Genomic DNA, 279,156 nt, shown 5'->3' on the forward strand with positions numbered 1-279,156 from the left:
TTTCTAGGCAAATAGGATTTTAAAAGATTAAAATAGCAGCCATGGTGGGAGACACGAGATTTGATTAGGGCGTCACGAGACCAATAGTTTACTACCGGATCCAGTACTGTCGAAGGGGCTACTTTCACTGTCTTCATCGTGTTTCAGACCCGATCTGATTTAAGATTCGGGTCTGGATTTTAACCGAGTCATTAGATTATCCGGATTAATTTTTTGTTAAAAATTAAAACAACGTTATTTTAGTAAAAAAAACAAAAATCAACGGGTTGCAACTAGGTTTTTAACTGGGTCACGCCGGGTTTTTTTTTCCCAAATATTTTTTTTTCAACCTGGTTTTATTTTAACCCCGGATTATTCAAATTTTAAATTGATCCGTCAGGGTAACCAAATTTTAAAACTATATTGTTAATCGTTGCCCTTTGGTTCCTCCTTGCCACAAGCCTCCAAAGTGACCAAACTTCCCAAGCAATCATCAATTCTGCAAACTATGTGTAAATTTCACACGTCAAACGTAAAACAATCCCCAATAAGAAGTAATATAAATAAATTAATTAATCTAAGAGCATCAATCACGATACCCATAAATTGTTAGATAAACTTATTTTAAAAACTCAGCTATATATAGATTAGGTCAAAATACACGCTTCATCCATTCCATTTTTATTTATTCATCGTTTTTGAAAATCCTAACTTCGTTCAACTTTTTTATAATTTATTTTAGTAATTAAAATTTCAAAGATTGAGTTTTAGGAGGATTAAAGTTTTTATTTTTATAACCATTGTAAAATTCTTATCCAGTATAAATAAAATAAAATAAAATATTAGTAAGAAATATGTCAAATTTACATTTGAAAAGTTACAAAGTGCCATAAAATGGGGACAAAAGGGTGATAGACGAATGGATTTTGTACATCATCATAAAGAATCTACTCGCCTTTAAGTAAATGTCATGCTATTATTCATTGATTATTTGAATGATGTACTGGATTAAATTTATTTAATAATTTTATAGACCACATTGTTCTAGCATATCAATTTGATAAGATTTTTGATGAGTTTAATGGGATTTATTAGCATTATCCATGTTGTAGATTTGACAACACTACTGTCAAAATTTCGGCTAGTTCATGGGTCTAATATGCAACACTACTGAGACCCTACCACATAGATATTCACATTCATTTGAAAGGTATGCAAATCTTTGATTACATGATGGAGAATTACCCTCTTCGTAATATTATTCAAATCTTATTCTAAGAAAAGAAATATCGAATATATAGCTATTTTTTTAAACCAATTTCATAGAAATATATTCCTTCTCATATAGGTTTCTGTACGTAGATCTTCTACGTACACTGGATTTCAGGTATATATATATATATATAAATTTCTTGCAATAAATTGAAACGAATGCTTAAAAATGATTTGTTACTTGCTTCACGTATCATCCAAAGAGATCTATGGTGAGACATTGCCGATTACGTGATCACTAATAAAAAAACACGTCCCAAGTCACAACAATCTATATACTGCATCCCCAATCAAAAGACAAAGCCAACTCATAATTAACTAATTAAGGTATGTTTTCATTCGACGTACGTCTTGTGAGAGCTAGAAGATAGCACACTACATAAAGCAACACCGACCTTGATTTTGATCAAGACCAACCACAAGTGTTATATATTATGGCATCAAACTAGATTGATATCCCAATTTGTACAAATGAAATACAATTTTTCCTGCAATAGATCTGATTGTGGGCACCTTATTTTCAAAGTAAAGAATGTTTTTGATCCAACTCAAAAAAGAAAAAAAAAATCAAAACAGAAGCTGTCGTTAAAATGAGATGCAATTCGATCCACACAAGAAAAATCGCCGGGGCGCATAGTCCATAAGACTGAACCGTGAAGAATAGGAATAGATATCTCGGCGTTGCTAAGTTCCTCGATTGGAAATTGAACTTTCTTCCACCCTTAACCCCTCATGTATTTCCATCGAGAAATTTAAGGTGTAATTCTTCCTCTTTTAGTTCTTTAGGTTTTCAATTTATCATGGTAGAAATGAGAAATATATATAAAAAATAAAAACATTTACTTAAAGAGACAAAAATAAATATATAAAATAAATTTATTTTTAACATATTCTTTTCTTAACTATCTCCTCTTTTCTATCTCAACAAATAAACAAACGCTATCTTATATTTAGACTTTAATTTAATCAAATAAATGATATTATTTAGTAGGGTTACGTCAATTTCCATATCTTTCCATCATACTTGGGCACCGATATTATTCTTTTATTGACTAGTACGATGATCTTGATTGTTCCCTTTGACTGGCCCCACTTACTAGAATAATCTCTTTTCTGTTAGAGAATAATATAAATCATATCCTGGGACCTCACCTAAAAGTTTAAGCTTTTAGGTTGAGATGGTTCTTTGACATGATATCAGAGCCTTGATGATCAAGTTGTCTCGAGTTCGAATCTCACCATCCCCATTTATTTGATAAAAAAATTAAGCACAAGGTAATGTGGGCCTGTGCAAGTTTCAAGCCCAAAGAGCTTTCACTTGAGGGGGTGTGTTAGAGAATAATATAAATCATATCCTGAGACCTCACCTAATAGCTTAAGTTTTTGGGTTGAGATGGTTCTTTGACACTTTCGTGTAGAACCATTCGCACTAGGTCTCGGGGCACCTGCGAAAGCAAACAAGGAGCGCCTGTTATGGCTCTGCATTCTGTTTTGCCACTGGAATACCTCATTGTCACTTGAAGGATGGAAATATGTGGGATATGGTATTTGCAAATTCATTGCTCCGTGAGGTTGTTTCAGTTGACAACGCTGTCAGGTTCATAGATTCAGGCAAGGTCATAAGCTTTGCTACCCCAATCAGAGTCACAATCAGTACTTTTTCTTCGAAAATCCCAAGCAATCCTACCCGAAACAAAGAAAAGGTCTCTTGATCCCCTCATGCTTATCCATTCAGGCTGCTGCTCAAGCCACTTGACAAGATCAGAACCTAAAGAGTTATGTTGTAACCCCAAATTAAGGTAGCGTCCGACACCCAAGCCAGCATAGAACGGCACATAAATGGCATTGGCGAATGATGAGTTATTAGTCAAACACTTGTACTTCTTCATCCTCTCATGAAATATGACTTCTAAAAAGGAACTGGTTGGTTGTAAATTAATTATTGCAAGACTTCGTCTCATCACTGGTGCTTAATCTGTATATCTGTCTAGCAGACAAAGCAATTATTGCTAGATTTTCATTGGGGCTCTTCGTCCTGTCTAAAGTACCCAGGTTATAATTCTGATCCAGTGGCTAAATTATGATTTTTTTTTTAATTAGGAATGGGGATATAGGTCTTGTCTAAACTCTAAAGTGTGCCCGCTATGTTGAATGGGGCCTTTTGTCAATTTGAGCTTAAATGTGCTCCTTTCGTTGGTATACAGTAGGCCTAACTCCATACCAAACCTTAACCTCTTTCAAGATTTGTCAACCTAAAGTCTCTAGCGCATAAAAAAAGCATGCTACAATTCTATTGAACATTTTTTTTTTCTTCAACTGGATGCTAATGAGATTTGGATCACACGAGGAGAGAATACGAATCCTCCAATTTCCCAAATCTTCCACTGCGACTCTCAAGCTCTTGAGTACGATATTTTTAATTGGGACTCAGGTCATAACATCTTAACATAGGGCTTTGGCGAAGAAGGAACTGAGATGTAATGTGATTACGAAGTTCCAAATCAAGGGGGGGCATGTGTAAGAGAGAACAAAAGTGGAAGAGAAAATTTAAGGACATGTAAGATAAAAATGCTGTACACGATTATGGCTTACCGTTCAAGGAGGGAGCAATAAAGGGGGGCATGGAAACTTAGTGGGTTTGTGATGAACTGACCTCAATAAAGTTAAAGCATTCACAAGTCCTTCATAAGCAGATTAAAGGGAGAACAGGGTGTTCTATTGGGTAATATTTACATCTTTCATGCTTTTGGTAAGGAGTGAGGGCCTAACCTTTTAACTTGTATTGATAGATTTTTCTTTCTTCGCTTCCAACATAAGAAAAGAGACGGGCAATAAACATGCGCAGCTGCCATCACTAAAGTAAAAGGGAAGGAAGAAAAGATATCAATGATGACAATCTCATCTGATCTTACTATGATTTGTTTTTAATGATGTATTAATATGAGAGCTAGAGCCACATTACCAAAATTGCAAAAGAGTTCAGTACAAAATAAATAAAAAAACAAATATAAATATCATCTAATTGGACCACATTAGAGTACAATCTAAGTCTATACAAATCTATGCTTGGGATTTTAAATCTTGCCAAGCAATATAGAATAAGTTGAAAATTAATTGATTAGTTAGAGAGTTTATCCTGAAATATAAAATTATTCCGGACTATGAAATCTCCCTTCGAACAACTATGATTCTTCTTTGTAACTTTTATTATGTCTATTCTTACAACTTGCATATTGGATCGTTTTAACTCCTGCCGGATCACTTTTATCTTGATAATGACCTCCCCTTGTAAGCACCAGAACTTGATCGTGGCTTTGGAAAACAGGCTTACCAATGGAATCATGGAAAGTGAAATAACATCCTACCTATCAAAACGTCCTGCTAGAATAGACCCCATGTTATAGAAGGGTCAGGTAAAACAAAAATTGGAATAGAGAACGACGTCGTACACAACATTTAGATCTTACTGTATAGCACTATGAACGTCCAAACACTGAATATATATATAATTGAGAGAGACATTGGGATCGAATTGGGTTACTGAAAATATCAAGATCCACCTCAATAATTGTTGAAGTGGCATAAAGTTTGGGGCATGCTTTACTAGGTATTGCTCATGGTGATCTGGATTGTGCCCCTTTAAGATAGAACAACACAGAAGAACTGCAAGATTTGTGCCTGAAAGTAAAGTCGCACTGTTAGCAACTTGGTCCGAAAAGTAAAGATAGAACAACACAGAAGAACTGCAAGATTTGTGGATATTCTTGATGGGTTAGTTCGGAGGGAAGGCACTAAGGTTACTTTGGCAAGTCTCCATGCTGGGGTAGGAAACCTTTTAAAAGTGTTCTTTCTGTTGGTCGTGATATCAGGGTTGCTAAACTTGAAAGATCCCAGCCAGTTGCTTAGCTACCTTGCGCATATGAATTAAGCTAATTTTGATATTAGAATTTAGAAGGAGAATGGTGATTTTTCTTAATGCAGAAATTAGAAGCACCGAGAGTTTAATTAAGCTGATTGACCAAGTTATTGATATTACAGAATTTATTAAGTAATGAAAGCTATGGTGAAGCAGAGAGTCCTTTCAAAGGTATGTGGTTAGAATCCAAACTTGGTTCAAACTCAAGTGCTCAACAAGTGTCGGAAAGGTTAAAGAATTCAAAATTGTACTTCTTACTCCTGAAAAGCACAAAGACTAGACCAAGGAAAACTTTAATACGTCAACTTTGGTTGGCCCTTGGCATCCCATTTAATTAGTCTTTCCATCAAGTATGGAGATTGACAGAGCTTTTGCCTCCACTGAGGAAATTTCCTTTTCTACTGCTTATTTTGCTCATGTGTAATTCGAGTAAGAGGAAACCTAAAACTGATCCCCAAACTATCTATTTTTCAATTGATCTCCAAACTAGAAATTTCCTCGTTTGAATCCCCTGTTTTTCATAATTCCTCAATTGAGTCCATCATATATCTTAATTTTCAACATGCATGGATGAGTCCATAACTTTTTTAAAATATATTTTCCATCTAAAATGCATATTTAGAGAACTTTTTGTTTGGGAACTATATTGAGAGTCAATAGATAATTGGAAGACTAATTAATTTGATTTTTTTCTTCAATAGAAAAAAATGAAGAAAACTCTATATAGATATTGGTTAGGCGGAAGCCTTTTATGTCCGAACTACTGCGCACAGTCTCCTTCTTGCTCAAATCTCGATTTTCAGGAAACAACTCCAATTTCCCATCACAAGAAAAGGGTTTGCCAGTTAACAGCAGCCCCACTCATGACCCATGACAATAGCTCTGAGGTAGACCACCATCTTATACGTGGCTAGAATCTTGTGGTACCAAACGAATATTCCCATTTCCATGAATACCTAGCTCACTCATTCACGAAGTTACATCCCAACTTCTGGAAGCATTTTTCAGCATGAAAAATCAACAGGCAGTTGAATATTTAACAGCCCCACAAAAATCCTTTGGTGATTATACTTTTGTTCTTTCTCTATCATTATCATCAGTGCTACTTATTCTTATCTCATCTTTCTTTTATCTCCTCCTCTTTTTTTGTCTGTATGTCCCTCACATAATAATATATAGCAGCCTCTATCTTTTCTTCATTGTTGCTGCTGGTTCTAGAGTTGAATTCAATGTACATCATCTGCATTCAATTGGTGATGGTTCAAAATTAACTACAAATTTCGTGGTTTAAATTAAAGGAGAAAGAAAAGACAGACAGCCCGTGAAATGCGCCAAATACCATGCATAATTCTACGTACGTCAGATTTATTACACTTTACTTTTCCTAGTTTTCCTCAAAGTTATTTTGATTCCAAGAATGCTGCGGTTGGGGAGCAGGAGATGGAGCTCATGAAATTGTAACCATGATGGTCGGTTTGGTAGGGCCAGCCGGTCAGATCACCAGACACCAGTGACAATTTATTTCAGCTTTTGCAAAAGGGGGCTTGAAAAACAAGTGTTATCAGCTTTTACTTTTCCCAATTCTTTTGAACTTACGATTTCTTTTGACCTTTTACTTCCTTTATTTGAGTTGAAGCACCTTCTGTAATATGGGAGATTAGATTAATCCCCTCCAGTGAACCAATTTTACTCCAAATCCAACGCTAAAACTGAATTGATATTGTTTAAAAAAAATTCATCAAAATTATAAAAATTAAAAAGCTAGGCCAAGCATTTGTGTTTGTGGAGAGTGCAAGTCTTGATCACGAGTACTCTTCTGTCCCTTCCTATCGTCAATTTTAATATCTTGCACACCCACACACTCTTGAATCTTGATGCTTTAAGTTTAGCCTTAGCGTGCATGGCAAAAGCCCCCATCAGTTTCCACCTTTATCCTCGTACGGCTTTCAAATTTTCAAAAAATCACATCATATATCTTCAAAAGCAGACAGCGTTTCCTCCCCAAGAACTTGCTTGTACATGGAAGAACAGTGTTAAAGTGACCATCACAAAATCAGAGTAAGATATGGGAACTGCTGCCATGTTTTGTCTTTGTTTGGTGTACGCACGTAGTGCCCACCCTAGCTATGACTAGCTAGGGTTTCCTCGGCACCTATATTGATTCCTCGCGAAATTTGCCTTCACTTTGAAGACTAGCTAGGAGCATCAAAAATAATTTTGCTATAGAAATTTATTTATTTTCTTGTTTGTGTAATTAATATTCATGTTTGTACATAATAGATTTTAGTGAGAAAAGCTCCTAGTTGGTGGGGATGGCAATTATGAAACGTATTTAAACATGCTAGCTATCTATACCTCCTCCATACCCACCTCATATTAATTGCGTTCATCAGGTTGGGAGTAAAAAAAATTTACTCATCAGGTTTGCGATGGGTTCGAAGAGTCTTTATCAATAAATAAAAAATACATTTTTTTATGTATATACAAGCTATCCTTTGGCCACGTCATTGCTTAAACTTAATTAATCCTGCCTATTCACGCAATCTCTAAACTTTAAAGAGAACAATTAATTTGGAACATTCTCTCCTTGAACTAATCAGAGAATTTCGGTTTAGATGAACCCATTTCATATAATTTTCTCCTACTCATAAATATAATTACATAAACTTTATATATGTGTGTAAATATTCAATTTAAATTAAGACTTGATATATGTCAACATTTTTTATTTAATATTTTTTATTGGTAAAATATGATTTTAACCCAACATCTTAAAGCAAGAAGATGGTATTTTAATCTGTCTTCTCCGATTGGAAATATCCAATTTAAATTGTTCTCTCCCAAAATGGATACACCAACCAACAAGCCCCCGACCGACCAAAGCCATATTCTATGATGCTACTTAAAAAAAAAAAAAAAAAAATTGCCCAACGTTTCAATTAAAATTTCTTACAGAATATATAAATACAAGGAAAAAGTAACGTATAGGTTTTTGTGTCAAATTACTTTAAAACCCTAATTTTGGTGTGAAGGAACCTCCATCGCTATTTTAAATTTGAAATACAATTTCAAAAAAAGAAAAAAGATAACAACGTTTTCAAATTCTATCTGTTTGGTTATTTTATTCAAGATCATGATTTGATTTCAGTTTGTAGTATCTCTCCCGTGCTTATATATATTAAAAAAAAAGAAAAAGAGAGAGTTAGATTTAAATTTAAACTAATATTGTCAAGAATAATCACATTCCAAGCATTTAAACAGTTTCAGTGGAAGACAAAAAGGAAATAATTCAACGATGACTCAAGATTCATGCATTTTCCATTGTAATGGCAATCTATCAATCAAATCTTGAAAGCTTTAAAAAAGTTAATCCAAAATTGGCTGCTCTATCTCTCAAATCATGCGTGATTGTCTACTGTAAAATTATATATTTGTATGTACGGTAGCAGAAAAGGCTTCCGAAGCTGACGAAGAATCCCACAAACTTGAACGTACGTAACGTACCCACTATACATATATATGCATTTTTTTTGGCAGTGATCCAAGAAGCTTATCTCTTTCTGCCAAATCTATCGATTATTTGCATTCACATTGTGTTGTATAATACTATAAACTATTTACTTGGTTTTACTTAAAGAGTTTTTTTTAGTTAAAAGGATTTTTTAATATAATATTATAGCTCTAATGACTAAATTGACTAAATGGTTAGAAATTTAAACTGCCCTCATTCTAATAAAAATATATATTTTAACTAGCTTGAGGGAAAAACTCCAATATAATTTATAAAAAACTCACCATTTGAAATTACATAAATATCCATTCCCTTACTAAGTAAAGACTAATAACTGATTAGATCCAAGTTTACTCTTTAAACGTCACTAATTAAAGTGTTATAAATCTTAGAACCATTGAAGGTTTACATGATTGTTAACTTTAGAATATCGAAGAATTATTCGAGATGCATGTAAGCTGGCCTAAATAACCACAATTAACAAAAAAAGAAAAAAAAGAAGAGAGACTAGCAACATGAAAACTTTGTAATAAATAAATCACGTTCAAACACATAATAAATGACCAAAAAGTGAGATGAGATTGCAACAGATGCCGTTGTTATTCGTTCGAAAATCCCCACGGTATATAAGATTTCTTGACAAAATTTTAAAGAACCATGTTATAGGTTGCATTTGGATAATATATACGGTAAAAGATGGAACAAATATATAAAAGACAGAAATATATTAAATTTAAAAAATATAAATATAAATATAAAATAAATTTATTTTTTTAATATTTTTGAATAAATTTCTGTGCAGGAAGAAATACTCTATTCCTCTTGTATTCTGAAACAATAATTAAAAGCTACCGCAGTTAGCATTTAAATTGGTACGAGCCCTGTTCATTTAAATGGGTACTGGAGTGGCCAGTGAGTATAACAGTCAAGAGTCGGTGGCTCGGTGCTGAGGGTGGTCACACTCACATGGCACCTATAACTTCTACATACCATTTGAATAAATATAGCGTGTTAAATATGACATAAAGCTAACAGCATGGTCGTACAATAATCAGCTTACTAAGTATAACTCTAAATTATGTGGGTTTTTTTTACTGTACTTGGTTCCATTTTTTATTTTATCATATATTATCGTGGATGAACTGTGTAAAAGTTTTTGTTCTTTTAATTTGGCACTCAAATCCTGCGATTTAGTCCTGATTAATTGAAGACTAATTAATTTTAATCTATAATAAAAAAAACATCAAATATGGATTGCGTATTATAAATTTTATAAAAGATACACTTTGATTATTGAATTTTAAAAATCATGTAAATTATCTAATTTCGGTATATATCTCAATAATTTTTTAGTTGAATTTTAATAAAAAACTTATTTTTATTATTTTTTTAATTCCTGATTGAGCACGCACGAACCGATCAATAGATGAATGATTGCGTTTATTTACTGTGGCATGGCACGCCCCAAATCTCATCAGTCATCAGCGTCTCAGATGAGTTTTCATTTAAGTGGTCGACAAAGATGGCCCCTCTCAAAAAGACGTTTGGTGGATGGTTGAAGCTTGAAAGGTACCCAGCTGGTGAATCTGGCATTTAGCAAAACCAGTGCCAAGCAGGTGAAAAAAAGTGCTGGTGATGCCGATTTAAAGGTATTAAAATGAAAGGCGGTTTTATACATGCATTGATTTGGAAGCCTTGAAACCACAAAATCCAGTCACAGTAAATAAACCTCGCCGGCCGGCAAATTGACCTCTAGTATCCAACCGGTCCTACTCCTGAACTGGACCATTTAAAAAAAAAAAATCAATTCAAAGTTCACCGGGCGTTCAAAACATGATTTGTTTTAAAAATAAAAAAAACCTAAAACAGGGTCATTAGGATTAACATGTTCAATTTATGACCCAATAACATGTAGGACTGAAGCCTGTCTTACAATTCACATGACTAAAGCGATATACATTTCTAGGGTGTTCTATTGCAAGTGTTTATGCCATCTAGAATCTGCGTAAAAGACCCTAATAGCCGAATCGCAGTGGGAATACAGAGGCTAACTTCTCCGAAAAAACAGGCCTGAAAAATCGAACCTTTGAGGCCTTGATCCAGAGGAGAGGAAGAAAAGGTCCGACTCCTACCCGCCGGACTAACAACAGAAGCCCAATAACAGGTTCAAGAATTGGGCCTTAAATCATCCAGCTGGCCTGAAACAAGGGTCATGGAACCCCCTGCTCATCGCCTTCAATTCGAGCACACCTTTTGCCCTTTTTTGAGGTTTCTTTCATTGATAAAAATGGGACTCAAAAGGAGACCTCCACTAGGAGAGCACCGATAAAAGAGATAAAAATTCAAGCCAATAACTGAGAAAAAAAAGTGGTACAAAAAGTAAATATGCAGACAGGAGGAAAAAGATGTTAAGAGGTGCTGTCACGCACCAACTTATTACTCGTATATGTTTGCTTATTACATGGATAAAAAGCGAGCTAGAATTAGTTGTTCACTGCCCGGCACTAGCAGTGAGATTTCTCACTCGTGAAACCAGGTCACAATTACCTTCAGTTACTAAATTTACAAATGAAGTTTTCCCAGAATCGTACAAAGACACACCTATATACAAGCTGAAAGGGCCACCTACCTTTCAGAGCTCAAGCTCATAAGCACGTTCTTAAAACAAAAATTAGTCATATCATGCCAGGGCAGCGGGGCTGGCTTGTGCGTGCTTCTTCAAGATTATTAAAACAAGGGAAACAGAACATAAACAAAAGAGCTAGTACAACAAACCAAAAACTCGGTTTAAGCAAAATAACCCTCTTAGGCCTGCAGAATTAACAGACAAGATTAGGAGCGCACCTCGCCATTGACTGCCGCGGCTTCAGGATGGTAATGAAGCATCTCCTTCCACATCATCTCTCGTATCATCTCTTCCCCTAATTCCTCATCTATGTCAAGATCAATTGGGACCTGTGCTGGAGGGTTGCTGCTGGGATCATATAGCAGAGACATGTAAGGGTGTTCCAGTGCTCCGGTAACAGTAATCCTTTTTGATGGGTCAAAAACAAGCATTTTTTGTAGCAGATCAATTGCCAAAGGATGTGCATTAGGATAAAGGCGGGAAAGGGGAGTCCCAGGAGAATAAGGAAGTGACTTGATATATTTCTTTGCCTTCGGGTTATCAATAAATTCAAGATCCTCCTCCCTCTGACTTCCAAGGATGCTGATGATAAGTTTAAGCTGATTGAGACATTCTGTGCCAGGAAAGATAGGCTTCCGACCAAGAAGCTCTGCAAAGATGCATCCTACAGACCAGACATCAATTGATGTCCCATAGTTATCACAGCAGAGAAGGAGCTCTGGAGCTCGATACCATCGAGTGACAACATACTCAGTCATGAATTGGTTCTTGCCATTGCTAGTACGTGCCAGCCCAAAATCACAGATCTTTAGCTCACAGTTCGCATTAATGAGAAGGTTCCCAGGCTTTAAGTCACGATGCAGAATATTTGCTGAGTGAAGATATTTCAGACCACGAAGCAACTGCATAGAGAAGTGAGAATCATAAAGACTAAAAGACCCTAGAAAACAAACCATTTGAATGCCCACAAAATATGTCACCGTGAAATGAAAATCAAAAGCCTAAAGAATAGGGAGGTATTTAAACAGTAAAAAACTAACAATTCAAAAGCGTGGTGATTCAAGCCAGAAGTAGAAAAAAACTTTTGAAGGCGAAACACAAAGTGAAATGCTAATGTTTAAACATTCCACATTTTTGCAGCATGAAATCAAATTCCTTGGACTCTACTGCCAGACATTACTGCAGGAACAGGACTCTAACTACACAAGCGGTCACCTCTTAAAGTTATCAAGACAAAATAATGATTTCTCCAAATATAACAAAATAATAATACCATGAGAAACATGAAACGATATTGTAGGACCTCCTATGGTCCTGAACGTTTGAACCTAGGCCCTAAAAGTGCAAGCCTCCTGAAAATAACGATCAATTGTACAAGATTAAAGTATGCGGCAAAGAAAATTCAAAGATTGATATCTTAAAAATTAAAACTGGCACTATGGATAGCATTCAAATCTTCATTTAAGTGAAATATCACAAGGGCAATAAGGAAACACAGCACATAGAGCATCTACTCAAGAAATGTTAAGAAATACCCAGTACACTCTATACTGAGTTGCGACAGGTGAACATACATCTAACCACTGAGTTAATTGTTACTTCCATAAGCTAAACCATAACCTAAGCAGGATAATTATGATGTTGACAGATAGATATTAAACCAAGAACAACATGCATTGAAGCATACTAATACCCTTTCCCAGTTGTAAAATACAAAGCTTAAATCTGACCAGAGATAATTTCCACAGGCCAAAGCCAAGGCATAATGAAGAGAGAGGCCATAAAAGAAAATTCTTAAAACTCCACATTTGCTGCAGCTATTAAATAATCGCATGCAAATTTTACCCAAATCCAGGTAACTCAAGCTTTTTAGAAAAAAAATTCATCAAGTGATTTGTAATACCACAAACCTATAATAATAGACTGTAAAGCATTTATTAACCCCTTTTTTTTTTCAACCTCTAACCTAAACTACAAGAAAAACGTGTTCCACTACTAGACGGTACTTGTATACCTGAAATAGGAAGTACTGGCAGTGCTCATTAGTAAGTGCTTGAGAAGACTTGATAATTTGATGCAGATCTGTATCCATGAGTTCATAAACCAAATAAACATCCTTAAAGCTTCTCCTTTGTATGGGCATCATCACATCTTTCAAACCAATCACATTCTCATGTAGAAGATGCCGAAGAAGCTTCAATTCCCTTAAAGTTCTCAGCGCATCAACACGGTTCTCAAAAGCGTTGTGTATCTTTTTAATCGCAACTTTCTCAGTGGTTTCTCTATTCACAGAAGAGCACACAATACCATAAGCCCCTCGACCTATAGGCTTGATCGGCACATACTTTGTATCGATCTCAAACAAAGTTTGCCACATTGAATAGTAATGCTTCCCCTGATTCCTAACCCCATTTGGTGGCTCAACTGGTGTTGCCATTCCCTGCAATACATTCATTCAATTCAACCAGAGTCGCTCAAAAAACACTAAAAACATTCTCAACTACAGGGATTCCTTCAAAGGCCAAAAATGGGCCATTATATCTTAACCCAACTTGTGAGTATTGAGGCTGTCTTCATCAAAAAAATAAGGGCACATAGCATAACCGCAATATCAGGTAAAGATCAATTACAAAGATAAGCATTCAATGCACCAAAAAAAATCAACTTCTTATCATTTCGGTCCAAAAGCACCAGCAAAGAAAGATGGGTTTCTAACTCTCTATCTAGAAACGCCAAAGCAATTGAGCAATTAAATTTTTACTTTGCCGATAACACTATCAGAAAAATCATGAGAAAAAAGTCTAAACTTGAATAATTCAAAAGTTACAAAAAGGGAACATTTAAAAAAGGACTTACCTTTATTGGTCTTATGCGATCTTCCTTGTCCAAAAAAGAAGAAAAAAATTTCCTTCACAATTCGCTAAGCCACATCAGAGCTCACATTAAAAAAAATCTCAAAGCTCAAATTCTCCCTCAAAAGCAACTCAATCACTGCAGAAACAAAGCAATTTTCTTTCCAAATTGACCCTCAAACATCACTAAGAAGTTCTCCCGTTTTGAACAGTTCCAGCTCCTTCACTAATCACTTTCGCGCCATAATTTGCACGGATACGGATCCTTGGTGGGTTTAATGAAGCTGTGAGAGTTGGATCTCTGGTAGGTGTGTGTGATTTTGTCAACGATGGTTGAGATTTTCTGCAGCGCATCAAGATTCGTTGTCTGGTAGAGATCAGAATCAGACAGACTTAGTAAAGAGAAAGTAAAAGACTAATAATTGTTCGTTGGAGAATTTAAAATGAGAAAAATGTTAAGGTACTTAGGATGTCTTTTATTATTATTATTATTATTATTATTTTGTTCTAATGTCATTATTATATTTATTGCATCACTCTCTCGCTCGCTCTTTCCGGCTGGCTTTCTTTCCTTGGAACGACTGGTACGGGTTTTTTCTTTATCTATTTATGGCGGTCATTTGATAGCTTGGAGAGAGCCGAGAATACGACGTCGTCGTTGAATCCTTCGGAATATTTTTATTTTTGTTTTATTTTATGTTATTTTTGTGTAAGCAGAAAAATCATTACCCTTATCCAAAAAACGAGAAAAAAATATCTAGTGCCAGGAGGTGACTTCCATGGGGGAAGTCCACAATACGGGACAAAGATACTATGAAAGTCAAATTTAATTGCCGACATCAACCCTCACTTTTATTTGTTTCAACGGAAAATATATTATTGCGTAGCCTTTACATTTTCAAGAAAAATGGAGAATTAGATGTATGATTGCCTTTAATAATTATAGAAGTACCCCACTCGATCTAGTAGATTAATTTAGTAATTATTTTAACTTGGAGTTTGATTGAGTTTTATTTTAAATTAATTTTTTATCAAATCGCTATCATTTTGAATTTGTATAAAAAAAATAAAAGGTTTTTTATTTTAAAAATAAAACAACGTAATTTAATTAATAAAAATCAAATTAATTGATCTAATCCGCATGTTAAACTTAATTAACTCGTGAAACAAATTTCAATGCAATAATGTAACTTCAAAAAATCAAGTTACTCCCCTCTGAATTTCATGCTATACTATCATTTCCCAGTAAATGTATGAATTTTCTGTCTAGTTTTTCTTTTCAGGTGTGCCTTTCAAATGATTTTGTCTGTTTGAGAGGCAAATACACTACAAGTTTTCTTCGTTATTTAATGAACTCCTGGCCAGAGAAACGTTGTGCGGCACTAGAAGAAAATAAAGATCTGCGCATGACCAGATCAGTCCTAGGGCACCACTCGGGAGTTCTTTACTGGGTAGGTGATGTATAATATATTATCCATTATTGAGACATTCGCTATTTGATGTCCTATTCTGCTATGCATCTCAACAAGCACTATTTTTTTTTTATCACATCATGTTAACGAAGTGGCATCAATTCAATTTGGAAAAACTTGGGTGGATGGAGACATTATTTCAAAAATTAACCGGTTAAGATGGTTTATTCAAGACCTAACTAATCAGAACCTGGATCGATTCAACAAAAGAAAATCTAGTCCAGTCAAATACCCGAGTTAATACATTGATCCGGTTAATTCAAGCATGACGGGTCAAAATCATGTTATCATCCTATTATTTTTTTTAAAAAAATATTTTTAATTAAAAAATGTTTTAGGTATAATTACACCATCCTGTTATAGGCAAGGATGTGGCAGCAAGCTGAAGATGGCTGCACCAAAAGGAGTTCTTAGCTTGTGCCACGAAGTATTAAAAATGTTGCACAGAAAAGTGTCAAGCTTGTCTAAAACCAAGAAGCGGAGGAGCCTGACCGGAGAAATACAGAGCCGCCGTTGGTGTGTTAAAAAAGACTAGAAAGAGTAGCTTGCGGTGCGCTTGAGCAGTTGAGTTCAACGCCTTAACCTGGTCCTCTCTCTCTCCCTCGCTCCTGTCACTAGCATAAAAACGGTGATTTTGTGGGCTTCTCTTAAGAGACCGCTAGTTAAAGGAAAAACACCTGAGAAAAATAAGCTGGGCTGGATTCTACAAATCAACCTAATTTCTAAAGAGACCAATGCGTTTTATTTGGGCTTCAGCTTTACATGTGATCTTTTTTACAGAGGTAATTCTGTCTCAGTTGGCCCAAACCACAGAATCCCGTGCGACTATGGCTTGATAAGAGAAGAGGCTCATGTGGTCTCGCTTTTTTTTATAAAGACATCTTGTGGTTTTATTTTGGATAATTAGTTTTTATAATTTGTTTTGCTAGCCAGTAAAAGCCCCTTTATTCATGGTTAACTTAATTTTATTTTTATTTTTAAAGGCAAGGAGCGACATATGTCATATTTTTATTAGTCTCAGTTAAAAAGAATTAATAATAATTAGAAAAAATAAAAAAAAATGTTATTTTTTTTATACATTTACTGCTGGATTTATTTTTTGAATGTTTTTATAAAAATATGTACTTTTCTATTATATTTTAAGAAGTCAAGAAACAAATAAAAAAAAGTGAGCTTTTATTATAAAAATAAAAAATGAAAGGGATGGACATCCCTTACTTTAGTGATTTTCACAAGTTATATTGACAGCTGGTGTTCTCGAGCTTGCTACAAAAATCCATCCTTTTTTACCCAATAAGAAAAAAGAAAAAAAACTATCTCCATCCATGTCCAACCTTTTGCATTGGTGAACTTTGTTGAGGTAGGCTACACCATGTTTCCAATCTCAACATGTTTTATTTTTTTGATTAATGTATAAACTAATTTGAAAATATTTTCTATCATCAAATAATAAAAAAGACATTTTATTTTGGAAGAATGAAACTTTAATATGTTAGTGAGTGAAACAATGCAAGATGAGTTAAATTCCAGAGAATGAGTTGATTGGTTTAGGGACAATATATCATCGTAGCTAAAGAGTCTCGAAGTACTTGCCCTTTTAATTACATGTTGGAAGTTTCTTAATTTCGAAGGTTTCGATTCCAGCCTAGAATGATCGATGGCTTATGCTAGCTTGTAGTGGATTGTCGGTGCCACATAATTACTAGTTGAACTTGCCATGCCATGCAAGGAGCAATTACAGACAAGTACTAGAATAGTAGGAAGGGAGATTTTGATTGGAAACCTCTCTATTTCTATGTATTGTCTGAGGTATATATACATGCTCTCATTAGGGCATATATGCCTGTATAATTAAGGTGGGTTTGACAAGAACTTTGATTCCACTTTTTTCATCTCGAGTCACTAAAAATGTGCATGGGTAAAAGTTGGGCGGCTTAATGTAATATATGTTATGCTTGGGATAGGAAAAAACAAATTGCTCCTAACAAAGTATATTCTAAAAGGCTAACTTAAGAGAATTTTACCTGATACCATGGAAATATTCAGCGTTTTTTAAACTTGGAGATGGTCAGGAAAAGTTTTTAATGTCAAGTCTTGGATTTTCTATGATGTGTAATATTTATGCAATTAATACCAGCTCTAGGAACTTGATGCTTGTTCCCTCCCTTATCTGTCAAAGCCTTTTTTCCCCTTTCTGCATGATAAGATTTTTCAGTGCTTTATTTTGACTACTTGTGTGTGTTTTTATATATATATATATATATGTCGACAGCAGGAATCATGCTTAATCATTTCAATCAACTAAAGTTTAGTTGAAACTGAAAATCAACTAAAGCTAATTTAGGTCCCTGTAGTAGCATAAAGCATTAATGTGCTCTTTTAATTAATTATCCCTACACATGTAGTTTAGAAAGCAGAAGTCCAAATCAATGCCCCGCCGGGGCGGCAAAAGTTTAATGAAAAAAATTACCAATGTGAGCAGGCTTATTGCTTGATAAGGTTAATCTCAAATAAGAGAAAAGAGGGAAGTGTGCTTAATAAGAAGGTACGTGAATATTTTGGGAACATTTTGGCAACACATCATCTCTGCCTTTGTTGAGATGACTAAAGCTCACAGCTGCTCTGGAATCTTAGGCTGCCAAGCGCCTAGATTTTTAGAGATATGGAACGATCGAAGAACATTGCCCCAGAAATGAAAGCAATATGTGCAGCAGCACTTGCCCATAAACAAATTCCAAGTCCAAAAGCTTCTTCTTCTTCTTCTTCTTTTTTTCATTTCTTTTATATATACAATAATTAAACTTAGCTCGGGAAGGCTGACTCGGAACTTAGCCGGCCAACTCTTGCCCATTTCAGGTTTTTAAAAAAAAAAAAACTTAAATTCAACTGAGCTGATGAAAACCCAATTTAACTTTATAAAAAAAAATTAAAACAACTTTATTTTAATTTTCATGGTTAATCCACTCAATCTATGACTTGAACATTAGGCCAGATTAAGAACTGGATCAGGTTTAATAAATTTGAGGCAAGAATTGAGAAAAATCTGAGGATAAGACATGGTATCCAATACATTGCTACCTTGGCAGATTTTAGTCCCATGACCTCCAAGCAGGAAATACTGCCCAGAATGTCCTGCTACCAAGCGGAAGCCAAGCCCTAAGCTTGTCTGGATGTTTCCGATTTTCTTGCAGCAATCTGCAGACAAATTTTTCCTCCATCACTGCACTGCTACTCATCAACTCGATGTTTAGACATGTTTCTTAAAAGAGACCATATTTGTACGTAGCAAATCCCAGTGGACAAATTAGGGAAATCCTGGGCTGGGATTGAGTCACTTGCTATGTATGTACACACACATATACAGAAATAATTGATCATCACTGGAACCAGGCTATAAATAAAAGCAAATGTCATGATTTGGATGGCATGCAGTTTTGATTAACAAGAGTGATTGTGCTAATCAGGTAATTAAATTTTATAGAGTAATATTGTATATATCCAGGGGTGGCCTACGGCAAGCTTTGGGGTAGCTTGGCACCCCCAAAGTTTTAAACAAATTTCATTTTAGTATTTAAATTTTTTATTTTTTCACAATAGTTATGCATTTAGTCCCTTCAAAAATAAAATATTTACACTCCAACTTTATAGTTTTTATAATGGCACTTTCAGTTAATATTTTCTAGTTTCAACCCTCATTATATCCAAATAACAAGAAATGTATTTTTTTTAATGAAAAATGGACATCCATGTCCACACACCATATCATAAAATAAGATCTATCATTGTAAGAAGATTTATATCTACCAATATTTCTCTCTCTGTTTTTTTTTTAATGTAATTGTGTTTGTGATAATCGATGATTTTATACATACATATATTATTCTGCCATAAGTAAATAAAGATCTGCTCCAAACAGATTACATAGATAGTCTAGCAAATATATTTATGGACGAGTGAGATAGGTCTAGTTCCAAGAGAAAGTTTGGTCACGTCATACCAGAATAACGACTCAAAAATATCATAACTTTTGATCCGATCGTTGGATCGTGCTCAAATATTTATAGGAGTTTCCAGATGCCCTTTTTCTTAGAAAAAAACTTGATCGTTGAATCTTTAGATTTTAAAAATCTCATCTTAGGCCCTCGATTTCGGCAGTTTTTGTGATTTTTCTTGTTATTTTTGGATTTCACGCTTCTTTCCTTGATAATTTCATATTTTTATTTTGTTTCCTAATTGAGGTAGGGTTTCTAGTCCATTTAAGACTTTGTAAATCTCTTAAAGAGGGGAACTGAAAGATTGCTATTCTAGAGAAAATAAAACCTACGAACTTGAGGTCCACATCTTCAGTCCCTTATGCTCATTAAAATTTTTATGTTTTTTCTTTGTTTATCGTTGTTTTTAGTTTTCACTGCATCACTTTTCTTATGATTTTTATTGTCCTCTCATGAAAAATGTTGCTTTCACTAAAAGGTGTCTCACAAAATAGAAAAATTAGCTATGCATTCACTCAATAACATAGTTTTAGTCGTGGTCTAAGAGTTATGTTGCAGGTTGGTCATGACAATTTAGGTTATTTTGTTTTAACCAAAATATCTATATTTAACTAAATCAACTCTCATTTTAATTTAAAAATAAACTTATCTTGACACAAGCTTTGAGTTGATAAATTATCAAGCCAACTCATTTAGTATATATATAAACCATCGTTAATTTTTTGAAGTATAAAAAATAGTATTTCATTAATACAAGAAAACACAAATACAACATTATTAGCACATTATAGTTATAGAAAGTATAACAAGCGTGAGAGATCTAGCTATTTGAAAAAGATCTCGACAATATTAACGGTGAAAATTGAAATTTTGAATAGGAATTGATTCAAAAAGCATTAAAAATAGTCTGAACAATAGTGGAAGAGAATGAAGATCGATGTTAGCGACTCTTTTTATTTTTGCAAAGAGATTTTTATATAAAAATTTCCATTATATATATCAAGCTTAAAATCTCTTGAGCAAATATTATCATTAAATTCAAAATCTCTTAATTTCATTCTTAATCATAATAAAACAATATCATTATCTTCAATTATCATATTTTATTTTCTTCTTCTTCTTTTTTTTGCCTGTTATTCTCACTCCCCAATCTTTATATCATTTTTTTTATTTTTTTGATAAAACAGGTAAAAATTAGGTATGGCAATAAAAATATAAAAATCATCAAAATATACTGAAAATACATTAAAATAATTTATTTTATATATAAAATATTTTGAAATCACCCTTTAAATTATATTATCAAACGCACACCATATATCGATTACATATATTCATTTTAAATGAAAAAAAATACTATATATAGCATCGGTGGCCCTTGAATCTTTAAAAATATTCCATGATCTTATATATTTCTAGGTGATGCCCGACAAAACATATGCTCCCTCTCCATATTGGAATTTTGATGTTCTACCACTTAGTGTGTGTGTGTGTGTGTGTGTGTGTGTGTGTGTGTATAGTGTGTGTGTGTGGGTGTATTTATAAATATAGTGTGTGTGTTTTATGATGTTAAAATGTCAAGTGTACGGACAAGGTCTTACAAAAGGTAGATAAATGCACGCACTCTTCTTAGCCTCACTCTTATAAAGGAATCGGATCGTACCTTCACCATATCTAACCGTAGATCTCTGTGTCTCTTGTCTACAAAAGCTCTACCTCTCTCCCACTCTCTTAATTGTCTATCAATCAACTCGTACTCTCTCTCTCTCTCTCTCTCTCTCTCTCTCTAACTTATCTATCATCATCATCATCATTATCATCGTCAACAAGCACCTGAAGAGTACGAAAAGAACACTAACATGTTAAAATTACCGGAACTTCCAGACTGTTTCTATCAGAACCAACCAACCTTAATCTTTCCAAGCAGCCCAACACCAAAGCATTCTCTGTACCTTTCCAATCTTGATGATCAAAAGTTTTTAAGGTTCTCTATTAAATATCTCTACCTTTTCAAAAAATCTATAAGCCTTGATATCTTGAAATATTCACTCTCCAAAGTTCTTGTGCATTACTACCCTCTAGCTGGGAGGTTGAGAGCCAGCACAGAAGTTGATCAAAAGCTTGAGGTTGATTGCAATGGAGAAGGTGCTGTCTTTGCTGAAGCTTTCATGGATATAACTGCTGAAGAGTTTCTTGATCTTTCCATGAAACCAAACAAGTCCTGGAGAAAACTTCTATACAGAGTGGAAGCTCAGAGTTTCTTGGATATTCCTCCTCTTGTAGTTCAGGTTAGCTTCTTCTTCTTCTTCTTTCATATTTCCTGCAGAGACTTTTCTTGAAATGTTCTCCTGTTTGCTTTTATTTTCCAGGAGTCACTTACTTCTTCAGGGTTCTTGAATAATTTTTCTCTCTCAAAATCATTATATTTCCTAGACCCTGAATTAATTATTCATGGTTAATTAATATACTATGCAACAAATTAATCAACTTACTGGAAATGAGCAATCAGAGTGTTTATTGACTGACTTGTTGCTTAATTAATAATTTTCATAATTAATTAGCACCTACCAATGGCTAATGTGCTTTCGTTCCTTCATTAATTTATTCAATCCTCGAAAATTTTGCCAGATCGCCTATTTGCTTTAGTGCTCCCAGATCCTCTGACGTTACCAATTATAGATAAACACATGTTGTTCCAAGTTGTCCAGTATGATCTTTCTCTTTCAATCATACATGATGGTGCCAAGGCAACAAAATATATATATATATGGCTAACGACACCGTTTTACTCTGTTTGCCTCGCTTCATACTCAGGATAATGTTGTAGTAGATGTCCCTACTCCCTACCCTTCTATCATCACATATTGCTAAACTCTCCTTTGTTCCTTTCACTTGTCTTGGTTGGTGAGTAATGAGTTTTGAGAGCCTCTCCTTTTCTCTACCGAATTGTCCCTAGTTTCCGAATTTATCTTTACTTTATTATTCAATTTCTTGGCTACCATTCTCTTATAATTTTCCGAATTTATTTCTCGTATTGGTTTCCAGAAAATTGAATAATTGGACGTTCCGCATTCAATGGCCTTCGCATGTACGAAACTCACTACACACCATAATGTACGATATTCATTTAAACTTTAATTATAGTTTATATTTATATTTATCTTATTATATATTTTAAGAAAATTATAGTTTATATTTTTTATAATTATAAAATAAATTAAATTATAGAATGATTTAGGATATTAAATGCATAGTAAATTTTTTATTTGGTCTTTTGAAAGGAGCCTTTTTCTTAAAAATCACACTTGAAGAATTTACCTTCACATTTTTTTCTTTTCAGGTGACGACTCTCAGGTGTGGAGGGATGATCGTGTGCACGTCGATCAATCACTGTGTATGTGATGGCATAGGCACATCACAGTTTTTACATGCATGGGCCCAGATCACCACAAAACGGAATCTTGATCTGCCAATCTTACCGTTGCACAGCCGCCACGTGTTAAAACCCCGAAACCCCCCAGAAATAACCTTCACTCACCCAGAATATGTCCGAATTGCCCCTGGAGAAAATGGCCACTTGGACATGGACATTAACCATTTTCTACGATCTCAGCCACTAGTGCCATCATCCTTAACCTTCACTGCCTCCCATATCCTCCACCTCAAGAAGCAGTGCGTGCCATCGCTGAAGTGTACCACCTTTGAAGTATTGGCATCTCACACATGGCGTTCTTGGGTTAGGGCACTGGACTTGTCACCTTCACTCAACGTCAAGCTTCTTTTCTCCGTAAATGTCAGGAAAAAGTTAATCCCAGAAATACCACAAGGGTATTATGGGAACGGATTCGTGTTAGGATGTGCACAGTCTTGTGCCCAGGATTTGGTCACTAGCAACATGTACCACGGGGTCAAATTGGTTCAACAAGCTAAGTCAAGTTTAACTGATGATTATGTGAGGTCGATGATTGATTTGTTGGAGGACAAATCAGTAAAAACGGACCTTCCGATGAGTTTGGTTATATCCCAATGGTCTAAGTTAGGGTTAGAGGATTTGGATTTTGGAGAAGGTAAACCATTACATATGGGTCCCCTGACAAGTGATATTTACTGCTTGTTTTTACCAGTTGCTGGTGATTTTGATGCTGTGAGGGTGCTACTATCGGTGCCAGAGAGTGTGCACGAGAAATTTGAGTATTACATGAAGGAATGTTTGGGTAATGCAGCAAACGGGGATGCGAAAGGGTCTCATGTGGAAGAAAATGGATTCTGTTGAAGAAGCTTGTGCTATTTTTATTTATTTTTTTCTCCTTTTTCTCTTGTTTTCGACTCTTTAATTAATAAAAACCATGTGTGATGATGGGATCAACTAATTAATATAATTTGAGCATGTATGTGCCTAACCAGGGTGCATGCCTGTTTCAATATAATAAACATAATTTTAAATTATTTTTTATTAATTGGGCTTTCTTTAATGATAAAGAAATTACTAAAACTAGTGTTTGATTTTAGCAAAATAAATTATTAGATATGCAATTGATTAATTAAACTATGTATGGTATCAAATAATAGTAATAATAATGCTAAACATCAAGAAAATATGAGGAAAAAAAACTTTATAATTAAATAAATATGAATAGTTGAATCATGATCTCAAATCGAGATATATCTATAGATTTCATTAGTCCAACGATCCATGTACATTTTTAGTTCATAAACTACTGAACGAATCGGAAAATTAATATATGATTAACTAACGCATTAAATCCTAACATTATGATGCAATAATTTCTCCTGACATTTTGTCTTTAACCATAATTGTTCAATTTAAAAGAATATGCTTTTCATTTCTTGTATGAATCCAACCAGTGGCAGAGGTAAGGTAACATTGATTTTGCTTACAAAGTCAGTTGCCTGATTAACATCACTTTGTCATCTTTTTGACTTGCGTTACTAGATTTCGTTTTTAAGACGGGAGTTCTTGGCAGATTAGGATCCATCAAAAGTCCTCTCGGTAGCCTTTTATAGCGTGGCGCATTCGGACCTACTGGCCTAAAAGCTCTCCGGCGGCCCCCCCCCGGCCTTTCGAGCAAGGTCGTTTTCTGATATATACGAGTAGCATTACTGATCATATAGCCTTACCAGTTTCTAGCTAGCCCTAAGAAATTCATCGGCTGAAAATAATCTAAACCGATCAGTAGCCAAATCATTTCGTTCTTTCAGCTATGAGACGGTGATTACAAAGAAACTTCTCAATCTAAAAAAATAAATTGTTAGGTAAAGTTTTAATTGTATTAATTTCTATCAGGTGAAAAGTTAAGTGCTCCATTCATTTCAAATTATAATTAGAAAATCAATAATACTATTTGGATGCTGTGAAAAAAAGATGACCTAACCCTATTCTTTCTATGGTTTAATTAGTGATTGGCTATTGTTACTTTATTGTCTTTCATAGAAAAAAATAGGAACACCGATTTCTTCTGGTTCGACCGGGTCTTAGAGGTACTATTAATTATATATCTAAGTTGGTGTATTCTCCAAAAAAAAAAACTCTTACCCTATGTATCTCTGCTTGATGTAATGGCACCATAGCATATCTTTGAGAGATGCTATTTAAGTTTATAGGATCGATATGCGGTATATCTGCTGGAATAAGCATACAAACTCATCTAAAAGTTGATTTTGAATCTCTTTCCTTCAGTTTTCCTTTATTCTAAAACATAAAATATATAATCGTCGCTATGTATATGAACTTAAAAAAGGGCGATGCGGCATCTTCTGACGTGTTGAGAATTGTCTTTGTATTTCAAAAAAGGTTATGCCGTCCAATTTCGAGCAATACCCTTGTAATGCTCCTAAAACAAATCATTAGACAGCGTCAATCATGAGTTGCTAGGTGTTTGATCAATGGAACGGGCATTTGTGAATGACAAGCTGGATTTGGTGATGAAAACCATTACAAAGAGTATATATGATTGTTATGTCACTGAGATCTTCTTGTTTTTTTTAATATAGATGTTTTTTTTTATTTTTGTCTATATTTAATTCCATTTTGGGCTATTATTGTTTTGAAGATTCAATAATATCCAACCAAATGCAAGTGCTTGTTTTGTAATTATGTTCTTCCTCTGCCTTTCTTCTATCCAACTACCAAGGAAACGATGTGGCTATCACCTTCATGCGAGGAAGCAGCCATTCATCTAATCATGTTTGTAGGCATGATTGCGTTGTGATCATAATCTCTCTTTTCGGGAATCGAGGAGTTCCAGCTCTCCCACTATGGACAGATCATTTTTTATTTTGTCTTTAATACTTGACGGATGCAAACATCTGATATGGTAGGGAGAGTCCCAAATAACTTTAAAAAAAAAAAAACAAAGAGATGAGATAAAATCATTGCACTTGTTCGATACCACTCTCATTGTCGATCTAATAAAATAAAAGATATCCTCGAGATCTTGTTTTTCTAACATTGTCTGCTGCAGGTCATGGAAATTGTATTGAGTGTTAGGTCAAACAAAGTTACCATCACATTCAACAAGTGTGCATTAATTGTGCACTTGTCCGACTTTCCTTGAATTCAAAAAGAAAAGAAAAAACTTCTAGAAATGTATATAAAAACATTTTATACACTAGAGTACTGAATTAAATCATATTTAACTAGGTAAAGTAATAGGTATAGTCACAGCTAATAGCAAGCTATACATACAAATCGTCAAAACACAAATAAGACTAATTAATTTTAGGGCTAATTGTCATCTACAGATTAATTCAGGCATGCCCTAAGATCTATATAAAAGGTCTTTATTGATGTTTATCCCACAAAACGAAAAAATAAATTTCTAAATAAATATTTGTATTATGTTGCATGGTGTTTTTTTTTAAATAATTTTTATTTAAAAATATATTAAAATAATTTTTTTATATATATTTTTTCTTACATAAAAAATTATGTAAAAGCACGAAAAAGTATTAAACTTTTTTTTTATACCAAATACATTTTTAAAATGCAAAACGCAATCTAAATAGCTAAGAAAAGCGTGATCAATACTGCATGATGCAGCAGGTATCTACAAATTTTGGCATTATGTATTTATTTATTTTTTAATCCTTTTCCATCTTAGAGTCGACCGTGGGAAGCATTTTATCAATAATTAATAAGGCAACTAGGCCACTACTAGGCTACTTTATAGATCCACATGAGAGGTACGTAGTGCTACATTTTAAAGGTTTTGATTCCAAATTCTACTATATAAATCTATTGTTAATTGTCTCACATTAATTTATTTATATGATGTGAGCATGTTTTAATATGTTCTTATCCAGCATTAAGTAGTTGATAGGAGTACAAGACCCACATCCCTCGTGATTCGGTTGACTTTCGGTGGGATCTTGATTGACTTTCTACCAAGTCCATTAGGCATTTCAGTTAATTAATAAAATTATTGTCCAGAAATAATGATGATATTAAGTAGAAGTCAAGAACATGGTAAGAATTTGGCTGTGTGTGTCAGTGTGTGCGTGTGTGGTTAAAAGATTTAATTAATCCCTGCTATGTTTTATTTATTTATGCTAACTTGCCTTTCTACCTTTACTTTTATTTATATTAGCTATCCAACTCGCTATGCGCCGCGAGTTGTAATTTTTTTTTAAAAAAAATTAGTAATGTAATTTCTTTGATTTGTTTTTTTATATAAAAAAATTTAAATGATAAATAGAAAAGCCTATATAAGCATTTAATTAAATAAATTAATAATTATTTATGTAAATAAACAAAAAAAATCATTAATAACAACCAAAAGATAAATTACAAAAATTGAAAGATAAATATAAATCAAGATATTCAATCATATAAAATGAGATACTTACCTGATTATCTTTACTGAAGTTGTTTATTTAAATCAATAAAAGATAAACTCATACCTAAAAAAACATGTGACCTAAAAGATTAAAAAAAAAAGAAAACTTATTGAATAAACCCACATAAAAAAAATTACACAAGAACAAACAAATTAGAAATTTGTGACCTAGATTATGAGACCGGGATAAACTAATAGAAAATAAACTGAAGATAATCACAAAACTAATATTTTAAAAAAAAAGATAATATAGAATGATAAGATCATACGAAGTTGAATCCCCAGCAAATCAAATGTCGAAAGATGAAATCAGTTAATAAAATCAATCACACAAAATCATCTTAAAAAAATGAGGGCGAAAATAAAAAAAAATAACTAGAGAACAAACAAAACTTTTCAATTTGATGGTTAAATTGAATTGAAAAATACCTTTAACAAAAGGAAAAAATAAATGAGGGTCAAATTGAAAAAAAAATAAAACAACAATAACTTTGATTAAAGGATGAAATTAAAAACAAAAAGGCCAAGAAAAAAAATTAAAAATCAAAAGAATAAGGACCAAAATAAAAAAAAACATATGAAAATTGTAATTTAAGGAATATTTTTTTAAAATAAAAAAAATCTATAAAAAGAATAGGAACAAAATAAGAAATTATAAGAATAAGGATTGAAATTGAAAAAAAAAAAAAACAATCATGCATTTTATCTGGTAAAAGAGACAAAAAAAAAGAAGAAAAAAATAATATAATCATTGGCGATAATTCAACCACCATACACCTTTACGCACCACACCATGTAAAAAAGAACACGATGACATATCCAAATAGATAACAGAAGGTTAGGTCTGGCCACCAGGTGAGGTCGAGCGCGTCATCTAAATAACGAGGATGCCACCTACTCACCAACAAATTTTTTATATTAGAAAATAAAAAAGTCAACGTGAAAATATCTTAAGACATTTATTAACCCACTTAAAACTTAAAAATAAATATTTTTATTCATTGAATATAAGGCTTTTTTAAGTCATTTATTGTCTTAAGATATTTATTGTCTTTCCATGTATTCTGATTTTATCATTGAAGGGTCTTTAAGTCCCTAGATTAGAATTATATTTACAGGTACTAAAGCTTTTACTGTAAGACTAAAATTCCTTTAAACTAAAAAGATGAAAATCAAGTATTTGAACATATTGATTAACTCTTACAGTATGGTATTTATATATTTTGAATTTTGAAACATCATCAAGTTTTACATAAAACATAGAAAAATTGATCCGATAAAAATCAAACTTAACCTATAACCTAATTAAAATCTATTTATTCTTTTAAAGTAATATTAATTTTTTTTTTAATTTGATAAACCTATCCAATCCATGATGTAGATTTTACACCGATCAACCTCCAATCGGTACACCTAATTAAATTTCTAGTCAAGAAACAAAACTTCGGGGGGGAATTTATAAGCAGAAATAACGTTCTGTTTTTATTACTAGAGAGGGATAACTTTTCCTTTTGATCTCATTATCTGTGAAGCAGAAATAACCTCACAATATTTGTTATTGCTCGGATATTAAAAAATTATATTATTACTCCTAACATATTTAACAAGAAGTAAAATGAGCTGATTGGCAGCATAATTAACAATGCTGGATCCAATTTTAAATTGAGCTGAATGGGCCGAAATTAGCAGTCTACACACTTCTCTTGAGCTTTCATTTAGTGAAAGGACTTTGCCCACGTAGATGACCAATTAGGTCCAGTAAATTTAAGTTCAGGCCCATATAGCTAAAGATCACGTGAAGCATGAGGAATCTCAAGTCTCCTTTCTTCACTACAAAGCAACAACCGCCGTAGCATGCGTTGCGGAGCGCGTGCAAAGAACGCGTCACGCGTTTGAGATGACGTAAGCACGTCCAACATCAGAGTCAACGTCAACTTCACTGAAATAGAAGGGAAAAAAATAAAAAAGCAAGAAAAATAGAAGAGCTTCAAACGGTAACCTAAAAGCCAGGGTTACTGAAAAGCGACTGTTGCATCCCCTGATCCTTCCATCTTCTCCAGGTATGCACGACTCTTTCTCAATTTCTAGGATTTGTTCTTTCGATTAATTGATCCCTCTTTTCTTTTCAATTGATTTTGGAGTTTAATTAAATATAGAATTATGCGAATTTGAATTTAATTTTATTAATTGCGTAGAATCTTTGTAAAGAAACGAGGCCTCTTCTCTTACAGGAAAAACTAGAAGAAAACTTTGAGTAATAAAGAAAATTTTATCAATTGTAATTAGTCATAAGAGCTAGCAATTTTTATTCTTTTTAGTTATTATTGGAAATCTTGAAATTTCCCATACAGGAAAATTTTGAAACTTTCTGCACCAATAAGTTTTTTAATTTATGCAATTCTTGCTATGAAATTGTTGGTCTTTGGATAATATTTCTTAAAAAATTCCTTTGAAGATTTATCTTTTTTTGTTCAATTTTGTAAATGTTTGTCTGTTTAACTGGGCAGGAAATTGGATCGAGGGGTGATTTTTAAGTAAGGAAAGTGCGTTTAGCAGTCATATCTTGGGCAGTATATTTAGAGCTCTCTTCCATTGAGAAGAGAAGTTGAGGATGGCTAGGATTGCAACTAGCATGCACTTGCCGAAGGAGCCTCAGTATCATACACGCAAGTGGTACTTCAGTAGACAAGAAATTGAAGATTTTTCCCCTTCTAGAAGGGATGGTATTGACGTTGAGAAGGAGTCTCAATTACGGAAATTGTACTGTTCATTTATTAAAGAGCTCGGCGTGAAGCTTAAAGTGTAAGCTCTAGATTTATTCGTGTTGATCCATGCATTTGAGATGTAGTGGTCTAGTACCTTGAATGTGGCTATATGATGCGTGCTTTGGCTGTGTGCTTCCGATAGTGTTACTAACTTTACATCCCTATATGTCCGATTCCATATTTATTCCAATGGAAGTTGCTTCGTGTTACTTGCTTCTTTCTAGCTTGTATACTTCATTGAAGTTGCCTATTATGTTAGTTGATGAAGTTTGTGGAGGCTGTTCTATTGGGTGAAGATTCAGATGAAGTTGGATTCCTATTTTCACCCAGTTGCTTGTCCTCACCAGAAGGAAGAATTTTATGCCTTTTTACATTGTCATTTCCAGTTCTGCTGCTGTTCTCTGCATGGCTTAGCAGCATTTATTTAATCCATCTTCCACTCATGGTTGATGGGATGGTACTTGATTATATTCATAGTCTCTTCTTGTTTTCACCTTGTCTTGACTTGATTAATCCTTTAGGTGCTGTTGTTGCCATGTGAAGTGGTTTGTTTCACTCTGGTTGCACCATCTCTTGCTATCATATTGTTTGTGGAGTCATCCTTTTGAAACTGTGCTCCTCTATCTCCATGCTCCTTGTGCTCCATGGGAAAGTAAAAACACACTTCAGATGATTGGTGCACAAAACCATCTCCAACAACTCTTAAGTTGTGTAACTTGATGAACCCTCTGAAAGGCCTAAGAGTATTATTTCATAGTTGTATGGCTGTGGTTCTTGACATGTCATCATTGCCCTTTTATGCAAAACAATTTATTTTCATGACACTCTTGGCATTTCATATTCACCGGTGATGGTGACCCTTGATGTCTGCCCTTCAGGCCCCAGGTGACAATAGCATGTGCATTGATATTGTGCCACCGGTTTTACATGCGTCAATCTCATGCAAAGAATGATTGGAAGGTACTACTTCCATCCTTGGGTTGTATCTGGCTCTCCTATTCTCAACAATTCTTGTGTGGGTTGGCTAATTTGTAATTTTTCTTTGTCGGACAAATACTTATAGCCTGCAAAGCGTATATCTAAGCATCTATCTTGTTACACACCCACAGAGCTTACATTTGCATGTGAAACTGAATGTATTGCATCAATGCTTGACATCTATAATGTTGAAAGCAGGAATACGTGTCCATGCTGTTACACTATCTCTTAAAAGGAATTGTTGATATTATTTTTGAATGTAATACCGTTTTCCAGATATATTATACTCTGTTTTTTTTTGTATTTGAAATGCACACTTGCTTTAACCAAGGAACAAATATCTTTTCTGACTTTTTCAAGCTCCATACTATTTCAGGTCTACTTTTTATCCTTTTCCTCCCCTGTGCTTGAAGCGAATCATCATTTCTAAAATTGGCCCACATGCTTATGTTTCACATGCACAGAAACATATACCTTTTTTTTGGGAAACAACAAGCAGATGGCTGGTTTTGATTTGCCTTTAATTCCTTGGAAGTTTTAAAAATTGCAGACAATGGCATCTGCAAGCATGTTTCTTGCTTGCAAACTGGAGGAAACTCCGCGCTTGCTGAGGGATGTTGTTGTTGTGGCTTATGAGCTGATGCACAAAAGGGATCCTTCTGCCTCACATAGAATCAGGCAGATAGTAAGTGGATTCCTGTAATTCTTTCAGTTTCCATTGTTCCAAGCTGTTGCACTTACTTATCCAGCAAATCATTTGCTTGTAGGGATTTTGCAGTAGTCAGAAGGAATTGCTTGTAACTGGAGAGAGGCTTTTATTGGCAACAATTGGTTTTGATCTTGATGTCCAACTTCCTTACAAGCCACTTGTAAATGCTTTGAAGAAATTGAACATATACCCAGATCTTGCAAAAGTAGCTTGGAATTTTGTGAATGATTGGTAAGCCCTCTATTTGCTCGTTGTATTTGGTCCAGTGTAGATTTGATTATAGATTCTTGCCAATTATCTCTTTGAATGATCATGTATTTCTGTGATGGGATTTGCAGGCTTTGCACAACTTTATGCTTGCAGTACAAGCCCCATTACATTGCAGCTGGTTCCATGTATCTCGCTGCCAAATTTCAAAAGGTGAAACTTCCTACAGAGAAGGGAAATGTCTGGTGGCTGGAGTTTGACATTTCACCTAAACAATTAGAAGGTATGTTGGTATATATTGCTTTAAGTCAAAATTATGAACATCGGGATCCTTGATCTTGACTACCTGCTGATATCAATTAGCATTTCTGTTATATTGATTATTTACGCAGATGCAGTTTTTGTAGTTCAAACATAATTTTTTTTTAAGAGATGCACCCATATTATTAGTAGAACAACTTTTTTCTGTTCATTCATTTGTCCTCGTTTAACTTTCTGTTAACCTATTTTCACAAATGCTTTCCAGAGGTCATCCAACAGATGGCCAGGTTGTTAGAGCAAGATCCAAAAAGGACTCTTCCGGCAACGCATGGGAGGGTTCCACAATCTAAAGCTTCTGCCAAGAAGATGGTTACCAGTAGTGCGCAATCAGCTGTTACAAGTGTATCAATGTCTAATTCACTTGCTAGCGATGGGGCTGTGATGGAAGCTTCATCCTCATCTGACAGAAACACCAGCCTGAATGAAGTTTTACCATGTCAAACAATTGATAGTGGTGCAAGCAGTGTTGTTGAGGATGGTGATGGTAAGAATCAGCCAAGAACAGGGGACTATGAGTTGAGCTCCAGCAGCAATATTGCCCCATCTTATAATTCCCATCATAACATTGATGTCCACCAGATTAGAGAGACATTAAAGAGACGGAGATGCCAGATAGCTGCAAAAAGTAGAGCTTCATTGTCCAATGAAACCATGGATGCTGAGTTAGATACGGAAACCTGGATAGAAAGGGAGCTAGAAGAAGGGATAGAGTTGCAAACTGCTCCTTCAGAGAAGAAACGAAGGAAGGTGTGATTCGGAGGATAAGAGCTAAATAGTTACATATAGTTGAACGAGTTTCAGTATTCAGAAAAGCAAATCTTTCTTGGTCTCCTGCAATTGTCAGGCAAGTTTTAGAATAACCTCGTAAACATTATCCTTGTCATTTATTGATTCCTGAGAATATCAGCTAAAATAGACACATTTAGTTATAACATTTTTTGCATCGAATATTTTCATTAGAGCGAGAGTATTGAATTTGTGAAGTTGTAGATCATATATTACAAGAGATTTTGTAATTGTTAGCAGCAGCGGCATCCATGCTAGGAAATAATTCAGCATGTTGTTTTTCTGCACTTCTTTAAGGGAAAATTAAGAAGTTCTTCGTTACTTAATTGTTCTCATTCGTTGTAAAGCTACGAGAGAAATTTTCCATGATCCCATTCCCTTTCCTGGTGATGTGAATTTGTAAGCATGGCTGGGATGTACCCCTGTCGTTCCTAGTTTTCAGCCCATTCGACGAGTAGCTTAGATGAAGCTTGGGTAGTCTTCCGGCCCATTTAAGCAAGGATCCATAGGCACTCCGGTCCAGGTCCTCGGTCCCATCAAAAGCAACTTGGTCAGAAACGAGCTGGGTCATTTATTGGGCCTCTCTAAAATTTTACTGGGCCGATACTGAGACCCTCTTCTTCTTCTTCTTCTTAGAATATTCTTAGAACAAGGTTATGGATTTTTTAGGTATTCCAATAGTCTATAGTGTAAACTTAGCATTTTCCTTTTGCATTTTTTATAACATAACAATGAACAAAAACATGGTGTAAACATTTGAGAAACTATGCTGGGGGTTGAACGAAGGCTAAAAAAAAAAACATTAACTTGATTAATTTTTAAGTTAAATATAATTTTAAAATGCATTCGTTACCGCAATTTCAAGCACCCATACAAAAAAAGGCATTAAATCGAGTATTTATTTATGAATTGACATTTTTGGTTTGAATTTATAAAATATTAATTACAGATACCTGATTTCTATTTTTTCATGTCCATTAAAGGCTTTAAAATAAGACTGAAGTCAATGGAGAGCTTATTTAAGGGGTCATTTGGGACTATTTTCTCTTCCTTCTTCATGTTTTTGTTTTCATTTTTAATAAAATAAAGAACAATTATTTAAGTAATTTTTAGTTTTGCTTTTTTAATAATAATAAAAAAAAAACTGATAGGGAAACCGCAGAGTATATTAGAGAATAACAAGTATATATTTTGTGTGGTGTATTTTCATTTATATTTAGGCAAACGATGCATGTGATGGTCAAAAGAGGAAATTAGAATGATCCAATGGCCAGTCCTCCTGAATTATTAGTCGATAGTTCTTTTCTTTCTGCCTCTGAAAACTATAGTAAAATTGAAAAGAAGGACGATTATTTTTTAGTCTCTTTTCCTTTCCACCTTCACTTTCCAGACCCTTTTGCACACTGGCAATCCTTTTTCTCCGTACCAGACAAAGTGCTGAGACATTTCACTTTCCATCATCTATTATTTTTTACCATCCAATTAGCACAGGGAGAAGCAAATCAAGATCACAAACAGATCACGTGAAAGGTCCAGCATCATTGGACTACATCTGTAGACAAAGACAAGAAAGCCTATCTGTGCTTTATGTTGGACGACGACCTGGATAAGAGTTGTGCACGAGATATGCCAACCCAGGCCAGTAGATTATAGCCAGAAAGATAGAGGAATTATATGTAGAGAATAAGGAAATATTTACAAGGGCTCAGTGGACATGGAAAGCAAAGAGAAGCATGGCCCTCCTTCTGTTGGATTTTCACGCCTTAAGCTTGACAAAGCATATATTCTCGGGTTCCCATGACTTGTCTTCTTCTCAACACCTTTAAATCCTGCTCGCTTTAGACCACCTCCTTGAATTTGACAAGCATTTGACTCGATCGATCGAAATGGAAGAATGAGAAACTGCACGTATTTTATATCATAGGTTAATGGCAAACTTTGATTGCTTTAAGATCGATTACTTGGCTTCTTTTTCCAGACCCTCTACAAAAAACAAATTGCTTTAGTGACGTCGAACCAGTCAGAATATTTCCAGCTTGCTTTATCGATATTGTTTGAAGGAGAATTTATTGGATTCCTAATCTCCTGAAGATGGTTGATGATGGATACTTGTTATAACTATAATATCTATCATGATAATGCGTGTTTGGTAGGAACTCAGCTTTTTGACTACTAAAGATTAAACTGAAAGTTGGAAGTTGCGTCCTGATCATATATATATATATAAACCGATTGGCATGGAAGATTCACTGTGTTTCTTGATATAGATAGTGGTATAATTATTATTTTGTCAATATACTATTATTGATTTCTTCTGTTATCCTACTGGGTAGGGTATTATTGGTAAGTGCTACAAGATTTCGAATATTTTAACTCATGGTTACAGATCCAATCGAGAACATTTTCTTTTCCAAGTGAAATCTTCAACTATACGAAAGAGTGAAAACATGTTTTTGTTGTTGTGGAATAAGAAACCTTCGTGTCTTAATGCATGTATTTAATTTATAGTTATTATGAGATTTATAGGGAACAATTCAATTTTTTTTTTTTACCTTCTAGGAGCATATTGTAAAGACTATATTACTCTTAAAAGCAAAAAAAAATTATAAGGTTAATCAAAGACAATTTGATCTTTTTACATTTTAATTAAAAGCACAATCCATATTACCCTTGAAAACAAAAATTTTCAAACTTGCACCCATGGATGTTTTTATAATTTCAAACTGGTGTTTTAGTAATTAACAAGTTGGCCGAGACGATTTGGTCCTTTGATAAATATAAATGTTATTTTAAAAACAAAAATGGTTGGAGAGTGCAATGGATGCATCAATGAGTGGGAAATGTCCGTGCTTTTCGGGCGATGTGTGAGTCGTCTTCCTATGTCCAAACAATGTTGTTGGAAGTGTCTTGCCATGATCTTTCTGGTGGTATGACGCATGTATACAGTGGTGTAGTGGTTGGGCTCCCATGAACTTTATTCTTTTCTCTCTCTTCTCTTCTCTTTGTCAAAATATCAATATGTTCTTTCATTTGTTTTTTTAATCCAATTTGGTTTTTATTTTTTAGATTGATATTTATTTTTTAAATATTTTTTTATTGTTTTTTTTCAATTTTGTCACATCATTTGGTTTCAATTAAGTTTTTTTTAATCAAATTTGGTTCTTATTTTTTTAATTGCTGCTTATTTTTTATTTTTTATATCAAATTTGATCTTTATTTTGATTGTTATTTTTTTTCACTTTTCTTTCTAGGGTTATCTCAATCATGTGCACATAGTCGCGGGGTTACTGGATGAATCCAGGTTGACTAAAAAAAAAAACTTTCATTACTTTTTTTTTCATTAATTTATTTTTAGTTTCGTCTTTCAACATTGGATTTTATTCAGTTTTTTTATATGATAGGGTTACCCTAATATAACAATCAGGTCATAGATCTTACATACTAACCTGGATGGGGTGGGTCAAGGTTTTTTTTTTTTACTTTTTTTATGTTTTTTTTTTGTTAATTTATTTATTGTCGTTTTAATTTTTTATCCATATCATTTAAATTAGCTGAATTTTAAACTCAGTTGAGTTAATAAACTTAGTATATTTTTTTTATTTTCTTAGAAATGGTTGCATCGCTCTAACATCTTTTTTTACATTAAAAGAAATCTTGGTCGACCTACGGCGCATGGTCCAATCTAAAAGAATTCGTTTGATGATTAAAATAAGTCTTTTTAGCTACCATCCATGTTTCATATCTGATCATATGAATAATAAGAAGTAAAACTTTCAACAATTCCTTAATTTCGGCTGGATATACACACGCCTTGCCTTTCACCAAACAAGAAAGGTGGTCAAATAATTAGTTTCGGTACGTAGGCCAAAAATAACAAGGAAAGATCACTTTCCGTAATTAAAACCAATATGTTTATAGGGTAATAGATCATCACAAGTCCAAGATCTACAGTGGAGCGGGAGGAGGTCGCAGATACATCGTCCGGCCGGGAAAAGAAAAATTCTTTTATCACTTGTGATTTGGTTGCTGAAAACATCATCAAAATTAGTCTTTTCAGGGTTGTTATACACTGAAAGGTAGTGCAGAAGTTTACACTTGAACAATAATTAGAACATTTGCAAAGCAAGTTTTCTCGAAGGGTTGAGGATCCTCCAATATCTAATTCAGGTTAGCTAAGAGATGGAATTCCTATGAGTTGGTGTATGTGCATGTTTAGTTGCAGAGAATATTCAGATTTGGTAACTTGCGCCCATAAATTAACTTAGGATATGATTATTAACTGCTAAATCATTTATTATCATAGCTTTATTTAGCATGAAATATAGAAAGCATTAGCTTTACAAAATGTACGTACGTCTAATTAAGCTCAAGGTTAATTAATTCATATATACTATATATAACTATTTAGAAAAGACTGCAACTTTACAATAAAAATAAAATAGCTTTATTGAAAGTGCCACCAATGGGTGTTTTACCTAAGGTTGACTGGCTATGACCGAAGAAAAGGGTTTTTTTTTTTTTTTTTTTTTCAATTTATGATTTTGATGGACCCCTAAAGACATCGATGACAGCAAAATGCTTTTGGAGGGTTATCGAACTGCTTTTAACAAAAGTTCATGTAAAGAATCTTTATAAAAAGAAATTATATATATATATATGATAAATGATTTAATTATAGCGCATAGTTGAAAGATTCACCATGTTTTAATCCAAGAATAAAAAATTCAGCATGGATGGCTATGTAGCTAGCTAGCTAGGGGCGCCCCCCCCCCCCCCCCCCCCCCCCCCCCCAAATCCCTCTTATTTTCTTCGTAGCCTCCGACAACTTTATACTACTGTTTAAACTCTTATATATTTCCCACAGTGAGTATCTTATATATTTGCAAATAATTAGAAGTGCTTAAAGGGAAGGGAAGGGAAGGGAAGGGAAGGGAGAGATATAAGGTTGTAAATCTTCAAACGGTAGCCGTACGTATACCCTTTTTATTCAATCACTCGCTCTAACTTTCGATATGATTGCTACTACTTTTGAATAAAATGATAAACACATTCGGCAGAAATTCCCAAGTTTTGAGCCCATGTAGGAACCAATCCTGGCCATTTTTTTCACTCCAACAGTTCTTTAAGTAGTTCTCTAATTAATTAATTAATTATTATCTGATTTGTACACCAATATTATTACCTTATTTTTTATTATTTTTTAATAATCTATACTAGCATTAAAAACTACAGAAACAAATATGTACAAACAGAAAAGAACACAGAAAAAAGAAAGATAACAACAAGAGAAAAAATAATATAATAAAACAGAAAGTTTCAGGACTTATTAGATCAACTTTTTGTTTCTCTTAGCAAGTCTAATCTTGTGGAAGTGAAGTTTCTTTCAAGTGACTTCAACTATAAAGCTAGACGATAAAGAATTAAATCAAATACTAAAAAATTTAAAAATTTCTAGCCAAACAAATACCCCACAAGACATCGGAGGCCAAAGTGAAAATAGTTTTACATTTGGAGTATACTTTTTAAAACCCGGTCAGGCTCGGCGGGTCGACCCGGGACCTGGTGTTGGAATCGGGTTGAAGAGAAAACAGAGGAAGGAAAAACCCGGTGTGACCCGGCGAGCCGGTTGACACGGCAAGACCCGGTCAAAAACCCGGTTGCAACCCGTTGACTTGTTTTTTTACTAAAATAACGTCGTTTTGATTTTTTTAAAATGAAAAAAATTGATCCGGTCAAAACTCGGAATCCGGGTCTTGGATCGAGCCGGGTCTAAAAATTATGGTTTGGAGTTTTCATAATGTTGTTTCAAGCTAGCTTCATTTAGCTTTGTAAGAAGAAGGTTAAGTTGTTCAAGTTAATAGATATTTTTCAAATTCCACAACCAACAATCTTGATTTAGAACTGAAAAAGCTTAATTAGTAGAGAGAACATACAATTGAGGAAATAGATATCTAAGAATGTCAATTTCTAATCACCAATCGGTCAAAAAACAAATTAATATCCGTAGTGTCTTTCAAACATGTTGCCCTGTTTCACGAGGGAATAGATACAAGGCAATTTCTAACATATTGCCTTGTATATACCTTTTCACTAGCTAGGCTATTGCAATTGCTTTGCTCAAGATAATTTTGTCCTTTTCTACCCATCTCTCATGATTTCTATATATATATATATATATATATATATATATATATATATATATATATATAAAACTAGTGCTTTTTAATTTAAAATATATTAAAATAATATTTTTTTAAATATATTAATATATTAAAATTATAAAAAAAAAACATCTTAAAAACATCAATTTAATATCTTTACAAGTAAAATATAATTTGAAAAACACTTTAAAAAAATATAAGCTATCACAATGTAAAAAAACACTTGGAATATTACGTACCTTACCTTAATAACATTAATGCTACGAACCAAACCAAATGCATTACTATATTAATCTGTAACAGCATCCAAGTAAGATCAAGAAGAAAAATAAATGAATCCCTCTAGATCAGTAATGGTGAACAGAAATTATTGCAGGGAATAGCTTACCCTGCGATGATCATCGATCTCTTGTAGTTTATATATACAATCACAAACTACCTATGGCATTCTAACCAACCCGTCCTAATCAAATAATTAAGCAATTAAGGTGGTGAAAACATTAGAAATATTAATCTTTAAAAACCTGATGGCTCTGTTGAAAGCCTTAATTTTTTACTGGGTGTAGTGCATATGTTGGGGGAATACCATGCATAAATATTTATCTTCCGATCGAACTCAAACTGCTTTCTAACCTTTTGCCGTCCAAATACTAATTTAATGAATGATGTGCTCCATCTGTCCTTTCATCCATCTATAATTTCATTTTATGTTCTTGACCTTTCTAATTGATGTTTGAAGCCTCCATTGCTTTCATCATGCCTTGGAATTATTGTTAAAGGGCAGGCAGTACACTTAATTACGCCTTCCGATTTCCTTGAACGAATCTTTCAAGATTCATGAAAGTGAGAGTGATAATTAAAGATTTATGTAAATTGAAATGCAGAAAGAAACAGCTCTTTTGTGAATTGAATCTTGGAATGTAGCGAGACTAGGAAGTTTGCAAAAGGTGACCAGCAAGAATAATTAAGGAAGTAAAGCTTTCGTTAATTAATAAAGAATAATTGCCTTGAATAAGAAGAGGGAAAAAGTAACTAAAAACAAATAAACAAGCAAGAAAACAAAAGGTGGGCGGGCATGCTAGCAGCTACAGGGGGGTAAAGTTAAGCTTGCCCATGCTCTTATCTCACATTCTCCCATCAACTTTTCGACTGATGTGAACCCTTGTGGGGCTGAACAAAACATTATTATAGGTCTTCTTAGAGGGATTGACAGCTTAATCATACTTAATTCTTTGATGGATTGACAGCTTAACATACTTAATTCTTTGATGCATTGACAGCTTAATCATACTTAATCTATGAATATTAATTGAGCTCTCTTAGTTTCTCCTCCATGAGTAGACAAAAGCATTATAGAGATTAAGAGATTTTTTTCATTTCTTAAGTTTTGTAGTGGTCAGAATTTAAGATTTCTTTTTTCTTATTAATTTCTCATGGGACGCTCCTGCAGCACTTCATTTTACACTTAGTCATGGCTTTACAATTCGATATGATTGAGTTTGAAAGTCTATCAGCAAAAAAAAAATATATATATCTTATTTATTAAAAAAAATAGTTTCATTTGTGAGAATAGGGTGTGAGTATATAGTTTGATTGAAATTTTTTAAAACTAATTTTTTATATATAAGCATTCTACTGGTTGTGCCTTACAACTCAATATTGTTAAGTTGGAAGGCTTTTTTTTTGTGAAATCAAGAATATATACAGAATAAAGAGAGAAAACCTGATCAGTGTGGGCAGAGCTTTAGCTACATAGATTGTAGCTTAGACATCAGCCTAATTACAATGAAAAAAAACAAGGAAACATAAAACCCTACTAATGAAGCAAACAATACAAAAACCACACGACATCAAAACTTAAGCAGAGCAAGCCGAAATATATTCGTGATTCCTATACAGATCAGCACCAGTATACCAAAATGAAGAGTTCAGATTTCTGATCCAGCCTGCAGCAAAGCAAAACAAATGCCATAGGATATCTTTTCAAATTGGCTACTTTTCCTCAAATATCAAGATGTTCCTAGCATTCCATATAGTCCAAACAATGCTAAACATAAAGCCCCCCAAACAGATCTTTCAAACTTACAATGTTTTTCCTGTAGAAGACCTAGCCATTGACATTAAAGGTTGTCAAGGCCATATGGCATTACCTAGCTCAAACCTTGTCAAGCTACAATTTTATTCCATAGTTTCTAGACCATTGGGCAATGCATGAGGATGTGGGAGATAATTTCTGAATGATGCTCACAAAAAGAGCAACGGTCATCCTGAGGGCTTGGGATGTGCCTTTTCATCGAGAAGGCTCTTGTGCAAAGACCTTCATTTAAAGCCAGCCATAAAGTCATTTTTTTTGTTGGAGGGCAAATGGATTTCCAATTTTCGCAAAATTTGAGAATTTTATTAGGAAGGTCTTGGAATTTTAATTATCCTTGAAAGAATAAATAGCATGGAGATTTTAGTAAGTGTTTATTTATATGTTATAACATGCTTTTTAAAATATTTATTAAATTGATTTTTTCTTGAAAATATATTAAATTTTTTTTTATGGTTATGATTTATTAATATCAAAAATAAAAAAAAAATATCATTTTAATATATTTTTAATTAAAAATATCTTTAAAAAATATTAAAAAACAAAACAAAAGAAGAGAAGAATAAGCAAAGCACCCGTACACATTTATAGTATGGATAATTAAGCAAACGTATGTATATCTGTCAAAACACTAGATCATATACAGTAAGCAGCAAACTAATAATTAAGAGCCAAATAAAATTCGAAAATAGAATGAAAAATTAAGATGTAGAGACAGGTGTGCATCACAATGTTTGTATAATGAAAGACTACAAGACTAGGGTTAGCTTCTTTTTGTTTGCCACTAGGGGGGTATGATTGAAATTAGATGAGACTCGATCATTCTTCCAAAGCATCATGATGAGCTTTTGGAGTTTAAAAATTAAAAAAAAAAAGAAGATAAAGATAAAGATAAAACATTATCTATCCTTCATTTCCTTTTCTTTTGCTGATAAGGAAACTATATATATCCTTAGGTTCAATTGATGAAATTACATGATAATTAATGTATATTTTGTATTTTGGGAATGAATGATTGATGACTTTTTTAAAAAAATAATATTGTTAAAAAAAAATAATTAATTCAAGTGAGCCCATCTTATATATAACCCAAGTTTTTTTCTAGATTAATTGCTAAATAATTCAATAACTATGTCTAAATTTCAAGATATTTCATTAAAAATTCTCACATCATGATCATGATATGGATATTAAAATATGATTGCAAGTTTCCTGATAAATCCAAATGACCAAACCATGTACTAGCTAGTCAAGACCATGAACGTCCAATCAAAATTCAGTGACTTAGTACTGATAGCTTTGTGCAATGCATGCATCTGGAGACATGTCACCTTCTTCAAGTAATATTTAGCTAGACAATGGAGAAAGCAGAAGCATTCATGAAAGAAAGGGTACTTCAAGGACATGTTATAAATTTATTTAATGATATTGACCGAGAAGCATTTTCAAAGTCTAATAAAAAAATATGAATTAACCTGCAACTATATATTTGCGAGAAGAAAAGGAGACAGAACTCGAAGACCTTAGAATGATCTTTAGAAATTCCTGATATGTTTTTTTTTAATAATAATCGTGTGTATTAATAAAAAAGAAATCATTTAAAAGATAACCCTTGAAGAGTTAAAAGATTTTTTACATGAAAAAAAATGAATGCAGTACAAAAAGATAAAAGAAAACAAAGAAAAACTTAAGAAGAAAGAACAATGAAATTAATGATTTGTATATTACAATGCAAATTACAATGCATTAACTTTACAGTAAAGCTAATTAGCTATTGTGGCTTTAAATTCATTGACCGTTATAGCATTTTGGTGTTTGAGTGTATTTTAAAAATATATTTTCTTGAAAAAATATTAAATTAATTTTTTAGTGTTTTCTATGATTTTAATATGTTTATGTTAAAAATAAATAAATAAATCTTAAAAAAATTATTTTAATATATTTTCTAGCTATAAAACTTTTAAAAAATATTATGCATCACATTACTAAACACACGCAAGCAATTACATGTGATAAGAAAATATGAGGTGCAAATTATAATGGTTGCACATGCACACACAAATTTCATTTCATTAGTAATTAAAAAAAAAACATGTTTTCCTAATGCCAAATTAAGGTTGTTGCACAAATTATATCTTTTATCCAACGAAGGTTTTTATGGGTTGGCGTCTCCGATGCAAGAAAAATTCATAAAGTATCTTGGAAAGTGGTTGTGAGAGAAAAGGCAAGAAGAGGTCTAGGTGTGGGCTCTTTACAAGGGAAAAATAAGGCTATGTTATTTAAATGGCTATGGAGTCTAGGAGACTCCAATTCTGGAGGGTGGCAGGACATCATCAAACACAAGTATAAGCCTTCTGATGTCAATGGTCTTCCAATTTTCAGTGTTATACTATCACAGCCATGGAAAGGCATATACTCCATTATTAACTCTGGTTTGGCAACTTCAACTATCTTGAAGAATGAGTGTAATTGTTTCAAGGTGGTTAATGGGGAAACCATTAAATTTTAAACAGATAAATGGCTGCAAATTAGAACTTTGCAAGCTTGTTTCCCACGGCTTTGTGATATATCAACATCGATCCAAAACAATGACACTGGTGGAAATAGCCAAATAGGGGACTTTATGGGAGATTCTTGGCACTGGAAGTTTAGTGGAATCGGAGATTAAGGTCTTCAGATCAGACACAACTTCAGCAATTTGCTTTCCTAATAGATAAGGTCAAATTGAGTACACACAAAGAGGATTTGAAGCAATTGACAGCAGAAAGCAATGAACAATATCTTGTCAAGTCTTGCATTAAACTTATTGATAAAGCAGAGTATTCAGGTACATAATTCACTTTCACTACACTATTATGGAAAGGATTTTCTCCTCTTATGATTGAAATGTCCCGTGGCTTTTGCTCCAAGATACAATCTGTACAAGGGATTTTCTAGTACGTAGTTGATTGCTTAATCTAAGTCAAGCAGCTTGTCCTCTTTATGATAATGGCATAAAAAATGTGAATCATCTTTTTCTTCATTGCTATGAACCTTGGTATCTTCGGCAACGATTCATGAATTGGTTGGGCATTAGTTGGTGCATGCTGAAATCTTTTGCAATGAAGTATTCTAGTTAAAGGTCGATTCAAGTGAAGAGCATTTACAATGTACGTTATCCTATGGTATTTTATGGAATATTTGGAGTGCAAGAAACAAACTGATTTTTTAGGATATCATGTCGATTTGGACTATAATGTTTGAGCTTATTCTTCATCGTTTGTCTCTTCGCTTGAAAGTTATGGATGCAAATTTATCTGGGAATGATCTATTTAGCAGTTTAGAAGGTATTTTAAAGTGGATAAATAAGTGATGATACAGAATCTTTCAACTTCAATTCTTTTCTATATATATTTATATATATATATATATATATATATAAACAGTTCCTTTAGCGAGTGTGGTTTGGTCTAATAGACAAAGTTCATGAAATAATTTTTTCCATTGCGTAAGGAATTATGGTTTGTAGCTTGATCTATATATCCATTTAACTAATTAATTTCTTTGATTAATTAAGCAAGTGATTAAACTGAATTTGATGTATTAGTAAATAAGATCGTCAATGTTAACGTTCAAGTCTTTTTCAACATAGTATTATCTTTTTGCTAACCACTAGTTTTTTGAAGAAAAAAATTAGATGAAACTCGAATTTAATTAGTATATAACAATTTTTTTTAGAAGTTTTCTTTAGTCTCTGAATTACCCTAATATATATTTGAATTAATGCATGGGTGAAGTTGTAAATTAACCAATTACCTAAAAGAGAGAGAGAGAGATTTTAATTACCCCTTCCAAATAGACTTTCAAGCTAAAATCCTCACATCGAGAAAACAGATTGTCCCTTAATTTGTAGGTGCACAAAACCTTTGATCGCTAAGGCATGTTGGGTGCTTGCTTAATGAAATGTATATATAAGGACACCCTTGGACATGTGGCTCTGTGTGTATGTGTGTTTTTGTGTGTGCGTGTGAAAGAGAGGGGCATGGTTGTTATCATTTCTCTCCTCGGCCCTTTGTTGAAAGCCTTGGGATCGAAGGCAGGATCTTTAATCATAACGTAGGGGAAGTGTAATCATCTCCCTGTAATTTCAGAGTGCACAAAGAGAGAGAAGAAGGGAGGGAGGGAGGGAGGGAAGAAGGGAGAATATTGAGAAGCTGCGGGAAAAGAATTTTTTTTTTATTAAAGTCGGAGAGAGGTATGGATCGAGATGGGTTATCCAAGCTCTCCCACCTTTTTTTTAAGGCTACTTTAGATGGAAACTTGAAAGAGTAAAGACCAAACTGAGAAAAGTGGCTCTCCAAAAGAAAGAAGATGTGTGGGTGTCACCTGAACTGTTTCTTTGAATAGAGTGAGAGATTCCTAGAGCAAGCAAGCCATAGATAGTTAAATCTTAATTACTCATCTTGGGATTCTCAAGCCTTTTAAATAATAAACTCTCATTATTATGGAGTCTGCAAATCTCCATCACCAACATGATCAGCTCCAAGACCAGTTTGTTGGGTCTTCTTCTTTAACTACTACTACCCCATCTAGCTGTGCAGAAGCTGGAAGCACCCATGCTTGGACCCAAACCATCACTTTGTGAGTTCTTTCCAGCTCTCTCCCTCTTTTCTCTCCCTAAACTATAAGCAGCTTTCCACAACGAAATGTTTTAGTGTATTTCACAGCGCCAGCGTATATAAATTAACTTTAGATTTGGAATCTCCTTTTTTTATTTCACCTTTCTTTCTTTTCTTTACTGATGATTTGATGTACATCAATCAAAATGCCTAGGAATTCAAACCTGTAACATGTTAGGTCTTTGTTAACCATCAAATGATTTTTATTTGGAGTTCAAGACCAAATACCCCAGATAGCTAGCTATATAATAAAAACTAGATAGTTTGTGTTCTCTTTTTCATTTTTAGAGAGTATTATTATAGTTTCATGTGCTTCTAATTTTCTTGTTTGAATTGGTGATTTTTAGGGCTTTTATATATATATTTATTTTCTTTTAACTGATCTTTATGCAGGAATTCAGGCAACTTAAGTCCAAACTACAATGGAGTTATCTTCAACCCAAGACAGAAATACGAGAGTCCAGTCACTTCTGTCAACAGCACCATGATTCAGGACCTAGGCTTTCAGCACTGGAATAACAATGCTGGCAACTTCAACAGCCTTTCAGCTTATCATGAACTGCAACTTTCAAAAATCAAAGAAGAGCTCTCATCGGATTCTTTTCCCAAATTTACTGAGATGTTATATAGCCCTTCAAGTACTATTGAAGATCCACATCCATCTTCCTCAAGTTACTTCAAAGATGAACAAGAGGGTCTCAGTCTTGGTGAAAAGCTCCTTCTCAAGACTATTTCACCCGGCTTTCCAAGAAATGGCCATGATCAGTTTTCACCCCGAGAGATTTCCTCTTGTCATCACAACGGTTCCAGCTTTGGAAGTGCTATACCCAGCAGAGAGAGCTTTAGTCAGATATATCCTAGTATAAATATTTCAAACTTGAATCAGCCATCTTCGCCGTTGATATCAGGCTCCTTTGACATGAACTTGCAGGGCTTGGATCTCTTAACGTCTACTAGATTTAGTGGAAGTTTTGCCCAACCTTCTGATGATCCTCTTGCTATGTTTAATAAAGACAGTCTTTCTTTTGGTCTCGATCGTATGCAGCAAGCCAGTCAGAGGCCATCATGTAGCCCTAATAAGGTTAGGTTTAATTCTTCTTCCCTCTTCTTTATCCTTTTCTTCATTTTTGGAGCAGCAGCGAGCTGTTGCTTAATTTTACCATGGCATGACAGATAGTTGTTGTTTTTGCAATTATTTAGTATTATATGGGCATTATGTATATCTGCAGATATACATGTCCTTAATTCAGATATACATGTCCTTAATTTGGCATTATGTATATCTGCAGATATACATGTCCTTAATTTGGCATTAAATGGATCAGCAAATTCAAATTTATCATACAAAATAACCACGTAGTGATTAATTGAGCTTGTACAAGTGCAGCAACTCTAGCTAGCTAGCTAGTGTATTATGCTGAAGAAACCCTGACTGTGTATCATCTAGAATACTAAATCTTATAAGATATATATGATTAAAATTTTTAATATATTTCAATTATATATGTTTTTTTCCCTAAGTTAATAGTAAAATTTAAAAGTTAAAACCCTTTTATTGTAAAAATTTTCTTTAGCAACTCATGGCACCAAAAGAAAAGAAAAGCTAGCTAGCAGCTAGCCTTCTCTTTTTGCTACATGATGGGTACTTTCAGCTTTAAGCATTGTATGAATCTCTTTATCAGGAGAATCGCTCTTTATTATCTTCTTTTCTTAAAATGACTTTTGAGCGATCATTGAACTGATTTTTATCAGTACTCTACTCTCTGTATTTCAAAGATATCCTCCAACAATGAAATGACAGAGGCTAAAAGGCCCAACAGAAGCTTGATGGAGCCAAAGGCAACACAAGCTGCTGCACCCAAGAAATCGCGGTTGGAGTCACGCGTTTCCTGCCCTCCTCTTAAGGTGCGAAACCTCTAGTATTTGAATAGCGTTTTGTAGAATACATACATGCGTTATGGCTCCTTTTATTTTGTTTTTTCTTGTGCGATCTGGCTCAGATTTGTGACATTTGGCATTTAATTAACAGGCTAGAAAAGAGAAATTAGGAGATAGAATTGCAGCTTTGCAGCAGTTAGTTGCACCCTTTGGAAAGGTAATCTAAATTTTTTGCCTCAATTCGTTGCCCCTCAAGTATCGTATATATCATCATCATTGGATGATTAATATTAATGGTTGTAATCTATTTTTAAGTCTAAATTAATTAAGAGTTCGTTTAGCAAAATTAGAAGCTTAGAAAAACAGAGCCTAAATTGATTAGAAACTTGACACATTTTAACTTAATTAATTTGAAACCAAACTCTGTGATTAAAATTAAGAAGAAAAAAAACTTTATACACTCGAGTGAAAAAAAGGGAAATGAGTGGCAAACATAAACAGGAGCAGCTCATCCGAGGTAAGAAAAAAAAAAAGAAGTTATTTGTGTTGTCTTGCGAATGAGGAATTGATTTGTGATTTTGCATGTGGATGGGTTCGGGCGAATATTGCAGACAGACACGGCATCCGTACTAATGGAGGCTATTGGATACATCAAATTCCTTCAAAACCAGGTCGAGGTATTTTCCACTTACCCAACATTCTTCTCAGATTTTGTCATGTTCTAAATACTAATTTATCCTTCTCTGACACGAACACGCATATGTTGTCTTAAAATATGCACTAGGATATTGCTAGCGTTGCTGTTACCTATAGATCCCTTGGTCAAAACTAGGGCAAAGACTAAAGAACCCTCGTTCTTCTGGAAGAAAATTTTTATGTATACATGCTTAGGCAAAAATGGTAGCTAGGGTTTCCGTCAGGATTTCATTTCTCTTCTGTTCCTTTGTCTTTGGCATCTTTCTAATTATGATACGAACAAGAGATCAATGCCTAGTGATCGAATTACTCGGTATGATAGGATAGATGCCTTTTGTTTTATTATTTAAGATTAATTACCTTGGAGATTAGTAGAATCTTTTCTTTGGATGCATAACATTTGATACAATGGATGACGATGACCTTCCACTTTCTTTGATGAAGGCTGATTAATTTGAGCAGAGAAAGGTAGCTGTGATTTAATATCTTTCTTCTTTTTTTTGTCTTTGCAGACATTGAGTATTCCATATATGAAGTCATCCGGCAACAAGACGAGCAGAAGCATCCAAGCGGCGGTATGAAAGTGGCTTTCTAACATCTCGCAATACAGAACATATCGAATGCACTTTATGTCGTTTTTAAAGTCCGGTTGGAAGGTTAAACAGAGGCATCGAGATGCTGTTTCGTTGACTTTCCTAGCTAGAACAATAGATATGGTGGAAGTCCAAGTAGAACCCATCTGTTGCTTGATTTTGAAGTCAGCATTACTTCACTGTACCCTTGATAAGAGCATGACTGAATTAATTAAATGCCCAGTTTTTCTACCAAAAGTCGCATTCTAGCTAGGGCTTAATTCTTGTTTAAGATGAACTGTCATAAATCATGGACAGGGGCATGCTGATTTTCCTGATTAACGAATTATCGCGCGATCCTATCCGTCAAAAAAAGAAAAGATAAAACTTTTTTCTGGCCATTATTACTAGCTAGTAGAATGATTATTAGATGATCATATTTGTTAGGCATATTGTGTTGGTTAATGATATAGAGTTAATTTATAACATTTTTTGTATGTTGCAATTGTTTCAGGCTTCGAATTTGGGGGATGAAGAACCAAAGAGAGACCTGAGAAGCCGAGGGCTCTGCCTGGTGCCACTATCTTGCATGTCTTACGTAACTAGTGATGGTGGGGGCGGCGGAAGCATCTGGCCACCACCTAATTTTGGTGGAGGGACATAGCCATGTGGATCGACTTTAAGCAATTATATATGTTAACAGTACTTGATCAAAGATTAATTCTGATCGTTTTTTTCTGTACGTTCAGTGGAGCAAATTTGGTCATCCTGCAAAAAATAAGTATTCTGGGGTGGACCAAATTTGATCCATTAACAATTTAGGTAACAAATTCATATGTAATATCTATCGAACTCTTGTTTTATATGAAAGATTCATGCACTTTAATTGCTTCATGTTATTCAACCATGAACATCCCATTATTGGCATGAGATGTTCTTGGCTCAAAATAACTCTGAATTTGTGCTATTTGCAATCTGTTCATAATTTTTTCTCTAGCGGCTTATTCACTCTGCTTTTATTTCATAGAGAATTTCTTTTTTATTAACGTGGTATCCAGGTCAACTTGCATAATTTTGAGGTAGTTCGATCACTAGACATAAAATTTTTTTATTAAATGGTTCATAAATTATATTTGCAATCAATTAATTTCATGAATTCTAAAATTAATAATTATGTAAATTTTTAATAATTCTAAAGTTTGTGAGATTCCTAAGGATATTTCAAGGTGACAAGAGATTGAGAAACGGCCGGAGGAGCCCACGAATTAGTCAGTCCGATCAATTATTGAGGAGAAAAGCTGGGCTGGTTTGAAATTGTGGGTACTACGGCAAATCAAGGCATTTTAAAGGAGGATGCGCCACTCCTTTTGTACCGACTAAATTCATGCCAGAAATGTATAAACATTGTGGAGCTTGGCTGAGTTTTTTAATTTCTACAAATGTTAGTTTTTAGAAGATATCTGTCTCTAGCCGATGTGATACTCTCAGTGTTAAAAATATCTTAAAAATTGTGTTTGACTTCATGCAAGGAATCCATGGTATTGCCTAATTTACAAGCAACGGACTTTGCCGAAACTTGACACGATTGATAGCACCACCCCCAGATTAATCGATAGAAATCTACCACACGAGGAAATTAAATGAAAATTACAGCTGGCTAACATTTTCTTTTAATTTCCTTCTATTACGAGCTGGCTAATTAAGCTTGATGGCATCGGTTAGATCTTCTTTTCATTATTAAATTTAATGATAAATTCTATAAATAGTTGTTAAAGATTTAGGAGATTAAACTAGAAAATTCGAGATTTAGAACCCAACTCAAACCAAATTTTTTAAATGAATCAAAGATAATAAACTAGTAAAATTCAATTCAAACCCATTTCAATCAATATCAAAAAGAAAATTCAAATAAAGAGAAAAAACAAAATGAAATTATCCACTCTATAAGAATATATATTGGAATTGTAAAGAAATCATCTCAACCAAATAGATTAAACTATTAGATGAGATCTTAATATATGATTTATATTATTTTCTAACACATCCTCTTAAATAAAAACTCTCTGAGCTTGAAACTTGCACAAGTCTATATTATCTTGTGCTTAATTTTTATCAAATAAATAGGAATGATGAGATTCGAACTCGTGACTACTTGATTATCAAGACTTTAATACCATATCAAAAAACTATCTTAACTTAATAATTTAAATATTAAATAAAATTTTAAAATATAATTTATATTATTTTTTAATATAATCATTTTAGTATAAAAGAAAACGGGTTGGAATTAGATGGAATGCACGGCGTGCAGAGAAGCAGCAAGTAGGGGTGTGCAAAAAAACCGGAAAACCGAATAAACCGAGAAAACCGAAAAAAAATTAACCGAAAAAACCGAACCGAGAAAAAAAACCGATTAAACTGATTAGAATAGTTAGAAAAAATCCCGGTTCGGTTCGGTTTTCGGTTTTATAATGCAGGAACCGGTTGAACCGGACCGAACCGAACCGGTTCAAAAAAAATTCCCTAACCAGTGTTTTGTGTTGACGGTATAAATAGAAAACGATGAACTCTCGCCTCTCTCCACTCGCTAGCCCTAATTCCCTAACAGAGAAACACTCTCCCTCGCCCTTGCCGTCCCCCCTCTCCCTCGCCGCTAACCCTAACCAGAGCACCCGCCCCCGTACCAGAGCACCCACACCCTCTCGCCTCTCCGCCTCTCCGCCTCTCCCTCTCCAGTCTCTTTAGACTTAGAAAATAGAAACACGGTTACACAGATCCAAAACAGTTTGTGTTTCCATCGTTTGAAACCAGTCAAGCCTCTCATAAACAGATCGACGTTCCTCTTCATCTACGCAAGATCACATGGTACTCCACAGTCTCCACTACTCCGAAACCGAATCAGTTCTATAGCAGTGAGTTTTAATTTTGTTTTTTCTGTTTTAATTAATTAATTAATTAACTAATGGCTGCTCGTATTTTGCCTAGATTTATCTGTTTATCATCTATTTAATTTATTGTATTTGTTTTTTTTTTTCAATGCAGAGGTCAAATAATAAAGATACAGTTGCTGTGTTGATTCTGTTGAAGTGAAGGCATTCTGCTTGCTGCTTCATGTATGTCAGAATTTATTCGTATGTTTTTTAATTTTTAGATTATTCGAGTTAATTTGGATACTGTTAGAAAAAAAAATTGTTGATACTGTTAGAAAAAAAATTGTTGAAATTACTGATTATAAAATTGCTTTACTAATTTGTTAGCAATTTCTATTTAATTATTGATAGTGTATAATCATCCGTATTTAGTACTGGTTTTTTTTTATGTTCAATGTTTATGCTTGCCTGCTTGGAGCTGTGTCTCCTCATGGCTATTATTACTGTGATTCTGTTCTGTGAACGAATTTAGTTTCATCACAAGAAAAATGATGTTTAAGTCTTTAAGATAACCTGTCAAATTTTTCAAGGCTTCATAAAACATAACCTGCAAATAATGAAAACAAAAATAACTCAAATAAGCTCTACAGAAGCTGTCAATTAGTTTTGAGATTTTCTTTTTATGTTTATCTGTGTTGGTTTTATGCCCTGGTTCTGGTTTGTAGTGTGATAATATCACTTACCTTGCCACTGCTTCTGAAATGAATGGATGATAATGATATATGCCTGAGAGAGACAATGTGTTTTTCTTTGCTGAATTCTTGTTTTATTAAGGTCATTAGTAGCAATGAAAAAATAATGGAATCTAGATTAATATCGGAATGAGGGTTAATTTAATATACAAACTCTTGCATGTTAATTTAATATACAAAACGCAGATAATTGGCACTGGTCTGAAAACTGAATTTTTTTTTATTTTATGAAAAGAGAATAATGTTTATATATATATTGTATTGTATTATTGTCTATTGAAATTACAAAATACAATCTCAGCACTCAGCAGCAGAATTTTTTTTACAACATATCAACCAAAATAAAAGAACTTAACTTGTGAAAATAATCTTTAAAATTACAGCTGAACTTATGCATGTCATATTATTGTTAATCTATTATAAATTATTGGTTTTTAACATGTTTTCATTATGTAATAACAGATGGAAACTACTCAAATTCAAAGTGCTTCATCCACGGGCACTACACCAACATCAACTACTTCTCCAACTTCAAAACCTAATGCAGAATCAACCAATGCAGGATCCACCACAGATACAAAAGGTAAACAACCTCAAGTCCTTACATCTAGGAAAAGAAATGCTGATGATAAAAAGAAGTCACAAATTTGGGATCACTTTACAAAACTTGATGTTGATCCTAAAACCCCTAGAGCTGAATGTAATTATTGTGGAAAACATTATGCATGTCATACTATTGTTAATGGCACAAGTAATATGTGGAGTCATTTAAAAGTGTGCAAGAAGTTCCCTTTTGTGATTGATAAGAAACAAAAGGTTTTGGTATTAGAACCTAAGATAGAGAAGGTGAATTGGGAGAACAAAATGTGGGAAGTCTTAAGGCAATAGGTTATAATTATGATGAATGTAGACAAGCACTAGCAAAGATGGTTATAATTGATGAGTTGCCTTTTAATTTTGTGGAGGGTCGGGGATTTAAATTTTTTGCTAGGACTATGCAACCTAGATTTGACATTCCTTCTCGTTTTACAATTATGAGAGATTGTTTGAAACTTTATGTTGAAGAGAAGGATAGATTGAGGACAGCTCTTAAGGGTCAACGATTGTGCTTGACAACAGATACATGGACATCAATCCAAAATATTAACTATATGTGTTTAACAGCTCATTGGATTGATAATGACTGGAATTTGCATAAAAGAATTCTTAATTTTTGTCAAGTTTCCAATCATATGGGTGAGACAATTGGCCAAGTTATTGAGAATTGTTTGTTGGAGTGGGGGATTGATAAACTGTTGACTATTACATTAGACAATGCAAGCTCTAATAATGTGACCATTTCATATTTAAAGAATGTGATGAAAGATTGGCCAACTAATATATTGTCAAATGAGCACTTGCATGTTAGATGTTGTGCACACATTGTAAACCTCATTGTGTGTGATGGCTTGAAAGAGATTAATGATTCAGTTGTTAAGATTCGAAATGTCATTAGGTTTGTGAGATCTTCACCGTCAAGGCATCTTGCATTTAAGAAGTGTGCTGAAAAGTTGCATATAGAGTGTAAGAAATCATTGTGTTTAGATGTTGCAACTCGATGGAATTCAACTTATCTTATGCTAGAAGCTGCTGAAAAGTTTGAAAAGGTGTTTGTGAGGTTAGGTGAAAAAGAACTTAGGTATATGAGTTACTTTTTGGAGGTTGATTCAAAGGGGAATAGAAAAAACATAGGGCCACCTGGTTTGGAGGATTGGGAAAATGCAAGAACTTTGGTTAAGTTCTTAAAGATCTTTTATATGGTTACATTGAGATTTTCTGGCTCATTGCATGTCACATCAAATTCTTTCTTCAATGAATTGATTTACATGCATACAAACTTGTTGCAATTGTGTAAAAATAAAGATAGTATTTTAAGTGGAATGGCAATGAAGATGATGTTAAAGTTTGAGAAGTATTGGGGTTGTGAAGTAAATCAGAATTTTTTATTATATGTGGCTAATGTCTTAGATCCACGTTTTAAGTTGAAATATGTGAAATTTTGTTTTGGTGATTTGTATGATTATGACAAAGCACAATTGCTAACAAATAAGGTGAAAGATACTTTGATGAGCTTGTATGAGTTTTATTTGAAAATTGATGAAGTGGTGGATAATAATAGGCATAAACAGGATGTTAATGCTATTGATGATGTGGAGGTAGATGTTAACACTTTGGCTCGATTCAAAAGACATTTGCTGGAGGTGGATAGTGTGGAAAATAAAAATGAGGTTGAGAGGTATTTGATTGAAGGTTGTGAGGATCCTAATGATGATAAGTTAGATATTTTGGGTTGGTGGAAAAGTAATGCTTTGAAATATAAGATACTTTCAAAGGTTGCACAACATGTTCTAGCTATTCCTATATCCACAGTGGCTTCTGAATCAGCATTTAGCACAGGTGGTCGTGTACTTGATCAATTTCGAAGTTCTCTCTCTCCAGCAACTGTTCAAGCACTCATTTGTTGTCAAAATTGGTTGCATCATGGATCAATTCCAACTGATATTAGAAGCTTGATAAATGATCTTGAAACCTACGAAAACCTTGAGTCGGGTAATTTTTTTTAGAAATTTGCACCTTTTATTTTGTTATTTATTAATTAAATTGTTTGCAATCATCTAGCATGTCTAATTTTTTATTTTGTAGAATTTGGTGGAAAGTTACATTTAGTAACGGATGATAATTAGTTCAAAAGTTACTTTGATGGTAAAATACTACTATTTATTTTTACATATTCTAATTTATTTTATCATGTTATAATTTTAGATCTTGATTTTCAGGTTTTGATGTCAATGGTATTACGGAATCAAAGTGCAATGTTCTTGTCATCTTGTTGTGCTTTTTGATTGAGATGATGTGCACAATGAAGATTTATATTTTTTGCATGAAGTATTTTATTTTTTATGGCAATGTTATTTGTTGTTTTTTTAAGCCCATTTTGAAGGCAATGCTTTGTAATTTTAATTTTAATTTGGTGTGTGTGTTATTTAAATTTTGATGCATGAGGAGTCCAAACTCCAAAATATAAATATTAGAAAGATGTTCAACATATTAAACATAATATTAGCACTAATAATTTAATATAAATGAATATTTAGTGAAAAAATATTAAATATATTATAGAATTTTGTAACAAAATTAGAAGATATTTACATTAATTACAAGCCCATCAGAAAACCCATCAGAAAGCCCAATAAAAAGCCCAAAAAAGCCCAAAAGGCCCAAAAAAACAATAATACAGGTTTTCCGGTTTTTCTGATAAAAAAACCGAACCGAACCGAACCGAAACCGGTCGGTTTGAACCGGTTCCGGTTCGGGTCCGGTTTGAATTTTTAAGTTTTTCAAAATTTGATCTTGGTTAGTTTTTTGGGTAAAAACCGAACCGAACCGAATTTGCTCACCCCTAGCAGCAAGTCTATGTTATGTGGGCCAGGTTTGATGAAGAACTCCATGGATAACCCAGCTAACCTCCTACCATTCGGAATGGCTGGGCCTTGCTCAACTTACCCTTCTCGCTTGGAAGAAGATGGGTTGGATTTTGACATGCAGCGCTGCCTTGCAAAATTATTATATATGCGATTGCCTTTAACTGATAGTCTGATACGGTCCGATGAAATGCAAATGGGGGTTCAAAAAAAAAAAAAATGCAGAACAAAATCATTGAAAACAACACTCTAAAAAAAATATAGATATTTGAATAGGATCTTGAGACTGTTCATTTTCAATATTAGCATTGTTTTTTATTATCAAATAAAAAAAAAGTTTTATAAAACAATTATTTAAATTTTTGACCAACAGATCATTAAAGTTTTTTAGCTTCCCGATTAATTAAATTATATGTCCATTATCATTTTATTTAAATATTTATTTTATATTGTTATGTTTTAAAATACATATTTTTTATTTAAAAATAGTTTATAGTTAATACCTTCTTCAATTTGAAAACAAAGTAAAGAAAAGCAGTCGTAACTTAAAAATAAAACTGTTTTTATTTTGAAACAAGAGAGGATATTCCTAACTTTTAATTAAAAATACAATTTATTTTGTGTGTGTGTGTGTGAACTATAAACTATATTAATATAAAGGCTTTGACATTTCAATGCAGCAACAAATATTGAAATGCTTTGGAATTTTACAATTTAAGTTTTTATTATTATTTCATTATTAAATATTGGTTTAAATGAGTATTTGACTTCAAAATTTATTACGATTTATTTTTTATAGAGTTGTCTCGGTTTTATTATTCAAGTTTGTTAGGTTAACCTTGATTGATCCAGGTGATTTTTTTTTAATTGATTTTTTTCTCAACTTCTTCATTCAACATTGAATTGGCTGATAATTTAGCGTAATATTTCTTTTATTTATTTTATATGAGGCTATCATGGTTTCATGATTCAGGTCATGAATTTTATTGGTTATCCAGATTAACTTGGGTTTTTTCGGTTACTTTTTAATTGAATATTTGTTTTTTAATTTTATTTTTTAATATAAAATTAATTAAAAATTTAATTTTTTTTATTTTTTTTATGTAGCTATCTCATAAACAGAGTATCAACAAATGAGTGCATTGCAAAGGTGAATTGATTTAAAAATACGCGATATTTTTAAGGAAAATTGATATCTGACGAGGCAGAGTGCCTTATCCACATCGACCCGTAAAATCATTACAGACGTGGCAGTATCTGGGCATATTGGGCCGCCTGCAATGTGATTCCGCTAATTAGCAAATAATGTCGTCACCTCGCAGGAACACGGTTCCAGTTGCAGGCCCTTTTGTTTTATCCATTTGGCTAAATATCAGAAATACCCCTGTACTCACTTCTATATTACAGTGCTATAATCTGGCGGGGTAAGTGGATTACCTGTTGATTCTGTAAGATTGGTGAAGGATGTAGTGCACCAAAATAAAATTATATTTTCACAGGCAGGATATCAAGTGAGAATGGCCTAACTTTGACAAATTTGTCGCATGGGACATTGTTTTTCTTCATATCCTATGATCATGGCCTGGTTAGGTGAGAGCATTTGGTGCGTTTACGGCGTTATATTTGTCTATGAACAGAGGATTAGCGAATAATTTGTGGTAAAGTGAAGAGTTAACATTTTGCTTCCTAATTAATGCATTGTCATTTCTATAAAGCTTTTGACTTTTATATTGTTGCCCATCAAATACATCTTTATTAAACTTGATTTAAATAAGTTTGGTTGATTCGTCAACTCTCTCCATCTCAAAATAAAAACATTCCAAGTCTTTTTTTTAAATTGAAATGAAATTGTTTTGGATAAAAAAAAAATTAAAAAGCAAAACAACCTTGCTCTGGATAATTTTTTTAAAAAAATCCTTGAATTCAATTTAATCAGATCTCATTAAAGTTTTACTAAGTATAAGTTAATTTAAAAATTAAATCAAGTTTTACAATAAAATAAAATATTTTAATGCGAAAACTAGTATAAACACAAAATTTGTTGTTGCATCTTTTTTCACATGTAATAAAACGATGAATCAAACCAAATGTTTGATTGATAAATGGAAGCTCCTCCCCGTCCCCGAGACCTGTTTATTTTTACGTTTCAAAAGTGTTTATAAAAAATTAAATTTTATTTTATTTTTTTACTTTAAAATAATATATTTTTTAATATTTTTAAATTATTTTAATATACTAATATCAAAAATAATTTTAAAAAATAACTACAATTATATTTCCAAAAACAACATTCCCAACCAACTATATAGAGCTGCAAAGCTCCTATTAACATTCTGCCGCAAAGTTTGACATTAGGTAAATAATGCTTTTCCATATTTGTAATTAAATCGAGTAAACAATGCATGTACTGTGAGGCCAAGCCATAATTAATGAACACAGCATGCTAAAGAGGACATGCATGCATGCAGTCCTTGAAGGTATCTGCTCGGTTTTATATAGATTCAAGTGAAGACTATAAGAAAAATCTTACAAGTCTCGGCATGAATTCTGTGTTAAAAGACGAACTATTATTACTATAAAACAATTTAACCAGTATTGCTATAAAAACAAAATATTTTTTTAACCTTTTTTAATATCAAAACTAGAAAACCTTTCCGTTATATAAAAAAATCCCTTAATTACCAGTAAAAAAAAAATTCAAAACTTAAATATAAAAAAAATCATTAAAAAAACTCAAAATAAAATTCAACGATGAAGATAACATTATTCATCCAAGAAAAGAAGAAGAAATTAATTATGGTCATTTTTTAAACATCTGGATGTTGACTTTAATTGTATTACATGACATGGCTATACGTATGCCATTACACAGACTAACAAGGCTAGAACCGTCATTTGAAAAAACATCATCGATAAGAAAAGCCCAGCTCACATTCTCTCTACAGTTATATACTATCAATCGGTGCTGTAGCATCTCTTATCTCTTCCAATCTCTTACTGCTAAACCAAAAAAATAGAATCTCTTATCTGCTCTCACACCCTATCTCTATTTCCCTTATTATCCGATCCTCCTTGTCGGTTCTCCCATCTGTATGTGCTCTCAATTCCTTACTCTACAAGCTTTCTTCAACAACTAACCCACTCCACTCTCCTTGATCCTTTATTTTTTATTTTTTAACTTGATTTGATCGTTTCTCTTTAACCCTTTCTCGATTGATGAGAAAACTGTAAATACAAGATCGAGAAACTGAAGGTCTTACTGGTTACGTTTTACCAGCTGTGATCGGTGATTTTCAGGTGTGGTGGATTTTTTTTATCTTCGTTTCCTTTGATTCTTTTTGAGTAAACACGGATCGTTTGATTTGTAGAAAAGATGATCGTAATTTTTATTTTTTGTCTGAAAGCAAGTAGGAAACTTGAGTTTTTGTGTTTTGTTTCTATTTCTGGAAAAGACACGGTTTACAGTATATTATTCTTTTGATCATAAATTACAAAATAAATAAATCTTCAATTTCACCTCAATTTCGTTGTTAATTACGGTTTTAACCTCTGTTATTTATTCTTGTTTCAGTTAATTTTTTTTTTTTAAAGAGGAGAGATGGTGTCGCTGCAAGGACCGGTAATATGCCCTACTGTGCGTGCAAAACAAGCAGGAAAACACGCTTTCCCGATGACTGGTCCCTTGGTGAAGGCTAGGTTGGTTAGAAGTGAATTGTGGGGATTTAAGGGTTACAAAACTAAGGTGGGTCTTACTTCTCGGCAACTGAAAGCGCGAAGATGCAATACAGTGCAGTGTAGTTTGAGCTCATCGTCAGATGGTAATGGGAGTACAGCCGAGAATTTCAATGAAAATGATGAAGATTATGTCAACTCCAGTGTCGTTGAAGCTGGTAGGGTTTGCCTTTAAATTACATTAGAGTATCCTGTCTTAGTGATTGTAGACTGCCAGCATTAATCATTGAAGATTTTTTTGTGCAATGTGGTTTGTGATGTATTTAAATTGTTGATTTGAATTGGGTTTTTCATGTAGTTGAGGTGAAGAGTGGATCGGATGGTTTTGTTATCAAAATGAGGGATGGAAGGCACTTAAGATGTGTCCACAACAACCCTCAAGGTGGGCATCTGCCGGATTATGCTCCCCATCCTGCGATTGTATTGAAGATGGAAGATGGGACTGGTCTTCTTCTTCCAATAATTGTTTGTATGTTCGCTGTTATACTCAGTAGTTTCTAATACATTCTTTGCAATACTTAGAGACCAGTGCTTACTTTGTCATTTTGGAGTGATGATCTGCATTTGATTGCTTTCAGTGGAGATGCCAAGTGTGTTGCTCATGGCAGCAGTGCGCAATGTCCAAATTGTATGTATTTAGTTTCCTTATTAATGTGATAGGATTTTTATTTCGGAATAATGGAGTTGTCAAATCTGGACTCTGGCAACTGCTTGGATTTGTTTCATATATAGCTATGCTGAGGAATTTTGGCTGTCGGTTTCCAGGCAAGACCAACTATGTATCAAGTGGTGAAGGACATGGTTGAAAAGATGGGTTTTGAAGTAAGTTGGTGTTTCTTCTTCTCTTCCCTTTTCTTTTCATAAACAAAGAAAATAAAAAAATAGAGAGAGAGGCCAGGCTCAAGCACGTGGAAGTGCATAAACAAGCCTAATGCCATATAGCCTACACCATAGAAAATCTACGAAGGAGATGCGAAGTATACTTTCCTTATTTTCTACCATTGTAAGTGAAATACTACTAATTTACACCGATGTTTTGATTATGATACTCTTTTGCAGGTCAAACTTGTTAGAGTTACGAAGAGAGTGCATGAAGCATACTTTGCCCAGTTGTACCTCACTAAGGTATACCCTTATTTTTTTCATTTGAATTAGTCCATGGTGCATTTGACTTGCTTGTATAACTACAAGTAGAAATAGTTCACACTCTTTGATGTTGTCACAGATTGGTAATGAAACTGAATGTGTCAGCTTTGATCTTCGTCCATCAGATGCCATCAATATTGCTGTTAGATGCAAGGTACTCTGTGTATTTCATTCATTTTGTTGGCTGCACCAATATACTCAATGCCAAAGCTTGCTTGACTGAGTGAAGGTGCTAGTTTTCTTGAAATTTCCTGTCGAGAAAAGCCCTAAAAATGTTGATATAAATGGGCTTTCTCATCTGGTGTAAGTGAATGTGAAATGCCTACTGCAATGCATACATCTTTATTCTGGAATGCCGAGTCAAATGGATTTTCATGTCTTATATCTGGTGCTTGTTAGGCTAACTCCCTAATGTAATATGTAATGCCTAAATCTGTATCCTGGCCAAGTACATCAAATCATGATGCCGTCTTGACTTTGACACCCGCATGCTAGTTGGTACTTTTGATCATTAAAAATGTACCTTGTTTCTCTGTTTCTCCCGCATCATTTTTATCTTTCTTTGTGGTGGAAAGAGAGAGCAACTTTCTGATAATTGTTTATCTATTAGGAATTAAAAGAAAGTATGATTCAAGATCGTCAGTAGAGTGACTTAAGCAGTAAAACTGAAATAAACAATGTTTTGATATTGAACCTCTTACAAAATTATTAGTGGCTTGCTGATCAGTAGAAGTGCATCTTTCCTTAATCTGTGTAGGTGCCTATTCAAGTTAATAAGTACCTGGCGTACAGTGATGGAATGAGAGTCATTGAATCTGGAAAGCCAATTCAGTCTCCTGCTTCAGATGGCATATTATTCACTGAACTTGATAGGTAAGTGTGGAAATCTTTAGATATTTTCTTTCCTTCATTTGTTTATCCTTCAGCATTGAAAATAAAAGTTGCTGGATTTCTCTGGCAAGAAGATTGTTACCCAATAGCATCAGTTCAAATACTATTTAGCCAATATTTTGTAATTCATGTTCAGGGATGAAGGCCTTCCCTAGATTCAAGAACATGTCTGCTGTCTGTGATTCCAAAGTTAACTATTAATAATTTGAAAAATAAGGATTCGAATTTATCTTAATTATGCCTCAGTTTTGGGAAAGAGGAGTTAATCGGAATTGATATGGTTCAGGCCCACTGGACAACCTTGTCTTGATACCAAGGAGTTTAATCTTGTGCGCAACATGTTTACAGCTGCGTTTGAGGAACGTTATGGAGATGCTGGTATGTTTCACTCTTTTTTGCCTGCATGTTTTATGTGCTTTCTTTTTCAGCAGCTTCCTTTGCCTATTTAGCCAATACCCACCATCAATTTGAAAGAAACCAGATTGGTTTTTGCTGATAATCACTGCTCTGACCAGTCTATATAAACTTCTTGTGATTAAACACAAAGTCAATGTAATAAGCTACTTTAAATTTTAAAACTCCCTGCTGTTTATCATTTTGGGTGGTCTGGTTCAAAATTTTCCAAAGTAGTCCTCAGTCTATTACAACTGCATTGTAGCGCCTTTACTTTTTGTCATGCTAATTAGTTATTTTCAATGCTGTAATAACTTCACATCTTTATATTTTTCATGATCTGCTACAGCTCAATGGAGAGACAAACTTGGTCAATTTCGGGCAAAGAGGAACTTGAAGAAATATACATGACAGGTGCAAATCCAATCAGTGATTCAATGCAAAGAAATTTGTTGATTTGATTCAATCAACAAAGGTTTACTAACGCATTATTTGTTCTTGGCTGTTTCAGTTCTCACTGCTTAGAACTTGTATATATAAACCATTGTTGGAAGGTGATGAGGATGGTGGGATTATGTGATTATGTGGCGGCATTCCACTCTATCATTATGTATGTAGCAAGTATGTGAATATATGTATAGATAAACTTCGCTAATGAAATGTTGGAAGCAATTGACGATAGTTGATTTCCGCATATTATTCTTGAATGGAAGGCAATTCCCTCTAGCTATCTAATCACGCAAGGGATTGGCTTTGCATCAAAGCTTTTTGCTGCTTTATGCTCTATAGCTTTACAAAGGTATGTCTGGAAGAGTATCAGAATCACATCACCCAGTAAATGATTGAAATCCAGTAAATAATAGTGAAGATGACTTGCTCTCTTTGTTTGTTTTAATATTCGTCGGCTCTAGATGTCTACGTCAGATATCAGTCTGTCAGATTCTGCATGGTAAGTGAGGGCATTTCCAGCTTGACCCACTTGGTCTTCTCCCCCCTTTTGTTTTAGATAGATCCGCGTGGTCCCTTATTTCAAGGGCGTTCCTTGAATTGCTGTGTTGCCGTGGACCTGTATATTTTCTTCTTATGCTTAGCCTGAGTTGACACTGCCTCCCCTTTAGCACCAAAACTAGAGAAGGAGAAAAGCAAAGAACCAGTCCACGAAGAATGGCCCTAGTTGTATCTCTTTCCCCTTCTTAACTATGGAGTTCTTTGTATCTCTTTCCCCTTCTTAAATTGGAATGGCGTTCTTAATTATCTTCGGACCGTGGCCATGCTCGAAAAACGCAGCATGATATGATGTGAGATTTTTAACTGTGAACCCTGCAAGGTGCTGCTTTTATGGTTTTGTTCTGTTCACTTCCGCCCAAACGAGAAGTTCAATCTTCTCAAGGGAACTCTCGGAGTAAACCGGATGGCAGATGTCATCATCATGTGCTCGTAAGGATTCTAGACATGTATCGCCACTTCAACTCTGTCCAGTTGCTACAAATCAAACTCGGTGAATGTTGACGATCTCAGCTCTTGAAGGGCATGTATCGTCCCTCAAAACTGGTTACCGGTAAGAAAGCCAACCGAGCAAACAAGTTCTAAATCTGGGACTACTTGAATAAGTGGGAGAGACGTTTGCTATTAGTTAAAATTCTCGTGGTGCCCACAATATTTGGAATTACGAAAAGTGTAGATTACAAAAACAGCAATGGACCGGTTGTCTCTCTTCTTTCCAAGCAAGCCTAGTTTCGTATCGATTAAAGAGAGAGAGAAAAAAAGAGTCTGGATTGATGGCTTCGAGGCTGAAATTCGAGTTTCCTTAATCTCATCCAAATACGGTCAGTGTATATATTATCAATGAGGACTTGAGAACATCACAGGCGATTATAGAAAATGACAAGAAGGATTTGGCACAATTGGGCAACACTTTTTGGTCTGGAAAACTGCTGGACCAAGTTGGATCAGAACTAAACTTGAAACAATGGATAGTCTTGGGCGGATGAACAAGAAATCGGCTGGTCCTGTGAACACGTCACCTTTTGTTTTACTAATATTATGAATTTATTCTGATTAATAAAAAAGAAACAAAAACAAAATATGATGGATGCAACCTTGAACCAACGATCCAGTTTAAATTGATGGGTCGGTAATCCAATGGTTGACCACCGATTGGATGAGCCACCGAACAACAGGTCAAATTGACAGGTCGGTGACCCGGGGGCATCACCCGATCACCTCAATCCAAATTGATTTCAGTTTCTAGACGGGAAAAAAAAAGAAACGAAAACAAGAAGGCAGTTAAAACGAAACAACCACGCGGTGTCGGCTGTAAAACTCCCGCCAAAGCAAAAATCCCAGTTGGCTCCACCAGCTATCGCCGTTGGCTCTAGCCTCCAGGACCCACCAGCACACTCAACAGCCATGCAATAAAGATCAGCCGCATCTATACGCACCGTCTCTTCGCCTCTCCACCTTCCACTCTTCTTCAGTTAAAAAACAACTTTTTATTCGCTCATTTACAGATAATTACTACTGCTCCTCTTCTTTTCTTCAGTTTATCAATTTCCATTTCGTAACGCTCCTTCTCCTTCCGTCACCACTACCTTTTCCTCTACCAGCAGAAGCAGTCCATGGCAGTTTAAAAAGATTCTTCTGAACTCCGTCAAAAAAAAATCCAAATAAGCAATACAACAGTTACCACAGTCCTTAATTATTATTATTATTTTGTAATATTGATCTCTAATTCTTCACATGTCGAGTCCGTCGGATAGCTTAGGGAGGCCTTGTAAGTTCTCTCGTTCTTTAATTATTGAATTTGATTTTTGTCATAAATTCTGTACCAATTTTTTTTTTAATTTTCTTTGGCGGAACAATCTTTGTTTAGAAATCACAGTTTACTAGATTATCAAAATTGTGAAAATTAAGCAATTTTGGAAAGAAAATAGTGGTTTAAATTGTAATGACTTGTTCTAAAACCATGGAATTAAATTTTTTAATAACCTTTTTTTTTAATTATTTGATGCTTTTAGGTCTTGAGGGGTTCTCTAGTAATGAAGAGAAAAGAGAGAGGAAATCGGATTTTGAGAACTCAGAGGAAGAAAGGAAGACTAGAATTGGGAGTTTGAAAAGGAAAGCAATGAAGGCGTCTAGTAAACTCAGGCGTTCTCTCACGAAAAGCAAGAAAAAAGGTACTGGTGGCTGCGGTGGTGGCGAAGGGGTTTCTGCTGCAATTGAGGATGTTCGAGATGTTGAGGAGCTTCGGGTTGTAGATTCATTTAAACAGTTACTTATGGCGGACGATTTGCTTCCTGCTAGACATGATGATTATCATATGTTATTGAGGTTCCTTTTCTTCTTTGCTTGCTTGTAGTGCTGATTACGGTCTTGATAAAATATTTTCTTTGCTTTCGTCATTTTTATTTTAATTCATCAAATGTTCTCTTATTGATTGCTTGTTAGCCCGTGTCCTTTGTTTTATTGATTATTTAAATAATCGTTTGCTTCAGTAAATTCGGAATGGGTTTTGTCAGGTTTTTAGGTGTTACATCCTCTTTCAAATATTATTCAGAGGCTGATTATGTAATTTGCCAATTGCTTTGTCAATAAATAAATCAAGATTGGCCTGTAAAAAACTGGGAAAATGATTGGCTGCTTGAAGTCTTCAATGCTATGATGCAAGACGAATGGGAAAATGATTGACTATGTGGTGTTCCTGATTTCTTTTTGAAGCTCCCCTTTGACTTCACCTGGTTAGATTGTCATCCAATTATTTAGCTCCTTTTTTGTTTGTCCTTTTATGAATTTCAATTTCAATTGCAGAAGTGATGAGAGGGTCGCCAATTAACAGTGATAGCTGCATTGTTCATTTTGGTTTTCAAATCAATCAAATATAGGCTGTGGTATGAGCATTTACAGTGGTTGTTTCATGTTCAGATTTCGTCTTTCTAAGTAAACTTTTATGAGGTTCAATGATCGTGTACACATTGGAAGTGAGAGCTGTTATTAATGTTTCTATTTTCACATATTTCTTGATGCTCAAAATGAGGAATAGTTGGTTCAGCTTAGCAGAACTTTTGTGCAGCGTCAATACTAAAGAATCTCGTTTTTGCAGGTTCTTAAAAGCAAGGAAGTTTGATGTTGAGAAAGCCAAACAGATGTGGGCCAACATGCTACAGTGGAGGAAAGACTTCGGTACTGACACAATTTTGGAGGTAACGCTAACACAATCCTTCTCCATTTCTGTATCCTTACATCTTCATTTTATGGTGGCTATTCTTAGAGAAATTTTTAGGTAGACTAAGTCTACCACCTCACTCATAGACTGATCCGATAAACACAAGACACTAGGATAAAATACAGCGGTCTCCGCTTGTTGATGTATGCATTCCACATGATTTTGTCTATCTATCTTCGCCTAGTCTATGAGTGATGCGGTAGACTTAGTCTATGAAGTAAATAATTTCTCCTATTCTTAAGTTTAGTGGCATTGTTCAGGATTTCGAGTTCAGTGAGTTGAAAGAAGTTCTAAAGTACTACCCTCAGGGTTATCATGGTGTAGATAAGGATGGGAGACCCGTTTACATCGAAAGACTTGGAAAAGTTGATTCCAGCAAACTTATGGAAGTGACCACTTTAGAAAGATATTTGAGATATCACGTGCAGGAGTTTGAAAAGACATTCACGATTAAGTTTCCAGCTTGCTCCATTGCCGCAAAGAGACACATAGATTCAAGTACAACTATTTTGGATGTGCAAGGACTTGTATGTTTTATTTATTAATATCGGGTTTTTTTTATACCTCTTCGAGGTTGTTACATTCTGCTTTCTTTTTTAACAAATTTTTCTCCAGGGTTTAAAAAACTTCAACAAGTCCGCACGAGAACTCATCATTCAGCTCCAGAAGATTGATGGTGACAACTATCCTGAGGTATGTGATTTTGCTCTCAATTTTCATAGAAGTTTTTCTTTAACACTGATTCTTATGCCTAAAAATCAAGTTGGGAAGCTATTTTGTTACAAGAGCTAAAACAGAAAATTGCACAGACACTTTGCAGAATGTTTGTCATTAATGCTGGTCCTGGTTTTAAGCTGCTCTGGAAAACAGTGAAATCTTTTCTCGATCCCAACACAGCTTCCAAGATTTATGTGAGTAGTGCTTTCCTTAGTTTTGTTGAATTGCCTAACATTTACAGTTGACAGATGTATACTAGCTGATTTTGGAATTTTAACTCAGGTTCTTGGTAACAAGTACCAGAGCAAGTTGCTTGAAATAATAGGCTCTAGGTAACAAAATTCTACGATTATTTCCTTGCTAGTTATCTTCCCTTTCAATTATACAAACTGTCTAAAACTTTTAAAAATAACTTGGAATTTGTTCAGTGAGTTGCCCGAGTTTTTAGGTGGTAGCTGTACTTGTACTGATCAGGGAGGCTGTATGAGATCTGACAAGGGGCCGTGGAAAGATCCGAACATTTTAAAGGTGTGGTGATTACTTTAAATTCTATGTGGTGCCTTTGTATGTTGAAACACCATTATTCAGACTTCTGTTTTTGGTAAAGCGCTTTTCTAATATGTTCATGTTATATGATTAATTGTCCGTCCAGATGGTTCTCACTGGTGAAGCACAATATTCCAGACAAATAGTAACTATTTCAAATAGTGAGGGCAGGGTAATTGCTTATGACAAGCCATTCAATCCAATGGTAAACTCTCTCGGGAAAGCTTTTGTCTTGTACGATACTCAACTGCATGTTCTCTAACTTGGTTTTTTTTTTTTGGCTGAGCCAGATAAAAACAAGTGATACTTCCACTGCAGAGTCAGGATCTGAAGTGGAAGATGTTGGCTCTCCGAAGCCAACTGGGAGCTATTTACTGCCAAGCCTGGTTCCTGTCTCTGAAGAAGTAAGTTTTTCTGAAAGTTTAGATGTACGAGTCTATGTGAAGTTTAGTTGAAGTTGTTTTACTTTAGAAGATTGATACATTAAAAGTATCCTCCAACAGAATGCATTCCTTGAATGAAATGCAAGTGTGTCTGTGGGTTTTGAGTGTATATATAATGCTAATATTTTAAATTATACAGGCTAGGGTGGCTGGTAAGACGAGTGCTGCCATTTTCCCTGATAACAATGGAAATATACCTATAATTGACAAGACAGTGGATGCTGAATTTCAAGATTCATCTACTTCCACAGGTTAGCAAGATTCAACGCTATCATATGGATAAATTCTGACTGGTAACTGTTAGTGACTAGGGTCGATGTATGCAGAACTTGTGTAGATGGATTTTGTTGTAATAGATAGAGATAGGGTATCCTAGGATTGTGGCTGCCTTCTGGTTCTGCTGCCTCCTTGGTGTGGCAGCCCTGAGAAGGGAACTTTGAAATGAAGTTAAATGTAATATTCCTTTTATTGTAGTTTCACCCTTAGAGTTCCATTTTCCTTGTTTTTCCTTTGGGGAAATTAAAAAAACACCAATCATAGTAGGTGGGATGTTATGATACTTGGATATAAAAACATTACACTTTCAGGGCCTTTATATGGAGATCCAGACGTCTCCCTATTGTTTTGGGAGAACATTAATTAAGAGACAAGTCATGGATCTTTTTCGCCTGGCTCATGCTCTAATTATCTTTTCTGATAAGGGGTATCACCATGACTAGTTGGATTTCACGAGGACTTCACTGGTTTAGGTTGGAGTAAATGTTACTTGATATGATATTATATCAGATGCTGAACAAAATTAATGAAATTGGTTGCAGGCACACCTTCTCTGTTAAGTGTAGAGAAGATTTCAGAAGGAATCTCTGCTCGTACCTGGGCTGTGCTTGTGGCCGTCTTCATAACCCTTCTTGCTTTCTTCCGTTCAATGGCATTTTGGAAGGCCAAGAAACACTCTGCATCTGATTCTGCCAGTGACATTACTGACCTGACCTTTGAATCGGCGCCAAAGGAGGAATTCCGACCCCCTTCTCCCACTCCAGGGTTTACTGAGGCAGACCTTCTTTCATCTGTCATGAAAAGGCTGGGTGAACTTGAGCAGAAGGTTGACACATTACAGACAATACCTTTCCAGATGCCTTGTGAAAAAGAGGAGCTACTTAATGCTGCTGTTTATCGTGTGGATGCATTAGAAGCAGAGCTAATTGCAACGAAAAAGGTAACTGTCTCTCTTGTTTAGATATTTTTCTGGTAGAAATAAGTCTTCACCAACTGAATATGAAGCTATTAGATACATGAATCTCACTGGGTGTAGTTGATGGGATGGAGTGGGGTTGTATCTGAGTGTTGGGCAAGCCAAACAGGTTTGATGCCAATACCTCATTTTTCTGATGGCTCTTCGCCACCATGTTTTCTGCATTTAACAAATAACTATAATTTTTAGGAATACTTGTTTAATCAGAAATTGATAATGTGAACCTTTGGATGGAAAGAAAATTTGTACTTGTGGTCCATGTGGCATATTTCTAACCATCATGCTTCTCACTCAAAGGCTTTGCACGAAGCTTTGATCAGGCTAGAAGAAGTTCTTGCATATGTAGATGGTTGTGAAAAGGCAAGTTTTCAGGTAAGAGTATAATCTTTCATCTGCATTTTAAAAGCACAGATCGAAAGCACCACTTTTTTTCATTCACTGACATCAAGGATTTGGCTGCCTGATGCAGAAAAAGAAGTTTTGCTGGTGAAGAGGTTTCTGCACAGGAGGAATTTATGTTGATACCTTCGTTAATTTCCATAATTAATCTTCCACAGATATACAAGGTAATATTCCAATTTGCGCTGGATGAGAATTTGGCATCCATAAAAAAGAGGGTGGGGCTGTTGCTCCTGTTGTGGTTTGCCTTCGTGAGATAAGTTGATTCTTTTCAGGAAGGTCCTTATGCGTGGACTGTGGAGAGATGCAATTTTTGGATGTACGTTGAGTAAATCAGAGGAGAGGCCAATTGTAGCTTAATTGGCGTGTTGCTGTTAAGAGAAGATACCAGAATGAGAAGCGCTTTCCTGGCATTTTGTCTATTCTACATGAAATTGAAATGCAAGCCTGTAGTGTTTATTACTGAGAATTTGCACCAGTAGGCACAGACCATTATTTGGGCAAGTAGCGTTGTGCCTTGTTTATTATAAAAAAAAAATTACGCCTGAAGTCTTTTCACATGTAGATAGGGAAGTGTAAGGGATGTGAACATTGACCAAGAGGAAGAGAGGGAGAAGGTAGGATCCCTGATAAACAATTTGCCCGGATGCTAGGCTGCGAAAAGACGGCAATGTAATAACAGAAACGATTTCACCTGATCATTCACATTTGCCGTTCACGTTTTCAGTTTAACTGATAATTTATCCATGCAGCAGCAAGCACATGTCGAAACCCATGTGCAACTGCACAGCAGATTTTGGAGAAAGCATGCTGCAATCAAGCAGACAATCACAATCAAAATGAGGAACTTACACGACCAGTTTCAGATGTTAAACCAATGCTTATCAGCTTTCAATTATTCCTGCTAGTTTCAGATGTTTCCTTGTCATGGAGGAACTTGATTAGTCCTTGAAGTGCAACTTCTGGATCCTCGCTTTTCATTAGCTCTCCAGCAACTTCTGCAGGTGTAGCCTGTACTTTCTCTATCAGCTCCTTAATTTCTCCGAATAAGGGATGCTCTTGAAGACGCAAATAATTAAGTGCCAGTGTCTTGAAACCATTGAAAGTGCAATAGGACATGTGCAAGTGGACATCCATACGCCCTGGTCTTAGTAATGCTGGATCAAGCTGGTCCTTGTGATTTGTTGTGAACACTAATATTCTTTCATCTCCAGAACTTGACCACAAGCCATCAATAAAATTCAGAAGGCCAGACAGAGTTACCTGTGACAAAAACATGACTTTGTTAGTAGCATTAAACAAACTTACACGACCAGTCTCAGTTCGCAACTCGAGAGATACCCCACTCCTTGTATATATCATATTCGAACTCGGACATCCAAGTGAAAAATGGCATTGAAATTACCTCATCATCTTCCACGGACTCGAAAGACCGATCAATATCCTCTATCACTAACATTGACCGATTGCCTGTGCCAATCAACAACCTCCTCAAATCTGAATTGCATTGAACCTCTTTTAAGTCCAAATCATAAACATCAAATCTGAGATAATTAGCCATGGCTGCAACTAAGCTTGACTTCCCTGTTCCAGGTGGTCCATGAAACAAGTACCCGCGTTTCCAAGCCTTGCCTACCCTCCTATAAAACTCCCTACTTTCTACAAACCTATCTAGATCCTCAATCAATTCCCTTTTCATCTCTGGGTCCATTGCTATTGTATCAAACGTAGCAGGATGATCAAACTTGATAGAACCCCAATAATCAGGACCATTATAGTCAATAGTATGCAGTTTCACTGTCTTTTTTTCTTCCTTTATTGCTTTAGCTTTTTGCAAAATATAAGGAAAATATGAACTCAAAACCATGTCCCTGTGCTTTTTATGACAAGCTAGCTCGAAATATCGTACCTCAGACCTTGAAAAGGCACTGTCTTGGCGTTTCTTGTTAGAAGAAACTAGCCCATCAACACGAGACGCCGCAACCCACTTAAACTTGACTCCCTTAAACACATCAAAAAGTTCCTGATTTTTATCAACACTAACTTCTAGTTCATCCTCCTTTTCTTGCTGATGTACCTTGATTTTACGCGTCGAAGGCAATAACTTTGAGCCTAAATACACGTTAGCAGCCTTGAACATTCGGTTCGCAACGAGTCCGTCAGATTCTTCAATGACAATAGTGAGCTGGGATGATAAACGGGATGATATTTTTTGAAGGCTCGAAGACAAATATTCCTTGACAGAATCGGGAAAGAGTTCGTTTATGATAGAGCGAAAGAGAATGGCAGAGGCAGTGAGAGAAGCTGCCACCGACAAGATAGTTTCATAGTGAGGAGGTGGTGGCCGTGGCAAGCTCTCCTTCGAGAACCACATAGTTTCTACTTGTTAGTTGAGTAAGATTGTCAAAGCTTGAAGACAATAAAAACTTGTTATTGCTGCAGATTTTTGCTGTCTTGGTGGGAGAAAAAAACCCCTGTTAAGAGACAAATAGGAAGAGCTCTCTCCAGAACTTTCTAACAGAGCCATGCTTGTTGAGAAAGAAATTTTTTGAGTATTGTGAAGGGGGAAATAGGACAACCTCTCTCCAGAACTCTCTCATAGCTTCGGTTTTTAATTCTCAAAAAATTTGACCTCTCTAGACTTTACCTCAGCAGGCATGTTCCTCACATTTATTTACCTCGGTGCAAATCCCAAAGAGATGAAAATATGTGAATATTGGCTTCACATGATAATTCATATAAAAAAATAAAAAAATAAACATAGTACACGAGATCATAAGTGGACTGTACATTGTGGGCTAGTATTTCTTGTTGAGAATATAGTGATAGGTCTAGTATTAAGGGTCATGTGATATGGCCTATATTGATAATTGGGCCAAACATGGCCCGTATAGTGTTAAGAAATTAGATTCTTGAGCCCGTTGGCTTCACTAGATCATTAACAACAAAAAAAAAACAGAGATTCGATTCGGTGTGAAAAAAATTTAATGGTAAAAATTGAGTGAAGAAGAGAAAATTAGGTGCATCATCAATTATTTATAGATAGTTGTGTAAACGTGAAGAAATCCAAAGTGTGACCACTTCCAAGTCTTTTTCCTCATAAATAAGCTTTTAATGTTTATAAAGAAAAGACACGTATATAGTTCTAAAACTCGGCCCGGCTCAGCAGGTCGATCCGGGACTCGGCCGACCCGGGGCTGAAATCAGGCCGGGTTGAAGAAAAAACAGAGAAAGAAAAAACTCGATGTGACCCGGCTAACCCGGCAAGTTGACTCGGCAACTCGATCAAAAATTCAGTTGCAACCCGTTGATTTTTGTGTTTTTTTACTAAAATAACATCATTTTCATTTAAAAAAATAATTAACCCGAGCGACTCGGTGACCCTGTCAAAACTCAAAACCCGAATCTTAAACCGGACAGGGTCTAAAAACTATGAACACATCACTCAATTATCTAATATCCTTGTTAATACATCTATTTTCAAATACCAAGTGAATCCCATGTCGGGGAAACAAACACACCTTTTAAGTTTTGTCAGCCCAACAACACACATTGGAGGTCTTTAATTTTATTTTTTAGAGTACAATGTGTTTTTTAAAAATATTTTTAATTACAAATTATATTAATTTTTTTATTTTTTTATTTTTTATATAAGTGCATAAAAACAATTGAGAAATATAATATTTTTACTGTATAACTTTATATACTAGAATAACAAAAATAGATCGTATGATTAAACATATTATTTTCTACCGTGATATTACATCTCATAGAATTTTTTTTATTATAGTTTGCTCATTTAAGCTAAAATGTAAAATTAGAATTCTTTTCATTTTATTTCATTAATTTTTTATATTCATTCAAAGTAAAAAAAAAAATAGTGGGAACTAGAATGAAACAAGAATGTTTACTTCTATAATCTGATCGCTTTGTGTTTTTTACTTCACAATAATTCAGGATTTAATATCATAAGAAACGATAAATTTCTCGTCTTGAAATTTAATAGGATGGATTCCATCTCGATGGTATCGAATAACTACGGTAAATACTTGAATAACAAGGAAGATTACACAAGGTCCCTCTTCTTTTTAATGTCATGAGGTCCTAACTTCTACGGCAAGGCGAGGGTAGCTACTAAAGTAAATGTATCATAAATCATTGTCAGAATCTTACACATTCCTGACGAGGCTGAGAGATTATAGCACATGTTGAAATAATATTTTTTATTTTTTAAAATTTATTTTTAAAATTAGCGCATCAAAACAATTTAAAATATAAAAAAATTAATTTTTAACAAAAAAAATTAATTTTATTTAAAACACGGGTACAACCGCGTTTCCAAACGCTCACTAAAAGGATCATCCTATTTGTTTTTGTATTTTAAAAAAATTTAAATTTTTTTATTTTTTTATTTTAAATTAATATGTTTTTGGTGTTTTTAGATCATTTTTATGCATTAATATTAAAAATAATTTTTAAAAAATAAAAAAAAAAATTTTAATATATTTTCCAAGTGAAAAGTATTTTAAAAATCAATAAACAATATACTTTCAAACAGATTAATCTAGAGGGCTTGATCTAGAGCTTCATTGGTCTCACAATAAAATTCAGTGGGAATGTAATATTGAATATCCTCATTGACCTGCCTGTTGTAAACATTTTACGATACAAATTCTGTGAACTGAGATCATCCAAACTACCACGTACTGACTGCTTATGGACTTTGGAGGATCAAAAGGATCGGAATCGGTCTCTCTATCTCCATGTTTCAGGGAGAACACAAGGATACAACCTCCATTCATAAAAATTTAAGCAGATAGTTCTGTCATAATTAGGTACATGGCAGATTGGTGTTTCCGGTGAACCACATGCATAGATTTTGTAGAGCAAATAAAGCAGTGGTTCAGCCACGGTATCAGGTTGATGAACAGCAATAAATGGTTCATAGGACATGAAATAAAACACATTAAGCCCTCTAAACGCTCCATACAACAATATTTTTCTTATTTACATAATGGTGCAATAACTGTAAAAATCATCATTAACCACATACCACACATCGCATCTCTGACATGTCTTTGGAGTATAAGGAATAACCATGCCCTTCGTGTCTTTCATAACGTCTTTCTTATATGGGTCATCTTTCTTCTCTTCCTTGGGAGGCCCTATGCTCGTAATTGCTGCAGATTTTCTAAATTTTCTCACCTTGCAAATGATCTTCACTGGATCAGCTTCACCTATTACAGTCACCGTATTCTTTGACGGATCGAGGACAATAGAAGTTATCCCTTCTATTGTTGCAATTAACTTCATCACCTTCTTCCTGCATTTTGAACAGAGCAGTTCCACTGACACGACAGTTTTCTGCACAGAAAAATAAACTCAGTTTCCTCCGTACTTTCTCTTACTCATAACAGAGAAAATTTAAGCCGCAGCAGATATGGTGAAAAAGTAGTGCAGAGTGTCAGTGTGAGCAGAGAATGACTCGGGACAATGCTTAGTAAATACAAGAGTACCAGATAAAACTTTACATGAACTTAAAAGCACATATAATAGTGTTTTAAGAGTTCAGGAAGCACAACCTTTGACATGGCTTGGCAGAGTAAGATAAATTATGCAATGGATACAGAGGCTATGGAGGAATTCAGAGTTGGTATAAATAGATTGTTTGATGTACTTATTTTACCTCGATCATGTAACAATGATTGGAAGGTTGAATATTACATTTACTTCCATGGCGCTGGAAGAAGTTTGGCTGAGGCCTTTATGAAGTAAATGTAAGTAGGTGATAAGTAAATGCCTGTCAGAAGGTACTTGATTGGTTCAACTGTTACCTCCTACACGCATTTATTGAAGAATTTACAAACCCTTGGACACTTTTCATCTACAACATGCCTTTGCGTTCAGTCCTGACACAGCACGCATGAAAAATTGAATCTCAGATCGGCAATGCAGTTGATTTTTCCATTTCCTGTACCACCGCAATAGATCTTCAGGCAATATACTGCCAGCCATATAAAAGGAAAAACATTCCAATGACAAACACAGATTCAACATATGCAGGTGCGAGTCTTCCAAAATTCCGAGAAACGGTTTTGCTGGCCGATATGAACATTCTACAAACACTAATGGCACTCCACCTCTCTCCCCAAAAGTGGAGTGTGAGTGAGACTTTTAAGTGTAGTGCTAATAGTCCCACATGCTAATAGTCCAAGCTTGGGGACTTTACAGAAAATCCAAAGTTACGGTTTTTTACAGGCAAGCCAAACTAGCTTTTAAGCTAGGATGATGATAATAGTAACCTGATATTACATGTTCTCAGTTCAGTAAATTTCTCAGTTCAGCTTTATTGAGAGCCGGGTCAGATGAATGGGCACTGCTTGTCCCCACTTCTGCCACACATTTGTCCTTTTTTGTTGCCCTCAAACTTCAAGATGCCGTGATGGCTCCTGATCCATGCACACAGATGCCTTCTACAACTTGGCAGCTCATTCTTGAGCACATGGAACAGCCACAGGCTGCAGGCAACACGCATGATTGTTCTGCTTGGCCAAACAAAATACGACGCTCAAGTCTTCCTTGCCGGCTGCAGGCAACACGCATGCTGATTTCCAATGCCATTCTTCTGTGAAAGTTGATATTTACCAAACCAGTTAGATTAAGCTTCCAAATCACACATTTACCAATTGCATCATATCCAAATATTGACATGGAACTGAAATGAGAATATACACGCATAGCAAAGAGAAGAGATTATGAAAAAATTGATATAAACAGTTCTGAGAAAGTAAACTTAAACCTCAACTCTCAATTCTGAAAAGCAAAGGGTGATGCTTCCTGCTATTTCAGATGCCATATGCCTCAGTAAATTTAAATCTAGCTGTATAATTTTATAGCCCATGTGGGCTTGGGGATGGAATGGCGGTACAGTAGTTGATGTATCACTTTCTCTGTTGAGCCCACGAACGTGCTTTGTCCCTTTCAACCCTCCCCCCTCATTAAACTCCTCTTAATTAACAACAGAGGATAAAATATTGACTAAATTTCTATATCGGTCGTATGTAAACCGGGGGACATGCACTGTCAAGAAGTTGTATGCAGGCACTGTATATATATTGGTAGCTTGAATCGTATACATACATTCATTTGCAGACTTGAATATTCAAAAAATTTCAATGCACTTCAAACATTTAACGAGGTGAAATTCAACACTCCAACTACATGATACGAATGAAGAGAGACACATAACCAGTCCATGGTTCCTCGGAACACATTGGAATTAAGAGACAAATGTCTTTATTGATTATTCAATGGGCATTGTATAATAGTCCAAGAGTATAAAGTTTGTTTTGGCAGAGGTTATCAGCACAACACATCGAATAATGGGTCAAAAACAAGCTACCCATACATTAATCGATCACTGTGCTAGCAGTCAAAGCCAAAACGCAAAAGTTTGATTAATTTTGTCTCCAACTCCACTTCATTTTATGGGGTCAGACAAGAGGTATGAAAAGGCATAGAATTTCCGAATGCAGCAGCAGCAGCAACGCCTCAATCCCAAACTAATTGGGGTAGGCTATAGTTTACACTTCACATTCTTTAAGGAAATTCAATCTCCTGAAAAGGGAAGAGTTCGTAAACCAAAATATTAACAGTTTCCATCTGCACTTTTACAAGTTACAAGCATTACATCAACAATCAATGCAAAAGATTGCCTAATCAAAACTTACGATCTTTTATAGTCTTGTTGAAACTCAATTTATAGTTTCAATCGCATCCATGGTCCTAGCATTGCCATCTTTATGCTCCATTTCCAACATCTGAGTGAAGCAGTTCAATATCTTCTTGTCCAATTCATAGTAGTCTACCATCTTCTTTAAAGGTTTTAAATCCAAGTCAATGAAATTCACCTAGGCAAATGAAACTTGTATAAGATATAAAACATAGGGGAGGAAAGATGCCTTGCTGGATGAACTTAAACAGTGAACTTTAACATGTTTTACAAGTTAAGATGTAAAGCGATCAATATGGAAGCAAAATGCAGCCATGAATGTGAAAATATTAAACATACCACAAAAATTATAAACGTTCTTGAGTTACAGCACCTTTTAGAGTGGGAATTGCCAAACATGGCACGTGCTCATTTTGTTTCCAATTTCATAATATTGAGACAGAATAGTGATATTGTAGGCCTCCAAGTAATTTGATATTTACCATGCACATCAAAATATACATGAAATATGTTGAAGTGTACCTTGTAATTAAAACTTTGGTTGGTTGACTGTAGGTATACATGAGGAGATCCAAACGCTCCATCTTTCATTGGTCTAAAACTAATCATCAAACTACAGTCCTTTGCAGTAGCAGCTATCAAATAATCCTTTGCAATTTTCAAACTCTCATCCATATGAATGGAATGCAAGGAGGAACATCTATGTGGTGGTCTTGCTTCATCCAACTGTTGGCATATCGCACAAGGCTGACAAACAATGTTGTAATATGCATGAATGGCCCCTTCAATGTCAAAATTATCAAGCCTTTGAACTTCAAGAAGCCCGTCCAATACTCTAGAGCAGTAAACTGCCTCAGCAACAAGCTGTATAAAACTCGTTGTGCGCAAGCCATTTTCAGCCAGGATGATGCCCTCGAGTGCGTCTTCAAAAGCTTTTCCAGCCACAGCATTAGTTCTCTTTATGCCACCGCCCAAGCCCCCGAATATAAGAGAACCATTCAAGAATACACGGAAATTGTTCTGAGGAGTGGTGTACAGATCCTTGATGGCTTTATGTATTCTTTCCTTGGAACCAGAAAACAGATCCAGAGGATCATACTCGCTTAATTCTGATATCTAAAAAGCCAAGTTATTCTAGTGAGAATGATTTACTGAACAAATAACAATAATTGAAAAAAGAAGCATTGGTGCAAAACTTGGCTCAAGAAAAGCAATATGATAAATGGAAGAAAAATTACCTCCTGTTCACGCAACTTCAAGACTTGGTGCATTTGAAAACGAGTAGCACTCCTCTTAACAGAATTTCTTTCAGCTATGAATTCTGATGAAGGGATAAATCCACATTTGGGCTACTTGATGGAAAGAAATAAAAGTTATAAATCCTAGAACGAAAAAATATCACTCACAGAGCAGACGAAAATAAACCAATACCAGCAAGAGAAAAAAACACAGAAAACACAAAGTACCTTTATCTCAACTGATATGCAAGGTTCATCTTTAAGAACACCTGACATTTTAAGAAATTAAAGTAAACATTCATGATTACAGGAACCACATAAAACAGCTCAATCCACTTTCTAATCATAGATGACAGAAACTTTGGTCCTTGCTGCTACAATTCAAATTGATTTTTCTTCTGATTTCAGGGGATTTTCGGTCACACCAAATCTCCCCGCCACTAACTGTATTCTATCTAAATGCAACAAATAAAACATATCATAGCTAGAAAGTCACATTGTATATAAAAAAAACACTTCGAAATGACAGTGATTACCTCCAGGGAATAGAGAATGATCAGACATGATAATCACAAAATCACGTTCCAAATCAACCACTGAAACATCAATTCGCCAAGCCGGACGTTGTTTAATTACATTCTTTTCAACACACTCAAGAAAATCCCTCGTTACTGGCACACGCATCTATCATGATTCCAGAAAAAAAAAAAAAACCAATATTGAAAATCTAAATTACATCATCCATCCATCCATCCATTCATATTCAGTGTGGAAATAAATATCACAAAATCATACCCCAGCATCGACATGTTTGGAACCTAACAAAGGACTCATAACTAGCTGAGTATAAATCTGCTCTGCAATTTCTTTCGTAGGAGAGGTAACTAACTCTTCCACGTCTCTCCATAACAACCGCTCTTCCTCTGTTAATACTGATTGGTTAGAGTCACACTTCGGTGACGACCCGTTCCTTGCTTTTTTTGTTATCCTCATTACTTTCCCAATCTAACATGCATTAAATCATAATTAACCAAAAAAATTAAAATTAGGCACAGATTTTGCAATACAAGTAAAGTGATTAGAACTTTTAACCAGCATTATTTCGCTAATTATACGAAACTTACAAAAGAGGGCGATGATCCAGTGTAGGCGAGAACTATATTAGCAGCACCTTCACCTCTGTAGGACCAATCTGACGCGTCCTTTTGCTCTATTTTGACTTCCATTACTGAATTTGATGTGCTCACTGTGATAAACCTCATTCTACCATCAGATTACCGAGAGAGAGAAAAGAGAAAGAAAAAAAAGGAGAAAAGAGCAAAAGATATTTACCAAAAATTGAGAAGAAAATATCTGTTGTTGCTGCGGACTGTGGATGGTTTCTAAGCCCTAATAGGCTGGTATGCACAGTAAGATAAATTCTGAAGAATCGCGGAGAATGATCCAAATTGAAAGAGGAGGAGAGAAGATTCTTTGCTTTGACTGTCTCAGCCTCGAGAAAGAATAAGAGAGACAGATAGGAGGATATGGTAGTGGGGAATGAGGGGAGTGGAGAAGGAAAAAAGGGATGCCTTATGGCTTTGAGGTGAAATGCGAGGCGGCCTTTTGTCAATTCAATTTTTAGCAGCTAGTTTACTGGTTGAGAGTCGTCGAGAGAGTATCAGATGAGACAAGGCAGTGTTTATTTTTGTGGATGGTTTAGAAAAAATTATATTTGTTTTTAAATTATTTTGGTATATTGATATAAAAATTAAATTTTAAAATATAAAAATTTTATTATTTTAATATTTTTTAAATAAAAAATATTTTCAAAAATAATTATTATTATAATATCAATCATTCCTCCTCGAGAGAGTATCACCCTATGTTTATTTTTATGATTGATAAAAAAGAAAATTATGTTTGTTTTTAAATTATTTATATATGATAATATAAAAAATAATTTTAATGTAATATTTCACATTGACAGGTGAAGAATTGGTAGCTGGCCTTATTAGTAGTGTTGATTGCTAACTTGTTAGATGCGTTTTGGGGTCATGTGTGGTCACCGAGAACAAATCCGTGAGGGTGATAAGGCCTAAAGCTGACAATATCTGGCAGGTTGAGTCAGACTGTTACATTTGGTATCAGAGCCGGCCTCACTGGTTGTCTGGTTGTGCCGACGGGGTTGTCAAGCTCCTTAAGGGGGGTAGATTGTAATATCTCACATTGACGGATGAAGAGTTGGTAGCAGACCTTATTAGTAGTGCTAATTGCTAACTTGTTAGAGCGCGTTTTGGGGCCATGCGTGGTTACCAAGAACAAATCTGTGATGACGGTAAGGCCCAAAACGGACAATATCTGACAGGTTGGAGCAGGCTGTTACATTTGGTATCAGAGCCGACCTCACTGGCTGTCCGATTGTGCCAACGGAGTTGTCAGACTCTTAAGGGTGGTGGATTGTAATATCCAACATTGACGGATGAGGAGTTAGTAGTAGGCCTTATCAATAGTGTTGGTTGCTAACTTGTTATATTTTGGGCCTATGTGTGGTCACCAAGAACAAATATGTGAGGACAGTAAGGCCCAAAGCGCACAATATCTGACAGGTTGGACCAGACTGTTACATTTAAAATATAAAAAAATATTATTTTAATATATCTTAAAATAAAAAAATATTTTAAAAAACAATTATTATTACATTATAGCGAGTGAATGGATGGTAATTTTATTTTATTTTATTTTTTTGTTAGAATGGGTGGTAATTGAATCTATAAAAAAAATATGATAATTATAAAGAAGGAAAAATTTGTCCCTTAAATTCCCAACTGAATCCTCATATCTATCAAGTAGTATTCACGAATTAAGTCTGCCGTTAAAATTTCTCTTTATTTTTTTTAATCGAAGGGCATATACATTCAATTCCTACTTCCAAATCTGCCCCCCTCTAAACAACATTCCTCCAATGCTTCTGAACAAATGAGGTATTAAAGAGAAAATTTAAGGAGAGGGTTAGTTGGGTAATGGGTCTCGTGTCAAAGTATACAGGGGAGAATCAATTGGAATTCTTTTTTGAATAGGGACTCAATTGAAAATTAGGTGATCATTGGGGGTGAATATGTCCTTTGCTTCTTCTTCTTTTTTTTTATCAAACCCCTTTTACCCTAATTAATAATTCAGTTTAAATGAGGAAAAGTGTTGCTGTGGTACTTGGGGAGAAAAAAAGTAACCACGTAGGAGCTGATTGGGGTTAAAGTACCGAGATTCAGGATCCAGAGGCATGTGCTTGCGAAAGTTCGCAAGGTTTTTTAATGGACAGACAATCGATTCGGTATCAAAATTCGAAACCCAAAGAAGAATTTTACACGAGCCCGTGTCGACTGAGGTGAGGGTTACCACATTTGGAAATTGTGATGCACGTTCAACCACGTCTTTTTTAAATATTGAAAGAAAGATATATTAAATTAACTTGGACTAACATATTATATCTACAACTTATATTATAAAACCATGATAACTATATATAAAAAAATTAAAATAAATTATGAAAGCTAATCAATCTAGAAATAAAATACAAAATTGAAAAAAAATATTAAAATAAAAAAAATATCTTAGCCAACCCGAGTCACGAGCTTATGATAACCTCGTGGAAAGCAAATCGAAAAAAATTACAAAGCCTGATTTTCAATCAACTTGGTGTTGAATGGTAGAAAAAAAAATAACTTAAAAAATAATTAAAGTCAACCCGAGCTACCTCGTCGTGACCTAAGCCATGAGACTGGGAAGACTTCATATAAATCAAATTTAAAAAAAAAATACAAAGCTCCATTTTTAGAATTCTAATATTGAAAGTTAAAATCGATAAAAAGATCAATGAGACCGGGATGACTCAATGTAAAACAAATTGAAAAAAAATATATCCCCGCCAAGTTTTTAATCTACTCAATGTTAAATAATAAAAGAAAAGGAAAGGAAAAAAAACTATTCATGTCAACCTAGAATAAAAATAAAAATAAAAACTAAATCTATAAGGTCGGTATATAGCCCAATAAAAAATAATAATCATGGAGCATAATTTTCAAACACAACCTAATATTAACTTATGAAATTAAAAAAATATATATATTAAAAAAACTAGGTTGTTGAAGTTTGAAGGGCTGAATTAAAAAAAAAATTAATAAAAAAAAACACAAAACAAAACATTATTACAGTTAATAGTATTATATGGGTGTTGCTATCAATTAATATTTTTCACATGGGAAATAAATTGTTAAAAAATAACGGTAAAAGTTTATTATCAATTATAATTCACAAATTTAGTGTAATTGCGCCAAACTAATTAAGATTAGAAAGCAGTGGATTTTTTTTTTGTACATGTGATGCTCTAAGGCAGGTCAATTTTTTTTTCTAAATAAACTCGAGTTAACTTAACTAGCATAAAAAAATATACTCAAACAATAATAACCTCAATAAATTCAAGTTAACTTAACTAACATATGACTCATGATAACTCTAAGAGATAGAAAAAGGAGGGGGGGGAATAGAAAGCTCAAGGCTCAAGATCCGACAAAGTTATTTTTAAATGATTGTTTAAAAAATAAACATGAAAGAAATAAAACATCGGTCAACTCGAGTTCACTCCACTAACCCGCTATTAACGACATGAGATTGGGATAAGATTTTTTAAAAAGAATGACCTGGAAAAAAGGATCTAAATAAATAAATAAAAGCATTGAAAAAAAAAACCCAAGTCACATTAGATTAATCTAATGAACATGCAACATGTGATAACTTCATAGAAAAAAAATATATAAAATAAAAAATCTCAAGACCCAGTAGCCTAACGCCAAATAATTAAATTAAATAAGTAAAAAAATATAAAAAAAAATTCAAAGGCAACTCGTGTTAACTTAACTAATATGTGATCCGAGATAACCATAGAGGAAGGAAAGATAAAAGAAAAAAAAGAAAGCCCGAGGCTTATTAACCCATCAAATGATGAAGTGAAAAAAAGAGAATTAAAATTAAATCGATTTAGTTTTCGCAACTAGCAACTCTAGTTGCGAGAAAAAAATTACTATATAAAAGACAAAAAATAAATCTTGAACAAAATCCTTAACCATATAAAAAAACATTAATCAAAATAACAATGACCAAATATGGTATAAAAACTAATGAGGGATTTAATAAAAAAAAAATTAAATAAAAAAACAATCACAAGAATGAGAACCGAAATTGAATAAAAAACAAATGAAATAAAATGTTGAGGGACAAAATTAAAATAAAAAAATGGTAAAAAACAATTAAAATAACGAAGACCAAAACTAGATAAAAAAACAAATAAAATAAAATGTTGAGGGATTAATTGAAAGAAGGAAAAAACAAATCAAGAGAAAGATAAAAAAAAAGAGAGCAATTAATAAAATGAGGACTCAATCTCAAAAAAAGAAGAAGAAATGAGATGCTAAACGAGAAAATTAAAAGAAATAAAACAGTTCAAGAAAAAAGGATAAAAAAAATAATCGAGAAAATAAGTATTGTATTTGATATAAAAAAATAAAATAAAATGAAAATAGATGAAATTAAAAAAAACAATATAAAAAAGAATTAAAAACAAAGAAAAACCAATAAAAAAAAGAGAATCATAATTAAAAGACAGGATAAATGGGAGGACAAACCTGTTTTTTTGGTTAACCTGACATGAGTTTCAAGGAATGGATATGGAAAATAGAAAGAGGGAAAAAAAATATAATTACCACCAAACCATTGTGATTTGAATAACTCGCGCTACCCTACAAGCTTCACCTTGATTGGATGTTTGCGGATGACACGACGACTAAGAAATCTTGGTCACTGTATGACACCACACGTGCTGCCCAAGAGATGCAAGCGATGTAATACACCAGTAATTTTTTATTTTTATTTATGAAGAATACTATTTTACCCCTAATCCATATAGAATATAACTAAAAAACATATTAAAAATACTAAAATACCTTTCAACTTATAAACTACTAAATTGTCCCTAATTATTTCGCAAGTGATCTTTGAATCCCATGAAAAATACCATTATAACCCCCACAATCAAGGCAAAAACTTTCTGTGGAGAAGGACAAAATGATAACTATACCGTGCAAGCCCACAGTAGATAAATATTACAAAACTGTTGAATTCAACGTATAAAAAATTAGAATTCAAGTGCTAAATTATAATACTAAAAAGTTTAAAATCAAGGAAAAAAGTGTAAATAATAGTTTAAATTTTTTCTCGAATATGGAGGATCTGTACATTCATAACACACGTCTGACATGTTCATCATAAATGTTTAAATCACACTTTTAAACGGATACCGGGCCGAACCCTTGATCTAGATATTCAAATATATAACTATTGTAATCGCTCCGGTAATGGCCTTTTAGATTATTTTAATATATTATATTAAAACTAAAAAATATTTTTTTAAATAAAATATATTTTAAAAATTAACTACTATAATCGCTCCCGTATAAAACATAAGTTTATGAAAAAAATAAGAATGAACAAAAAAATTAAAAAACTGAGAAAATTAAAAAAAATAATTAAAAAAACCAAACCGTAAAAAAAAAATTTAAACTAATTAAAATTTTTAAAATACTAACTGGTTCGGTTTCGGTTTTATAAACCTGAAACCGAAAAAACCGAACCGAACCCAAATAAAAAAATCCGGAAAAAACAGAGGCAAACTGGGAAGAAACCGAGCCAAACCGATTTGAACCGGTTTTTATCCTAAAAAACCGAATCAAAATTAAACCTATTGATTTAAACTGATTTTGGTTTTTTAAAAAAATTTTAATTTAATTATTTTTTTTTATAAAAACCAAACCAAATAAAAAATATCACCCCTGATACCAATTAACCGTGTTCTTGGCTTTTTCGTATTTTAGGAGTGACTTTTGCAGGGGGGGAAAAATAAATCAGGAGTTAGCGACCTGCCTTTACTTCTCGGAAAAAGAAAACGAGTGCAGTGTCTTGTTTCAGTGGGAGCCCGTGCTAGCTCGGAAAAATGGGACCGCGAGATTTGAATAATTCATTGGCCACAGATCAAATGGCTATCAATCCTGTGGATAATCATGATTACATGACGTAATATGGGACCCACACAACTTTAACTAGCTGGCACTGACTAAATGCAAATATCTATTTTGCCGGTGTACTCAAGACAGTGTGTCTGGTTTGATAATGAGCTATTGACCATTGATTACAGCACCGATAATAACTTTATTTAGATAGATATGATTTAAAAATATATTTGATTTGAGAAAATATAAAATTATTTTTTTATAGTTTTTTCATATTTTAATATATATTGATATTAGAAATAAAAATATTATTAAAAACAATTTACATCACAGTACAATATATTTTTAAGTCTCGGATGCGAGACATGGACAGAGGAAAAGAACCCTGAGCCTGCTTCGAAGCCGCTGGGGTGCCTTCGTAAATTGGGTCACATAGAGAATTGTGCCTGTTGAACCTTCATGGCCAACTTGAAAACTTCGCTATGTTTCCAGGATTTTTTTTCTTTATTTTTTATTTTTCTCTCTCTCTCCTCTCTCTTTATTAGAAATTGTGTTGGTTTATTTTTATAATATGAGAGAGTCATAGATATCATATTTGATTTTCTTAAGTGTGATACTTTTCTAAAAATGTCACGTAATGTGTTATTATTATTATATTATTTTTTAAATGCTAAAACCAAAAAAACTTCCTTTTTGGTGCCCAAAAAAAGGCTACTACCCGATAAGGGATGTCTGGACAAGATAGATGAATCATCATTAGAGCTTGGGGTAGGCCTTGCCTCTTGTCCCATGCCAGGACATGGTGGCTGGTAGGATCAGTCCTGGACCCACTAATGGCGTGCTCAATTCAGATCCAAATATAGGGGCGAAAAATCTGGCCGTCTACTTGCAATTCAACTGGTGGCCACACCCCTTTACTTTCTTGTTTAATTTTGTATTTAAAGAATTTTTTTTTAATTTTAAATTAATATTTTTTTAATATTTTCATATATTTTAATATACAGATATCAAAAATAATTTTTATAAAATAAAAAAAAATCATTTTAATATATTTTTAAACTAAAAATATAAAAACACAACTACACCTCCAAACAATTCCTTCGTAGAAAAACCACACCACGCCCTATCTGTTCATCATGACAATACCATCTGTTCTGTGGAGAGTCTGGACTGGAGACTTGTTAACCTGACAGAAAACCGAAAACGACCCCTGTGTATGTTAATGTCTGGTACTATCCTCTATGAGCTCTCCCTCCCTCCCTCACTCTCTCTCTCTCTCTCTCTCAAAAGCTTTTATTTAAAATGGCATTTTTTTTGTAACCCGAGAGTAATTAAGATAACTCGAGGGGACGGTTAAAAAAAGAACTTCATGGGAGACCAAATCCTAATAAATTCACACTACAAATGTCTCACGACTTCGATCTGTGGTTTCGATTTTTGTAGCCCACATTCAACGGAAGGTAGCAAATGGCAGTGGGAACTAAATGGCTCAGAATAAACTACGAAAGAAAGCCGTGGTGGGGACTGGGGATTATAGCTAATGGGAGACGACGTCAATCAGAAATCTTTCAATCTCCAAATGATGGCCTGTAGGCCAAAATGCCAGCACCTATTTTCTCAACCGCACACACGGCCCGGACTATCCACTTTCAAATATTCTTGCCCGAGCCCGGAGGCCATAATATGGCCATGCTACGATAATTTCATGTCCTACTTCCAAACTTGAACAAAATGCTTCCTCTCTCATCTTATATGCTTTCTTGCCTTTGTTTCTACACGGTGCTTCTTCTTGGCAGCTTGTTTCTTTTGTATCTTGGATTCTTTAAGATGCTAGGGTATCGTAACCGGATTGCAGAGGCTGATATCCCACCGGGTAGTTGTGGATTGCCGTTGATCGGAGAGACCATACAGTTCATGGCAGCCATGAATAATGGCAGAGGTTTTTACGACTTCGTCCGAGCTCGCCGTCTAAGGTAATAATTCAGACTTGGTGTTGGAATGTCCATTGTTCAGTACTAGATTAGGAATACGATGAGCATGTTGCCTTTTAATCATATGAGAGAATCTAAAATCCTTTAAGCATCAAGAAGTTTGATGATGTAATGGAGAACTGAAAATAAAATAAAATGCAAGAGGGATATTAATTTCATTTTGATGACAACAGGTATGGGAATTGCTTCAAGACCAACATCCTTGGACTGGCACAAGTTTTTGTTTCAAGCACAGAATCGGCTAAGATAATCTTAAATAATGAATCGGGAAAATTCACGAAGAGATACATAAAATCAATCGCAGAGCTTGTGGGAGATCAAAGCCTGCTATGCGCTTCTCATGGACACCACAAACTCATCCGTAGCTGTTTGACACATTTATTCTCAACAAGTTCCATTTCTGTTTTTATCAAACAGTTCGATGAACTGGTTGTGAAAAGTCTTGGCACCTGGCAAGTTGGGGACACAATAGTTGTTCTTGACCAGGCAACCGAGGTTTGTTAGCTTCATACAAGGCAGCGTGGTTTAACATGCTTCTTAAAGTATAATTTACTTAAAAAAAAATTAAATTAATAGTTTTTTAGATTTTTTTTAAATTAAAAAAATATTTTTTAATATATTTTAAAATTAAAAAATATTATTTTAAAAAAACCACTTTACCAAACATACACACCATGTTTTTGACATAAAAAGGTTAACTTTTGAACCGAGCTCATGCTGTCCGAATATTAGCCCAATTCAGTAACTAGGCCCAAATGTGCCTGCATTTGTAGGCCGCTCAAGCGCCCATCCACGTCAACTGGAGCCATGACACCATAAAACTGGAGGCTAGAGTTGACCCACTTGATATTTCCACAGGCTTTAGTAAAACTTTCTTCGCTCGAATAACGAATCCTTTAAACGATAACATCACTTTGTCACTCGAGCCTTGTGCGAGGCTAGTTGCATAGGCCCAATTTGGAAGGCATGATCAGCTAAAAAACCTTGATTTTGATCTTGGTATCGTATTTGGTGCAGATAACCTTCAAAGCCATGTGCAGGATGTTGATGAGCTTAGAGGATGAGCCGAAACTACAAATGCTGCAAGAGGACATAACTCATGTCTGTGAAGCAATGCTCGCATTCCCTGTAAGGTTTCCTTGGACTAGATTTTACAAAGGCCTTAAGGTAATCTACTAACGAAGCCCATCAAATCATAAATGGGCTTCTCATGTTGTGGGTTTGAACTTTATTACATTCCTTTTGCAGCCCAAATTTGGGTGTCACTCTCTGATGCCACGAAAATTATGAAATCATGATACTAAAAAAAATGATGATGATTCAGGCCAGGAAAAGGATTATGAGCACACTGGATTTGATCATGACTGAAAGAAGAAGATGCTCACAAGGCAATCAAAAAGATTTTATGCAATGCCTATTGGTAGAAGATGAAAAGCCAGGTTCTGATGAGGCCTATACGATGACAGACACAGAGATAAAAGACAACATTTTGACCATGATTATTGCAGGTTAGAAGACAGCTATTATACCCAGATTTGCTGCTGTACCTTTGCCTTTGAACGTCAAACTGTTTATAATAGTTTGTCTATGTAGGTCAGGATACAACTGCAAGTGCAATCACATGGATGGTCAAGTATCTAGGAGAAAATCAAGATGTTCTAGACACCCTTAGAGTATGTAGAAAAAGTAGTATTCTTTTTCACATTCATGCATCAATGGACATATTTTGGCCATCGTCAAGTAATTTTATGCAACTAGTTAAATGACAATCTGCTTTTTGTTTGGAGCAGGCAGAGCAACTTCACCTTGCAGAAAAAATTTCACCAGGGCCATTTCTCACACTGGAAGATCTTGCTGAGATGCCATACGCTTCTAAGGTGAATACAAATGAGATCTTCCTCATTAATTTGATAGAAATTTCTGGGATTAATCGTTAGAGATAAAAAGAATTCCCTTTCTTGAGAGACTCGTGGTCTGATTAGGAGAATTCTGATATAAAATATAAATGATCACAAACAGGTAGTCAAAGAATCATTAAGGATGGCATCTATAGTACCTTGGTTTCCAAGATTAGCACTTCAAGATTGTGAGATTGAAGGTTTGTCTCCTAACACCAATAACTTAATCTACGTACTTTCCACCACAACATTGTCTTTGATCGTACTATTTGAAATTTAATAGTCCTTTTGTGGTTTTGCTTCCATAGGATTTAAGATAAAGAAAGGGTGGAACATTAATGTTGATGTTAAATCAATACACCTTGACCCTAATCTTTACAATGGCCCCAATAAGTTCAATCCTACAAGGTTTAATGTAAGTCCACCTATTGTCAAATCTGATTTCATTTCTTCTCTTTCATTTTCCCATCTTGCTGTAAATAACTAATGATCGACAAGCCATTTTTGCTTTTCATGTACAGGATGACTCAAAGCCATACAGCTTCTTAGCATTTGGGATGGGAGCAAGAACCTGCCTGGGAATGAACATGGCTAAAGCCATGATGCTTGTCTTCCTTCATCGTCTGATCACAACATACAAGTGAGTTCTCTTTATAATCTATCTATTTTTCACTCCACATTTTTCAAATGCAACTCACATGCACACACACACACACACACACACGCACACACACGCACAACTGATAATTATACATTAGGTAGGATGCTAAACATGATTTTTTTTTCCAGGTGGAAGGTGATAGACTCAGATTCAAGTATTGAGAAATGGGCATTGTTCTCCAGATTAAAAAGTGGCTGTCCGGTTCAAGTAACTCGTATTGATAATAGAAAGGATGATACCTCTGCGTATGGCTCGCATTAAACAAACAATGAGAAAAACATGGTTTGTATAAGCTGCCTAAAAGGGAACAAAATGAAGGCTTCGTGTTCATAGTTTATTGGGTGATCATTACTGGTTGAAGTAAGAATCAGGCAGCATTATTTCCTAATTCTTGATAAAGTTCTAGTCTAAAAGCTTTGCTTTCATGGCATGTATAAATGGCAAGCAAAGGGGAATTATAATCAGTCAGAAATTTGGAATTTGTATAAGCCTTCCTTTGCGTCGCTCCTTTCTGATACACTCATGATACCTGTTGATGAACAAGCAGCACACAGGAATGTCAAATAACATTTGCAATTCAATCATGAGATAGACGCTGTGTGTATATATGTATTTATGTCTATCGATATGATTGATTAAATTCATGGCTGGATCAATTTCTGAGAACTAAAGCGTGCCACGTTAATTCCAGGTAGCAAAGGGCATGCCCTGATAATATAATCAAATCAATCATCGCCTGCCACAGCATCCGTGTAATTGAATGAAATGATGAGTGCTTGTATCTGCTTGAAAGAGTCAAGTCAGTTCTACCATATGCAATAGGGTACACCACCTAATCTTAGGGACAAGCCCTCCAATTTTGACCCCTTGTAGAAATAACTAAATAGGATGACATTATAAAATTCCTTAAAGTATTGTCTGAAATTAAATTAAAATTATACTACTTCAATCTACAATAACTCGATCTCCTCACATGTTATAGAAAAAAACTGAGATTTTTTAGTTTTTATTTTGTAATGAGAAAAGAGTCCACGTACCCCATTTTATTTTACTCCATGAAATATCTCTGAAGTGCTTCTGACTAAACGATATGCTGTCATGGAAACAATAAGATATATCACTGAAGAAACCATCAAATGTTTTGAATGGAAGCCATGCCCATCTGCAATTATTATTATTATAGGGAGAGCAAGTGCTGCTTTGATTCTAACAAACCAATCTCATCACCAACAAGTTCCTGTCCAAATGATGATCATATGATGCCAGTGTTTCCCCAACCACACCATGACTACAAACTGGACGAAGTATGTGAATCATGTATACGTATATTCCAATTAATTGGCGGGTGGACCGTCAATTCATGATTTTATAATAAGTTGGCTCTATGCATAATATGAAGTGGACAGATAATTCATTTTCTTTTTTCCAGAGTCCAATCTCGACTTGCCACTAACACTACAATGTGTCATTGTTATTTGTTAGACATTCAAACACGATTGCATCTCCTTTTAGCATCGCAATGGCCCCTTTTTTATCAACTCCACTCGTCTGCCTAATGCCTCCATTACTTTGTTGTTAAGTAATGCTCCTACTTCGTGATTTTATATATATATATATATATATATGTTGATTAAAAGACATACCTACAACTGGAAGAACACAAAGGCTAAGCTCTTTTTCTTACGCATACACTCGTGGATACACTGCTTTCTTAATTTGAACTCGTGGCATTATCGCAAAATGTTGTAATATAATTAATGGACAAATAATCAACTAAAGTTATCTAGAAGATCATTGAGAAACGAGAACAGAGAAGTCAGGTCTGAGCGTGCAAATCTAAGGGTGTTTATTTGATAGCAAGCAATCATTCTTTTGTAGCTTTTCCTATTTATTTATTTCAGAAGAATAGGGGGTTGTAGCCCTACTTTCTGCCCTGGATTATTATGTTTTATGCATTCTTTTCCTAAAGTAATACCATTTCTTTTTTATTTTTAATCTATTACGATGTTAAATACTAATTAATTGCTTATGGGGGCTACGTTCGTTTCAATAATTAATTAATAGCTGCCTAAATTTCCAAAAATAAATAAATATGTTTCTTCAATTCAGTCAACGACACCGATCAGTTGTTCACTTTTTTCCCAGCATCCAATACGACGACGGAACAATAATTATTTAAGCATAACAAATACAAATATGCTAAAGACAATTGAAAAACACAAGGCTCGGTGCATGGTTGGGTATCTTAAAAACAATTATGGGGACAAATTGTTGCTATTAATTTTGTTTTATTTAATATCCGTTGCAATTTGAGGTGTCAGCATGGATTAAATTTCTCATCCTCAACACTTATTGTACAGTTGATGATGTTGACTTAACCACACCATATGTCTTTCCATGTGCTTAAGGTCTGCTTTAATTGTTACTACCTTTATATAATCCAGTCCTACTGTCTAATCCGCTATTTCTTGGTAGTGACTGCCGAGACTAATGTTTTTTTTTATAAAAAAATTATATTAAAATAATATATATTTTTTATTTTTAATATTAACATATTAAAACGATACAAAAATATAAAAAAATCAATTTAAAATTAAAAAAATTAAATTTTTTTAAAAAGGATTGAGATGTAAAACAATCACTTTGCGGATCATCAACAAACCTGCTAAATAAAGACGGTCCAATTTCTAACTCTTAAAAAGAAAATTACAGCTAGCTAGTAGTATATACAAGGAAAGAAAATGACAAACCTAAGAGACAAGGTTATGTTCCTCGGCAAGACTATTTTAGTCTACTAATACATAGTCTTAGTCTTTGTCGACATTAGTTTACTTTGAGTTTTTAGGTTTTTCTATTAATGTTTCGGTTATTATTTGAGTACTATTCTAAATCTACTAGTATAAGCTCCATCTGAGAGATGGGAACTTCTCATGTCCACACTAGGACTCACCATCCACTACAGCATCGGACAAACCTCGATCAGAGTACAATAAAAGAAAATAAGTAATATTACATCCGTATATGTTGACAATGTCTTCTGCTGTTTCAATCATAAAAAATGGTGCTGTCTTTAGGAAAAGTAGTCCTCCAGAAAATCTTTTCCAACATCACAAGATGGAAGTACGCAGAGAAGACAAATTAGGAATTGGGTATGGTTGATTTCATGGCATCAACAATTTTTATTTTGAGCATCAAGAATTAGCTTTCATAATAGGAAAAAAATGGAGATTTTTAGTGTAATGGGTAGATGAACTTATTTTGGTTCGAAAAAGAAAAACAAAAAAGACAGTGTCAGGAACTCATCGGATGCAGTTCTTGCTCGAAAGAGAAGACACAAAAAGAAAAGCAAAACTATTGTATTTCGCATATGCTAAACTCTTTGAAACTGAAAAAAACCCAAATAAGCACAAGCATGCTAATTAACTCTCTGTTTTTTTTATTTAAAAAAACAATTATGTGATATTTTTAAGGTAGCTGAGAATAAGTGTAAGCGCGTAACTTTCCCATTTGATCAATAGATCATCTATATCAAAATTAAGAGATCATCAAAAAATTTACTTTTAACAATTTAATCAAAGATTTGAATCTGATAAATTATAGAATAAGTATAGTTTAAGACCATCAAATCAAGCACTAATCCATATATTAATTATCAATTACCACCGACTGGGCAGGTTTTGATACTATTGTACGGAGGAAAAGGTCCTCCGAAGTTCGAAGTCAAAAACAAAATTAGTGGCATGATTATTGTAACAGTACAATATTGGTGCTTGTGCCTCGACCAACATATACAACAAAAAGAAGAAGAAGAAATGATGGGGCATGTAAAAAAGAGACCTCTTCTATCCTTTTTGTTGCAGAATTTCCACCACAAGTGGATAAGAGCAAGCTGCTTCATTATAAATAATCTACATATTATAATACAAGAAAATAAAATATCCTCAATCCCACGTTATATAATTTTTTTTTGAACAGCAACATGAACAAAATTAATAATGCATCAATCTCCCTTTACCTTTGTGGCTATATGTTAATTAGCTAGGAAACATAAAAGTAGATTAAAGGATAAAATGGAGGAAGAGGTTGGTATAAAATAGGAATGATGACAATGACATTTCCCAAGGGAGGGAGGAGATGGTGATAACTTTGCCTTCGTTATGAAGAATCTGTGTATCCTCCATTGATGATCGTTTCCCAAACCCACATTAATCCATTGAAATATTCAAGTTCCTGCAGGTCTCTATAATTGCAGACTGAATTCTTATCTGCCCTTTAATTGGAGAAAAAAGTGACTTTGTACTTGTGAAGATCCCACCTTTTTCAGGATAAAAAATGCCGCTGCTTTTAGGGTTAGGGCAATTATGCACTAATAAAAGCCAAATTCTGCGGCTGCCAAAAGGACTATCATCAATCGCACTACTCCTATCTAATAATTTTTGTCATTATACCTTATTGATTGGGGCAAAAGAAATAATGAATCTTGATTCTTGCCTAGTAGTATTTTCCCACGTTTACAGCAAGGTGATATATATCGTGAAAGGGAATTTGGACTAATTAACCTCTGATCCAGGACCAGTTTTCCAAATGAAATTGATAGCTTGATCTCCACTTTTTCAAGTACGTGCCTACAGAGGAGAACATGAAATAAACGAAGACAAAATCTGTGCAAGTGAAAAGGCTGAAGAGATGGCAACATAGAGCCATCAACATGCCAAGAGAGAAGTCTGGACTCTGGAGTCCATCCCATCAGCTTGAAATTTTCAGAAATTAGCACAAATAACAGAAAATTAAAATCATAATTTTCATAAAACAGAAATCATGCATGACATGCTTGTCCAAACTCACGATTTGAAAAGAAGAAGAAGAAGAGGTAATATAATAAAATCGAGATGGATTTTACAGTGCCTAGCTAATTATTCAGACTCCTTTTTACAAATATTGCTAAATATTAATTAATCACCTATAATTAATAGCCAAATACTCTTCCTTCTCCTCACTTAACATCGCAATACTCTCCTCTCTCAAAATCTTCTTCTTATCAGCAATAAACGTCTCAATGGCATGCCTAAATTCGTCATTATCCATCTCCGGCATCGACTTTTTCGCGGCGGCCGGAGTGTTATAATTAAGGCGAGTACTGGTCTTGATCACAGACGACGTTTCCCAGCTTCCAGTCTCTGTCTCCGATCTTCCAAACTCTCGTGAACATTCCCTATTCTCTTTTCCACTCCGCGCTGATCGCGTCCTCCTGCAACGCTTCTGCTCTTTCAATAGCGTAAGATCACGAACTGGCTTCTCCTCCACTTCAACTTTGGCAGCATCAACAGTTTTCTCCCAGCAGACTATTTGTTTGTCTTCGTAAAAGGTATCTGTCTCACGGACTGGAAGATCCTTCTCCTCTACCTGAACTGGTTTCTCTAGCAACGACGAAACAACCAACTGTTTGTCCTCGTGGGTTGTTGTTTTCCAACGAGGAGAGGAGTTGGTGGAGAAGGAAACGTATTCGTCGTAGATATCGGTTTGGAATGGGGTGTCGTTTTGGTCATTGTTGTGGGCTGTTGTGGATGAAAGATAGACAATTAGAATTATGAACATGTTTGCGAGCACAAAAACATAGATTTTCCGGTTAGAATAGGAGAGATAATGAGAGGCGATTTGTGTTATGACAGGGAAGCAAGAGAAGGAGCACCAAAGCAAGACTAAAGCTCCCACTGCTTCCAAAAAGTAGTAAGAGTATCTCTTTCTGTTGTACCTTCTCATAGCATCGGCTTTCTCAGCCTTCATCACTTTGTCAAATTCAAAGGACGACATTGCTGGTTTGTGGGGTTTTGATTTGAAAGAAAAGGCAACTGGAGGATGGACGAGAGGCGTATATAGAGAGGATGAAGAGAACTTCGGAGGGATCGGGTTGCTCGTGGAAGAGGATTTTTACAGAGAAGGAAAGTGAGGGGAACTAGGGATCATACAGAGAGGGATGACAGTGATATATATTGAATGAAGGTAGCCATTAGCTGCTTCTTTACTGGTATTATATATCTTGCCTTATCTGGTTTGGTTTTTCTCAAGGAGGGTTCCTTGGAGGGAGAAAAAGGGAAGTGGCAAATACAACACAGATTCCTTGGTGGGGAAGTACTAAGTAGGGTTTTTTTTATAGAGATATTGAGCCTGAGAATGATCCATTTTATGCATACATAGATACATTCATGTTTTTTAGATTCCTCTGGTTAGCCACGTGGACGGTTAAAATTTCCGGCTCAATGTATACTCGAAAAAAAAACCCGACTCGATGGAGAAAAAAATAAAAAGCTTTTTCTCCTTGTAAGTAAGTAAGGACGAGGATGGAGCGCGTGACTCTCCTCCGTGAAAAACACTCAATCTCATTATATATATATATATATATATATATATATATATTATTTTTCTGTTTTTCATCTTGTCTACTTGATGTAGTCATACCAGCGAAAATAAAAAAATCACGAATAGTCATGAATAAATTAAACAGAGTTAAATCAAGAAAATACTTGATCAGACTAGTATAATGGTTTTAAAAAATAATTTTTAATTTAATTATTGTATCACATTTAAATTCATGCCTGGTAATATAAGAGACCTGCTTTGCAAGTCCATTTGTCACATAGATTTTCTTAAATTAGGCTCTTAAGATTTTATTTTATTATTTTTCTCGATTATTTTGGATTTTATGATTTTTTTGGCTACCTTTCCCTTTTGTTTTAGGGTTTTTATTTTTTTTTCCTACATTGTTAATGTTATTTTTGGGATTGTAAACCTTCCAGAGATACAAATTTTATTATATTAATATTTTAGAAATAAAATAAGCTTTTATAATTATTTGTGTTTTAACCCTGATGAGACAAATTCTCTACCTTCCTGTGCTTATTGCTATTCTTGATGCGTATCTGCCTGCATCACTATTTTATAAACTAAAAGGTCTGTGATCTTATACAGTAAATGACGTTTTAATATCTTCTAATCTTTTACGATATTTTAATTACATCAAATTATTATGATGTAATAAAAAAATTTAGATAATTTTTATTATAATAGATTAATTAATTAATTAATTTATTTTTCTAAAATTTTTTTCATGTACCTGTATTTTACTTTGGCTATTAACTTTATAGCCTTTTCAATATACTCTCAGTTATATAAAAAATAAAAATATAATTTTGAATTTAAAACGTAATCCATCCAATTTAACAAGGTCAACTACCTAATCTAAACCCAATCTTAAATTAGCTAATCAATAAATAAGTCCTCCAGTTTTTATTAAGTAAAATACTAACTGTGTGAGGGTTTTTTATTATTATAATTTATTTATAGTGAAATTATCCTTTTACTTTTAAATTTTTATTTAAGTTAATTTTGTTATAAATAGTTGAATTATACAAGTACCTTTACATGCAAATTTATTAGTCTTGGCTTCAAGGGTTTGATTGTCATTTTCTAACGGTTTTTTTTTTATTAATATCTAGTCCTATGAGCATTTTTATTTATTTATATAATTTTATGAACATTTAAATTACTCAATTACCTATATTATTTAAATTTTTTAGCTTTAGCTTCAAAGTCTTGGTTGTAATTTCATAATGATTTTTTTGTTATTATTGTTTAGTCATAGTGGATTTTTTATTTTGTGAACATAAAGATGCATTTGGGTTTGTTTTTTTTTTTTTAATTTTATCCCTAAACATTCTATTTTATTTAAATTTTTTCTTAACATTTAATTTCAGTTGGTTTTTATATTGAATTGAGTTATAATTCTTATAATTGCTATTTTTTTTATTTGCATTATTTTTTTTATTGACTTTTTTTTCTTAATTTTATCCTTTATATTTGTTTGATTAAAAATATTGCTTCTTTGTTTTTTTAGGATTGTTTTTAATAGGGTTACCTTGATTTTATAATTCAAATTATAAATTTGAAAGATTAATCCAAATTAATTTTAATTTTTTTAAATATATTTTTTTCATGGTAATCTCAATTTCATTAGCAGTAATAAATTCGTGGGAAAGGTAGGACCAGTTCTCGTTCTCGTTTTCACTTTTTTCCGTTTTTCATTTTTTACATATGACAAATCAATTGCAATCTTGCCATTTTCCCTTTTTCGTTTTTCACTGCAGAACACAAATAATTGCAAATTGAAATATTTTACCTTACATTCACGCGTCGACACGCACGAGTTGATAGTTGCGATGTATTTGTTATTACTATTTTTTGTCAGGTATTTTGTTGCTTATAATTTACCATGTTTCTTGTTTTTAAATATATTAAAAATAAAAAAAATTAATTTTAAATAAAAAAATTTAAATTTTAATAGAACGCGATTTGAACCGTGTTTCCAAACAAGGTCTCAGTTAAGTAAATTGATAAATTTTTCTTTTTAAACATAATTTTTGTTTAGAAATGTATAAATATAATATTATTTTTTATTTTTAAAAAATTATTTTTGATATAAAAACATTAAAACAATAAAAAAAACAAAAATTCTAGAATTTTTGAAATTGAGGCTGAACCACGATGCCAAAACATGATATTAATCGGTCATGTGTTACGCTGCGGTATGGTTAATTTATCCATATAGCCATTAAAAAAAATCATTATTTGATGGGATATGATCCATGGTCCAATGAATTCCGGGAATCCATGTAAATTCATGCCATGATATTGTTCGAAACTCCTTCTATGTCATAATAATGATCAGCCATGAAAGAAAAGGCAATAGGGTTCATGATCAAAGTGAATCTTTTAGCACTGGGTTTACATGGGAAATTCATGAGCTCTTGAAAAAGGACAGACAGTGGATAGATATAGCTCTCATGGGACTTTGTGGTTTGGTCGTGGAAGATGATGAAACCCATGAAATACTGATTGGTTTGGTTATTCCAGATAATACCCAGTGAGCCAAAAAGGCCTTCAATGGCCAGCGATCCACGCCGCGTGAAAGTCACTGGCTGCCACCCTTTTTAGGGTTCAGGAAGTGACCAGGACCAGTAGTTGTGCAGGTCGAGATGAGTCATGGGAGGGGAATATCATGTGATTTCAATGGCAGTCGGAAAAAAATAAAGTTTGAGACGTTATTTTATAAGATTTTTATTTTATATTAGACAGAAGTAATTTTGACTTCTTTGAATATATATATATATATATATATATATATATATATATATATATATATATTAATTGATATCTGATTTTATATTAGAAAAACAAGATATTCTTTTAATGTTTATATAGTGACACTATAGTTTTTAAAACTCTTAGAATTAATTTTCTAAAAGCTATATATTTCATAAAAGATTTTTAATATTTGTAATAATTATTTTTTGAAAAATTATTGTAACAGTATTACATACTTTGATTCTCCTATTTATTTTCTTCTTAATTTGTTGTGAGTTATAGGTGTGTGTGTGTGTATACACCTGCACGTATCAATATCAATTATCTCCTTTATTTCAATTTGATAATGTGGGATTTGTAAATCATGAAGAATTTAATATTCTTTTCGTTTTTGTTTTTTTTTTAGAGTTAGATCCAAGTACTTCCGGCCCCTTTTGTATTGGAATTAACTGCTTCCTATTTTTTTAAAATATTTTTTTTAAAAAAACATATTAAAATAATTTTTTTAATATTTTTTTATGGATGTATACTGTTTTTTAAAAATAATTTTTGTTTAAAAATACATTAAAATAATTATTTTCAATAATTTTTTATTTTTAATATTAATAAATCAATAATAAAAAAAAGCATCAACTTAATGATTTTACAAGATAAATATGCTACTAAAATTACCACCTTGTTGATTAGATTTCAGTTCTAGGAGAAGATTTTTTCCCCCATGAATCTTCTATTTGTGACATAATTAAATATCATGTTCTCTTTGATAATGAATTTACGTGTTCATGAGAATTTAATGAAAAAGATGCTAATAAATTTGAAAGGAAAACTACAGTGATTTTCCTTTATTGTTTCAATTAAGATATTTTAGAGTTTTTTTCTGCGGTTATTTTTTAAAATACTTTTCATTTAAAAATATATTATTTTTAAAAAATCATTTTTGATATTAATGCATTAAAATGATTTAAAAATACTAAAAAAATTAAATTAAAAAAAAATAAATATTTTTTAAATTGCTTTTAATCTTCAACAGAACCATCACAGTTTGGCTGTGGAAAGGGAGGAAGGGAACTTCTTTCGGCAGGCACTTTACAGGTGCAAGTCCATGGGATATTGAAAAAAAGGTTTAGACATGATTGGGGGTCCCAGAAAAATATGAAGGTAATAATTCATCTCTGGGGGTTTATTGGAGAACCTATCATTCAATTGTACTATAAGCCTTTTTTTCAAGCCAGCATTTCTAGAGATGCTAGTCATTATAATGCTCCTTGCACGTAATGTTTTGTATTTTTTTTTAATTTTGTTTTTTATTTAGAAATATATTAAAATAATATTTTTTATTTTTCAAAATTCATTTTTTATATTAACACATTAAAATAATCTAAAAATATAAAAAAATTAATTTAAAAACAAAATCAAAGTTTTACCAAACAACTATGGCCGGTCATTAAGTTGCAATAGTTATTATCTTCGTTATCAAAACATGCCCACTGACCAACCTAAAAAATCGAACACGTCACTCTCTAGTTGGGTTTCGTGATTGTGCATAGGCTCCCATGCCTTGGGCTGCAAATTTTTTTATTTGTTTATTTATTTAATTTAAATGTAACTTGTTTTTATATTTAAAATTGTGTTTTGATGCATTTTAAAAATATGCTTAGTTTAAAAAAATTTAATAAAAAATTTTATTTTAAATAGTTTTGATATGCTGAGTCCAAATTTTTTTAAAAATCTAAAACCAAAAGTCATTTTGATATATTTTAAAGTAAAGAAATATTTTATACAAAAATACCAAACATATATTTAATGCTTTGTGAACCGTCTTTATATTATGAGATTAAATTTCTTTCTAATTAGGTTTTACATAAATTATCATAAAAAAAAATCTATTTTCAACAACTTTATCTAAGATATGAATCCAAAGAGACAAATTCAATGACAAACTGGGGATAAGCTTCAAATTAAGACTGACATGGGCATGTAACAAATACCCAGAACCATCAATATTTACCAAGTGCTAACTCAACCAACTTGTCTGAGATTAACTAATTCATTATAATTCTGAAGGGTGTAACTCAACTGGTCAGTCCCTAGATTTACTCCTTAGAGATCACTAGTTCGAGTCTCACAAACCTCAAGGCTACTAGAGGCTTACATGATCTTTAATTTTAGGACCCGTGAGATTAGTTGAGGTGCGTGCAAGCTGGCCCGGACAACCACATTAATAAATAAATAAAAACTAATTCATTGTTTCTAAAAAAGTGCATGCATATAATTAAGAACATCAGGTCATAGTCATGCTCGCCTTTTGTTTTGTAATAAACTTTTGACTAGGCAGCCAACGGTTCATGAATGCAAGTGTTTAATAAATTAGAGAATTACCAAGAAAGAGCATCGAGGTCTCCTCCACCTCCCCGTTTTGACTAAGTATTTGCTTGTTATTACGGCTTAAACATGGTTTCCAATCAGGCACTAACACGATTTCGTGGAAGATTGTACTGTTAGATATTTTTTCACAATCTTATATTGAAATAATTAAACCGTCTCTATCATTTTTGCTGGATGTGAAGAATCAGGTCAAATTTGAGTATTATTTATTACGAGTATGAAATATACGCATTGATTTTTAAGTTAAAGTATGCCCACTAATAAGTACGAAATTTCAAGGCATCATGCAGTTGTTTGGATGAAATCTTATCCCGAGTGTTCTAACTCTGACTCGTGACAACTTTATGAGCTTGCCCTCCTCATGAAGAAAAACATAAAGAAAGGAGAAATGAAAGGGTAATTACTCTTGATTTAGACTGGATAAGACTAACATGTTACGATGGTTGATAAGAACATGACTTTTTCTTCAATCCTCCCATGACTACTAATTATTAAGATTATGTTTGTTTACGATCGAGATATATACACACTGCCTAATATATAGATGGAAAATTCAGAGAGAATTAACTACAACTTGCTTTCTTTTCTACAACTTGTAATGAATAAACTATTGCTTGAAAATGGCTATAAAGTCATGATACGATGTGTTCATCAAATCGTTTGTAAATGTTTTATTTATTTGTTTCTTTTTTTAGAGAATTAATAAAGTGGGAATCAAAGTCTAAAGGAAAGAAGCCGACCAGTTATAGTGCAGTCAACTTTTATTCCCTGAAAGTGCAGTGTCAAAAACATCTACGACTTGTCGGATTAACAGGTTTTGTCTTTCCAAAAGTGAAGTTTGGGCTGTCAGATTATCGACAGCGAGCTACGTGTCACAATCCGAATGCTAGGATTTTTAGGTTGCCACAAGACAAATCACAACACTTTGCCCATAGGTGCACTTGGCGGGATAATCTTGAGAAGATGGAACGAGAATCGTTCTCTGTTTCAAGACTCACTTGTCAATGACTACTATGGCTTGGGTTTGGGTTTGTAAAAAAGAGCATGGACTTGGCAGACATGATTCTAAGCAAGAGAACATGGCTCTTTCTGTTGGGTACAGCTATCGGAGGATACACTGATGTGGCATAGCTTGGTCTCTTCGGAGCACATGGAGGATGCAGGAATTGGCCCAAGATAGTGAGAAAGGAACACTCTCATGGGTTTAATAAAGCCCCTTCGATTTTAATCGGTCGAGGTTCCATAAGAGAGGGAAGGCCTAAAACAAGTTCGGAATTAATTGAATAAGAAATGAGCCCATGAACCAAAAAGAAAGGGATATTTCACTGCCACCTCGCTATTCAGGCTACATTTTCCTCTATCCAAGCAAATGGGCACCCACCGCTTAATACTTGCCTAATGCACTCGCTTGAAAGGTCTGCTCGGCGGAAAATTATTTCCGGTGGCCCGATAAGCATACTAACAAGTGAAAATACCCTTTCAAATTGGATGACTTCAGAATCTATTGATGCAATCCGTGCACACACATGTCTGTATGTATTGCCAACAATGAGACCAGTGGCGGAAGCAAGGGGGGCAAGCAGGGGCCCGGGCCCCCCTGTAATATATTTTTTTTTCCTGTATTGGATAATTGGGTAATTAAATAGGAGGAAATGTTATATTTTTTATTTTAAAAAGGTGGCCCTCCTAAATTAAATGTGATTTTATTTTTGATTTTCTTTGAATTTACTCTTGACCTACATGGAAAAGAAAAAAAATATAAAGGCATTATTTTGTGAAATAAAAAACAGAGCCACCAATTTACCCTAATATAAATCCTGCAACCGATCAAAAACATAAATCGCGAGCAAAATTTTTCTACAAAAAAATTGAAACAGAGCTACTAATTAATTTATCTTTCATCAAACAAAACAAGGTTACTTAAATTTAAAATATATTTTTGTTTTGTTTTGAGATGTTTGTTAATAATTTGATGAGGTTTTTTTAATAATTCTATCATTTTTGCTCTCTTTTTTTCTTAGATCTGCTAGTTTTTTCAATTGTTTTTTGAATTCTTGTTATATTGATTTTTTTTTTCTAATTAATTAGATATATTTTATTGGTTTGTTTTGATTATGCTTGGATTTTTTTTATGTTTTGTTTTTAGCAGAACCGTCAAAATTATCAATTTTTTCTTACGATATATGTTTTGATTTTAGGTTGAACCATGAACAAAATAAAAATAATTAATTATTTTTTTGAAAAAAAAAATATTTATAACTCACAGCCTACTGAACGAGCTTTTTCAGCGATGAAGACTGTTAAAACAAGACTTCGCAATCGGATGGATGATGATTTTCTTGCAAATTATTTGATTGTCTGTATAGAAAAAGAAATTGCTGAAAGATTCACAATTGATATGATAATCGATGAATTCTATTATATGAAAGAACGACGAGCACAATTAAAATAAATATGTAAGAATCATTCTTTATTATTTTTTGCTTTATTTCAAAGCTTATCAAACATAAATAATGTTTTGTTTTAGCTAATGTTTCTTATATACTTTGTATGTTTATATTTGATAGGTATAAAGACCAACAACATTAAAGTGATGAATATATTATGAAGATGAAATTAATTTCATTGCTTTGACTCAATTTGGTATTGCTCCAAACATTTTACCTTATACAAAGGTTATTATATATTTATAGTAAGTTATTTGAATAAAACTAAATTATGTAGGTTTTGTTTTACAACTCATGTATAATAAATTAAAACAAATATTATATCTTATTATATTAATTTTGGCCCCTCTTCACAAATAATTCTAGCTCCGCCCCTGAATGAGACAAGCCATATCCCGTTATGGACAGGACACATTGCAATCGTAACACACCTACACATTCTCATCACCAAACCTGTGTCATGTCTGAAAGTTCTAGCTTTAAATGGAGCTATTTGTAAATGTGGTTTTTATTTTTTATTCGGAAATGTATTATAATAATATTTTTTTATTTTTTAAAAATTATTTTTAATATTAATATATCAAAATGATTTAAAAACACCAAAAAAATATTAATTTAAAGCAAAGAAAAAAATAAAACATTTTAAATTTTTCTAAAAATATTTTTGAAAAGCAAAATCAATCAAGGCCGAAACGTTATCCCCAACCATGTACACGGCACGGCTAGAATCCAACAATTGAACGGGGAAAACAAAAATCTTTACTGATAAACCAAGCAGTCGAGGACCATCACCGCCGAAAATGAAATCTTTATCACTAAAACTATGTTGTTGTTGTCGACACTACCACCCCTTAACTATCTATGTGGTGGCCCAGTGGTAAGAGTTTGGGACCAAGAGGTTTGCTACCTCTGTGATCTCAGGTTCGAGCCCTGTGGTTGCTCATATGATGGCCACTGGAGGCTTACATGGTCATTAACTTCAGGGCCCGTGGGATTAGTCGAGGTGCGTGCAAGCTGGCCCGGACACCCACGTTAAACTAAAAAAAAAAATGAGGGTCCCACTGAAATTTCAGCTCATTAATTCACAATTTGTGTTTTGAGGTCATTTGCCTTGCCAGACCACCGTGGAAGCACATCAAGTTGCAAGCTTACTCTCCACCAAGCCCCATACAATTGCATTTTGACTTCCTGTCATAAATGTTTCTACATTATCCTGGTCTTCGCTAGCCTTCTCAAAGACAAGAACTTATTAGGATCCCCAGTTATGTGCCAAAAAAGACATGACGAAAACTTTGAATTCCAAATGTGCAGCAAAACTGGCTTCAAGTTTACGTGTCTGTCATCTCTCAAAAGAATGTCAAATTTATCTTGTTTGTTCTCAAATCTTCAAGAGAGGTTTACTCTTACTCCTCTGATACTAGGGGACAATAAAAAAAATGCTGATCCATCCCGCTATAAATACAACCACTTCCAACAGCAAAAAAATACACCCATTTCCCAGTTTCAAAGACTAGACAGAAAATATGGCTAACCTACTAAATCATGTACCTTCTTTGGTCCTGCTCTCCCTCTTCCTCTTTCTCGTCTTATCCACTGGTATGATGCATGATCACAGTTCTTTCTATTCTGTCTTCAATTATCTTTTACATTGTCACATGTATATGATATATCAACTTGTTACTCCTTTTGTGGCTTCCCTATGAGTGTTAGTTTTGAGAATTCATGAATGTATGGTAACTTAATTCTAGGTTGCGGAGATGCTGATGACAGAAGCCAAACTTTGCCAGAGGCGAAGCAAATTCTGTTAACTGTGCTCGTGAATGCAAGACGTTGCAAAGGGCAGTTCATGGAGCTTGCCACGCACAGTTCCCAGGATTTGCATGTTTCTGCTACTTCAACTGTCAATCAAGTCTTAAACTCTATGCCAGAATGATGATCATCAAGTTTCATCGTCCAACTCCAAATGAATGATACTATTATTACCCTGTGTGCTTGCTATCTATCAAATAAGCCATCTATGGCTATTATGAGTTGCATCTATGTCCTTCGAGTCAATGTTTAATTGTGTCAGTGCAATAAGTTGCCATTAAAAGTATCCTTTTCTTCTATACATGTCTGCATCTATGATAGCCTCTGTGCAAAAAGAAAAAAAAAAGCCTTAAGTACCACCACACTTAACCCCGTTCTAATACATCAAAAACTTCAATCTACAACTCCCATTCCCTTGAAAGCTGAAAGAAATCGTAGGCTAATTTAAAAATTAACACCCACAGCTTAACATTTGAAAGGAATTCCACAACATGCTCCATGTATGAACATCCTCCGAGACTTGATTCTTAAACAGGTTTCCATCAGAACAACGGATTATGCAACAATGCAGAAGTCATTTTTTCCTTGACCTCACATAAACCTAAAATGTCAGCACTCTAAAAATTAACCCTTATGATATAGTTAGCCGAGTACATTCCAGTTCAATTATTTCTATTCTGCTATAAATCCAGCAACTAACAAAAAATAAACACAAGGCAATGCAGCATCATATAAGCCCACAAAAGATTCACTTTTTAACAACAAAAAATAGGCATTTCATCAAACAGGTGTGCATCATTTTACAATTACCAGACAAACAAAACCAAACCAGAGCCCCCGGATCACCTCAAACAATTATCCATACCTTGTGGTTTCTACTTCTTCTTGCCCCCTTTACCAGCAGAAGATTTTTTCCTGCTAGGCAAAATAACCTCACCTTTAAGTACAGGAATTTCCATAATCTGCGAAAGCCCTTCGTATTTCTTACGGAACTTCTCCACCTGGTCAGCATCTACGAGAACACCGGACCGATTTCCGAGGTAAAACGGATGGTTGCCTGACCACACATCCACCACGTACTCTTGCTTGGTCCCACCTGTTGTCAACACTAGCTCTCCATTGCAATACACCTTGGCGTCTTGATAGAACTCTGGGTGTATTTCTTTCTTCCTGCACGTCACTTGCAGCCCGTAATTCCCTGCCGCACTCACTTTCACCTGCAATTAATAAAAAATAATAATAAGTAAGCAAGATTTTTAAAAATACATATTGTTTTACGAGTGGGTTTAGGGTAATCTTACCTTTTTGATGGGTGGGAGAGGAAGGGAGATTGGTTTGGTTTGGAGGAAAGTGTTAGTCAGACTAAGTGCCATTTCTTGTGTCTGTGAGGTAGAGAGGAGAAGGGGTGGTGGTGATGAAGTATTTGTTGAGGATGAGGTTATTTGCGGTCATGGGCTTTTTGGTGCTGGCTGTGTCTAGCTCGATTTTTTTTACTTTTCAATTCTGGGTCAGCATTTATGATTCTCTTGGGCCAGTCCTGTAATGCCCGAAATACTTGGGATAGGTGCTTGAGTCATCGTGTCACGTTGCATATCATTTAAATTAATTATTTTATTTAAAAAATTATCAGATTTAACTGACCAATCAGGTAAAAACACTTAATCAAATTAATCAAATTTTGTCGGATTTACAACGAGAAGTATAGCTTAGACATGTTTTAAGTTTCATCTCTGTCGTAGACTCGGCCAACATCGAAAGAATCGGCGGACAGAATTCTTGATAAAATGGAAGAAAAATGAGGAGGTTTCATGGGAGAAAGACACTGACTTGTGGCAATTTGAGGATCAAATACAAGACTACCTCACATCTATTCCGACGAGGACGTCGGACTCTTCTAGTGGGGGTGGTTTGTTAGAGGTCTAGGCGCGGGGCGCGCCAACGAAGGCACATTGCCTAGAATTCGGCAGCGATGGACTGCGGCAGAAACGAATTCGGCAGGCAGTGTGCATGGTCTGTGCAAGTCTTTGAGCTGGCGACTTGGCATGGACGTGGGGCTTAGACAATGGACCTTCTAAGTCAGCAGCTGATGCAGCAGAAATTGGCAATTGGGGGCTGCCAAGTAGACAGCCAGGAAATGGGGGAAGTGGCAGCTTCATGGGAAGCAAAACGTGGGAGCATAAAATGGGGTGTTCTCCATGCCACTAAGTCCTGGAAACATGGGATCATGGATGAGAGGTAGTGCTCCACTATATCCTGAAAACATGGGATCATGGGTTCGAGAAAGTGCTCCACTAGGTCCCGAAAATAGGGGTTAATGGGGGGGAGCTTGCTGCTCATATTTGTCTATAAATAGGCTGCCAAGCCTCTGTTGTGGAGCTTGCGATTTGTGCATAGCACACACCATATTTGTGTATTCCTTTGTTGATGAGATAAATAAAGGTTGAGAGGGATTCTTGTAAAACTCTTGTGTGCTTGTGTTGCTTGTGTTTACTTGTTGTCTACGACGAGGCGAGTGTGAGAACCTCCTTGGGTGAGCGAAACACATAGTCGTAGGAAAACACGAGTGAAAGGGTGAGGCAAGGCTGAGTCTAGTTGGGACTAGACTGCCGCATTGGGTTAAGTTTCGTTGCGAAAAATTAACCCCGTGACAATTATTATCAATTCGAGTTCTGCAAACTTCATGAATACTAGAGGCTTATAAAATTATTAATTTTAAGACTTATAGAATTAGTCGAGATGCTCGCAAACTGGTTCAGATACTTATATTAATAAAAAAAATTAATTATAGGATTAATATTTTTTAAAATTCAATCTCGTACCTTAAATTACAAATTTATTGGATCAATCTGTTGAGGGTGTTTAATAACTGTAATTCTAACTCATTTATGTCCACATCAGCAATGTTTAGAATCACAGAGAAATTTGTACCGAAAAATAATCATAGAGAAGCTCAGCAATGGGTGTTTCCGTGTTTGGCTCGAGTTAACCGAATGAAATTGTCAAGCTTATAGTTAAAATCATAAAATTAAAATAATCTCATTAAAATAAATTGGAAAGGATTAAAAAGTTTAATTCTTAATATTATAATTCTTAATAAATATAATATTAGAGAATGTAATTGAAATTAATATATATATATATAAATAAATAAATAAATTATTCAAGTAAATAGTATTTTGCAATGAGAATAGAGTAAAATCCCTCTTTTATTTTAGTATTTTTTTATTGTTAATTTTAACATACCACCATCAACAATGTTTTTTTATAATGTAACAGCTTATGTTTTTTAACAAGGAAGAATTTTTTTTTTTATTGGTTAAATAATTTTTGTTTTTTACATTGGATTTTACCCATGATTTTATTTTAAATACTACTTAGATAATATTTATAATTTTATCTCACGTGTGTGTATATATTTAAAAAAACCACAGCTACAGTTTTTTTATTAGTTTTTTTAACTGTAATTATAAAATTTATTACAATATCAAATATATTTAATTCACATACAGAAACTAATCACAGTGGCTGTAGATGCAAATTGCAACCTGACATTTATTGCAAACTGATTTTTAGCCTCCTTCCATTGAACCACAAATATTGTCCAAGTATAGCACGCGCAAGGAGAAAAACGGTGATGACCTGTCTATCAGCAAATTGACACGCCATCGGTCAAAGGGGCAGGCCGTGCATTTGAATAGTTGTCGCCTTGCCACGTGAACGGTCAGAAGTGCAGCAAACATCGCAGTCGTGAGACAGAGGCTGCTAAAGTGCCTCAACACATGTAACCATGGCACATGCTTACATGTTGAAGTGGCACCTTGCTCCGTCATATGAACTTACAAAACGACATGTGGAACTGTGTACAAAGTAAAATTCAAGAACGTTACGGCATGCTTATGTAGAATGTTGTCTCGTTAAATTCAATTAAAATAATGCTTGTGTTAAAGATTATTTTTTCATGTGTTTTTTGAGAAATATATTATAATAAGATATTAATATGAAGCTGAATATATATTTTCTGAAATATATTAAATTGAAACAAATTTTAAAATATTTTTTAAATATAAAAACAAATATGTTCCAAAAATAAACAAACATCTTTCGTATTAGATCAACGCCGGAGACATGTATAGGTTAGGGTGGATTTTAGCCCAAATCAAGATTTTATCAATTTTTTTATTAGTTTTATGTAAAGAAAATTTATAATTCTCAATTGAGGTATCAAAAAATTCTAAAAAATTACGTGAAGCCTTCTAATATGATATTTTAGTTTGGGTTAAAATTTCAGAAGTTTTGAAGAAATTCAGAAATTTAATAAAAAAATCATAATTTGACCAGTTTTACGTTATTGGGTGTAATTTTCAATCCGACCATCAGATTGAGCTGAAATTTTACAAGAAAACTTAAAATATATTGAATAAAATCTGGTTAAAATTTTAGGATGAATAGAGTTTGATAGTGCTAACAAAAAAAAAATCAATTCAGATTTGAAAAACTTACAAAGTAAGAGAATAACCTTGTAAATTTACAAAGTTCAACTTATAAAATATTAAAATAAAGAAGAATAAAGTGAAGGAAGGAGGAATTGAGAGAGGAAAAAAATTTAATTACTTTGTTTTTCAGTTGACATGAGATTGTTATTTTATTTCGATTGAAGGATTGTTACAATATCAATTCAGATTCGATTATAGATGAATTATATTCCACAAATATCGAAGGATGTGACTTTAATAGTAAGTTTATTTTTACTTTCACTTTGATTTTATATACTTTCAAACTTATTTTTTAATATTATGGGTAGTGTATTTGAATTAAAACTTTAATGTTAACTTTAAAAATTCATGTGCATGAGTTAATAATTTATCTTAAAAAATATTTATATATTTATTTAATAGCTCAGGACAAGAAAAATTCTTGGTTCCGTCCTTGTATTAGATCCACCCGTACTTTTTTAAATTCTTGATTTTTTAAAAATAAATCCTTAAATTAATATTTTTTATTTTCATTTTAATATGGTAATGTTAAAAAATATTATTTTAATATATTTAAATATTTTAAAAACTAATATTTATCATACTTTCAAAAAGCTTGAATTCATGTATCCACTGTACTGAGGTCAATATTTTTTTATATTTTCGAAGCTGAAGAATTTGGAGGGGTGAATCTTTCAGAGTACATAAGAGGATGTTTGGTTAAAATACAATTGGAATCATATCTATCTTAAAATCAATTTTTTGGGCGTGGACTGATTTACCCTAAAATTTTCGTTGACCAAATAGATAATAACTTCAATAACCGTCCAGCACAGCAAAATTATATTTATTAAATCTCACTGGGTCTGTCAGATTTACCTGTAAAAATTAGGATTTGAAGCTAATTTTTAATTTAATCAGATAAAGTTTTGAGGGATCCGATTCATTTGATTCTTTTATAATTTATAAATCCGATCTTATCAATATTTTATAAAAAACCAAAATATAGCTTCTATGTTAAGGCGGTGCCACGTTAACAAACGCAATCCCGGAACACCTTCAACGCCAACGCAAGGCGGGAATTGAAAGTGACAGACACGTGGGGTCATCTATTGCTTAGTACTTTCCAGAGTAAATACCAGCCTGTCATTTATGTCCACTTGTCACCCTGAAACAAGACTTGGGACTCGAAGTATTCACATGGTCAGCGCTAACGGGGTCCTCCAAAAAAAGAACCTGACAGTGTGTATGTGATTGAATACCAATTGTTAATTATGTTTTAGAATTAAAGTCCATTTTATCGTACATATTTGAAATTATCATTGCTTTCCCAACGAGAATATTAGATTGCTTCTGCGTTTAGCTGAAGTTGTTTTTTAAAATATTTTTTATTAAAAAATATATTAAAATAATATTTTTTTTTATATCAGTCCATCAAAATAATTTAAAAACATAAAAAAATATTAATTTAAAATAAAGAAAAAAATAAAAAAAAATTAAAAATATTTTTGAAACACAAAAACAAACAGGACATAAATAAGGGTTCGTTTTTCAGTGGATATAACCGTGCATTTATTTATTTTTAGTTTTAAATTATTTTTTTATATTTTAAAATAATTTAAATGTGTTAATTTCAAAGATTAATTTTAAAAATATTATTTTAATATATTTATAAACAAAAAATACATTTAAAAGCAACCTCTAAGGATCTCTAAAAAATGCTCCAAGTATTTGTTGAAGAGTGTATTTTAATTTGTGCTTGAGTAAGTTTTAAAAATATATTTATCTTTAAAAATTATTACATTAATATATTTTAGTATTTTTTTTCATGATTTTGATGTGCTAATATCATAAATAAATAAAAATTTAAAAATAATTATCATAATAAACTTCTAAAAAAAAGCTTTTTTAAAAACCATAATAAACTACAATACCAAACACGCGTTAAGTGTGTGTGTCTAGAAATGCGATATATAATATTTTAAAAAAATATTTTTTAAATAAAAATATATTAAAAAAATATTATTTTAGAATTTTTTATTCTGATTTTTAATCTATAAAATCATTTACAAAAATATTAATTTATATTTTTTCATATGAAAAATAATTTAAAAGTGATGAATTTTCTTTGGTTTACTTTTCACGTATCTAAATTAAATACTTTTTTGATCCTATGACTACTCATTGCATTTACAAAAATCTAACTTCATGCATGTTTGATTTGAATCTAAAATAATGATACACGGAGTGAATTAAATTATAAGTATGTACTTGAACCAATACTCGACGATATGATCAAAATTAGATACAAAAGAGATGTATATTTCAAAGATTATGCACTCTTCTTTGAGAAAACAAGAAAAAAGATTGCACATGTTCTACTCTTTCGTTGTGGGAAAATTAATTACTTTGCGTGAAAATGTATTTGAATTTTGAACACATGAATTGTAAAAAAATAAGAAGGTACTTTTAATCATAGTTTTGAAATCCGGTCCGGCCCAGCGGGTCGATCCAGAGCTGGAACCGGGCCAGGTTGAAGAAAAAACAGGAGAAGAAAAAACCCGGCGTGACCCGGTTAAAAACCCGGTTGCGACCCGTTGACTTTTGTTTTTTTAATCAAAACGACGTCGTTTTGATTAAAAAAAAAAAGTAATCCGGGTGACCCAATCAAAATCCAGGACTTAGGCTTTGAACCGGGCCAACCACCAAGCCAGATCTGAAAACTATACATTTAATAACACAGAACAACTATAAAAAAACCATCTTACAATTTAGATGCATGGTAAAAGTGAAATCTCGTTAGCATATGACCTGTGAAGTGTGAAAAATATGCTTGAGGTAGATGTTGTTTTTTAAGTATTTTTTATTTGAAAATGTATTAAAATAATTTTATTTTAATTTTTAACATTACATATAAAAAAACAATCTAAAAATATTTTTAAAATAATTTAAAAATAAAAAAATAAAAAAAGCAATCCAGCCACACAAACAAATAATATAAAAATTGTTCATGGACGATTAAGAGCGTGTTTGACAGTGTGGTTGCGGGTGCTTTTCAAATAACTTTTCGTGCCAAAATGCATGTCAATGATGTTTTTTCATTTTTTAAAAATTATTTTTGACATCAGCACATTAAAACGATCCAAAACATACAAACCATATTAAATTTTAGCAAAAAAAAAAAATTCAAATTTTTTAGAAACGCGAATTAAACTGCGTTCCCAAACGCTTCCTAAGAATCTGTTTAATGTTTCGACTCAGTTTAGAAAAATGTGGCATGAAAGAAATTTCCGAGCTAAACAAGTGTTAAAGAACTTAATTTAACTAGTTTGAAACTTAATTTACATCCATATTCTCTATTTTTCTAAACCTCTTCTCAAAAAGAAAACAAAAGGATTATTTTTTATAACGAGTGTTAATCAGCTAAATAAATATGTAGTTTTAATAATAAGTTAGAAAAGTCAATTAGAGTTAATATACATCGACCTAATTTTTTTTTAAAAATAAACTAGAATTAACATATATTGACTACATTTTATTTTTTAAAAGTAAAAAATCTTGATCAGGCCAAGCTCAAGTTAATGAATTACCAAGTTCACCTAATTTTTTAACCGAATTATCTAAATGTTTTTTTTTTTTAAAAAAAAAACTCAAACCCGTCGACCGTTCCAAATTTTTAAACAATGAACAATACATCCTCACTCCTGATCACCCATTGCGTCAAAACTCGACTAGGGGAAACTAAAAGGTTATGACTGCAGCATTAGTATACAAGGAAGCCAGAGGATAGCTAGTATCTAGATCAGCGATCAGCGATCAGCGATCAGAAGCATTCGGTTTGTGCAATAAAAATGGAGAATCTGATCGATGATTTTGTGTTCACATTTTTCACAGCATTCCTATTACTTGTGTTCAATATTAATGGCCAGCTTGAACCTAAGCCTCAACACCCCTTGCGTGCCTCCCAACTTGCACTAGTGAGCTATGCGTGTCCCAGTCCGCACCTAACATTATCAGCTGCCTGCCTTGGCTCCTCCGGTGTCTTCTCCGGTGATGCATGAAAAATATAGCTCGTTTTTGCCCATTAATCTGGTGAAGTGTGGACATTTTGTTTGCATATACACGAGCATGATTTTTTTTTAATCTTTCGAGTCCATTTACTCCATTTACTATAAATAATCATATTCTGAAATGTCTAACTATAGATGTCAAATTACTTGTTCGGAGCAATGAGCTTGTAGCTCCATTTCCACTCGTATTCCCAACCCTAAAGGATCTCTTCAATTTGAATCTCTACTCCACGAAAAAAAAAAACACTTAATTTCATAAAATCACTCACTTTTTTTTTAAATGATGTTAAATACTTCTAAAAAATTATATTAAGAAAGTTATACACGATTTGCTTTTGTGTTTTAAAAGTGCTTTTAAAATTTTAATTTTAATTTTTTTTTTATTTTAAATTAATATTTTTTTATCTTTAAATTATTTTAATATTAAAAGTAAATTTTTAAAAATAAAAAATATTATTTTACTATATTACTAAATAAAAAATATTTTAAAAAACAATTAAAATTCTGCACATCATTTAAGAAGGGTAGACTTTAACGGACTATTGTTGTTTTGTGGTCCATCACAAGCAAATGATGAACACGATAAGCAAAATCAAACAAATTGATAAATATTTCTTTTTTTTCCCCTCAAAAAGATGTTGTATAGTGACTAGAAATAGCAAGGATCAAGGGAGCTAACACACTTGCACTACAAGCCCATAGAACTGTGGCAACCGCAGACTGAGGAGTCAAGAGTGGCAATACATAGAGATCACTAGTGAATCTCTCCTCCAAATCTTTCTGTAGAATATTCAAAACCCACCATTACTTCCTTTGTTTCTCGTGACTTCACAATCTGAACTAATCACCACTCTTGCATTCAATCTCCTATCCTGCCTGCAACTGTCAGACACTCAAAGTTCACATATTTTCAGTTCTTTTTCTCCTAAATTATTGCCAGCCAGTGAAAAATTTTGATCTTTTTAGTCTCCTTTTGTTTTCTGGACCATTTGGATTCTGATATTCAAAGCTTTAGATTTAACAGGGTGGCTTTTGTCTCTCATCATTTTTGCATCTGCTCTGGTTTCTGACTATTTAGGGACCTTCAAGAAAACATTTTTACATTTTGGAATTGCCATGATACTAATCTCTTAGGATTCCAAATTTCTTGGATCTTACATTTAAAGAAAGGGAAAAATAGTTGGGGTTGTAGTTCCTTGGTTTGATTCAAAGATGGATTCTTTCTGTGGTGCCTTGATGGCAAGTGCTGGCGCCAATGCGGTAAATTTTAACAAAGGAGGTATTGGAAATGATGGGACTATCTTTTGGGGTGAGAATCTTAAGAAGAACCTGAAGAGCTGGGATTCGAGAGCCCAGTTGCGGAAAAATTTGAGAAGTGGTGTTAAGAAGATCAAGCCTGGAGTTGCTTACTCTCTTCTTACATCAGATGTTAACGAAGAAACTGTGGTAATTACATACACTGTTCAACATCTGATGTCTATATTTTAATGTTTGATTCTGCTAGGTTGCAATACTTAAGTATTTTTTATTTTGATTTTAGATTTTTGAGGCACCGGTGTTTGAGACTCCACAAGCAGACCCAAGTAATGTAGCTTCGATCATATTAGGCGGAGGAGCTGGGACACGCCTCTTTCCTCTTACTAGCAGAAGGGCCAAGCCCGCGGTAAGATTTGATTAGCTCATGGTTTCTAGAAATAATTTTTGAGTTTTTGTGAAAAAGCTGAAATCATAGTGGGGGCTTCGAATTTTTTGTTGTTGTATTTTATTAAGAATAACTGTAGATTTATGTTTGTGTTTCTTAAATACAGGTTCCAATTGGAGGCTGTTACAGGTTGATTGATATTCCTATGAGTAATTGCATCAATAGTGGGATAAAGAAGATTTTCATCCTAACCCAGTTTAATTCCTTCTCACTCAATCGGCATCTAGCTCGTACTTATAACTTTGGCAATGGTGTTAGTTTTGGAGATGGATTTGTGGAGGTAAGATGGTTCTGGTGAAGGAGTGTTTAGAATCTTCTAAATTGTATACAATACACCAAAACAGTATCATAGGAGGAGCTTATGCTATGGTCTATTGAGGCATGGCAATATCATGAAAGAATGCATTTCTGTTAAATTGCTCATTACTTTATCAATCATGCGACTACAGAGTTGTCTTTGTTGTCAAATTGAGTGTTATTTTCAACTACTGGTGTGAAAGTTTTTAAGAGAGACATCTTTGCCCGAGGAACAGGTTTTGGCAGCTACTCAAACACCAGGGGAAGCAGGAAAGAAGTGGTTTCAAGGAACTGCAGATGCTGTGAGGCAATTTATATGGATGTTTGAGGTGAGAGCTCAGAATTTTGCTTTCTATCGAAGATTTGAACTTACCAGTGTAAATTTGACTAAATGGGTTTCACTTGTTTATTCAGGATGCAAGGACCAAGAACGTGGAGCATGTATTAATCTTGTCTGGTGATCATCTTTATCGAATGAACTACATGGAGTTTGTTCAGGTACTTTTTTATGCGTTCACTTGTGGGATATTGCATCAAATACAGTTTTCTATTGTGTCTGATTCCTACAATTCGACTTAACTTCTGCCTTTTGATGTCTAATGCATTTGCAGAAGCATATCGACACTAACGCAGATATTACAGTTTCCTGTGTACCCATGGATGACAGGTATCTCTAGAGTACTTTTACGTTATATTGCATGGTCTTGTGGCAGTGTCTGGTAACTATAGAATTCTAATTGATGTCATTCAATTTGCCATCATTCATAACATTACTTGTTGATAAATATTGTTGTGCATTTGGAAATTCATTGAAATTAGTTATCTTGCAGTCGTGCATCAGATTATGGACTGATGAAGATTGATAGCACTGGGCGTATCATTCAATTTGCTGAGAAACCTAAGGGCACTGATCTGAAAGCAATGGTAGTTAGTCTGTACTTATCTCATTTTTTTTTGAGCTCCAATTCTTAGTTATAGACTTAATCAAGATCCTTTCTGGTCTTCTCTAAGTTGATATGCCCTTAGTTTTTATATCTAGCTAGTGAATTTTCTTTGCACTGCAGCAAGTTGATACCACTCTTCTTGGACTCTCCAAGCAAGAAGCCATGCAATTTCCCTATATTGCTTCAATGGGCGTTTATGTGTTTAGAACTGATGTCTTGCTGAAGCTTCTGAGGTGTAGCTATCCCTCATGCAACGACTTTGGTTCTGAAATCATTCCATCTGCTGTGAAGGAGCATAATGTCCAGGTGAGATTGCTACTCAATCATAGATTCATCCACTTGCCCTTCCTTCTCTTCCAATTTTTCATTTCTAGTTAATTTGCATCAGTTAACTTTATTCCAGTAATTGAATTTCTGCATTTCTGAGCTCTTTTAATTTTCAGGCTTATTTATTCAACGACTACTGGGAGGACATTGGAACAATAAAGTCCCTTTTTGATGCCAATTTGGCCCTCACGGAGCAGGTCGGCATTATTGTCATACCATTTGTTTCTGTAGTAACCTGGTAGCACTGCAATGAGGGGGCTTTCCTTTTTTCAAAAAGGTCATGGTTCTGCAAATTGATCAGTTGGTTTTCTTCAATGCAGCCACCAAAGTTTGAATTTTACGATCCGAAGACACCTTTCTTCACCTCTCCTAGATTCTTACCGCCTACTAAAGTTGATAAATGCAGGGTATGATTTCAATTGCAAATGAGGTTACAATTTCTAATGTGCTTGTTGCATCTCATGTAACATTTTTTTGTTGCAGATTGTCGATGCAATAATCTCACATGGCTGCTTTTTACGAGAATGTAGCGTGCAACATTCTATTGTAGGAGTCCGCTCACGTTTAGAGAGTGGTGTTGAGCTTACAGTAAGCTAGCTTTCTTACCCTTTTCTTTCCTCGTTTCCAGGCTTCTCTTCCCTTCTTGTTTAAAGCTGGTACTGGATTAAGAAGGCTTTCTTTGGTATTAAATTAATTGACTTACAGAGGCAGGGTTCTGGATTTAGGGGCATCACATTCTAACCCTATTGGATTTGATTAGTTCAGCCAAAAATAGGCTCCTAGATGGCAGTAGATGAAATTAAGCATGCCAGTATGCTAGGAAATTGGCTCCACCATGGCCAGTTATGTTGGAATGCACATTATTGGAGGATGTCCACTGACAACAATATACTTTAGGGGCCTATACCAGTTCCAGATAGTGCTTTTGTTTATATTTGGTTTACATTTAGTGTTTGGTGACACGTCATGATATCAGACTGCATTAAAAAAAAATACCATTAAAATCTGTAATGATGATCTTAAGCAATGTTATTGTAATATTAAGGAAGTCGTGGAAAAGATAGATCATTCTGCAAAAACCAGAGTGCATTCTATAAGGCATTGCGTTTGCAGTGTCTTCAAGGTTTTCCGAAACTCCCCACTCTAATTGCATATTTCTGCCATCTGAATGAGGGTCAAGATGTACTGGTCAGATGCATGTGTAAGGTAGGTACTCAATTCATTTTTTTATTGAAATCCCATAAATGCACATGATTTTGTGTGCATGAATTTTAACATAAATAGTGATCGTTAGTTGATGCCAAGATGGCATCATGTAGAAGCTTGGCCAATTTGTCCTTTCAATTCCAGAGCGACAACTGATTATGGTAATATCCTAACTAGAGGGTGCTTATATCTCCAGGATACTATGATGATGGGTGCTGACTACTATCAAACTGAATCTGAAATTGCCTCTGTGCTAGCGGAAGGAAAGGTTCCAATTGGCGTGGGTCAGAATACCAAAATCAGGTAAGATTTTGGCTGCGACCCCTCTTTCCCATGCACAGGTACACATGCAGAAACTTTCAGTGTACAAGATGAGACCTGCATGTTGTTTCTGCAGTTTATAATGCTTTATCGATTCTTTCATGTAACATCATCCAATCATAATTGCTTATACCTATTAAAATATTCATATTTGGATTCTTTGGCCTGATGGCAGAACATATGCATTTTTTCCCCAGGAATTGTATTATTGATAAGAATGCCAAGATAGGAAAAGATGTGATCATCACAAATGCTGATGTAAGTATAACTTTCTGTTCTCCCTAAACTTCATGTCAACTTGGAGTGTTTTCAATACCACCTAGAAGTGTCCTGTGTTTGATCGGCATATATCTGCTCTGGCTCATCAGGGTGTTCAAGAAGCAGACAGGCCAAGTGAAGGATTTTACATTAGATCAGGGATCACAGCCGTCCTGAAGAATGCAACAATTAAAGATGGAACCATTATCTAGAAAAAGCTGAATCCTAGTGATGAAGCTGAGGGAGCAATCAATCCGCATCTTTGTATTTGGTTGCTGTGATCACAAAGAACTGCTTTGTACGTAAATTATTTACTCCTTCCATATGTGACAGAACAGCATAGAAGAGGTAGTATTTTAACTTGAATAAATCGAAGGCGCCTGAAGTCCATTTAGAAATACGGACAGGTTCATTGCTTAAAAGCTCAAACCACAGGATTGATAATACAACTTTTTATTCTGACTTTAAAACTTCAGCCCTGTTTGGCTAGATCAAAATTAATCTTTGAACTAGAATAAAATTGCCATAGTCAAGGAGGGGATGATTTGGATTCTAAGCGTTGGTCGTTTGTTTTATGGAAAGCAACTTTCTAAATTTTTCTATATTTATTTTTTATTAGAAAAATTATCAACAGAAAATATTTTTCAGTAAAAAAAAAAAATTATTTGATTTTCATAAAAATATTTCTCTTTTATTTTATTTTATACGGAAAACATTTTTTTAAAGTTGTGGAAAATTCAAAAATGTCTTATTATTTAATAATTATATTAAATTTGTTCTTCAAGTTTTCGATTGTCATATATTTTATTTTGAATTTTTTTTTCAATTGCATCCCTTAAAATTTGATATCTTTAGTTTTTATTTTTTTTATTGTTATTTGTTTTTCTCTTATTAATTTCTTAATTGAAAATTTTTAAAAATCATATTTGGTTTCTATTTTTTTTGTTCCTATTTATTTTTATTTGAAATAATTTAAGAAATTATATATATTTTAATTTCATTATTTTTTAATTTTTTTATCTGTCAAATCTGGTTTTTATTATTTTAATTGTTATTTATTTTATTTGAAATAATTTATGAAACTATTTTTTTGCAATTTCATCCTTTAGCTTTTTTATCGTTTCGTCTATATTTTTTTAATAAAATTTTTTAAAAATTAAAATATTAAGAAGTTATTTACCAACTTATTTTTCATAACATAATTAAACTAAAATTTTTTTTCTAATTTATTTTTTCATAGCATTATCAAATATTAGAATTTAAATGCTTCTCTTTTCCTTTCACTAAAAGAAATACTATTGGATGAGCTGATACATCCCTAATAGAGATTTCGATACTTAAAACTTCAGCGATGACGCTAATTTTTCAAGTTAAAAGAGTTTGCTAGTCTAACATGATCAAAACTAGAGTCTCCTGGCTCTCATTTTTCCATGTTAATTGCCGTTGTTCCCAGCTCTCCACTGAAGCGTTCTCATATCTTTTGCTCTCTCCCACTTCTCAATGTTCCTCAGCCTAGCGTACATCTTTCGAATCCGATTGAACTTTGGAGACTGATCAACTATGATACTAGCTGTTGAAGGGTTCTGGCTGAAGACTACTTCATGCCAGTCTCGGAATGAGTCCATTCCTTCAGTAAGTAGTTGCCAGAACATGCCGCCTGCTGCAGCACCTCCATTGCTAGCTGATAAATAAATAGCTGAGTAGACACAAGACAGTATTGAATATATAGTAGCTGGTCCCTTTGGTTATCATTCGATGTTCTCAATGATTTTCCGAACTCTGTGAACAGAACTTGCTTCTGAAGGATGCTCTGTGCATCTTGGATATGATCGTTAAGCCAATTGTTCAAAAAGGATTCTTGGCTTGCTTCACCTGAACAAGTTAGCCTGTTCATAGAGAAAAATAGCCGTATTTGGTGAGGAACGTCTGTGTTGCCAGGAAAAAATGCTATATGCTCAGACTTTTACACCGCGTGACATTACAGAACAAAAGGCAGGGATAGTTTTAGGCGGAAAGTTTATGCTTAATACCATTGATCAGGGTAGGAATGAGCAGCAGCAAAGTCAATGCCAGGGATCTGATTGTTGGCAATGAAATCTGTCCCTACGTGAAAGTTTTTTAATATTTTTTTTTAAAAAAACACTTTAAAATCAATCTTTACGACATTCCAACCCCTTACAAACCTGCTTCTAATAAGTGGTTTCCATCAATAGATATCAAGTAAGAAGCCATCTCTGTGATCCGAGCTTGCCATGCAAAGCCACGTTAAGTAAAATCAAACAGTGGTGTTTTATTTAATAATTTGTAATCAAATCAATTTTCTTACTCACGAGTTGATAGCTCTTAGTGGGGACGTATTTGCGTGCTGCTTTTCTTAAAGTGACCTTGTTTTTGTCCGGCCACGTTAACGAGATTAATGCTACCAAAATTCTCACCTAATCCTATACCAACAGTAATACTGGGCCTGTTAGTTAAATTAAATTTATTGCGTTAACCTCGAGGGTTGGTGGCAGGAAATCTAACAGATAAGATCTGATCTGGTGAGTTCTTATGAGCATACAAACTCTATTTGGAGGTGTTTAGCTCTGCAATTTAATCTTGTTTTTTTTAAAAAATATTTTTTATATATTTTTAAATAAAATATATTCTGAAAAATAATTTCTATAACCCCTTCAGTGATTTTAGTAAATTTGGAAAACAACATTAAAGATGCGTTTGTTTCCTGAAAAATGGTTTCCGAGAAATCATTTTTTAAACTTTCATGCGCTTGATTTCCAGGAAAGTGTTTTTCTTTTATTTTGGGCGGAAAACACTTTCCAGAAATTATAAAAAATTTAAAAATATCATATTATTTGTTGATTATGTCAAATTTGGTCCTCAAACTTTTGATTGCTATATATTTTGTTTGAATTTTTTTTTCAAATTCATCCCTTAAAATTTGATTTAATTTGATTTTTATATTAACTTTGGTCTTTATTTTTATGATTATTATTTACTTTTCTCTTATCATTTTTTAAATTGAAATTTTTTATCTGTTAGATTTAATATCTATTATTTTGATTATTATTTATTTTATTTTAGATAATTTATGAAATTAGATTTTTTTCAATTACATTCTCATTCAACTTTTTAATTTGTAAAATTTATTCCTTATTATTTTAATAAACTTGAAAAAAAAACATTAATAAGCTATTTTCCAGCTCATTTTTCATAACATAACCAAACACTGAAAAGTTTTTTCCAACTTACTTTTAATAACACTACCAAACATTAAAAAATAATTTATTTTTTTAGAATTCACTTTTCAAAAAAAATCATTTTAAAAATAAAAATTACTTTTCTGAAAACTCTCCGGATTCAAAAGATAATAAAGTTGAGAGATATTGAAGGCTGAAAATATTGTATTCATGAAGAGAATCAGACATGTACAATAAAAAAGATAAGATAGGGAGAAGTCTAGCTAACCTGAAAGGTCCTTCCTGATGGATCTGAGACACATCTGGGTTCATTCATGAGCTCCCAAACCATTATTGTTGGCTCATCTTTGTAAGGGACTCCGGTGATACTGTTACGTCTTGTGAGAATAGCCTATACAATATATACAGCAAAGATAGAAGGAAAGGACATTGAGAGAGAGAGAGAGAGACTACACTAGTTGGATCATTTGTTTCTCAAGCTGTAAGCCATGAAAGGATGAATAATGACAACAATGGCAAGGAGACAGAAGGAGAGTCACCCTCACCTTGATATGACTCCTGTAGTATCCTTGACTGGCTGCCTAGTTCACAGACTATTTTTCTCCCTCTAAAGTCAACATAGTTGTTCACCCAACTCAAAACTAGCTTAATACCATGCCTCCTAGCTTCCTTCCTAGTAGCTATTTAACCTTTTAACAAAGGATAAACCATATCATTAACAAAGGATGGAGAATTTGAAAAGGCTAAAAAGAATGTTACCAGGCAAGATATATCATGACTGCCTGGAAAGTTTGTTAATTGTAGTGGCCAAGTGAGACATGTAAAGCTCTATCTTGACCATCATTGAAAGCCCGAGTTCTTGCGAGGCCATGTTCTTTAGCTTCTTGGAAAACAGATGTCTGTCACTTTGTCTCTCTGTGAAGGGTCAGTTGCAAAGTACATTAGCCACTAGGCATTGAAGCCATTTGCGTAAAATGGCCTACCATTCAACAAAAATTGCACTCCTTTGGTAGTTATGAACCCTTCATCTGTCTCCACTTGGAGAAAAATCCCCTGTTTTTGAATGAGAAGAATCGCAGAAAAAGTAAGGCCCCAGTGCTTCATGTTCTTTCCTCTCCCTTTCCTGCCTTTTTCTCAATGCATCAAAGAATTATGTCCCTGTAATGTCAACAAGTCTGCATTTCTTTTATTTAGTGTACGTTTCTCCGGCCCTATCAATTAAGGTGGGTGAGAAAAAAAAAAAAAAAAAAAGATTTCACTTTTCTGTAACAGGATTCAAAAATAAGCATGTGGGTGACCATGCTTAAGTGTATAAAAATTAATTTCAAAACTATCTGTCTTTCTGTCTTTGTGTCTTTTATTCTTAGTATCTTCGTCTTTTTTTATCTCACAAACCAAATGCAATATAAAGGTTGATAAAACTATAACACACAAGATAAAGTTTTTTTTAAAAAAAAACATTTACCTACGGCCTAAAGTTAATAAATGACTGGTTAGAAACGTAACTGAAGCTTTGGCAGTATATTTGAAGGCAGAGGTTACATTTTCAGATCCTCCGGTTATGATTAGAGAAAATTTTATCATTATTCGAAGGTTCTCATTGGAGTTTAGGATGAAATACTGTGAAAAACTGCAAAATTATGATTTAAATATGTTAATTTTCGATTTTGGTATTATAAAATTTCTCCTCCTTCTCGAATGTAATTAACAAGCTTCGGAAAAGTCTATAAATTATTTCAGAAATGGCATTTCGGAATTCGAAATTCGATGCCTGGGAATTCAAAGTGCGTGTTGGTTGTCAAAATCCAGTAGATTGCCTTAATAATCTTTAAATCTTTTTTCTTTTTTTATATCTCATCCAAGTATTCAATAGGGCTTCACATGAGGATGCTAGGATCCACAAGATTGATGGCCTAGTTTAGAAATCGTTGACAGGCGCGCGCGCGCGCGCGCACAAGGATTACCACTGTACCAATTTGCCAGTTTTTATACGTCTAGGTAGTTGAACGGCTCCAAAATCAAGCGCAAGTCACGGGGACGTTTAGGACAAGCCCTTCGGAGGCTTCATTGGTCGGAGGTGAGATAACCTGGTGAAGCACTGGCCTGAGGAAACTCAGAGGAGAAACCAGGGGCATTGAAAATCTAGGAGTGGCATGTTTAGTTGATTTGACCCTGGAGACACTGTGTTTTGAGTGTGAGTATTCTACGGCTGGTGATGTTGTACGAGGAAGGTCCACCAAGGATCCAAAGGCACAATGAGACCCTAGCAAAAGCGAGTTATCTCCTGCTAAACGTTTATTGTTGTACGTAGTTCATCAAGTGGCATGTTGAGGTGTTTAGTTCTCTAGTCCTATCGAAAGAGAGTTATCTCATGGTTACCGAAGTTATGCGTTTTAAATAGCGTTTTATAAAAATTATTATTTTTATTTTATTTTTAAATTATTTTAATATGATGATCTCGAAAATAATTTTTTAAAAAATAAAAAATATTATTTTAATATATTTACAAATAAAAATCATTTTAAAAAATAATGACTACCATTACTACATTTACAATTACGCTATATCTATGATTTCAACATCTCCGCCAACAGTCGGTGCTGAACATGGTTGATGAATTTCAGGAACTCCGCGTTGAAATATAACAGTAGACATCAATATCAATAAAACCAACAGTTTTGAGAGTACTCTACTTTTTCCTCTTAAGTGGCATAGTTGGGCTCTAATGCACGGCTTAGAAGTGAGAACAAGGAACGGTTTGAGCTCACATCAGCCAAGAATGTCACAGATTTCTTACACGAAACTCCATGTCCCCCACCATGTGAAAGAAGGCTCCATATCAACAATTTCTTGCCATGAACATGCAGCTACCTACCATGTGAACCATAATTTAAAATCTCCATTTTGATGTAACTTTCATTCCCTTTCAATTCCTTACTAGACATATAACTTGTGATATGCCGCAAGCCTATTTTTTTTTTTAACATATAACATGGATATTTAGATAATTGTAGTATTTGTAAAGAAAAAAAAAACATAATACTCGAGACATTAACTTGACTGGATTCAATAAGACCTGGTAATGTAATAGTTTGATTTAAACTATAAACAACGATAACATACAAACTACATATGAAATATTTGGTAATAATTAACTAAAACAAAAAAGCTACTAATATTATATCCAAAAGAAAAGAAAAGAAAAGATTGCTAGAGATTCACCATTATTCTACTGTGGACAATGCTTACCATCAGAAGACTTTGCTGAGATGGTTCGAACCCCACAACAAAAGAGTGCATAGCGACATTAAAAGAAGTTGCATGAGTTGCTAAAGCAATGTCACGAGAAAGAAAAAAAAAAGTGATCATCCGTTTATATTCAACCAATCAATTATATTTAACTCAAGAATAAAATTTATTTATAAAAATAAACTTAATTAAAAACAATAAAATAAAAGACCTAGAAAACCCAATCAAATAAAAAAAAAACAAAGGATAATATAAAGGACACAAGAAGTTGAAAAGAAAAATAGAGTTCAATCTCTAATTAAATAAATGTCAAAGGACAAAACTGAAAAAACATTAAATTTAAAAAATATTAAATAAAACAAATAAATCATGAGCGAACCTGAGTTAATTTTTAAAATTTACAACCCATAAAATCTTAAACACGAGTTTAACGAAGAAGCTAAAATTCAAACAAATTAAAAGTTAAAGGATGAAATCGAGTAAAAAATAATTTAAAAATTTTGCAAAGAAAAAAAAACTAAAACAATAAAGATGAAATCAAATACAAAAAAAAATAAAAAGGTAAAATAAAAAAAAATCTCATACATATAGCATCACACTTACATGACTTCTATTTCATTGATATGAAATAAAATTAACTTTTTTTGTTTCGTTTTTAGCACTGTAAACAAATAAAATAAAATAACATAATAAAAAAAAATATTTAAAAATATAAGTACAATTTCATAATCAACAATTAACTAATACTCTAAAATGTTTCCCCACATATTTTTTTTTTGTTTTCTTTCTATTCCCTGCATGTTTGTTCGTTTTTTTTTCCATTCCCCATGTTTTTTCTTTTTTTCTTTTTTAATTTTTTCTAAAATTATCTTCTTCTTCTTTTTTTTTTGTGTTTTTTTTAAATTATCTTTGTTGATTTTATTTTTTTACTATTGAACTGTTTGAGAATTTAGCTTTATAGTTTTTTTTTTGAAACATTGTCGATTACTACAGTGTTTTCCTACATGGTTTTTGTTTTGCTACAGTGTTTTTCTGCATATTTTTTTTATTGAATTATCTTTGTCGAATTTATTTTTTTAATATTGAGATGGTTAAGAATTTAGTTTTATAGTTTTTTTCTTTAAAACATTGTGGATTGCTACAGTGTTTCCCCACATGGTTTTTATGTTTTTTTTATGATTTTTTCTAAAATTATCTTTGTCGATTTTATTTTTTTAATATTGAGTTGGTTGAGAATTACAATTACAGTTTTTCTCACAAAATATTGTGGATTGCTGTAGTGTTTCCCTACATGAGTCTTTTTTCTTCTTTTTTTCTTTTGTTTTTTTTTTATGATTTTTGTTTTTTATATGATTTTTTTCAAAATTGTCTTTGTTGCTTCTATTTTTTTCATATTAAGCTGGTTGAGAATTTAGCTTTGTATTTTTTTTAAACAATGTGGATTGCTACAGTCATTCCCCACATGGTTTTTTTTGTTATGATTTTTTTTAAAATTGTCTTTGTTAATTTTATTTTTTTAATATTGAGCTGATTGAGAATTACAACTGTATATTTTCTCAAAAAACACTATAAATTGCTATGGCTTTTTTATATATATTTTTTAAATTATCTTTGTAGTAACATTATAAATTGCAATAATCTTTATTCGTATAATTTTTTTTATATTTTTTTTTTATAAGTTTAAAACAATACACAAGCATATCACAATCTCGCAGTGGTACAAGGACTTGACATCTAGTTATTATCTGCAACACGTAAGTTACAGACTACGAATTTTATTTTACGGTTGTCATCTCCGAAAGTGCAGGTTCGCAAATACATGGGAGTTAGGTGGAATAACGAGATTCTAGATTTGTGTATTTGGGGATGTCATGAAGCAGACCCAAGCTTGCCTTGAAGTCGATCTCTTTGTTACGTTCACAGTATATTCTCTCGATTCTTGTCCCTGTGATGAAGCTTGCATAACTGATGGGCCGTACTTTATGCTTTTCTGGAGAAGGCTCCCGGTCACGATTGAGCCTCGGGTGGATGTAGACCCGAAACTGTTATGGTCCCCAAGCTCTTTGAGTGCAAGCAACCTGAATTAAGCTCCAAGAAGGGCACGCTCCTTGCTCCGAGTCAAGGTTGTCGGCTCAGTTCAATGTTGTCTGGAATAGCAGGAATATCCAACTTAGCTATTCTACTTTCATTTTGTCTGTTTTTGTAAATAATATTATATATATATATTTTTTTTAATCTCATCATTCAATACTTATTTATTATAAATTAAACTTCATAATTTATTATGAATTATTTTTTCTGTTGTTATCTCCATCTCAAGACTCATGTCACATGTTTAATGAGTTAATACAGTTGACTCGAGTTTTTTTGTCTATTTTTATTATTGATTTTTTTTTGTTCATCACTTAACATCTTCAACATTTAGTTGATTATAAATTAGGTTCTCAATTATTTAGTTTGTTTTCTATAAAGTTATCTTAGTCTCATAATCCGAGTAGACTTGGGAACATTTTATTGTGTTCCTTTTTCAAATTGATTTTTTTCTCTAATCTCATCGTTTAATAATGAATTTATTGGGAATTGAGTTTTATAATCTATTTTGATTTGCTTTATAATGGGTTGTCATGGTCTTATGACCCGAGTCGTGAATTTAAAAAGTTAACCAGGGTGACCTAGTTCAATCTAGTATATTGTCATCTTAATATTTTTTTAAAAAGGATACCATCTTAAATTGTTTTGTAGTCAAACTATGTTTTTACCAGTCATCCAAGTTGATCAGATCAACTCCCACATGTTTTTTTTTCTATTAAAAAATTGTTAGTTGTGCCTAAATGTTTTTTTCTCATTAAAAAAAAATGATCTGACTCGAAAGAAGCGCGAGACAACAATCTAGTGTTTACTAAATAGAAATGTATAAATTTTAAAATTATCTTTAGATATTTGATATTGCGTTTGAAATTTAAATTGCATAGTTTTAAGTTAATTTATCTTTGAATTTAAATCAAAATTATGCATCTGAATTAATATTTTGAATTTATATATATATAAAATACAACCCAAAATGATACAACAAAATGCTGATAGATAAGAAAATTTAAGAATTTTAGAAGAAATCAATGTAATGATTATGTGTTTGTTTTCCACCTGCTTTTGTGTTTGCGATGCAAAAAACACAGCAAGGTGTTTGGTAACTGTTAAAATTGTGTTTTATACTGCGGAACCCACTAAAAATTAAGTTTGAAACGCAGTTTTCATGAAGCAGTTTTTACATGTTTTTTAACTGAGTTTTGTTTAAAACACTGTTTGTTTTTGCGTTTCAAAAGCACTTTTGAAAAAATTTAAATTTTATTTTTATTTTTTTCTTTGCTTCAAATTAATATTTTTTGGTGTTTTTAGATCATTTTGATGCGATGATATCAAAAATAATTTTTTTTTAAAAAATATATTATTTTAATGCATTTTCAAGTAAAAAGTATTTTGAAAAGCAATCGCAATCACATAACTACCAAACATTTTAGTACATGTTTTTTACTGTACATAAACTTTAACCATAATTTTTAACAAACATGTATTTAAATTCAACTAACCTCAACTAACCATATTTTTTATAAATTATAACTATAAAAACTATTCTGCCGTGCTGTCAAAAAAAAAAAAATTGACCTCGTTTTGACATTAACAAGGAAGAAAATTACATGGAAATTGCATTAAAAAACTGAGGTAGTTTGAATTGGTATCCTTGGTGTGGGTCCCCATATGGCCTTGATAGCTTGATTTGCCCCAAAGCAACCCCACCTTCGCTTTGGGCCCGACAGTGCCTTGATGGCGAACACTAAACAGCGGGCCCCTCCCCGGACAAGACCTGCACACACCCATGATCAAACATGGTTTATCGACCACCAATCAAACGAGGACACGAACACTTAATAATTGAAAACACACTCCTTGATCACGTACAAGACTGGAGATTGGTCTGATGAAGCCTGGGTAATCATTTTTATTTTAGTTTGATTTTTATTAAAAAATAATTAAATTGATTTTTTTTTAAAAAAACCGGTTTAAATTAATCGGTTTCGGTTCAATTAGGTTTTTTTAGAATAAAAAAAGTTCAAACTAGTTTGGCTGAATTTTTTCCGGTTTGGCTCGGTTTTTTCTAATTTTTTAGTTTGGATTCAGTTCCGTTTTTTTAGTTTTAAACTTATAAAATCAAAACCAAACTGAACTGGTTGATTTTTTTAAAATTCTAATCGGTTTAATTAATTTTTTTTAATAGTTTAATTTTATTGATTATTTTTTATTTTATTTTTTCAGTTTAATTAATTTTTTGATTTTTCAATTTTTTAGTCACGCTTATTTATGAGATGAAGGACAAGAACTCTCATCAGTTAAAAACAAATTCCTTGGAAGACCCCTTAAGCAACCTCTAGCAAAATAGACTTATTAGTCTTTTATATTTCTAGGGAATTCTTCAAATCTAATAATTGAAATTTCTGAACAAGTCATTTGAGAAATAACAGTTTTCGATAACTGTTACACCACTTGTTGAAAAAAAAAACCGTGGTCATTCCACTTCATTATGCCCTGTTTATTTTTAGGTTAGAAAATGTTTATGTAAAAATATAACTTTTTATTTTAAATAATTTTTTATATATTTTTAGATTATTTTAATATGTTAATATTAAAAATAAAAAAATTATTTTTATATATTTCTATATAAAAAATATTTTGAAAAACAATCACCATAACAATATCAAACTAATATCTATATATATATATAAATTGCTTTAAATCAATTTTTATCAAATACACTATTAATTTAACTTGTTTTCACCATATAAAAAATGCATTTAAAACTAAAAATTAAAATCAAAATTTGCTGTCATAAGACTCGAGAGGTTATCCGACCTTGTAAGAAGGCGTACAGGTACAACTCACGTGTGCAACGAGGAGCTGATCAATGGACACCGAATTAAATGCGTTGATCGGACGAATGACGTGGCCCCACCAAACTCCTGTTCTTTTGACTGAGAGCTCACCAAAAACATTCTGGAAGTTGACAAACGGTCACACTAGCTACTAGTCCACCACAATAATATACTCATCATCTCTTATTATTATAATGGATGTCTGATAATAATTGTTTTTATTTAAAAATATATAAAAATAATTTTTTTATTTTTAAAAATTTATTTTTAATATTAATATATTAAAATCATATTAAAATATTAAAAAAAATTCAAAGTAAAGCAAAAATTAAAAAAATTTAATTTTTTTTTCAAAAACACTATTAAAACACAAAAACAAATAGGTCTACTTCAAGTTCAAGGTAGTTGGGTTGATGGTTTTGTGGTGGTGTTTGATAATGTTATAAATTTTTTAAAATAGTTTTTACTTGAAAATATATTAAAATAATATTTTATTATTTTTTTAAAAAATTATTTTTAACATCGTCATGTTAAAACCATAAAAAAAACATAAAAAAAATTAATTTAAAAAAAAATCAATTTTTTTCAAAAACACAGCAACACCACAAAAAAAATACACTACCTTTACATTATTTGAAATAAATTTTATTTTTACACTAATCATGATCATGGTCACTATATTCTATTTTAAGATGAAAACAATGTTTGTTTTTGCATTTTAAAAGCATTTTTGAAATAAAAAATTTTCTTTGCTTCAAATTAATATTTTTTTTTTATGTTTTCAAATCATTTTGATATGCTGATGTTAAAAATAATTTTTAAAAAATAAAAAAATATTATTTTAATATATTTCCAAGTAAAAAACATTTTAAAAAGTAACCGAAATAATATTTTCAGGTAATGGGTATTTGTCTTTCTCTTTTTTTTTTCTTTGTATACTATTTACTGTCACTTCCACCTCATTAATCGAGTTTTTTAATGATATCTCTATAATTCTTAAAAATTTTAATTTAGCACTAATTATTGCTATATAGAAAATGATAACGGATGATTCCACTTTTAAATTATTATTTTTTTAGTATTTTAGTTTCCTTGTTTTTTCGATGAAATATCACCATATGGATAGAATCTCAGGAAGGATGGAATGAGAGAAAATTATTTAAAAAAAAATGATGAAAAAGAGCTTTCTTAACTACTTTAATTTTTATTATTATTTTAATTTTCAAAATAACATTTTTTAAGTTTTTATCTTTTCTCTCTTTTTTTCCCTCAGCTTTTTCCACATAGAAATCTAATTCTACCGCTAGCTATATTGATGGTGGAAACGTTTCAAATTAAAATCTACAATTTAAACTCTATCAGTGCATCAAAAGTCCATTATTTATTATAAAATCTGTAAATATTTAATATATTTTATTTTTTTGGCTTGGAATATTTTCAAAACAACACTACTTCTCATAACTTGTTTTAAAAGCTATTTTACATAAAAATTCAAAAACATTTAATTTTTCATTGTTGGGTTATACGTTACTAAACTCTACTTGGTATGTATTAAAAATACGTGTGAAAGAGGAAACAACAAGAATTAATTAATAGAGCTTTTAATAGCATGTCCGGATCAAATAAATATTTTTTTGTGATTATATATATATATATATATATATATATATATATATATATATATATTAACTTGATGCATTTTAAATTCAAACACCATTTTACAACATGTACACAGCATGAACAGACACTCTTAAATAATTCGATGTTTTTTTTTGATACATTCTTACAATTCCCTCGCTGAACTAGGAAAACTTAGAACAGCTCATAATTGGCCGTTTTAACAATAGAATATAGATGGCAAAGGCACAAATCATGTAGGCAGGAAATTGTGTAGCTGCATCCACCTTATACACGAGGGAAGACTGTCAGCTCAGCTAATCATCTGCTTGATGGCTAACTAAAATTGATGCGTGGTAGGCCGTACCAGAAAAGTTAACTAAAATTGGTGGCCCAAGAACTGGACGTATCTATTTATGAGACAAGCAAGCAACGCCGAGAAGCCTTACCAAGCTTTTCTAGATTAGAAACACCAGACATTGCTTTCAATTTCCTACCTGACCCGAGTTCTCTCCACCATCTGTCTGAAAATTAAAGATGGGAACAGAAGCTGAAACAGTGTGTGTGACAGGTGCATCAGGCTTCATCGGATCATGGCTAATTATGCGACTACTAGAGAAAGGTTATGCTGTCCGAGCCACCGTCCGAGACCCTGGTCAGCCTCTTTCGACCATCATATACATCAGTTTCATTGAAGCTTCGGTTTATGATTTCTCTTGTTATTTTCTCCCTGACAGATAACATGAAGAAGGTGACGCATTTGCTGGAATTGCCAAAGGCATCAACCCACTTGACTTTATGGAAAGCTGATCTTTCTGTAGAGGGGAGTTATGATGAAGCAATTCAAGGGTGCACAGGAGTGTTCCATGTTGCCACTCCCATGGATTTTGAGTCCAAGGACCCCGAGGTATACATGATTTCTAACTGTACCAGCTTTGAAAATGCCAACAGTTTTTCTGCCAAAGGCGATTACCCAGCTTACGAGAGACTGGAATTAATTTCCTCTACTATATCATTCGCCGGAAAAATGTCTATAGCCGGCAGCTTAAGCATGTTTTGGACTATTGTATTTTGCTTCATTAAGCTAATTTCGTGGTAGCAAAATATAATGGTAAAAAACGGTAATTGCTAGTAAACAATTTTGGAATTACAGTGAAATCATTAATGTTTTGGCAGAACGAGGTGATCAAGCCAACAATCAACGGAGTACTGGACATCATGAGAGCATGTGCCAATTCAAAAACAGTTAGAAAGATAGTATTCACGTCATCTGCAGGAACTGTGGATGTTGAAGAAAAGAGAAAACCAGTGTACGATGAAAGCTGCTGGAGTGATTTGGACTTTGTTCAGAGTATAAAAATGACTGGATGGGTTAGTACTATATTAAGCACCTAATTAATTCCCCCTTCCTTTCCTTTGCTGTATAAAATCAAAACATGAAATTTCTAATTGATATAAATCTTTAAACGTACCGTGGGGACCAGATGTATTTCGTGTCCAAGACTTTAGCAGAGCAAGCTGCATGGAAGTTTGCTAAAGAGAATAACCTGGATTTTATCAGCATCATACCAACTCTTGTTGTTGGCCCATTTATCATGCAATCAATGCCACCAAGTCTCCTGACAGCACTTTCATTGATCACTGGTACTGCATCTCCTACCCTTTTTTGTGCTGATTATTAAATTAGTGTTTTTGAATATGACATGGGGAACCATACTTTTCTTGCGACAACAGGAAATGAAGCTCATTATGGGATTTTAAAGCAGGGACATTATGTGCACTTGGATGACCTCTGCATGTCTCACATCTTTTTGTATGAGAATCCAAAAGCAGAGGGCCGCTACATCTGCAACTCGGATGATGCTAACATTCACGATCTTGCTAAATTACTCCGAGAAAAATACCCAGAATACAATGTCCCTGCTAAGTAACTTTCTCACCTAAAACAATCATAAATTATCCTTTCCCTTGATAGTTATTATCCTTTTCTTTCTCTGGGCCTAATTAATTAAATCTTGTTGGATCAGGTTCAAAGATATTGATGAGAATTTGGCGTGTGTTGCTTTCTCATCCAAAAAGCTGACGGACTTGGGTTTTGAGTTCAAATACAGCTTGGAGGACATGTTCGCAGGTGCTGTGGAAACATGCAGAGAAAAGGGACTAATTCCCCTTTCTCATAGGAAACAAGTCGTCGAGGAATGCAAAGAAAATGAAGTGGTCCCTGCGTCCTGATTGTTCCACGGTCCCGTTATTCCATAACTAGACGAATGCCAATCGCACAAGCTATACACTACAAATAATTGTTGTCTTTGACCTTGGATTTGCCGCCGACGGCTTTTGCACCATGATAGTGGTGTAAGATTATTGCCCACTTAATGGCCTGTTTTATGTGCTTTGTTTCTCAAATTATGTTCATCGCTGGCTTTGATCAATTTACTATATTGTACCTTTTAATTGAATTATGATTAAAAATAAAAGACAAATAAAAACCTTTTTGTCGTTTGCATTTCTGTGTTTTTTTTTAATTAAGGAATAGTCAGGATAATTATTTTCGGTTCAATTTTGTTTTAGATAGAAAATAACAATTAAATTAAATTTATTTTTTCAAGATTCAAAATCAAACCAAAACCAAAACCAATTTAAACTAACCAATTTTAATTTGGTTCAGTTAGTTTTTTTGGATCAAACCGGGCAAAACCTTATGAACAATCTTCCATCCAAAAAGGTACAAGCGTCATGAATCTCTATAAAACTCAGACTATCCCATCTTTGATCAAGTACAACACAGAATAAACCTCAAAGAAGCCTGCTCTATTAGATGATAACCATGAAAAACAAACAAACAAACCATTTCAATTTTTTTTGTCCTTAAAACCAAAAATTGGCTGAAAGGTACTTGAAGTCTTGAAGTAATAGTCAAAGTGTCATTGGTCCTAGAACAATAAATTCCATGGCACTAGTCTCTAAACAAATCGTTTCACTCAACTTTTCCTCCTAAAAGTATTATAAAACGATAAGAAAAATGAGAACGAAAGATGAAAGGGACTTAATTTTTTTGTTTGATGAAAAAAATCAAATAAATGTTTAGCTTGATAGCTAACACCCACTACACCACTCGAAGGCCTGACCGTAAGTATTAGGCAAGAAAAGAATTTAAAATCATTTGGGAAATATATCAAAAGTTTGAGTGGTCTTAAAGAGAACTGGTGATCGGGAGAGATTGAGACAACAGTGAGGGAGGGGGAGGCGGCTGTGATTTGGGGAGAGAGAAAACAAGAGAGCAGTGAGAGAGGGTGCTACAATTTAGATAGCATGTAGTATTTGGTTGTTTTTCAAAAAACAATTTATTTAAAAATATATAAAAATAATATTTTTTTTTAAAATTCAATTTTGACATTAATATAATATCAAAACAATTCAAAAATATCAAAAAACAATTAATTTCAAGCAAATAAAATTTAAAATTTTATAAAACACGATTTCCACTAAAAAAATAAACATGTCCTAGGAATATAAAAGGGTTGTGAGTATAGGTTTAATTTTAGGTTTTTCGTAGCCTTTTATAATAGGATTTAATATTGCTGGTAGGTCTAATTCATTTAGATTTAGACTTTTGAAATCAATCACAACCAAACTAAAAAAGATTTTGGTTTTCTACTCAGTTAATTCAATTTTTTTATGGCATGTGTTTTTGCTCATAAGGTATGCTGGTAGTTTTTTTTTATGTTTATTGTAATTTAAATTCATTCTGATAGTTCAATATTTATGTTTAATTCCTTTCATGCATGTGGGGTTGCGCAAACTGAGTTGCTCGGAATATGATTAAGGTTTGTGGCTTGGAAACGAGTGAGTGGTTAGGGATTTTGAGGTGTTTTTAAGCTAGCATGACGTATTTGCAGATGCAGTTGCTTACTTATTCTTTTGCAGGACATCCCTGACCTGGCAAAATATGCAATAGTACCTGTTATTAATAGCCTGACTGATGACGACCATCTTTGCCAAATGATGGCTGATGCTCTCATGAAAATTGAACATGGTGGCCGGTTGGAAGGAACCATGGTTAGTTCATCATGCTTTCTATGTATGCTTTGTTGTCTTTGCACTACATGAGTTGCATACGATTCTAAGCTAAATCTGTCTACTGCCTACAAATTCAGGTTGTTTATGTTGGGGTCGGGAATAACGTTGTATACTCTTGGTTGCTGTGATACCTTTCCACTTTGTGCTTGCCCGAAAAGTTTTGAGCCTGATGCGGAAACTGTATAGAAGGCACAACATTTTGGGATCGGAAAATTTGAGATTACTAAAGACCCACAGGAATCAGTTAGAGGAGCTGATGTTGTGTACTCTGATGCGTGGCTGCATTAGAGGTAATTATTTTTTGTTTAATTCGGTTTTTACCTATAAAAAAAATAACTAAATTGATTTTTTTTATTAAAAAAAACAACTGAAACCGAACCGAAACCAGTTCAAACTGACTGGTTTCGGTTCGGTTAGGTTATTTTTCAAAAAAAAACTGGCAAAAACCTGTATTGTGTTTGTGCTTAATGTCATGTGATATTTCATTACAAGATTGCATAATCTTCTGTAGAATGGTGTAGAATGCTTAATGTCTTGTCACTCTCATTAACAACAGAAATGGAATTTTAAAAGCAAATAGTATTTGGCACCAAGAGTGAAAGAAGAAGAAGAAGCAGCAGCAGCAGCTTGTAAATATTAGAGCATCTGATTGAATTGTTTTTAGAGAAAAGGATGAACGTTAAGAGATTGGTTCATAATCAACAAAGGCTTATCTACGAGGAGCCCAACACTTCTCCAAGCCTTGTTGGAGATCTACCAATCTGCAAGATGAAGATTGAAAACTTGTTAGACGACTAGATCTGTGAAGTTTTGTACAGTGATGGGAAAATTATTTTTATCAAGCTGAGAGTGTGAGAGATTGAGATATGAGAGTTCTGAGATTTGTGAGGGCTGGGGGGCGGCTTGTGAGGGCTGCGGGGTAAGGAGTAAAGAGATGCTAGGTTAAAAATTATAAAGTGTTTTTATAATATTTTTTTTAACCGAACCGGTTCGGTTCGGTTCTATTTTTTCAGTTTCAGGTTTATTAAACTAAAACCGAACCGAACTGAATTTTTTTAAAAAAATTCTAATCGGTTTAATCAATTTTTTTTTCGGTTCGGTTTTTTCAATTAATTTTTTTTTTTAATTTTCTCAGTTTAATCAGTTTTTTAATTTTTTTACACACTCCTAAGCATAGGCAAAAGGAAGAGGCTGCATATTGTCATCAAGTACTAGAAGGATTTCAGGCATATATGCTGCTTTTTTCCAAAACTATTGATGACAAAGGTTTTAAGCTTCTCATGCAGGAAATAAGTAAAACCCAATTTACTGTTAGTTTCAGGCTTATTCATTGTACGTTCATTAAATTATCTTTGTTATGTAAATTATCTTTATTATGTTTTGATATTGTTATATATTATTTTAGTGAAAATAAATATAATATAAACTATATAAAGATATATGAGTGATCAAGAGAGGATTCATTACTGTAAATAAATTAAAAAAAATATTCCACATGTTCTCCAATAATATTAATTAATTGGGGTAGATAAAGCAGTATGAGATTTAAAAAATATTCCACCGTAAGTGATCAAGGAGCGTGCAAGATGATGCAATCAAGCTGCACATGCTTGGCTTGCGATCTCAGATCAGCCATACCCAAATCCCAAAGCATCCTAGTTCGTAACTTCATTTAATCTGATGGGACGTAGAATCTTGTGGGTGGAATCCGTGCATTTGGTTTTCTGTGGAAACTTGAACAACAAAGGTAGCTGCAATTTAGTGACCATTGTCCGTTTGAAGATTTATAGTTTCTGCATATTATATCTATGCTTGACATTCCCCCACCCCGCATTTTTTGGTCTGGATCAAACCAGGGGCACATTGAAGTATGAACTAGCAGCAAGGACCCCTTTTGACAGCTTTGAAATTGCATATAAATGGGCATATGAGTGCACTACAAGAAATGGCCTAAGTATTAAAGACCAAGGATACAAATGTGGGTGTGTATTGCCTACACTAAAGGATTGAGGATGCAAACTTGGACATGAATTTTCTCTCCAGAGAATGCAACCTTAGGGATGAGACTTGACATTGTCTACCGTTCTTCTGCACTGAATTTGTTCCAAGCATCCTGGGAGAAACAAATAAAGAAAAGAGCATCACTTGAACAATTCAAGGACAGAGAAAAGGATGAAAAACATAACAGCTGCATGGCATTATGGCTTAGTTTCCATCCTGAATGCAATATGTTGTTAAGTGCCATTTTTAAAGTTAAAGACCAAGACGTCTGCAATTATCCATGCTTTAGTCCAACTAGGCCATGACAAGCTACAGATAAATTTCCTATGAGAAGAGGAAACAGTAGCACACCTTTAGAAGATCAAAAACCTTCTCACAGGTGTATTTCAGCTGTATGCTTGCACCTCGTTGTTGCAACTTGTCAGGGTGAACAAATAGCGTGGCCTTGCGATAAGCTTTTTTCACAGCAGTACTTGACACAAGTTCAGTCAAAGGAATTGGCTGCCAGCCACTATCAGGGCCAAGGATCTGCAAGCAAGGGAAAATACTGTTAGAAAAAGAAGCTTCAAGGGGATAGCGCATGAGATAATCCCATTTGAGCACAACTGGATATTTATTTTAAACATAACAAATAATCAATTTATAATGTATTAAAATCTAGAAAAGTGATCTAATAAGCTAGCTAGTAAATGTAAGGTCAATAAATTGTGAAGAAAATCATAAATCCGTAATGCATCATGGAGTGAATTTATAGAACTTATGGACGGGTATAAGCGGGAAGGTTTCTACACACATATGGCAGTGTTGAAAGCAGAGCACGCAAGTTCCTCTCCTTCCCACTTGACCATCTCTTGACATCAGCTTCCAAAGTTTCTGCCAGTCTCTGCCATCGATATTCAGTAGAAGACAGTGAGAAAAGTATTAAAAAACTAAATGAAATTAGAAATGTTTTCTTATCTTATCTGAGCAGCTAATTACATTTCTTTCTGCCTGCTCTTTCTGAGCAAGAAGTTCGCGCATATTCTTCTCTGCGAGAGCTTTTGCCTGGAAGAGACCAAAAAAAGAAGCATACTAGTCAGAAGTCGAAGAATTAAAATTCCTATATCTGAATCAGGTGCAAGGAGCATACCGCACGCTCTGCTGTTCTTTGATGCCTTTCCAATGTGGCTTTATTCCTTGGATCGGATTCACCATTACCTCCATTAAATCTTTCTGTTGAGTGGGGAAATAAAAAAGTGAATGTATTGCTTAGGAGCAGCATAGAAGCCCATGTGAGTTCAATATCCTTATGAAATGATAGAGCTTTCTATATATCATATTAACGTACTTACCACCATGATTTGAAGAGCCTGGATACCTTGAACTGCTAGAAGGACCTGGGTCATTGCATTGTTTATCCTGCTAGAAATTCCGCAACAGTTAATTTTCCATGCCAAATGCTTTTACGAATAGCATAAAAAAGCAATGAAAATACAAGTAAAGACACTAACTCTGGAATTCATCCCATTATCTTTTGAAATACTTGAAAATCTCTCAGCTGCAGACTTTTCAGCCTGATTTCTTGCTTTAAAAGCAACCTTCTCAGACAAAGCTTTTTCAAGGGCACGCTGCCTGGCCTCTGTGGTTGCTCTCTCTACTGCAGCACGTTCAGCTTTTAGTTTGGCTTCAAATGAGGCCTTCTCAGCTGCCAACTTATTATTGGCCTCTAGAAGAGCCTTCCCTAGCCTTTCTCTGACCTCAGCCTTTAACCTTTGATGAGCTTCTGCAGCTGCTCTCTTGACAGCAGCCCTTTCTCGGGCTTCTGCAAAAGCCCTTTCACGAGCTTCTTGTATTGCCCTTTCGACAGCTATTCTCTCCTTTTCTCTTTCTATTTCCCTCACTTTTACTTCTTCCTTTTTACTGAAGTGTTTCTTCTCCACCTCCAATTTCCTTTGCAAATTATCTTCAGCTTCCTTCTCTTCTATTGCTGGATTCTTGCAATGATTCTCCTCTTTCTTGCTGGTGCTTTGGTTCGGTTCCTCTTCCAAGGATATCTCTGTGGTCTTCCCTTGCCCTTCGAATATAGGTTGCTGACTTGCTTCAGTATCTACACCATTACCTACCCATCTATCTTCCTCAGAAGATTCAAAAGAATTCTTGTCTTTTTCATGATTTGTTGCAACTTCAGACTCCTTGACATCATTATTATTTTCTCCCAATTCGTGAGCAGCTTCTTCAACACAACACTCTGGATCATGAAGTGATTCTGTCTCGTCACTGGACCATCTTTCATTGTGAGATGATATCGAACTTTTCTCACTTTCTTCATTATCCGTGCCAACTTCAGGTTCACAGATATCAACATTACCATTATCATCCATTTCATTATTTACTTCTTCAAAGCATTTTTCCTGATTGGACATGTTCTTGTATTCTGTCACATGATGCTCATTTTGCTTGTCATCAAAGTTAATGTCATTTTCACCTAAATATATCCCATTTTCTCCATTAAGAAGAGCCTCAGTCACATCTGCAGTTTGCTTCTTAATCCTATCGAGTCCAATGAGACCTTGAGTGAGGCCTGCAATTTCACAATTCTGTTGCTCCAGGTTGTTCGCATCTTCAACTGCCTCTGACTCCTTCTCAGTCCCTTGTAATAGAGGGGAAGATTCAGTTACCCTCATTACCCTTCCATTCTCCTTGACAGTAAGTACCTCTGCCTTTAAATCCCCAACAGCAAAGTTTATTTTACATCCCAAGGCATTGTCACTCCCACCCAGGTTCTCATTTTCATACTGCTCATTTGCATCCTCGGCCATTTCAAGATTGTCCCCCTCGTATCTTAAGGCCTGTTCAGTCACTTCCATGGTCTTCTCATCTTGTTCCCCCAGGCAACTCTTGGATCTTATCCTCTCAGTTTCTATCCCTTCGCGTGCCTTCTCTTCTCTATTCTCAGTTTCATTTATCTGATCACTCTTTTTGAGTATTTCCTCATCATCCATGAGTTCTTCTGGCTTCTCACTCTCTTCTATCTTACCCTCTTCGCCTAATATTTCTCTTCTGTGCAAGTCATTTAGTTTCTCATTTTCTTCTAGGTTCCAACCTCCTTGTTTCATTTCACATTCTACCCGGTCCCATTCTTTTCGCTGTCCCTCCATGTTTTCTTTCTTCTCATATATCTGATCGAGGCCTCCGTCGCTCTCCTCTCCAATAGGAACTTCATCTGATCTATTCTCCATTTCCCTATGATCTAGTGCCTCCCTTTGTTTCTTCTCGGTTTCCACCCAGTCCTGAGGATCTTTTAGTCCCTTCATATCTTCATTTTCCTCCAACTCCTGGACTGGAAGTTCTGCGTTTTCTTCAGTTCCATTCATCTGATCACTTTTTTTTAGTATCTCCTCATCATCCACAAGTTTATCCAGCTTCTCATTCTTTTCTGTCTCACCATCTTCGCCTGATATTTCTCCCCTGTGCAAATCATTTAGTTTCTCCGCATATTCTTCCAGGTTCCAACCTCCTTGTTTCATTTCACATTCTACCCTGTCCCGTTCTTCTAGCTGTCCCTCCACATTTTCTTCTTTCTCATATATCTGATTGAGGCCTCTGTCATTCTCCTCCCTAATAGGAACTTCATCTGATCTATTCTCTGTTTCCTTTTGATCTAATGCCTCCCTTCGTTGCTTCTCGGTTTCCACCCAATCCTTTAGTTCCTTCATATCTTCATTTTCCGCCAACTCATGGACCGGAAGTTTTGTGCTTTCTTCAGGTTCATTCATCTGATCACTTTTTTTGAGTATCTCCTCATCATCCACTAGTTTTTCTGGCTTCTCACTCTCTTCTGTCTCACCATCATCGCCTGATATTTCTCCCCTGTGCAAATCATTTAGTTTCTCCGCATATTCTTCCAGGTTCCAACCTCCTTGTTTCATTTCACATTCTACCCTGTCCCGTTCTTCTTGCTGTCCCTCCACATTTTGTTTTTTCTCATATATCTGATCAAGGTCTCTGTCATTCTCCTCCCTGATAGAAACTTCATCTGATCTATTATCCGTTTCCTTTTGATCCAATGCCTCCCTTTGTTTCTTCTCGGTTTCCACCCAGTCCTGAGCATCTTTTAGTTCCTTCATATCTTCATTTTCATCCAACTCCTGGACTGGAAGTTTTACGTTTTCTTCAGGTTGGTGAAGATTTTCCAGCACAGTTTCACAGTCATTCCATTCATCAGAGACTGTAGGTGTTTGATAAGTTTCTTCATGGTTATTAGAAATTCTCGTTTTGTTTTCATTTTCTTCCGGATGGCAAACTTGTGATGGCTTAACAAAGTTTGCATATAAATTCCACCGAAATGCTCCTACCACTGAATTTAGTTCTCTCTCGACCTTGTCCTCATTAAAAACTTCCTCAGTGCACTCCTCTGGCTTTTTTATTTTTTCTTCTGCAGTCATCTTCTCGCTCCATTTATTTTCATGATTATATGATGCCATTTTCTCTGCATTGTCTGACTGCTCAAATTCTGATGGCATTTCCCTGAGCTCCTCATAGTCCGCAGCTTCAAAAAACTCTTCTGTTGATTCCCAGTCTTCTGCTTCCAGCCTATTATCTGTTCTAGTTGATTTGGATTCCTTGCTGTGTGTTTCTCCAGCAGCATTATTAGCAAAAGAAGATTTCTTCTCATCTCCAAAATCTGGAGTTAGTTGGCTTGCTTTTGACACATTACCCTCTGATACGCCAGTGAATTCTTGCTTTGCAGTATCCTCTTTTTCACGCATTTCCCGATCCACCAGCTCATTGGATCTTTTTAATCTTTCTTCAGTTTTAACCTCGCTCTTCTGAGCTTTCCAGCTTTTATTAAAGCCTGTCTTTGCACGATTTTGAAACCCTTCGTTCTTTCTTTCCATCAATTCTTTTGCAATTTTAATCTTCATTTGAGCCTCCTCTATTGCCTTTCTAAGTGCAGCTGCTGAGGCAGCAGCATCTGAATTTGCATCCATTTCCTCATCAGAAGAAGCTAGTAAATCTGCACCTCTAGAAGCATCATTTCTAGAAACTCCAAACTTGGAATTCTTTGATATATCGGTGCCACCAATATTATAGCTGGAATTAGTTGGTGAGCTTGAAGGTGGACGTCTGCCTAGGCCAATTTCAAATGCATCAAAAGGCATATCATTCGAAATGGATCTATTTCGACTTGATTTCTTCTGAAACTCAGCAGGACTTCTAAAACTATTTGTGTCAGCAATTCTGGGTTGTGGACCTGACACAGCTTTCCTGCGAGCTGTGTCTTCCTTCACACTCTTACCAACATTAGCATTGAGATGAGAATCATTTAGGACTGATCGTGCTGGCTTGCCACCTTCAGTCATCTTTGAGGGAGTGATTTCATCAACTAGAAAAGTATAGCCAGGAACTGCATGAAGTTGAGCAACACGTGTCATTCCATTTGTCCCATTTTTGTTCCCTGGGTTGCTTTTATTATAAGACACGTTAAGCAGTTTTACACCATCAATCGACTGGAATGGCGCTTCAGGTGATGAATCTTTTTGCTCTTTTGAGACATTAGAATGTTTTGACCCGGCATTCCGCGACCTTGCTTCAGCTAGAGACCTACACAATTTTGGGCCCAAAACAAACAAATAATCATTTTCCACCTTTACAAATTGAATATCCCATCAACAAATCCATTCAATTGTCAAGCAAACAAAACACTAAACGGAATTCACTCATAATTTTGGGGAATTTTTTCGCAGTACACCATCTATTTCTTTGTTTGGCTCAAGGGTTATCATTTTAGAAGAAAAATGTTTGAATTCGGTAAAGAAAAAGTTTCCTCCCCTCCTTGAAAAGCAAAAGAACACCCCCTGTTACAGCCTCTTTCCAAGTTTAAATTAAGCAAGCACATTATGACATTACTTCTTTTCAAATTCCATGCTTGTTCTGCTAAAACTAAGAACATATAACCATGCACAGCTTCAAGTCTAAACCACTAAATCCTTAAATTAAGCCTCGTTTTCATACTTATAGATCCAAAATTTCACTTATATAACTTCAAAAATTCCAACTTTCGAAATAAAAAAAGGAAAATGATAGAGAACAGGGTTTAAGTCCACACATACCGAGTTCCATTGATAGAACTCTTGACTTTCTTTCGTTTAGCAAAGAGTTCTTCGTGAAGCAAACCAAAATCATCATCTCCAAAACCACCGAAAATAGTGGCGTAATCAGCCCTTTGTGCACCAAAAGAAGAGACCTTACTGTTCTCATTCAGCTCGGGAACATCAAGAATCGGAATCGATGAAGCAGTAGCAGCAGTCCCACCAAATATCTCTCTATAATCCAACACTCGAGCCCCGAGCTTCACTGCACCACCACCACCACTAAAAACGCCGTCGTACACATGCTTTCCGCCATGTCCACGGTCATAACTAAACTTCTTTGAAAACGGAGCAGCAGCAGAGACAGAGGAGACTTGCTGGTGCTCCATTCACAAAGACAGAGAGGGTATTAGTTTAGGTTTTACGCGTTTTGCTTTTGTTTAGGTTTGGTTTTAACTTTTGTTTTTGGTTTTGGTCTTCTCCGAGAGAAACGGTTTGGTCTTTCTCTGTAGATAGTTTTTGCAGAGTCAGACACGAGAGAGAAGACGTTAAAGAAGAAAAAATATTGTCGTTAATTAAGGTGTTTGATTTGTTAATTGTTACTGTTATTTTATTTATAAATATATTAAAATATTTTTTTAAAAAAGAATTATTTTTAATATATCAAAATAATTTTAAAATTATTAAACAAATTAATTTAAAATAATAGAAAAATTAAATTTTCATAAAAAGCAACGGGCACAGTCATTGGGCGGACGAGATAGGGTGGAAGACGAGAAATTCAGGTAAATATTGTTTTGAATTCGCGAATTCAGGTAATTTCTAATTTTTTTTGATTTTTTTTTTGTAAAATTTATTATTCTTTTCAATTTCACTGTTTATTAAAAAATTTATTTTTATTTTCAAGTCAATTTGGTTCTTGTTTTTTTATTTTATTTTTATTATCTTACTAAATTGATTTTTCTTTTCAATTTCACCTTTTAATCAGATATAAAATTTATTTTGTATTTTATCTTTATTTTTTAAATGCTATTTTTAAGTTTTTTTATACAGTTAAATTATTTTTTTCAATTTCATCCTTTAATAATTGATTGATTAAAAATTGGACTTCATGGTTTTTCCATGTGGAGTGTTTCGAGTTTAACAACCTAAGTTACAAGTCTGAAAAGTTAGTATGATTTTTTTTATAAAAAAAAACTTTATAGTTCTCTTTATTTTTTTATCTAGTTATTTCAACTCATGATCTGAGTCACGAGTTTGGTCGGATATCCTGAGTTGACTCGACTCTGATTACCAGGGTTATAGGTTTATATATCATGCTAACTCGAGTTGATCATGCCTGCTTTTTATTTTTATTTTTTACCCCATTTTGTTCCTTTGTATTTAATAGGTTGTGAACTGAGATATATCATTTGCCTTATTTTGAAAAAATATTTTTTCTCGTATTATTCTAATTACTTTTCCGTTTGTGTTTGATTCAACTACTATTATTTCCTTTTTATTTTTTTGTTTACTTGAAATAAAATCAGTTTATTTGATCTAGTCGAGTCTATGATACAAGTCGCACGTTTTTGCAACACCTGAACATTATTTCTTGCACAAAAAAATAATTTGATCTTGTGGCGAAGCGCGAGCAGTTAGGCTGGTGGATTCTAATTCCAAGGGGTTTTTTATAAGTTAATTTCTTTCTTAATTTTTTTAATTTTGAATTATTTTTTTAAAAAATATATCAAATCAATATAAAAATACACTTTTAAAATAGTCCATGAATAAAACTTAATCTTGGAACAAAATAATAACTTTCATGTAGCAAATTTAAATCCCAACTTTTTTCTTGGATTTCCATTTATTTATATTTTGAATTTCCTTTGGTAGTCGAAGGTAAGTTATTTATTTATTTATATGGGACAATAAAGTTTATAAAAAAAAAAAATTTCACAAGCTAATACAAGGTATAAATCAACAATCTTGAGGGGTAGAAAACAACAAGTGATTAGAATAAGGAAAAAAAGTTTTTTTTTCTTTCTTATGGTTGATATAGATGTTTTTCAGTATAAAGAGTGATTTCTAAAACAAACTAATTTATATAATTTGAGACAAAGCCGACAAGAGACATATGCCTAGACCCTTAATAAGCCATGAAGAACAGCATAGAAGGAGTAGGGAAACTCGCTTGGTTTAGCCCCTCAGAAGCGTTGTTGACACAACATTAATTTCCACAAATATCCATCTCTGAATTGGATCTGAGGTGTTTATAAAGTTTAACAAGGCAACGCTAGCTCCAAGGTAGAGGGCTCGTTTTATCATTTTTAAACTCTTTCCCAGAATAGCTAGACAGTACTCCCCAAAACCAGCTGCTCATCCCAGATACATGGAAGGCTCGTTTTTTATCCTCTGTAAACTTTTCCATATTGGCTAGACACACCCAGAAACCAGCTGCTCATCCTAGATACATTTATCCTCGGATCAAAACTAGTCTAAGACATGATCATGTCTGTACATTAAACGAAGGCACTCCTCTTGATCATGTGTTCCTTGAAAACAATCGCGTTATCGTCGTCATCAACAGTACACAGTTCACAAAAATCTGAATTCAAGCAGCTTTGCAGTGGTCCATGCATTGTCATTAATGGCTTCTGTCTTTGAATAGTCTAAAATCGTAGATAACAAACACACACCGACCACTCTATCTCTTACATACATATATTTGTGGGTTCAATGCTATGTGTCTTGAACCAAAAGGCACGGATTTGAAATATTAACCATATTTCTGTGCGGCAATTTTTTTTGTTCTTTAACAAATAAGATAAGTGAAGTACTATGATATTGTAAAATAATATTATTTTCACGGGGAAATATTAATATGTTTTTCAATGTACAGAAGGGATGGGCGATGAGTTTGATTTTTGGATCATTTTCAAGCCTAATACCTAGTACAAACAATCAATTCCAATCATCAAATTCCAGTTAGAGATGCTTGGTTTTTCAATGTGATCGACCAATGAGTTCACTGCCGTACCTTCTCGGTTGGGGACAGCCTAGGGTTTGGTATTCAAGTTTGTTGGCAATTTTGATTATTCAAACAAGTCGAGTTAAACATTGCGGTGTGTTTGAGAATTTTTCCATCAAATATATATTAAAATAATATTATTTTTTTATATAAATATATAAAAAATATTGAAAAAATATATTTTTTTTTTAAAAAAAAAACAAAAAATAATTCAAAGAATACTTTAAAAAATAGATTGAATCACATTACTATTACTAGGCAAAGTCTTAAATAGTTTAGTAACTGAATAATTAATTTTAAGGAATTGATTTTGTGGTCAATGGAGCTTGCTACGTCATCTGGTTTTTTAAATTCAAGTATTAAAGTTGGTATTTTAAAATTTTATTTATTTGAATGCATATATAAGGATGGTGATTATATGGATTTGAGATGAGTTTTATCTTCTTCTTTCCTTCTCGACTTTGTTTGAAAACACGATTTAACATGATTGAAATCGTGTTTTTTTAAATTTAAAAAAAAATTATTAATTTTTGTTTATATTTTTATATTGTTTTGATATGCTGATCTCAAAAATAATTTTTTTTTTAAAAAAAAATTATTTTGATACATTTCTATGTGAAAAGTATTTTGAACCGCAATCACTACCACAATCTCAAACAGACCCGCTCATGTAATATTACATCGAGGGTGGAGGGAATAATTCTTTTTCCTAGTAGATTTGATACAAAATATAAATAATTAACATACAAAACAAAAAATAAATATTAAGTCTTGTATAACCGTAATGCATGATTAAATATAAATAGTTAGAGGAAAAATCTAAAAAGAAAAATCATTGTAAAGGATAAATTATTCAAGAAACATGCTTGTAAAAAAAATTAAAAATTAAAAATATGCTTATACATAATTGGTGTTAGATTTCCTATGAACCCCGTTTATTTCTGAAGAATTTATTGGATTGGATTTATGGAACAAGTAACTTTGTTATTTTTAAATATACCATATCAACGTAGATCTATGCTATTAAAATTTTCTAAAACATATTTAATTTTAATTGATGTGTAAACTAGTTCGAGAACAAATGAATGAAAAAAATAATTAAAATCTAATAAATAAATGCCATTATATAAATATTCCTTCCACACATTATTGACAATTGTTATTCATATTCTTGCTTTATTTATAACAATTGCAGATTCCGTTAGCAATTATACTACACGTCTCAACGTTCAATCAATTCGAAAACCAGGGCCCTTCACATGGGACAGCAGTTGGATCGGAGGTGACTCGGGACCAAGATCGTGTTGGAGATACTGGGAAGAATTATATTTTAATTTTAACGTGTTATTTTTTTATAAAATATATCAAAATAATATATATTTTTATTTTTTAAAATTTATTTTTAACAATAATATATATAAAATAATTCAAAACAGAAAAAATCAATTATAAAATAATTCAAAAACTTATAAAACTACAGCACCCTCCAAGATTACTCGGCACCCCGACCAGACAAGTGTGTTAGGCGACTTTTCGTAGCGGCAGGCCATATGCTCGGTGTTCCTAATGATTTGAAATCAAATAACAAGCTAGTTCATGAACTATTGGGTGTCTAAAATTGCAGACACATGAACTTATAATGATCAACAGCTCGGGCATAGCTGGCTCCAAGTGGGTCTGGAAATAAATCCAAGTATCGAACAATCATTAGGTGAAAGCTAACGAATAATTTTACTGTCGTTTTCACCAACATTTTGCATATCTCAACGCTTCCCTTTTCTTTCAAGTTATGCTAAAAGACATGATCAAGAGCTTTGATCACTTAACTCGAAGAGCATCTCCGATTATGAATAGCTCTGCCCTACCTTCTCATTTTTCAACACTTAATTACTCCAAGATATTTATTTTAATGAAATCGTTAAGAAGTGGCATTGCCAAAGAACATGAACTAATTACAATACACATGATGATTATGACCCACCAAATTATTATGGCTTTACTTCTTTCTTTCTTTCTTTATGAAAATCAACGTTTTATAACGACGCCCGAAAGTATTGACTAAAATTCTTTGTTTTTTTATAGGCTAAAAAAATAAAAAATTACTTCTAGATTTTGAGTTAAACTAAATTTAACTTTTTTTTTTTAATTTCTAGTACCTCAAATCTTTTTTTTAAAAGACCGTTATTTATGTTAATTTTAATTATAGATGATAATTTTAAAATATAATATGTATTTTCAAAACTAAAATTATTAAACTTGGCTAAAGATTCAGGACATGATTAAGATAAATTGACTATAGTCAATCAATTTTGTTTTTTTTTTAAATCAAAACAATATTATTTTAAGTATCTTTCTAGAAAAAAAATTAGATTTTAACCGGTTCAATTAGATTACAGAATAACCCACTTGGTCAAACAACTCTAGATTGATTTTTCTTTAAAACCTAGCCTATATAGGGGATTAGATTAGTTGAATTCTAGGTTAAGTTATCTAATGAGACCGGGTTTAATAACTATGATGAAAAAAAAAAAAAACTAAATGATAGACTAAGATAGGAAGGAATAGCCTATTTTTATAATATTATTCCAATAAAAAAATAAAAACTAAATTGAATTTAACTCAAAACTCAAAATAATCTTAGATAATTTAGATTTTTTACATGTGTTTTTCCATGTTTTTAGACAAGATGAACCTGAATTTTTTTTATTATTAATATAGGTGTTCGGACTAACTTATATATACTTTAATTAATTTTATAAGTTTAAAAATTAATGATTATATAAATCTTAAATATCCTTAAAATCAAACTGGTTTTTCCTTTGCCTTCTATCCCCGCACCTGCATGCATGGCTGTCCTTTTCTCTTTATATAAGCCCAAGCAAATGCCTTGTTTGAGTTGTTTCCAACGCCCAAAGGTAACGATGCTACTGCAACTTTTTCCCTCACAACCAGGGGCGGAATTAGGAGGTCTGACAGGCACTGTAAAGAATTGTTTTTTCCAACGCTCTTTGTTTAATAAATTATATTCTTAACTCTTTAAAAAATAAAATTTGATATTAATTGTTTTCTTCTAATTTGCCCCTCCCACAACCACAACAACAACAAGAAGGGAAAGTATGTCGAGTCACTTGTGACTACCAACTAGTCAACACTTTCACATGCTGTCACCATGCTAGCTTGAGCAGAAATTCAACTGACTTGTGAATCTAATAAAGTAGATTCAGTTTAAGGAGGACAGCTTTTAGGGTAAATCTTGTTCATCTTTTTTTTTTTTTGTTTTCCTTTTCTTTTTTCTGTGTTTATAGCTTATAAATAAATTAAAATAATATTTTTTTTATTTTTTTAAATTTATTTTTAATGTCAGTACATCAAAATTATAAAAAAAAAATTAAAAAAATAATTCTAAGAATTAATTTTTAAATATTAACTAACTTCTAGGACCGAACTCTCAAACAGAGATTTATATACTTCACTCGGTGCTGCTTTCAAGACTCGAGCGACCACCAACTCATTCCTTTTCAACGTTTGGTTTCTGGTAGAGTTCTCAAAAAGCTCACCACCTTTAATGTGTGTGCATTGGAGTTTTTTCTGAGGGAATCTAAGCAAAATGCTGTAAAACTTAAAAGCTCTGGGATGGTTGAGTTTTTTTTAATCTTGACTAGTCCATACTCCAGGCCTGCCGGATCCCAGCTTATCCGGGTTTTAAAACAATGCCCGGCAGTCCTCCATGGGCCATGGTGGTACCACGTAGAGCAATTCATCTATTACTGGACTATCTAATAAACTATTTTTAAAGGCCCAGGCAATTCATCTTGGATTGAAAGAATAAGCTGGTTGCGGATCTGTCCAGCCCTATAGGCCCGTTTTCCAATGAGCCCAGTGGTTCTTATACTCACACTGGACTCATACTGGGCCTCCAATTCCAGATACCCAACTTTTCGTTTCAGGGTCAAAACCTCGAGCTCATCAGAACGCGGCAAGAACCCTGCCTCGATTCATCGACTCAGCTCACCCTCAACTCATTGCTTCCTGACTTGTCCAAAAAGAAAAAAGAAGCCCTCCTATATACTCCCACACCAAGAAAACTAGACATCATCACATCAAATCGAAGATAAGAGAGTGAAAGCTTGAAAAAATGTTCAGGAATCAATACGACACAGACGTTACCACATGGAGTCCTGCGGGTCGATTGTTCCAGGTAGAGTACGCGATGGAGGCAGTGAAGCAAGGATCAGCGGCGATTGGACTCCGATCTAAGACTCACGTGGTTCTTGCATGCGTTAACAAAGCCAACTCCGAACTCTCCTCTCACCAGAAGAAGATTTTTAAGGTCGATGACCATATCGGTGTCGCCATCGCTGGACTCACCGCTGACGGCCGTGTTTTGTCTCGGTACATGCGAACTGAATGCATTAATTACAGTTTCAATTACGAGTCTCCTCTTCCTGTTGGTCGCCTCGTCGTTCAGCTTGCGGATAAGGCTCAGGTTTGTTTGCTTATTTTTAGAAGGCCTAACTTTCTTTTTGGGTTTTGCTTGATTTTTCAGATCGCGGGGTTTAGGGTTTTGGTTATGTGTTATTTGAGTGAATAATTGTTGATTTTAGAACCTAATTTTGGGGGGAAAGTTGGGTTTTTGTTTTGTGAATTATAAATGCAAGCTACTTTTACCAGTACAATAGCGAGCTGAATGTACCTTTGTGTTGGTAAAGGAGTAATTTGGTCAGCAATTAGTGTTAAGTACGAAAATTAGGTCTCTTTAATCTCTCTATTTTAGTCTGTTTTATCTTTCCCTTGAAGGATTTGTATTGGGTTCTTTGTTGAGTGTTTATGATCAAGTGCTTTTTAAGGATTAAAATCCCCCAATGCTGATGGTGGATGTAAGTATAATCTACCAGCACTGAACCTTTGCAACCCCTTTCTACTCAAGGGTGACATAACTGAGCTTTGATGTCGTGGATTTTCCCTTAACATGTCTGAGTTATAGGTTCAACTTAAATTGACATCTTCTCCACCATTCTTCACATGTCAGTCAATACACAACACAGATTTATGCCTTTGATTTTCGAAACATTCTTTTTGAAACATTGAAATCTTGGAATTCAGATTGAGTTTCAACTTGTGAAACTATCCACCCTTTTTTTCCGATTAACCAAGGAGATTTTATTTGCTCACCGAGCTTAATGAGCTTGGAGAAGTCAATACTTGTGAAACCATCCTTGTAGAAGGTTATCTTCAAAAAAGTGATGGTAATATTAAAATAATATGCATATTTTACTTATTCTTAATAATGGTACAGTTTTCATTAAAAATAATAATGACTGTACCATAATAGGTGATGTTTTAGTTGATCTGACATTGTGGTGGAGTTAATTATAATTCTAGTTCTATATCTGCCACACGAGGTCAACAGATAAATCTCAATTATATAAAGGATTGATGATTGCTTGATTATTCACTTAATTGTAACTGGGAAATCTTTTGGCTGTCTTTGCATTGTTGATTTAATTTTTATCTCCAGAATGCAACATGGTCAAAGCAAGAGTATTGTAGCTTCACTGGGTAGCTTGTTTTCTCGTTACTGTGTTTGAATCATAAAGTATGTACCATATTTCCATGCTATTCTGCTAGTGCTCTACTCATCTGTAGCTGTAATACATATTTGAATGGCAGGTCTGTACCCAACGTTCATGGAAACGACCTTACGGTGTTGGTCTGCTAGTAGGTGGCACAGATGAATCTGGAGCTCACCTCTATTACAATTGCCCCAGTGGGAACTACTTTGAATACCAGGCCTTTGCAATAGGATCCCGCTCACAAGCTGCAAAGACATACTTGGAACGCAGATTTGAGAATTTTATGGACTCTTCAAGGGATGATCTGATCAAGGACGCTCTCATTGCAGTTAGGGAAACCTTGCAAGGAGAAACATTAAAGAGTTCCATCTGCACGGTTGCTGTGGTAGGAGTTGACGAGGCATTCCATATACTGGATCAGGAAACCGTCCAACAGTTGATTAATGCATTTGAGATTGTGGGAGAGACGGAGGCTGGTGCTGCTGAGGAGGAGGGCACCGCTGCTGAGGAGGGTGCTGCTGCTCATCAGGATGCGGCTCCAATGGACATATGATGATGCAAGAAACAAGCGGCTTCTCTTTCCTAGTCTTGGATGTTTTCTAGCTTGTGTATTCTGAATTTATTCAAAAATGAAAGGCGATCTGGAAGACATCTTTTTGTTGGATTCTCGTTTCCCATGCAATTTAACTTTGCATCACTTGCGCAACATATGTTATGCTGGCCTTGGCGTGCTTATCATTTATGAATTATGATCTCATACTCGGTCTCCCTCTCCCTCTCCCTCTCCGTGTTTAACGTTGAATAGAACGGGCCATCGATGGAGTCTCTTGAAGTTGATGCAGGAGGGCTCGGGGCTAATCCACGAGTGATTTTGGGAAGATGGGATTGTTATGGGCCTTTCTGTGGCCCATTTTATGTTGAAAAGTTTTGGGCTTAGTTCCTCTTGTGACCTAAAAACAGTCCCCAACCTCTCATCTCACTTCACAACATTAGGTCAAATCGATATTTACTTGATCAAATAAAAATATCGATCCCTCAGCCTTCAAGGCTTTCTTGTCTTTTACAATTAAGTGCCCTTCAAAGTTCAAGGACTCGATAATAGAGAGAGGCTGTGCGCTGTGCAGCATTTGCTGAGCAGTGCTGCAGACTGTAGCCGAGCTTGCACATCTGCACAGGCAAGCAATGGTTTGTCGATGACTCTAAACACACTCGTGATAGATTTATTTCGAGAAGCTAAGTTATAAACAAATAAAATAAAGTAAGCGGGAGGGGGGGGGGGGGGGCAATCAAGAGCTTTTTAACCAAAGAGACTAACAAAATATTTAGTTGAAGACACAGAAACTAAATAATAATTTACTCCAGGAAATACATGTACAAGCATTCGCCCAGTGCCAGGTCCTCGTAATTGTTAAATATACCACCAATAAAGAGAAAAGGAAAGCTTATGAGTCAAGTTTATCTGAACGAACATTTTATTGAACTTAGAAACATGCTTAATGCTGTGTTATCCACGGAGAAATGGTTCGTCTTGGAATCATAAAATTAGCCCTAACGGAAACTAAAGCTGCCTCCGTCCTTTTAGAGGGTGGGAAATTACAGTACTTGACGAGGGAGGAAAGAGAAGAAAAAAAAGAAAAAAAAGAATCAATCCTATGATAGGTGTGACATCAATTGCGAATATCAGGAAGAGGGAGGTCCTTGATCTGCATCTGCTTATACATCCACTGCCAATTCTCTGGGGTAACCTCACCCCCAAGCGAGCGGATGACAGACCCACCACTACAGGCACCGACTTGGCAGCATTCCTCCAATGACAGGCCTTTGATCAATCCATATAAAAACCCACCTGCAAAGAGGTCTCCTGCTCCAGTGGCATCAGTTGCCTTTGCTTCCCCGATGGCTGGAACTCGAACAATCTGACATGTTGAGAAATTTTAATAAAATGCCAGGAGTAAGAAGAGACTTCACAGCGGCAGTGCAAATAAAAAGGGCAGAGGTGGAAGCTGAGAACAGCATCCATAACATTTATAGCTAATTGCTCCTTCTATTGCACAAAAATGGACATGTATTTGACGGTGTGTAGAAGCGGCAATGTTCCACTAATATTTTTAAGGTCCATAAAGGCAGAACCCAACAATTTAAGAGAAGGCATCGGATCACAGCTGCAATTTTTTTAGCAATTGGGAAAACTTCTTCATAGAGCTAAGCTTTTGGTGAGAAGAAAACGCCTATGTCAACAACTAGAAACTGACCTCTTTTCCATGCCTTGCAATGCAACCATCAGCAGCTAAAGTCACAACAGCCCAGTTGCAATGTTTGGCCAAGAATTCTGCAGCAGCCTCAGGGTCAGTAGTCTGTTCGCCCCTGCAGCCATTTTAAGAAAATCAGTAACCACTGCCAGGAAACATTAGGGCAATTCCAGTATGCAAAAGTGAAACTCTAAAATTAAGTAACCTCGGCATACCAAGTGAAGAACATAACCAAACAACGGTTACCTCAACAACTCCATTGCTTCATCCTCGTTAGCAAAGCAGAGGTCTATGTCCCCTGACTCCAGTAACTGTAGAAGAGGTGATCTAAAGTTTCGAACCATCTAGCAAGAAGCAAGCAATTTAATAGAGGCCACACCATAAAGTATTTGGTTGAATTAGTATCAAAACAGACTGATGTCAAATGGAAATGGCATACTTTACGCTCACAAATAAAATACATGATAATACTCAAACGCATTTGTTGCAAGGAAAAAAAACATATTGTTTATGAACACTTCATTCTCCCAAAAGGATGGCCAATTATAATTTGGATGCTAAAATTATTTTGAAACCAAAATTGACCATTCCCTTAATTGGATCTAAAATTGGTAAAAAAATATACCTCGAAACTCGCCAAATCCAAAGAGACAAAAAGACCCTCTTGCTTTGCATTCCGGATAGCTGCTTGAATAACTTCCAAATTGAATATTGCATATCTCAGAACCAACCACTATAATAAAGATATATTAGAAACATCCCAGGTAAAGTAAGTGACAATATACTTCAAAAGCAACCATATGAAATAACAAAGCAGTATGAATCCTTCCTGGATATGAGAAAGCAAATTTATGCAAAAAAAATGCCTTCAAATAAACAACTGTTTGAATATTTTATATTGAAGTTCGTTTTTAGTCCAACTTGACCACCTTGGGAAAAATAAAAATGATAAGGAAAAACAAAAACGAGAAGAAAACAAAGGTGATGGTTCGAATCGATCAACGAACTAAATAATAGTGAAAGATGCCTAACCTTGGAGCCTTTAAAATCCTCCTTGGTCAATTCATCAGCCTGAAAAGGAACAAAATACAAAATGGTTGGAAAAAGCCTCATCTAGATAAGAAAGCTAGGTCAACCCTCCAAATCGATAACAACCCAAAACTTAAATAAACTAGACACGCAAAAGATCCAAAGGATAATGCACCTGAACTTTGACAGCACTAGAGAGACAGGGTCGCATAGTACGATTACCTAATTCATCAACCATGCAAACACACTGCCACAAGATAGTTTACAGACAAGATTTAGCTTTCAGGAATTGAATCACCCCAGCAAAAGCACTAAAAAAGAAAAAAATCAAGATCACCTGAGCTGTGTGTCCCTGCTTCATCCTTAATCTTGAAAGATTCACTCCATTAAAACTCATATTACTCACAAATAACTTCCCTTGCTCATCATCCCCACATGCCCCAATAATCCCACAAGAGACTCCAAAGCCTGCACTCAGTCCTCTGATAGTATTCGCTACACTGCCACCCGCCATCGTCTTCATCGGAGATAGCTCATCCGGCGAAGCAAGCTTATGCGCCTTCACCTCTTTTAATATATGCTCAAGCTCTTCAATTGCAACCTACATAACCCAGAACACATTATTAAATCCCCTTTCATCACACGACCAACAACAACATCACTGTCCCTTTTTCACCAATATTGCCATTGTTAATGTAATAAAACAGAGGTTCTACTTCAAGTAGGAAGGAAACTACTAAAAAAAATCACTCATTGAGTCAACTAAACCAGTACATGTGTTTAATGTCTATAAATAACATAGACCCGAAAAGAAAAAAAGACAAGAATCAGACACGAAATGTATCAAAAGCCTCCAAGGGTATGGACACAAAGCAAGAAAAGAAACGATCTTTTTGTTAAAAAAGTTGTAAATTATACATTAAAAAAGCAAAACAAGCCAAAATTAAGACATACCCAAGAAAGAAATAAGAAGCCAAAATCAAGTAAAAACGTTAGGAGATTGAAAAAAAAGAGAGTACAGGCATTGAGCCGCCACGGTCACCGGGGATTTGGTCGAGCAAAGACCAATCAACATGTGCCACGTTGTCGACAAGAGCTGCTGGCTGTAGACCAAGTACGAGAGGGTGAGTAGCAACAGTAACAGTTGCAATCTCTCCATTACTGGGCAAGGCTGCAGCTCCCATTTGGAAAGGGCTTTTTATGAACACCTCGGCCTTCGCCCTCTAACCATTGCCTCTTTTCTTCGTATTTATAGACGCCCGGGAGAACAGGATTTGCTTCCGGACTGACTTTTGCTCCAGAAGGTTTGTCTTTTTCCCAAACTGCCCCTGGTTTATACTACTTCTTAAAGGATTATATCTGGTCCCTGTAATATTGACATTTTCTTCCTATGGGCTCTCTACTTTATTTTATTTATTTAGTCCGTGTACTCATAAAAATGTCTTAGTGTGGTTCCTCCATAAAATCTCCACTCATATTACCACTAGTATTTGACACGTGTCCTGAAATAAAAGAGATAAGTGCCCTTTTCTTTACATGCAGGGAATTAATAGTGAGTTGAATAGAAGGATCGTATTAAAAGATTTCCTTAAGTAGAGGGACCAAGTGGATAAAAAAGAATAGAAGGGCATATTGAAAATATCACTAATGAAGTGAATTAGTCTCCTAAGCTCAATTAATAACATCATGAAAACATCACTAATAAAGTCTTGACATGAGGTTTAGATGATGATATGGTGTTGATGACGGGGCATGCCTCTTTTTTTTTTTTTAACGTGGGGCATGCCTCTTAAACCATGCTTAAACGGTTATTGTCCTAATTATTGATTAATAATTATTAAATTGTATCATGCATAATCAATTATTATACTTGACTTGTGCTTTTATGGGATTAAACTATATCAAATTAAAATAAACATTGTTTTAAAATTTTAAAATAAAATGATTATATATAAAAAAATTAACTCAATCAAATTATAAAATGATGAATCGAGTTTAATTTAATAAATTTTTAAATTAATTTTTTTAAAAAAAACCGATTCAAATTAGATTTTATGTCAGCCTCGCATCAAGATGGATTTGTTAGCTACGGTTATTTGGAAGAGGTGGAGAGGGTGCGGTGGGTGGGTGGGTGGAAGTGGGGGAGGTTCATGCCGATCAAGTAACAATATGATGGGGTAACTTTAAATTGTGGCCCTTCTCCTCCAACGAGCATAATATATTATTATTATTATTATTATTATTATTCTTTTTTCGGTGTAAAAGAATAAAGGATCCGTTATCCGAGGCTGATGGGACTATTCTAGTATAAAAATTGCACCGGAAAGCTACACTTGTTTCATGCCTAAATTTCATAGAAAAAGAGAAACAATGGATTGGATAGGCCCAAAATTGAATCTCGATTCGAGAAAGAGAAATCCCAGCTTCTGATTGGGAGCCCCCCTCTTCTACTCTTTTAGTTCCATGAATTTAGCCACAGTCGACAGTTTCTCTCTCACGTGAAAAGACATATTTGCCAAGGAGGGTAATAAATGTTAGAGAGATCGTTTAAGGTGTTTATTTATTTTACATTTGGGGAGAATATTTTCAATGTACAATCAAACCTTTTAAATTAAAAAAAAAAAAACTAAGAAAAGAGAAATATGTTTGCTTTTATATATGTTCTGTGTAATAACTATTTTTAGTAGACTTGAAAATATTATAATGAAATATTATGTTTTTTAATATTATAATTGTTAATAAAATTATATGATTGTTAATGAAATAATTATATTTTAAATTAAATTGAATAATCATTTTATCCCAAAATTTATAAATATTAAAATTTATTATAAAAATTAAAACAATTAATTCAAAAAACAAAATAATCTCACTCACATATTAAGTGTAAAGTGTCAATATTCCTATAATAACATTAAAAATGCCCCTACAAGAGCCTATTTATCATGGCTTTGATTTAATATGCTACACAATAAAAACTTATATTTATAAATATTTTTAGTAGAAAAGATTTTTACAATATGAAAAAAAAAATTATTTATTTACAGACTACATCAATACTAAATACATCATTTTGCATGATTGTTTTTAACATTCCAATTCCTTTAATTTTTGGGTTTTATATTTGAGTATCGAGTCGAACAACTTCTCCATTGGCCTTCGAAAAGAGTTGGAAACGATCATTTCGTAGAACAGACGAGACGAAATCTGGAATAATCGTGGCATCCTGGTAACGCATAAAGGCTAAGGAGAATCCGACAAGAGCACGAGTCAGTAACTAGTCAGCGTGGCCGAAACACTGTTGGATCGATCACTTTAAAATTGCCAAGGAATCCAAAAGCAAAGATCCAATGACCCCGCCATGAAAATATAACTAGAAAACACAGAAAGCAACGTGCTTTTGAGCTTCTTCTATCTAAATTTCCGAGAACTTATTTCGGCGCAGGACGGTGTCTTGTTTCCCACTTGCTATTGCTCGCCGTCTTCTTTTTTGCCTCTGAAGATTGTATAGGATAGACATCACTGGTATCCCATGGCTACGGATTCTGCTCTTTCATAGATGTCTAGTGTTGTTGATGGCTATCCACATTACATCCAAAACTAATAATATTAACACTCCCTTTCGAAAACATTGTTCACCTGCAACACTCATTGCTCATTAAAGTTTATCGTAATTTTTAAACATAATAAGATGATCGATTTATTCAACACATATATCAAATTTTTAATACAAGTAACCAGTGGACTTTTCACGTTTTCAAACATGATAAAAAAACAAGTTTACCCTTGAAACCAGAAAAATCAAACCATGCGTAAATGAGTTTTTTTGATCTTTTCACCTTAATTTTTTTTTCTATTACTATTTTCATGAAGGGCGATGTGGTCTCATTACCTGAGCTACAAATTTGGCAAGATAACTCGATTTAACCGGGCCATAATTACTAGGGTTACAAATTTATCGTGTTAATTCAAGTTGACGTGGATTAATTTTTTTAGATATTTTTTTTATCTAATTTTATTTAATGGATTAAAAATTGAGTTCATTGATTACCATGATCATTTATTTTTAATTTGATCCATTGATATTGTTTTTTTTTAATCACCTAATTAAAATAAAATAAACTTATTTCATCCTATCGTACTTATAATCCTATAATGATTTTTAAAAAGAATATATTTGCAGTACTTGAATATAATTTTTACCAGGGAAAAAATGATCCTCGGCGTAATGCTGGTCCTTAGCCAGTAAACACTGGAATCTCTTGTTTCCGTATCCTCTCTTCCAATGTCTAAGGTCCACAAGGTTGAGTGACTAAAGTTTAAAATTTAGACAATCAATCACCCACTAGTGTAATTGTAAAGCTCCGACCACTACGATATTGTTTATGACAGGGAAAGTAAAAGCAACATGCCCCTCCATGATTTGCAATAGATGGGCATAGAGATAGAGATAAAGGAGGATGTCGGTGAAGAAAGTCTCGAGCACCAGAATTGCTGGGCATGATTCACTGGACCTCGGAGGGCTTCGATTTTATATCGCTGTGGATTCTGTAAGGGGGCAGAACTATTTCGAAGAAAAAACAGCACTAAAAATGAATAGAAGGGGGGAGGGGCTGTGGAGGAAAGCGCACAGGAAAAACCCAACAAATAGACCAGGAACAAATCTTGTTGGAGATTAGGATTGATGTTTGATTAGATGGACGACCTCTTGTCTTTCTCGACTAGAGGACAGCTTAAATCACGGGGGATTGCGTCTTGGCCTTTTCAGATTCCGATTTGCATGAAATAATTGTTTCATCGAATTTCTAATTATCATCGAGGCATTGGTGATTATCTGTGAAGCAAAGATTCGTTGCACAGTGGAGTGCTGCATTATAATGATGTTTTTGCTGTTCACAGTGTAAGCCAATAAAGCACAAATTAGAGGCGAAATCATCCTTTTACAAGGTTCTTTTGGTATTGTCAAATTGAACAGGGTTAATTCAGTTATTTTAATTTTTTTTTTTGACAGGGTGAAAAAACTACATTACCTCTTAAAAGCAAAAGAATTGCCTGACATCCAAAGACTACTTAAAAAAAAAAAAACAATAAAATAATTAAATCACTCCTAACAGCAAGAAGTCCTAAACTTATTGTGCAAGGCTCTTTTTTTTTTCTTTTTTTTTCTATTATCACATGCGCTAAAGGGTAATTTGATCATTTATTATATTTAAGTATAATTAAGAAAAATGGTTGATGCATGGGTATATCCGTGGGGTTTGGGTAGCACGGTTGGCGCCGTCTATTAGCCAAACACTAGATTCTATGGTGACTTTGGAAAGTGTTAGCCTTACTCTCTATGCTTGGATGGTGCGTGCGGCCATCATATTGTTGATGACCTTTTCTTGTTTTTTTTCCTTTTTCCCTCGATTTTTTTGTCAAACCCTCCAATTTGTTAGGCTAACCCTTTAACTTAGTTTTTCTTCGAATTTAATTCATGTTCTTTTTATTACTATTTGTTTTACTTGAAACAATTTATAATAATAGAATGTTTTTTTAATTTTTTCATCTATCAAACTTGGTCCGTATTCTTTTAATTGTTATTTCTATGTTTCTTTATCATTTTCTTGATCTATTTTATTTTTCAATTTAATCCTTCGTACTTGTATTTTGTTTAATATCAATACTAGATTTAGTCTTTATTTTTATGATTGCTAATTGTTTTTATCTTTTTTCTTATTTATTATATATTTTTAATTTTGTATTTCATTTAATGTTTTAACCAGATTTAGTCCTTATTTTTTTATTGCTATTTTTTTAAAATTTTGGATGAATGAGAATTTTGATTCGTGATTTTTTCGAGTCTGTTTTTTATGGGGTAACCCGGTCTCACAACCCAAGATACAGGTTTTGAAGATTAGCTCGGTTTGACTTCTGTATTTTTTTAGTTTTTTTTTTAATTTCATCATTCCATATTATATTGTTGGGCCTTTAGCTTTGTAAATTTTGCCGTTTTTTTTTTATGAGGTTATTCTAATCTCATATCCTGAGTCGTAAATTAGTTGAGCTAACTAGGGTTCACTCAAGGTTTTTTTTTTTTTTTTTTTGCCTTAAATTATTTTGTTTGTGAGCTCCATTTTTTTATTCGGTTTCTTTTATAAGAGGTTATCCTGCTCTCATAAGTTGACCATGTGTTTGGTATGCCGACTAGAGTCAAATTTTTTTAATCCATCCTTCCGTGTTTGCTTTGATAATAATTAAACTTTAATTTTTTATTTTATAAGGCTGTCTCATTCTCATTTAATTTTTATTTTATTTACAAATAAAATCATTGAGATCTTTTAAAAATATTTATAAGATATCTTTTTATAATATTGACACATTTTTTTTCCTGATTAATCATTGTCATTGACTTCTTATTTTACAATCATATTATTAAATTAAATAAGCTTATTACACCTATTCGAATGAATCATCCGATTCCCAAATTTTTCTTACTCTTTTAAATGCATTGTCTTCACCTAATTTTTTTTTTCTTATGTTAGGAAAAACTTAATTTGACTTACTGGAACACCTATCTAGTCCTAGCTAAACTTGCCTAGGGTTGGCTGCACATGGGGTTAGCTTGAAATAGGTTGGAATAGCCAATGCTTAATTTTCCCAAGCTGCCTCCAAATGATGAACATAAAACAACGTTTTCTAGACCATTGCATAGCGAACTGAGAAATGAAACTCGAAAACAGTGTGAAGCACACAACAACAAACAGTGAAAACTGTTCATCACGAATTCACGAGAGAACAAACACAAAAGATCATTCTTCCATGGAAGCCTGGAAGCCAGGATTCGTTCCTTGACCCAACTGGGGCAACTCCCCAACACAGGTCCTAGGGTTCCCATTTCAAGACTGGCTATGACGGGGGGGAAATCATTATGCCACATGAATCTTGATCCAATAATATACCCCAGCGCAGTTCAGGTGTCATGAAATTGAGTTATCTCTGAACCCTGGGCCGCCGATAACACCTCACGTGTACTTGTTAAGCATTTTGAAAATCAAATGAAAACCACATCTCATTAGTCACGGCGGTCTATTCCCCGCACTTCACATCAACGGAGAATGCATAGCTCCATTTATTGAAGGATACAAAAGGCACATCATTTACAGTCGAGGTCCGAAGATGCCAACAAATAACGTTCATAATGTAATTGATGAAGAAAACTGAAGGAACATGGAGGAAAATAATGTTGGAACCCTTCTAGTTAAGAAATGATTGGCAAAGTTAGCGTAAGAGTGTAAGATGCATCTGGCTCCCCAGCTGAATGCCATTTTCGACTCATGCTTCATGTCAAGCCGATAGAAATGGCCAAGCAACCATACACCAACCAATGGCAGCGCAACAGGTTATCTCTTACAGTTGCAAATGCACCACTCATTCACAAAAGCAGCATTGCCTGTCTCTATCACACACCCATCACATGAATCATATAGCTTTGAGATCCTATCGTTGATTCAACATTTTAACATTCTATCGAGGAGAATCTGGACCATTGCATCTATTTTCTATATTTCTTCTTCGATTACAAATTCTAAGAAAAGCCTCCAGAATTTTATTACAATATGCAGACACATAAGAGTATTGCCACATAAACTAATTAGTTATTTCAACCCCTTAAATAATTTGATATCAGAAGTACAGATCAACAAAATCATATTGAAATTGAATTTCTTAGGTACATGAATCAGAAAAACATCACGGTACATGATGCTTTATGGCATTAGTTTCTCCCATGGAAGAAAAGAGTGAGCCTGAACAACCACAAGAAGAGCAGAGGTTGAACCTAAAATGGAGCCAAAATTCTACCCTAAACATGTCTTGTATTATTGGGAAAGAAAGTGATCCCTTCTTCATGTATTTGCGGATACCAACAAATATTCCTTGAAAGACAAACCTCAAATTTTGAAGTTTACGAAACAATACCTCAAGAAATGGCTCATTTTGCCTTATGTTCTTTATCTGGTAGGACATTGTTTGGAAGAATAAGTTCAGGGGGGAGTTCACGCACAACACCTAGCATAGAGTCATACTCCTCGTCCTTCTTCGCAAACTTTTTGCGAAGAACCTTCTCAAACTCAATCTCATCAAAAGGCTTTGCATTCTCAGCTGCATGAACCTGTGCAAGGTTTGAGTAGTTGGTGGCTGACTGGGCAATAAAGGCTATCTCTTCATCAGTCAACTTCCTCAAAAACTTTGCAGGATTGCCTCCCCATACCTGCATACATTGCAAACAACTGAAGCTGGTATTTCTGTTTACTTTCAGCATATCTTATAAAGATTCACATATGCAGTATGAACAAACACATTCTCCACATACTTATCTGTTTAACATCAAACTGTATTATAATGTTTGATACTTTTGGGTTTAGAAGTGTTTGGAAGTTCATTCTTCTCATTTACATCTCTGATTGTTAAATGTTTAAAGTGTGTAGTAAGACCTACAGTCAGTCTCTACAAATAGATGTCAATATCCTTGATGCATCCAATTCGAGACAAGTCTGAAGCATATGATGAACAGCTAAAAATTTATAAATTCAGAAAAAAAGCACCTTCAAATTCTTAGAGAGAGAGAGAGAGAGAGTTAGCTGACATACCTCTCCAGTAGGGATCCTTGTATTCTGTCTCACAAGAGCTCCAGCAGCAACCATAGCATGTTTCTCAACAACAACACCATCAAGAAGTGTTGCTCCCATACCGACAAAAGCCTCATCCTCAACAGTACATCCATGTACAACAGCACTGTGACCTGCCCAGTTCAAATTTAAATTCATTAAGCAAATTTTGAAAGCATCACACATGACCACCTAATTGCTCCAAGCTAAACAAATGACCTCCATAATAATGCTCACCTACAGTAACATTGTCCCCAATGATAGTTGGTAGCACCTTCCCACTTAGATTAGATTTTGCCACATGCACAAGGGAGTTGTCTTGTATATTAGTTCCAGATCCAACACTGATGCTGTTGACATCACCTGCCCACCAAAATAAGTCCATGGTCATTGCAAAAGCCAAAAACAACAAGGACAGCTCTTTGTAGAATTTTAATTCTTAGGCCCAAAAATTACATCCACTTGAGCATATTTGAAGGGGAAATTCGAGATTAAATGCATCAAATATAAGTGGTATAAAATCTTACCTCTCAACACACATCCATACCAGATGGATGATCCTTTTCCAACTTGAACATCCCCAATTACAGAGGCGCTGGGAGCCACAAATGCATCCTTATCAACTACAGGAGCCTTGTCAAATATGTTCATTAGAGTTCGATGCCTGGACACTAAAACACAAGAAATGATTAATGTGGTAGATACTTAGACTCGATTCACATACAAAACGATGAACAGTATGTTGATTTTGAGACTATGAGGTCATTTAGAGACTTAGAACTAATAAATTAAATGAATTGATGCACATTTTGTTTGTAAATGATCACTTTTCATTTGATATGCAGTATATTATTTATCTTTCATAATGCCATTTTCATTTGTTACTGAATCTCATGGTTCTGATCCCAAAAATGGGCTTTCCAATTCATGACTCAAATCTTGATTTGACAACCATCCGCCATAGCTAACTACAAGCTAGACCAGCATAACCCAAATTATATTCCTTGATGTTAATAATAAGAATCATATTGAAAGGAGATAAAAGAAAAAAAAAACAAAAAAGGCTAAACTACTTGTTTAGTTGATGCACAAATAAGGAACAAATGATTCGATTCAAAGGCAGATGAAAAGAAGAGATTGGACTATGAAACATGTAGTTAGCGGGCATCAAGGCAGATGATACCGAGCAAGAGAATTAAAATGCTTAAACCAGTCTTGAATGTGTGGTGTATTCGTGTCACTTCTCTGACAGGATGGAGTTCATGAGAGTGTCCCATGTGCATCACAGAGCTATCTTCCAAAGCACTCCATAACCATTATGGAATTTAACAAAATGATCCAATTCATAGCAAACTCATATTCATTATTCCCTGGGTATACTATACAATAAAAGTTTCCATGATAGTTTTAGCACATGCAACATAAAACCACAAGCACTCGTGAGGAGGAGTTATTTCATCCAAGCAATAAGAGAAAAAGTAAGAAAGTGGATGGAAAATCACAGTAATTGCAAAACTAATATTTTTTCAGTAATAACAGAACAAAAGGGAGGCAATTATTCGGGATGAAATTCACTTTATAAAGAAAACTTTCAAAACCCTATCGGTTAAAACCAATTGCTCCTGCATCTCATTAGAGTGGCATCTTTAACAATAACAATCACAACCTCAAATTATACGGCTACATTCCGAGAAACTAAACTATCCTCATCAATAATAAGCCAGCCCAATCTAAAAAACCATGCTACAACGACGACAAAAAGTTATTATTATCTAAACTTTCATTATCAAATCTATGAAATGCTCACATTCACAAAGATTAAGCGAATAAATAAAACATTTCTCCAAAAAAACCAAATTAGCAAACTAGCTCCGCAAATTATAAAATTATCTACGCTGATTCGAAAACAGAAAACACGCAAATAAATTCGTAGTAAAAATGCGAGCTGCGGTAATTAATTATATGATCTAATTAGATAAAATGAAGCTATAAAGAGATTTAATTAGGATCTAGGGTTTATAGAAATGCTAAGCTTGCTTACGTTGTTCTTGGAAGTAGTAGTTGCCTTGAAGGCGGCCTCCTAGACGATCAAGAGCTTGGCCGGTCTCGCGAATCCAGAATCCGACGGTGTATATGGCTCTGCCTAGGGTCCCCATCTCCTACTCCTTGTTTGATCAAGTGGTTATTGTTCGTTGGTTTCACTGCGATAGGAAAGAGAAATTTAGCTCGGTGTTTGTCTGTGGGGTTTTTAAGAAAAATGATACTGTGAGGGTAGAGTGGGATGTAGCCGAGACTTTGGAGGGTAAATTTGGGTTTTGATCCATTATTAAATTACAAAATGGTCCCTGACACTCAGCTGCTCTCCAAGGATCACAATTTATATCGATTACAAAATGACTCCAATTGTTTTGGAGTCGTGCTTATTGAATTTCACTTGCCGGGCTTTATATCATAGCTATCAAGCAAGGCCCAATCGCTTAACGGAAACCTCCTGTAAATTTTATTTATTTCATTAATAGTGTGCAGGGAAAAAGAGCTGAACCGAGTAATAAAAACAAATCGAAGAAAATGAAAAAAATAATAATTAAAAAGGCCAAATAGAGAGAAAAACATAAAAACCCATAAAATCTTCGGGCCGGTTCTTTGCCACACTTTCATTTGTATCCAGGCAGAGGTGGTTTAGTGAACAAAGGAAGGAGACTGGGATTGAAAATTGAACTGATCCTACAAAAAGAAAAGACTGGGATCGGGATCGGGCTTTAACGCGAGCCGAAATCGCCTGTCCAAGCAGTCACTTGGCTGGCCACGTTCAGTCCCAAGGAGACCCTGGCTCGGTCCATAAAAAGTACCTAATAAAACGACACAAGGAGGGCACGTTCTGATGGGTTGATTAGGCGCGCGCCTGCAAATGGCACGCGAAATGTCCATCGTTCAGATGCTAAACGCATTTTAAGCTTTAAAAAAAATCCAGAGAAAGAGAAGGTAACAAAATCAGCGATCGCTTCATCACCGATAGATCACCTTCTCACCGTTCACTTTCCCTAATTGGATCCTCACCTGTTTCAAAATCCTAACTCTCTCGAGGTTAGCTTTCATGGCCTCTCTTTATGTATGCTATTATTATATTTATGATTCACTCGATCAATTTAAGCAAAAAGAGAAACAGGTTTTTAACGATTCTTGATTTCATTTGTTTAATTTCTGTTTGGTTTCCGAGAAATCAAAAAACGAAAGAAAATGCTTAGCTAATTCTATATTATTCAACGGGTCTCAATTAATTTATTTTTTTTTGCCTAGTATTTGAATTATTCTCCGCGTTTATAGTTATCATTTACGCATGTGATTAAAAAAATAAGAAGAAATTTAACGATTCTTGATCCTCTTTTTTTTTTTTTTTTTGTTATTGAAGTTGTGTTGTTTTGAAGAAAATAACTGAAATGATTATTGCAATTAAGCTAGCTTGAGCCCTAATTAATTCAAGTTTTGTAGAAGATTATTGATTATGTTTTGGATCTGCAGGAGAAATTAGAATATAGTAATTGATGGAAGGAAATGGTGGTGATGCTGCCAATGTGGTGGGACCTGTTGCGAAGTGGAGAAATGATTTCTCTCGGGCATTCCAATACTATCTCGACCGATCCACTCCTCATCCGATGCAGAGGTGGCTTGGAACTCTTGCGGTTGCAGCAATTTATGTGTTGCGTGTTTTCTATGCTCAAGGGTTTTACATTGTGTCTTATGGTCTTGGGATTTATATCTTGAACTTGTTGATTGGGTTTCTGTCACCCAAGGTTGATCCTGAACTTGAAGTTTTGGATGGGGCTTCTTTGCCAACTAAAGGATCGGATGAGTTCAAGCCCTTTATCCGCCGCCTTCCTGAGTTTAAGTTCTGGTAATCAAGATTTTCTTTTGCAGTATAGTAGATGATTCCGTTTGTTTTGGTATATTAGCTAGTGTTTGGGTGGAATGCCTGAGTAGGTTATGCAATTGATTTTCCAGCATGTTCTTTGTACTCCAGCATGTTTTTGGTGTTCGTGCTGGTATTAGTTTCCATTAATATTTATCTGTCAGGCTTTATTTATCCTTACAAGCAGGTGTCATTTTTTTGTCCTGCATGGGTTTTGCTTATGATTGCTTTGTCCATTTTAATCTTGAAGCATAGGATATCAGAAATACTATTTTGATTAAAGCGTAAAAATCTAAAAGTTAGTATGAAGTGCTGCTTTCATCTGCTGGTGTGGTAGGAAATTTAGTTGGAGAACACTCAATGTTACATAGAGATTTAGCACTTTGCATTTTGTTGACCCTATACATGCCAGTTATAATTTCTGTGGAATATTATTAATGTTTCATGGCGTTGGTGTCATTAATGCCGCATGATTTCTACACTTGGAATCTGTATTCTGTATCAGATAATAAATTCAAAAGGGTATTAACACGTGGCATGGATGTGGACAATCCATATAACCTCTGGTGGATTGAAACCAGTTTGTTGCCAACAAAACACACACTACCATAATTTGTTTGATTATTGCCATCTTTGTTTGCTAGCTGTTGTTGGCTTAAATTATACTCTGTAAGAGCCGATATTAGAAGGGTACTCTTTTTTTTTTCCTTTTTTTTTTTTGGGGGGGGGGGAGGTCTTGCAACAAGTTATACCTTTTGGCTTTTCAACATCACACTGACTGAGGAACTAGAAACTATTGCTAAGAGGCTTGAAAAAGGTTTATAAAAAATCCTGTTGGCATGGGACCAGCTGCATATGCAAGTTGACGAGGAAAGATTACAAAGAGCTTTAACAACAGACATCATAGGTTAATTAGTCAACAAGAAGACAATATTGTTGGTAAGCTTTAGTGGCCCTAGATCTTGCAAGTCAGGAAGAAGATACACGTTGTCTCAGTCTGATCAACATCATTTATTCTGACAGAGCCCCATTCTAAGATGTTACTGAATGAACAGAATCCATCTCACACTTTGCACTCTGACCATATCTTATTTTCTATGAATTCCAGACCCCAAAAATGACTTGTTTTTTTGGTTCTGCTTTCAGGTACGCCATCACCAAGGCTTTTTGTGTGGCCTTCCTAATGACCTTCTTTTCTATATTTGATGTCCCTGTTTTCTGGCCCATATTACTCTGCTATTGGATTGTTCTGTTTGTCCTCACAATGAAGCGCCAACTCATGCACATGATGAAGTACAAATATGTTCCATTCAGCCTAGGAAAGCAGGTAAGAGCTTTGGAGAGTTTTCTTGTAACCACCCCTCTCCTCTCCCTTTTGCCACCATCTCCTATATTCTCTTTCAGTCGTGGTAATTGATGGCTGGTTTTCTTTTCTTTTTTTTGTTTGAACACACAAATGGAGTTAAAATGCACATTGGATGTTTCCTTTTCTTTTTCCAGTTAAAATGCAGTAACTCCTTTCCTTTTGTTTTTTTGCAGAGGTATGGCAAGAAGAAGTCTGATGCAAGCAGCAGTGGCTTGATGAGGGACTAAGCTATGACATGTCCTGAAGCCTTCCAGATGTCTTGCTTTTAATTTTTTGAAGGTTTTCCTGTCTACGTCAAGTACCATATGCAAAACTCAATAGGATTTGAAAATTTCATATTGTTTTATATTTTTAGTTGTAGCAGTCACTAGCATGACTTTACAATCACACATTTTCTGCGTTAGCTGGAGATATTCCTTTATACATTAGAATTCTTCTAGTATTCTATTTTTTTAGTCTAGTGAATCAATCGTGCTTGATGGTGAGCCGCCCTACTTTGTTTAGTATTTGAAGATGCCTGAGCTGTCAGTGTGTGTGAATTGATGTTTGAGCTGTACATTGATTGAGAAAATCCCACTTGTATGATTTTGAACCAATGGCGAGACCTGGTTGGATTCTGTATTCATCTCACTGACTACAGTTTATATGTATGAATCAAAATTCGTTTTCAACTTCAACGCAAATTGTAAAATTTTCAGATCACAATTTCCCACCTTCTTCCTCCCCTGTTCCTTACACATCCGCTGACCATTTCGTTTCCTTGGATGTTGTGTGTTCTAAAATGACATTCCATATATTTTTTTTAATTTTGAAGTCGCAGAAATCGATTAAATTGCACTGTGTGTGCTTTGCTGTCCCTTGCAGTGACTTGTGTGAATGGATTGTATTTGGATTCAATGTTTCAAGTTTCAACTGTATTTGAATCATGATCATCTTGATTTAATATGTGGTTAATAGTATATAATCAGCATTTGTTCGGAATGCTCTAAATTGGTTTTACGTTAAGGTTTTATCAATACCATAAAAAGCTAGGCGTGAACCTAACCCAAAGCACAAAAAGGATCAAACTGGGTCAAGGCTTGTTCAGACTGGAATCCATGTAAACCCAATGCGAAGCCGAAATGGTCCACCAATTTGTCTCTTGTGGTTCATCTGCTGATCTACATTCATGGATTCATCCTGTTGGAGGTCAGATTCCTTGCAGTCTCTCTCCTGGGGACAGCCAGAAGTTTGCTTGAAGTTTCCTCGGCGAATCACCAATTCTGACCTCGTGCTGCCCCGAAAACGAGTGTGAGCAACACTGAATCACAAGGGAGAAATTAGTTAGTGTAGCCATGAATCAGCAAGGAGCCAAAGCCGATTGAAGAAAAAAGTGACTCACGACATGGTCAATTTGAATAATTGAATATCTCAAGCCATAATCATATTCTCAGATATCACCTGGCTGCTCCATTGCTAGACGGCTAGAATGAGTGGGGGTGAAGTACAAAATACCACAAAAGCAGGCTTGGCACGTATGTATTGGCTAGGGCCATGGCAATGATGCCAGATGGAAATGTCTAATCATGTACCAACTTGTATATCAAATCTCCAACAACTGAATAGCAAACGTCTCGAATATGTTATTTTGATACTAATTGACTTTAAAATTGAAAGACAAATGTATAACAAATTGGAGCAGTACTTTGCTGAATTTTATATTGACAACGTTTCTCGGACATGGCCAGCTAATTATAGGCATAGAAACTCTCCCTCTATATCTGCAATAGAACTCTCAAATAATATCGGACTGTACCACTTTTCCCCTACAAATGACTGGGAGAATTTTTCTAGTGATTTTCTTCTTCTGGGCTCTCCTCGCAATTGTCACCCCTACACTAGTTCTCTTATCAGAATCTTCAAAACCTTACTTGGATTTAAATGGTAAGGATTTCTTAACATTTTTATGTTAGGTGAGTTGTTGAGCCTCATTTCTTGAATCTGTAGAACTAATAGTAAGTTGCATGTTTTTTCTTAAGATGTTGCAGTTGAGAAAAAGGGTGGGGTGCTGAAGCCTAGGAGAATGATGGGGTACTTGGAGAAACAACCGAGAATAGAAGAAATAGCTCTGGCATCAATATTGCAGGCACCGACACCAGCTCCAGAACCAGAACCAGAACCAGAACCAGAACCAGTTTCTGGAATTAGAGAGGCTATTTTGACAAGGTTTCTTAAGAAGAGATGAGGCTGGTGATCATCAAACTTGCTCTCATGGCTATGTAGGTTTGATTTCAGATTCTTTGGTTATTTAAACAAACTCTTTGAAGGCTCTAATCTTGTTCGAATGTCATAAAAAAAATAGTGTAGCAGTTGAAGACAGAACTTGTAGATGTATATACCTGTGCTATAGAAACAATTGCGTCAGAAATTTTCTTGTGCTGTGAATCAAGTTTTTGTAAAGGGCAAAGAAAACGAGTGGAAATAATTTTCCTGATTTTTTTTTCACTCGGCCATTCATAGGCGACAGCTTTCTTCAGAGCAGAAGAAAAGCTGTCTCTTCAAAATTTGGTTCTAAGGTAGAAGATAAGAATAACTATTGTTTAAGCTTTAAGTTTTCAAGAAATTTTCAAATGCCAGGTGCTAGAGAGCCATTTGTGGATGATCAGTCGAGCAATATTCTGATATCTGAGGATAAAGAAACTTCCTTTCACGTTATTTTTTTCATAAGCAACCTGGCATATTAATTATGCCCAGTCAACAGCACATGACAAACCAATCCCACAATGTTGAGGATCCTTCCTTAAGGTGGATATCAGAATTGTTTGGAACTGTTGTTGGATGGTGAGTTAAGAAACCAAGGCACATCAAACAGTCAAATGGTTAGAAACACCCAACCTAGAGGTTAGAGCCCTATCGATCGTTCCTCTACATGGCCTTAGTTCTGCCTGTCCCTTCATCATTTGGCTCTAGGCTGCAATGGGATTTTTTTTTTTTATTGTAATGACCGCAATGGAATTAAGTCTCTCAAGTAGTGATTATGATAATAAGCTAACCCATTTGGATTGTGATGGGGATCAACCCTTTTTCTTTCCTTTATTTACAAGTTTTCTTGCTACCTATCTAGTGTATTGCTGGTTTAAGTTAAATCATATGTAGTTTTCTATGCCAACCTAATGAGTGTCATCAGTGAGATCATAAAAATTAAGCCAAAGAAATGCAGCCCATGATCCTAGCACGACGTTCACGTCTCAGTTAAGCAGCTTGCTCGGTTCCATTGCATCCGGTTTTTAGAGTCAAGCAATATGAGCTTGCATGCTTGTTCTTGTTGGCATTGGCTGGATATGGAAGTTCTTCCTGAAATTGGAAATCCAGAATGGTTTTCTTTGGTAATCTCTTGGCAATCAACACTCAACAGAGCTATTTCTTTACTGTTCATCCTCCTAAACTGAAATGGGAATTCAGCATTCCGAAGGCTGCTATTCGACCATGACAGCTTTAACACCAAAATACTGTTTCCCTTTATTTGTGTCATTTCTATTCATTGGCTGACTTTGCTTTGCTATCAGCTTCCTGATTTTAGTTTTTGGAATAAGATTCTTTCATTTATCGATTCTTTCATTTATCGTAAATTAAAAAAACAGTGCAAGCATCAGGCTTGATTCATTGGGGGACAATGCCATAAGCTAGAAAAACAAATGCAAAAGCTTTAAACATATTCATCATAACTCAATTACATTATTCTCACCCAGAACATCTCTTCCAGCAATAGATACAAACCATGGCAATTAACTAGAGCAGAACATCATTTCACAAGGTTTATAAGGAAAGAGACCTCCTTGACTTGGACAAACACTCGTCTATAAGAAACACCCAAATTTCCAACTATTCGGCTGTTTATTTCATTAATAACTGGAGAGCAGGAGATGCCAGTGCCTCAGACAAACTGATCAAGGTACTCTTCCACGGTGGTATATTTGACATCTGGATATAGCTCAGAGGCCTCAAGCCCCCATGATGGGTCAATCTCAAAGTTGGTCATGTCACCATTAACGAGGGCTGAGTGGTTGATTGACAGAACAATATTAATCGGAATCGGAGACTCTGCAAGAATGAAAGAAAAATCAGATAAAATATACCAGCAACATGATTTCTTCACTTCGTTTAATAATTTGCACTTGCTCCTGTGATCAGTGCACATCAAGAATCTGATAGAAAGAAATAGTGCTGGCATTGACATTTTGTTTTATGGATGAGGGTTTGACTGACCTTGGATGTCCTTCAGAAGTTTCTCTTCAGGAACAAAGGTTTTTTCGAGGGTTTTGCCAATCTTTTTCTCCCATAGATCAATAAGCTCATTGAATGAGTAGGTGTTTTTAGGAGGCTTGATTAGGACAGTCTTGTTCAAGGTTCTTGCATCATCCACAGCTTTGATGGTGTAGGTTCCAATGTCATCTTCCTTATTGAAAACCACTGTTGAGCAAAATAAATGTCAAAACTATTAGGCTAATTCATTTTCCAACTCATATTTCATAGAGAGAGTTAATAACATCATATTGTTTATTACACTTGGCATTGCCATCTCCGAGGATGGTGATCTTGTCTCTCGGAGGAGCAGTAAGTCCAAACTGTGCCAATGTGGGGAGATAATATGCAGCAAAGAAGTTGGAAGGCACATAAGTGTAGGGAATCCCTGCAGCCTCGATGGCACGTCGAATCTGAGCCTTCATTGCAAATGCAGTTTTTGCAGGCTCAACAGCATTGACATGATCCACATCCATTCCAAATTCTGAAGGGAAGAATCTCTGAACAAAACACACAAAAAAGATTCAATTATTATTATTATTAAAATTCCATGTCTCCTTGATGATTCTCTTAGACAAATTGAGAAAAACAGCAAGATAAATAAAATAATCACCATCATGGTATATAGAAGTTGATATTGTTAGACTGCAGCAGAACACTGTAACATTTACGGCCAGTTTAACATTGAGATTGAATCTATTTTTTGTTAAAATTTTAAAAAATAATTGTTTTAAATTAATTTTTTAAAAGTTTTTAGATCGTTTTGATGTGATTATGTAAAAAATAAAAAAAAATATTATTTTAAGATATTTAAAGCAAATATTATTTTGAAAAACAATATTTATAATGCTGCTAGCAGTTTAATATTTATCTGGTGCCCTTTAATGCCAAACTCTTCAAATAATTTTATATAACTTTCCAAACTCATCATGTACCGTTTTGCTTATTCATTACGAGGAAAAGATAAGATTTCGCAAAGATAAATGCCATATTCTGTAACAAATCTCCTTTTCCAGGTTCCATTTAATATTAATTAGAAGTTTTGATTCTGATAAGTATTACAGTGAGATTAAGCACGATCTTGGGCAAACCTCAAAAATATCCCCCAGCTATATATATATACTCTCAATTTTACCCCCAAACAAATGTTTATATCAATTTTGTCCCCATTCAGAATTTATTTAGTTTTTTTTCAGATTTGATCATGAATTCATAAGAAATGGTTTTTTGTATGGAAATTTACTTTTTATGTTGAGGAATTATAATAGAATACCCCATTGAAAAATCTAAATTGTTTGGGCATAGAATTGTTACAAGAGACTGTTTGCGGCAAGATTGATACTAATCTAATGTCGAGGGCACTTTTGAGGTTTGCTCTTTTTTCCTTTATAAACAAGCATGGAAGAACAGAGTGAGCTCAATTGATTTACCATTAACGCAAAGATCTCAATGTCGCAATCCTGAATGTTAGATTCAATGGTATAACTTGATCAAAAACAGAAAAAGATTTATGATCATGGACCTACCTTGACATTGCCAGCTTCTTTAATGGCGGCAATGATCTTGGTTTGATCTGCTATTTGCATGCTCCCAATCGCTGATATCACCACATCCACCTGCTTGATTGCCTTCACCAAATTGTCATGGCCGTCGACATCTCCCTGTAAATTCCCCACAATATGACACAATCAATTCATTTTGTTTCTTGAAAAGACAAGGAAACAAAATCATCAAAACATGGCAGAGGAGGTTTAAGCAGCTACATGGATCAAAGTGACGCCTAAGTTCTTGAATTTCTCGACAAGTTCTCGTTTGACAGGATCAGAGACTGTACTCTCTCTAACCAAGGCGAAAGTGGGGTGACCGGCCTTGGCGCTTGCCTCCACGATGAATTTTCCTATGTAACCAGTACCTCCAATGATCAAGATCTTGCTTTTATCAGCCATTGTAGATAATTTTTCTTGATGAAAGAAACCAAGGAAGGAAAACAAGGAGAAGAGATAGACGTTGTGTTGGAGAAACGACACAAGGCGTCCACTATTTATGGACAAAACTGAAGGATGTAATTTGCTAAGATAATAATGGGATAATGGCGATTTCAAATTAACTAATTATTTATTTTTAGTTTTTTTTAACCCGAGTGTCCGAATAAGTTAACACACATTACAACTAATTATTTTTTTTTTCTAATTAACTCTGTGTATATCATATTATATTTGGTAGGTGTGAGGGAATAGAAATAGCCGGTATAAAAAACAAAAAATATGCTTAGTTAAATATATATATATATTAATTTGTCAGGTAAGATATAATACATAATTTTATATTATTCTTTAATATATTTTTTTTAAGTGAGAAGGTCATATGAGTTTGAAAGTTGTATACATATAACAATTTTATAATTAATTTTATTAAATATAATGATAATAAGATTTAAATATGTAATTGTTTGTTTAATAAAATTTTAATATCATGTTAAATAATCATCTCGGTCAAAAAATATAAGTTATTAAATAAAATTTCAATATATAATTTATATTATTTTCTGATAACTTATCTCTTTTATCTCTATTATTTTCTCTTTTTTTTGTTATAAGATAGTGAATAAACATTAGTTCTCTAAATGTTCTAATTATTTATTTGTATGAAGTTTTAAAAATAAAAAAAATTCATTACCGTGTTTATTTTTAAATTATCATCCACTTTTATCCTTAACAATAAATAAGTTAAATATTTGTTTCGAATATATTTAAAAAAAAATAGTGAAGGGTAATGTAATAAAGTGAATGAAAGTATGTAATAATTATACTTTCTAGTTTTAGAATGAAAACTTGAATTAAATGGAGTAATATCAAGAATAAAAAGGGCATTTATTTAGGGATTGAGAGAGTAATTATTTATGACTATGATTATCATATTAGAGGGGAGAGGTTGTAGAAGTAAAAGTTACTCTTTAATGCTCTACTTGGTCTTTGTTTTTTTTTTTTTTAAATGGTATGTTATTTTCAAGTCTATTTCCTCAATATTATTTTTTTAAAAAAAAAATCATCCATCGTTATCATTGAATCCATGAAAAAAAAATTCAACAAACCTCCTTGGAATTTATTGAAGAAAAATTCGTGATCATGCGTATGAAGTGGAGAGTAAAACTCACTAATTGAACCAATTTCTCATGGATGGCGATGGGATCGGTATTTTTATTTTATTTTTAATAAAGAGGTTACGAAGAAAATGGATCTAATCAGAAACCTTAGTCTGGTGGGGAACGATTTGTTGGGCAGTCGCTTCTTATTTTCGGTGGGGGCATTGATGAGTGATCTTTACTAACTTCTAGGGCTGAGAGCACAGATTAGTTGCTATCGTTCGAGAAATTTGGTGAACATAGCCGTTTTGTGGGGAAGGTTCAAATGGTAGGTGTACGATGTTACTATTCTCCCTCTCTTTTTTTTTCTCTTCTTTATCATGATAGGTTGAGCAGAAAATTTAGAGGAATTTCTGAAGTGGAAGGTGTGGATCGTTTGAACGACTCTTTACAGCCATAATTACAGGTTATTGCTGACTAATGGTGGGACTGGGAATGCGGTTGAAACCGTGTTTTTTAAAATTTTAATTTTATTTTGTTTTTAGATTATTTTAATGTGTCGATGAGAACATATCACCTTTTTTCAAATTAAAAAGAAGGGAAAAGAACATGTCACCTTGCATGAGAAGACGGAACACTCCTCACCACCGTTATGGGGGCGGGGAGACGCATCCAACGTCGTCTCAACATGTGATGTTCTTCCAACGTGAGGCGCCACACGCGCCTCCCGAATGTTGGCGCGTGTATCACAATTTTTTTTAATTATTCTATGCAAATATCAAATTGCTCCCGACAATATTAACAAAAAGATCATCAATCTTAGATAAGGATTATTCAAGCTAAAGGGCATTTAAGTAACTATATTGTTCCTAGAATTAAAAAAAAAACCGAAAACACCCCTGCTCATGCAACCAAGAAAAGTCAATATTTAAGGGTATTGTTGACTAATAAAAGTTTAAAAACCCTTTTACCCCATTCAATTTTATAATATCATATGTGTTCTATGAAAAATATCATATTATTCTTGAGTGCATGTTATATTTTAAATTGTGAAGGATAAAATAGTCAAAACATTACTGTATTTCTCCGCATAATACATAGGAGAAAGCTAAGCTCTTTTAGTTTTTTTTTTTTGGTAATGCGTGATTATGCAGCCGCACATTATTTTCTCTAGTGGTGTTACAATGACATTATTTTTATGATTTATAGGTTTGAAGGAATATTATTTTTAAAATACTCGTTGGACCGGTATAAGTCATTTTTTATACTAATATTTTTAATTGCTTATTCCTTCTAAACTGTAATTGAAATTTCTGGAGTGGAAGTCCTCCAAATTTCCAAGAACAGACGTTCTATGACTCGTCTACCTGCCCATCGCCTTACACCAGAAAAGAGGCCAACCATGCAAGTGTGTTGAGCTAAAAAAGAGTTTAGTACTTTTTTGTAAAATGTTAAATATCTAGGGACCAAAATTGAAAACTATAAGCTAGACTTGGACTCGTTTGTATTGAATAAAAACTCAGGGATTATTTCAAATTGGTATTAGAATTTAGGGTAAAGGACAATAGTAAAACTTTAAGAGATGCAGAAAATAAGAATCCAATCTTATGACTAAAATCGTTATCAGAATAGGGTGCTGTTTCCCTATCGTGGTAAGGGCCTATGAATTGCGACATCATGATTGTTCTGTAAAGTTAAAGAAAACATGATTCTGTTTATTTCTTGCATTTAGAGTGCTTTTTTATGTTTGAAATTGAAGTAGTGGTTGCGGTTTAAAGTGTTTTTTTTTAAATATATTAAAATAAAGTTTTTTTATTTTTAAAAAATAATTTTTAACATCAAAACATCAAAACGATTTAAAAACATTAAAAAATTTCATTTTAAATAAAAATAAATTTTAAAATTTTTTGAAACACGGTTTATACCGCATTTCTAAACATACTTTAAAGATTATCGAAGGGTGTTGCAGTTTGATTAAAAGGTGCTTTTCATTTTCAAACTTGTTTAATAATATAGTAACGTCTGTTTGAGTAAAAAAAGCTTGTTGTATTCAAACCCGTTTGGTATTATAATAACGGTTTTTTTAAGAGTTTTTTTATTTAAAAATATATTGAAATAATTTTTTTATTTTTTAAAAATTATTTGTTTTCAATATTAGTAAATTAAAATGATTATAAAACATAAAAAATAATTTTAAATAAAAAAACTCCCATAAAATATCATTTGTATTTAAGATTAGCTGCGTATTCTTTTTTTATCGACAGGATAACAATAATAACCAGCATGATATAAATAAATGAATGAATGAATGACAGTAACCCATTTATAAAAAAAAAACCCGGGTTAACTCATAGAACTACGAGTTAACCCCCCACCCAACTCATCGCCTGAGGTCACAGTAGAGATCAGGATTTATAACTATGAGACCGGTTTCGGTGGATTTATCTTTTATCGCTTTCTTGGTGTTTGTGTACATGGTAGCCCATAAAGCCCAGCAACAAGAAACCTTCCTTTGAGAAACCGGCCCATTAAAACCTTCACCATTAGCCCAAGATCGGGGGCTCCAGGGCTCCGTTTCTTTCGTGAACTAATAATGCTCCAGAAGGCCCAATCCACCCTGAACTGATATATATTGACCAAATAATGAGTCATGAATGTTTCAGGACTGAATTTTTTTTTTTTTTCCATTTCCTTTCATTATATAACTGATCATTCTCAAAAAGCTTGTTATATAATCGATCCTACGGTAGGTCGTTGTTCCTATTAAACATTGCACAGCTTGAATCCAGCTCTGATTCAACCTGCCACGAGACTCAAATAATATTTTTTTTAAAAAAATATCTTTAACATCAACCACAATTTTAAAAAATAAAAATTTAAAATAAAAAAATAAAAAATTTGGCAAAAACAAACACTGTTCGAATCACAGATATAGAATAGCAGGATACAAACTGCACAATTTCACTGTATTTCTCATGAAGGCCTTTTCAAACCATCTTTGATTAATTAGGGGGACAACAAAGATAAAAGCCTGGTGTAATAAATAGAGCACCAAATTATACGAGTCAATGTCTTGATGGCCAACCATCCTACACTCTTAATAATTTATACAGATGATCAAGCGGCCAGAAGAGAGGACAAAATCCACTCATCACATTCAACTTCTCCATATTCACAACATCTTACAAAGGTGGTAGCTTAGCTTAACTAGCAAATCAATGCAGTATATAGGAAGCAAGGAGGCCATCACACAGCACTGGCTCCACTGATGGATTTTGAGCTGGCGATGTGAAACTGTGGTGAGTAATTGTTGGAGGAACGTTCCAGTTCTGGTGTTTCATTTAGAAATGCCCAGATGCTACTTGCCCACCTGCAACAACAATGGCTTGATTAGAATGTACATGCTAGATTAAACCATACAAGAATTTGATCTAGTGGCCATAACGGGGTAAGATGCTGAGGACTTTTAGCTTAATTAATTACCAGCCATTTTTCTTGATGACTTGCTCCAGACTTGGTTCATCTTCCGTGTCCATGAACTCCTCTGTATCGGCTGGAGAGCTTGGTCTCTGAAACTTTACTCCATCATCTTCGTACATGCCATCCTGTAACATACATGTCATGATCATGTAAGTGAAGATTCAGAGTATTCATGCAAAAAGAAACGTGCCCAAGAAAAAAGAATATAACTAAGTGAACATGTTATAGAAATTAGACCTGGTTGCTATTTGATGGACTAGAGAAAACTTTGAGATGATCCTCCTCTGTTTTCTTCTTCGATTTCCAGTAAGCATCAATGTCTCCTTTAGTTTGTGACCTATTCCTTTGGTATTTCACTGAACAAGGAACCACGGGTCACATAATCAAGCCAAATCAAGTAACCAAAAAAAAAAAAAAAACCCGAAAGCTCCATGAGTGTGTCATGGCACAGATTGAACAACCAAGATTGCCAAGAATATTTACCTGATTCACGATCAGGGACAGGTGAGTCCCAACCAGACATTAAAGATCCCATTTGTTCAAAACCTTTTAATCAAAGCACTTAGCAAGAGTGTGTGTCTTACCGATCTTGTGATAATGATGATCTTTTATCCTATATATACTGCTGATGTCCGGGGGGGTCTCACGTCTTATCCTTTTTTTGTTCTTATCCTTCGCTTGCTCGCCAATATTCGTGCAATGCAATGTATATCTACAGAGCCCTGTTTTTTCATATAAAATAGTTTTTTAAAATCTCAATTATGTTTAAATTTTTTTTGTCTTATTATTATTAAAAAAATTAATTAATGAAAATATTTTTCAGTAGAAAAAATTTAATTTGTTTTTTCAATAAAAAATTCTTTATTTTTTGAACGGAAACACTTCTTAAAAGTTATGAAAAAAATAAAAATTATTTTGTTCTAGAATCTTATTATTACTATGTATTTTATTTTAAATTTGTTTTTCAATTTTATTTCTTAAAATTTTATTTAATTTTATTTTTATATTATTTTTTGTTTTTGTTTTTTAATTGCTATTGTTTTTCTCATATTCTTTTTTAAATTAATTTTTTAAAAAAACTTTTTATCCGTCATATTTGATATTTATTTTTTAATAAATTTGAAAAAAAATTATTTTTTAATTTATTTTTTATTAAATTACCAAATATTAAAAAAAAATATTTTTCATGAATACACTTCCATGAGAATTACTTTAAAAAGGAATCTATTTTTCTATAAATAAACGGGACAATTTGATTTGTAACTTGACGATTCAGGTCAAGAGTGAGGTTATTTGACAATCAAAATATGTTGTTTTTATTTAAAACTATTTTTTTTAAATTCTAATATCTTGATTTGATCAATGTTAAATCAAGTTTATTTATGTCGATCAAATAAAACTTATTTAATTTTAAAACTAGTTTGAATCAGGTTTTATATTATAGATTTAGTGTCCATTTGGCATCACGTAGCTCTTGGTTTTAAAATTATTTTTTATCTAAAATATATATTTTTTTTTTCTGATTTTGATGTATATACGATAAATCTGGGATAGTTTAACGACAGAGTATGGACGAAGGAGGCGAGCCTGTTGACTTTATTACATAACAAGCTGAAGTGGGTCTATGATTGTGATAGGTTTCCCCAACTTGTGTCCAATAATCTTTAAAACAAACCACTGCCCACAGATTCATTCGTATGTACAAACTAGAGGCAGGATTTTGAGAGGATGGAGATGCCAGATATTTTCCTTGCATTTTGCCCCCGACTTTTGCTCACACTACTGGCCCCACGATTGGATTGGCGCGAAAAATATCTTCTGCGTTTTATTTTGACTTCCTGGTCAGGTGGAAGAGAATCAGAGATGATGCTTCATGGGCCGTATGGCCCAAGTCATTAAATATATCGGATTGGGCCAGACATAGCCCACTTCTATCCTGTCACTCACAGGCCATTGAACTGGGTCGAGTATCGTCTTCTATTGGTTATGTACATGGGCTGGGCCAAGGAAACTTGAAGCTTCAACTTGGAACGAGCTTCAATTGTTTGGTAATAAGGAATGAAATCGTGAAAATAAAAGGTTTAAATAAAAATAAATTCAATGGACTGTTCAATAATAAGGAATGGAAACGTGAAAATAAAAACAAAAGTTTTATTTTAACTTTTTAGGGGTTTAATAAAGAGAAAATAAAATGAGAATAAAAATTAAATAAAGTTACATTGCCATGCAAGGTGAGCTGGGAATGGAAATAATGAATAAGAATTAATTTTTTAAATGATATATTATTAAATATTAATTTTTTTTATCATTTTTTTATCTTAATTATCCCCATCACTAGTTATTATTATTATTGTTTCACCGTTTTTGTTAATATTATTATTATTTTTCTTTCACCTATTGCTATCTAATTATTTAACTCTTTTTTTCTTCTCCACCATCATTATTGCTACCAGCCTACCACCATTATTATAATAATTTTTATTATTTTTCTACTGCCACTGTTGATACAATAAGTTTTAAATTATTGTTTATTTTTATTTAAAAAAAAACATTAGAAATTTTAAATTCCATTCTAGTTTTTTATTATTATTTCAAACACAATAGTCATTCTCGTTCTCAATCTCATTTAAGATCTGTTATTCTTGACGACTAAACAGAACCTGAAAGGTTCAAATTAACTTTGATCCAGAATATCGGAGAATTTATACCCTTAGGAGAGAGTTTAAAAGTCAAGACTCGGAGCCTCTGAGGTCGCTGTTTAACGGTGAAAGTCCCTTTGAAATGACTTTGTCGACTGCCGCTCTTCCTTTAAAACACCCGCAAGGAGGAATTCTGTTTATGTGGAATAAATTTAAAGTGATGAATTGATGATGCACGTCATTCCATGGCAGACTGCGTATTCACAGTCTTTGCAGTTCATCCACTGAAATTGGAAAATTTAGAATTTGATTCTCGGGCCAATATTATAGCACATAAAAACTTAGCAGAGGTTACAACTTCTCAAATGGCATGCTTTCCAATTTTTTCTTATAAATGATGATAGCTAGTGACCATAATCAGTGCACTAGATGAACCATTATCTACAATGTTTTTTCTTCTGGGAGCTTTGGCAGGCATAAACAACTTTCTCTGTGCGATATATACTTTTTTTCGATCGAATTGCCAGTATCCACGCTCAAATAACATATTTATTGACAGGAAAATCTCGCAGATTTTATTTTTCTCTGGATTTGAACCAGTTCCCAAATCATCTGAGTAAATACGTGCAGGCTAGTTATCAGTAATTTAAAATAAGACCTGGTGGGATGGACATTGAAGAAGATGAGGAGAAAGAAAAAAGTAAAAGGAGCACTGCTTTTGAGCGTGAGAGCAAAGACAGAAAAGGTTCGGGAAGACAAAACAATAAAAGGCCGAGTTTCTCTAATTATTTCTCAACCATAATACAGCTCGTTTACTTTCTTGGTAGGTTTTTGGTATGCATGGCTGTGATTATTGCTATTTTCACCATCACTCGACAGCACCTGAATTCCGAGCATCATGTTTACCACAAGTCGAAGATTTTCCCTCTGTGCCATCATAAAATCAAAGGGATAGAGTGAATAATAGGTCGGTGCTTTAATCATGGCTCCATGTTTTTCTTTCAGATTTTACTCGTGGACTTGTGCTACAAGACGCTCAAACACTTAAAAATAACATACTAGAATTTTTAAATTTTTAGATTAATTTTGAGAAAACTTTCATATATTTTGAAAAGTAAATGATCCATAAAGTTTTTTACTGAAAATAGTCTATAAGGCTATTAAAACACACAAAAAAAAACCCATCCTAATTAGTAAATTCAAAATTAAATTGAAAATTATAATTTGAATAGAAAAAAAAATCTAAAAAATAAAAATATCAAGTAATAGCTTACAAACCGAAGTTAGAATTTTTCTTCAACTACAAGCTTTTGTTACGCTTCCTAGTACTGTCCCTGCAATATAATTCATCATTTGAATTTGCAAGAGTTACAAAATATCTTCGTCATTGACGTCATTCAAGATTCAAACCTAGCTAGCTAGCATCCCATAATTCAACCTATAAATAAATAGAAAAACTGGGCAAAATGAAGGTGGGCAACTCTCAAAGCTTTGGCGAATATATGAAGGTAGTGGGCAACTCTCAAAGCTGGGCAACAAAAACCATATATTCATGCCACGCACGTCACATTACACGTTTCATTGGCCGGCAATACTGCTTCTAATTAACCTGTGGCAAAATGGCATCAAAATAATCAATCAATCACTTGAAGATTTAAAGTTTTATATAGCCAGCATGGGTATAGTTTGTATGGCTACCCAGAAATCTTATCCCGTCGTCGAATATGCCTATCACATTCATGCCTTGGCGCCAGCTTCGTCTGTCCTTGCTGGCATGTATTACCGGTTGGCAAATTTCCAATTATAACAAGCTTGATGCAAACATCTATTGCATAAAGTCAGTTCAATTAATGAATGCAACAAGGGCTCCACATTTCAATCCTTTTAAGAATCTAACGTCCTGTCGTTTAAAGGGCACCTATGTGTTTTGGCTATTTCTGCCTCGGCTTATTCCATAGAGTAGAGGTGTTACTGTGTATGTCTGATACAATATATATCGGTACCTTTTCTTAACTAATCAATTGCTAGCTTGGTGTTGTGTTAAGTTCTTGAAATTATATATATATAATAAAAAACTATTTTATCTCAATAGTTTAAATTATTAGGTGAGATTTTAAAATATAATTAACATACATTATCAAGTAAAAGTTATTTAGACTTGAAACTTACATAAACTTACATTACATTGTGCTTAATTTTTATCAAATAAATAGAAATTGTGAAATTCAAACTCGTGACCGCTTGATTATTAAGGTTCTGATACTCTGTCAAAAAATCATCTCAACCCAATAGTTTAAATTATTAGATGATGTCCCAATAAATAATTTATATTATTTTTTAATAATATCAATATATTAAAAATATTTAAAAATGTTAATTTAATAATTTTTGAAGTATAGAAAAAGAAGTTGATGTGCTTGATTTGATTGGGTTTAAGTTCTTGCCACCCTGTTTCCAATGGAATGTCATATTTGAGGAACATTTATTCCTATCTTTACATCTCCATATATACATCCCTTCTTTCTAAGATTTAAAGATATGTTTGACCCTATTATACTTCTAAGGCAAGCAACTCTTTGAATGGGATGTGAATAATCAAGACAATACATACATACATACATACATACATACATATACATACATACATACAAACATACATACATATACATACATACACATATATGATTTTATGAGACATCCTACATCAATTTTTTACCAGGTACTTGGATTTTTTTAAAAAAAAATGAACCAGAAATCACTTAATCTAATGCAACTTCGACTTGAAAATTCAAATGAGTTTAACTTCAAAAGTTTTAGCAGCCAAGGGCGTTGAGTATTCAATAAAGCCTTTGTTAAAATCTAAAGATGTGCATACGTTGTTCAGTGGTATTTAAAAATATGATAACAGTTGTGGTTTAAAGTATTTTTTTTAATATATTAAAATATTATTTTTTTATTTTAAAAAAATTATTTTTAATACTAGCACATCAAAACGAACCGAAAATATATAAAAAATAATTTAAAATAAAAACAAATAAATTTTAAAAAAACATAATTTTAATCATGTTCCTAAACATCACCTGTATTTTATAAAAGGCAAATATTTTGTGTGAGAAAGAAGCCATACCATAGTTAATTAATACAAGACTTTCGGTCTGTAATTATATGATTAAAATTCCCACGGTAAAGGCCTTGATCAGTACTGAAGGTCTTCTTTGGGTGCACCAATTGGTGAGTGGACCCTCTATTTTTAGGTGGCTATAATTTTGATACCCTAATCAAACAACAAGCGATGATGATTCATTTTTCTGCAGATGAATAAACCTAATTATATACACAAAAAAATAATCATTAAGCCACGCCTTAATTATACCAAAATTGTATTCTTCGTGTCCAATTGAATGGGGCAAGAATAATTAGGTTTGTCTGAGATATGCGCCAATAGTGAGTGATCTTACTACCCACCAGCCGATTATTCACAATACAACTATTTAAGGAAGTTTTTAGATTATTTTTTAATTTAAATACCTTTTTAACATCTTCATCAAAACTTATTTTAGAAAAATATACTTTTAGTCTTTCACTTAAACTTCATATTTAATAACTTTTTTTTATTTGCGGCCGCAGTTATTAAACTGGGTATGGTTAACTTAATCCCAGCTCAAATTAAGTGTTTTTTTAATTAATTATGAGTTAATTTAGTTGATATATTGATCAATTTGAAAAATTAATTTGAATTTTATAAAAAAATAAAATAATATTATTTTAATTAATTAGAGTTAACATTTTAAACAAATGGAAACAACTTTACTTTCTATTTCAAAAAGCTGCTAGCTATTTTACAATCATTCATGCAAAACAATAGCATATAATTTGTTCATTAATTAGCAGAGGCATCTACAGACTACAGCCATATATATATATATATATATATATATATATAACTCGCAACGAGAATTCACTTTTCGGAGATCAAAACTATTTTCCTCGTTGCAATCATTGACTCCACGATGAAACACAGGGTCAGATTCGATTTCTGTGTATATAAAATTAAGATATTAAATAACCAGGATAAAAAAAAAAAAAAAAAAAAAATTGTCGTTGAAAAATTTTGCTTATCCCACCGTGCATTCACTGTAGTGAGACTAGATTTCTCTGTCTTGGGGCCTAATTGACCAAGGAAAATCATTAGACTGGAGTGGTTTGCACGTGTACGTGACTCTTGCTGGTAACCTTTCTGACAAGGACTCGCCTGTGGGTCCCCACCTCACATGGGTCAGGATCAAAAGTTCACCTAAACAAGGTTATGTGGTTAACCTCACCTACAGTTATGATAACCTCGAGGCAGGTCAAATATTTTTAGTGTAAAACACAGATGCTAGGGTGACGTTAATATTAAAAACAAAAAAAAAGATACGAGACATGTGAAAAAAAAAATAGAATAAATTTGATTAAAAAAATAAAATAAGGAGGGATTAAATCATAAAAAAATTAATTTTAAATATTATATTAGATAAAATAAATAGAATTAGAAGAATAAGATCAAATATAACAAATAAAAAAAATTAAAAGATGATGTAATTGTAAATAAATTCTAATTTTATTAATAATTTTAAATAAAACAAACATTAATAAAAAAAACAAACCAAATCTGAAGAAAAAAAAATTAAAAGGTTGCTATAAACAAATTAAAATGAACGTAGAAATCAAGGAGGAGAGATAGAAAAAAAAAATTTAAAAAAATATTATTGATATCATACCGGAGGCACGTTAGCCATGCACGTTGTTCAGGGATGGAGGTGTCATCGATATGACTCTAATGTTGCCTCGGAAGCCACTGTTTGGCAACTAAAGGATCTTTTATGCATCACTTGAATGCATGCAGGAACTCCCTATATATTGAAGTGTCATTGCATGAGCTAGCAGCTTTTTATTTTTAAATAATATTTTATATTTAATAAAATAATAATTCCCCCTAGCTCACATGATTATAACAAGAAAAATCAGAATGGAAATATGAAAAAGCTCGTGGACACCGATTAAATTTTTATTTTATTTTAAAGATAATCTAGTTATTTTACCGTGTTTTGAAAAAAGTCAAAACAACTTATTTATTGTGTTTTAAAGATAATTTAGTTATTTTATTTTGAAAAAAATATAAAAAAATTGTATTATCCCAATAGCTATCCAAAGAGGTTTTTTTTGTTGATAAGAGCAAAATCATCATTTTGTTATTATAATCTATACTGAAAATCATTCTTGAGTTACAATATTTTACATTATTAAACACCACTCTTTCATTTTAGGGTTTTTTTTAAAAAAATTTGCTTATTATGTATTGTAATCCTAATAATGCAATGCATTTTATTTATTTTTTAATTAAAAATTTACTGATTGGATATTTCCTTTCTATAATTTTTTTAACATACTAATATATTTATATAAAAATCACTCATGGGTGCAAAAGGTCCATCATTATCACGGATAGGCTGTAGTTTTTTTATGGGGAAAAACACAGTGAAATTATTTAACTTTCCTTGCAATTTCAGCTCATCCCAAGTGGGTTTCCACGTGTCAAGATTCATGCCTAGTGGAATATCTTTTCATTTGAAAGAAATGGAATAATAGAGGGAATTAAATGCGTGTATTATTGCTGTTATCGCCTTGTATATCCACACCCATGAAGCAAAGATCAAGCTTGCAACAGAAAGAAAAAGAAAAAGAAAAAAAAGTTGGATCGTGATCTTGCTATATATGGTCCAGCTGGGCAGCAATTCTGGTGCTGGTGGCTTAGGTGGAAGTATATGGATCCTTTGAGAGGAAATGTTTATTTCTAGTTTAATTTTTGGACCATACACTACGTTAACATGATTTTGTCGAGTAGGCATGAAGTGATGGTCCAACCTAAGCCATAAACCTGTCCTAAAGCAAATGAAAAGGAAAACACAAGCCATAATTGACATTCAAGCCATGGCTGCAAGAGTCGAGGCAAAGACTTTTGTGATAAGCATGCCAAAACAATGCAATTATGCACATTTATGCTCGCAAGTATATTTAGTATATAGTATATTACATAGTTGTTAGATTTGATATACAATCTAATCTAAAAAATAATTTATATCATTGGGTCACCGTATCACTTTACATTTTTATATATATTCTTTATTTAAAACAATATTTATTTTAATTTTTAAAAATAATTGATTTTACCTAATTAGGTTTGAAAAATCGACCAAAACAAAGTTAGATAACAAATTAATGTCCTAAACCAGCATCACCTAAAAAAAATCGCGAATAATCAAGCATATTTCCTTACGTGACAGCTCAAAAGGAAGAATAAATATTGAACTTAAAGTAGCTAGTAATTACAATTATCTTTTCAACAAACAGAAAAGCTAGTTTATATATATATATATATATATATATAAAAGAAAGCTGCCTACGGCCTACATGGCTAGGACCAATGTGATGAAAAGATATACTATATAATAAGATATAATGAAAAAAAAAGTTGCATGGACTCTTATGAGTGTTTGGGAAAACGGTTTATATTGTATTTTTAAGATAAATATATTTTTATATTTTTAAATTGTTTTGATATATTAATATCAAAAATAATTTTTTAAAAATAAAAAATATTATTTTAATATATTTTTAAATAAAACACATTTTAAATTACAATTACTATCAGACTTTTAAATACAGCATTCTTAATTGTTTGGTGATCATACCCCCTTGGTTTATATTTAAAAGAAAAGATCATCTTGCCATGCAAAATGCTCAACCTTCTATCCAACGCAACCTCGTAATAGATACCCTAAAAAGTAGAAATTCTCAACTCTCGAGATAGAATTGTTTATAATAAATGTATACGTAGAAATTGATAAAGTAGTTAGCCTAGATCACTTGCTATTAATTTAGTCACTGGTCACTGTTATAAAGTGTGATATCTGTTTATTTTCAAAATGTTTTTTTTTAATATATCAAAATAATATATATATATATATATAATATTTAATCTTAACACCAATATATCAAAAAAATTTAAAAACATTAAAATAAAATTTAATTTAAGCTTAAAAAAATAATGTTTTTTCAAAAACATAATTTAACAATAATATCAAATAAAGTATTAACTTTCTCGGTAATGAAAACAATAACATGAAGATAATTATAGGATTTCAAGCAAATGTCATTGTCTTCTTAAATATTGTGATTGTTTTTGTAATTGTGGTTGTTTCTGAAAATATTTTTTATATGAAAAATTATTAGATTAATATTTTTTATTATTTTAATGTATTAATATTAAAAATTAAAAAATTAATATTTTTTTAAAACACCTTGCATTGAGTTATTAAAAATAGACAAGCATTTGGAAACACACTCCACACCAATTTTCAAGACAATTCAATAATAAGATGTTAAAAATAAGGTATTTATTTTGCGTTGCAATTGAATTGCCGTTTCATAATTTTTTTATTTTTTTATGTTTTTATTTATTAACATTAAAAATAAATTAAAAAATAAATTATTTTAATATATTTTAAAACAAAAAATATTTCAAAACATAAGTCAAAAACATATTTAAAAAGAATTAGGAATTTCTTGAAGATAACAATAATATTCCTTGATTAACCCACGAATCTTTTAAAGGAATCACGAGGCGTCACTATATATATATATATATATATATATAATACTCCAAAAATATACCTTGGTGATAATTCGTTTGATGTTGAACAAAGGACACTTGTTAATTTATCAAATATAAAGGAATTAGGGTTTCCAATGCGGAGATTAACGTAATTTAATCAAATAATAAAATATATTTTATTAATTTCATATTATAATTTAATTTCGTTGTATTGTATATATGAACTCCCTCCTATATCGATATATAAAAATAAGTTTTGTAGACACATATTAAATAATATTCTAAAAGACATGAAAAGCAATGTAGCTTTTTCTACGCCTTTTAATTATATTTATATATAATAATAATAATAATAATTATTATTATTATTATTATTATTATGTTATAACATTTTTTTTTGTTTTTAATTTTTTTTGTTTTTTTTTGTTTTTTATGCCTTATAGGTTTTTTTTTTTGCTTTTTTCTTTATGTTTTTTTTCTTTTAATGAATTGTTTTTTGTTTAATTTAGTTTGTTAATGTCAAATTTGTTTTTATTTAGTTATCAGACTTTCATGACACGGATCCCGAGTTTAACGGGTTAACCTGAAGACGTGGGGAAAATACTATAGCTTTCCCACGGCTTTTAATTGTACTTATATATTATTATTATTATAACATATATTTTTTTAAAAAAAAATTGTTTTTTTTGTTTTTTATGCCTTTATGGGTTTTTTTTTTTGTTTTTTTCTTTGTGTTTTTTTCTTTTAATGAATTTTTTTTGTTTAATTTAGTTTGTTAATGTTAAATTTGTTTTTATTTAGTTATCAGACTTTCATGACACGGATTCCGAGTTTGACTGGTTAACCTGGTTTGATGAGTCAACTCGAAATTTTATCATTTATTTATTTTTTTCTTTTTTTTCTTTTTATGCCTTTCACTGTGGATTGCACAGTGCAGTTCACGGTGAAAAGGTTGATGTCTTTTTTTTTAATTAACTTTTTTTTATTTAGTTTGTTGATATTAAATTTTTTTCTATTTAGTTATTGGACTTTCATGACACGGATCTCAGATTTGACGGGTTAACCCAGTTAATTCAGATTTTTTTTTCTTTTTCTTCATTAGTTTTTTCTTCATGTTAGTTTTTTTTCTTTTTAATTAATCTATTTAATTATCATACTTTTATGACACGACCTTGCAGTCAGACCCACATCCAAGACTATTAAGTTTGATATTGCAGCCAGACCCACTTAAACTTGGATCATTCAAGTTTAATGTTATTATTAATATTATAAATATTACTCTTGGGTATAGTTTTGTAAAAAAACCTAACACTTTTAGATCTTAACTTTTTAAATATTTTTTATACATCATTATGCAGGTTTTAACATTTAAAAAATAAAATTCAAAGTCTATTTCAAAACTTTTATTAATTTAGAAATGAACGGTTTATAAAAAAAAAACCAATTAATCCACCATGATCAATTTATATTTTATGTGTGTTTGATATTGTGGTGAAATATATTTTTTTAAAATTTTTTTATTTAAAATTATATTAAAATAATTTTTTTATTTTTCACATCAGCACATCAAAACTATAAAAAATACTAAAACAATACACTAATTTAATATTTTTTCAAGTAAAATATAATTTAAAATAATAGTAAATAAAAGAAAAAGCAAATCATTATTCATGTGATTTTGTGGGCAATTATTAGACCGCTTGATCACTACCACGTGTAATAGGCCCGTGTCAATGAAGCAACATACCCAATACAAACCTAACACGTCAGAACGAATTTAGTATCCCGTCCAAGAAAATCACACACAAACACTCCACGATAAAATTAACTGACAAAACCTCAAAAAATAAAAATAAAATAAAAAAGCAGCTACAAAAGATTATATAAAAAAACGATTCAATAATAAGAGGGAAAGAGAGGACCGAAAGATTAGAATTCGAGATCCGAGAAAAATAAAAGCAGAGTGAGTGAGTGTGTGGCTGTGCCAGTCCCTCTGTTCAGAAAAAAGCTCCTCCGCCTCAGGTCCTGGTGGCTAACTTCACAACTGCCGTCGTGTCACTCCTCCACGTATACAAAAGAAAATAAAGACAGCTTTTGCTCTATCCAAGACATTGGCAGACTTCCCTTAGATTCCTCGTCCCGATCTCCAACTCCTCAGAATTTCGTCATTTCCTATGACTTTGTCTAACTGTCTGTAATCACATGCATGAATTTGCCTGTCTCACTTTCTTTTAATTCCAAACCGAAATCGCTAATCAGATCTCGGGTGTGATCAAGATGTCATTTAAGGGAAAGTTAAAGGAGATTAGAGATGACATTTCTACCACATTTTCGATGGGAAAGTTACAGAGGAACAGAACAAATCGAAGAGGGAGAGCTTATATTGCGCCTGAATTAGGAGGTGGGTCTGAGTTGTTTAGGGAGTTGATTGAAGAACAGAGTCCGTGGGCTAATTTGCCGCCTGAATTGCTACATGATGTGATTCAGAGAGTTGAAGGCAGTGAAACTTCATGGCCTGGAAGAAGAGATGTTGTTGCTTGTGCTTCTGTTTGTAAGTCTTGGAGAGAAATCACTAAAACTGTTGTTAAGACCCCAGAACAGTGTGGTTGCATTACTTTTCCTATCTCACTAAAGCAGGTGACTTGAAAAAAGAGAACCCTTTTTTTTTAATTTTTTTGTTTTGTATTTCTGTGAACTGTTAGGTGTTAATGTTATTTCGGGGGTTCTTTTTTGTTTTTTGATCAGCCGGGGCCGAGAGATGCTCCAATTCAATGCTTTATTAAGAGGGAAAGGGCCACTTCTACTTATCTTTTGTATCTGGGTCTCAGTCCTGGTAAATACTCTATTATGCTTTCTTGTGTTAATTTAATGGGTTTTTTTTTTTGAATTTTTGAAATAGAAAGATTGTTATTGCAATGGGTCTATTTTTTGAGTTATTTGATTCACTATACAGTCAGCCGTGAATTTTTTTTTTTGAAATTTTCTACCGTGATGGTGTGTTTTTAATCTTTGTAAGCTAAACTATGTGTTTTTTGACTGCTAATCTGATGTGACTTATCGAATTTCAGCTTTGTCTGGTGATATGAATAAAGTGTTATTAGCAGCAAAGAAGATTAGGAAGGCTACAAGCACAGATTTTCGGATATCATTTGCTGGAAGTGATTTCTGTCAAACCAGCAATACCTATGTTGGAAAACTGAGGTATGGTTTATCCTTTTGGTTTTCTTGTCTTTGCACCACCTCGTTCTTCTTTTGTGGAATTGATTGGGAAATTCTGAACAGGTCTAATTTCCTGGGAACCAAATTCACCATTTACGACGGTCAGACTCCATGTCCTGCAATGAGATCCAATTGTAAGCCGCAGCGTAAAGTTCGTTCCATCCAAGTGTCGCCAGGGGTTGCTGCTAGAAATTATAATGTGGCCACCGTTTCTTATGAGCTTAATGTCCTTCGTACCAGAGGTCCAAGGAGAATGCATTGCACCATTCACTCGATCCCTATTTCTGCTATTCAAGAAGGGGGAATAGCTCCTACTCCATCGGAATTCAATAATCCTAGCAATGAGCAATCTTCTCCATTGTCTGCTTCAAAACTAAAGCAACCACCTATTGATTTCAGCTCGAATAGCCTTGCTGAGTCATCTGATTCACTTTGCAGCAAAAATGATCCCCTGATTTTGAAAAATAAAGCTCCTAGATGGCATGAGCAGTTGCAGTGTTGGTGTCTAAATTTCAAAGGGCGTGTTACAGTGGCCTCTGTGAAGAATTTCCAGCTGGTGGCAGCTGTGGAGCCTTGCCAAAATGTTCCAGTAGAAGAGCAAGAAAAAGTCATTCTGCAGTTTGGAAAGATTGGGAAAGATATCTTCACCATGGACTATCGATACCCCCTCTCTGCCTTCCAAGCTTTTGCAATCTGCTTGAGTAGCTTTGACACTAAACCAGCTTGTGAATGATCATTTTCTTTTGCCATCTTGTGCCATATTCACATTATCCTTCCCTGAAAATTTTGTTGTATATATTCCCTTTAAAAGAAGCATCTAGGATTTGCACTTTATCATCAGCATTAATTTTATGTAAACAGCAGCGGCCTTCGTGGTCTCTATGTAAGTTGCAACATTTGTTTATCCGCAGAAAGGTAGTTCTGCAGCAGCTACCTCAAGTTTGTAACTTCTTCACTTATGGAATTTTATTTCACATATTCTACGAACTTCTAAATTTTTTTCTTTGTATATTGGAAAGTTTGTATACTGAATCTTGATGTTAAGTTGCGAATTACAGTGAACGAAACATTTCATTAACATATGATGCAAAAGTATTATACATAAACATTACTTTCTGGATGATCTTGCATCCTTATTATCACATTTGTAAAATATCGTTATTGTCATGTACATATTGCATGTTTTTGTTGGTAGATAATCGTATCGAAGTCATCGTTTACCAGGTCAGAGAACCCCTATGTCCTTATCTTTTCTCTTCTGCCCACAACTATAGCGACAGCCATGTCTTCGAGGCTTTTCTGGATTATCAGGGTCGGAGTCGCTTGATTCCAAGAAAAGCCCTCTTAGGCATCGTCTTCTTACCTTCGGCTCATAACTAAGCTTCTCAGCAGGGGTGACTTGGAATTCAGCCTTGCGAGTCTCCAGACGCACTGGTTTACTGCTGTTCTTGCTGGGTTCTTCATCGTTATAAGAGAGACTCAGCTGTACACCAGGGCTTCTTTCGCTTACTGAAGTTTCAAACAATATCGAGTTGTTGACACTTTGTGTGTTACTGTTAATATATGCCTTCCTTGCCGGATCTTCTTTTGTCAGCAGATCTTTGGAGCTTCTACCCCTCGAGCTTCCTTCTCCATCAGTAGTAGCTTCGCTGCTCTCATCTGGATTGATCTTATAACCACGATGAATGTGGACTGACCCATCCTTTCTTGATGATTCAGAGCCCACATACATGGTAGCTCCTCTGTTTTCACCTGCTAGAGTAACAACGCTGACAGGCTTTTCTCCTATGGGATGCTCCATGTGCTCCATTCCCAGGTTATGAACGAACTTGGAAATATCTTCCCTGATTTCTTTTTGCAGGGGAACTTTTTCTCCGCTGGACATGGATGTTTTTTGATGAGATTCGCCAAAGGCAGACCGGGTTCTTGCTGTTTTGATAGTTTCCCCATTAGGGCTAATGGTCGTTGTCTTCTTTCTTTCAAAAATATCTTCCTTTACTCGTTTCACTGGTTGTGAAAGAGGCATAGGATGATCAGCACCTATGGTCCTGGAATCTGATTTTTGTAATGATGCAGGCGTCTCAAGTGCTGGCTCAGGAGTTGGTGTTGGTGCTGTCACAGCATCTGATGCTTGTACAGGCTCTGCTGCAGGTGTTGGTTTTGTTTCTTCCTGTTGAGTGTCGGATTGAGTAGACTTGGGAGGAGGCTGAGAGATCTCTTGTGTTGCTAGTTGTAATTTCTTTGATGGGGACTGAGAAACTGTTGGCTGCACTTGGGTAGCTGTCTTAGATGGAGAAGAGAGCTGTGGAGATTTTCTACCTGGAACTTGAGTGGCCAAACGAGACGGGGATTGAGTTTGGGGGACCGTCACTGCTGCTGCTGATTGGGGCTGGGAAGTGGTGCGAGAAGGAGAAGGAGCCACAGATGCAGCTCTTGATTGTGGAGTTGCTCGAGATGGTGACTGGGTTTGAGGGGCGGCTTGGGATTGAGTTTTCGCACGAGAGGGTGATGGGGGCACAGATGCAGCTCTTGATTGTGGAGTTTCACGAGATTGTGATGGTGGCACAGAGGCAGCCCGTGTTTCTCGAGATTGTGATACTGGTTGGGCATTGACTTGGGACTCAATGGCTGCACGACGTGGTGGCACTGGCTGAGGTTCAGTTTGTTCCTGTGCTGTAGTCTGAGTAGTAGGAGTCGTTGCTGGGGTTATCCCAGCAGGTCGGAAAGGTGGCCGTTGAATGGGGATGGTGGTGATTGGCCGTGCTGGTGCTTGAATTTCAACTCTAGGACGAGGAGGTTGGGGTTCAGCTGTAGGACGTAGAGGAGGAGCAACAGGTGCTGATAACCAAGGGAGCCGAAAGCGGAATGGCCTCTGGTCTGCCATAGATGATTTGATTAAAGAAAATGAAAAGTATAACGAAGGATATAGATGTAGGTTGGCTGCGTTGATGCTTAATTCTTGTAGAGAAATGCGGTATTAATATTAATAAGTTTTTATTTGATACCTTGGAAAGGTTTTGAGACCTTTCTGTTTCCGTCTTCATCTCCTTTTGCCTCCTTTACTCTCTAAAGGCTAGCCTTTACACGAGAGAAATTCGGGATTCTTTAGACAGATCTTCCTTCTCTCTCAGGTCTAGCATCTCAATTTGTCATCTTCAAGTTTTGTATTTCTCTCTCGTTCTGCTTTAAGTTTTTAAGTTGTCACTGTGTTGTCTCCTTTGCTGAGAAACCAGGGTACTTTTCTCCTAAAGGCATTCCAAGTATATACTTTGCAAAATCTCTGTTTGTAGGGCATAGCTATAACTCCATCCACATGATACATGTGTTTTCTCAGACTATAGATTGCCGGTGATCGATTTCAGTTTTAATCTAGAATAAAAGAAACAGAAATTCCTTGACTCTACGATAAAGATACCAATACTGCAACGATGACTATTTTGTCGTAAGCACGTAATTCAGCATGGCAAAAAGGTTTAAGCAATGCATGCAACCTCTTGGTTTGCTAGCTGCCAATACTACCATTGTACCATGCCTACCAGAGAAGCAACCTACAAAACAAGAAAAAAGATCGGACAAATATTCTTTCTTCCTTCATCCTATCATTCAAGAAAAGAACTTTGCAAGGTAGACATTCTTCTGTCTTCTCCTTGAAAAATGCTATTTATGGGTTGAATCCATCTCATAACTTCACAGTTACAAGATCGCCTAATCGTTTCAAGCTCTCTAATCTTCCTCATAGGTAAGATAATTCTCATTTTAGTTTAGTTTAACAAATTTTATTTCAAACCTTCTTTTAGGCAATCACAAATCCTGTCAGCCACATTCTTGCAGTGGACAATACTTTGAACTTTCATTTTTCAGCAAACAGTGTTGAAATGCAAGGACTTGTCCAGGGGGTAAGATCTTGCCAGGAAACCCTCAGAGTGGCAATTCTAAGGCATCCTCATGTCAGAGACATAATTGAGAGGAGAAAGATATTATCACATTCTGGATGTGTGACCTCCTCTCCTCCAGTGGGAGAGAAAGGACTAGAGAATTTAACAGTGGCAGATGTACTGGTGACAAAGGGAGAAGAAAAGCTTGGCTCTTGGCTCTGGTGCCGCACCACTGACACCGTTTATGATGCTGTGAAGAATGTAGGTTTATAATGAAATAAAGCTGAAACAGTTCTCCTGAAGAATGAAGTTTCTCTGTATAGTACACAAACATTACTGCTAAGATCTAATTTTGCAGATGGCGCAGAATAATATTGGGTCACTGGTAGTCTTAGGAGAACGAGAGCTTATCGCAGGAATTATCACAGAGAGAGGTACCTGATTTCTGAATAAGCCTACTTTACATTGATTGAATTACTCTGTCAGTCAGGCATTCATCCTCTATCCTTGTTGTAATGAAAGACAACAACGAGAAATAAACTTGACATTGAAAAGACTTGGTAAACATCACCGAGCTTCACTGTGATGAACAATGAACGATTTTTTTCAATTTAATTTAATTATTTTATTTTAATTTCATCCTTCAATTTTTTTTAACAATCATCCGAATGCAACTCCCACGTGATTTAACTTTAAACCTAATCTTGATTAAAATTCAGGTCAAGAGATTTTTTTACTGTTAATTTCATTATTTTTTTCAATTCCATTCTCAAACTTTTTTTATTGGTTAATTAAGTAGTTTTTGGATTTAATAAGTCGACGGAGTAATTTCAAACTTTTATATTATTTAATCAGATTAGAAAATTAACTTGCTATAACAAGTTTAATAACAATATCAAATTTCTATAACCTAAATATTTTTTTGTTATGTTTCAAAAAAGAATTATCCTACACTTGGGTCTATAAACTGGTTATCTCTAATTCTAAAACTTTTGGAGAAAAAAAACTTTAAATTGACTTCGATGGTGTAGGTAATGTTTGGACTGCCAAGATTTTCAAAATAACATTGGAAACTAAAGAAATTTTTTTACTGAACTACACAATATGATGAAGTAGATATTAATCTAATTTCTGTTAATGGTGGTGGAACGGATGCTTGAGCAGACTTATCTGAGGAAGATAATAGCACAAGGGAGATCATCTAAATACACAAGAGTTGGGGAAATTATGACAGATGAGGTTATTTCTTGAACTACTTTTGTATGGGGACTATAGAGTAACAATTATCCTATCTAAAGATGTTTTAATTTCAATGCTTGACAGAACAAGTTAATAACTGTGGCATCTGACACAAACATTCTACAAGCAATGAAGCTGATGACAGGTATTTATGATGCGAGGAATTCATGTTTTTCGATTACATGTAATATAAATTAGAGTTTTTTATTGAATTTGATGATGTCGTGATGAAAGGAAATTAAAATCTTGATTTCAGACAATCACATTCGACATGTTCCTGTCATAGATGGAACGATAGCTGGGATGGTTTCCATGGTAGATGTGGTTCGAGCTGTGGCAGAGCAGCAGGGTCGAGAATTGAAGCGGCTGAACGAGTTCATTAAAGGAATAGAATCTAACAATATCAATGTATGAAAGCTTCCTGCTTGTAGGGATAACATGTCTTCAGAATCTACTCGCATCAAGATCTCTTTAAATCTCACATAGAAGAAAAGAAAAACTTGGATCCAGAAACTGTCAGGCATGAATGGTGGGATTGCGCGTGTGCATGATTGCTGTGTGAGCATAACCTCAACTCGTAAGATCAGTCAAAGAAAAACATAGGGTACGAAGATGTCTATGGGCATGCCTCCAGTCTTGTGTGGATAATGTGTAAGAGCGCAAGGCAATCCAGCATCTGACAGAGAAATATCATAGCGCATGTAAAGCAACACGTTTAGCTAATACAAAATGAACCAACCTGCTTCTTTCAATTAATTATTACAAAGGGCCACTTTATCATGATTCGGTTTCCTGAATAACACCAACATGGGCACATGAATAAAAGCAAAATTCATGGAATATGGTTGAAAGGACGCTCCATCCTGCTTGTCAGGTAGTGTTCAACTTTCACATGACTGCCAAAATATCCTCTTGATTATCACTAGTGTGCCAAAAGCTCGAGAATCGAGACTGCAAACTATAACGATGGTCTCTTGCGGGGAAAAGCTGGAGATGCCATCAGAGCAACCTTTAGATGCTCTGAAGCAAAGCTCTGGGCCTCCATCAACCCATATACCCTTCAAGCCTCCTGCACAAACCCACCAGAGATAAGCCCACCAACAACCCTCTGAAATCATGCGCCCCCAGTACTCCTTAGCTTCCAGAGCCCCCAGAGCTTGAAGAGCCTTCTCCTCGACCCTAGCTCATGCATACATAGCACAAAGACTAACTTGAATCTTGAGAGGAGAAGCCTCATCCTGCACAGAAATCTATCCAATAGCTTCTCAACCTCATCAACCAGCTGTAATCAACCAATCGACAAGGACAGTGCAAGTAGCAAGTCCAGGCTCAAAGCCAAAAGATTTAGAGCCTTCTCCAACAGATTCTTTTTCTCATAAGCTGCAATCATTCTTGTGTCCAAGCTTTATCATATAGTCAGTTATTCCTTGCCTGATCAGGATCACCAGCATGCCCATATGCCTCAACAAGCAATGCACAAGACTCCAAGCTGGGCTGGAATCCTGCGAACTGCATTGTAGTGGCAATTCGCCCAGCTCTACCAACATCTCCATGTTCCGAAAATGACGGAAGAAAAGCCATGTAGATCTCCTTTGTAGGCATGATATCTCTTGCCTCCATCTCGCTCATCGATGATTCACCCAGCTTAGGTTGACCAGCATTTACATATGCCATGATCATTGAATTGTAGATGTTTGTGTCTGGTTGGAAACCATAGCTCCTCAAGCTTTCCAATGCTTCTCTGGCACGGTCAAAATTTCCTGCATTGCTGTACATGTGTACCAAAACAGTGGTGGTCAAAATATCTGGTAGAATACCATTTTCTTTCATCTTCATAATAATTCTTTCAGCGTCTTCTATGCGGTTCTCTTTAGCTTTGGCATCGATAATCATGATGTAGTCACGGATGTTAGCCTGGAATAGATAAATCGACAACTAATCTTGTTAATCATACACAATGTCGTAAATGAACTAGTTGTGTAACTGACAATGGTAGCAGCAAAAATATAATGAGCACTGTACCTTAAGGTATAAATGAGTTTTCTCTTCTTTCAACTTATCCAGCAAAGTTAACCAATCAATCCTGCTAGGCTGTCGAAGCTCTACCCATTGAACTATCAGTGGTGAAGGGTCATCCTCCTCTTTTAGTGCTAGAATTTTCTCGGTAACCGGTAACCAGTTTGCATTTCCCAGATATTGGCTTGGGTTCCTCGGGCCAATCACGCTCTTCTTACTCATGGATTCTATCAGCAACTTCAGCCCACTCAGGATCAGAAAGATCAAGTCCATAAATCTTGTGCGCTTCATCTTCCCATGTCTCATAGGAAGAGTCACGACCTTAGGTTTCTCCTCACCCCGGGTCACGGAATTCCTGCCCTCTTCTGCTGCTTTCTCTTCTTCTCTGACGCGGGTCAATCTCTCGTAAAAGCCACTCTCTTCCATCTTCTCGCAAGCCCATTTGAACCTAAACTCCCTAAGCATGTCCCCTCGGATTCCAATCTCACCAGAAAACGTACGCATTTCCCGCACCTCCTCGCATTGCAAAAAACCCATCATTTTCTCCTTCCTTTCCCTTTCAATATCCTTCAACACGGCATTGCTCACTTCCCACTCTGTTTTCCACAAATCCCCACTGAATAGCCGCCACAGGACCAAGCATATGTTCAAGACCACCCTTTTCCAACCCCCCGGCATTATCCACACAAACCGCGTCAAGAAGTCATTCATGGTTTCTTCCTCCTCCTCAGAATCATCACTACTGGGTTTCGGATTAAAACTCGATTCAATAACTTTGTTTCTCCACTAGAGTGCATATATCTATTAAAAAAACAAAATGGGCTTCGAGTTACCAACATTATAAAGAAGCACGCATTCACGGCTGCTGCTTGAGGGATGGATTGAAGCTCTGATGGTAGAAAAATATCTACGAATTCGTACTCTTCCATTAAATCTTGACATGTTGACAACTACTTGCCTATTAACTAAATGCTTCAAATTCATGCTTCCGGTATGCATATAGGTACAAAACTCAAAACCCAGATGCAAAATTGCCACGAAACCAAAGCAGAGATGTCAAATTGGCGAGATAAACCTCAAATATCTGAAACTGAAAAACGCACGTTCGATTTTCATTATATATTTGCCACTGTGCTCTTTTTTTTATTTTTTCAGTTTGATTCTAAGAATTTGTTTTTGAACAATCAAGTTCTATTAAGAAACAATTAATTTTAAAAAGAGTGAGATTTATAAATCAAGGATCAAAATAAAAAACACGACAAACATAAATGATATATCATAAGTTTTAAAAACATTTATTTTGATCCTCTAACTTAAACAATCATGCAAATTATATAATTGCAGTCCTTCAATATTGTTCCAATTTTATTTTGATATAGAGTTTTATTTTTATTATTTTTTTTTATTCTTGGTTGAGAGAGGAGAGAAAAAGAAATCGCTGAATTTCAGTGGCAGTGAGAGAAAATTATCGTTAACACTAATTTAGACAATCAAAATAAGAGATTTTTGTGTCAAATTGTTCCATTTGATGTGAAGAGTTCATATTAGGTGTTTTTGCACCTTATAAGTTTGTAAAAAACCAAATCTAAGTTTAGATTGATTTTTGGTTTCGAGCTGGGTTTGATTTTTGAGGCTACGAACAAGTTTGTCATGATTTTTAGTAGGGACGAGTAATCAAGAAAATAAAAAACAAAAAAAACAGAAAAAACAAACCATGAAAAAATATCAATTAAACCGATTAGAATATTTTAAAAAAAAATTTGGTTTGGTTCCGTTTCATAAACCTGAAACCAAAAAACTCAACCAAAAAAATAAAAAATCAAATTAAAAAAAAACTGAACCAAATCAAAATAAAATCTAAAAAAAAAACAATATAATTCTTAATTTTTAATATAAAATAACCCTGAATGAAGCCCCTCTAAACTGGACAGGTCCAGAAAATAAAGATCAAGCTAGAACAGTGAATGGGCCCACAAACTGCAGCTTAGCCCACGCATACATTCAGCCTTGTTAAATTTACAGTCGCCAAAAAAATTATCATATATTTCAGTTGTTAAACAAGCACTTGATTTTAATAAAGATAATTATCTCATGAATTTTTAAAAAAAGATCGGAAGAAATTGTATTCGAGAGAAATTTTACGAAATATTTCCTTTTTATATTTAATATTTTAATTACTTTCAGTTCATGATAAAAAGAAATAATTGATATATTTGAATCCATAAACACCAAGTTATTTTATTTATATTTATTTGATACATGGAATAATAGAATGTGAGTTTGGTACACGTTAGAGGTATTGAAATTACTGTAGAAAAATCATAATAAATTTTAAAATATAATTTATATTCTTTTTTAATATATTCTTTTTTAAAAAAAATTAAATTTAAAATTTATATAAACACATAATATTAAACTAAAACTTTAATATCATATTAAATAGTCAGTTGTGGGAAATTTTTTCAGCGGCAAGATTAGAATTGTTTTTCTCGAAAGAGCCAAAACTTAAATTTTACCAATTATATCCCTAAAATTTGTAGCTCCCAAGCTAGGTAAATTCTCAGTATATAATATATTATTCTTTTACAGTTACAATGATTATGAAGCAACGCTAAAAATAGAAAGTTGGTGGGATTTGTGTGTTTGGGAATAAATTATTTAAAAAAAAAATTTAATTTTTTTTTTGTTTTTAAATTATTTTGATATGTTGAGATTAAAAATAATTTTATTTTAATATATTTTTAAATAAAAATCAATTTAAACCATGATAATCACCCATATTTTTCCAGCAACAGAAATTTCAACATTATTTTTCTGGGATGGCAAACAGAGGGTTTGGAGAGAGAGAGAGAGAAACAACTCCATTGCTTTCATATGTTTTAGCAGGATAAATCAAGCAGTAAATATATGCTCCTGCTTTTGAACACTAGGCTAATTAACTTGATCTGTGCTTCCCTCTTTCAGATAAAGTGCAGCAGCATATCTGTTATCTTGGAATAAAATCAGAGCTAGGTCATCAGCTGAATGCTTTTGATTTGAATTCATGTCCAGCGTGCTAAGAAAAGAGAATATATCATCCTCAAGCGAAAGATTGAGCCATCGATTGATCCCATTGGTCGTTACATGAACCTCAAGCACCTACCTCTTATCTTTTCGAACATTCCATCAGTAAGACATCTTTTCACTGCTTTATTGAAGTAGATTCAATGATAAAAAATCTCTCTCTCTAGAAAATATTTCCCCATTTTTCAAAGATTCCCTCAATGGTGGCCCTCCTGCTGTTACTATCAGATCATGCGTGGACCATAAACTAAGAGGGAAGGAGGGGGGGCTGTGCTCTTCCAAGCCCTAGAAAACCAAAGCTTAAGAGCCGCAGGGACCCAAATGTTATATCCCAGGTAAGGTAAATAGATGAATGCTCCAATCATGGGAAAAGGGCTGCGAAACACAGGGAAATGGACTCCACCGCGGAAAAAGAGAAGGAACCCATTGATGTAGCTTTCACTGAGGTAGACTTGCGAGAGCATGATAAGGATTCTAAGTATTGTGGTGTATTTTATCGAGATTCCTTGCGCATTTACCTGGCCACCCGGGTCTATTTATTTATTCGGGCCCTTCCTCAGCATTTGAGTGAGAGCTAGTTTCCATACATGTCTAACCAGTAACCCCACACTAGCTCCTAGCATATTCCCTCTCGAACTTACCTTGTTGTAGCTGCATCCGTATTTTCAAATTAAAAATATCATTTTCATGCTTTTGATTTTGGGCTCGTGTCGTGTTTACAAACGAAAGTAGACGAGCCCTTTAAAATTTAGCTTGGAAATGGGCTGTTGATCGATAACAAATCACCTTCAAATTTAAAGGGATAAAACCAGATTAGTCCCCGATTTATAATCTTCTTCTCGCTTATGTCCCAAACCTATAGTATGTATCAGTCGGGACACTAGTGCATCCAAGAGTCCTCAATTTGGTAATTCCATTAAAAATTGAGAAAAAAGCTAGGGCATATTTGCTGAGAAAAGGCTCCTATTGAGGATTCTTGAATACATTGAGGACCTGATTTGTAATAGATTTGCTTAACAAAATGCAAAAGAATCCATGCGTGGAGCAGATCATTAACTCGAGCAACGAAGTCGTTTTCCGAATCCAACAACACAAAGGCCCAACAGGTCCACTGGATTGATAACCTGACGATAACACACCATCCCAATACCAAGTAAGAGTATCAAGAACAGGCCATCGTCGCTCGTGTCGTTATTCGATCCATAAAATGGCGTTGAAACTGAGGACAAGGCCACCTTATGGTTAACAGCCATTAACACGGGACCACAACTAAGGACACTAGCTCGTGGCAAACACGTTTGTCTTTTGGCTGCCAAAGAACAGTAAAAACAAACATATTTACCACTCCCGACTAAACTTTAGTTTTCTGACACTGTATCTTCCCGAAGTGCAACACCTAGTGATTCTGCTGATTCATCGACACAAGTAAATACCATCACCGCACGCCTTAGCAAACAACCTGGCAAGAAACCTTTGGAATGTTGCTCAGAAGGCAGAAGTAGAAGGTGATAACATATCTTTTCCAAGTTCCAACATCAGTGACGTACCGGATTCTAAGATAAACTTCCCGATAATAACTACACCACTCAGTTTATTAGATTTTTTTTTAAAAAATACTTACCTCCAGGCTATTAAATTAAAAAAAAATTACTCAAAATATCATTACTACTCTTTAATCATAGACTATTTAATTATGTTAATAATATTAAAAAAATCACTAATAAAGTTATAAATGGTATTTTTTTTCAGTGATATTTTATATTTATTAAGGTATTTTTTGTCGGTAATATGTTATACTTATCGAGAGAAATACCAGCAAAATATAGTTGATAATTTTTTTTTGTGTGGCGCGCTTATTTCATATGAAATCCATCAGTAATTATTTTACTAATAAAATTATAAATAAAACAATAATTACCGAGGAAAGTTTTTCTGACCTATGAACCTGTCAATAAAAATCTTGCCGACAAAATAAATTCTTAATTATCGAACAGAATATTCCATCAATAAATTATAAAATTCTGTAAGTGTAACAGATTGTCTAAGATAATAAACAGAAGACTTATTCTGTCTTGAGGTTTTCTATTTGAATTCCAAAACTATATATATATATATATATATATATATATATATATATATATATATATATAATTAGCTTCATTTTCTAAGATAATTAAATATCAAATTATGTTTAGTCAAGTTCAAAGTGTGTTTGTTAGTACAGTGAAGAGTGTTTTTCAATTAATTGAATATGAAAAATACATGTTTTTTTAAATATTTTTTATTATTTTAATATTGATACATTAAAATTATTAAAAAATAAAAAATATTTTAAAAAATATTTTAAAAAGCAAACGATACTTAGTCGTTATACAAATGTTTTGTGCTAGCAGTGCTATGTAAGACTAGGAAATGAATAATGCTTTATTCGCCTTCTCTTTTTATCTTTTTGGTATTTCCAATATTGTAAGAAATATTTGCAAGATCAGAATCGGAAGAAGAAAAGAGTGGTCAATAAACAATTACTAAAAAAGGGTATAATTGTGACAAGTTGCTCAAATTCAAGGCAAGAAAATCCAACCACTAAAAAGGTGGGGCAGAACATCTGGTTACTGTGTGTTCGATGGAGGTCTGTAGAAAAGGTGGAATGGAGGCTCATGTTGTAAGCGAATCTATATTATGTTAATGAGTAGACTCAAGATTGGGATCTAATCCCCACTCAGCTGGTAAAAATTCTCGACGAAATCCACTTGCTGATGATATTATAAAAGAGAAAGAAAAAGACTTGATAAACTTGACACTGATTCTCCTTTCATTTCTTCCTCTTTACCTTTGCTTAAGTAGGAGAATCACATCTTGTTACACCCCCGTGAGGGTGGAAAAATATATTCGCCAACTTGCACAACCCCACCATTTTCTCCTGCTTATAAGGAGCAAGCATGGAAATCTCTTGTCCATACCATCTCTTGACTTCAGTCTTCTCCTTTGACTGAGGCATGCAGTGGTGATCTTCACTTTCTTTTTCTCTCAAAGTTTCTTTCCTTTTAGTGTCTTCTTTTTTTTACTTTTGGAGACTCTCAACTTAACACTCAACGCGCATTCCTTTCTAACCACCGCCCACCTTATCCCCCCGGCCCCTTCAGTTGATAAAGCCACCTCCTCCACTACTCACTTACCATTAATTACACCTTTCCGCACAGGGGAAATGTCTTATTTCACATCTTCAAATGGCTCCGGCTCCTCTTGGACAGCCAAACAAAATAAGCTATTCGAGAAGGCCCTGGCTGTATACGACAAAGACACCCCAGACCGCTGGCAAAATGTGGCCAAGGCCGTGGGTGGCAAGTCTCCTGAAGAAGTTAAGAGGCACTATGATCGTCTCGTGGAAGATCTCGTGTACATAGAATCCGGCCAAGCCCCTCTGCCGAATTACAAGCCCTCTGGCAGCAATGGTAGGGGACTTGTTGAAGAGCAAAGGTAATGAACGTTTATGGTAACCATGATATATATACTCATTATTTACTGGATAAAAACTACATGGAAATTAATCTTCTCAATTTATATATCTTCAATATCCTTGCATGCAATACTCTTTTATTCTCGTCTAATTCCCATCTTAGTGAACACTTTTTGGTCACTACCACAATATCATGCATCTTAATTACACATGTTCAAGAGATGAATATTAATTCACATTGTCATTCACTATCCTTCGAAGTTGAAAGGGCATGAGCAGGCACAAACTAAGCTCTAAATCCTAAAATCTCTCCAGGCATTACATTCCTGCCCTGCCCATTATTGCCATTAAATTTGCATTATTATTATTGTATGTATGCGTGCTATGGACTCTCCGCTCTCAAGATAAAAGAGTCTCTATTGTCCACCTTTTCTCTTTACCTTGCACGTATATGGCCAGCTGCCCACTGTATATAGAGAAAAGAAGATATATATTTTTTTCTGATTTCAAATCACCCCAGCAAAACTTCCTTGGATTGTGTATAATGCAACAACAAACGTCACAGCTTTCATTAACTGCTGATTTTGAGGGTACGTATATATGCTGGCCAAGCATCATGTATTATATTTTCATTATGTACTTGCTTTTCTCTTTTCCAGTGGCGTTAGGGTAAACACAACACCGACCCTTTGTAGTTTGTACCCCCCGATACACCGACCCTTTGTAGTTTGTACCCCCGATATATAGTCCTTTTATATTAATTTATATGTATATAGGCTAGCTATGGTCTATCCATCATCGATCTATTCAACTTCCTAAGGGGAAAAAAGGGCCATGAAATCTAATCCTTCTTGTTTTAGATCACACGCACATGGTCCTATGACTGGGCATAAATTATTATAAAAAATTAGCCGGTGCTTCTAATTCTGATAATAAATTATTATTTTGTTACACAAGAAAACACAAGTTTTTTTAATCAAATCTCACTTTCCTCCGTGACCCAACTCGTTAATCCCCAGACCCTGCTCACGACACAGGTTCTTGTGTCTAGCTAGAACCAAAAATTTCATGCAGTATACCCAATGTGGCCAAAATCGGCTATCTGTTATAAAAAATAAATATAACAAGACCCCCGAGTACTGTAAAAATTATAATTTCAAGGATAATGTGATTGTTGAGAACCTGCAGTGGTTGATTAATTAAAATTAAGCAGTCTAAATAGGGAATTAAATATAATTGACATCACTAATGCTGTTCGTTTTATTTTTTTTGGACAGGCTTACGAGGAACTTAAAGCTGCAATGAAGTGAAGCACCATAGAGTCCAGATCGGTAGAAACAACATGCAATGCATGCAAGACAAGTATTAGAAAAAAAAAGTGAATCTAGTTGCTGGCTTGGTTCTGTCTAGCGTTAATTACTGTAGTAATAATGAACGCAACATGAACAAGCCATGTGCGATTCAAACTTTTTAAGCTGGTGTGTATGATGTATCTATTCTAATGGTGTTTTCCACTGTTAATTATATAAAAAAATCGTGTGTTCTATATATATATGTTTGCTCCTTCCCAATCAACAATAGAGTTACAAAGCACTAACGTCATGTTTGTTTTATTAAAAGAGTGCTGAAAATAACTTTTTTTTTCCTCGTAAATGCATCAGCTGAACTCATCTATTATTTGATAGTGTGTGCTATGCATAAGCTTACAGCACAAATCAAATAAGAAAAAGACTTATCATTTATAAACGAGATCGATCGTTATCTATATTACTTTAATGTAGCAACAATGAAATTAGACATCCAGCTTTTCTGCAGACCATTTAATCCAACTCCAAAAAGTTTTGAATTTGTACGATCCCTGTTTGCCTAGTCTGGAGGCACCCAAGTAAAGCAACATCTGCCTTGTTTCAATCCAATTCACTAGTAGGACAGTTTTTTGTTTTCGTTTAATCTTAACTTTTTATGAACTATAATTACAGGACAAATTTAAACCCACTAAAGAAAGAAAATGAAGCATAAATATCTTAATATAAATAACTAAACGAAACTACAATTGTTTCAAAAGTTTACATTTATGTTGTTAGACAAGAAAAGAAAATGGAGAAGACAGCATTTGTTCTGGTACTTTCATTGGTGCTGCTTCTATCAACATTCCGCACTGTGTTGAGTACAGAGGACCAAGGAGAAACCATCTCTGATCACACGAACCAGGCTGCCTCCTATGCGAAGGAGAGCATGGAAAGCATGCCAAATTCCTTGGGAGATAAAATGGAGGATGCTAAGGAGACCCCATGTCATGGAGGGCATGGTAATTCACACATATTTTGGAGTGAGTTGTTGTATGTAAATGCATGAACTATATGTGAAGATAGACTCATAGCACACCAGCTAACTGCATACAGGTTTTCGATCCGGAGATTATATATATTCATGCACGCAGGTGAATAAAGTTTCTTGAACGAGTACTAATTGGCTTGCTGTTAATTTCAGGATACGGTTTTAGTTACGGGAAATCATCAACCAAAAGGAGAAGCAGGACCAGCACCCGCGCCGGCATCCATATCATCAGCAGGCCCGCGCGGCATCAGACTTGGATCCGATAAATCACAATTATAAAACCCGATCCAGAATTGATTAGGTCTAAAGTTTAGTTTCAGGTCGATTCGGATCATCCCAAATTTTTATTTTTAAACTCTCAAAACTACATTGTTTTGAAGGGGAAAAAAATACTTTGGATTTTTCCATGCAATCAGCACGGTCTAGGTTTTGGACCGGTGAATCACTTGAATCGACCATCGATACAATTACAGGTCTTATAAAACTGTATATTACAATTTGGAAAGGGATGATCGAGTCGGCTCCCTTAAATTAGCAGGTTTTAGATTTAATTCAAGACGAAGATTCTTCCGGAAATCCGAGGATGTATGCTGTCGATGCAATGTCATCGAGATGGAAATTGCTTGTATGAATAAAAATTACATTTTTGTAGAGATATAAATAGAATTTCCTTAAATAGCATAGCATATCATGCCATCGTTCACTCAAAAACTTGGAGCACTTCTACCGATGAAGTTAATAAAACATAGAACACAAGACCAACAGGCATGACTTCGAACGGAAGTTATAAGCATGGGGTAAATAGAAAAAAATGTTAGAAGGAATAAAATTGACCTTTTTTTCTCACTGTTCCATAATTTTGAAAAGATTTTCTCATTTTGTAGCCATTAAATATTTAAATTAAATAAATCAATAATATTTTTGAAATAATCTTCTTATTTTGTAGCCTTTAAATTCAATAAATTACAAGAAAATATTTTAATTTCTAGTCGTTTTTTTCATTATTTTATCTTAAATGTGCACGTATCGTGTGACAACAAATCATTAATGTAGATGCATGCTGTCATGGAGTGAGGGTTCTCGTAGTAAGCACAATGAATAATAGAGGGATCGAATTAGAAATATTAATAGTGGAAGCACCTAATTAATTGAACTCCCATCAGAGAGGGACTATGGGTGTAATTATCCCAAATGAAATTAGCTGCAACGCTAGTCGGATGACACCATCAAAAGCAGTCCCGCAAAACCTCCTGGACCGTACACCCACCCTAAACAAGGCCCGTCGTCAGGTCCACAAACACTCCCTTGTCGTATTAGCATGAATTTGTACTTTTTTTTATATTTTGAAAGTATTTTTAAAAAGATTAAATTAAATTTTATTTATTTATTTATTTTAAATTAATATTTTTTAATATTTTTAAATTATTTTATATCCTATATCAAAAATAATTTTTAAAAAATAAAAAAATATATTATTTTAATATATTTCAATAAAAATAAACTTTAAAAAATAATTATTACTGCATTTTACATCACTCACGGAACAGTCCAGCAAAACCCCTGGAAATTAAAGTGGGTTTTGGGATTAGATGTCAGAGATGAAGGGTGGAGATTGAGTTGAGCCATGGAATCTAAGGAGAGATGATTTTTGGGACTGATGAAGGGAAGCTTGCTTGATTTGTAGATGACGACGACGACGATGAAGTCGAGCAGCCATTTCAGAGGGGGAGATAGTTCTTCTGGTCGGGATGTGATTAGGATTCCAGGGGTTTTACTAAGGTTCTATTGTGCTTATAAGGGGTTTAAGGGTGATTTACTTAATATTAATGGGCTTAAACTCGGTTACAGTACTATTACAAAACCTAAACTGTGTGGAGAAACCATGTATATTAGTCTTGATTTAATGTAGATTACAATAGTGAATTAACTGATTTGTTCTTAAAAAAATCACACAATATTCTTTTTTAGCGGTAAAATAGTTTTTTTTTGCTGGTTTTATTTATCATTTTATAATTGTTTGGGGCAACTTAGTCCTTCCATAATTTTGTTGCACAATAAAAATACTTGGCTACTCTTAAAAATAAAAAGAAAAAAAAACTTTGGTTTAAAGGTTTTTTCAAAATTTCTTTTTGACATGCACAATGTAACTATTGCCATTAAAATAAAAAAGGTCAGGAGCTTGGCTTTAGTAGCATGTTGGTATTTTTATATTAGTTTTTATTGTAATTATCGGTTGGTATCATGAGTGATTTGGTAGTTTAATTAATAAATAAAAATAAAAAGAAGAAAAAGTTGGTGGTATGTTCATGGAACACATCAATGAGTGAGTTATTCTACCATCTTTAAACGGTGCGTGTGATGCCTCAAGGTGGATAAAAACCCGCTTCCTTAGTGTTTTCTACGGTGTGGGCTATCAGCACAAGTAACTTAATTGCCTTTTTTTTTTCCTCTTATTTTCTCTTTTTTTATTAGTTTTTGTTACTACCATTGTAACATTTCACAATAGGATTTTTTTCCCATAGGATTTGGTCCAACTTCTCATTATTATTTTTTATTTGAATTATTTTAATAATTTTTTTTATTTTATCCTTCATCAATTTTTTTTTTGGTCTTTATTCTCTTAATTGCTATTTATTTTATTTTAGATGGTTTTTTAAATTATTTTTTTTATATATACAATTTCATTCTCCTTCATTATATTTACATATAAGATTTTATCATTATTCTTTTGACTGCTATTTTATAACATTGACAAGTTTTTTAAATTGATTTATTCTATTTCATGCTTCAACACTAAATTGATCTTCTTGATTGACCTTGAGCTTTGAATTTAACATGCTGTGAATTTGAGGAATTAACTCAAGTTTGAGAGATTCGCTCGAGTTTATTTGTTGTTTTTTTTTCCTTTGTTAAATTCATATTTTTTAATTTTATCATTTAATATTTGATTTAATTGTATATTAAGCTCCGTAATATTACATACATACATATAGAATTTTCACTAATTTTAAAAACATACCAAGTATTTTTATATTTCGTTCTTTGTTGAATTTAGTTTATTTTAAAGAATTTTTTAGTTAAATTAAATTACTTGCTCAATATTTATTTTAAAAAATATATCATCCTGTATATCATTATCTTTATTTATTTTAATATTTTTTAAACAATTAGAAAAAATAACTGACCCCAATGTAGTATTAGCCAAAAAAAAATCATCTCTTTTTTTCATCATCTTCTAAACTCATGTTTTTTAAAAGCCTAGAAAGAATTTGATCGCAACGAAACCCGCGCCTATAGACTTTTATCTGAAGGTCCATCAGGTTTGTTCTGTACACTGCAGAGTACGGATTCCTTTCATATTTGAATCCAACAAAATTAGGTGAGAGGAAAGATTTATGAGGATGAATGTCCCATCAATTTCAGCATGACAATTTTTTCGGACCCAACTAGAAATTCATATAGTTTTAATAGTGAGAATTTATTCATGATAAAACACAATTTTCAAAAAAATAATAACTATTATTTTTCCAGCTGTTTAAGCTACGTAATTTTTAGGCCAACAATTGCAAATATGCATTCTCTATTTAATGATTTAAATATCATAAAGTTTTTTCAAGTTAGTCTTACTTTTTAAATTATCACTCAAATTTATCGATTGGTGGTCTATTCAATCACATCATCCATCAATCTAATCATGAAAAACCTAATTTCTCCGTGAAGTTCTCTCACACTTTCATTAATTAGAAAACATCTTGATGTGAAATAAAAAAATATAATATTAACAAAAACTAACTGAGGAAGAGAAATTATTGTTCCTCTCCTCACAAAGTATTGTTCATTGGAATAATATTTTGTTTTTTCTTTAATGTTATCCTTAAACATTAGATTTTTTTTTAATTAAGCTTCATAATTTAATTTAATTTATTTCTATGAGGTTGCCTTAGTCTCATAGTTCGATTCACAAGTTTTGTTGGTTAACCTAGTTGATTTGAAGTTTTTTTGAGTTTTTTTTTTTTTTAATTTTATCTTTCAATATTCATGTTGATTGAGAATTAAGTTTCACAATTTGTTTTGGTTTGCTTTTTATGAGGTTATCTGAGTTTCATAATCCAAGTTAATGATTTACTTTTTATGGTTTTTTTTTTAATGTTGAGGCTATCTTTGAACTTGCTAAGTTGAACAGGTCACATCGGGTCAATCCCTACACGGTTTAAATCTTTTTCTTTCATGAAAACTTGTTAATAATATCTGTATATAATTTTTGATATATTTTTAAAATTTGATCCGATTTGAAACATAACCGAACCTTTATTCTTGAACAATTTCTCGTACTTTTGTGTGTTTCAATTAACATGTATATGTTTGTGAGGAATTGTCATCCTAATTGAAAGACATCACTGTATCTATCACACCATTTTAATCATGGAGATTGGCATTGTATAACCTTACTCTGCTTCATCATGCAAATTCAATGGTGAAATGTTTATGGCAGACTGTTCTTGTTTTATAAGAGAGTCTATTATTGGGAGATAAACTACACGACTAGACTTAGCTTTCTTTTAGACGATGTCGATATATACTAGACTACCCTTGTTCATGAATTGATGCCCGATAACCAATTATGATGCTTCTTCTAAGTGCATATGCCACAACAGTATATAGAATGCGACTTTGGCAGATAAAGTCTCCAGTCCAGGTGATATACTTTATTGCACCCTCACACCTAGTGTTTTTGGCCCTTTTGAGGCTTCCACACCCAAGTCAAGAAACGAAGTGTTCGTATCATTTCAAATCTGTTTCCGAAACTATTTAAAAGAAAAAAAGCTGATGCCAAAACCAAAATCCACTTCCATTTCTCTTACACAGTTAGACTTAATATGAAACATGGATTGAACAGCAATCTTTTCAGTGTTCATGTTGATTCGTGGAGGAATTATCAATGATTAAATAGGGGGATGAGGATGTGTGTAATCCAATGAATTATCCATGGCCCAGCCCTACTATTTTCTGGGTTCAAACACAGACCAGTTTAGTGATATATATTGTAGACAGATAAGACATCAAGCCTAACATGGCCCATATTGGTTGCTATAATTGTTAACTGGGATTCAGGCACATGTTCCTCGTATGATTGTGTTAAAAACTTGAATACAATCGAGCATTATGCACAAAAAGGTTATAATCTTTGCTTCATTTTCCTTGTCTAATTATAATTTTGTTGGAGAAAATAATTGAGGAACAATTAAAATGAATGATATGTGACAAATAATCCAAACATACTATAACTCTGATGGGAAAACAATGGAAGCTTTTCCAACAACATTGGTATTGAGAAAAAGGAAGATTGCAAAACTTAGGACAACATGAGAATTTTACAAATTTTTGATCAAAGACAAAGAAAAGACCTTCCCATATTCAATAATCATGCTAACCCGCCTCCATCTTCTTCTTCTTTTCATGGATCTCTCCTCCTACTCAACCAGCTAGCTACCAACCAAGCCTTTCACATTTATATCCATCATGGATACCTCATCACCTGAAGCAAGTAATTATATTCTTCAAAGAAACATCATGGGTTCTCATCAAGTGGCACTTGTTGCTGTTGCTGCTTCTTCAAATTCTTGTTATTATGCATCCAAACCTTGAAAACCTGCCTCCTTACACCAACTTCGGCACAGAATCTCTCCACTTCCCCCTCATCTTGTTTGTTAATCCTCCACCCAACTTTCTCAGCAAACTCCATCATCTTATCTTTCTGCTCTTGTGTGAATTTTGTTCTATGTCTTTTCTTCGACATAACATAAGGTGGAGGTGGTGCTCCCTCTGCATTAGACTGAAAAGGATTAAGTTCCTCACTTGAAGACTCAGTTCCTCCACTGGTACCACCAAAAGCCACACTCATGGGTTGAACCATATTTGCAGTATTAGGACTTGTATGCAACCCCATAGAATATCTTTGATGGTGGTGGTGATGATGCAGTACAGTTGGCGAAGGCAATGGTGGTGCCAACTGAAGACTATGAACCATAGTAGTGCTTCTTCTTGAACCAGGACTAAATTGAATCTCTCCATCGAGTTCTCTGCGGTGAAAGTTGCGGTGGCAATCACAAGCAGCACATTTTAGTGCTTCTAAACTTCCTTCTTCGCCTCCTGGCATGAACTCACCACAACCATCAAAAACGTTGCCGCCTACACTGGCTGCGTGGTTTCTGAGACATTCGAGGTACCTTGTGTTGGATGTTTTGGAGTTCGATCCGCTTGATATGATTGCAAGTCGATCTGGGTTTGGAGATCTTGAGGGTTGGCGTGGGTGATCTAGGGTTTGAGTGAAAGTAAGGACACTACTGCCATTGTGGTTGCCATCTTTTCTTCTTTCCAATCCCGATGATTGGTGACTATAACTTGAAGGGACTGACGTTCTTATATCATTTTCTGGACCTCTTATTTCCATGGCTATGCACCACACCTTTCTTAAACGCAGTACTAGAATCTTTTTTTGAAAATAAAATCTTAAGCTTTCGGAATAATTTTTAATAACAATGGAACTTTAAATCTTGAAGCTGCTCTCCAAGATTGCACGCCTAACAGTAAATAAGAAACATTTCAAAAAAGAATAAGTTGTAGTAGCTTAAATACGTACTAAATTAATGACCTAAGCTAAGTTCGGGAAGCTGTTAAGATTCCCTCAGTTGTGCCAAGAGGCAAGCTTGGAATGAGATAAGAAGGAAGAGAGGCGATAAAATCAAGAAAAAAAAATCTTAAAAACAAACAGGAAATTGAAGTTTAAATGGGACCTAACTCACAGTTTCAAGAGCGAGAGGCCACAGTTAGCATCACCAGCACTACAGGCTTTCTCATCATCATCATCATCAAGTCCTTAACATCTCTCTCTAGCTAGCTAATGTTTTCAAGTTATGTAGAAATACAAGAATTGGCAATAGAGAGATAGAAGAGAGAGGGGTTCGGGTGTGTGTGTTTTTTAAGTTTAAGATTATGGGGGTTAAGGACTGTGCTTCTGGGCTTCCAACAGGCCAACTACATGTCCAACAAGAGACAGCTTGGTTGCTTGTGACGAAGCCAGAGGGTAGATAAACTTTGTGAGGAGATGGTGATGAGATTAAGAGCCCTTTCTCTGTACAAAACAACCGACAACGTCATGTTCAGCCCTCTCCCACGCCCTGCCACATTGGGTCCCACTTAACCCCTTCATTATTGCTTCCCTTTCCATTTCTTATCTTTAACCCAACTTGACCCCTAGATAACCGAACAGATGTATATGGTGTCCTCCTCTCACTTGATGCGACCCAGCTAGCCTTATTTTTCGCCACCGTGCTTAGTCTTAAACCCTAGGCATTACATTAGCCTCTAATTCGTTACATTAACAAACAAACACCTACTTTAACAATTTGGCTCAGATCATCAGTTAAGGTGATACATAATGAGCTGTTTGTTTCAAGAATTTAAAGAGAAGTTAATTATGGATAAATAAGTTTTCCAAAAATATTCCAGCTCGAGTATATGGATGTTTTTTTTAAAAAAGGTGAATCCAGTATTGTTAAGAACATCGACTCAGTTGATATTCTTTAGATGCTTAAAGTTTAATAAGAATTTATGCAAATGAAGAAGGAAAGAGCTATGGGGGGGTAAAAAGTGAAAAAATCTGCATGGGAATGGTCCACAGTAATGGTGTTGTCGTGTAGTATAGTGCAGTATGATTCTCTCAATCTCAACTCTCAAGCATGACCAGAGGCTAATGTGGGCATTCTGTTTTTGATCTGCAAACCTCTCTGCAACACCACGCTTGCCCCAAGCAATGTCTTACCTTTCTGTGATGCAATCGATGGCTTTGCTTGTCCCTCTCTTTGAACATCTTTTGCTTTGGTACTTGCCTATTTGCTTGCTACATAGCTCTCTACCTGTTCATGGTCGTTTCTTGTTGCAGTACAGCTTCCACCAATAGAATTTCGAAAGCAAGAGTCAGAAGCCAGGACCTTTATACATTTATTTTTGTTTTTATTTTGAGCATCATGATCCAACTTGGAATCTCTTTTTCCCTCTTTTCTTTTTTCAGATGCAAAGCACATATTCGTTTTAGGTCTAGTCCTGTTAAAATCTATTGCAATTTTGAAGCCTGTACATCATATCTGGTATGAAACTTTTGGGAACATAAAAGAGAAAATTGCGTTTCATTTTCAGAACTTTAATCTCCATACATCTTGACATTTTAGCCAGGCAGCTTAATTTGGCATCTTGCTTGCTGCGATATTCAAGATTTTGGGAGTGGCAGGCCAGGGCATCACACTCTCAATATTTTTGTCTACCACACTTATGGCAGTTCATTTAGTATTGCGATCATGCTACTCCTTCCACTAGCTGGTTCACCAACAACCTGAGTAATTTGTTGATCAGTTTATTTGATGTTTAGTTTGTAAAAAAGCATTCAAACAAAACATGGATTTGAGGTTGAACTTCTCTTACCTAGCATAGAAAATGTACTAATTCGGTAATTTAAGTTTCAGCAAATGGGGTGATAAATTCTTGGTTGAAAGTAGTAATAAAAAATAATAATTCATGCTGCTTCGTTGTTATGTTCATTATGGTTTTTGACTTGGGTTCTGTGGTTTACTTAAAATTAGTCCTGAATTCAATAAATTAGTTGTTTTATTATGGTTTTGAATGTTACCCGTTTTGATGACATCAAGATTTATCATTTTCATGCTAGAATTGGTGTGAATAATCGATGACTTTATATCTCTTCAATTGGAATCTACCAAATCTCTTTTTTCTCTTTTAAATTCAATAACTGAAAAGTAAAAGGAATGAATTTTTTTTTTTTTATCAAAAGTGTATTTTAGAAAACAAAAGGGACTATAGATTGGTTTTTCTAATTTTGTAGAAAGAAATCAATAATCCCTCTAGTTTTGAAAATAATTAATTAATCATTTGATCAATGTTGATCATGTTTAATCTAATAATTTTATTTTAAAAAAAATATCTTATTTTTATTAATCTTTCCGTATTATATATTTCTTATTCTATTTGTCATAATAAAAAAAAAAGACTGAAAAGGAAACATGAATTGGGTAAAAAGAATCAAGCTACTAATAGATTGAACTAGATAGATGGCACGCACTTCGCCACAAGCCCTGCTGAATTTTCTGTAGTTTTAAAAACAAAGCTCAGGAGTTGTCATTGTACTTTAAAGAACAAAAAAAAATTCAAAGACCCGACATCATAGAAATAGAACTAAAAAAGATAGTGATCGTCAATCCCCAAGAATTAAAATGTTGACGAATGAAATTGGAGGAAAAAGTCTTAAAACAAAACACCAACAAAACCAAATGAGGTTGTCAAAACCCGCGAGCAAAATCATGCGGATAGGATAATCCAATAGAAGGCAAAGAAAAAAGAAAAAAAAAGTTTAATTTTAAAAAGAATCAAATCTTGAAGAATAAAATAAAAAAGAATAAGAAAAAGGGACAACAAAAAAAACTTGGGCCACACGGACAAACCTTCCACCTAAATCATGAGACACAGAGATCCTGATTGAAAAGAAAATTAAAGAAAATAACAAACAAACTTGAAGGATGTAACTGATAAAAAAAATGATGTCAACCCGTATTAAATTTTCACACTCATAACACTAGCTAGTGGCTAAACTAGAAACACCGCATCTGGAAAACAACTATTTTAAAACTTGGCTGAACTCAACAGCTTGACCCGTAACTTAGGTGACCTTTGGCTTAAACGAGACCGAGTTTCAAAAGAAATTAGAAGATAATTGATCCAAGTGTAAGACAATAAAAAACCCGGGATGACCCATGTTTCGATTAGCTCAGGGAAAATCTAATAAAAAAAGGGTCAAAACTCGTTGACTGATTTTTTTTCTTCAAATGGCATCATTTTTTTGCTTTTTTATAAAACAAAAGGATTTGGTTGACCTAGGTTAACTTGAGTCAACTCATTCAACATGTGACTCGATAATTGTCCTGAATTGACTCTCTAGTAAGGCCTAGAAAAAATGAGAAAAACCAAGGAGACCAAATCCCAATAAATCAAATGTTGAATGATGAAATAAAAAAAATTGATGGATAAAAAAATAGAAATTAAGAGATTAAGGACCTCATTTGAAAAAACAAATTGAGAGGATAAACTAAAATTTTGAATTTAAGGGTAAAATTGAAAAAACATTAACAAATGAATCCAAAATAAAAATAAAAAATAAAGAGAATGGGGATCAAATCTAAAAAAATAAAAAAAAATAAAGATTATGGATCCAAGGATGAAATTGAGAACAAATTTTTTTTTTTAAAAAAGCTAAGAATCAAAATTAGAAATCAAAATATTAAGGGTCAAACCTTAAATACCATAAAAATTTGAATTGAAGGGAAAAATTGAAAATAAAACTAAATTCATAAAAGAATCCAAAACAAAAATAAAAATTAAGAGAATGAGGACCAAGTATGAAAAAAATTAAAAATAAGATCATAGATCCAATGACGAAATTGAAAATAAATTAAAATTTCATAAAAGAGAAAAAAATCTAAACATTGAAGGTCAAACCTGAAACATTATAAAATAAGAAGACAAATTTGATATAAAAATCAAATGCCAAAGCATGCAATTGAAAAAATAAATGTAATTTGATACAACTAAAAGAAAGAGGACCAAATATGATAAAGATAATAAATAACACACCCTTTTGATTTTTTGCAAGAGTAACACATTTTTCAAGGTTGAAGAGAAAGAAAGAGGGGGCAAAGAAAACATGTCGTCGGAGCTCAACCATGCATGAGACGAAGTAACGCGCCTTACCATCATAAAGGGAACGACAAGATGCATCCAACGTCACTGCCTTGACATGCGATGTTCTTTCAAAGGGATGCGTCACACGCGCCGCCAAAGGGGTGTGGGTGCCTCCCACACGCTGGCACGTGTGATGTACGCGGCAACCATTTTTTAAAAAAATTATTAGATGCAAATGCCAAGTTGCCCCTGATCCCATACAATATTAACGAAAAAAACATAATAAAAAGACCAAATTTGATATAAAAATCAAATGCCAAAGCATGCAATTGAAAAAATAAATGTAATTTGATACAACTAAAAGAAAGAGTATCAAATATGATAAAGATAATAAATAACACACCCTTTTGATTTTTTGCAAGAGCAACACATTTTTCAAGGCTGAAGAGAAAGAAAAGAGGGGGCAAAGAAAACATGTCGTCGGAGCTCAACCATGCATGAGATGAAGTAACGCGCCTCACCATCATAAAGGGAACGACAAGATGCATCTAACATCACTACCTTGACATGCGATGTTCTTTCAACGGGAGGCGTCACACGCGCCGCCTAAGGGGGGTGGGTGCCTCCCACATGCTGGTGCGTGTGATGTACGCGACAATAATTTTTTTAAAAAATTTATTAGATGTAAATGCCAAATTGCCCCTGATCCCATACAATACTAACGAAAAAAACTACATTGTTCCTGGAATAAAGAAAAACCGAAAACACTCATGCCCATGCGGTCAAGGGAAGTCAACATCTAAGGGTATTATTAACATTACACTGTACTAATAAAAGTTTAAAAGACCCCTTTACTTCTATCCAATCTTATAATACCAGATGTGTCTCATAAAAAATACCATATTATCCTTAAATGCATGTTATAAAGCTTAAATTATGAAGGATAAAAATAGCTAAAACACCGTTTGAATCCAAAATATTTCTCCTCACAATCCACAATCCACGGGAGAAAACTGAGTTCTTTTAGTTTTTTTTTGTAATGACATAGATTTTTCAAACTAGAAAAACTATTCAAACTACAAGTAGATCTCAACAAGCTCCAACCCAGGTGAGCATAGAATGACACTAGTGTCACCTCTTTGCAACTGAAGAACTAACTGGCTAGAAATTGACTGCACTGAGTTATTGAGCTGAGCATAAGTAATGGTTGAATTCTTGGTTGCACCATTCGAATCATGTTCAGCCCAAATGAAGGCTGGCTTGGACCGGAAGGCTGGTAAGGTAGCCCGTACTGGGAGGTAGAGAACCACCACAGGCTAGTCAGGGAAAGAAGGGCCATATTCTCGTAGTCCATGTTGTTTTTTTCAGGAGTGTATTACGTTATCGGGCCATTTTATAATAACAAAAGGTGAGATTTGATAAGAGAATCAAGATGGCCTATCCTGTTTCCATCGAAGAAAACTAGAACAAGAGGCAAAATTTAGCAGATATTCGACCGAGAATATCCCACTTATTGAGCTTCATGCACTGTAAAAAATCCCTTGTCTTCGTGTCTAAATGTTTGTATATGCCATGCTGACATGAAAGCATTGAAAGACACAAAAAGCAACTTCTGAAAAAGGGTTGGCAAGCAAAGGAATTTTGTTTGAATTTCACCCAAATTAGTATGAGATCAAGTAATTTATTAACAAGCGTGTTCCTCGAGCGTAGTCCGTCCATGTGTATGGGCTGGAATGTCATAGGGCCCGCACTTGGAATCTTATCACATCCAAAAATAAAACAAGGGAATAAACTCTTAAGTTTGGAAACGCGAGTAAATTCTTGTTTTTAAAAAAATTAATTTTTTTTATATTTTAAATCGTTTTGATGAGTTGATTTCAAAAATAATTTTTAAAATATAAAAAAATATCATTTTCATAAACAACCGCAACCACATTCTCTAGAAAAATTAGAATACGAAGAAGTGTTCCATCATTGAAAAGAAAAACGAAATGAATTTAAGGAACCATAAACTTATTTTATTGGTTCTCCATTAATAAAAATTACTAATTAAAGCATTAATTATGTATGAGATTATTATAAAAAAATTATTTGGTATTGACAAACCTAAAAGGTATAGCAATGTTATTATAGCCACCATTACAGAGCATTACTCATTGCAATGGTACTTTTTTTTTCAATTTTAATTTTATTCTTCGTCGTTTAAGAATTGAATTTTGTAATTTTTTTTTAATTTTTTATATGAGATTATCTTAATCTCGTGAATTTATTTATTTTTCTTCTCGATTTTAACTTTCAATATTTGATCCGGAGGAATTGAGCCTTGTTATTTTTTCAATTTATTTTTTATGGAGTTATCATGATCTCATAACTCAAGTCATGAGTTTAAAAGGTCAAGCTTGATCGACTAAGATTGTTTTTTTTCTTCTAATTTTAATTGAATATTTATTTTTTTCAATTTCATCTTTCAACATAGTTTGATTCGGAATTAAGCTTCATAGTTTATTTTAATTTGTTTTTTTATGTAATTATCATGATCTTATGACTCGAGTCATGAATTAAGTAGATTAATTATCAGTTTGATCTAATATATTATTATTTTAATATTGTTATTTTTTTAAGATGTCTAAACTAACATGTTTTAATATTTTAAAAAGATATCAGTTTGCTATGCATTAATTTTATGTTCATGATTAAATTTTTTACATTAAAAAAATATTTAATCCGACCATCAATATAGTGCTGTTTAAAATTCTAGTATCAACTATTGTCACCGATCATTACAAGAGATTCTTAAAGAATATGATTTGATCCCTACCGACATACGATCTACTAATCTTTGGGTCAATTCATTGTGAATGGTCCTGGCTATAAATTTTATATCAAGTAAATGACAATACTTATTTTATGAGGTCACTTAAAAACAAATACAGCGAATATGAAAAATAAAAAATAAAAAATAAAAAATAAAAAACCACAAACAATTTCACCAAAAAAATAATAATTCCGATTCACTTTCTTTTTTTAAAATGTCTATTCTCTTTTCATAGAGTAATTGTCACTAATTATTTATTTATAAAGTAACATAAAATTTCTCTCTTGACAAGCTAAAATCCCTGGGTTTGCCAGGTTGGCTGCAAAAGCCAACTTCAATAGGCAAATTATAAACTGGCCTTGTTGCTGGTTGCAATTAAGTTTTTGCAACATTTTTGACATGCCGGCCTTTGTCAGTTGCTAAGCACAGGGAGAACAGCTCTCCCTCAATTCCACATTTTCATCAATCTTTCTTTGGACTTTATAATAAAAATCCCATGTCTCTAACCACTAGATCGTACCCTGGAATTCATCACTCTTTGTTTTTCTTTTGAGTGATTGAGCCATTTCATCTCTATTTTTAAATGAACCATTTGCATTCCAAACCTTGGTTCCATTAGAGATGGTATAGAGGCAGAGAGTTGGAAACTTTGGGCGACGGGGCGCCTTCACTTGTCTATGACAAATTAGAGCCTCGCTAACATCAACCTTAGGCAACGCTTCGGCAAGAGAAAGGGAAAGCGTTCTGTTGTAAGTTCTTAAAAACGCTCTGCTAACTCATGTGGAAAATTTGGCTGATGCACCTATGCAATCTGATTCATCTGATGCCCTTAACATATAAAACCCCATCCAAGATTTCTATGTACATTGTCTGATTGCGATCATCCATTGATAAGAGCAATTGCCTCTGCTGATAAAGGTTCTAATTGTATAGCCAGGATACAAATAGCCAACCACAGTCAAAAGGCAAAAACATGGAGAGAGCTCTTCTAACTCTATTATGTCCTATAAGAAAGTCCTGATGACAAAATCCAATCTTTTACAAAGACAACAGAGCTTGACCACATCTAGTCTTATTTAATTTTCAAAGCAAGAGGCAAGTACCAATATCTCTTGATGTCTAGGATATCCAGGCTTTTCACGAGTAGTGTCCAACTTTTTTGCACAGCTCTGGAAGCACCTCAAATGATTGCAGGATAGAAGAAGCACCTCAAATGATTGCTGGATAGAAGAATAACTTCTCATCCTAAAGTTCCGATCATTGTCCCCAAGCACAGGCCCTAAATCATGATGGAACAAAGAAAGAAATAGATGTCAAACGAGCAAATATGAAACACGACTATGCATTCCAATGTACAGCAATTTAAATCCTTCTACATTATAACGTGGTATTCTGTTCTGTCTAACTATATAAAAAAAATCTTTTATAAGCATTAAGAAAATCTATCAGATAAATTAAATGGTCAGATGATTAGCTGGATTCTAAGAAGCTACAAGAACCCCATATTCTGTGCATCATTCAGACCCTGCCAAACCTGGTTTGTATTCCAGGGCACCTGGGTCCCTGTGAAATCAAGTGCCCTTCCCATTAGCTGATTCGAGAGTAGTCCTTCAACCATCTTATCACAGGTGGTTAGGGAATCTAGGGTGCGGGTGCAGTAAGATCAATTGTCCTATTCCATTAAATCAATCAACCCGAAATATCTCTTCTGTAGTTCCGAAAAATATATGAAATTAAACTTTCAACAGGAGGAAACTATAAAGCATGAAAAGCAGCACCTGATTTAATCATAGCATTAGCAATAAAACTAGAAAGGGGCAACCCTGGTGACAATGAACTCAAACCTAGGTAAATTGAAGAGGTTAACCTTTTTCGCAAGTTAAGAAAATAACACAAAGGAATGCAAATGGGAACAACAGTATATTGCACCGACAAGATCCCAAATCCCAAAACAAGGAATGTTTAAACGCAGAGTATTCTACACAACAAACTACACTGCAAATAAGCATATGCCATCACCAAGTGCGCAAACATTTCTGCTACACCTTGGATAGATCTACTTATAAGAAAATGGAAGTCTTAATCCTTCTTCTCAGGTTCCAAATTTAAAAATGCCACAAGGTTTAGCAAGAGCTCTGAAAATAAAATCAAACCTGTCATGAACAAACCGGGAAGCAGACACGCCCTTGACATGGTTTGAGCAAGTAATGATATTCCCAAGCTTTATCAATAGTATGACATTCATGCCATTGATTGTTGGATATAGCTTCTAGAAAGTAAAACAACAAGCTAAAAACCTCAGATTTTACAATAACCATGACAGTAGAGTCATTTTCCAAGGCATGGAAAGTGAATAATGGAAGATACAAGTAGAATCCCAAATAGAAAGAAGATTGAAGAGATCAGGGCAGAACTAGAAATTTTTAAGTGCAGATTTGGTGGACTTAAAAAATGAGTTGAAGTAATAACAGTTGTTGTTTTTTCTTCCCTTCTAGTTTGTTGGTGCGGTGGAGGGCATAACTTCTAAACTCAAGGTCAAACTGAACAAAACCTAAAGGCTTTGTGGGTTGCCATCCCCCCGCGGGCAACTGAATTAGTTACATAGCAAATGATGCAAAGTAAAACATGAAAAATATGATGATGAGTAAGTGTTGCAGTTTAGATTCCACTAGTTATTTCAGCAAAATTCCTGTTTTTGGAGTTCTGCTCTTTAGCAAATTTTCCATTTAGAAAGCAACTTTATGATATTTTATGTTAAACCTATACTAAAATGTTCTGTCCTTGATATCGGAACAGCGCATCACCTGAATGTTGTATTTCTTTCAACTTCAACCAGAGAGTACAAATTGAACAAAACAAGAGAACGCTGTAGATCAAGGCAATCTCATAATAGCTAAAGCCAAAAAAATTAAGCATCATACTGATTGTCCATGTTTAATTTAAGAGTTTGTCTTTTCCCTCAGACAGGTTTGGCTTAATAGAATTGCATTGTCTTATAAATGTTTAATTTGTGATTGAACCTTTCTATTAATCATTTCCACCAATCATCCCCTTTTCTTCTCAATCTAATGTCTGACCAATTCATTTCTATCTTCATTTTCTAAACTATTCTATGTTTCAGTCCTAGCTAGTTATTAAAGTAATTTTGCACAGTCATGTACCCGCAATGTCCAACATGTATTGCTGCTTATTGACTCTACACCATCTATTCCTGCCTGATACAAATCCCATCACTTGAAATGCAATAGTATTTGGAATATTATTTTCAATGCAATGGACACTGAAAGTAGAGCAAAAAAAGTTCGTAAATGGAAGATTCTCAACAAGCCAAGATAATGAGAAAAGATGCTAGTCTCCGTTGAACAACAACATCATCTTTAATAATCTAATGGAAGATAACTTGAATAAAAAAGGTTCTATTCTAGCAAACTTAAAATTTGACCACTAGAGTTTATGTTGCAAGTTGCAGGCCTGATTCATTAGGTAAAAAGCTATGTGTTCTAAAGCTTTCAATCATAATCTAATCTTCTTCGTGATGTAAAACTATGTCAATCTTAATCTAATCTTTTTTCCTGATTTAAAACTAAGGATATTAACCTATAATCCCATTCAATTCTAACGAAACCCCACCTCCCCCTGGCCTGATGCAGCTACGATGTTTTAACATTCCCCTTTTCCATAAAATTCCAAGCCCAACTAAACTTGTAAAGCAAAGCTTTTGAAAAATCCCTGGGAACAAATTATCCAAGTTCAAAATCACAACCCTAAGACACTCTCTACATCCCCATGCCTTGCATCAGACACTTTCAAGAGCTACCCCCATACCGGACCCCTTTCAGCAATTAAGAATCTAAAACTCGAACTACAATTCTATGTACATTAACATCTTGCAGTTATAAGGACGTAAAAATCTGGCAAGGAACAATACTAAAAGCAAGCAATCCCTGAACAACCAGCCACATTGCAAGTTCTGAAGCGCAAGCACATAAAACCACTTCAACCCAAATAAAATAAACAATGCATGAATAAATAAGAGAAACAAAGGAACAACTAATAGTGACACAAAACATCAAAGTTACACAAGTCAAATTTGCCATTCAACAAAACCGAAAGTGGAAAGGATCATAAATACCCAAGATTGAGAATGCTGTTTATCGGGTCAATAAGCTGAGGCTCCTGCTGATGCTGTTGTTCCTCCTGCTGTTGTTGTGTCAAATTACCACTTGAAGCCAATGCCACAGCACTCGAAGGTGACCCTTTTACCTCTTGAAATCTCCAAAGATACCATGATGCAACCGACCTATACGGCCTCCATTTTTCACACAGGTGATCCATCTGTGATGGGCGTGGCAACTCCGGCAAGTTATAAAGCACTTGCAACCCTTTCCTCACTTGAAGATCATTAATTGGCAACACATCCGGTCTATGCAGCGAAAAAATCATAAACATATGCACTGACCAAGAACCAATCCCATTTACCATAGTAAGCATAGTAAAAAGAGATTTATCATCCATATTTACAATCGCAGAATCCGATAAAATCCCATTTTGATACTTCCTAGCTAGATCATGAAGGTAACTCGCTTTACGCCCAGAAACCCCAATTTGCCTCAACTGTTGTGGAGTCAAAGCAAGAACTGTTTCCGGTAAAACTCCAGCCTCGCCGCCACAAAGCGAAATAAAGCGCGTGTAAATTGAAGTCCCTGCTTTAAAAGCAAGTTGCTGGTAAAGAATGCTACGAGCGAGAGCAAGGAAAGGAGTGGGGAAGGTATCAAAGGTCGGGGGTGGGTAACTGTCAATTAAGGAAGCAAGGAGTGGATCAGCGTTACGGAGATGGCGAATTGCGATTTCAAGTTCACCTTCACATGTTAGAGATCGTGCCATGATCCGCGGAGCGAGAGCGACGATTGCTCGATGTTGGGCGGTTTTAGTTCTTGGGGTTTTGGTGGCAGTGGTTCTGGGTGGTTCAGTTGTGTTTTTGATAGAGGTTTGGGTGGAATTAGGGTCGTTAACGGTGGTGACAACAGCAGCATCGGGTGAGAGTTTACGGATTTTACGAGGACGGGAAGGGATTTTTGCGGGAGGAGATGTGATTGATGGTGGGATAGTGGTTGATTCCGTGGTAGTAGTGGTTATTACAGTGGTGGTGGGGTCATTGAGTGGCTGAGTGTAAGCCTGGGTTTCGATTTGTGGCAGAGGCTGGGATTCTGATTGGGAAGGTTGTGGTTGAGGTTGGATTTGGGTCTGTTCGCCCATCAGTGATCGGTCAAATTAGGGATTAGGGTTGACTATTTTAGTGTCAGTAATGGTGGATGCGGCGGTGGTTGTGGTTGTGGTGGTGGTGGTGGGCGGTGGAGCCAGGTATTTGCTATTTTAATTTTGTGGGGGTGAAAGGGTGTGAAACGGGGTATCGGAAATTTTAGGATTGACGCTCGCTTGGTCGCTGCGTCTGAGAAGGAAAGAAGATGTATCTGAGTTATTGTGATCCCCACGCTATTCCATGACGCGTGAATCTTACCGCTGTTATGATTTGGACCTGTTGTGGCCCAGAGCGGTTGGATAAGTTTGCTTAACTTTGACAACCTAAAGCCCACATATTAAGCCCATTAAAGTTTCAAGACAGGCCTAACTTGCTTCCACGTTTGAATTTTAGAAGACGCGTAGATGGCGGGTTGATTCTGGTTCTAGAGTTTGGGAATAGGTGTAAATAATGTTTCTTTAAAATTTAAATTTTTTTATTTAAAATTAATTGTTTTTTTATATTTTAGATCATTCTAATATGTTAATATAAAAAAAATATTAAAAATTAAAAAAAATATTATTTTAATGCATTTATAAATGAAAAGCACTTTGAACCATAACCGCTACTATATTTCTAAACACATAACTAAACTAGTATGTGTTTAATTAAAAAAAATTAATTGATTCAATTAAAAATTTAATTGATCTGAATTTGACTTGATCAAAATCAAATCATCAATCCATTAACTATTTTTAAAAAATAATACTTAAATGATATTATTTTAATTTTATTTTTTATATATAAATAAACTCTGATCTCGTCTCTAGTGGAAATTAGGATCGGCTTTTAAATCATTGAAAAACACTATATAACATAAATGATTTATTTAAAACTTTATTAGGGGGTGATTCAGTCTCAAAACAAACCTTACCTCTGGTGTTAAAAAAAAATTATATCTTTTCTTGATAATTTTGATTTTGGTTACATCTAATCATATGAAAACCTTATGATAAACAAATTAATTATTATTAATTACCAGAAACTCTAAAAAAAACATGTTGGAATTCTACTGTGTCTGCAATGTGGACATGCACAGTGGATTTTCGCGCCTTTTGAAGACCACTTTGATGTTCCTGTGGGCTTAGAAGAAAAGAGTTGAAGAAACAGACCAAGAGACAATAAGCTTGTACACTCCATTTCCGTGTCTTGGAGCTGTGTTGGCTAGCGGCTTAGGCAGGGGAGGGAGTTATCAAATTAGGGATTTTTAAAAAAAAATTATTACAATAATTTAGAAAATTTAAAGAATAACACTTTTTAAGAAGAATTTAATAAAAAAACATATTTTTACCGCACTTCTAAAATATAATATGTACTAAATGCACACCATAAGATAAAGTATAGCTGTTAAAAAGTGCTGACATGTTATGAAAAATAAATACAAATTAAGAACTTAGTCTTCTCCTCCTTGTCATCAGTCTCAAATGTGTTCAAATTATAAGCAACAGTGGCGTTTTAATTTTACACTCTTGCTTGCAAAAATAAAAAGAAAATTAATTTGTTGCTGAAAATAAATAATCTTAGAAAAGATGGGTAGCTAAAAACTCAAATCCACGTGACAAAACTGTTATTTTTTTTTTCTTAACACGACACTCACAAATATAATTTTAAAATCCGGCCCGGCGAGTTAACCCAAGACTCGGCTAACCCGGGGTTGAAACCGGACCAGGTTTTAAAAAAAATAGAGGAAGTCAAAACTCGGAGTGACCCGGCTGACCTAGCGGGTTAACTCAATGACCTTGTAAGACTCGGTCAAAAACTCAGTTGTAACCCGTTGACTTTTATTATTATTTTTACTAAAACAACGATATTTTGATTTTTTTAAAAAATTGAAATTGACTCGGGCGACCTGGTCAAAATCCGGGCCTTGTGCCGGGTCGACCACCGAGCCGGATTTTAAAACCCTGCCTCGGACATCCTCACTCAAATCTGTCTTTGACTCAGCCCGTATGCAAGTTTGGGTGAGAAGTAATATAAACCTTTTAAAAATAAGGTTTTGCTTTTTCGTGAATCATTGCCAGGAAAAAGGATTTAATTGCATCTGGATTGCTTGCTTGCTTGCTTGCTTATGAGAGGACAAGTTGTTCCCATAGAGAAGACAGATACAATAATTTAAATATTGATATTGCGGTTTAAATCAACCGTGAATTAGTTAAATATTAAATTTAATTGATATTGCGGCAACTGCAACTTAATTAAATGTTAATATCCTTAAAATGTTATATTTCTAAACGTAATATTATTAAAATATTATATTTCTCAACCACGACATTCTTGAATTATTTTATTTCATCGAATCTTTTTCTTCTCATATTCTATTTCGCTATTTATTTATATTTTGTATGTCAATTGCTCGATTGGCCCCAAAATTGTCGTTCCTGGAGGCTTAGAAAAGATGGCTCGTTGTCATCGTGGTGGTGCAGTAAATGCTTTGCCAACTTGGCTGTGTCTTTGATCTTTCTCTGGCGTTAGGAGAGGTGGAGCAGAATTTGGTGGGATTGGAAATTTGGTTTTATCTGGACGATTTGTCACTCATTTTGCGCTGAAGGTGGCTGATTCTAAAGGAGGTGGTTGGTTTTGGCCAACTGTTTTGGTTTGTTTGCAATTTTTCGGCCTCTCTTGGATGTTCTTTTTCCCTCGGAAAAAATGGAGGCACGTCAACACCATTAGCACTGAAAGATTGCAGACAAGAATGGCAATTTATGGAACGTAATTTCAAAATCTCTTTTTGTATAATCCCATCCAGCTTTAGCACACATTACTGTGCACAAAGAAAGGATCACCACGAAATACAGAACACCATTAGCGTTCAGCTTTGCATGATCATCCAAATCTCCCTCCAAACTCACGCAGCTCATCTCTTGCTTCGGCGTCTTTATGCTTACCTGCAAGTTATTGAAAAGCTCTGTAAGTAACATGGTTTTATCACTGACAATCCAGGGGCAACACAAATAAGTATAATTAATTCGGAACCCATTTTCATTAAAAACAACAAATTGATGGCGAGTTTTTAAGTTGAATTTTGTGATTTACAGACGTAAAGTAGATTTCTTTTCTATTATTAAGACTGAACACTGGAAGATGCAGAAAATCTTACTTGTGCCAGTTACTTGATAAAAAATCAACTTGGCTTCCTTGTCCATACTTATGAATGAATTCCTTCTTATTGTACTTCTCTTCCTTGACTTTGTAAGAGTTTCCCAGTTAAAAATAAAATAAAATGGTGAAACAACTTGGTGAAAAACTCAATTGAGAATCTCTAATATACTCACTCGGGGAAAAAAAATTGAGATTTGGATTATAATTTAGAGATTAATTTTGTTCAAGTCTCTCTATTTCAGGTACCAACAAGTTATTTTTAATCAAACAAGGTTATGCGGCTAGCAGCAATGTAGAAAAGAGTTGTCAGGTTTACACAGGAATTTCCTGCTATCTTAGCCATCTCCAACAACGGCACGGGTTTTACCTCGTCCTTGAGAGACTCCATGCAAGGATATAGGTTAATTATCCGGGAAAATTCCTACACTGGTGTGTTTTCCAGACCAGTTCGGGTCTCCTCCGTTTACACAAAAGAAATAGTATTGTTTTTATATAAAATCAGATACACATTGAACTGCTGAATGCAAAGGAATAAGAAGTAATTATATCACAATATACCAGTTGGCATGAATGGCAAGAAACAAAACATAAGAACTTGGGTAAATTGCCCAGTTCAAGATAATTAAGAAGGGAAAATAATCATCTTGAAATCAAAACGTAAACTACAAATGCATAAATAGATAAAAATATAAAATATCATGCTCCAACTAAGCATTCCAACGGAAGAAGTATGGATGTATAGAAGGAAAAAAAAAGAAGAAAAAGGAAGGCTCTAACGTTGATGCCTTTTCAAACTTTTCCGCCATGATCACTACTAAAAAAGAGGATTATTAGCATCTGATTTTAGCAACGGATAATTCCGTTGCTAAATTTAGTAACGGATTTGCAACAGATTATATATTTATTATTTTTTTAATATTAGCAACGGACTTTAGTAACGGAAAATTCGTTGCAAAAGAAAACATAATATTTGCAACGGACTATCCGTTGCTGATTAAAAATATATATATTTAAATTTTAATTTAAAATTAAAATTATACAGACCGTTGATAGGGTATTTAACTTTCACAATCTCAACCGTTAATTAGCAATCCTAAACTTACACTGATCTCTCCCCTTCAGAAACGTAACATCCCACTTTACCCCTTCGTCCCCTGATAATGCTAATTTAATTAACTTGCACTGATCTCTTCATCCCCTTCGTCCCCTGATAACATCTAGAACAGTAGAAAAACAATTAACTTAGCACTCTCTCTTCATCGATCTGATTTCCTTTGTCCCTAACATTTCTCTTCATCTTCTTCTCATTCGTCTCCAATATCCATAACAGATTCGATCTTTCTTTATAAACCACCAAAAACACAGACCCACGGCGACATCCCACTTTACCCATCAGTATCACCATCGAGCATCTTGATTTACCCACACTCTTTGTAAATGGGTTGGGTGTTGCATACTTTTCCTCAATAATTCAGGTAATTAATTTTACGATTTATTTGTTGCTCTGTTGCAATTAAACTTAGGTTAAAAAGTTTTAACCTAACTTTCTCAACCTCAGGTGTTCTTCTGCAATCTCAGGTGTTCTTCTGCCGTGTAGATTTCATCTTGCTCGCCCAGAACTCAAGAACACAGGTAACAAAGTTTTTTTGATCGATGCTTTGAATAATTGTTTTAGGCCATTCATTCGATAAAATTAGGATTTAGGAACTGTAGTCAGTGCAAATGTATGTATGAACACAAGTTTCTCTCCCTCTTTTGCACAGAAATACATCATCAAGCATAAATTTAGGGTATAACTAAATTAGGAACCCCCACCCGCCGCACTGCCAAAAACATAATAAAGAAAAAATGCCACATGGTTAACAGAAAATTGTATCATAAGATTATTCTCATTGGGTGCTTCGCTGTGTATTTAGAACAGTTAATCAATAGGTTTCTTGAATCTTTAACAGAATGAGGAAAAGTTAATTACTGAATTGAGGGCTAAATATGAACAGCCATGAATTCCATTTTTTTCCAGTTCAAATTGTGTTGTTGGTTCATCCATTATGTATATAATCTGAAATGAGGCTTGAAAGATTATGCTTGACTAATATATTTTTAATTTTGTTTGGATTTCTTGTGTTATCATAGATTTTATGTTATTTTTCTTTTATGTTTTAGGCATTTTAATTCTGTTTTAGAGTTATTATTGACCAAACATATTGATCTTGCAAAGAGAATTAGCTTTGTTAGGGAGATTTTTTTATAATAAACTACAAATAAGAAATTCATGGTTAAACCTATTTCTTCCTAAATGAAGAGCAGAAACAAAGGAAGAAGTATACATGACTATTAAAGGGTTACTTTTACATTTATGTTGTGAAATTGAGTGTCAACGTCTGAACAACTTAAAACTGGAATATAATAGCGTGTTTTGCAATCCACGTTGGATTTAATGAATTAAGAACTACTTCTGTGCAAAAAGCTTCAGTAAGTGTTCCATCTCTTCCTTTGGTTTAACTTAAATGGTAAGAAACAGAACATACCAAAAAATCTGAAATTATTAAAAATATCAGGCTATTGAACAAGAGCTTAAAAATATCTAAAGTAATTAAACATGCTCCTGTACGTGATCCCATGATTGGAAGTTCAATCACAATTAAAAATACCAGGCTATTGAACAACATATGTTCAAGAAAATATATAATGTATAAATGTTACCTTTGTTAATATATAATGTACAAAATTGATGCTAAGCATACAAAGATACAATATTGCCAAGGGTTTCTAGAATAAAAGAAAGAAACACATGAAAAGAAATAAAGTTTGTATTAATATGAATATTTTTAGTATATTATTTTTAATATTAATTTCAAGATAGATTATTTTGGTAAATCAAAGTTAAATATTAAAATTTGTTTATGTTTGAATGTATGAAGTGAAACATTTAAAAAGTTGATGATAGATTAATTGTACAAGGAAATCCACCCTTATCATAGACAAAGATTTCGACCAACTCTATTTAAAGGGTTTAAAATTGCTGGTTTAGTTGACTTGAAACATTATGTAAAGTTGTGATGATGTTAGCATAAATATAGCTGACTTGAATGGGGAAAATTTCATAAAAAAAATATGTGGTTATGCATCAAGTCAATAACTGTAACCTTTTTATTTATTGACTTTCAGCTGATGTTTGCATTAATAAATGATAGAATTTAAAATATATTTTTTCATGAAAATTGTAGTTAAAAATGTTAAATTTCAAATGGGATGGACTTGGAAAACTGAAGAAATGTAATGCTGGATTTTGGCAGTGAGCATTGTCTGGCGTGATGAGCCATTTTCTCACCGGGGATATGTTAAGATCACAGCTACTGGTTCTATTTGGGAAATGTTCCCATAGTGCAAAGAAATATTCCCACAAGTGTTGTCTTGAATCATTACTGCGTGCGTAGATGTTTATAACATCGAATCGTGAACAGGATTAGCTGTTGAAAGCTATTCTAGCAAACGATGAGTAGCTGAGTTTTAAATTAATTTTTTATATATATTTTTAGAGTATTTTGATGTTGTTGTATAATTAATAAATAAATGAAATATAATTTTATATAAAAAATATTTTAAAAAATAACATTTAAAATACTCTTAAATATGCCTAACCAAATCACAAACCCTACAGCAATCAGAACAGAAGCTATGAATTTTGATCTAAAGAACAAATCGGAAACACGGCTAGAATGGACAAACAAGCAAATCAAATACTTTGATGTGAATCGTAGAAGCTATCGGTTAGGATGACTCAAGAAGATGAAAGCTAACATTCAGAGTAATAAAAGAAAAATCAAACGAGCTTTGTTTGTATGGAACAATAGAGTAAGTTGAAATTTCTTAAAATTAATTTATTAAGGTTATATTTTCAGGTATGAAAAAAATTACTTATTATTATGTAATTATTTGTTTAATAAAAGTTTGTTATTATATTTTTTCAGGTTCAAAATATCCTGATGCATCTTGTGTCGATCCACAATATCATGGTTCGTCTTCGCAACCAGCACCACGATTGTATCTTTTGTTGTTTCTTTTTATTGTATTTCGACTTATTTGTATTAATGCAAGTTTAACTAAATTTTTATAATATGAATATTATTTTTATTTCATTTTTTATTAGTGATACAATTATTTTTAATATTAATTTATGTTGGTTATATTCTACAACTTTTAAACTATCCATAAATAATTAATTAAACAAATTAAAATTCATTTTAATAAATAAAAAAAATTAATTTAATAAAAATAATATAGTCAGCAACGGATTTTCCGTTGCTGATTGTAAATAATTATTCAATCAGCAACGGAAAATCCGTTGCTGGCTTGTCAGCATCGGATTATCTGTTGCTAAAAAATCAGCAACGACAAATTTGCATTCGATATTTGCCGTTGCTGATTCCGTTGCTAAATTATTTTAGCGACGGATTTTAGTTTTATTTGCAACGGAATGGGTAGTTGCTAATTACTATATTTTTTAGTAGTGGATCTTCTACGTATTCTTTAGGGCATCACCTTTTGGAGTTCTTTCAAAAGAAGCAATGAAGACAATAGAATGAAAGACGTACATCAACGCGGCTATAACATAAGGGATGCACTGAAAGAATGCAGATAAGAATGGCAATTTAGGGAGATTTGAAACCTCTTTCGTAAATTCCCATCCAAACCATGCTGCGAACAAAGAAGCGATCACCCAACAAGACAGAATAAACTCATTTTTCCTTTTTGCATAATCATCCAAATCTCCCGCTGCTTTCAGATTTGCATAATCATCCAAATATTCTTTGAGGGATGTTACTCGGAGAATTATTTTAAGACTGTCAAACCAGGCTATAGAATAAAGGAGGTAAATCAACACCATTAGAACAAAAGGGAGGCATTGACAGGTTGCAGATAAGAAAGGCAATGTATGGATACGTAATCTCATAATCTTTCTCATAGAATTCCATTCAGCTTCTGCCCACAGTATTGTGATCAAAGAAAAGATGATCACCACGTGAAATAGAATAAACCAATTTTTCCTCTTTGTACTGCCATCACCCAAATCTCTCGTGTTCAGCTTTGCATGATCATCCAAGTCTCCCTTCAAACTCATGCTGTCCATCCCTTGCATAGGTGTCTCTATGCGTACCTCCAAGTTACAAGCTCTGTAAACTAGGTTACCTGGTCTAGGGGCAAACGATTGGGCAACACAGATAAGTATAATTATTCGAGAACCCATTTTCATTATAAACAATGAATTGATGGCGGGTTTTTAAGTTGAGTATTTTTGTGATTTACAAACGTAAAGTAGATTTCTTTTTTTCTTTTCTATTATATTATTAAGATCGAACACACTGGACAATATGGAAGATCAGAGGTGAAAAAATCTTACTTGTATGAAAAGCCTCTTGAACCCGTTCCTGAACAAGAGTAATCCAGCGATTGTCTTTTATATGATTCGACTGTGGCTTCGGAGTTTATATATCCGCAAAAGGAGTTGGACTTGGAATCCATAAACTACTGGAGCGATAAACCGTGTTTATCTTTGACTTGGAACCCGAAACCTGTTCTTTTGGGGAACTTCAAATTAATAAATCCATCAACGAATCTTGATTAATCCAAACAACTTATTTCTTTTCGATAAAATCCTCGAAGTTTATAAAAAAATTATCAACTTCGCTCCCTTATCCATATTTATGAATGAATGAATTCCTACTTATTGTACTTCTCTCCGTTGGACTTTGTAAAACTTTACCCATTAAAAAAAAATGGTGAAAGAACTCAGTGAAAAACTCAATACTTTAAAGGAAACATGTCACGAGCATTGAGTGCTGATGCAATAGGATCAAACTCAGATCCTAACCCACGCAGGATACAAATAATAAGACTTGGCTTTGTGCAGGTAATCCTCTAAAGAAGAAGTTCCTTAGGTATGACTTTCATAAAAAGTCTCCAAAACATTCCAAGCATCATGACAGGATTCACTATTGATGACGTGGGAGAGAGCTGTTGATCCATCCAAGGATCAATTGACCAATACAAGCCAAGTTGCTGCAGCTAGATTGGGTTGCAATGAACCATCAGCATCAATGATGGTTAATTCAAGACAGGGAACCCCATTCGTCACATATCCAAGAAGACTATGTCCTCTCAATATTGGAATAGATTGAGCTTTCCATTAAAGATAGTTATTTGAGGCTAGCTTAATGGAGATATCAGGTAAATGAGTTTTTGAAGGTGAAAAATCAAGAGAGAGCAGAGGTTGTAGGCAGGATTGAGGAGGTGGGAGATTCCATTGCTGGCTGTAGAAAAGCTAACCCATCGTTGCCTTTGTTGTTTCATATATAAATAGAAGATCACAGTAGTAATTATCACCTATAGGGATAACAACCAAACTGCATTGGAATTGACAGGGATATTGGCACTTACTGCACTGATCTCCCTCTCATTCCTGCAATAGTGCACTGTGGCACTGCTCCTCCACTGCAGAATACCCAGTGATTCCTGTTATATACGCTGCCGTGATATATATCAGTCTGGTAGAGTAGGATTTTATTTGATCCCAGGATATCAGGACATGTTGCTGTTATCAATTAATGATCATCTCACCATGATCAAAACTACTTATGACCAGCCATGGAAAGGGTAAAAAAAGGAGAAGAGAAACTAGTTATGTAACTATCATATTTTTGTCCTTGTGTTGTTCAAGAAACAAAAAAACAAATATGAAGCTATTCTAGTTAAGGAAAGAGATTCGGTTCTCAGCTCTCAGTTCTTACGAGTGATATACCTACCGTAAGGATCATTTAAGGGTCAACGGAGACAAAAAGGAAATGAACTCGATTGGTTTGATTTCAACTAAAGATTCTAGCAGCTACCCGATGTAAGAACATTAGTATTACAATATGTTCAAGAAATTCCACTAAATCCACTCTCTTCACCATCCCATGAAGGACTTAAAGCTCTGGTTTGAACTTGCTCACCACTGTTACTAGATTTGGATATCATTTCTGATCCCTCATCCCCCTCCGAAGCTGGGACTTTAGATCTTGATCTTGATCTTGATGAAGACCCCCCAACAGAGGCATCTTTCGATTTCTTTCTCCGAGTTTTCTTTGGTATTTCAGGTAAATCTGAGGGTGGCTTATTCTCTACACTAGGATCCTTGTGATTTCGACTTGTTTTAGAACCATCCAATAAATCTTTGGTGCCATTTCGTGAAGACCGCCTAGATTGTTTAGGTTTATCTGATTTTTCCTTGCTTGGAGATTCAGCTGATGTACCGGTCGATGAACGCCGTCTAGATGATTTCGGCAATTCAGGCAAGTCCCGAGCTGGGGAATTTTGTGATCCTACTGGAGAACCAGGCGCCCCTGGTGGAGAATTTGGTGCCCGTGAACCTTTCCGACTTGAACCTGCAGAGCAATATCAGTCAACAATAATCAAAATGACGATTCGGTAAGCTTTATGATTCATTTTTGTTAACGCTGGTACACAACATTTAGATGTTAGGAACAAAATCAAAATATGATAGCTAACATGTTACATTGCCATGAACACCAAACAAAAGCCAACTTATAAACTAATCGAAGCCCATTTTCAAAACGGGAAAAAAAAGCTATGCAAGAAATCAAGCTATTGTACCTTCAGACACCCATTTCACAGAACCTTCCTCCTTCGAGTCTTGATCGAGACTTAAGGGAGCCGAAGAGAATTCCGGTGGAGATTTAAACTCGGTCATCTACACAAATAAATCAAAGCACCGCCTCAATGAGGATTACAGATTATTTCTTTTGAAACAAAAATAAAAGTTGCAAAAACCTTAACTTTTCCATGTCCTTTACAACTAGTTTCGTTTGTGATATTAATGATCAATTTTCATACACGATCCAAAATAAGTTGAGAAGAACAGCATGTACCCAGCTCGGTGAATTTATAGAGGGACCATCCCATCCTATGTGGGCAACATGTTTTACATCTGTGGGATAACCAATCTGCATTTCAGGCTCTTTCCCGTCATTATCTGCAACACAGTTAAAATTTCTATCGGTTTCACCCAGAAAAGAACACATATCATATAGCATTGTTTATTTTTCCAAGAATTGGAGAGGTGCACAAGCACCATGAGAGAGAGAACTTGCATACCGAATATTTGAGAAATGTATCTTAAGCCTTTTAAAAGGCCCTTCATTTTGTTGTTTGACATTTGGTTAACTGGAAAAATAACTTTCTGTAAAGTAGCTAGCCTTTAGTAGGAGAGGTGTTGATGACAAATTAAAGCTTCAAATCTGAAACACAGAAAGCAAGAAGATTTTTTTTTCTTTCAAGTTAGAACATGTATATCAGTATATACATCTTGTGTGGCAAGAACTATCATACAAAATAAATAAAATGATTTGCGTAAAGGGTATTCATTAATGAAAAACTATGGGATTAAGAACATACTTGGACAATAAAACTTGCTTTGATGAGATAAGTCACCAGACTCATGGCAGCAATGAATTCAAACTACAGTTCTTATTAAGAAACCAGACTATCGAATTCTACAAGAAATTTTTGGCATATTTTCAAGCTTCAAGAAGAAATGAAATTCAAAGAAAACTAAGATAAAAATGATAAAAAAAAAACACTTAGATAACTTTTTGACAAATGTCTAGAAAGAGTGGTGGTGATGAGAGGGGGGGAAAGTAACTCATAAAATTGCTGTTTAAGGCAAGACTCGTGTTAATTCGATGGCCATGAACCAAAAAACGAAGAATTGATCGAAGTTTTCGGTATAGGAATGAAGAGGAATGGGCCATTACTGAACACACTAAATTTAGGAAGGTTTTAACAAGTCTTTCTTCTGTATTCTATTATGAATGAAAGGCTATATGTTTTGGTGGCATGCATGGTTCTTGTTGACTTTGCTGGTGCCTGCTGACTACTCGGATGAGAAAATGGTTAGCCTGTGTATTCCCTCTGTAAACAACTATCTATATATAGGGTCCCTTTTTTGGCCGGAAGGTTCTTTTAGGTCCCTTTTCTTTTCTAAACATACTAGTCCATACCATATATAATTAAGCATTGAGGGTAATTTCTGAACAAATCAATTTTAACTCCTAGCTTAAAATATGAAGTACATGGTTAATCATTATAAGCTAACAGAGTTTAGATAATTAATTAACAGGTCAATTAAGAAGTGGGGGCAAAGTGTTTATGCAGGGTGAAAGAAAAAATCGCCAAGTACACCATCTCACATACATGGATCTTGTAGGGTTCTCAAGAGATACCGGAAGAAAATGATTATCCATCTCTTTTGCACCTTATGTGAATCCCGGGATATTGAAGAATATCCAAGAAGGCATTTAGGGAATCGATTTGACTATATCTCTGTTCGTTCCATTTGAAGTCCATTTGAATAAAGGAAGGATCCCAAAAGATCGATCTCTTGCGTATTACAATTTCTGTATTCCTCGAGAAATGAAATCTATAAAGAATTGAACCATGCTTCATACTAAGAAAGATAATAATACGTTGAAAGTTATTGTGTCAACTTGACACAAGTTGTTCATTCACGGTATTCTAAAGGTGATTTGTTTGTCAAACTCTTACTTTTCTCTTACGATCATTAAGATTTTTATAAATAAAAATTTACCGCGGGTTTGGCAAACATACCATACCTAAAAAACATGGACTTTATAGTCAGTCGAGTCCAATGTAATATATATCTGGCGAACATATCAAACTCAAAGAACTTGAACTTGACAGTCACCCAAGTCAAGTTAATGTAGATCTGATAAGCATGTCATACCCAAAGAACTTGAACTTGACAGTCCGCTAACTCCAAGGTAACGTGGATATGAAAAACATGTCAAACCCAAAGTATACTAAACCCAGAGAACGTAGACTTGACAGACAACCAAGCTCAAAACAACATAGGTTTAACAAGCATGCGCTAGATCCAATGAACTTGAACTTAGCAAACAGTCAAGCTCAAGATAACATGGGTCTCGCAAGCACGCCAAACCCAAGGAATTTGGACTTGAAAGTCAGCAGAGTCTAAGGTAACGTGAGTTTGGCAAGCATGCCAGACTCAAGAAACTTAGACTTAAAAGTCAGCCAAGTCCAAGATAAACATGGGTCTGACAAACATATCAGACCCATAGTATTTGGGATTGATAGTCAACTAAGCCTAAGGTAACGTGGGTCTGACAAGCATGTCAGACCCAAAAAACTTGGACATTACCAAGTTCTAAAGCTATATGTCTGATCTTGAACGATCCTCTACAATAAAAATATTAAAGATATGATAAACTGTCATGTCTATACTCATAGGTGTATATAAGATCTTTGAAGGGACCTATCATATGTACTATCTCATTAATGATATGTAAGAGATATTTGTCTCTCATTAATGTTGCCGAAAACAGAGGACTTTTCATTCTTTCCCTTCTCTAAAAATGACAAGGTTCAAAGAGTATAAATACCCCCTGAACCATCCAGGTAAAAGGTCAGAACTTTTTATCTCTTAAGATACGGATATATAGATTTCATAGCATTAACCAACTAAAAACTTAAGAACAAATATCTTTATTCTTTGAATTTAAAGCTCTTTTAAGTCATTTATTGTTTTAAGTCAATTATTATATTTCCTATAAATATACCGACTTTATCATCAGATGGTCTTTAAATCTCCCGATTGGAACTTTTTTTGCAGGTACTCAAGCTTCTATCATAAACTTGAAATTCCTTATGTTAAGAAAAAAGAAATCCAAATACTTGAATTAACCACTTTCTCAAACACTAAATAACATTTTATTTACATATTTTAGATTTTGAGACATCATCACATTTAATTCTATAAATACAACTGTTCTATCTTTGCCAATGTGATTAATGGGGGTATTTGCAGCTAGTCCATATCCTCTCTCTCAAATTTTCGATCAACTCTGATCTCCCCCTTCTCTGTATATTTGTTTCTTTTTTCGTGATGCTTGATCTAAAATATTGCTCATTCTTTAAGATAAACTCTTCACGGCCCTTTTTTCTTGGCTTTTTTAAGAACCACGGATATACAGGTTACATAAAAATTATTTCATGTAGGTGTTGTAGTGATCAGGATTCAGGAATCAAGAGAGAATGTCAAGAAATCACATTTCAATGAGGATAATAAAATGAAATGGTGAATTTGCTATCACTAAAAATTGCAAATACCAGGGCAAAATGTGATCAAACTTCCTGAGGAGGTGATCAACTAAAACTGGAAAGAATCAAAGAAATTAAAAAAAATCCAAGCAAACAATAATTCAAGGTCCTGACGAACTTCAATCACCATTGACTATGGCTCATCAAGCTTTCAAATTGTCCATTCCAACACTAGCCTGCAGCAGGTCCGAAATCGTGTATCAGCGCAAACACAAAACCACGGGATGCTTAATGCAAGTCCAGTCAAACCTCAAACGTTAAAACCAATAATTTATTTGCTAAATCTTACGAGGAACTTGTGATTCTCTTCCAATAAAGGTGAGAACCTTCCACAGAAATCTTCAATGTCAGAAACATCATCTCCTTTGACACCCACTACACTCATAAACTTCTTCCTATCCGGAGCCAACTTCAAGGCAACCTGCATCCAGTTGATTGGATTTCAATAACAATGAAAACCAGTAGTGAAATGTACAATGCATTAAGATTTAGTGCAATTGTATCTTATTTCAAGAAAATTTAAAACAAAATAGAGAACATTTTCACTAGAAATTTCTTTCACAAAAGTTCTACAGTTGCATATGCATTTTTAGATGCAATAAAAGAAGAAGAAAGCATGCATGCAACTTATGCCAATAGAACCATATATCAAAATCAAGAACATTGATGCTACAAGTGTTTACGCTAAAACTTGAACTAGCCAGCCAGCCATGCCATTTTTTCAGGGACTTGTCGTATGAATCAGTGCAAACTTGTGACATGCTCCAGTCCGGATGCACCATTAAGTTGCGGAACAGTTCTGACAAGAAATCCATGGCCCTATAGAAGTCAAACATATACTGTCTCAAACATGAAACATAAGAAATTGCACACTCCTGACAGACAAAAAACGGTAATTTTTCCAAATAAAATACGGTGTTAGTGCTAACCTTGTCAGCCAAAGTAAAGCATTTGTGCAACTGGATGAAGATTTAGCCTTTTTCGATTCAATTTCTGACTGTACTATCCTGTACAAGTAATTGAATTCTGATTGATTGGACAAATACCTAGTCTCCAGCCTCTGCAACAAGAAAAAGAAGAGTGAAGAATGTGATATTGATCAGTTTCTTCTGCAGAAAATAGCTATTGACACAGAAAAAGCATTTACAGCAGCTGCATAGAAAAGGGATCATCTTACCGATATATTACCACCAATGTCAGATTTTACAGGTCCCATGGCTGGTCCAAAGTTGTCTGCAAGCATAGAAGCAATCATTACTGGCCAAAGAGATCAATTCTGTGTATCTCCATGAAATAAACCGAAACTGTAACACCAGCAAAGGCTGTTGAGCAAATTTGCATGTTCCCAGTCATCCAGAAATCAAGGAGGAAAACAAAATTTCTTTTCAAATATTCATGGCTGAAAGAGAGAGTCATTAAAGAAGTAACACATAACAATGAAGCAATGTATTTTACATGTTCTTTAGTTTCAAGCATATATGAAAGAAATTGTGCAGGTATGCGTGCAAAATCAACAAGTCTCTGACAAAATAGCAGTAACTAAGATGTACCTAAAACAGGCAATACTGTTTTGCACAAATCCAAAAAAGGCTTGGCAAGAATTTCTCCCTCGGGAGACTTAACATGGTCCATCTTTTCCAAAGCTTCAGCAAACACATTTCCCTCCATTCTTCCACTATACTTGTTAGCTGCATACCAAGTTGCTTATATATTAGCCCTAGATCGATAGAACTAAGGTATATATGCAAGTGTAAAGATTCATAAACTTGATAGGCATTGACTACATGCAGTTATCACAAGCTACAATCTAAAAGGGAAAGAAAAGAAAAGGGTATATTAATTTCGTTTCTTCTTACAACGACAGAGGGATTATTTAGCAAATTTCACCACCCAAATCTCATCCTTCTTCATTGTAGTTGGAAAACTATGCTTTAGCTCTAACTCACCGTGATCTCTCCTAGCAAAAGAAGAGGGCACCACTAGACTGCAGGATCCTGTGTTTGATTTTTGGCTTGCAAATACACCATTGAAAAATGAATAAAATTCTTAACAGAATTGATTGATTATGAAAGATTATGTGATGGACTGATGTTAATATATATATTAATGCTGTCAAACATGAAAAAGAGGAACTGATTAATGCTCCGTAATATAGTACTAAACACGAATTAATCACCTGTGAATATGAGATGCCGAGGTCAGAATCTGTGCGAAAACGGAAGATAGAAATACCGTTATTTCAGTTGTCAATGTGAGATCGATTGAAACCACGGCGTTCAAGAGCTACTTAGCCACATAGTTTAATGAGAAAACAAAAACTAATTCCCTAGTCTACGGGAGTTCGGAACTGTTTGCCGTAATTTATTTTATTTTTTCATTTGACTCAGTTTTGATCGATCAATTCAAAATCATTTTAACTTTGTGGCCAATGTGATTTTAAATGACTGGCATGATAGTTAAAAAAACATGCTTTACTCTATGACTTCGAACCTCGGACACAACATCGTGAGAATTTATTAAATCCCTCTTAATACAGCGATGTAGAATATATATATATATACGTATTTAAAATTATTCGGAAACCATTCCGAAAAGAAAATTAATCTTGATTGATGCGTAAACGAGTATGAGAATGCTCCTTATCATCAAGCAAAAATCATTTATTATTACTATTATTTGGTAAAAGTTCAAAACTCAAAACCATGTATCTGGCTGAACGGCTGTTATCCATACTAATTTTGTGCTAAACCTAAACCAGCAAAAAAAAAAACTATCTTTTTGTTATCTTTTGGCCATTGTCTTCTCTGTACATTTACATAAGCTTTAAACACTTGGCATGCAAACACAAGTAATGTTAGCAACGTTATTAAGCACAGACGACTGGACCTCATATTGACGATGACATCAGAGATGCTGTGGGCATAGCGTAGATAGGATGCTAACATGTCATATTATCATATAATAGGTGACCAGTAGTAACAGCTTGAAACCAAAAAGTTTGCTTTTCTAGTGGTCTCAAGTTAATTTGAGTCATGTGGTTACTAATATAATAATCACTAGAGACTTATATAGTCGTTAATTTCAGAATTTGTGGGATTAATCGAGATGCGCGCAAGCTGACCCGGATACCCATGTTAATAATAAAAAAAAAAAAAGTATAAAGCATCGTTATACATAAAAATGCTGTGGCTTCTATTGCTGTAGAAGCATTTCATACCAAGATGCTATAGACATCGTAATGACTTCAATTTACTGAGGGAAAAAAAATGAAAGAGACATTTGCCGAAAAGAAAATGACTAAATCGGAGTGCATATTTTGAATCCTCAGCAAATTACATAAGTTGCCGACGCTGCAGCCAAGAATCCGAGAGCAGAATTTGGTTTAAACATATTAGTGATACACTCCAACCATTCATGCAACGGCCATCTACATCACGTAAAAGGCCACCCATAGCTGCTCTTCTCGAATTTCCCAATGAGGTACCATCCTGTTATCATCTTATGCTAGAATAATAGTTGATATCCTGTTATCAATCTAGCTGGATAGATTGATTCAAAAACTTAGGATTCAAAACTCAATATAGATTTAATTTTTAATTGAATTGAATAAAATATTAATTTAATAAAATCTGATTGATTAAGAAAGATTTTAAATAATTTAGTTAACTTGATTAAACCTAATCTAAATTTTCTCGAGTCAATATCAATAAATTAAAAAAAAAGTTATTTAAATAAGGAAACGACCCAATTATCCAAATTCCTTTTCGAGTCGAATCATCGTTCTCCAAAGACTCCCCACGCAATGTTTCTAATTCCATTAACCTTGAGTGATCAAATCGATGGTCCTATTTACAAAGTTCTCCCATAAAGCGGGGCAACTATAGAATTTATGAAACGATTGACTGAAAAGCGAAAACACCCAAAATTGAAAACATCATAATTATAAGCCATATATAAGAATAAAAAGAAAAGAAAGGACGCAAGAGAAAATAGTTGAAAGTTTCGAAGTGATAACCAATGTAAAGAGACACGTGTAAACATCCAATAACCCCCCCGAGAGCACCACAACCTAAACGAAAAACCCTAGAAGCAGGTCTTCTAGTATTTCATAACCTCGGTGCTCACAGCCCTCTCCTCTCCCTCAGCAGTCGCCTCTCTCCGTCGAGTTTTTGCAGATCTGCCAAAAATGGTGAGAGGGTTTTTCCATCTCCTCTGTTTTGCTTCGGAGAAAATCCGTTGCTCTATAACTTGATTCGTTTTTCTTACACTTCCCCTATTTTGTGTTTTTTTTTTTCATGTGTAGCCGTTCAAGAGGTACGTCGAGATTGGGAGAGTGGCTCTTGTCAACTACGGCAAGGATTACGGCAAGCTCGTCGTTATTGTCGATGTCATCGATCAAAACAGGGTGGGCTTTTCTTCTCTGTTCCCCTACCTTTCCCTTGAATGTATGTAGATAAAGCTTATTGTTTCTTTATCAACACTTGATGATAACTAAGGATGTTTTGAATACTTTATAAGAAATAATTTAGTATGTATTGAATGCTCATATGGCTGTGTTAGTCTGATAGTATTTTTAACTTCTTAAAAGGTTTTATTATTTTGGGCCAGTAGAGTGAGAGAACATTTGTTTTTTTAAAAAAAAAATTAATAATTGCTTAGCATTTGTTTGCATTTTATAATCTGTTTTGATGATAAGTCTAAGTTATGTTGGCTGATGGAAGGGTGAAAGCTTAAAGATTTGTGATTTTTGATGCTGTTATAGGCTCTAGTTGATGCCCCAGATATGGTTAGGAGCCAAATGAACTTCAAGAGGCTTTCGCTTACTGATATCAAGATTGAGATCAACAGGGTTCCTAAGAAGAAGGCACTAATTGAAGCCATGGAGAAGGCTGGTGGGTTACCGATTGATTATTCCTGCCCTTGTTTAATTTGCTTCTTCTTTTTTTTACTGAATTTAAACTGTTCTTTGATGGCAGATGTGAAGAACAAGTGGGAGAACAGTTCATGGGGCAGGAGGCTCACTGTGCAGAAGAGAAGGGCATCACTTAATGATTTTGATAGGTTCAAGCTCATGTTGGCAAAGATCAAGGTTCGCAATTCTCCATCTTGTCTTTTCGAATATTCGTTATACTGCGTTTTATTTATGGTCAGACACCTCTGCTTTAGATGTTGAATTCTCCCCTTCCTTACATTCAAACCTAAGTCTATAGCAGCACTATTTGGTGTCTTAACAAAACAATATGATTTCTTCCTGGTATCACTTTCCCAATAGGGCTTAGGAGCTTTAGCAAAACAATATGATTTCTTCCTGGTATCTCTTTCCCAATAGGGCTATGGAGCCCTGGCAGAAATTGACCCCCATCCTTTTAGGGCTGTAGAAGAACACCAACTTTTAGCTGTGAATGAGAGCATATAACTTACCTGATAAATCAAACACTATATGACCATTGAAATCGAAAAGTACTAGACTTCAAACTGCATTATTTTTTATATTTTGTACTCAGTGTTGCCTTGCTTATGTGCTTATTTCGAGGGATAAATCAGCCCCTAGAACATGCGTATGTAAGTAATGCTCAATCATATATTTTATAAATGTGTCAAGAAGTTTGATCAATTTAAAATGGTACTGCATTGGTTTTGTTGAACCTTTCTACAAATATGTTCACAAGCTTGATGCGTGTTATAAATGTGCATTCTGCAGAAGGCAGGAATCGTCAGGCAGGAGCTTGCAAGACTCAAAAAGGAAGCAGCCTAAGATTTGTTCACTTCTGAGCTTTTCATTATTTTACAAGTTCCAAACTTCGCATCAGTTTTAGCATTTTGGGTTTTCCTTTCTGGCTTTTGATCAATTTCCTAGTTAGTGGCAGAAACCAATTGTTATGGATCTTGTTATGAAAGAACATTAATGATTTTTCTAGACTTCCTATTTCGCCTGGTTATGAGTCGTTGTATTAGGTCCTTTTGGTGTTTTTCTCTGACGCTATGCCTGTCAGGGAGTCATCTTTCCTAGACCTCCATGCGATTTCAATGTGGAGTAGATGAGTGGATGAAAGAAATGAGGGTTGATCAGAGAGCTACTTTTGCCTTTAATTGGATATTTTATCAAGGATAAGTCATATATTTTATCAAGGAGAAGGTATCTGCTCTTGTCCGGACTTGCAACTTGTTCGCAACTAATTCTATTCTAGAATTGATTTCAACTAATTATTCAATTTGATTTGCTAATTCAATTTTTTTTTCTTTGGAATAGTTTTTAAATTGTGGAGTTCATTTGATTTGAGAGTTTAATGAAAATATTTTATCTATCGAACTTGACGACTTATTCCAAGCATGCACAAGAAAGAAGAGTGTTAAGTGGAATTGATTTTTAATGGGTCAAATTCTAAAGCAGATTATATTCATTTTAATGTGGTTTACAAATCTATAAAAACCTTCGATTTTAATTGGGTGTAGAATTCCTTTATTATTTAAAGCTTTTTAAATACCATGAGTTGAGTAAGAGTAAATAGTATATGTCTACAGAAATCTTACGTTTTCAAACGGCATGTTGATATGGAGAAGGAGACGGCAGGGCAGGCGGCTGCTACCAGCCACATGCAGGGCCAGAGACTGCAGTAACATTTTCCGAGAGGGTTCCAATAAGCACCGCCATCTTGTTGTTAACGGTCCCGCTCTAGTTTCATTAATGTCCTGAATAGCAAGAGTGTATTAGTATTATGGTTGTGGTTTAAAAAAATTTATTTTATAAAAAATATATTTGATTAAAATTATAATTAAAATTGAGGAAAAAGTAGTTTAATATGTTTGGTTAATAATACTTTTTAAATTGAGATTATAAAATAACTAAAATATATATATATATTAATATTGATGTTTATTAATTGAAATATTGTAGATTTAACTATTGTTATTCATGAAATAAATAATATTTTATATAAAGTATTTTTTATTGTTCCATTCAATTATCTGTAATTTCATCATATATGAATTTCATCCAACAAGGACTACAGTTTTCATGGCTTTCTGAGCATGCAACAACATCAGGTAAAATATCATCAGGATTAAAATTGAAATTGCGATCAAATTCTGCAAATATTACGTCATCATACGATCTCCTTCTAATGTAATTATGTAATATCATTAAATAATGTAAAACACTAGTTTTTCGAATAAAACACTATTTGAGAAAAGTTTTTGGATTTTATTTTATTTTACTAGGTTGAACTCAGTCCAATGCATTTAGGTTTGGACTAGTCCAAGTCCGGCCATGAACAGTGGAGACGCTCTCCACTGTTCACTTTACAGAATAGTGAAGACAGGAAAATACAGAGGAAGAAGGAGAATGACAAGGGAAAGAGCAAGCTACCCTACGCGGCGGTGGTGTTTGGCTGGTGGTTGAAACAATGGAGGCCGGTAGTGATGAATTGAGGGAACTGCTTGGCCAATGGACGGTGGTCCTTATTTTTCCTCTATTTCTACTCTTCTTCTCTCTTTCAGGTCGCGCCTGTTTACAACAGTAAACACACACAGAGAGGAAAACACAAGAGACTAGAGAAAGTAAAATATAAAAGAAACAAAAGAATAGGAAGCAGCTAGAGACATCGTCTTCAACTTCGCCCCCAGACCAGAGAGAGAAGCAGAAGAGGAGAGAATCCAGGAAGCGAAAAGAAAAGGAAGACTAGATAAAGAACAGAGGAGCTGAGGCAGCATTGGTTAACCAGCCCTTCCTCACCATCATCTTCGTCTTCAAGCAGTAGCTTGAAATTGCTTTTTGTTATTATGCGATTTAAACGCAAATAGTAATGGGTCCCACAAACAGTAACTTGTGTTTAAACATAACCGAACGATTTATTTTTGTGGTCTGCTCCAAAAGCAAAAGCAGCCACAAAAACAAACTCTCTCAAAACTTACTGCCAGCAGGTGGCAGAACATTCAATAGTTGCCAGATTATGAACATCACTGCATAGTCAGTTAGCAATACAGAAACTACTTGCCATTGTGAACAATTTTTTTGCTGCCAGAGAACAGTAATGAACAAGTATGCTCTTTGTTTCAGAGCTACTACGTATGGAGGTGGGCTTCTATATTTGCACGCCTCCCTCCCACCCAAAAACTGCTAAAACACGGTTGACAACCCACTCTCTCAACGGAATTTTTTTGTCCCTCTTCACGAATCCAATTAAAGAACATATTACGAGTGCCAAAAAGAAAAGAGAATGGACCGACAAGAGCGTGTGACCAACAAAATATACCGTTACAAGCTTAAAGGACAAGCGTAGCAGCTGCCTTTCTATAAATAACAGAAGCTCGAGAAAAATCATCCAGAAATGGAGCTGCTTCCCTGGAAGCAAAATAGCCACCAAACAGCAATCATATGAACTTTTGTTACCTGGGTGATGAATAATCACCGCATGACAGTCATCTCTCCCACCCAATAAAGCATCTGGCATTCCTGGAAATCACTGCAGAACTCTGGAGTGCATATTGATGTTATTGCACAAAGGCAGCTATGTTGCCGGTTGGAGCATGTCAGAACAACAGAACAGATTTTGATGAGTTCCGCTGAGGAGTATTGTGTCCAAGTAACAAATTTTCATTCCGTACCCAAAGAAGCAACAAGAGATATTGTGGGTAACTGCAAACACGCAAAGGACTAGCAAAATTGAGTTCAACATATGAATAATCTAAGAAAAGGAATGTTGGAATATTTCTTAAATCCAAAAAATATAAATTTCTGTAAACATTGTTCATCGTCAACAAATTAGCAAAGAAAGACATTTATTGGCAGAAATAAAAAGACAGTAAACATCTGAGATATATGTGGTAGTAGGTAGACTAACAGTTGAAATAAACAATTCGAACAACAAAAAAATGCAGCAAATTCCTTTTTCTTTTTATTTTCCTCAAAAGAAGTCAAGGGCCTCTGCTGACATTTTAATGATTTTCCCTTTACATTATGGGAAGTTTAAAATTCTTATTAAAAAGTCAGAACTACCATATGTTTTTTGAATTTTGAAAAAGATAGAATTTCAGGCGAAGTATAAAACTCAACTGAAATAAAGGCACTGCAAAATTTTACACATCTTTCTTTTGAGGGAAGTCAACCTCATTCCTAACACAACCTTACCTCAGTAACCTAAAAAGGAGCCTCAAATGATTCATCCCAAACCTCTGCACTTCCATTTGAGACATCTTCAACATCTTCTTCCATTGAAAGCCTGATATATTCTCTATGTGCAAAGCGATCCCACTCTGTTAAAGTTGGCTCCTCACGCTCCTGCCCACACCAAAAAATGCAAATTAGGCCATTATGATCTGTGAAGATATGATAATGAAACCAGCATCATTGGATCCTCAATATATTATTATATAAAAGCTCAAAAGCAAGGGAGCAATATTAAAATGCTGAATGTACCTGGCGAATGACAAAGGGGTCACGGCTTTCAAAAGCTACAAACTTATTGAGGTTGAAAAGGATATTGAAAACATTTCCTGAAAGTTTGCATCCTTTCAAGTCGCGCAGTGTGATATAATCTTCCCTCTGCAACAAAAAAATGTCATTGGAAATGTAAGCTAACACAAAAGGACAAGGATTCCAAGGTATCCAAAAGAAACAAGTATTTACCTCTGGTGCAATCATGTCAACTATTTGACACAAGATATCCTCAAATAGCACAGGTTCCTGGGCCATGCATTCTATTCGGTGCAGCTGCTCCTCATAGAAGTATTGCAATTCAATGGGTGTCAACACACCATTTCCATCTAAATCTAAGCACTTGAACCTGTGAATAAAACTTAACAAGATAAGAGATGACAGCCGATACAAACATAGATGACTTCCACAGATAGAGCATCAGAAAATGAGGTAGACCCTGACACAAGATTTAAATAGAGGAAGCTTTCAATACACTTGAGCATTAAGGAGAGTGGATGAGATGTAACATGGATGACTTCCATAAGCCAGTGGATACAGCTTTTTCTAAGATAACGAGGGCACGTACATACAAGCATAGATCACTTCCACAGACACAAAGCATCAAAAATCAGGACTTGTGTGTTAGGCCTTGGTACAAGAATTGAATAGAGGAAGCTTTTCAAATCATTGGCTCGTTTAGGTTGCGTTTGGTTTTAGGTTAAAGGGGGTTAAACCTCTTTTAACCTTGTTTGGTACATTTTGAGGGAAAATTAAGGGTTTAACACTAAACCTCAAAAAGGAGGTTAAGCGTTAACCTAGGTGAAGGTGGGGGGGAAATGTTATGGGAGAATTGTTTTTGGGATTTGTGCAAATTTTTTTTTTTTCCAAATTCACCCATTTGTTTGATTCCCTTTATGGCATAAACATGTTATATATATATTTTTATTATATTTAATTTAAATATTGATTTAAAATTTATTGGATCACACATTTACACATAATTTTCACACCTACCAAACATCCTAAATACTTTACCCTTTAACCACTTTTTTACACCCTTAACACTTCATCCCTTAACATCCTAAATCTATCAAAACTTAACCTCAAATTTTTAACCGCGAACTAAACACAAACTTAGGAGAGTGGAAGGGATGCACACTTTAGTATAGGCTTGGTCCACTTCGTTCACAGTACAAACAAGGAACCCATAAAGGATAACAATCCCCATCTTGTTGATAGAGCTCTTTACATCGCTGTTTAAAGTCAGGGTTATTATCCTGGAACAAGTGCGTTTTTTTCCCACCCTCAGGTCTAAAACAAATGAGGGAAAGAGGCTGTTCTTCATCTTTGAGGGATTAGTATCATACTCGCACCTAATTCAATGATTAAAATGGAGGTGAAACGAAACACACTGCCACTTCCCTTTGTTTAAGAATCACAAGGTGAGATTTAGCAGGGAAATTTGGTGGGAGATATGTAAGAGCAGTTTAGCATTCTTACATTTTAGATCGAAAAATATGTTCATGGAAATGTTTTGGCCAGTGGTAGAGGTATATAATTTTTTACTGATTGAACCACTTGACTTTTAAATTAGATTTCTAAAGAATTGAATTAGTTGAAACTAACATTAAGCAACTCAAGCAAGATGCTTCAAGAATTATGGAAGAATATAAGTAGCAATGTTATTCGACCATCACCTAACTGAACAAAGTTTACAAGTCAGTAGTTGATAATCATTTTCTCCCAGTCCTGTCCATATCATTCTTTTAAAAGCACCTACTTTTTCAATATTACATGCATCCCAGGACAGATGTCTGTAGTCAATATGTGGCTCGTCATTTATTCAAATTATTATTGTGCTAAAAGGATAAGTCTACACCCAAGGCACGGAGAAATTTAGCTGGAAAATAGTTACTCAAACTATGGACATCACTCAATTGACAATCTCCATCAAACAGATCAAGTGAAATGGCTAATTAGATCCAACTTTTTATAATTTCTTCCGAGCTTAATGCTGACTTTTGACGTTTTGAACAAGAATTAACAGTGTTCATCAACACAAAATAAATAGTGTCCATCAAAAAATGCATCTCCCACAATATCTGTATCCTAATAAACTAGTCCCTAAATTTTATTTCTTTCGTTTATGTATCCATTTTGATCTGAACAGACAAACAATTATCACAAGAAAATCACCTTGTTGTCAAGTATGCAAAAACTTCACGTCCCATTTGTCATTCAAATCATTCCCGACCATGAAATGAAAGGTAAAAGTCTAAGAAAAGAAAGCAGATAATACCAGTATTCAAGGCTGGGCTCAGATGATTTGTCCTCCTCTGAGAGCATGAAGTAAACAAAATCTTCATAACACATCTTCCCTTCAACATTGCTAGTAAACTTCCTTGGCACCTATGGTGAAATTAAAGCACGAACACAATATTTACACCTCATTTAGAAGAAATGTCTCTAAAAAGTCAAAGTTCATTTGTATCAAGCTTCAGAGAAGGAAGCAATATGACACCAACCAACCTGTGAAAAAATTCTATCAACAATCCTGTAGGTAAGGGCATGATTACCATATCTGACGAGATTCTCCTTGTCAATCAAGAAATCATGGTCTGTATCCAGCTCCCAAAACTTGCAGTATATTACATAGAAATGTTCATAAGAGAAGTACCTAAAACAAAGGGCAGCACATGGTTGTAAACTCACATATAATAATTACTAGAATCAACTCATGTAAATCCCATATGCAAGTCTTTCCATATTATCATTTATCAACCAAGAAGAAGAGTCAAACACCTTAATAATAAGGACATAACTTTCAAATAGAAATACAATAGTAGAATGTCATTTGGTGACTTGGCGAGTTGAGTTTTAGATCAAATTGGTTATCCAACTATTTTTATGCCTATAAATTGAAATTTAGATGCTTGAATGCATACACTAGTAAGGATGTTGAGGGCTTGCTGTTTAATTAAATTGAGATAAGAAATTCACATTCCATTTTCTAGCTATTCCTATTAATTTTAAATAAAAAAATCATTTAAAGAGTTTGCTGGCACCCTGACCTTATAACTTTGTTAATGTCGTCTTCTTCATCTGCATGGTGCATTGCATCAATAAGATTTCCACGTTTCAGCTCCCGGAGTGTAAGACAGCCATTTCCTGATCTATTGATGTAGTAAAATATTCTGTATATGACAGTTTCAGCTGGGCCATTACAACAAGAGTTCATATTGGTCAATATCAGTTGCAGAAATGGAAAACTTCAACAATTTGAGAAAAAAAAAAGTGTTATGATGATGAGAGAGTTTATAAAAGTCATCCAAAAAGAAGCCTGTAAGATAAAATGGCCAGTTAGGTGCAGCCATTTCTGACTCAATAAACCCTTATTTGGTCTTGACTCATTTATGTCTCAGTTGATCCCAAATATTGTCATACAAATCAAGGAAAAATAACTGTATATCCATAAATCGATCAATTCCAGCCAAATCTCACCAACTAAATCCCTCATCAATATATAATAAGAATCAAGTATCATAATTATTTCTATTTGTATGGTATTATTTGATTTTGTCCCCCAAGTCCAAAATCATTTCTGTTTGCACATCTCAATGGTCCAGCATTCTTTTAAAAATGAAAACCATAAAAAAAAAACTATGATAACATGCAACAAAAAGCTCCTTCCATAGGTAAAACAAGAAACTTTTCCTTTTCCCCTTTCGATAACTGCAACGGTTATAATCAATAACACTTGCTGCGTCTTTTTTTACTAAAACCTTTGATATAGTCAACAGGATTAGGATATGGCCTACAGATACCACAGATATGGTGAACTCTGAAATGGTCATTCCCCCCTGTGAATTGTTTTAGTAAATAATTGCATGCAGCAAGAGGAAGGAATCACTGAAATCAAGGGCAAAGCTTCATTTTCGAAAATTAAGCAACACCTCAACAATAAATGTTGGTGATGCTTAGCTGAAAAGCTAAAATAACACACTGATTAATGAAGTGCTTACCATATCTTTCTTGAAATTCAGGAGTATTCTGTAAGAATTCCAACCCTGAATGAGTTGCCAAAAGTTCTCGAAGAATAGGTTTGAAATCAGACTGATATGGTCAAAGTAAAAATGATAATTAGTCCAAGAAAAATTGTTGTTTGAATACAGGAGCTACCAGGAAGCCAAATTCAATATGTTCAACAAATGCATAGAAAACAATAGGATCGCATAATGAACCTGAGTTAGGTATTTGCAGTCTGGCTGTTTTAGAATATTGAATATTTGAGTTGCTACGTCCAATGTTAGCATGTTGCTATCCACCCAGTATTTGACAAACGCATCCCTACAAACAAACAACACGAGTAAGGACCCGATAAAACATATATTCAGAAAAGTAGATGCACCCAGCACCAATCAATATGAAATAATGGAGTGGGTTAATACTTGAGAAACAAATAATCAATCCCTCCCAAAAAACAGCAACCAATAAACATGGCATCTATGAAGATTAAGTGGAAGCTAAACTTCCATTGGTGATGTAAATTGGGCACAAAATGCATTTATACACGGGAAAGAAAAAATAGCATGTTTGAGAAATGCAAAATAATAAACAAGCTGAAAAGTTTTGTAAGGAGAAAGGCTGTAGGCAAGATCCTAAAAGTTTAAACTTCTTCTGGTCAAAAATAAAATATTTAGGAACAGAGCAGAAGCACCTACCTGGTCACTATCCCAGTGCAGTCAACATCAATCTTTCTGAAAAGCGCATAGGAGAAGAAGGATGGTAACTTGCAAACTATCTTTGTAACAGATTTAAATTCTGCACTACAAAAGCATAAAGATTAATTGCTTTGAAGTTAATGTGTATCTTCTCTTTCCCTCTGTCTTGGCACAACAAGAGATGGAAAGAAAAACAAAGAGCCTTCAACAATAAAATGAAGGTCTTCTTTCCCCCATAAGATAAAAAGAAAGATTGTGTTTAGAGTGAAAGGGCGAGTTATGAATTGGTTATGGTTCTAACCATCAATGAGTAGCCCATCCAGATCATTTCTGAAAAGATGATTAATTCTAGAAAGACAATTTTCTTTGAGTTCACTTGCTGCTGGACGACCATTTTGAAAATAAAACTGCAAGCAAATGAATGCATAAGTACTCCAGCCTTGAGCACACAAGAAGATAAGAATTTCCAATTAACAAGTCAACCTCAATTATGACAGTATCTTACAAAAAAAACTGACAGAAGTAAACGAGACCTGAGGTATAACTTCCCGTACAGGTTCCCTGACTAATTTTAACGGGGAACCTAGAGAAGAAGGACTAGTTTTCTGCTTAGACGTGCATGGAGAACCAGATGAACTTCTTGGTGAAATTGGAGGTGCACTACCAGCAGGAAACATAGAAGGCAATGAATTGACCCCACTAGCACTCGCATTAGTAGAGCTACCAGGGATGTTGATGGGATTGCCAGCTTTTGCATCATCAATCAAAGTTTTCACCTGCACTAGCATTAAAAGAGTTAGCCAAGAACAGGCAAAACAATTCCATATATGGGCCTCAAAGCAAGTAATATGAAAAAAAAATCCAATCACCCAGATATGAATCATCATAAATCAAGTCCCACGATAGCAAACATAGATTCGATAACAATACACGTGCAATAACCTAAAAAGGAAATCGGTAACCACCCAATTCCACCACGTAAGGTGTATCATCTTCAAGCCTGGATATCTATAATAGAGATAGGACACAGTGGGCTTCTACCTAATGATAGAGAAAGAGGAGACACGGTGGGCTTCTTTCTACCTATTGGTGGACAAAAGATGGATGCTATTATCGAAAAAAAAGAAAAAAAAATCACAACAGTAGTAAATTACGCCATAATAACATTAAAAAGGATAAAAACCATGGCATCGTCATCAAATAACCTCAAACCGATTTCACACTACGACTTGCAAATTTATATAATTGAATAATTAAATGACAGTAATTGTAGAAAAAGAAAAAAAGAAAAGTAGCGATACCAGTCGGGAGGTGTCAGAAAGCGAAATCCACTGAGAGAACAAGTCCTCGGCAAGTTGAGGATTTTCTTTAAGCACAAAAGAAGAAACTTCTGGTAGCTGTAGCAGTTCAGCGTCCAAACAACAAACTTCTTCTCCTGCTACTCTATCAATATCCATCGCTTCTTCCACAACCAAACCCTAATTCCTCAAAAACAAACTTCAGAATTCGAAGATCGATAGTGAAATTCGATTGGAGATGGATGGTTGAAATTGTTCAAGAGGCGGGAAGAGCGATGTGATTGCAGTTTGTTACGATGAGACGAGAGAGAGGGCGAGAGGGAGTGGAGTTGGAGGGGAGAGGGAGAGGGGAGAGGAGAGGGGAGGGGAGGTGAGCGAGAGCGAGAAGGGGGAGAGTTTCGAAGTAACAGAAACCGCCCAGGAGAGATGCCGTACAGGAACAGAAGTCCGAGAATTTCTCTCCCTTTCTTACCCAGCAGACATACTTGTGAGACCCGACCCTGGAAAAGGGCTGAGTCATTGGGTTATTGGATAATTTACGGGTCACTAAATCAATCAGCAGGGCCAATCGTTTTTAATAGAACAGGATCATTTCCCTCCTTTAAAAAAATAATTGATTTTTATCACTGAGTTAATTAAATTATTAAAAAATTAGCCAAGTCAATAAGATTTTACCGGATTAATTCTTGCTTGATTTAACTAAAAATTTAATCCGGTTTCATGTCTCAGATTTTCCTGATCGAACCGTCAATCAGGCTGAGTTTAACAAACATGAACAAGAGATTTTGTTCAATTCAAGCTCTTGTTCAGCGACATTGGCTGTCTAACTGACCGACAAACCGATTTGTACGAATTTTTATACGTATGTTTATACGGTCCGTTATGTATTAACTTTAACTTCACGTGGATGAGCTTTTTTCTGTCTTGATATTTTTATATATATTTCTCGTTAAGGACATGCGTCGTACAGATGAGTGGATGATCCTTTTCTTTTTATTTTTTCTGGATTTTCTTAGGGTTTGATGATGGGTTTTTTCGACGTCTCTTCTGGAGTAGCTAAATTGCTCTGCAATGGTGTGTGAGTGTTTTTTTTTTAGTTTTATTTATTTAGTGGAAAATTTTAGAATTTTTAGAAAAATAAAAACCTAAAGAAAATGTGTTCATGAAGTGAAAGTGATGTTGTTCGAGATTTTTCACCATGATTTCTTCATTTTTAAAGATGAAAAATATATAAAAAATATTAAAAGATCATTTTTTGAAAGCAAACATGGTATTTATCATGATGGGCAAGAGAGTAAAATACTAAATTACATGTAATAATTTCTCAATTCATTTCAAATACTTAACGGTAAATTTCATTAAAAAAAAAAAAAACCATAGCACTCAACGTATTTTTTTAACCATAAAATTTGCTCGTTGGATCCTGTTCCACGGGTTCCTAGTATTCAAAACCATGGATTTTGACCAAAAAAAAAAAAAGTTAAAAATCATGATCTGGAACGAATGCAGTTTAAACATGGAACACTTTTTATTTATTATTAAAAAAACCAAGAGATTAGGGTTTTACTGTCACTTTCTTGACAAAGCAATATTCTTTAGAATAATACTTCTTCTTTTTCCGATTAGTATTTTTTTTTATCCTCTACTATTAAATTTGTTTTTTTCTAGGTTATTTTATTTTTATACCGCAGACCATGATTTATTAGGATAACTTAATTGATTCGGGTTTTATTTTTTTAATTAAATTTTTTTCAAGTTCATCATTTAATACTATGTTAAATGAATATTTTTATATATATAAAAAAATCCTTTAACAAGAGATTTTTTTATTATTAGATTTATCTTAATTTTATGACTCGAATCACGGGTCTAGTGAATTAACCTGGTTGATTCAGTTTTTTTTCTTTTTCTTTGTTACTTTTTTTCTTCTAATTCCATCATTTAACATTGGGTTGATTGAGAATTAAAATTCGTAATTTGTTTTGTTTACTTTCTGTATACTGGGTTATTCTGATTTCATAACCTGATAATAGTGCTTAACGAGTCATTCCATCAATTTGTATTATTTTTAAAAATTGATTTTTTTTTTAATTTTATCGTTCAACACTAAGTTGGTTGGAAGTTGAGCTTCATGGTTTGTTTTGATTTGCTTTCCACGGAGATATCTTGGTTTTATGATTGAGATCGCGGGTTTTAGAATTTTAATCCTGATTAAATCGAGTTATTTTTTTATTTGATTTCTAAGAGGTTTTCTCGGTCTCATGATAAGGGTCACGAGTCCTTCACCCTTTGATTTACTTTTTATTGGGTTGTCCCTGTCTCATAACCCGGGTAGCGAGTTTGACAAGTTAACTCAATTGACTCTGTTTTTTTTTGTTTTTTTTTTCAATTTCATCATTTAATATTGTGTTTGATTAAGAATTAGACTTTATTATTTATTTTGGTTTGCTTTTTATTAGGTTGTCTCAACCTCATGACTTAAGGACAATGCTTAATGTGTTGATCCAAGTTGACTTAACTCATTTTTTTATGTTATTTTTTTTAATTAAAAGTTTTAAAATTTTCATTATTCAACATCAATTCTGACATGATCGATTAGGAATTAAACTTTATAATTTGTTTTAACTTACTCTTTATGAGATTATCTTGGTCTCATAATTAAAGTTGCAAATTGATATGTTAGCCCGAGTTAAATCATGTTTTTTTTTAATTTTCTTTTTATAAGGTTCTCTTAGTCTTATGACTCGAGTCATGAGTTTGGCGAGTTGATGCGGATCATTATTTATATTATTTTTTTAACTGATTTCTTTTTTAATATCACCCTTCAACATTAGGCTGATAGAGAATTGAACTTCAAAATTTGTTTTGATTTACTTTTTATGAGATTATCTTAATCTTATGATCAGAGTAGTGGGTTTGATAGGTTAACTCTAATTATTTTTTAAATTTCATCATTTAATATTGAGTTAACTGAAAATTAGGTTTCATAGTTTATTTTGATTTGTTTTTCATGAAATTATTTTAGTTTTATAACCCACCATTTTTATAGGTCATCCCCATTTGTTTTTGGATCTGCAAAGTCAGCCTGCATCACACTAAGTCAACCCCTACACTGTTTATTTTTTTCACTAGAAAAAAATATTAGAAACATTTCAATATTTTTTTTACGTTCAAGAAAAATTTAACCAGACCCGCAACACATCACGAATCAACGATCCAGCTTAGTACCGTGGTTTGGATTTTCAAGCCCATTTGGTAATACAGTAGCGGATGTTTTCAAAATGTTTTTTCACTTGAAAATGCATTGAAATAATTTTTTTTTCTTTTTAAAAATTTATTTTTGACACCAGTACATCAAAACGATAGAAAACACACAAAAAAATAATTCATTTAAATCAAAGAAAAAAATCTCAAATTTTTTCAAAAACATTTTTGAAATACAAAAACAAACATACTCTTCAAAAGAAGCATGGTCTATTTTTTTTTGCTAACCCGGGTATCCTCACACATTTTTTAAAGGATGAGACTAGTCCCGTTCGGGGTTTGTGGCTACCCCTCCCAACAAGTGCGCTTCCTGGGGATCGAACTTGTATTCTCACTCTTACAGGGATATAGCAGTGTTTTAACCGCTAAACCAACTCTTCATTGGTAAAAGAAACACGATTTGCATTATAAGCAATAAAATATTGAAAATAATAATAAATAAAATGAAATTTCAAAAAGTTATTCAAACACACCAAAATCATGCGAAAACCTAGTAAAATTCAATTGTGTTTTTTTTTATATATAAAAAATATAACTAAGCAGATTCTCTGCCATTACTCCATGACCAATTGATCTCTTTCATTTTCTCAGTGATGCATGCTGCACGTGAGAAGCACGAGATACTATTTATTTATTTAGTGTGTATTTAGTATCGTGATATAAAATATTTAAATTGAACTTGTGTTAAAATAATATATTTTTTAAAAATATTTTATTTTATTTTTATATTAATATATCAAAACATAAAAAAATCTAAAAAAAATATCATTTTGATATTTTTTAAATGAAAAATAATTTTAAAAACTTATAACAAAAAAAAAAAAAACACTCAATTGAACAATTACCAAGGATGCATAATAAATACCAGTTCAAACAATGTTAGAGTAGAAGAGAATATACATAACAAACAAATACCTTTTGGTTTGAAAAAAAAATTAATACTCAAAGGAAGTGGTTCAGCTAATACACAAAAGACTCGTTCAATTTAAAATTTCAGATCCAATTCTGCTCCTTTTATCTTGAAATCTTTGATATTTAACATGATTTTTTAGTACTTTTTCCTCGAAAGATTTTCAAAATAGAAAATACACATGAGCTAAGAGTCATCAATGGAGTTGTTTAATTATCTTTCAAATGGCAATCTTATTGACTGACTTTGAAAATTTATTTCACTTGTACATGAGTTAATGATGTACTGAAAATATATAAATGGAATCCATGTGGAGTACCAATCTTAGTTTTTTTTTTTTTTTTTAATTATGAGTGTTCGTACCAGCTTATATGCACCTCAACTAATCTTCCGAGATCCTGAAGTTAACGATCATTTAAGCCTCTAGTGGCTTTAAGATTTGTGGCACTCGAACTAATAACTTCTAAGAAGCAAACCCAGGGCTTGACCAGTTGAGTTACACCTTTTAAAATTAGCAATTGTAGTTGTTAAAATATATAAATAAAACTTGTTTGATCAAAGTTAAGCTCAGTAAACTCAAGAGATTTTTTTTAAAAAATAAAAATTAAAAAATATTGTTTTGATAAATATATTGACATGAATTGATGCAGTAACTCGTGAATTGATACAATATTTTAATGAGTTATATCCTTTTTTTAGGCTCAACAACTATGAGTCAAATATTATTTTTTTAAACTTGACTCTTTGTGGATCGACCTGGAAACCTCTAACTAGGTCTTGGACGAGGCTAAGTTTCATTTAAAAATGAGCATGTAATTGACTTGGGCAAATTTAGATGCTCGACAAGTCAACATGTCCTATTAATGTAGTCAAAACTCGAACAAGCTTCGATCATTATTATTTTTAAATAATATTATTTTAAATAAAAATAGCAACAAATCAACTTATAAATTAAATTAATCCGCTCAAGTGGTGAACTAGGTATAAGTTTCAGAACCCTGTCCGATACACACAATACAAAGAAAGGAACCTACGAGGAAGGAGGTTTTGCCGTTTACCCTCCAATTCCAAAGAAGAGTCAAAATAAAATAAAAAATAAAAATCTCGAGAAGATGATTACATACTGACATATTTACAGTCCAGCCCCTCATCACCAACGTATATTTTAGTAGTTAAATAGAATAAGGAAAAAAATAAAAGCGCAAAATTTCAAGGCGCTTTCTCTCCAACCCAAACAGTACCTCTCCTCTCCGTATCTGTTTCTCAGCTTCTCTCCTCAACAAACAACGTTGTTAAGAAATCAAAATCCTCTGTTATTTTAGTCAATAATAATAAAAATGAGCCTCTTCAACAAGAAACCAAACCCTAAAGGTTCGACCATGCCCTCTCTCTCTCTCTCTCTCTCTCTCTCTCTCTCTCTATCTGTTCCATCAATTCCATGACTGCTTGCTTGATCATCTCTGTCTGTTATATCCGTGCAGTCGCTCGAATTTGTTGCTCTTCTTTGATTGATAAAGCCATCCAATTTATCTCACCAGCGTCTTAGTTTTTTTAAGTTGACCTGTTTTTTTTCTTTTTTTCTTTCTGAGATGTGGAATTGATGCAGCTCTGCTTTGATTTTTTTTTGGGTTAAATTGTGAATTTCTTTTTTGGTTGCGCAGAGGCTCTTCGAGACAGTAAGAGAGAAATGCAAAATTCTACTAGAGGTATTTGCACTGCTATTTTCGACTTCTAGCCAAGTTTACTTTCAGCTTTCGAATTCAAAACCAGATTAAATGCAAAGGGTGATCAAACTCTTAAGAAATCATATTATATAGCACTGAATTTACTTGTATTTTCCTTTTATTTTTGGTTTTGGTTTTGGTTTTGAGTTTTTTCGAGTAGAAAAGAAGGGACATGTGATTTGGTTCGTTATGGTGGTTTGTATGGAAATGGAACTTAGTGAGATAACTAAAGAAGCTCAAATGGGTCGTGTTTCCATTTGCTGAACTGTTAGCTGGGGTGTTTAGATTCAAGAACCTGGTACCACCTTCTATTATTTGGATTATGAAGTGAAATGGGCCGGCCTGTTAGTTGTTGAAAGCCAAGGGATGGCATTGGATTTTTGTTTTGGGTAACCCAAAAAGCTACTTCAGGGTAGGTCCTCCTCTGGGAAGTTGAATGATTGTCAATAATGATGGTCGAGGGTGGAGGAAATGGTGGGAACTTATATATGATGCAAGCTTTATTGCAACTTACTGTGCCATCATGCAAAGACGAGATCTTCTCAAATAAAAAATAAAGGAAATAGAATGATGCAGTTTCCTCATATGGATGCTATATTAGAGACAGACTAGAGCTTCTGTGGTACAAGTGCATCAAATTTATGGACCCATCAAGTTCTTGCCTTCACTTGTCTTAACCTATTGAATGATCACATAAGTTTGAAAAACATGGAAGACAATTTTGTAAAGCTCTTGATTTTGGGATCCTTTTTGGACTGCCAAGAGCACAGGGTCTTAAATGGTATTTTGGGTGTGGCTGGCACTGTCATTTTACATTCTCCATGTCATTGAATCCCAAGATGTAATTATGGAGGGAGAATTAAACTATCTTCTGGTTATCATCCTGTTAGATTACAAGGCGGGAAACTTTTTTGAATCTCATGTTATTGTTTTTTCTGGCTTTCACCTTGATTCAGGTTTAGAGAAGGAAATCGGAGCACTGCAGCTAGAAGTAAGTAAATGTTGTAGAATGATGATTTCTTTTTACAGTTTTGCTGTTAGATTAGATCTAACATATTTGTCATCTCTTCAGGAAAAGAAGCTTGTTGCGGAGATAAAACGAACAGCTAAGACTGGAAATGAGGTATCTTGCTTTAATATAGATTCTCCTTGCTGCAAGAAGACTTAAGTTGCTGTGTTCTGTAACTTTTCCATAACAATATTCATTCATATTTCTTGAGTAATGAATACTGAACGTCATGTTCTTCTACTTAGGAGCTAGATGTCCATTATGAGTTCAAGTAGTATTTAATGCAGTGCTTTGCATTCAGTAGGGATCATTTTACCAAAATTTTCAAAAGATATGAAGCTTGTTGACGAGTGTGACTGCCTTCAAACAGCTACCTAGTTAATCCTTTTCAATTCTTCTCTGATTCTTTTTTTTTTTATCATCTGGACAATGCATTTTGCAGGCAGCTACTAAAATTCTAGCTCGGCAGCTAATCAGGCTCAGGCAGCAAATAGCTAATTTACAAGGTAGTCGAGCTCAAATGAGAGGCATAGCAACTCATACACAGGTAAAGCTGTGAAACCATGTCCTTTTTTCCTTACTGAGGCGAAATGGGTGGATTGCTCTTTTTAGTGCATGTGCAATGTGTTCTTAACAATGTTTATCTGCTTCACCAGGCAATGCATGCCCAGTCTTCAGTTGCTGTTGGTTTAAAAGGTGCCAATAAGGCAATGGAAGCTGTGAATAAGGTTAGTCATAGACTCATAATATATGTAAGGGCTTTATATTGATCGAGTGTCAGATTAGTATCAACATATTTTAAGATGCAAGTCTGAACACTGATAATGAGCTTTAATTTGAAAGCAGCTGTGATAAGAACAGCATACAAGTTCTTTTTAACTCAATTTTTATTTCATTGCTACACAAATTAGAACTTAGAATTTTGCATTTTTTACTTTGTTTTGGGGCAATCCTGATGACTATCATGATTTAACTGCAGCAAATGGCGCCTGCAAAGCAAATGAAGGTTATAAGAGAGTTTCAGAAGCAGTCAGCACAGATGGATATGACTGTAAGATCATGCTTTTAGTTCAAAATAATGTACCATGATAGGAAGTTCATGTTTGCCATTCTTTTCTCTCCTCAGTGGTGCTCATTTTTACTTTCCCTCGCAGACTGAAATGATGTCAGATGCCATAGATGATGCCGTAGATAGTGATGAAGCTGAGGAGGAGACTGACGAGCTGACAAATCAGGTAGTTCATTTGCTCACATTCTTTTATCAATAGAGACGCAAATACTACTTAATGTGAAACTTTGTGTAAAGTGAGAACCATTGGGGTTTTATGATATATTAATCGATCTAGTAATCATGGATGTAAGATGTAGATCTCCAAATAAGTTAGGAGTCTAGAAGTTTGTTATGACTGAATTATTGTAAGCCATTAAGTATTGAATGTCTTTTTTCTGGTTACATAACTGGAAAGCTGAGAAGCAGAAGATCCTATAGAGTGGACACCCACCTATAGCAAATCATTCTTTATGAATCCACTTATAATCTGCTGGCCTTAAAAACAAGTAGGAACTCATGACATTTTTCGTTTTTGATTTTTCTTTTAGGTGCTGGATGAAATTGGCGTTGATGTTGCCTCGCAGGTTGGTGTTTGTAGTAATTCATTATACAACTGTCGTTTTCAGTTGATTATTTTCCTCTTCATAATGCTAACCTGAACTGAATTTGGCAGTTGTCAGCAGCACCAAAAGGTAAAATTGCAGGGAAGAACAGAGAGAATGCCAGCAGGTATGTTTCTGTTTCTGAATTTTGCTATCAAACAAGAAAAATATTTATACATAAAACCAATTCACCCGTGGCTTTTAAGCCAAGCTGTCACCTCATACTCTTTTACTGAATCGGACCTTTTAAATCAATACATAAGGCATGATTCGGACCTTTGATCTTGGGGAATGACGGGCTTTAGCTTTGCAGTTTTTGCTAATGGGATTAAACATTCCCCCAAAAATACAAATAAAAAGGAAACCAAAAACTCAGTTTTTTTTCTCTAATGTTTGCTCATATTCTGTTTACCCCTTGCAGTTCTGGCATTGACGAGCTAGAGAAACGATTGGCAACTCTGAGAAACCCTTAAGATGACCCACAGACAGTTTTCATCCTACTGGATGCCCCGAGCTTCGCTTGTGTTTGATTCTTCTTGGGGCTGTGTACATGTACTCTCTTCAAAATCCATGTTTTCCCAAAATGTTACTCGTTTACTTGTTCTAACAATTTTACAGAATTTAATTGGTTTAATCTCGGGTACGAGTTCGTAATGTGTTAATAATACCACTCCACGTTGTTATAATAGCACTCGTACAATTAAGGGGCCGGGGCTGCGTTTTGGCTCCAACCATAAATTCAATCATAGCTATTTAAACTCTAGTTAGGAAAAAACTATAATTTACAACTTGTTTTAAAGCTAATATCTCTTCCCCGCAACAACAATTTTATTCATAAAAATTCAGAAGGAAAACTAATGAAATGAGTGTTGCAGAATATCACAACACTGCAACAGAGGGCAACTGGCTTTTCAGGATGCAACTGAAATAGAGTGTAAATTGACCTTGTGATATAAACAATTTCTTGCACAAACATTTGAACATGATATTACAAGGCAGAATGACCAGCCCATTTGATGACAGAGAGTGTGGAATGCGACCGTTAAAGGAACAAACAAAGAGTAGCAAATGAGTAAAGAAACGAAGTATTAGTACAACTCAAGTTCCATATTATGTAAGAGAATTCCGATACATTTGTTTCTTCTCGGATGCGTCTAAAACATGTTGCAACCGTCAGAAACATTTCAAGGGGCAAGGATGAACGAAGAAAGGTAAAAAAGACAGGAAATGTTCTATCAACATTTGACGGTGGTCTCTCATTGCGGTAATCATCTGATAATTTCCCATACACGAGGGATTATAAATTCAAGGATTTCTTCACATGAAAAATCATGTATCTATTAGATATGTGCGCATATTATTTTCTTACTAAATCAACCCTGCGTCACTTCCTGATTGAGAGGAACTCAAAGCTCCGGAAAGTGTCCTCATGAGTGCCTCTAGCAGCTGCAGGACGTGTCTGGGATGATTTGAGCTCATAACCTGGTTGAATTCTTTGAGCTGAAGTCAGACGGCCACCACTTGAGAGTAATCTGCCAGAGCGACCTTCACTAGGTTCTCCAGATGAACTTGGTCTGCCATTTGAGATAACAGCTTTTCTTGAGTTGCTGCCATAACGAGAAGAATTGCGCCCTTTTTCTGGCTCGGGTGGCTGAAATGAAAAGGTCTTGATAAGGATGTTAAATACAAGCAAAAGAACCCAGTGCACAGCTAAATGAAAATACAAGGATCCGTGGAGAAAATTCTAGTAGAAAAAACAGGCTCTCTTTTCTGCTGCTTTTATTTTTGTTCAGCAGTGGAAAGTAAGGACCTCAACTGCAATACTTATATTTAGAACTTTTAGAATTAAACCCCATGCTGCTACATGGTATGAGAGACATTTCGAAGCACGAAGTAATCCACAACAAGAGAAACAAAACAGTCGTCTTTTATGGACAGCACCAATCTGCTATATTTGACTTTGTAATCAATACAAAGGGTCCCCAGCCTGGATCAATACAACCCAGAAGAGAAGGTAGGTGCCAGTTCCCTTAGTGTCCAAAACTTTTCAAAATCAACTTCTATAATAATGCCCAGAACTTTTCAAAACTGACTTCTACAGTGGCAACACAAAAATCTTATATCAAACCAGACAACATATCAACCTTGATGTAGAGATTTTGCTTGCAGAAAAACACAAGCTAACAAAACTTGGAATCAGAATTTCAAATGCAACATGGCGTGACAACTTAGATTCTAATAGAAAAATGTGATTAGTGACATATAGGTAGGGACTTACATTATCCAAGCCCTTGTTTCTGGAATTATCATGTTGACTAGAGCCAGAGACTCTTTTAGTGGAAAATGCTTCAACTGCACCTGAGAATCTTTCCCGAATCTCTTTTCCAACTGGAGCAATGCAAAACAAGAAGTAACCACCAAAGAAATTGTGGAAAAAAAATACTAACAAGAAACTTGTATATGATACTATAACCAGCAAAGAAATTATTCTGGGCAAGGCAAAGTATAAAGTTACTAGTCTAAAAAGTTAAAGGTTTTGATATAAAGTGCAAGCTTTTCTAAATTAAATTAAGAGGCATGTTCTAACCCATATCCTAGCTAGTGATTAGCATTCACATATCCCAAAAGCATATGACGTTCAAAATAAACATAACTTGGGGTTTCAATTAACTTGGCACCCAAACTAATTCAGTTTTGTTTAGAGCACTAAAACCAATCCAGTTTCATTTAGAGAAAGCATACCCGAGACCCTTTCTGCTGGTCTTTCAGCGGATGGTCCAGCATGACCTGGTTTCCCGCTAGAATGCTGAAAAAAGAGGCAAAAAATATCAAGGCATAACAATCTCCCCCCCAAGAAACTCATGCCCACAAGTTTAAGCACTCACCCGTCCTCTAGAGCTGGCACCAATCTGAGGGTACTTCAAAACAGTCCAGTCAAAGACATAGTCAAACTGATAACCTGCAGCAGCAACAACATGAAAAATTCGAATTTAGTCAAATACCTGCAAAATAACTTAGAGAGAGCCACCGCTAGTAGTTTACCTTCTCGAATAAATAAATCACGAAACAGCCTCTTCAAATATGAATAGTCTGGTTTGTCTTCAAACCGCAGTGATCGGCAGTAGTGGAAGTATGATACAAATTCAGAGGGGTACGACTTACAAAGCACCTGTTAATATGATACAGATTTATATTACCAAGTAGAAGCATGAAAAAAATGTATGACAGGCTGACAGTAAATTAGAGACTAGAATTACCCTGCACTTTCAACATTGGGCCATGATCTAGTGCGGAGACAATGTTCAATGAGAAGTAATGCATGGGTTGTGATTACACACTAACTTTTACAAATAAGGCATTTGACACATTCGCATTTGGAGCAAACACTTTGAACTGTTATTCAAAAGAAGAGCATTGGGCTGTGCTACTTTTGATGCTTAATAACAAGCATTCAGCGTAGTCTGGATCCAATACAGACAGTAAACTAATAGTTCGTCCCTGGTTTTGCCTGGCTAATTTCCATGCAGGAACTGTGTCCATCGGGATATCAAACTTTTAGCAGATAACATGAGGTCTCTCACTAAATAAAATTGCATCAATGACGTCGTCTATTATCAGGACTTCAGAGCAAATTACCTCAATAGGAGTTGAAACTTTCTTCTCGCTGATCTTATCATATTTTTGCTTCTTTGTGCCAGCCTTTAATCCTTGCCAGGGAAGACTGAAGCAAAGAAATTGCACAAAATGAATGGGCAAAAATGTTGCACAAATTATTCAACATCAAGTAGGAAACAATATCCACTCTCCCCCACACAAATAATAAAGGAAGAAGTTTTGATTCAAGTGCTTGGCTGCTATATACTCAACCTGCCCCTTAAGAAATACATAAGCACATAACCAAGAGATTCCAAATCATCCCGTCTGCTTTGTTCTGCAAGTAGAGTAAGAATAATTCCATCAAGTAATGCATTAAATATATCAAAGTATCTTATAGTAAATTCCTGTTGACAATTCCAAATTCATCAAGAGAAGAAAACTGACTAACCAACTCCGAGGTGAGTATTGACACTTGCATACCGTGCGGTGCCTGTAAGGTTCTTGTTCTCCCTATAACACAAAAAACCTTGTTAAGTTTCTCAATGAAATCATTTTCTACACTGCTTGCTGTAAACAATAAAAACTAGGAAAAATAAACAAAGAGAAGTGAGCACTAATAAGAGATGTAACCACAAGTAGAAAAACCATCACATGCGAGCATGCGCACACATACACAAGAGATAGGCATGTTCTCCATAAGTCCTTTGTTTTTTCGGTAAATTATCACATCTATCTTTTTCTATACAAGGAGAGATTTCATAGGAGCCGGAATAAAAATTGTTAAAAGTCAGAAAAGATCTAGTGGAAATCAAATCTATGATGTCTTTTAGTGATAATAAACTTTGGATAAAATTGAGTGGGATATAATATTTATCTTTTTTCTAAACGTGGAGAGATTGCACAGGACCTAGAACAACAAATTTTTTAAAAGTCAGAAAAGATCTAGTGGAGATAGAATCTATGAAGCCTATTAGTGACAAGGAACTTGGGATAGAATTGTAAGAAGTTTTATATAATACGGCTTATCTCTTGGTTCAAAAATTTGATTATCGATGATTAAAAACCATAGTTAATGGAAAAGGAAGAATATTGGACATGAACCAACTAGCCTAACCCATAACTAAATCCAAAAGCCACCACGAGGTCCATTCCATGACCAAAAATAACTTAAATTAAAAAAACAGTAATAACAATTGAGCTGTTTATATCCAATAGAAAACACCCTCGTTATTCGATAGGTGGCTGTATCTTTGGAACTCTATGGAGATGGATCAAAATTCATGCATGCCATGAAACCACGCTTCAAAATTAACCTTAATTTCCAGTATGGCCTACTGCTATATGCATGACATTATATTTGCATAAATCTAAATAAAGCTCAAACTTTAAAGCACAGAAAAGGAGGTAAACTTGCCGAGTTCATCATTCTATTCCTAATATGAGCACAGGCAGCAGTGCTCATCATGCCTGGTAGAGTTTGCCACATTCTTGAAAACAGAAAATCTTATGGCTAAACCTAGTCTCCAACCTCTTCTATTTCCAGTATGCCTAGGTAATGAGAAGTTAACTATCTTGTCTAAATGGTTAACGCATGAGCGGCTGAAAAATACAATATAAGCGCACTGTGAGGCAAACATAAAAATTTACCTGTATGGAATGTGCTTGTGAGTCTGAAGATCTCTATACTTCTTTGCAAGACCAAAATCGATGGCATATACCTGTATTATATGATCCCACAAAATGCATACATAAAACAGAAACAAGCTGGAACCTATAATAACAATTTGAAAATATCATCCCCTTCACTTTAAATATCCTAATAAACAATAAATACAAAATGTAATAAAGATTACACTGACAAGAAAACATATGTTCTAATTTATTAAGGTAGCTAACAGGAACCACACAGGAATACATACCTGATTTGCTTTGCGGCCGAGGCCCATCAAAAAGTTGTCAGGCTTTATATCACGGTGCAGGAAACCTCTTGAATGCATATATTCAACTCTGTTAATCTGAAGCGACAGGGAATGAGGGGGGATTAATTCACAGGGTAAGATATATTCTTTAACAAAAACAAACCACATGTACTTACTAATTGATCTGCAAGCATCAGTACTGTTTTCAATGTGAATTTCCTGTTGCAGTAGTTGAATAAGTCTTCCAAACTTGGCCCAAGAAGGTCAATGACCATGACATTGTACTCGGCCTCAACTCCAAACCACTTGAGATGGGGAATTCCAGCTTCATTAAAGGAAAATTAAATTGAATTATTATAAAAACTTGATGTTCATAATACTTCCCCTACATGTAATCCGAATTAAACTTCTAAAGAATATTCAGGGCACAACCTTAGCATGATGCTCATAATACTTCCCCTAAATGTAATCTGGAGTAAACTTCTAAAGAATATTTGGGGCACAACCTTAACATGAAGTGGCATTGAAAAAACTAGAAGGTGCATCTTAAAAAGGATAACATAATCTGCTAATAAAAAAGAATCATCCACCAGTCAAAGATATTTCAAATTTGTATTTGCGTGTGTGTAGCAAGATAGAGAGACATACTCCCTCCTTGAAGAAGCATATACAACTTTGACTCATAATGAAGCTGTGGATGCTTGGTCTTTACAGATTCCTGAAATTTAGAACAAATAAGGGTCAAGAATCACAAGGAATACTGGAGAGAAGAAGACAAGCATGCTCAAAGAAATTCTCATTCAAAATGCTCTCTTTCAGGGAAAACAAGGAATACGAAGGATTTATTTTCACATCAATCATGCAGTTAACGATGTAATTTGTATCATCCTAGATACAGATCTGTGTTCCTACTTTCCTTCACTAAGATAAGGAAGAAGCGTAAATTCTACTTATCCTTACAAAGTGCATGCGGCACTCTATCATTATTAATAACAGTTCTAAATCCTTTAGAAGTAAACTGCCCCCGTCTAAATCTACATCAGTAGCTGTTTGCCTGTTTCAGTATCATATCTTAGAAATTCGACGCTACAAAAGCAAATGCAATAAAAATTTACATCTCAAATACCAGCTACGCAGTGAAAGAGAAGTATCATACAGGAACAACGATAAATTTTACATCTCAAATACCCGCTACGAGTGAAAGAGAAGTATCTCAAAAAACACATTTTTTGGCCAAAAAATCGACAAATAAATACATAAGCAGCTAAAATAACCACTCCTCTCCTTCAAAATCCAAACCAAACAAAAAATGAACAATCCTTTTAGAACATACCAGTTTAACAGCAACTTCCTCTCCAGTTTGCACATTTACACCTAATAACAAAAACCCAAATCAAATCACCAGAAAAAACACAAACTTTTAGACAAATAAAACGTAAAAGAAAAACAGCCAAAAACTTTATACCCAGAAATAGCTCTCCAAAAGATCCACTGCCAATCTTCCTGCCAAGCTTAAACTTGCCACCAACCATATGGTCAATCTTTGTTTTTTCCATTTTTTCTTCTTCAAACCCTCAGAAGCTCTAAAATTTCTAAATTTACCTAGATAGATTTGTGCTCTCCCTTTCTTCTATGCACAAAATCAAACCCAGCAGATTTACCAGCTTGACACTAAAACTCAAGATTGAAAACAAAATCGAGAAGAAGAATAAAAAAATCGTAAAACAAGTCAAATACGGAACAAAAAAAATCACATCCTTTGATTGTTTTGACAAAAAAAGAAACAGCTAGTCGCAAATTTAGGGGCGAAAATAGAAAACCCTAATTTCTTTCAAATTTTTTTAGGGAGATCAAATCAAGCTACATTGACCTGATATGTAAAATCAAATGTAAAAGGAAACTAATTTTTTTACTGAAAATCAAAATTGGAAGATGCAGATCGAGAAAAAAATGGTTTGCGATTAACAAAACAATGGAAGTTCGGAGAAAATACGGCGATGTGTTTGGGTTTATGTCTGGGAGAAAAATAAAAAGGGGAAGGAGAGGAGAAGAGAGGATAGAACTCCCAAATCAGGTAGGAGTATTTTATTTTATTTTAAGTATTTTTTTTTTAAAAAAAAATTACTAGTTTAATATAAACATAAATATTCTATTTTTAATTTGTTGGAAGGGAAGCGAGACCTTCTCTTGTTTGTCTGCCGTCTAACCTAACACGTCTGGTTCCGGTTCAGTTCGGGCTGTCAGGCTCGGCAGAAAACGTGCTTGCCTTTCTCCTTTCTACCTCCTTCCTTTTCACCTTTTCTGTTACTTTTTTTTTTAGGTATATATATATATATATATATATATATATATATATATATCTTAAAATTATATTTATAAAACCCGAGATCAACTTTACTTTTTAAAAATTATTTTTTAAAAATATATTTATTTTCAAAAGTATTTAATTAATGTCATTTAAAGATTTAATTTTAACTGAAATATAAATTAATACAAAACGATTTTTATTTTAAATTAAAGAAATAATTGACATGACAGATGTCATGACAGCACAAATCAATGGCTGCTGGTGTCAACAAGAACCGTGTTGACATGAATCATCAAGCTCATGAGATACACTAAAATGGTGGGTAAGGTTGACAATCAACATGATAATACTGTGTTGCTCCTATGACTGTCTCTTCTAGATCTCAAGGCTGGATTTTTACATTCAAATTTATTAGGAAATAATATATTCCACCATTTTTTCTTTAATTATTGAAACAATTAAATTCTTAATTATCATTAGATTTTTTTTTTTTAGTTTAACGTGGGTGTCCGGGCCAGCTTGCGCGCACCTCGACTAATCCCACGGGTCCTGAAATTAACGACCATGTAAGCCTCTAGTAGCAATCATATGAACAATCACAGGACTCGAACCTGAGATCACAAAAAAACAAACCTTTTTAATCCCAAGCTTTTATCATTAGATTTTCTTAACGAACTTAGTCATAGCTCTGGTGCAAGTTTATTCTTCACATCATTGCCATTCTATTTCAGGTAGTTAATTAGTTATGCGATGCGTCTCCAATTGAAAGAAACCTCGGACATCCTTTTTTAACTTCACCTAATCAATTTTAGCAAATTTCTTTTATTGCATGGATGCATGGTTTTAAAATCCAACATTGACCAATTAGGGTAAATCCCGCGAAACCAGTTATAAAAAAATTAAAAAATAAATGAGTTGACGAGGGACGGAGTTATTAGATCAACTTGGATTTTTTTTTATCAAATTAACCATTTTTTTTTTAATTTATACCATTTCAGGTTATGGATCTATTGAATTTCATATTAACCTAACATTTGCTAGTTAGTTCGAGTTTTAAAACAATAAAGTAATGGACAGAAAAATTACATAATTAATGAATTCACTGACATTTTCTTTTTCCTATTTTAAGAGTTTATGCCCCCTTTTTTTTATTTTGTATTTCTCATTCATATTGAACGTTTAACGTTGACGGGTGCGAATTAAAGGGCATTTTCAAATACTTTTCCTATAGCTCATACCCATTTCCACTCAAGTTCCCGAAGGAAGTCAAATCTACAAACCTTGACCAAGCAAGCCATGCCAGATTGAATCCACTCACAACCTTGAGTGAAGAAGACGATAATACAAAGCAGAGACGACCAAGAAAAATCGTTAACATTACTTGGTGGGTTCAATTTATTCAGAAAGGAAAAAAAATCCAAATCCAGTTCATGCTTGGCTTTAAAAAACAAATGAAAAGACTCAGAACAAGCAAGAACTAACTCGTGATGAACTCACCAGTGCAATGAATTTGATGAAGAAATTGTCATGCAACATGTTTCAACATTTCCTAGCAGTTGCCAGTGCCATGTTTTGTTCTTTCCCCTCGACTTTGTCTTCGAGAGTTCAATGTTTCCACGGGCTCCTCATTATATTATACATTTTCGTACAATTTCCTTCACAGTATGCCAATGCATGATAAAAGAAAAATATAAACGGTATTTTTTAAAATATTTTTTATTTTGGAATATATTAAAATAATTTTTTAGATTTTTTTTTAATTCTTTACATTAATTAGGATTGATGCATTTTTCAAACACAGTTGAAAACGTGACAGAATTACGTTGAATTTCGATGAAGCTGTCCTTGCAAATCAGTTTAGTTTTGGTTTGGATATAATTTTTTTTATTGGGTATATGTAAATATATTTTTAATTTATATATATATATAAAAAGGAATAATCTCAGTAAAATGTTTCTCTGCTCTTTCACTGCAACATGAAAGTCTCCCCCACGTGTCCATATTAATTCCGGCACTCATGTACTGTAACTATCTTTCTCTGGTTCATTGATGACAACTGGGCCTCTCTGGATACGATGAGATACATTTGCTCCTTATAATTGAGAAGGCACAGTACACGTCACCCGGAGAATCCTATGTTCAATGGTTGCATTGCTTCCTATCTCGATATAAAAGAAATATTTGTATAAAGAATAAAAATATGTTTAATTACATGGTTGGAGATAAATATATAAAATTAAATATATTTTTATGACAATTAAATATGAAGTTAATTTGTGTCCTCTTGAAGCATAAAAGATGTGAAGATATAATTATTATTTTTTAATTCTAAAACAATAATAAAACTCGAAAAAAAAAAAACAACACTACCTCTAAACCTTTCAATCAAAATATTTCCAGCTAGAATCAAAGTTTCACTGGTTAAATGCTTGGCTTGATTGATAAATGGTCAGCTCCCTTTATTACTATTCATGTTTGAGTTCTAAGAAATACCATAAAAAATATATTTTTATAGTGCTTTTTAATTGATATATAAATATAGTATACTTAAGATTTGATTGAAAATATTAATTTAATCTTTATGTACAACATTTTGGGAAAATTTCACAGTATTTGACTCCATTTTATTTTTATTCCACAACAACTAAGTCCCTCTAGATCTCCCTTGAGCTTTTACCCTAAAACTTGCATTAAACCCTAGTTTCTCTATTATTTTATCAGCCACTGCCCCATTTATTCTAGGTTTAGTGATTGTTATTACACCAACCTTGCAACTTCTCCTCAGATCATTAACAATTGAACAAAACCTATTATTTCCAGTCCATCTACAATTCCAACATAGAAACTTTATAATAATAAATTG

At 34.0% G+C, this 279,156-nt stretch overlaps 34 protein-coding genes, 2 long non-coding RNA genes and 1 pseudogene across 62 annotated transcripts; 17 read left to right on the top strand and 20 right to left on the bottom strand.

The window, feature by feature from the left end:
- Positions 1–11,081: 11,081 nt before the first annotated feature.
- Positions 11,082–14,726, bottom strand: LOC7471936 (mitogen-activated protein kinase homolog NTF3). The gene is made up of 3 exons (XM_002301981.4): positions 14,161–14,726; positions 13,319–13,744; positions 11,082–12,206 (listed from the first exon to the last, which is right to left on the bottom strand). Exons 2-3 carry the CDS (start codon positions 13,739–13,741, stop codon positions 11,511–11,513), a joined length of 1,119 nt encoding a protein of 372 aa, XP_002302017.2. The 5' UTR covers positions 13,742–13,744; positions 14,161–14,726; the 3' UTR covers positions 11,082–11,510.
- A 6,642-nt stretch (positions 14,727–21,368) lies between these two features.
- Positions 21,369–24,015, top strand: LOC7471937 (alcohol acyltransferase 9). Its single transcript, XM_024594891.2, has 2 exons — positions 21,369–21,908; positions 22,961–24,015. The coding sequence occupies exons 1-2, from the start codon at positions 21,480–21,482 to the stop codon at positions 23,891–23,893; spliced, it is 1,362 nt and encodes a 453-aa protein (XP_024450659.1). The 5' UTR covers positions 21,369–21,479; the 3' UTR covers positions 23,894–24,015.
- Positions 24,016–28,617: 4,602 nt separating this feature from the next.
- LOC7479725 (cyclin-T1-3) lies at positions 28,618–33,481 on the top strand. Of its 2 annotated transcripts, XM_002300716.4 has the most exons (7): positions 28,619–29,536; positions 29,984–30,278; positions 31,120–31,201; positions 31,770–31,904; positions 31,987–32,159; positions 32,267–32,418; positions 32,662–33,481. In XM_002300716.4, exons 2-7 carry the CDS (start codon positions 30,088–30,090, stop codon positions 33,207–33,209), a joined length of 1,281 nt encoding a protein of 426 aa, XP_002300752.1. In that variant the 5' UTR covers positions 28,619–29,536; positions 29,984–30,087; the 3' UTR covers positions 33,210–33,481. The 2 variants fall into 2 exon arrangements, with proteins under 2 accessions (XP_024449906.1, XP_002300752.1); XM_024594138.2 differs by lacking the exons at positions 31,120–31,201; positions 31,770–31,904 and having other exon boundaries at positions 28,618–29,536; positions 31,998–32,159.
- An 11,881-nt stretch (positions 33,482–45,362) lies between these two features.
- Positions 45,363–50,185, top strand: LOC7479726 (transcription factor bHLH110). 2 transcript variants are annotated; one of them, XM_024594591.2, is made up of 7 exons: positions 45,363–46,115; positions 46,547–47,234; positions 47,930–48,058; positions 48,183–48,248; positions 48,643–48,708; positions 49,240–49,302; positions 49,814–50,185. In XM_024594591.2, exons 1-7 carry the CDS (start codon positions 45,979–45,981, stop codon positions 49,961–49,963), a joined length of 1,299 nt encoding a protein of 432 aa, XP_024450359.2. In that variant the 5' UTR covers positions 45,363–45,978; the 3' UTR covers positions 49,964–50,185. The 2 variants fall into 2 exon arrangements, with proteins under 2 accessions (XP_024450359.2, XP_024450358.2); XM_024594590.2 differs by having other exon boundaries at positions 45,663–46,115; positions 47,906–48,058.
- Positions 50,186–59,329: 9,144 nt separating this feature from the next.
- On the top strand, positions 59,330–63,307 carry LOC7479727 (bifunctional nuclease 1). Of its 2 annotated transcripts, none has more exons than XM_024596041.2 (11): positions 59,330–59,679; positions 59,954–60,272; positions 60,413–60,583; positions 60,693–60,742; positions 60,880–60,936; positions 61,174–61,239; positions 61,340–61,414; positions 62,018–62,133; positions 62,438–62,529; positions 62,894–62,958; positions 63,056–63,307. In XM_024596041.2, exons 2-10 carry the CDS (start codon positions 59,981–59,983, stop codon positions 62,953–62,955), a joined length of 981 nt encoding a protein of 326 aa, XP_024451809.1. In that variant the 5' UTR covers positions 59,330–59,679; positions 59,954–59,980; the 3' UTR covers positions 62,956–62,958; positions 63,056–63,307. The 2 variants fall into 2 exon arrangements, with proteins under 2 accessions (XP_024451809.1, XP_002300754.1); XM_002300718.4 differs by having other exon boundaries at positions 59,974–60,272.
- A 1,435-nt stretch (positions 63,308–64,742) lies between these two features.
- Positions 64,743–70,824, top strand: LOC7479728 (phosphatidylinositol/phosphatidylcholine transfer protein SFH8). Of its 7 annotated transcripts, XM_052450886.1 has the most exons (16): positions 64,752–65,317; positions 65,562–65,874; positions 66,644–66,743; positions 67,027–67,293; positions 67,382–67,459; positions 67,576–67,677; positions 67,766–67,815; positions 67,912–68,011; positions 68,136–68,234; positions 68,320–68,433; positions 68,612–68,723; positions 69,291–69,688; positions 70,022–70,096; positions 70,194–70,290; positions 70,399–70,436; positions 70,476–70,824. In XM_052450886.1, the coding sequence occupies exons 1-14, from the start codon at positions 65,284–65,286 to the stop codon at positions 70,212–70,214; spliced, it is 1,863 nt and encodes a 620-aa protein (XP_052306846.1). In that variant the 5' UTR covers positions 64,752–65,283; the 3' UTR covers positions 70,215–70,290; positions 70,399–70,436; positions 70,476–70,824. The 7 variants fall into 7 exon arrangements, with proteins under 7 accessions (XP_024451806.2, XP_024451805.2, XP_024451804.2 ...); XM_024596037.2 differs by having other exon boundaries at positions 64,746–65,317; positions 68,136–68,201; positions 70,399–70,824; XM_024596036.2 differs by having other exon boundaries at positions 64,749–65,317; positions 70,403–70,824.
- On the bottom strand, positions 70,191–72,844 carry LOC7479729 (protein HYPER-SENSITIVITY-RELATED 4). Its single transcript, XM_002301982.4, has 2 exons — positions 71,529–72,844; positions 70,191–71,386 (listed from the first exon to the last, which is right to left on the bottom strand). The coding sequence occupies exons 1-2, from the start codon at positions 72,495–72,497 to the stop codon at positions 71,015–71,017; spliced, it is 1,341 nt and encodes a 446-aa protein (XP_002302018.3). The 5' UTR covers positions 72,498–72,844; the 3' UTR covers positions 70,191–71,014.
- A 2,076-nt stretch (positions 72,845–74,920) lies between these two features.
- Positions 74,921–80,699, bottom strand: LOC7471939 (inositol-pentakisphosphate 2-kinase). 3 transcript variants are annotated; one of them, XR_008058579.1, is made up of 10 exons: positions 80,426–80,699; positions 80,218–80,339; positions 79,889–80,098; positions 79,630–79,777; positions 79,322–79,362; positions 79,094–79,204; positions 78,378–78,971; positions 77,854–78,033; positions 75,706–76,748; positions 74,921–75,487 (listed from the first exon to the last, which is right to left on the bottom strand). XR_008058579.1 is itself a non-coding variant. In XM_052450690.1 (9 exons), exons 2-8 carry the CDS (start codon positions 80,317–80,319, stop codon positions 77,878–77,880), a joined length of 1,362 nt encoding a protein of 453 aa, XP_052306650.1. In that variant the 5' UTR covers positions 80,320–80,339; positions 80,426–80,699; the 3' UTR covers positions 77,403–77,740; positions 77,854–77,877. The 3 variants fall into 3 exon arrangements, 2 of the variants coding, with proteins under 2 accessions (XP_052306649.1, XP_052306650.1); XM_052450690.1 differs by lacking the exons at positions 74,921–75,487; positions 75,706–76,748 and adding an exon at positions 77,403–77,740; XM_052450689.1 differs by lacking the exon at positions 74,921–75,487 and having other exon boundaries at positions 76,204–78,033; positions 80,426–80,698.
- A 6,815-nt stretch (positions 80,700–87,514) lies between these two features.
- LOC7471940 (abscisic acid 8'-hydroxylase 1) lies at positions 87,515–91,271 on the top strand. Its single transcript, XM_024594806.2, has 10 exons — positions 87,515–88,103; positions 88,295–88,616; positions 89,139–89,288; positions 89,446–89,629; positions 89,715–89,794; positions 89,912–89,998; positions 90,141–90,219; positions 90,328–90,434; positions 90,541–90,659; positions 90,809–91,271. The coding sequence occupies exons 1-10, from the start codon at positions 87,862–87,864 to the stop codon at positions 90,939–90,941; spliced, it is 1,503 nt and encodes a 500-aa protein (XP_024450574.1). The 5' UTR covers positions 87,515–87,861; the 3' UTR covers positions 90,942–91,271.
- A 4,256-nt stretch (positions 91,272–95,527) lies between these two features.
- Positions 95,528–96,817, bottom strand: LOC7479730 (uncharacterized). Its single transcript, XM_002301985.4, has one exon. The coding sequence runs from the start codon at positions 96,489–96,491 to the stop codon at positions 95,637–95,639; it is 855 nt and encodes a 284-aa protein (XP_002302021.2). The 5' UTR covers positions 96,492–96,817; the 3' UTR covers positions 95,528–95,636.
- A 10,348-nt stretch (positions 96,818–107,165) lies between these two features.
- On the bottom strand, positions 107,166–107,928 carry LOC18096115 (50S ribosomal protein L31, chloroplastic). The gene is made up of 2 exons (XM_052450227.1): positions 107,761–107,928; positions 107,166–107,676 (listed from the first exon to the last, which is right to left on the bottom strand). Exons 1-2 carry the CDS (start codon positions 107,830–107,832, stop codon positions 107,335–107,337), a joined length of 414 nt encoding a protein of 137 aa, XP_052306187.1. The 5' UTR covers positions 107,833–107,928; the 3' UTR covers positions 107,166–107,334.
- Positions 107,929–115,627: 7,699 nt separating this feature from the next.
- Positions 115,628–120,454, top strand: LOC7479731 (glucose-1-phosphate adenylyltransferase large subunit, chloroplastic/amyloplastic). The gene is made up of 14 exons (XM_002300722.4): positions 115,628–116,447; positions 116,542–116,664; positions 116,810–116,983; positions 117,237–117,329; positions 117,415–117,498; positions 117,612–117,667; positions 117,831–117,924; positions 118,065–118,250; positions 118,388–118,468; positions 118,592–118,678; positions 118,755–118,859; positions 119,674–119,780; positions 119,996–120,056; positions 120,167–120,454. Exons 1-14 carry the CDS (start codon positions 116,214–116,216, stop codon positions 120,266–120,268), a joined length of 1,587 nt encoding a protein of 528 aa, XP_002300758.1. The 5' UTR covers positions 115,628–116,213; the 3' UTR covers positions 120,269–120,454.
- A 938-nt stretch (positions 120,455–121,392) lies between these two features.
- LOC18096116 (uncharacterized) lies at positions 121,393–124,405 on the bottom strand. 2 transcript variants are annotated; one of them, XR_002980361.2, is made up of 3 exons: positions 123,799–124,405; positions 123,522–123,644; positions 121,393–121,942 (listed from the first exon to the last, which is right to left on the bottom strand). It is a non-coding gene; the product is annotated as an uncharacterized LOC18096116 (long non-coding RNA). The 2 variants fall into 2 exon arrangements; XR_002980360.2 differs by lacking the exon at positions 123,799–124,405 and having other exon boundaries at positions 123,522–123,785.
- Positions 124,406–133,465: 9,060 nt separating this feature from the next.
- Positions 133,466–135,550, top strand: LOC7471942 (dihydroflavonol 4-reductase). Its single transcript, XM_002300723.4, has 6 exons — positions 133,466–133,699; positions 133,782–133,951; positions 134,221–134,415; positions 134,529–134,688; positions 134,779–134,971; positions 135,072–135,550. Exons 1-6 carry the CDS (start codon positions 133,582–133,584, stop codon positions 135,274–135,276), a joined length of 1,041 nt encoding a protein of 346 aa, XP_002300759.1. The 5' UTR covers positions 133,466–133,581; the 3' UTR covers positions 135,277–135,550.
- A 3,450-nt stretch (positions 135,551–139,000) lies between these two features.
- LOC7479734 (auxilin-like protein 1) lies at positions 139,001–145,763 on the bottom strand. Of its 2 annotated transcripts, none has more exons than XM_024595292.2 (8): positions 145,218–145,763; positions 140,616–144,708; positions 140,457–140,526; positions 140,255–140,337; positions 140,104–140,169; positions 139,919–140,008; positions 139,477–139,653; positions 139,001–139,237 (listed from the first exon to the last, which is right to left on the bottom strand). In XM_024595292.2, the coding sequence occupies exons 1-8, from the start codon at positions 145,583–145,585 to the stop codon at positions 139,202–139,204; spliced, it is 4,983 nt and encodes a 1,660-aa protein (XP_024451060.2). In that variant the 5' UTR covers positions 145,586–145,763; the 3' UTR covers positions 139,001–139,201. The 2 variants fall into 2 exon arrangements, with proteins under 2 accessions (XP_024451060.2, XP_024451061.2); XM_024595293.2 differs by having other exon boundaries at positions 140,457–140,523; positions 145,218–145,762.
- Positions 145,764–152,169: 6,406 nt separating this feature from the next.
- LOC7471943 (proteasome subunit alpha type-1-A) lies at positions 152,170–154,536 on the top strand. The gene is made up of 2 exons (XM_002300725.3): positions 152,170–152,692; positions 153,877–154,536. Exons 1-2 carry the CDS (start codon positions 152,342–152,344, stop codon positions 154,330–154,332), a joined length of 807 nt encoding a protein of 268 aa, XP_002300761.2. The 5' UTR covers positions 152,170–152,341; the 3' UTR covers positions 154,333–154,536.
- Positions 154,537–155,233: 697 nt separating this feature from the next.
- Positions 155,234–158,302, bottom strand: LOC7479735 (uncharacterized). 2 transcript variants are annotated; one of them, XM_002301987.4, is made up of 8 exons: positions 158,077–158,302; positions 157,395–157,658; positions 157,233–157,304; positions 157,061–157,099; positions 156,654–156,761; positions 156,275–156,372; positions 156,032–156,143; positions 155,234–155,695 (listed from the first exon to the last, which is right to left on the bottom strand). In XM_002301987.4, the coding sequence occupies exons 1-8, from the start codon at positions 158,239–158,241 to the stop codon at positions 155,447–155,449; spliced, it is 1,107 nt and encodes a 368-aa protein (XP_002302023.3). In that variant the 5' UTR covers positions 158,242–158,302; the 3' UTR covers positions 155,234–155,446. The 2 variants fall into 2 exon arrangements, with proteins under 2 accessions (XP_002302023.3, XP_024451205.1); XM_024595437.2 differs by lacking the exon at positions 157,233–157,304 and having other exon boundaries at positions 158,077–158,299.
- Positions 158,303–164,729: 6,427 nt separating this feature from the next.
- On the bottom strand, positions 164,730–167,989 carry LOC7471944 (gamma carbonic anhydrase 1, mitochondrial). The gene is made up of 5 exons (XM_002301988.4): positions 167,747–167,989; positions 166,233–166,376; positions 165,943–166,068; positions 165,688–165,839; positions 164,730–165,308 (listed from the first exon to the last, which is right to left on the bottom strand). The coding sequence occupies exons 1-5, from the start codon at positions 167,859–167,861 to the stop codon at positions 165,030–165,032; spliced, it is 816 nt and encodes a 271-aa protein (XP_002302024.1). The 5' UTR covers positions 167,862–167,989; the 3' UTR covers positions 164,730–165,029.
- A 463-nt stretch (positions 167,990–168,452) lies between these two features.
- LOC7471945 (protein RER1B) lies at positions 168,453–171,655 on the top strand. Its single transcript, XM_002300726.4, has 4 exons — positions 168,453–168,789; positions 169,225–169,597; positions 170,759–170,939; positions 171,152–171,655. Exons 2-4 carry the CDS (start codon positions 169,248–169,250, stop codon positions 171,203–171,205), a joined length of 585 nt encoding a protein of 194 aa, XP_002300762.1. The 5' UTR covers positions 168,453–168,789; positions 169,225–169,247; the 3' UTR covers positions 171,206–171,655.
- A 240-nt stretch (positions 171,656–171,895) lies between these two features.
- Positions 171,896–173,462, top strand: LOC127904960 (uncharacterized). Of its 2 annotated transcripts, none has more exons than XM_052450267.1 (2): positions 171,896–172,901; positions 173,006–173,462. In XM_052450267.1, the coding sequence occupies exons 1-2, from the start codon at positions 172,790–172,792 to the stop codon at positions 173,200–173,202; spliced, it is 309 nt and encodes a 102-aa protein (XP_052306227.1). In that variant the 5' UTR covers positions 171,896–172,789; the 3' UTR covers positions 173,203–173,462. The 2 variants fall into 2 exon arrangements, with proteins under 2 accessions (XP_052306227.1, XP_052306226.1); XM_052450266.1 differs by having other exon boundaries at positions 172,406–172,901; positions 172,997–173,462.
- Positions 173,463–174,641: 1,179 nt separating this feature from the next.
- LOC7479737 (phenylcoumaran benzylic ether reductase Betv6) lies at positions 174,642–177,343 on the bottom strand. Its single transcript, XM_002301989.4, has 5 exons — positions 177,023–177,343; positions 176,786–176,920; positions 175,522–175,759; positions 175,224–175,427; positions 174,642–175,058 (listed from the first exon to the last, which is right to left on the bottom strand). The coding sequence occupies exons 1-5, from the start codon at positions 177,203–177,205 to the stop codon at positions 174,892–174,894; spliced, it is 927 nt and encodes a 308-aa protein (XP_002302025.1). The 5' UTR covers positions 177,206–177,343; the 3' UTR covers positions 174,642–174,891.
- A 3,967-nt stretch (positions 177,344–181,310) lies between these two features.
- On the bottom strand, positions 181,311–182,471 carry LOC18096117 (uncharacterized). The gene is made up of 4 exons (XM_006386149.3): positions 182,305–182,471; positions 182,059–182,177; positions 181,825–181,946; positions 181,311–181,711 (listed from the first exon to the last, which is right to left on the bottom strand). Exons 1-4 carry the CDS (start codon positions 182,354–182,356, stop codon positions 181,588–181,590), a joined length of 417 nt encoding a protein of 138 aa, XP_006386211.3. The 5' UTR covers positions 182,357–182,471; the 3' UTR covers positions 181,311–181,587.
- Positions 182,472–193,986: 11,515 nt separating this feature from the next.
- LOC7471947 (tubby-like F-box protein 5) lies at positions 193,987–196,320 on the top strand. Its single transcript, XM_002300728.4, has 4 exons — positions 193,987–194,751; positions 194,860–194,947; positions 195,183–195,315; positions 195,397–196,320. Exons 1-4 carry the CDS (start codon positions 194,392–194,394, stop codon positions 196,064–196,066), a joined length of 1,251 nt encoding a protein of 416 aa, XP_002300764.1. The 5' UTR covers positions 193,987–194,391; the 3' UTR covers positions 196,067–196,320.
- A 65-nt stretch (positions 196,321–196,385) lies between these two features.
- Positions 196,386–198,365, bottom strand: LOC7479738 (uncharacterized). The gene has a single exon (XM_002301991.4). The coding sequence runs from the start codon at positions 198,215–198,217 to the stop codon at positions 196,559–196,561; it is 1,659 nt and encodes a 552-aa protein (XP_002302027.4). The 5' UTR covers positions 198,218–198,365; the 3' UTR covers positions 196,386–196,558.
- A 428-nt stretch (positions 198,366–198,793) lies between these two features.
- On the top strand, positions 198,794–201,203 carry LOC7471948 (CBS domain-containing protein CBSX3, mitochondrial-like). Its single transcript, XM_052450877.1, has 5 exons — positions 198,794–198,856; positions 199,131–199,469; positions 200,373–200,447; positions 200,532–200,592; positions 200,704–201,203. The coding sequence occupies exons 1-5, from the start codon at positions 198,794–198,796 to the stop codon at positions 200,859–200,861; spliced, it is 696 nt and encodes a 231-aa protein (XP_052306837.1). The 3' UTR covers positions 200,862–201,203.
- LOC18096118 (uncharacterized) lies at positions 201,168–203,524 on the bottom strand (annotated as a pseudogene).
- A 4,948-nt stretch (positions 203,525–208,472) lies between these two features.
- LOC7471949 (transcription factor RADIALIS) lies at positions 208,473–210,533 on the top strand. Its single transcript, XM_002300730.3, has 2 exons — positions 208,473–209,003; positions 210,261–210,533. Exons 1-2 carry the CDS (start codon positions 208,732–208,734, stop codon positions 210,286–210,288), a joined length of 300 nt encoding a protein of 99 aa, XP_002300766.3. The 5' UTR covers positions 208,473–208,731; the 3' UTR covers positions 210,289–210,533.
- Positions 210,534–216,577: 6,044 nt separating this feature from the next.
- LOC7479741 (zinc-finger homeodomain protein 5) lies at positions 216,578–218,439 on the bottom strand. Its single transcript, XM_002301992.4, has 2 exons — positions 218,124–218,439; positions 216,578–217,901 (listed from the first exon to the last, which is right to left on the bottom strand). The coding sequence occupies exon 2, from the start codon at positions 217,769–217,771 to the stop codon at positions 216,890–216,892; it is 882 nt and encodes a 293-aa protein (XP_002302028.2). The 5' UTR covers positions 217,772–217,901; positions 218,124–218,439; the 3' UTR covers positions 216,578–216,889.
- A 7,223-nt stretch (positions 218,440–225,662) lies between these two features.
- Positions 225,663–230,347, bottom strand: LOC112326628 (uncharacterized). Its single transcript, XM_024595387.2, has 2 exons — positions 229,014–230,347; positions 225,663–226,160 (listed from the first exon to the last, which is right to left on the bottom strand). The coding sequence occupies exons 1-2, from the start codon at positions 230,135–230,137 to the stop codon at positions 226,139–226,141; spliced, it is 1,146 nt and encodes a 381-aa protein (XP_024451155.2). The 5' UTR covers positions 230,138–230,347; the 3' UTR covers positions 225,663–226,138.
- Positions 230,348–234,387: 4,040 nt separating this feature from the next.
- LOC112325741 (uncharacterized) lies at positions 234,388–237,409 on the top strand. Its single transcript, XR_002979647.2, has 3 exons — positions 234,388–234,754; positions 234,838–234,911; positions 237,251–237,409. It is a non-coding gene; the product is annotated as an uncharacterized LOC112325741 (long non-coding RNA).
- A 389-nt stretch (positions 237,410–237,798) lies between these two features.
- On the bottom strand, positions 237,799–239,829 carry LOC127905013 (uncharacterized). Its single transcript, XM_052450777.1, has 2 exons — positions 238,681–239,829; positions 237,799–238,474 (listed from the first exon to the last, which is right to left on the bottom strand). The coding sequence occupies exons 1-2, from the start codon at positions 238,800–238,802 to the stop codon at positions 237,799–237,801; spliced, it is 798 nt and encodes a 265-aa protein (XP_052306737.1). The 5' UTR covers positions 238,803–239,829.
- Positions 239,830–239,958: 129 nt separating this feature from the next.
- Positions 239,959–242,145, bottom strand: LOC18096120 (CRIB domain-containing protein RIC6). The gene is made up of 5 exons (XM_006386152.3): positions 241,734–242,145; positions 241,434–241,576; positions 241,208–241,311; positions 240,933–241,029; positions 239,959–240,703 (listed from the first exon to the last, which is right to left on the bottom strand). Exons 2-5 carry the CDS (start codon positions 241,492–241,494, stop codon positions 240,198–240,200), a joined length of 768 nt encoding a protein of 255 aa, XP_006386214.3. The 5' UTR covers positions 241,495–241,576; positions 241,734–242,145; the 3' UTR covers positions 239,959–240,197.
- Positions 242,146–244,402: 2,257 nt separating this feature from the next.
- Positions 244,403–246,851, bottom strand: LOC7471953 (glycolipid transfer protein 1). 7 transcript variants are annotated; one of them, XM_024594207.2, is made up of 8 exons: positions 246,652–246,851; positions 246,422–246,469; positions 246,026–246,163; positions 245,653–245,708; positions 245,405–245,535; positions 245,159–245,294; positions 244,765–244,896; positions 244,403–244,651 (listed from the first exon to the last, which is right to left on the bottom strand). In XM_024594207.2, the coding sequence occupies exons 3-8, from the start codon at positions 246,141–246,143 to the stop codon at positions 244,619–244,621; spliced, it is 606 nt and encodes a 201-aa protein (XP_024449975.1). In that variant the 5' UTR covers positions 246,144–246,163; positions 246,422–246,469; positions 246,652–246,851; the 3' UTR covers positions 244,403–244,618. The 7 variants fall into 7 exon arrangements, with proteins under 7 accessions (XP_024449975.1, XP_024449972.1, XP_024449974.1 ...); XM_024594204.2 differs by having other exon boundaries at positions 246,332–246,469; positions 246,652–246,850; XM_024594206.2 differs by having other exon boundaries at positions 246,422–246,486; positions 246,652–246,850.
- A 1,652-nt stretch (positions 246,852–248,503) lies between these two features.
- Positions 248,504–250,401, top strand: LOC7471954 (60S ribosomal protein L14-2). The gene is made up of 5 exons (XM_002300732.3): positions 248,504–248,664; positions 248,779–248,880; positions 249,238–249,367; positions 249,452–249,564; positions 250,177–250,401. Exons 1-5 carry the CDS (start codon positions 248,662–248,664, stop codon positions 250,228–250,230), a joined length of 402 nt encoding a protein of 133 aa, XP_002300768.1. The 5' UTR covers positions 248,504–248,661; the 3' UTR covers positions 250,231–250,401.
- A 2,013-nt stretch (positions 250,402–252,414) lies between these two features.
- On the bottom strand, positions 252,415–260,365 carry LOC7479742 (serine/threonine protein phosphatase 2A regulatory subunit B''alpha). Of its 5 annotated transcripts, none has more exons than XM_024595818.2 (13): positions 259,913–260,365; positions 259,145–259,387; positions 258,913–259,018; positions 258,612–258,711; positions 258,132–258,237; positions 257,913–258,003; positions 256,962–257,103; positions 256,420–256,567; positions 256,190–256,299; positions 254,101–254,257; positions 253,891–254,016; positions 253,603–253,752; positions 252,415–253,128 (listed from the first exon to the last, which is right to left on the bottom strand). In XM_024595818.2, exons 1-12 carry the CDS (start codon positions 260,066–260,068, stop codon positions 253,612–253,614), a joined length of 1,626 nt encoding a protein of 541 aa, XP_024451586.1. In that variant the 5' UTR covers positions 260,069–260,365; the 3' UTR covers positions 252,415–253,128; positions 253,603–253,611. The 5 variants fall into 5 exon arrangements, with proteins under 5 accessions (XP_024451586.1, XP_002302033.1, XP_024451588.1 ...); XM_002301997.4 differs by having other exon boundaries at positions 252,415–253,110; positions 259,913–260,362; XM_024595820.2 differs by lacking the exon at positions 259,913–260,365 and adding an exon at positions 259,554–259,672 and having other exon boundaries at positions 252,415–253,110.
- Positions 260,366–265,263: 4,898 nt separating this feature from the next.
- Positions 265,264–269,155, top strand: LOC7471955 (vacuolar protein sorting-associated protein 2 homolog 3). Its single transcript, XM_002300733.4, has 11 exons — positions 265,264–265,454; positions 265,745–265,789; positions 266,764–266,798; positions 266,880–266,930; positions 267,259–267,363; positions 267,473–267,544; positions 267,796–267,867; positions 267,971–268,051; positions 268,416–268,451; positions 268,541–268,596; positions 268,891–269,155. The coding sequence occupies exons 1-11, from the start codon at positions 265,421–265,423 to the stop codon at positions 268,940–268,942; spliced, it is 639 nt and encodes a 212-aa protein (XP_002300769.1). The 5' UTR covers positions 265,264–265,420; the 3' UTR covers positions 268,943–269,155.
- A 402-nt stretch (positions 269,156–269,557) lies between these two features.
- Positions 269,558–276,300, bottom strand: LOC7479743 (casein kinase 1-like protein 6). Of its 2 annotated transcripts, none has more exons than XM_002301998.4 (14): positions 275,451–276,300; positions 275,319–275,359; positions 274,634–274,703; positions 274,162–274,310; positions 273,986–274,081; positions 273,714–273,784; positions 272,515–272,576; positions 272,337–272,400; positions 272,106–272,190; positions 271,512–271,638; positions 271,355–271,428; positions 271,212–271,275; positions 270,748–270,857; positions 269,558–270,120 (listed from the first exon to the last, which is right to left on the bottom strand). In XM_002301998.4, exons 1-14 carry the CDS (start codon positions 275,539–275,541, stop codon positions 269,854–269,856), a joined length of 1,371 nt encoding a protein of 456 aa, XP_002302034.1. In that variant the 5' UTR covers positions 275,542–276,300; the 3' UTR covers positions 269,558–269,853. The 2 variants fall into 2 exon arrangements, with proteins under 2 accessions (XP_002302034.1, XP_024450337.1); XM_024594569.2 differs by having other exon boundaries at positions 269,558–270,135; positions 275,451–276,267.
- Between the last annotated feature and the right edge of the window lie 2,856 nt (positions 276,301–279,156).

This window comes from Populus trichocarpa, chromosome 2 (genome assembly GCF_000002775.5).
Source record: "Populus trichocarpa isolate Nisqually-1 chromosome 2, P.trichocarpa_v4.1, whole genome shotgun sequence".
In the NCBI taxonomy this organism is placed as follows: Eukaryota; Viridiplantae; Streptophyta; class Magnoliopsida; order Malpighiales; family Salicaceae; genus Populus; species Populus trichocarpa.

Coding starts and splice junctions, on each gene's coding strand:
- LOC7479735 (XM_002301987.4), bottom strand. CDS start 158,241: ATGGGAGCTGCAGCCTTGCCCAGTAATGGAGAGATTGCAACTGTTACT. Junction 157,305..157,394: donor AGCAGGGACACACAGCTCAG/GTGATCTTGATT, acceptor ATCTTGTGGCAG/TGTGTTTGCATGGTTGATGA. Junction 155,696..156,031: donor TTGCAAGGCATGGAAAAGAG/GTCAGTTTCTAG, acceptor TCAACATGTCAG/ATTGTTCGAGTTCCAGCCAT.
- LOC127904960 (XM_052450266.1), top strand. CDS start 172,790: ATGACTGGGAGAATTTTTCTAGTGATTTTCTTCTTCTGGGCTCTCCTC. Junction 172,902..172,996: donor ACCTTACTTGGATTTAAATG/GTAAGGATTTCT, acceptor TTTTTTCTTAAG/ATGTTGCAGTTGAGAAAAAG.
- LOC18096115 (XM_052450227.1), bottom strand. CDS start 107,832: ATGGCACTTAGTCTGACTAACACTTTCCTCCAAACCAAACCAATCTCC. Junction 107,677..107,760: donor CTCTCCCACCCATCAAAAAG/GTAAGATTACCC, acceptor TATTAATTGCAG/GTGAAAGTGAGTGCGGCAGG.
- LOC7471940 (XM_024594806.2), top strand. CDS start 87,862: ATGCTTCCTCTCTCATCTTATATGCTTTCTTGCCTTTGTTTCTACACG. Junction 88,104..88,294: donor GTCCGAGCTCGCCGTCTAAG/GTAATAATTCAG, acceptor TGATGACAACAG/GTATGGGAATTGCTTCAAGA. Junction 89,795..89,911: donor ATGTTCTAGACACCCTTAGA/GTATGTAGAAAA, acceptor TGTTTGGAGCAG/GCAGAGCAACTTCACCTTGC.
- LOC7479728 (XM_024596036.2), top strand. CDS start 65,284: ATGTCGAGTCCGTCGGATAGCTTAGGGAGGCCTT. Junction 66,744..67,026: donor GTACTGACACAATTTTGGAG/GTAACGCTAACA, acceptor GGCATTGTTCAG/GATTTCGAGTTCAGTGAGTT. Junction 68,724..69,290: donor AGATTCATCTACTTCCACAG/GTTAGCAAGATT, acceptor AATTGGTTGCAG/GCACACCTTCTCTGTTAAGT.
- LOC7471936 (XM_002301981.4), bottom strand. CDS start 13,741: ATGGCAACACCAGTTGAGCCACCAAATGGGGTTAGGAATCAGGGGAAG. Junction 12,207..13,318: donor GCCAGTACTTCCTATTTCAG/GTATACAAGTAC, acceptor TTCTCTATGCAG/TTGCTTCGTGGTCTGAAATA.
- LOC7471945 (XM_002300726.4), top strand. CDS start 169,248: ATGGAAGGAAATGGTGGTGATGCTGCCAATGTGGTGGGACCTGTTGCG. Junction 169,598..170,758: donor CTTCCTGAGTTTAAGTTCTG/GTAATCAAGATT, acceptor TTCTGCTTTCAG/GTACGCCATCACCAAGGCTT. Junction 170,940..171,151: donor CATTCAGCCTAGGAAAGCAG/GTAAGAGCTTTG, acceptor GTTTTTTTGCAG/AGGTATGGCAAGAAGAAGTC.
- LOC7479742 (XM_024595818.2), bottom strand. CDS start 260,068: ATGGATATTGATAGAGTAGCAGGAGAAGAAGTTTGTTGTTTGGACGCT. Junction 258,238..258,611: donor TGCACTGGGATAGTGACCAG/GTAGGTGCTTCT, acceptor GTTTGTTTGTAG/GGATGCGTTTGTCAAATACT. Junction 256,300..256,419: donor TTGATAGAATTTTTTCACAG/GTTGGTTGGTGT, acceptor ATTTCACCATAG/GTGCCAAGGAAGTTTACTAG.
- LOC7479725 (XM_002300716.4), top strand. CDS start 30,088: ATGGCTAGGATTGCAACTAGCATGCACTTGCCGAAGGAGCCTCAGTAT. Junction 31,202..31,769: donor ATGCAAAGAATGATTGGAAG/GTACTACTTCCA, acceptor TAAAAATTGCAG/ACAATGGCATCTGCAAGCAT. Junction 32,419..32,661: donor TTCACCTAAACAATTAGAAG/GTATGTTGGTAT, acceptor AATGCTTTCCAG/AGGTCATCCAACAGATGGCC.
- LOC7479727 (XM_024596041.2), top strand. CDS start 59,981: ATGGTGTCGCTGCAAGGACCGGTAATATGCCCTACTGTGCGTGCAAAA. Junction 60,584..60,692: donor TCTTCTTCCAATAATTGTTT/GTATGTTCGCTG, acceptor GATTGCTTTCAG/TGGAGATGCCAAGTGTGTTG. Junction 62,530..62,893: donor GGAACGTTATGGAGATGCTG/GTATGTTTCACT, acceptor GATCTGCTACAG/CTCAATGGAGAGACAAACTT.
- LOC7479743 (XM_024594569.2), bottom strand. CDS start 275,541: ATGGAAAAAACAAAGATTGACCATATGGTTGGTGGCAAGTTTAAGCTT. Junction 275,360..275,450: donor TTTTGGAGAGCTATTTCTGG/GTATAAAGTTTT, acceptor TTTTGTTATTAG/GTGTAAATGTGCAAACTGGA. Junction 272,401..272,514: donor CAATACTCACCTCGGAGTTG/GTTAGTCAGTTT, acceptor CTCTACTTGCAG/AACAAAGCAGACGGGATGAT.
- LOC7471949 (XM_002300730.3), top strand. CDS start 208,732: ATGTCTTATTTCACATCTTCAAATGGCTCCGGCTCCTCTTGGACAGCC. Junction 209,004..210,260: donor GGACTTGTTGAAGAGCAAAG/GTAATGAACGTT, acceptor TTTTTTGGACAG/GCTTACGAGGAACTTAAAGC.
- LOC7479737 (XM_002301989.4), bottom strand. CDS start 177,205: ATGGCTGATAAAAGCAAGATCTTGATCATTGGAGGTACTGGTTACATA. Junction 176,921..177,022: donor TAGGCGTCACTTTGATCCAT/GTAGCTGCTTAA, acceptor GGGAATTTACAG/GGAGATGTCGACGGCCATGA. Junction 175,760..176,785: donor AAGAAGCTGGCAATGTCAAG/GTAGGTCCATGA, acceptor TGTTTTGTTCAG/AGATTCTTCCCTTCAGAATT.
- LOC7479726 (XM_024594590.2), top strand. CDS start 45,979: ATGGAGTCTGCAAATCTCCATCACCAACATGATCAGCTCCAAGACCAG. Junction 47,235..47,905: donor CATCATGTAGCCCTAATAAG/GTTAGGTTTAAT, acceptor GATTTTTATCAG/TACTCTACTCTCTGTATTTC. Junction 48,249..48,642: donor TAGTTGCACCCTTTGGAAAG/GTAATCTAAATT, acceptor CGAATATTGCAG/ACAGACACGGCATCCGTACT.
- LOC18096117 (XM_006386149.3), bottom strand. CDS start 182,356: ATGGGATCTTTAATGTCTGGTTGGGACTCACCTGTCCCTGATCGTGAA. Junction 182,178..182,304: donor TGTCCCTGATCGTGAATCAG/GTAAATATTCTT, acceptor TTCCTTGTTCAG/TGAAATACCAAAGGAATAGG. Junction 181,712..181,824: donor GTCATCAAGAAAAATGGCTG/GTAATTAATTAA, acceptor TTGTTGTTGCAG/GTGGGCAAGTAGCATCTGGG.
- LOC7471939 (XM_052450689.1), bottom strand. CDS start 80,319: ATGGAAGTCAAAATAGAGCAAAAGGACGCGTCAGATTGGTCCTACAGA. Junction 80,099..80,217: donor CTGGATCATCGCCCTCTTTT/GTAAGTTTCGTA, acceptor AATGCATGTTAG/ATTGGGAAAGTAATGAGGAT. Junction 78,972..79,093: donor TGAAGTTGCGTGAACAGGAG/GTAATTTTTCTT, acceptor TTGGCTTTTTAG/ATATCAGAATTAAGCGAGTA.
- LOC7479730 (XM_002301985.4), bottom strand. CDS start 96,491: ATGTCGTCCTTTGAATTTGACAAAGTGATGAAGGCTGAGAAAGCCGAT.
- LOC127905013 (XM_052450777.1), bottom strand. CDS start 238,802: ATGGATTCCAAGTCCAACTCCTTTTGCGGATATATAAACTCCGAAGCC. Junction 238,475..238,680: donor TCAAGAGGCTTTTCATACAA/GTAAGATTTTTT, acceptor GTTTGCCCCTAG/ACCAGGTAACCTAGTTTACA.
- LOC7471948 (XM_052450877.1), top strand. CDS start 198,794: ATGGCAAAAAGGTTTAAGCAATGCATGCAACCTCTTGGTTTGCTAGCT. Junction 199,470..200,372: donor TTTATGATGCTGTGAAGAAT/GTAGGTTTATAA, acceptor ATGCTTGAGCAG/ACTTATCTGAGGAAGATAAT. Junction 200,593..200,703: donor AGCAATGAAGCTGATGACAG/GTATTTATGATG, acceptor TCTTGATTTCAG/ACAATCACATTCGACATGTT.
- LOC18096120 (XM_006386152.3), bottom strand. CDS start 241,494: ATGTCAAACAACAAAATGAAGGGCCTTTTAAAAGGCTTAAGATACATT. Junction 241,312..241,433: donor ATACATTTCTCAAATATTCG/GTATGCAAGTTC, acceptor ACTGTGTTGCAG/ATAATGACGGGAAAGAGCCT. Junction 240,704..240,932: donor TGTGAAATGGGTGTCTGAAG/GTACAATAGCTT, acceptor ATTGCTCTGCAG/GTTCAAGTCGGAAAGGTTCA.
- LOC7471943 (XM_002300725.3), top strand. CDS start 152,342: ATGTTCAGGAATCAATACGACACAGACGTTACCACATGGAGTCCTGCG. Junction 152,693..153,876: donor AGCTTGCGGATAAGGCTCAG/GTTTGTTTGCTT, acceptor TTTGAATGGCAG/GTCTGTACCCAACGTTCATG.
- LOC7471954 (XM_002300732.3), top strand. Junction 248,881..249,237: donor ATGTCATCGATCAAAACAGG/GTGGGCTTTTCT, acceptor ATGCTGTTATAG/GCTCTAGTTGATGCCCCAGA. Junction 249,565..250,176: donor TCATGTTGGCAAAGATCAAG/GTTCGCAATTCT, acceptor TGCATTCTGCAG/AAGGCAGGAATCGTCAGGCA.
- LOC7471944 (XM_002301988.4), bottom strand. CDS start 167,861: ATGGGGACCCTAGGCAGAGCCATATACACCGTCGGATTCTGGATTCGC. Junction 166,069..166,232: donor GTATGGATGTGTGTTGAGAG/GTAAGATTTTAT, acceptor TTTGGTGGGCAG/GTGATGTCAACAGCATCAGT. Junction 165,840..165,942: donor TGGGGACAATGTTACTGTAG/GTGAGCATTATT, acceptor TGAACTGGGCAG/GTCACAGTGCTGTTGTACAT.
- LOC7471947 (XM_002300728.4), top strand. CDS start 194,392: ATGTCATTTAAGGGAAAGTTAAAGGAGATTAGAGATGACATTTCTACC. Junction 194,752..194,859: donor TTCCTATCTCACTAAAGCAG/GTGACTTGAAAA, acceptor TTTTTTGATCAG/CCGGGGCCGAGAGATGCTCC. Junction 195,316..195,396: donor ACCTATGTTGGAAAACTGAG/GTATGGTTTATC, acceptor AATTCTGAACAG/GTCTAATTTCCTGGGAACCA.
- LOC7479734 (XM_024595292.2), bottom strand. CDS start 145,585: ATGGAGCACCAGCAAGTCTCCTCTGTCTCTGCTGCTGCTCCGTTTTCA. Junction 140,338..140,456: donor AGGCTCTTCAAATCATGGTG/GTAAGTACGTTA, acceptor CCCACTCAACAG/AAAGATTTAATGGAGGTAAT. Junction 139,654..139,918: donor TGCTTTCAACACTGCCATAT/GTGTGTAGAAAC, acceptor CCTTGCTTGCAG/ATCCTTGGCCCTGATAGTGG.
- LOC7479731 (XM_002300722.4), top strand. CDS start 116,214: ATGGATTCTTTCTGTGGTGCCTTGATGGCAAGTGCTGGCGCCAATGCG. Junction 117,499..117,611: donor ACTACATGGAGTTTGTTCAG/GTACTTTTTTAT, acceptor ATGCATTTGCAG/AAGCATATCGACACTAACGC. Junction 118,679..118,754: donor CTAAAGTTGATAAATGCAGG/GTATGATTTCAA, acceptor TTTTTGTTGCAG/ATTGTCGATGCAATAATCTC.
- LOC7471937 (XM_024594891.2), top strand. CDS start 21,480: ATGTTAAAATTACCGGAACTTCCAGACTGTTTCTATCAGAACCAACCA. Junction 21,909..22,960: donor TTCCTCCTCTTGTAGTTCAG/GTTAGCTTCTTC, acceptor TTTTCTTTTCAG/GTGACGACTCTCAGGTGTGG.
- LOC112326628 (XM_024595387.2), bottom strand. CDS start 230,137: ATGGGCGAACAGACCCAAATCCAACCTCAACCACAACCTTCCCAATCA. Junction 226,161..229,013: donor AACAGCATTCTCAATCTTGG/GTATTTATGATC, acceptor ATCATGATTTAG/GGCCTGTGCTTGGGGACAAT.
- LOC7479729 (XM_002301982.4), bottom strand. CDS start 72,497: ATGTGGTTCTCGAAGGAGAGCTTGCCACGGCCACCACCTCCTCACTAT. Junction 71,387..71,528: donor AGTCCGTGGAAGATGATGAG/GTAATTTCAATG, acceptor TTTTTGTCACAG/GTAACTCTGTCTGGCCTTCT.
- LOC7471955 (XM_002300733.4), top strand. CDS start 265,421: ATGAGCCTCTTCAACAAGAAACCAAACCCTAAAG. Junction 267,364..267,472: donor GCATAGCAACTCATACACAG/GTAAAGCTGTGA, acceptor CTGCTTCACCAG/GCAATGCATGCCCAGTCTTC. Junction 267,545..267,795: donor CAATGGAAGCTGTGAATAAG/GTTAGTCATAGA, acceptor ATTTAACTGCAG/CAAATGGCGCCTGCAAAGCA.
- LOC7471953 (XM_024594207.2), bottom strand. CDS start 246,143: ATGGAGGGAAATGTGTTTGCTGAAGCTTTGGAAAAGATGGACCATGTT. Junction 245,709..246,025: donor AACAGTATTGCCTGTTTTAG/GTACATCTTAGT, acceptor CTATGCTTGCAG/ACAACTTTGGACCAGCCATG. Junction 244,897..245,158: donor TGGCTAGTTCAAGTTTTAGC/GTAAACACTTGT, acceptor AACTGGATGCAG/GTTGCCTTGAAGTTGGCTCC.
- LOC7471942 (XM_002300723.4), top strand. CDS start 133,582: ATGGGAACAGAAGCTGAAACAGTGTGTGTGACAGGTGCATCAGGCTTC. Junction 133,952..134,220: donor TTGAGTCCAAGGACCCCGAG/GTATACATGATT, acceptor ATGTTTTGGCAG/AACGAGGTGATCAAGCCAAC. Junction 134,689..134,778: donor AGCACTTTCATTGATCACTG/GTACTGCATCTC, acceptor TTGCGACAACAG/GAAATGAAGCTCATTATGGG.
- LOC7479738 (XM_002301991.4), bottom strand. CDS start 198,217: ATGGCAGACCAGAGGCCATTCCGCTTTCGGCTCCCTTGGTTATCAGCA.
- LOC7479741 (XM_002301992.4), bottom strand. CDS start 217,771: ATGGAAATAAGAGGTCCAGAAAATGATATAAGAACGTCAGTCCCTTCA.